Source organism: Excalfactoria chinensis, chromosome 4, assembly GCF_039878825.1.
Source record: "Excalfactoria chinensis isolate bCotChi1 chromosome 4, bCotChi1.hap2, whole genome shotgun sequence".
NCBI classification, from domain to species: Eukaryota; Metazoa; Chordata; class Aves; order Galliformes; family Phasianidae; genus Excalfactoria; species Excalfactoria chinensis.
This window is the reverse complement of record NC_092828.1, coordinates 43968228-44253291: the sequence shown is the minus strand read 5'-3', so window position 1 is coordinate 44253291 and position 285064 is coordinate 43968228. Positions and strand designations below refer to the sequence as shown.

The following is a 285064-nucleotide window of genomic DNA, read 5'->3' as shown; positions in this document are numbered from 1 at the left end:
CTCTTTGTGCCTTCCCACCTGGTGAGAACTGCAGGAAGGGATCTTACTTTATAAGACTCAGTTACAAGATGAATTAAAAAAGAAAAAAATACATATACTTAAAAAGCATTCACGTTGTTTTCTTTGCATGTATAAAAACTGAAATCCTTTCTTCCTTTTCCCACCTCCTCCTTTACTGTAGACATATTTTAAGGGCGGATGGTGATTATTTTTATCAAGGTCATGTTTGAAACAGAGTCTTGACAAAAACATAAACACAAACAGGTTTTCTGCAAGAAAATGTTTGGGTTTGTTTTTTTCTTTTATTGGTGAATGAAACGATACTAGAAATGGTTTCAGTGCTGATTTCAGACAAAACAGTACAGAGAATCTCAGAAATAAAGAGACGGCTGTTTTTTTGGTTGAGGTGGAGCCTCATGGACTTTCCTGGTTCGGTATTAGGAAGAATTTCTTAGGAAAAGCAGTGGTGTGTTTGTACAGCCTGACCAGGGAGGTGGTGAAGTCACCTTTCGTGGAGGTGTTCAAGAAGAGAGAAGACGTGGCACTGGTAGGCATGGTTAGTGGGCGTGATAGAGATTGGGTTGACAGTTGGGCTAGATGATCGTAGAGGTCTTTTCCAACCTTAGTGGTTCTATGATTCTGTGACTTGTTGGGACTTCTGTGATATCATGATACCATTTTGCTGTATAATGCCCTTTCTGCCTGAATTTGATGCTGATGATTAACCTTTCTTAGATTGCTGTAGTGTCCGTGGGCTGGCAGCCATGGCCATGTGTTTTCTCTTAGTTTACTAGCTGGGGAGCTCTTCTGGTTCACTGCAGATCATTGGTGGAGCATTGGGTTCCTCTTGGTGTATGACTAAGGTTCTTTTCTGCTTGTGGCAAATTCTGGACAAGAGTGGATAAAACCTTCAGGTTTTATTCTTGCATCTCTGCCTTCAGACTAGTGAACCTGGCTGCCTTCCAGACTAGAAACACTTGTCATCACAAACAAGTTACTGAAAGATACAAGTTTCAAAGGCAGTCTCAGGACATGATTTAAGGGTATTGTTCATGCTTGTAATGCTATTGCAGCATTGAGAGGCCAGCACAAGGTGGATCACATTGGCCATACGTTGCAGCACTTCTTCCTGGTAGTTGCTATTGCATGAGCACAGCAGCTTCTGCACTGTAAAAATCTGGAGGCTGCTACCTCAATGAAATATGGATCATTTCATCAGATGCTATATCACTATGGAAATGATGTGTAATTTCCTACAGGGGTATTTTAGCTCTGCCACATGAAATTAAGTTTTCTAAACTACATTCAGTTAGGTTCAGTGTGATCAGTTGGAGTGTTCATGGATCTGATACAGCATTTCAACTAGTTGTGATTCTGAAGATGTTGGTTGCTCTGGGCTTCTAGCACTAACTCATCTAAGAGCCATCGCATGACATTCCTTCCCCCAAGTTAAAAACTGGGTCTGTGTCCGAAATATCTCTACATCGTACCTTTGCATTGCCCCTCAGGAAAGAAGTGCCTATTGAGGCAACAGCATCAGTTATTCCAGTGCTTTGGTAAATACTTGAAGTACAAAGAAAACCAAATGGGAAATTGTTATAGGGATAGAAAAATATGTATATACCCGCATTTTAGGGTGCCTCCCCAAACCACAAACAGGTCTTTTCTATGAGGCTGAGAATAGTAGAATCTAATCTGAGCAGTCTGTGTATTGGAGCAGCTCCAGAATGCTGAGTTGTTCTTTAGGGCTCTGGTTCAAACATTCAGTAAAAAAGGCACTCACCTGGACAGGGAAGCAAGAGGTGCCATGAACTTTTTATTGACTGTGGAGGCCATGGGGAGCTCAGGCAGAGCCTGCTGAAGCCACACCAGCAGCAGTTCGCGTGCCTGAGCAGAGGCGTTGAGCATTGCGTTCCATTTGGATGCCTCCAGGCTGTGCAGAAAGGCACTGAACACCTATGTTGAAGCACTTGAATGACTCTCCAGGAAATGCTGCTTTGACCCTGACAGGCTGTGGCTTATGCTCTTTTCTTGTAATGAGCAGTGCGTAAAACACAAAAAAAAAGATGTAAAATATCTCCTTATGGAGGTTTCTCTCCAGATGTTGGGATTTTATGCTTCCTTCCCTCCAGTATATATTGTGGGAACATGCTGCTTTCAATAGCAAAATGAACGTCAGCAGCTGTGCACACTTGTATCCAGTGTCTTGTGTACACAACCTGCTCAGATGTGTATCCCTACTTCCCAAGTTTGCTGCTACTCTGGCTGCAAACACCACACAAAGTTGAAGCAGATTTTAGAGCTTCTACCTCTGCAACTGCATCACACAAATTGCTTTTTCAGTCGTGCAGCAGGAAAATGAGCATCCGTCCATTTAATGACACCTAATTAGGTCTACAGACGCCAAATGACTTCTGTTGCCCTGCTCAGACAGAGATGTGTGGATAATGAATTGCCCATTGTCTCAGGCTCACTTCTGCTAACTGGAGCTGGGAGAAGAATGCTCTGCAAGTCATTTGCTTGACAAATTTAACCTCTTTCTCTATTCACAGTAGATCTCTGCAAGTATCCTAGGCTTCCTGCACGCGTTGATGTTACTGTAGTTTCTCAGTGTTTTATTTGTTCCTATTTCCCTCATCTGTGGCTGATTCTATTCAGAGTTCCAGGCACATTCACTATTTGATGCCAGAAATGCATGCTCTGTTGCATAGTTCTGTTTAGTTGGTTAAGTTCTGCAGTAAGTGGTTTGTTCTCCTATTGCAGGTCTGCCACTGAATCTGTGGCATAATTACAATGGGACGAAAAATCTCCCTTGTGCAGACAGCTTTACCAACATACACTTGCATATGCCAGAAAAGCTTATTCAGGGCAGGGAACTGAATTAAATTACATTGATGTAAAGTGCCTGACAACACAGCAGCCCTGCGAGGGCTTTCACAGGCATTACTATGCTACTGAAAATAGCACTGCTCACTGCTGCAGTTACGCTGTTGGGCCTTTTGGTATTAGGATGGTTATGAAGACACAAAGCTTAGCATGTATGTGAACTTAGGTTTGCCTAATGCACTGCTGATTTGGTACCCCAGTATGAAAGATGACTAGAATTCAACCAGAGCCTGAGCAGCTGTTTAACAATCTTTGTTGTTCAGTGGGGTTTTGGGGTGTTCTTTTGTTTGTTTTTGTTTTGATAGTTTTTGGACTTAACCCTTCCTAAACCTGAAGCACAATCTTTAATGCAGGATTTTCTTAACTTAGGAATAGGTTTATCTCTTGCAGTGAGTTAAAGGAACATGGAAACTTCCTCATTAGGTTTGACTGTGCAGTCTGGACATCTTCTGCTTAGTCAGGCTGTGGCAGATGGAGTTGTTCCCTCCCTTCTGATGCCTCTCAGCAGTGTCAGAAGACTCAAACGCTCATTGGTTTTTAGTCAGTGTAGCGCCCAACATTGTATGCTGAGCTGAAGTCAAAGAAACAAGAAGTTGAAAAGAACATCAGATGGTAAGGATGAGAAACAGTCTCTGGGAGATGCTTTCCAAAATGAAAACAACAATGAAGCCATGAATAAAATGATATTTTTCTTATAAAAGATGTTTCATGGGTTCTTAAATGCTCTTATGTATGTGGTAAGGAGTGGTGGCAATTTGATTATACTTCTTGCAAAGGAGTACAAGGAGGGGAGAGAAGGGTCTCAAATGAAGAAAGTTGCAAAGCTTACAGGTATGAATTGATGAGAGATTGGCTGTGGCTTTCCTCTAACAGCTACTTTTCATCAACTTGGTTTTGTGCACATTACTGAAGGAACTTTTTAATAGGCATAGATGTTCATTTGGCATGCCATTGATTAGGGGATTGCTTTTGTCATGAGGCTGATACCAGCAGGACTGTAACAGTACAGGAAAGTATTGTGGGGTTGTGTCACCAATGTGATCCTCCAGCAGAATCAACCTTGACTGTCCTTTTATCTCAAGATGAACACTGGTCCGAATGTTGATTGACGCCACTGAGTGTCTGCACACATGTGCAGATGCAGATGTGTAGATATGTAGATGTAGCACTGTTTAGTGGACATGGTGGTGATGGGTTGACTGGATGACCACAGTGATCTTTTCCAGCCTTAAAGGTTCTATGTTTCTATGGCTCATACATGCATTTATGTACCTAGACCATGAGCATCACATGCAGTAGTTAGAAAAGCAGGAGAATGTTCCTGTGTGCAGCACAATAGAAAGTGATTCATTCCTCAGGGGAATTGAATGAGGGAGAAGAGGAAAACAATTACAATAAAAAAGCAAAGCAAGGCCTGAGGTGCTAATAAACTCTAGCCTTTCTAAAACGAGAAGCAGATTTAGTAAGCAACATGCAGAAGAGTGCCTGTGTCACCAGAGCGTGCCAGGCACATCAGGATGGGGAGCCATTTGAATACATTTCAAGACAGAGCATTGAGGAAAAAATACAATGAACAGCAAACCAAATTAAAAACAACAACAGGATATGTCCTTTAAATGACTCATTCAGCCTCAGCTGATGCTGAAGTACAGTATGTGCAGAGACGGTAGACTTGCACTGAGAGGCATATTTTCCTAAAGCACTTTCTTTTCCTAGCCATTGCCCGAAAGCTACAGTCAGTGCTTGGAACATCTGTGTTTATTTTGCATGACAAACTTGTTCCTCGGCTTTGACAAAATGCGTGCTGATTTGGGACTTGGGGTTTGCAATTCTTCCATGGGGCTGTGCTGAAGCACACGCGGCTGGCCATGGCATTGGTATATAATACATATTACATGAATTCATACATATTTAATGACAAATGTGCTATATTTTTAATCTTTATAGCTTTAATGTGTGCAAGTGGTTTTAATAATTGGTGCTGTAGGATAGTTACTTCCCAGAATTACCCTGTGAAATTGCTGTGTTTTCAGCCTTCCGTTGTGCAGGTTGTAAATTATAAAACTTGGGTAGTAATAAACTTGGCACCCACTCCTTGCTCTTTAGAGATGCCAACCTGTAACAGTAATAAAAAGATACATGCTGGCAAAAATTCCTCTCCAAAGTCTTCATCATCTTGTTGGTACACCCTGCATGGGAAATTGAGAGGTCAGACCTGGAGGAGGCACTGGCACTGCTGCCCTGTTGCTTCAGGGCTAGGAAACTGGTGAAGGGTCTAGAACATAAATCTTAAGGGGAACAGCTGAGAGAACAGGGATTGTTCAGTCTGGGGACAAGGAGGCTCAGGGAAACCTCACTGCTCACTACAAGCCCTTGAAGGAGGAGGTTGTAGTGTAGTGTAGTAGGTGTCAGTCTCTTCTCTCAGATAACAGCAATAGAATGAGAGGTAATGTCCTTGTGTTGTGCCAGGGGGAAGCTCTGGTTGGATGTTAGGAAATGCTTCCTCTCAGAAAGAGCAGTGAGGCTCTGACACAGGCTGTCCAGGGAGGTGGTGGAGTCACTGTCCCTGGAGGTGTTCAACAATTGAGGAGGCATAGCACTGAGAGACATAGTGGGTATGGTGGGAATGGCTTGGTGGTTGGACATGGTGAACATAGAGGTCTTTTCCAACCTAAATGATTTAAGATTGTACTTGTTGTGGTAACAGCCACATGATGGTGCCCCTTGGGTGGTCTCAGACAACTGGCACTGCTTGTTGGTGAGCATACGGAGAAAAATAACTTAGAAGGGGTAGGGGTAGGGGTAGGGGGTTGCATGAACCTCCCCATTCCTCTGGAGCATTTCTCTGCTTCCTTCCTGCTCAGATCAGCTTGAATGGCAAGAAATTAGGCTGATGTTATTCAAATCCTTCCAAATGGAACCATGGGACAGCGCTATTTTGGTTCTCTGGAAGTGGTCACTGGGGCTGACTTCCCAGCCTTGGCACTTCATTCTACAGCCCAAGTGCAGATCTGGAAATGTGCAGAATCCCATTCTGCTGGCTTAATTATTGGAGATCTTTGCTCTCATAGCACAAGAAAATACTATAAGCAAGCCTGAATCAAGCTGCTCTTTTTAAAAATCAAATAAATAAAAAGAAGCAACTCAAAACTGTACGAAGGCATTCTGAAGACTTTTTGTTTTGGCTACTACTTGTTTTATTTGGCATTTCTTAATTGTGTTGTTTCTGGACACCCCCCAGTAGCATAGTGACGTTTGCTATGCCTCTTGGCCCCCAGCTTGCATTCAGACCATGGAGCTGGATTCACTCATTGGTTCTCTGGTTGGGACAGTGTCATGCATTCCTGGCTTGCCTTGCACTTGCTGCATAAATGTATATGTGTAAATGGAGTGTGACTTTCCATCATTATCCTGTGTATTTTGGATTTTTTTACATGGCAGTGCTAATCAAGAGGGATCTAGGCAAACAAGCAAGCCTATAAAAATTGATTCTTCCTGGAATGCGGGTTCTGTACCACACGATAATCTGCATTTAGCTCTTTGTCATGTCACAATCAATTCAAAAGACAGGATTTATTTATTTTTTTTCTACGTGGCAGCTACTCAGTTTAATGAGGAAAACCTAAAGGTTAACTAAAACACCCCTTCTGCTAGCGTGACACAGTGCCCGTGGTGCATTTGTAACAAAACGCAAATCAGTTTTCTCCCATTAAGCACCCATGTAGGGCTGATGTTTGCCGGCTTTCATTTAGGGCTGAGTTATGAAGGTTACTGAGTGCTTTAGCAGTCAGGCCTTATTAAAATGTGTAATAAACTGCGAGAAGACACCATCAGTATTAAACTTCGCTGGCTAGCGTTCAGGTTTGCCCTTCTAGGACTTGATAGCTCTGTGCTCCATATACAACAGTTCACAGAATGGGAAACAGAGCAGCTCTTCACAGGTATGTGGTCTGTGTAATTGAATGGGTAGGATCTGATATTCCACCTACCAATGCAAGAATTCCATATTTCATCCAGCTAAAAGAAAAAAAAAAAAAAAAAAGAAAAAAAAAAAAGAAAAAAATAATTATCAGGATTTTGCAGATTGAATAATGTATTCATGGGGGGATGGAAGTATTTGAAATGCTTAAAAATGAGCTGAATGTACCATAGAATCAGAATCATTAAGACTGGAAAAGACCGCTAAGATCACCAAATCTGACCATCACCCCATCAACATACCCACTTAAATATGTCCCTCATTTCCACATCTCTGCTGCTCTTGAAAATCTTCAGGGATGGTGACTCCACCAGTGAATGGTGGCAGAATTCCTGTCTTTAGGAAGATCTTTCTGACCCTGGAGCCCAAAAGCATGTTTGCAGCAGCCTGGACTACAGTGGCTGCCTGAGGTCTCACCATTCTGTTCTCTCTCTGCTGTGGTTTGCTCTTCAGCCACTGGGCAATCCCAATACCCTGCCGAGGCAGAGATGTGACACTGTGGTAGTGGTGTTATGGCCAGTTTAACCACAGTCCTAAACACAATGCTCACGTATCCCATTCAGAGAGGGTGTCAGATGGAGTGGCTCAACCCCTGATAAATAACTTCAGGCTCACCGTGTGCCTGAACTCTCGTGAGTTCAACTTTGGGGACCGAATCCCAGTGCAGCAGCTCAAAGAGCCCACTGCCACCTCCAAAGGCTTCCAAGCAGCAAGTTTCCTTGCGGATGTGTGGTGTTTCTATACTAAGTCCTTGCCGCAGAAACTCTTCAGCTTCCAGAGAAACACTTTAAGGGCGATAAACAAACTCTGGTTATCCCTGGAGACAGCGGCAGGAAAATGGCCTAAGGTAACAATCTCTCCTTTGATTGTGCATATTGCCTTTAGCTTCCACCTTCCGGCAATATTTCACTTTCTCTGAATCTCTTCTTACCCTTGGGCAATATTTAGCTGTTACAGTCCTTTGAGGCCAGTCAATATATGTAAAATATGTTGTTCCAGGTACCTAGAAGAGTTTATTGGAAGGCTATTCAGTGAAGTTTTATGTCCTTGGTTTTGGTGGTGTAGAAAACAAGGGCAAAGGAGCTCTTCCCTTTTGAAAGGGAAGTTTTCAGATCCAGAGTTCGAGGGTTTCAGTTTAGCACACTCTCCCCATCTTCTCTGTGCCTCAGCTTTGAGGTGGTTAGATATCAAAGGACTGCAAAAGCAATTTTGTCTTGGCACATGCATTTCATTAGAATTGAATTTTATATAACCAAAGTGATAGCAACCAACTTTTAAAATATAAATAAGAATAGCTATATATTTATTTAATTACTAGGACAACATTTCTTCTTAATGCTATTTTTGCCTGCAGTGAAACTTTGTGTCAATCAGTAATATCTTTAAGCCAGATTATAGTCAAACAATTAGAAATTCATAACAGTAGCAAGACCTAAGGAGACAATAATGAAATCGTGATGATTTAAACTTCACCTCAAAATACAGAAGAACAGGTGAAGGTATTAACAAAAATCTCTCTCTCTAATTCCCTAGGTAGTACTTTATGTGAATCATTTTCAGTCATTAATTCTCATGAGCTTTTAGATGCCAACATTTGCTGTGTTCGCTGTGATTGTTAACCTAAATTCCCATGCTACTATTGCTGATTCAAGGCTTAGAAACAAATGTCTTCTTGAAAGCAAATCCTGCTGTTTGAAAGAGAGGACAGGAGCTATTCTGAGAGGAAAGCTCGGGTAATAAGTGTCTGCAGTCTTTCTATTTCTCAGACAACTGTATTATTACTCACTGTAGTCATTCAGCTTTACCCAGACCTTGGTTCCTATTGAGAGAAAGAGGGAAAATCGATAGTGATGTTTTTGCTATTAAAAGCTCTCTTAATTTTGAGTTATTGTAAAGCAACCTAGTTCCCAGGTAACTTAAAGAGTACCTGTCCACTGCCTGTCTCTGTTAAACCCACTGATGAATGCAACCAACAGTTATCTTTTGGGGAATCTTTATTATTTGTCAGAGTGCTTCAGCAAATGTTGAACTTAGATTCTTGATCTCGAATGTATGTTGAAATGTTTTGTAGAATGTGAATATTAAGGCAAAAGGCTACCTCTGGAACAGTGGAAATAAAGTTTTCATACTGTCTCCAAAGGCTTCAAATCACTGCATAGGGTTAAAATACGACTGTATTTTGCATAAAGTGGAAAATTCATGATTACAAAATGTTAAAATGTTTTTTCTGTGGCATGGTTCAGACCTGCACATTTCTTATTTGGTTACAGTGCCTCACACACCAGGTGTCTTCTCATCGCTGTCTGCTGCTATACAACTGTATCTTTAGCAACCCTGTGCATCCATGGATCAAGTGTACGATTATGAGGCAACAGAAGAAGTCTGTAAGGCAATGGATATTCAAATCCTACTTAGCAGAGAGCTCTGTGTTGTATGAAAAGTTAGTAAAAATGCCTTTAACTCTGAATCAAGTACCACAAAGAGATGTAAATATTATGATTCCCATTGGCATGCTGTGAAATCCGTGTTTTTCTGTGGCTGGAGCATATGGTTCTGTTTTAAGCAGCCTCTGATTGAAAGGAAATCAAGGTTAGTGAGAAGGGAGTTTTTAAACAGTAAGTAAGAAATAAAAAGGGGCTGTTTTTTTTAGCATTTTTCCTCCTGCATCTACCTGTGATTTTGGTGTTATAGTTCTGTTTGGACATCCGAATTTTCATTTTCATTTGTGTCTATTACTAATTACAAAGCGTGGTAACCCATTATGAATACTTAAAATAGATGTCTTTGAATGAAGGTGTTCAGTTTGCATGGTTTTATTTTAAGGCACTTGCGGACAAAAAGTTTCATTCAGGAGTATGATTTGGACTGCTTAACTTCATAAAGATTTAATTAGCACTCCTCCTTTGGAACATGCACACTCGGTGCTGAGATGAAGAAGGTATTTCTGCACCAGTGTAGTACTCAGAGCCCCGCTGTGCCATGCACTGCCTTCAAACCAAGAGCTGCTTACACTGAATGCTTTGAAGGAGTTTTCTTCAGTAATTAGTCATCCTATCTGCAACAAATGAGATTATCATTTGTTTCATTGAAACTTCAAATCCTACTGTGATTCTGTTTGAGGGGAGAGTGTTCAGTAGTCCTCATTTCCAGTGTTCAAGTGTTCACTTTACAATTTGTTCTGTGTTTGCAGAATAAATGTATTAATCTTGATAAAGAGCCCCACTGCTGGGTTTTTCCTTGCTCCCCTGAGGCGAGTCGCAGTGTTTGTTTTAACCAGTACAAACTGCTTCTGGAACTGGGAGCATTTGCTTTTGTGCTTCTGTCACTGCCAGGCTTTGGAGAGCAATTGGTTCTGGGCACAGATGTGTGGATGTGTGGGAGAGGGAAACAGGGAGAGGGATCCACCACAGGAGAACATAGGCCATCAAGCAACAGAAACACAGAAAGGGAAACTGTAGTGAGCCCAATGGCAGAGAGCCCTTTGTTTTTAGCCTTGTGTGGTATTTTTCCTCATTTACTTGTACAAAAATCATTAAGACATAATTTGAAAAGGTTAGTTATATGTAGTGCCAGTCCTGTGTAACCAAACAGCATAACCATAACACATGCAAATCGGTTGTGATGTGAATCTTGCATTTGACACTAGGAAACTACAAAGTTTCCTTGGAAAACAAAACATTGCTAGTTAGATAGGATGCAAATTATTTCATTTTCTCCAGTTAGTAAAAATGTAACAGAGCATTATTTTGACAGAAAGAAATTCAGTATCAACGCAGCCGCCTCTTTGACATAGGTAGCTCTTCTTCTAATTGCCGTTGCTTTATCAAGAAATGTAAAGTTGTAGATATATTTTATTGATATTTAAGAATAAATTCTTATAACATCACATCTATAAAAGGTTCATCACAGACCCAAATACCTCTCTAACCTTTTAAGCTTCTACAGTAAAAACTGTCGTCTTTATTTATATAAGTTTGGGAAAGATACAAATGTAATCATAACCCCCAAGGCAGAATTTTATGGCAGTTTTCAGAACTCCTCTCTATAAAAACTACTCAAACCTACAGGCATAAAAGTTCTCAATAAAATTTGTTTAGATGCTAGTCGTAAACCCCTGTCTCTTCCCCTTGGCTGTGACACTGCAGGTGTCCCACTGCCTCACACTGCAGGCTGGACAGCCATCTCGACCTGCTTAGGGCTGGAGCAGACTTCAGCCCAGCCCCTTGGGCCACTGCTTGCCAGATCCTCAGCAAACCCTCACCCGCAGCACTCCTACAAGTGAGGCAACTTGGCATGCCAAAAAGCTTTAAACTGAAAGTACTTCCTTTATTGGGTAGGTCCTGCCTGGCAAACCTAGTGGCCTTTTGAGACATTGATGTTATCAATCTGGACTTCAGTAAGGCCTTAGATGTGGTACCCCACGACATCCTTCTCTCTAGTTTGGAAATATACGGATTAAATGGGTGGACTGTTTCATGAATGAGGTACTGATTGCGAGATCATACCCAGAAAGCAGCAATCAATGGCTCAATGTCCAGGTGGAGATCAGTGATGAGTGGTGTCCCTCTGGGGTAAATACTGGACTAATGCTCTTTAGTATCTTCATCAGTGACATTGATAGTGGGATTGAGCACATCCTCAGCAAGTGACTCCAAGCTATAGGACATATAAAACACTGGCACAAATTGTCCAGAGATGCAGTGAATGCACCATCCCTGGAGATATTCAGGATCAGTCTGGATGGGACTCTGAGCACACTGATGTTGCTGTTGGTGTCCCCGTTCATTGCAGGAGAGTTGGACCAGGTGGTCTCTAAAGGTCCCTTCCAACTTTTGTGATCCTATGAAATGGTTCGCTCATGTGGTAATGACTTATGGATGCTTGTGAATAGATGGTAATGTAAAATGGACTCCATTAAGCCATTGACAGGGCAACCAACTTACTTTCCCAAAGTCTCAGCTCACCTTTCTGACTCACCCAGCACTGTCAGGGGATTAAAAAACAAACAAAACTAAACTAAAAAAAATCTCTGTGTTTGGAAAGAATCACACTGAAAGTTGAACTGGACTGGTGTTTTTGCTGGATGCAGTACAGTATTCCAAACATGCAGTGTTCTAAAACATGCAACTCATCTTTGTTGGGTTTACTTTTCTGTGTAAAACACTCATAATTTACAGTTACCTTAAGGACTGGTGGCACTTCTGATTTTACTTTGGTGAAATATGAATGCATGCATTCGGTGTCGTTTTAAACTAATTAAAGAATCATTTCAGTATGTGCTTCTTAGATGCAGGCACAACGTGACAGCAGCATGTAGAAAGTTCTTTCTTTACATTTCACTTGAGAAAATAAATACATGAATGTATAAAGTGGAGTTGTGGTGGGTTGGAGGAAGGCAGGCTGGCTGTGTTCTTGAAATGAAGTGCAGGAATAAATCTCTGCAGACTGGGGCTTTAGCGGATTCCTGGCAACTAAATGCTCATGCTTTATCAGCCTAGATTAATTTGCTTTTACCATTCAGGGTGGATTTAACCCTGATAACTCACTCCGGATGGTATCTGATGAAAGGCCTGAGTCTTTTATTTCTGTCTGCAATTAAAAGAGAAGTGTAAATGAGGATGAGTTCTACCACTTACAAAAATGAAACCAGAAGCAGTTTGTAGATTTGTGTGATTTTTGGTTTGTTCTCTCTTGTAAAATAAGTCCTAGAAAGTTTCCTTTGCACACTCAAAACACTCTTGAGGGATCTTAACAAGCAAGAACAACTTAGTTGAGAACTCTGCTGACATGAAAGTTTTTTTTCTAACATTATGGTATTAGAATACCCTAAAGCCTGTTTCTCCATGACAGCAGCAAGACTGGAAGTCACGCCAGATGCTTGGGCTTGGTGGCCCACATCCTGCCTTCACAGGATGTATCCTTGATTCTCACTCCCAAGTACCTGCCATGCTGCTCTGTAGCTGTAAAGTGGTTGCTCTCCACTCAGCTACTGAGCTTTGTGATAATGGCAAAGGATTGTTCATGTTACTGGCCTGCTTCATATGGAGAGTTCACAGCTTATATCTGTTGAAAAGCTTTCTGAGGCTCCTTTAATTTCACGCTGCTGAAAGCCCCTTGCAGGAACTCAGAAGCAAGCCCAGGGCACTTCCCTCCCAGTCCACAGGGGCAACCAGGGAAATTTAGATGCCCAGTAGTTGCCAAGCACTTGTATAATAAGATATATGATTCATTAGACAACTTTTTTTTCTGTTTATCTTAAAATAGACTTAATTACAATTCTGTCTTCCCATTTGTGTCTTACGTAGGGAATTGGCTCTTAGCGTATTAACAAGCCAGATGTTAGCACTTCTTTAATATTTCCCTGTCTTCTGCTCCATTAGAGAGGGCTGCACACTTAGTATCTGCTAGGTTTGTTAATCATTAGTTAACTCTGCTTTATGGGTATTGACTAGCAAGGGAACTTCTCCCAAGTGCTCATCGTTATTTTTCATTTGTAAAGCTGCAGTGACTTTTAAGTGCCCCGAATAAAAGCTGTATTTACAGAATAATAGAACCATTAAGGTTAGAAAAGACCACAAGGGTCATCTAGTCCAACTGTCAACCCAACTCCACCATGCTCAATAACCCATATCCCTCAGTGTCACATCTACCCTATTCTTGAAAACCTCCAGAATTTAAAGCCCCCAGAAGTTAAGAGCAAAGTTTAGAGATTTTTATCAAAGAAAAATCAGGAAAGCTAGTTTATCCTAAGAGGCTGAACAGAATATGGTGCCCAAGTGCTAGGGAAGGATGGTTGCTGTTGAGATAGCCAATCTGTTGGCACTCTTTAGGAGCACACTAGGGTAGGGTCTTTGTGAGACTCGAAAGGATGGAAGGACTACTTGTGCTTTGGAGGGGCTTATCCTAAAATGAGGCATGCAGAAAGTCTGTGCTGAATGGTTTGCGGTTGGCTTTCTTCAGCTGCCATGTGCTTGGTGAGCAGAAGATGACTGTAGGCAGGCTGGATATAACACCTCACTTCAAGTATCCCTGCCTTTCCGTAGCCATTCAAAGGCTGGAAGGTTTAGAAAGATAACAATGTTCCTTGTACTGAAAAAACCAGCGTTCAATGTTCATCTTTGAATAGCTATAGAAGCAATCAGATCTTCGCTTTCTAGAGGGCACTTCTGCTTGATTAGAAGACTGACAAGCTGATAAATTCCCTGGCTACATGTGAAAAACCGTGCACTAGCCAAGAGATCTTTCTTGCCTTCCTACCTCATGACAACACCAAGGGAGTCAGTGAAATACACGAATATCCCCAGAGTCTTAAACGGCCTTCATCAGACATGTCCTAATGAAGCCAAGTTAAAAATCTGTAATAAATTAATGAGAATGTTCCTTTTAGTGGCAATCATCCATACACTCCCACTTATGGCACCTTTTAATTATTGTTACTAATGATAGAGTTTTTGGGTCACTGCTTTTGGGAAAAAGGAAACCAAAAAACTTCTTTCTTCTAGAAATGAGCATTCTTCATCTGCTGGAGTACACAGGCTCTGAAGGTGAAAGGAAATGAAAAAATGGCATATTTGGTAGGGGCAGACTGGAGAATGTGGTACGGCCGCTGACTTTCTTCATTCTGGTGATAAATTGCGCAGTTCATTCTCTGTGCCTCTGTATCCATTACCTTTCACCAGCTCTAAGCGCACTTCATTTTCTTCTAGTTTTGGCACAGGATCAGAGGGTGGCTCTCATCCTCTGATTTAAATAAAATAATAATGATTTTAGGCGGTACTCTTTGCATTATTCATTGCTCTTGGCAAAACAAATGTTGATCTTATAAAATCGCTATTAATATTTTGATAGAGTAATGAAGCCACCTGGATTTGAAGCAAAAAAAGGCTTCTTGATAAGGTGATCTGTTGGTTTAGAGAAAATCCAGAAGTGACAGTCAAATTCAGCATAATATTCCCAGTGCATAAGGCTGGAAGTGTAGTAAAATTGTTACCATTCTCTTCTTTCTGTTCAGCTGCTTCTTCTAACACAGAACTGCTAATCCTCAACTCCAGAATGCTCATTGTCAGAATGATAGTGCAATTGTTTTGGTTGTCTTCTGTGAAGGAAACCACATATTTCTAGCAGATTTTGAGGTAGGTAATTCCCTTAAGCATTAATCCTTCCAATATCGGGGGGGGGAAAGCAAGGTAGGCGTTTTGCATGGTGTCTTCTGCATTTGCATTGAGTGGCTGCTTCTATGTAAGACTTTCCAAGCTATTGATTGCCAGATACATATCTCTGGCTTACATACTGCTGTCAGGCACCTATTGTGAAGGCTTGACAACATCATCAATATTGGTATTAGCACTATTTTTCCAGCTTATGAGGATAGGACATATGTGATTGATACAGAGGCATGTGACAAATTGTGCAAGGTCGCTGCTGGTTTTTTTTTCCTGTTTGCTTCCCTGACTCCTCAACGCAGAGAAATAATGAATTCTTTACGGTTTTTTTGAAACTGACTCCAAGCCTAAAACAGCTGTTTGAGCTTCAGCCCACTGGGATCTGCAGGTCCATAGCACAGCCTTGTCAGGAAGAGGGAAGGGAGAAGCAGGTGGGTGAGGCTGTGTCTGACCAAGCTGACCGTGTGGTGTCACGGACATGCAGACAAAAGACCTCTGCTGTAGATTTGAGGTGTTGGATGCTGTAGCAAGACAGAGCTGCAGGTCACCTGATCAAATGCATATCTGTGTGGATGGGCACATGGTGTCTGCGCATTATGTGAAGCCAAACAGTTGAACAAATTGTAGCACATATACAAGGTACTGCAAAAATTGGATCGTCTTGACTGTGCATTCTAATTTCCAGTTTCATTTTCCTTTGCTGCTGCTTCTTCCAGCTCCAAGCAGAAAACAGTCTTGGGGTCGGGACCTGGATTTCTCCTGCTGGATGGCCCTACAGATAGTTCAGCTCTCATTGGAAGCAGCACACAATTGCATTGCAGCAGGAAAGGGGTTAGCAACCATATTGCGACTCCCAAAGTCTCTATGGCTTCCTCATTGCTCCAGCAGGGAAATAATCTGCACCAGACTTGTTTTCTGGCACAGACTTCCTTCCCTCTGTGCCAGCTCCAATGTGTAGGCTGGCACATTGCAGAAATGAGGGGGCGGGAGGAAAGAGTGGAAACAGAGTCCTGGCTCCATCACTCCTTGCTCTGACCTGCCCTGGCTGTCCAACCCTTGATGGGAAACTTTGCTTTTGGTGAAGCAAATCCTCTGTTTAAGGCTGGTGCTGGGGCTCTGCCCTCATCACCCCAGGACTTGACAGGAGGATGGACATTGCTCAGACCTTCTCTCCAGTCTTGCCTGCCACACCAGGCAGTGAAAGCATTGCATGGAGGGGATGCCCTAGTGTCATTCAACTCACTGACCTTCTGACTTTTAGAAAATGCATTTACAGCTCACTTCCCAGATATGGAGAAATGCTGCAGGCCTGGAACTCAAGGCAGGACTTCTCTGTCTCACTTAATATAGGCACTGTCCCTGCCTGCATGTTCTGCCTCTTGGGAGCAGTCCTTCCAATGCACACAATATCTGCAAAAAGTCTATGTGGAACAAAGAAGAGATGGCTAAGCTTGAAAAGCTGTCCATCTCACAGAGCAACTGTTGTTTTTTTCTCTTCATCTTTTTACTTTACCTGTAGTTTATTTAATTTGTTACCATGGCTCATAGGTCTGCATCTCAACCAAAGATCGAGCAGAAGACATCCTCTTTTACTTTTCAGTTATTCCAGTTTCACATGTTCTTCTTTTACTGATATTGTTTATTGATTATATTCATTCTCCATCTTCAGGTTTAAATCTAGGATGTTCTTTCTGCCCAAGATGGTGCCCAGAATAGAAGCAGGAAACTGCTTCCTCTGAACCACATGTGAAATTCCATCCTAAAGGCAGCTCCATTTGGGAAGAGGCATGTGTTAATGTAGTTTGAGTTGCTTCCTTCCAAGCTTGCTCAACCATATAGCGAGTTGAGAAGTACAGAAATGCATGAAAATTCCTGAGTGAATGCTGCAATGGAAGCCTTGGAACTTGACGTGTAAGTTAATTTCTGCGTTCATTTTGCTTTAAAATAAGGGCTGGCTTCATGCTGTTCCATATGTGAAACAAGAACTTGCCTTGAGCTGCTTTTTTAGTAGCTCTTTAAAATGAAAATTCTTGCAGAGGCAAAGCTGGAAGGAAAGATGTGCATGTAGTAATGAGGCTGGTATACATTTACTGTAGCAAGACATTAAGCTTGTTGCAAATGACCTTTTGAATTTATATATATATATATACATACACACATATTTTGTTATGCCTCTGTTCTTTCAAAATATGCTCAAATTCACACACAGCACACAATGGCACACAGTATCTGACAGGACACTATTAACATGAGAAGTCCCTGCTGGGGTTAATGTCACATTGCCACCACCAGAACTGAGCCATCTACTCGCAAGAGAGATTGTAGGATTATGCGTTATCTTTCTTATTAACAATGGGACCTTCTACCTGGAGATTAAAGAACAAAAGCCTGGGAAGACAGTTAATTATAGCTTAAGCCTCACACACAGAGTTAATGAATTTTAACATGCCTCAATTAATAACTAATTGAGTTTTGCGCCTCAGCTGTGAATAGAAGTGTAGGGGTGTCCGGGAGAAAAAAAAAAAAGGGTCTAAAGATGAGCTGTTTTAATTGAAATACTGTAGGGTCATTCTGCAGTGGAAATTATAACCTTGTGGTGTTTTTATTGTTTTTATTGGAAATGGGAAATTGAATGGGAAATTGTTTACTATGGGAAAAAAAAAACAGCAGTGTTCATGGTGCCAACAAGAAATTATTTTGTCACCAGTAGTCCATGGGTATGTAACACCATGGCTTAGTTCTGGCAGTCAGGTTGAGATCACATTTAACATCATCCATGCACATTGGTGGAAAACCTATCACAAGAGTAAGACCTAGGGCACCTGTATGAGCATACTGTCACTGTTAATGGGGAAAGTGCTGCCTGGATGTCTGAGGTATGTTCATTCGAGGCTGACCACTAGGCTCACATCTGGATGCAAACCTGCATTTGTGCCCATCTGGCAGAACCCCAGGGTGAGAGCAGTGACTGTGGCTTCCTTGAGCTTTGACTCTTCAGAGAGGTCCGAAGGGTTTAAGCAGGTGCCAGGAAACCTTCTGATGAATCTGGCCCAATGGGAGTGTTACTTTAAAACTAATGGGAGGTGATGGCCCAGCAGTATGCTAGAGAATGTGTTAAAGCTTTAACTTTTCATTTAGGTTTTTGACAAGACACTGCAGATTATAAATAATGGATGAATTCCCAAAGTATGTCTGCACTTCCTGGCTAACTTCCCACATGGGTGAGCTGTGAGTTTTCTCCTTAATTATCTGTAGGAGAACCTTTGCATATTGCTCTTTAAGCATATAATTATCCTTGATCATTTGGGATGAATTATATGTCCTTAGTAGTGTATGGATGTGGTCCTAACGTAGGACATACAGTCAAGCAGATAAAACATCTGTGAAGGACACAGAATGGTTTGTAGTGCTAGGGAGAGCCTCAGCTGCCTTCTTTCAGGGATGGAGTGTGGTTTTGAAGGATTTAAAACCTGCTGTGGACCAGATCCTGTAAGCACACGTTGACTTCAGAGCATTTCACGTCAATCAGTTATTATTGTAGGTTTCTTTAGGTTATTGCGCTCCAAATACAATATAGCTGTTTTTTAAGGTCAAGTACAAATAGGACTAGTAAGGACAAGGCATCTACTTTCCATTCAGTAATAGGGGCTTTCACCAAAACACTCAGTTTCTGAGTTCCAGGTGTCTGGAAAATGTAGGTAGGAAGAAGTGATGCATAGCATAGATTTTTTTGTGCCCTAGAATGGATTGTGCCTGGTAGTGCTATTGGTCTAATGAGATATTTTATGTCTTTTTCTATTGAAAGAGGATTATTCTTAAGCCCACAGTTAAGAGAATGTCCAGTATTTTGCTATGATTAGCATGTAATTCAGGCTGTGGTGGGACAGAAAAAATTACCGAAGGTGAAGATAGCAAAGGTTAAATTGTGTTGGTCACCATTAAAAAGAGCAATAAATCCTCAGGAGTACAAAGATAGAGGAATACTCTACCTCAGACAGTCAAGAATTGTGTTCTTTTAAATTTGATACTTTAAGTGTAAGAAAAAAAAGCATATATATGTTCCATTCTCCTCTTTCAGTACAGTTTATAAAGAATATTTATCAGCAGCTTTAGCCACAAGGTGGGAATATACACAAAAGCTGAAGAGTAGCATTTGTTTGTTTTGTTTTACCACTATTGGGTTTTGTTCAATTTGAATACCCTCAGAAAGAGCACTGAGATTATAAGAGAAAGGAAAAAAATCATTAATGTCTTAAATGCAGCATTGTTGTGCACCAATCCCCCAGTGTCAACTATTTACACTGAGCTTCTCATCATGCCCTTCACAACTGCCGTACAATAAATAATAAAAGATTAAAACCCTAAACCTGGAAAACTTAGGAAAAAAATATTAGAAAATTTTATTTCAGATTATAAAAATCCTTGAATGATTTACTTTAAGGGACAATTTCATTGCTGCCATGTGCAAGAACTAATGATCACCCAGGGCATCTGATTGGCGAGAACGTTGCTTGGGAAACATAGTCATAGGTAGGTGATAAAGTAATCCTTTCTCCATGACTGCCTCTCTGTCACCAGGATATCTTTTACCATTTGTTACAAGAAAATGATAGTCCACGTACATATTTATATCTGGATGGCAATAACGTTGGCAGTAACATGCACTGAGTGATCCATGTTGTTTTAAGGAGCCCAGCTTGCTTGCCTGCACCAGCGACCCCTGTCCTGCATTTGATCAGGTTAAAATAAGAGTTTCTGATGGCAGAGTCAGCTTCTTTCATCTTGGTGCTTTTTTTACAAAGCACATTGCTTAAACAACAACAACAACAACAAAAACCAAACTAAAAACCCCACTCTCTGTCTCGTTTCTGGTTTTAGACCAGCAGTTCATTTAATTAGGATGTAGGATCTTTAAGATTCCCCTCCAGAGTACAATGTGTCTTCTGCAGTTTTGGAGAGGCGAGTTGCTGAAATATATGGCTGGTTGGTTCCTGCTGTAATGCAAAAGTCTTTTGCTGATGGCCACAGGGGAGAGGATGCTGGATCCGAGGTCCCCTTAGCAGAGAGCCCCATTGCGGCGTGTGGATTTGATTTTGATTTTTTTTTTTAAACCCTGCAAAATTAGCACATTTATGCGCAGCCTATTGTTAGGCAAAGCTGTCAAATGGAATAGCAGGTGGTGATGGCAAAGCCAGGAAAAAAATACAATTAAAAGCGAAAAAGACACTGTACTGTACTGAAAGCGAATGCCTGAGTTTCTGGATGATTAGGAAGACAATTGTGCTCGTTTCCTTATTTCATGGAGGTGCTCACTATTTTTAATAAATCACACCCATAGTATTTCCATCCCTCCCTGTTCTCACGTATGTCTCTCAGCCAGTGCCTCTCAGTGTGGTTCGTATTGCCAAAGGGTACTGGAGGCACTGTGCAGAACTCCATCTCCCCTTGTCCTTTTGTTTAGCTTAGCAACTCAGAGGAGCTTTGCTTCTTTGCTGTGGAAACTCCCTGTGTGTCAGTAGCTCGGGGAAATCTTCTCCATGCTTCAGAAGCCTCTTTCTTGCCCATGTCTTACTGCATTTATTCACTTTAGCAACTACTAATTCTCTTTGTTCTTTGCTCAGGAGTTGGTGTTGTCTATTTATCAGTGTTGATTTCAGCATTCACTATCTTTGAGCCCAGGTACTTAAATTTAGGTCTAAGAGTAGTTCTTGTGAAAGGAATGGCAAAAATACCAAACTGCATCTTATCAATAGGATAGAGTCAGATGCAATCAATGTGAACCTGAGCATAGGGATACAAATGCCAGTTTGTGAGTCCATGAACAGCCTCCATGCCCCTAAGCTTATGAGTTGAAGGGCGTTTGATTTGGCTTGTGACACGGACAGATGATATCAATCCATTCAATTGCATGTGGAAAGGTGGAATTAGATGTGAAAACCAATGTGGTTATTTTCGTTATGCTTATGTAGGATTTATTGATGGGTAATGATGATCTTTAAATGTCTTTAAACGACTTCTTAGAGTATGAAAATAAGTTTCTTGGAATTTTTATAAGTGGACAGCTTCTCTTTTTGATAATTTTTATTCATATTCAGAGCCGACACTGCAAGGGAAATGGTTAAGAGATTGTAAGCATCATCACTTTTCAGACAGAAGCTGACATCTTTGGGGGAGCAGAGCTCAGCTGCTTCTCCCCTCACTAGAATAGCAAGATGAAGGAAAATACATTTTTTCTTGAAGCTACTGGAGGAATTTATTTTTTCCCCCTTCAAAATGTGACAAGTTTTAGCACACAAAAAAAAATCTGTAACCGTGACTAAGCTGAATGTGACAGTGCTGCTTCTGCAGCGCTCACACCCACTTTGCCATGGTCCCCTTCATGTCGTACACAAAATACAACGAGCAAACTTTGAAGAAGCCCAGAACTGCTGGGAGGATGGGGTAAAACCTGAGGGCTGGGTGAGTGTAAACCTCTCTATATTCTGCTGCCAACCTCTAGTTGAAAATACTACTATTGGATGGCTGAGAAGGTATTCTAACCTTGATGCTGCTGAATAAGCAGTACAGAACAAGCTGATGGCCCTTTTAATTTGTAGAAGGACACTGTGATGGCTCACAAGCCGTGCTACAGTCCAGCCCTCCCCTTCCCCTCGCCTTCTGATATGCATCCAATGTGGGGCCTGCTCAGCACTACCTCTGCCAGCACAGAAGGGGTGGGAGTGATGCCTGCCAAGTCCTGGACCTTCAGGAGCTGCCAGCAGACCCCACAGATCACTGGCCATGCGTGCGCGGTGGTACAACAGGAGCAGTCTGCTCCAGGAGGAGCCTCTGTGAATATAGATCTGCGGTGTCCTGATGCAGTCACCGGCATGTCCATAGCCCGAGTCCCAGAGCAGCGAGCATTTGCATTCACTGAGGTGTGAAGCACTGCTTGGAAAACCTGTGATGCTCTGCTTGTCGCACCTCAGGCCCCACCACCGGCACTCGTGCTCTTGCAGAGCCATCAGTGATGCATGGAGGCCAGCCGAGCTCAGCTGTCATGAGGTGGGAGCCAGCTCAGCATGGTCTGGTGTGGATGGCTGCACTAGTCCTGCTGCTCGCCACCTCCAGTTCCAGGCCGCACAGCATGTGCTTCCAAGACAAGTTCAGCAAGGGCAGGCGCCCAACTGTAAGCACACAATGATCTGGGGGTTAGGCACAAGGGTGAAGATACTACAGATGGTCAGGCTTGGCTGCTTTAGGAAATGCTTCTTCCTGTCTTGAGAGGGTAAAATCATAGAACCACTAAGGTTGGAAAGACCACTAAGATCGCAAAGTCCAACCCCAACTCACTCCCACCATGCTCACTGATTATGTCCCTCATTGCCACAGCTCCACATTTTTTCAACACCTCCAGGGACAGTGATTGCACCACCTCACAGCCTGTGCCAATGCATCACCGCTCTTTCTGAGAATAAATGTTTCCTAGTATCCAAACTGAACCTCCCTTGGCACAGTTTTATCTTAACCCTCTTGCCAGAGCAGCAATCCAAAGGAGCAAGATGGCTTTTGGAATGCCCCTAGCCACCACACCTGCTGTTGTAGGTCAGCAGTTTTAAACTCAAGTTTTACTGGCTTCACGGAACATTTTCACAGGCCATCCCTCCTTTTCCTCCTTCACCCTTACAGTAACTGTAGGCAAATGAGACTCATAGGCATGAATCTGGGTTTTGCAGGATGCAAAGTGATATGATCTGGAACTACATTAGAAAAAAGCTGGCATTGATTTTGCACTTACCTGGAAGCTCTGCTTTCTTTATCTGGTTATGTATCTGATACTATTCTTTATGTTAAAGAAAATAGAGAATAATTGACTGCTTAGATAACTCTACTGTCATCCTTCCCCCTTAATCTAATTTTTGTGTACTTGTTTTACATGCATCTTGTAATACATGTGCTTTGTTGGTAGCGTGGTGTAAAAGCAAGCTTGAAAATACTGTGTTCCACTTTAGCATCCAGCTAATAATGAAAAATGCAATATCTAAACCAGCATATCTCTGTGAACCTGCCAAGAGAACAGGAGAGGAACCTTCCTTGCTGTTTCCTTGATGGCCCCTTCCTGTGCTGCAAACTTGTTTTGTAGCATTCCCACCCTCATCTTTGAGATGAGTGTTGTTGTAAAGTGATTGCAGAGTGACTGCTATGTGAAGCCGGGTTGCCTAGTCACTGATTAGAAATAAACACAATGGTGAGATACCTCATTGGGAAAACATAGCTAAGTTGCAGTGTCACGTTGGAAAACAGTTTGGTACATGAAAGGCATTTTGGCAGGGTTTAGGCCTTTTTCTTACAGATGTATGTGCCTGTTGTATTGTCAGACTTTGAGACCTGTTTTCAGTGGGAACACATTGTGCAGCAGCACTGCAGAAATTGAGGCAGAAAAACATACAAGGCAGAGGTGAAGGAAGAAATGCGGTGGATGGATGAGAAAAGAACAGGCTCCAATTTAACAGAAACTGTCTCCAGCCCAGTGACTGACTGTGAGAAGAAGTTTTAAAAATAGCCCTTTTAGGTTTTTAATTATTTGAGGCAAGGTTTGTGTTTCTGTTGTTCTTTAGGAATCTCTTGGTTCCAGTGCTGACTTGATTGGAAAGGGTTAGATGTTCACTTATAACATGGAGGATTGATTTTGGTTAATATTTAGGGCTGAAATTCAGTGTTTTCGCTAAGCAAAGTCCACACACGCATGTTTTCAAAAGCTGAAAACACATGCAGTCTTCTAATATGTCCAAAAGGTAATTTTCCTTTGGAGTTAAACTGTTACACAGCGTGTTTTTGCCCACAAGTTCCGTCTGCTTCACTTAACACCTCCCAAGCATTTTAGGAGAGGACTGTTGTCAAATGGAACCATTTCTTGTGAGCTACCAGGCATCCTTATCCCACAGTGCCTATTCCAAACCACCATCAATGTGCTGTGATCCCTAAGCACCTCCAAACTGCTTAATTTTTGCTGCCAGCAGTGCTGTGAGATTCATGCCTGATACTCCTCTCGACATATGAAGATTGAAAAGAAGTGGAAGAAAGATAATCCACCTGCTCAGTGCCTACTGCACTTACTTCCTTCTTCCAAGAGCGTGGTGCAGAAATGTCACCTTCGTGTGCCACAGGCCTCTGCTTTGCCTGAATTGGTTGTATCGTCTCAGTCGTTTGCTATTCCAAACAGACATTAAGTTTCCAACTTCCAGAGCAAAAGATTTGTGTTGTTTGATGAATAATCTAAAGCAGCCAAACACTGTTATTTCTATAAAGACCAAGAGGTCCAAAATTTAGTTGGCTTGGGCCATCTTTTGAAGCTGTTCAGGCTGCGTGGAGGATTGGGAGGAAGTGTGGTGAATAAAGTGTGATTTTGGGAAACATTTCTTCTTGCCAGTGAGGCACTGGCACAGGCTGCCCAGGGAGGTGGTGCTGTGACTGTCCCTGGATGTGTTGAAGAACAGTGGAGATGTGGCACTGAGGGATGTGGTCAGTGGGAATGGTGGGAATGGGTTTGGGTTGTACTTTGTGATCTTAGGGGTCTTTTCCAACCTTAATGTTTCTATGATTTTATGTCCCGTAAACCTCCAAATGAGATGAGGGTCTTAGCTAAGGGAAAAGCATAGCACAGTGCTCCTGGTGTGGTAGCCCTGGCATGAAGTTAGTAGAGCCAGATCCTGAGCATTCCCCCTCAGTTCAATAATAAACTTCTTTTAGGAGTACAGGTGTCAGCCTAAAAGCTGTGATTCAGGCCAAGTAGTACAGGTGTGAACTTGTGAGCTATTTCACTGCATTGCTTAGAGGAACTCTTGCAGACACTTTATTTTAAACCTGTCTTGTACTGCTCGAGCTTAACCTGGTCCCTTGGCGATGTAAGCTATATTTGACATAAACTGGAATGAAATTGATTTCCATTCACCCACACTTAAACTCACTCAACTCACAGCATTACTTAGAACATTCTCGTTGAATGTTTTGCCTGAAGCATTTTAGGTTTTCCGTTGTTGTTACTGTAATACCGAGCAGAGATTTATGATGTACTCCAAGATGATGATTGAATGTATCTGTGCTTCAAGACCCAATCATGTAAGCAGGAATTAAAAAGGATATATTTTAAAGAGGAATACAAACTTCACATCGGTTTCAGCAGTTATCAGGAAATCTTTCAAAGCTTGCAGCAGAGCTACATTTATGTTATTTATTTTAATATCCAAATGTACTCAAGGTAAGAAATTGGATGGAGAAATCTTTATGAAAGAGGAACCAGAAAAAAAGGACTTCCAAACTACCTGAACGCTACATCTCTGGATATAGTTAGAGTTTCTGTATTACTTGGTGCTAATCTCCATTCCTGCTTATGGTCTGTGCTGTGTTAATTCTATGTATGGCAGCAAGGTGGTAAATTAGGATCGTCACCGCTTTATTTTGAGAAATGGAGATGACTGATGTAGAATCCACCTTAAGCCCCTGCAGGAAGCCTTCTGGAAGTTTGTTTACCAAATGGACACTAAAGTGTGGGTTGGTTTTTCTGAAGGTTTTCTCTTGTTGAGCAAAGCTTTGATTCGGTGCCTTCCTTCCATTTGTAATCATGCTATCGGTTTTCAGAGGGCAGTTCTATTGCACAAACTCTTGGAAATGAGAGATCCTAAACATCAGTGTGTTGTCAGGGCCAAAGCAACATGCAGTCACCTGCCAAAGTCAGACATGTGCAGTGTTCTGCTCTCTCAGCATGTGTCATGTCCATCCCACTCCCACGGAGGGGAGGAAACTTGCTGAAAGAAAACAAGTGGAAGTGTTGGAGCAGCAGGGCCACCCACCCCTTCTCCAGGAGACCTGCCCATGCAATTGATTTTGAGGTGGCTCCAACTATGTCAAATCACTTTTTTATCATCACTCCACACCAAGCAGCAGATGCAGCAAGATGTTGCGCCCCATTTTCCTCTGCCAAGACTTCCTCCCAAGCAGGGACAAAAAGTCTCCATGTTATTAAACTAACAAACAGTTATTCTGTTTTTCCGATGAGCAAAGATGCTTAGGCAAGATAAGGGCAAACTGGAGCCCAGGATAAATAGCAGGTTTGGAGACGGCATCTCCCTGTGTGATGACCACACCGTCCTGCTAACATCTCCCAGGTCTGGGCCATGCTTCTCGAGTTCAGCTGAGTTCCTGGAGCTCAGACATCTGTACCTGGGAGGCCTCGCTGCAGATGTCAGCTGGGAGCTGTGAATGCAGCCAGTGGTGTACCAGTGGGGCAGTGTGTTACTATACAGCAATTACTATGGAAATGGGCATTTTGGAAAGCAAAGAACCACAACCGCTTTCTATTTTATCAACAGTTTCCTTTCTAAACACGTTGTTTGTCTCCAGTTCAAAACGTTCTTTGCAGAGGTTCTCAGAGTACATCTCCCATCCCCATTTCTCAGCAACTTTGGCAGCAACTGTATTGTAAGAGCAGCAACTTTCATATGGTATGAATTAGATTTGTTTTTTGCTAGAGGCTTTAGGGAGCAATTCTATTCCCTCCCATTTTTACATGTACAATTTTAAGAGCTGTGCTCTCTCTTTGATGAGTCAAAACCCCTGAACTTTTGAACCACCTGTGCTCATGCCAAAAGCATGTATTGCCAGATCTGTTTCTCCTGAGCCTCTCTGACCACGGATCCCAAAAGCAGGTGTTCCTATCCCATGTCAAGTTATTCATACACTACAAGCTGTAAAACGTGAGTCTGAAGGCAAGTTTCTGAGTGTAGATTGGAACTGACCTTAGACAAAATAACTGCTATATAAAATCAAGTACAGAATGTATGTGTCAGGAGCTATCTGGCTCTCTGGTTAGATCAAAGATGTAAATGTCAAATCTGACCACAGACTCATGTGGATGTAGCCGCAGGTCGATTCAGACTTGGAGCCAAATTCTTATAAATGAAATGGGAGAAAACTGAGGACATTACATGCTAGACCTGGATAAGTGTAAAGGAATCAGTTAGACTTGCTAACCAGAGAAGTCTAAATTGGAAGCACTGAAAAGGTAAAATCACAAGGAACTGTATGTAATGCATGGGATCTACCAGTGACAAGCTGTTGCAGTCTGGTCCTTATACATGAATAAGTGCAGTACTTCAAAGTACTGCATCTCTAATTCACAGTGTAAGCTCCAGAAAGCCAGGAGAAATCAGGATTCCTCCCTAGCGAAAAATGAGTTTGCCAAAGCTTTTGTTTCCCCACTGCTAATGTGATAGTCTTCAAATGATCTGAGTGGGATGATCTCTTGGGCCACCCTGTTCTGCCAGAGCCCATGGAGGTGGGCCAGTGCATTTTCATAACCGCACCACCACTCATGTAGCCTGGGACCAGGAGGAAGGTTAGAAAGCCCTCCTGACTGAATGAAGTTCCTGAAACTGAAGAAGGGAAGAAGAGGGCATGAAGATATGTATTGCGGCTCGGACTGTGTTCAGTTTTTGGTTGAAAAATCTGTTAAAGGAGACAGAATGGAGAAAATGATTAGCCATGTGGCTTGGTTGCAAGTCATAGCCTCTGGACAGGACAGCAATAATAAGCCTGGAGAAGTCTAATGGCACTTAGTACATACTCAGTGAGAGGAGAAGGAAGGATTTCAAACTTTTCCACATCCAGCTGGCTGCCTGTTTGCTCCATTACCACGAAGTTGTCAATCCTTCAGTATTATTTTAGTTGATTTTTGGCTGAGCGAGCACACATACTTCATTTGTAGCTCTCTAATGCTTCCTGCAAAGCAAGCAGGTCTATCAAAATGTTTTTTTCAATGGGTTGCATCTTCACAGTGCCCAGGAAAGTTGTGGTACCAGTGGAACAGGAAGGATTTATTGCCATCCACCTATAACCTCATGGGTGGTACAAAGCCCAATCCACCAAATTGCCTACTAAAATCCAGAGGTAACTGAAAAAACACCTTCAGGTCTGTTGGCACAGGGATGTAATGAAGTCATCCCCTTGCTGTTGTCTTGAGGTCAAAGAAAACACTATCCCAATAGTGCTTTATCTGGCCAAATTTGCAGTTAGATTTCTACATCTGTTAGCCATGGGCTTACAAGTCTGAAGCCAGTGATCAAGGTTTAGTTGCCTGTTTTAAAGCATTTTGAGGTTTTCTTTCACTCATTGGACTCTCAGACTGAAAGGAAAACTCATCAAGAAGGGAGAAATGACTGCTGACACCAATCAAACCTTTGCACGAACCTCTCTGGAGTAAAATGGATGGTTTTTGCATATCTTGCCATGCAAAATCCTTTCACAAGACCAGAAACACCTTCCTCTTACAGGCAAAAATCAGCAGAACTAATTCTGGAGCCCTAAGTTACTGCTGCCAGGGGCTGTGCACCTGTTTGCATCAGATCGGAGCTCAGCCTGACACTGGGAAGGAGCCCCGAAGAAAGAGCAGTTTGCAAATTCGTTGCTTTTCTGATTGCAGCTGATTGCTCAGTTCTGCAGAGGGTTTTCAAAAGGTCACGGTATGTAGCAGAGTGACTCACCACAGCCTCAGCCCTTGGAGCGTTAGCAGTTGGAGCAGCACCCAGCGTGTTGTTTTCCAGAATATTAATGTTAGTGAAAGGAAAAAAAGACGCTCAATGTTTTTTAGGATTCGGTTTTGTAAAAGACATCTGGTTTGAAGGATTGTGTTACCTAATGCATATCTCAATCTTCTGGGCTGGTATTTCACTACATGCGCTGGCTAAGCATCGGCTCCCTTCCTTCGTTTGGATTTGCTTCCTGTGTGCCTTCACTGTTGCCTCTTTCTTAGTGAATTGTGGCTTTCCAGAAGTTTAAGTGTTCTCTCTGTATGGACTCGTTAAAAATCCTCCACCTCCTCCCAGCTGCTCCTTTCCCTTTGCCTGTGATTTCAAGATTGTGTGGAAGGGTTGGGAAATATGACCTAATTGAATCTACGAGCAGATAAGCGGTCTTCCAAGAAGTCCTTTAGTGCAGAGGCAGCAAACAGCTGTTTTCCCTGCCTAGAGATGAACACAAAGCAACTCTTAGCTTTAAATAAGGGGCTGGTTTCCTCCTCTCCTAAGATGCAACAACCCACAGAATTTGTCATCAAGCCAATAGCACGTGGCCTTCTTGGCACTGCAGGGAGGTGGCCAAGTACTGGAGGAAGCTATGTGTTTCAAAGGCAGGAGGTGATAACTTGATGCTTGCTTTCTTCCTGCTTGTTGCTTTTTAGGACTGACATCACCTTTGTGGTCTCACCACTGATGTGTCTGGCATGTGGGACTGCAGCTTTCTTGATCCTCAGGATGTTCTGCAGACCAGGATATCCTAAAATAGATCTGATCACAGTTGCTGACTTTCTGGTGCCTGCATCTGCTGAGATTGTGACCTGCAAGCCCTGCCTTACTTCCCTTTTTTACAAAAGGACCTGTCCTCACCAAATGGTGCCCTGAGTGCATCTCCAGGCATATTGTTAGGGGTCACCTGGGATACAGGAGGCTGTGCACATGGTGGGGATGTGGCTGGTTGCCATGGGAAAGTGACCTCATTGTCCTGCTCCAGGCTCTGCACCTAGTCCCTCTGAGCTACGGCATAAAGCATGCCAGCTGAAATGCCGGCCCACGGTCAGGCCCCCTCTGTTTTCATTATACCCATGGAGAAGGAAGGAAGGAAGGAAGGAGAAAAGCTTGCTCTGTTTTTGTTACATCGTTGATAATTAACATACCACAATGCTGTTACAGGTCCCAATAAAAATAAAAAGTCTTTGCAGTGATAATGAGATATTCATGCATGGCAGCTCCAGAGTATAAACTAAACTTTTATGGTATATGTTAGCTACGGTAAATGAAGCGAAACTGGGCTAAATTCATTACGTCCCATCTCAGCCACATCTCACAAATAACGTGCCTTGAACATTTTCATCACAAAGTCTATTTCCTCTTGTTGCCAGCTGCAGTTAAGCCACACTGAATATTCTCCCTGCAGAGATGGCAGAACCTGAGTGTGATACAGGACAGCGGTAAACATTCGTTAAGCAATTAATATAACCTGTTTGCAAGGAGTACCCAGTAGTCTCAATGTAGGAAATAGCATCACGTGCCTTTTGCTGCTGTCAGAGAACAGGGAGTTCTGCAATGGCAACACCTCCCATGCTGCAGCACCAGAGGGTGGGTCACGGTGGACTCTGGTGGGGAAACTGAGGCATGCAGGGTAGGAATGGGAGAGGAAGGGTATCAGCCTTGTGGCTGCATCTGAGAGGTTTGTGGTGTTTCCCATCTCAGCTTTTTTGTGGCTTTCCTGGGGTTTGGGAGCAGGGTGGTGTTTAAGCTCATTTTCCAGCTGAATTTACAGCACAAATGCCTGGCATCTTCTGTACCTTTTTTTCCTAAAGTGTCTTGCAAACTGAAGAGTGTTGACTAAAAGGTTGTCTCATTTGGCGCTGTTTTCATTAGATAAACCTAGACATTTCTTGCTGATAATACTTGCACCAATTCAGAATTAATCATAGCATAATAGAAGCTGGTAGATATGGTTGTTAATTCTCTATTGAGTCTGCATCCCCATGTTTATTCTCATTTGTTCTGATAAGGTCCATTGTCTCTAATATTGCTTCGTAAAGGGTAAGAAATAAATCAACGGTATTTAGCTTTTCTAACCATCTGGTCTGGCATGCATCCCAAAATCAATTTTTAAGTTGAGCACAGTTCATGTATTTTTGCCTTGTAACAGAGGATGTCTCCGGGGAGAGAAGGGAAGGAGAAGTTCCTACTAATCTCACCCCGGGGATTAATCACTTTCATAGACATCGCACTTTAAACTCTACAGGTTTTTGTTGCTGTCATAGCTTCAGTTGTCGGGCTGTGCTTTCACAAAGCACCAATAGGAACCTTTTTCTTTGTCTTGAAGGGATTAGTTCTTTGAACAGCAATGCATTAATTTGAAGGATAAAAGCACTTGGTTTGGACGTGGAGTTTAGTTGCTTTGGTGGCACTCGGATACTGTTAATCTTCAACATGTGTATACACTATAACACACTTCGAGTCATTATAAAACCATCCTGTGGAGTTAAGCCAATTGTTTTTAAGAGGTGTTGTTAATGTAATGAAATTTAATGCGTTTGGGAGCTACTGTATTGCCACAGATGGGAAATACATCTTGTAAACTATAAATTTTTTAAAATTATTTAGCATTGTCATTGCTATATGGGGCCATGTGGCACCGAGCACAAGATAATTCCACAGTTTTCATTAAAACACACAATAATGAGATACTTAAAGTCCACAGACGATATTTTCAGGAACTATTATAATAATTAGAAAGGAAAATGGGTTTAATAAAAGTTGTAAATGATGATGACCAGCCAGACCTTGTCCCTTCCTGCAAACCCCATCTGCATTGCACATCTGGGCATGGGAAGCGATGAGTAACAGTAGCTCATCTCCAGTATCCTGGCCCAGAAGAGAAGGCATGCATGTGTTGGGGTTGCTTTGGGACACAGCAGTTGACAAATAACTTTAAGGAAGATGGATCCGTAGGAAAACACATAAATGTTTTTCCAATCGATCCTCAACTCCTGGCAACCTGTTGCAGGATGAGGGGGCTTATTCCCACAAAGCTATGGAGACTGCTTACTTTGCCATGCTGATACAAAAGGATGTGAGCAGAAGTGACGGTTGAGAGCCAATATTCACTAGGGCAGACAGGACAGAAGTTAATAGTCAGAGTGGAAAACATGGAATTAAAATTGTGATCTCTTACTTAACAAGGGCTGTACTCAGATCTACTTGTACCAAGCGGTGAGATCTGTAGGTGCAACTGATCCTTGCATGCTTACGAAACCACTGTGTTGAATAACCACTCTGCTAGCTCCAACAGCTGGCAGATCTGCTGGTCACCAGGGTCTTGCAAGTGGAGAGAAGCTGCAGTCCCAACTCACAGCTGATGGAGGAACATTTGCAAGCAAGATTCGGAGTATTCCACTTGGAGATCCCACATGCAGCAGCTGTGTGCTGGAGTGCTGCTCATCTGGGTGGAGAAGCACAGAGTGTCTGTGCACAGCCTGCAGCTTGCTATCATTCTGGGCAGTGCTTTAGGTGGTGCTTTCAGCTGAGCTCTGCCCTCCCCTTCTTGGAGAGCAGCCCCCTCACTAGGATTGGGAAAACAAAAACAGAGCTATGGTAACCCGCTGAATTCTGGCTGTGGTGCGGATGGGCCCCCAGCAAGGGCTGACACGAGGGAGATGTGCTCGAGCTGTCTTCTGCAGTGAGTGCCCTGTTGCAGCCCAGCCCTGCTCCAGCATCACCTTTTGGGCAGGCTGTTGGCAACTGACCTAAATTGAGGCTGAGCAAATTGAGCAAGCAGCTGCCCCACCGCTGTTGCTCTGTTTTCAGCGTGGATCGAGCCTCCCTAATCCCCTCGGATTTTGTATCTACCAAAACAGCTTGGGCCCATCAGTAAATTGCAGTGGCATATGGTCCAGGTTTATGAGTAATCTGGCACACGCTTAAGGCAAGGAGGGACGTCATCCTTCAGCAAATACAGAAAATATTGTGGGGCTTTTTTATGACTGTATTTAATATAGTTGATGAGAAAGCTGTGAGAAATGTTTACCATTTAAGTCGGTCCTATTTAACTTCAGCTGTGGGTTGAAGCAGCTACGTAACGAGAAACAAACAGAAATAAAAGTGGTCTCATTGTCCCACAGGCATTTTGCCAATGGGTGCTACCCTTACGAGTGCATTTGCAGCCAAGAGAGCAAGTTGTCCCCTTGTGTGACTAGGCAGTGATCCATTGGTGACTTGCAAAACTCATCTATATACAGGTGACCAGGTTCCTCTAGATATGGCATACATGAGAGGGCACGGTCTCATCCCTGAGGGGGAGGATCAGAGTCCAATTTGGGCCTGATCGTAGTGACCTTGATGAGAGGGAATGGCCTCAAGTTGAGCCAGGGGAGGTTCAGGTTGGATATTAGGAAACATTTATTCTCAGAAAGAGCAGGGAGGCTCTGGCACAGGCTGGGAGTGGGGGAGTCACCATCCACGGAGTGTTCAAGGACCAGGAGATATGGCATTGAGGGACGTGGTCAGTAGGCATGGTGGGGATGGGTTGGGGGTTGGACTTGGTGACCTTAGTGTTCTTTTCCAACCTTAATTGTTCTATTATTTATCCCTCCATCTCTTACAATGGCATTACTTTTCACTTCAGCTTAGGCCCATAGGTGGTGGCTCTTTGCTCTTCCACTACACTCACCTTGGGCTCAGGCTCCCATCCTGCTGAGATCATGATCTTCCTTGCCCTCATCCCAAACATGCATATTTCCTCTGCATGTTTGGGCTCCAGGAGACCTCTCACTTGCCAGCTCTTTCCTAATGCTGCAACACTACGCAATGCTTTGGCAATGTCAGATGTTTTCCAGGGGCTGTGCAGGGTGTAGTGATGGTACAGGGCAGCTCTGAGCTGCGGCTGCTTCATGGGCTTCACTGGGAGCAGCCAAAGCTGCAGGGAAATGTTCAGCTCTCAGATCGAAGGGAACAAAGGGGATAGGCATTTGGTGGTGATCAGTAGAAAAAGGCATTTCTCAAGTAACGAAAACAAAATGGCCTGAAAAGAAATATTTCTGTATCATTTTGTTATGCACAAGGAAACAGCAGTACTATGTTTCCCTTTCTGAGGAGAAGCTTTCACCTCTGAGGTTCTAAAGCTTGAAAAGCAAATTGCAGAGGCAGAGAAATCAGCCTTTCAGCTGACTTACGCGGGCTGGATTGGACACAAACATTGTGTGTCAAATAATATTGCCCTGCAAAATGAAATACATTTTAAAAAAGGAACTTTTGGTGGTTACCAGATGGTCTGCTCAGAGGAAATTATTTGAAGTAGCAAAGCCACTCCATCAGCTGGTTTGATTTAGTTACAGATACAGAAATGTTAGTGGCTAGTTTCAGAGAAGTCCTGCAGTCCATATGTTTGTCACTTTGTAGAGAATTACCACATAGCTTGGTTTAGAGGAACCGGGGGCGCTTGACGTGATCTTTTTATATCATGAACACAGAAATATGCTCCAACTAGAGGGGCCTCAGCTCAGCACCTGCATCTGCTTTTCCTGCAGAAAACAGAGGGGCTTGATGTACATCCTGGGTAGATCAGGACAGGAGAAGGTCTCAAATGTAGGGTCTCTCCATTATAGCAAGGATGCTCTGACTGGCACAAGGATAAAAGCTGTAGCAGTGCGCTGCTGACTGTGTCATTCTGTGCACAGCAGTATTTTACATGTTAGTGTGGAGTTTTTCAAACCATACTCATCAAGGGAGAAAGCAAACTTTGCATGGATTGGCAAGTGCAGCCAGGGCAGAACTGTGGGATGTTCTGGGAAGGACCAAGGAGAAGCTGAAGGGAAGAACAGGATTTTCTGACCTACTTCTTGCAGACAGAAAAAATAGCAACAGAGCTTGGATGGGATTTGTGATATGCTGTGCCCACTGCGTCCGCCTTAAAAACTGATTACTGAAATCCAAAACGCTTCACAGTGAGTGCAGTGACCCTCAGCTGCCATCAGACTCTGCACCAACCTTCCCTGTGTAGTAGCAAGGCAGCAAGGTGCAGGTAGGTGACACAAAGAACACACAAATCATCAAGAATCTGTCCCGCAGGGTTTCTAACAGCAAAATGGACTGTCGGGAAGCCACTGTTAATTGACATTAAATAGCTGAACTGATGTGGTTTGAAATGAGCATCAAGGAGGAGTGCAATGATGCCTTTTGCGGAATGTATTTACCTCTGTTTGGTGAAAGCAAAACTTGCAAAATGATCAGTCTCTGAAAGACATTTCCATTACCAAAATCTTCTTGGTCAGAGCTGCATGATGGACTTTGTTCTGATTGTAACATGATTATATAAACTGTAAAAATCTCTCAGCCTTTCCCCATGCAGATGCTCTAGGCCCCCAACATGCTTGTTGCCCTCCACTGGACTCTCTCTAGAAGTTTTCTGTCCTTCTTGAGTTGGGGAGCCCAGAACTGGGCACAATGCTCCAGATGTGGTCACCGGGGCAGAGGATAGAGGGAAGAACATCTCCCTCACCGTACTGGTAATGCTCTTTCCAGGGCACCCCAAGATACCACTGCCCCTCTTCGCCACAAGGGCACACTGCTGTGTCACGGCCAACCTGCTGCCCACTGGGGACACCCAGGTCCTTCTCCGCAGAGTTCCTCACCTGTAGGTCAGCCTCCAACCTGTTCTCATAAGTGCAGTTATTCCTTCCCACATGCAGGACCCTACATTTTCCCTTGTTGAACTTCATGGGGTTTCTTTCCACCCAACTATCCAATCTGTGCAGGTCAATAACAAGTCTTGACTATTAAAGGTGGTGGAGAAGAAAGTCTCTGGACTTTTCTTCTGCTTCATGGAGAACTTATCACCTCCTTATCAGTTTTAGACTTTTCAAAACACTGAATATCTTGTGGCTCACACATCTGGCTAAAATGTGACACAGGTAGTGATATTAAGTGCCAGCTGTGACCAGCAACCTCTTGGCTCTTGGACCTGCAACCCCATCTCATTCATTTGTTTCTAAGGCAAATTGCTGGAGCTCCAAGCAGGAGGCTGAAGTTTCCTCTAGTCCTTGGGAAGCCAAGGGCATCTGCTCACCGTTCTAATTTTAAGCACATGATGACAGGATCTTCACATGCTTGGTTACTCTTTCTGATTCTATGGTTCTTTCCTTCAATCAGGGACACGGCCCCACCTTGCCCTCCTTTCTTGACAATGTCTTTCCTGAAGAGCAGCCAGCGAGCTCCTTCTACCCTTGTGTGTTTGATGTGAGGGTGACAATGGCATCACATAGGCCTTTTATTTTTATTGTTATTAGTTGGTTGGGTTTTTTTTGCCAGAGGATGTGTGCTTTTGTTCTAAAGATGAACTCATCCCCAAGTATTGAGGAGTTCACTTCAGTCTCTGATTCTTTTTCTCTGTCTCCTGAATCTGATCTAGAAACTTGTCTTGACATCTAAGCTGTATTTTCCAGACCCTTAATTTCACCCAGCTGCTCATAACAAGTTTCATACACCACCAATCATACACCAGTACCAGCACTCAGAAGAAATCCTGGTGGCAAGACAGCATAACATTCACTGTCAGCAACTGCACCTAATGTATTGCAGTGATGCTCAGTGCCATCAAGTTTTCTCCTTGGCAGGAGTAACAACATTAGGACAGAGCCTGTTGGCCATGGGCTGCCAGCACAGCCAGAGGTTGGCTTGTCCCCCACACTGTACCCCATTCTGCAGCAAGCCCCAGGACCAGGCCTGTGGGGCCACTTGGAAGAAGCAGCTCTAATGCACCACTTCATGGGGGAAATCCACCTCTTGACTGTGCCCAGAGCTAATGCAGGAGGGGGAAAGTGGCATTCCTCAAGTGTGGGGAATAGCTCTGGCCTTAAACATACCTTCTCTACAGGTAGTATTGCATGAAAAAAAAAAAAAAAAGGAGGGAGAAAAAAAACCCTGATTTCTCAGATTGGTGTCTCTCAGCCTATTCTTAGTAACCTTGATGTTCTGTTTGTATCTTGCGACTCCATGACTCAGATTTGTATCTGTAGCCATGCACGCACACAAAGCGTGCTGCTGCAGGACTCTGTATCCCTGAAAGCCGAAGGAGTTAAACCGCTTTCAAATGGGCCTATTCATGCTAATAAAGAGCCTTGGAAGTGGTCCAGCCAGCAGACACCTGGGTATTATCTGAGCATCTGACACCCCCAGAGAACCAGAGCCATGATGAGCTTTATAGACTAACAGAAATCTTGAAAAAGAAAGGAGGCTTTCCATAGAAAATGGATTTTCAGGGCCAGCTGAAGGACATGACGTTCAAGATCATTGCTTTAAAATAATTTTTGCTGCAGTTAATGTGAAGCAAAGAAGAAAAGAAAACCCAAGACAGTGAAAGGATAATTAATTCTGAGTTTGAACTGCAATTTGAGAGGGCTATATTGTGAAGTGACCCTTTACCAACTTCTATCTGAACTGGCACTTCTCATAAAACCCTCTTGCAGATGAAGTGTAGTGTTGTTTTACTTTTATGCCATATGTTTGTTCTCCCCTACCATTAAGGAGTGTCCTTGAATCCCAACCTTACCTGGAAGAGCCAGATAATGTCTCAGCCTTCACCACAGTGCAGCTCTTGCCTTACCAAACCCTGGCTTCCACTGGTCTTTTGGCATGGCAGTGGGCTGTCCCCTGGGCCCACCTATTAGAGAGCCCGTTTTCCTTCCTTCTTTCTTCCCTCCTTCTCCTAGAGCAACCATAACCTGCACCTTTGCTGTGATGTTTGTGGTGCTGGTGCTACCACAGGTGTTTCACCCCACAGAGCTTCATTTCTCTGCAAAGCATCCACCTCTATGTGAGCCTACACTGAGCCGTAACACTCCCTGGCTCTGTTCTCATCCACCTAGCGTGGCTCCTTCATTTCAAGTACATTTTGCACTAAATTTCCCCGTCAGCTTTTATAAGGAGGTGTTTCCACAGGCAAAAGCCTGCACAGAATACAGTGTTTATTACTGGGTAATTCCTCTGTAATTTGAAAAATACATATTTCTGGCCTACCTTCTTCTTTCTCAGCTTACAGAGAATCAAAACAAAAACCATCAAGGCCAGGACTCTAATGAGATTCGCATTTTGGACATCATATTACTACAATAATGCATTTCACACTGTTGTTTCCTAATTTGCCTAATCAAATAAAAGGAGATCAAGCATTACATAGCCCAGCCTCCCCGTTCCAACAAGGTAACACTGAACCCATCCGTTTTGCAGTTCAATTAATTTTCCCTACGCAGGTTGGCTAAAGCACATAATTTAATCAGCATTTTGCAGTTCCGTCAATAGATACAAAACATTCAGGGTGTTGACAATACCCTGAGCAGCTGTCTCGAGTACTAAGGAATTGTTGAGAGCATGGATAATGTGGAGAGGTTTTTGGAAGGAGTAAAGGCACTGTGGGATGCTGGATATGAGATGCTTTCTGGATGCCTTAGGGATGCGTGTTTGTTACTTTAGTATTTTGTCACCTTGTTGACAAAATGCTTTGCTGTAGCACTGTAGTCAGTCCAGACAGGTTCACCGGGACTGTCAGAAGCCTGTAGGTTTGGGTATTAGGAAACATTTCTTCTCAGAAGGAGCGGTGCTGCAGTGGCACAGGCTGCCCAGGGAGGTGGTGCAGTCACCGTCCCTGGAGGTGTTCATGAACCACAGGGATGTGGCACTGAGGGATGTTGTCAGTGGGCATGGTGGGGGTGGGTTGGCATTTCAGAATAAGCAGGAGACTTGAGCACAGGAGAACTGGAGAGCACGTCTTTTGAAGGGAAACCAGTCAATAGGTTGGGCTTGGGGTTTTGTTGTGATTTGGAATCTGCATTTCAGCACTTGGGATGTAATAGTGAGAAATAACGTTGGTAACAATGTGCCCAAAGTATTAAAAAAAAAACCTGTAATTCTTCTAGATTTTTCCATTGGTTGTTATCTGCTGGAGAGAGCGCTGTGAAACCATTTCTGTGCAAATGGCATTTAACCTCAAAAAGGTGCATTTTCTTCACCAGCCATCTTCATAAGGCGTTGTGTATCTTGCGTAGCTCATTCTGGTTGCAGCAGTACAGGGTGGACAGGGTTCGTCAGTCCACATGGAGGTGTTTGTGAGGTGAGGAACCACTGTGGGCTTGGTGGTGGCTGTTGGTGGCTCATGGTTGCCAAATATGTTTGGTTTCCCCATTAGCCTGAAGTTTGAGAATGGGCAATTTCATGCTGAAAGAAGCATTAATTTAAGACAGCTTAAGGCAGCTGGGCACAATTCTGCAAACTACTTCTGTTGGGTATAGACTTCAACAAGTTCCAGCAGCAACGTGGAAGGTATCAACTACAGCCGTACCAAACCAGCTGAGCTCACCCCTATGGATTCCATTTGGAGAAAATCAGCTCATTTACAAAATAAGGCAGAAAAAAACAAGTGGGAAAAAAAGAAAAAAAAAAAAAAAGAAGAAGAAGAAAAAAGTGTGAATTAAATAATATGACTTTGGTGCAAACATGTAGATCAACCGTTTGCTTTTCCATAGGATGCAGAGCCATCCTTGCAATGCAGTAAGAATCATTGCAAGTTTACTGCCAAGACCTAAAAAAATCATCAAATAGAGGCGGTTTCTTGTATCCAAAGTCCCTCATTATATTAAAAAAATTATTGCAGCAGAAAATTTACAAGTGCATCACAGGACCCACTTGTACTGTTAAACAGATGGCACCTACACAAGACCCAAAAATATATAACAATTTTAATTGAGCCAATGCGAAACAGATTTGTGAAATAAAATAGTACATGCCAGGTCTAATAAGGCTTTTACTAGAAATTTTGACATAAAGTAATTTTGTAACAGCTCAAGAGGTATTTTAAAAATGCTCATTAGCAAATGTAACATTTACTTCTCCTGCTTACTGTCATCTCTTTAGTTTTTGATAGGTGTGTTCCTACCTGCTTTAGTTTTTTTTTCCCCTCTTGGTATAATTTTTCCACCTCCTTGTGCCATCTGATGTTTCCTATTGTAATGATACCATTTGCACATTCAGCTCCTTGGGCTGGGTCCTTTTCTCCTTGCTGGAGACAACAGCAAGACCCACCGACCTCCTTTAGCAGTCTCATGAATAGGAATAACACTGAAGCTTGCTTTCTACTGCAATGCAATGACCCCATTACTTATTCTGCTGATGGTAAATAACAGCCCAAAAGTTTTGTTTCCCTCTACCATTGTGCTCCTTCTCCCACTTCCTTGTGTTCAGTGAAGTAGCTACTGTAGGCATATGCTTGCTGCAGGACATCCTGACAGCTTCTCAGGGGATGGGGCAGGTTCAGCAGCATGGAAGAGGCATGGGCAGGAAGGGCAGAGTCAAGTTCTATTTTCCTACACTGTGGCTTTTAGCTGCCCAAATCCTATTCCTCTTGTGAGCAAGAAGTTCCAGTGAGCTAAAACCTGAAGACAGATGGTGATGGCACCTTCATTGCTTCCCAATGAGCTAGAAAAAAAGAAAACCATTTTGCAGAAGACCAATATTATTTTAGTCATGAGGTAGCAGTCAATAAGCGCGGATAAAACGTGTGTTTTCCCCACCTGGAAAAATATCATTGATAGTGCTCAGTTTCTTTACCCATCCCTACAGGTGGGATTGTGGTGAATAAAAGAGAGATTCATCCAGGTGCAGGAGGACTGCATTTTGTCCAGTGTGACAGAACACAAAATCCTCCGCTCCCTTTCCACACGCGGGGAGGATAAGCTGGAGGTGCAACTTCGCTACTGGTGGCTTCCTCTTGTTTTATTTAATATGTCAACGTGATTTGAATTGTAAAGACATGCTTAAAAGTGAAAACAATGAGCAGTGCAGTCTGATGTCACCACTAATTTCATAGAGACCGGATAACTGTGTATTCATAGTCCTTCAAAATCACGGGTAAGAGACGTACACATGACTTGCATGAGGTGCCTCTCACCAAGACCAATAAATTGAATGGTATCCTCAGCCTCAAAATAAATAAATAAATAAATAGATAGATAAATAAAGCCAGGATTGCAACCACAATGTGTAAATTATAACATCTGAATATGTTGACGCTGACTAACTATCAGCATGTGAAATACACAGAGTTGTGATGTCGCATTAAGGACAGTGAAACGAGGATAAATGTGGCGTGGTGATTTCCTGCAGGAAAAACACTGGTGTGAATGGAGAGCAGACAGCCCGGGTTCTCGTGCCGTGTTTGACTCTAAACGAACCCGCATCATGGCACTGAAGAAAATTCCTCACTTTCTACCTTAGGAATATCAGCCAGACGTGTCTCCCTTTGTTTAAGCCCAGTGGATTAATGTTTGGTGAAAGCCATAGTTCTTGTTAAATTAAAAACCAACTAAAAGGAATCACTTAAAAATTCATTTTCCTTTTATTTCACATTAACTCCAACCAGTTAAATTGCCCTATCATCAATATGTATTAATTAAAACCAGCCTTGTCATATTTAGGCTATTCTGCTGTCCACAGTACTGTTTCCATTTATATAAATCCTGCTTTATCTTTGTTGTAACTGAGCTCTCAAAGGCTGCCTGGTGCTAATTCCTATGCATTTTGCACATTGCTCTACAGGAGAAAATGTTTCATCAACGTGCAGTTCTTGTTGGAGACATTCTGATATGTGGGGAGGTGTGCATTCTGCTTCCTAGCATGGTCAAGTAGAAGAAGCACCAGTAAACCCCCTAAAAAATCAGAGATTATTAGGAAGCGCTGCTTGTGCCTCATGTAGATGCAGTTCTGTTTCAGCAGCTCGCCTGTGAGCAGCACTTGCAGGCACTGAGCATTAGCGGGGAATCGAGCGTAAAGACCATCAACTTTCCATCTTCCTCCTATTTCAGACTTTCCTGCATCCCTCATCCTGCATCTGAAACGCGTTTCGATGTAGCCGATGGAATCTCTGTGAGAATCCACATACATAGTTTTTATTTCCCTTCCTCTGAAATTGATGCTCCCTAGTTGCTGTTGTTCTCCCACTACATTGCTGTATGCTGTCAGCACACTGTGTGAGCAAGGTGTGTGCCATTTACCGAGCTGTGCTGCAGTGAACTTTGTAATTCAGGTCTGTGCAATACAAGTCATGTGAAATAATATACTGCTCACTGGGAAACTTGTTCCAAAGGCATGCTGTGTTTTGCATGGGAAATTGCATATATTGTATCTTCCTGTTCTCTGCAGAGACCAAACAGGGGTGTCCCAGGCTCTGGTTATAGCAACCAAACCATAGTGCAGCACACCAAAGCCAGTGTGCATGCATCTGTACAGCCTGTCATCAGTATGATAGTCTGCACGTCAGGCTCACCTTATCTGGGGTGGAAACCCCATGTTCATGGGAGATCATGCTCATGGAAAGTGGCACACCTTACTGGGAAGGGACACTCTGAACATAAGCTCTTTCTCCCATCATTTTTTGAGAGACCTGAAGTTTCCTAAACCACTCGGGTTGAACCAACTACTGCCTGTAGTTGCTCTCCATGTGTAGTTTGAGAGTTGCCTTGACACAAAAATAAGATACTGAAATAAGAGGAGGCATCTTCTTACAGTATCTATTCAGACTGGGGATGTTGCTTCTAAGTAGAAAGTTTCCTGGGTTGCTCTAATGCTGATTAATTTTCTGAAGACACTGTTAGGTTTGGTTGGGCAGGCTTAAAGAATTCCAACAAGCATCTTTTCATAAGGAGATACCCAAGGTACAAAACAGTGCAATGTATGAAATACTGCATTAAGCCCACCAATTATGTTCTTCTCAAACATTTTGAGCTACCATGCTGAGAAAGACTTACCTTGTGTCATTTTGAATCAGTGGATTTTAAGCCATGATTACCCGGTGCCTCTTGCCCCCCAAATTATTTGTGACAGATACTCCGCACTGTATAATAACGAAACTCTAAGGGGGTTCTCTTCAGCTAAATGAAAAGTGTAACACAGAGTAATATCATGCCAATTAGAAGGGGAAATCAATGTAGATACCTGAAATACGTTTTTGCTCGATATCAGCCGCTCAGTGAAAAACTGAGCATTCCACAGTTTCTAATGAATGAAGATAGACAGCTATAGAGAAAAAGATTATGAGTGGATTTATATTTCTGTGGCTCAGTTTTTCACAAATATTCTTTGAGAGACAGCAGATACATGTGAGGAAAAAATCCTCTTCATCTGCATGTTTTTCTATTATGCAACACACTGCTCAGAATGCGGGCTGACAATTCCAGAGATAACTCAGAAGTGTAGTGTTTACATTAAAAATGGAGGGAAAAGAAGTAAAAGTGAGAAGAGTTGTTTTTAACTTCATCTGACAAGACCTGTGTTTCAGCCCAGGCTGCTCCAGCATTGTGAATAAAAGCACCGGGCCTCCTGTGTCTTAGCAAACCTCCCTAGCTTGGGCTCTCCATCTCATGTTCGGCTGCAGGACACCCAGAAGCTTAGTCAGTGGCTTGAAGTAAGCCATAGTCTTGTTGGTGGTTGGGTTTCATGGGTAAGACCAACTTTCATAAGCTTCTGCACTGGCCGTTCCCAACCATGGGCCATTTGTGTCAGAGCTGCAGTAACGCTGGCTACAGTGGTGAAGACCCAGCATTGCAGGCACCTCATCTCTGTGTGTGGACTTCTGATGGTGCATATTGTGTTACCAGAGTCTGATGCGTTGTACAGAACCGTGGGACAATCAGAAGCCCTTGATTTGAGCTGTGACCAGTTTTTCTAGCACACCATGCGATGCCACAGGTTAGACCACCACAGATAGATGATCTGTCTGCCAAAGTTGGTGGCTGCATGACTGGCTAGGTGAAGCTGGCTCTTGTGTAGAGAATGTGGGACTGGGGGAAGAAGAAGAAGAAGAAATGCTCACAGACTTAGTAATCACTTTATTTATAGCGTAATGTGCACACATGGTTGTTGATGATGAGGCTACCAGTGACATAAATAAACTCAAGCAAAAGATGTAAGCGAGTGGATATACATGAAGGCTTCTTTGGGCAGTGCCACGAATTTGGACATCGACCAAAAGAATTATTTATGTCCCCTGTGATTTCAATGAAGAGCACAAAGGAGATAATTAGACCAGGATGCTTCGCATTGCTCTTTCCATCTTGCACACATTCATGCCCACCAAATGTGAAATGTTCGCCTTTTCCCCTCAAACGTGATGGTTGTTGAACTTATTTTTAGTGTCATTTGATAAGCCTCCCTGCTCGCAGAGAGACATCCCACTGACCCAGCCACTGGTCATTGTCTATACCAGTTCCCATCAAAGCAGGCGCGCTTTGTCAGGTTTCGACTCGAATATCCATTTTGCATCTGAAGTACAGTATCGAAAGTGACTGGATCATTTGAGCCTTTTTCTTCAGCTGCTCCCTCCTTCCTCCCCCACAGTGTTTCCGCTCACGCTAACATAATTTGGCATCATCGACGTGACACGACACTGGTTTTTCTAAAAAATTATAATACATACATTGTCGATGTTTTATGATGGCCGGCGCTCCCGTAAATTTAATTTCTAAATTGATGGAAGGAGGTCTTTTTCCATTGCTGAATCTTAACCAATGCTCGGTACCCCCTCGAAAACCGAGTAATGCACATACAGTAATAGGTCATTCAATGTCAAAAAGCATAAAAAAGATGAGCAAAATCTTCACAGGCTGCTGCTTGCTGTTGCCTTTAATTATATTAATTAAACTTTGAAATTCTCATGCAAAGAGAGTTGCTGGCTTGTGACGCTGAAGAGCCCTTGGAGATTCGGGGGGGAAAAAAACCCTGAGATACCAGCTTAGTGGCTACTGCTTTTTTCATCTAAAAAAAAAATAATAATAATAATACATAAGCCTACTACTGCTAGGTATGTTTATAGATGATGATGTTTTATGCGCTACTGAACTTTGAATGCAGGAAGGGGGAAAAAACCACCAGCCACAGTGTCAAGGTCTTGAAGCATCAGTCCCTCAAACTCCGCTCAAGATCTCTGGTTACAGGCTGTCTTCCTGTGCAATAACGCTCTATTAATTTTCTTCCTGTCCCGGGTGCATAATGAAAGAAAGGTGTCTTCAAAAACTAAAGGGCAAAGTCTTGCTCGCTACCAATACCTTGAGGCATCCTGTCTACATTTTGTCATGCGTGTGCACTTTTCAGTGTTAGAATGACAAGATTTCCAGTCAGAAGGTTCCCGTAAGGCACAATGCGATGGGAGACTCGGAAGGATTTTATGATCTGACATCGCTGTAAGGCAGTGAACTCTTGTGTTTGCTGAGCCTGGTGGGAAGCTTTATCCTCCGCCCATGGCGAACAGTCCCTATTTACATAACACGTGCCATCTTTGCGTCTGAGAAACTCTGCATCTCCCCTAAAAGCACATTATGTCCTGAGAATTCGCAGTCCTTAAAAAAGTAATGAAAATAGAAAAACATTATTATCTTTGGTTGTCTGTTCTCTCCCTTTTATGTTCTATAAAGCAGAGGCATAGGAGTCAATGCTTCTTGTCACTGTTGCAAGTCACAGAGTAGGAATGTACGGTGGAGGAACACGAGAGCTTGGTGCAGTGATGCTGGATCCTGGAAGGGGGAATGCAGAAACCTTCTGAGTTCGGGATGAAGGTGCTCCAAGAAACGCAGGGAAGTGCTCAGTTCTCTCTGCTTGGTTGGAAAGTGGCAATGTGGCTGTATTTCTTCCTTGTATCCTCTTCTCCTCTACTGAGACTGAACTCGGGTGAAGTTTATACATCGGCCCTGAGGGGGGAAAAGAGAGAAGCTTTTATTGGTTGATGAAGTAATGAATGCAACCAAGACTCTCAAACGTTGAATATTACATGCTAAAAGAAGGCTGTAATTTAAATTCGGATGTTTGTGAAGATAACATACCCATGGCAAACATTTTAAGAATTAATGGAAATTACCCAGAGTAAGGAACTACATTTGACTTACAAATTTAGGATGGTAGGGAAGCAGTGATGACACTGAAGACACACTTTGAACACTCTTGAGTTCTTCTATGAGGATAATACACAAATGTGAAATTCTCACTAACTGTTGGGAGCAGGCTCAAACTTATCCAAGCACTCGGTAAAGGGAGATCATCCACCGAGCCAAATCCTTCTTCACCATAGTGCAGATCAACGTGACTGTTAGCAGAGATACTGCTGATTTGAAATTGTATTTTATTAGCAGAATCCCAGCCCTGCATCCACAAGCTGCGTTCTGATGCGCTTAGAATTGCTGTGCTCCAAAGGGAAAAGTGGTTTCTTGTGGTGTTACACCTTAGCAAGTGCCCTTCTCCCATAAGTGGGTTCAGATGAATTTTGACAGCTTTTGGTGTGGCCGAATGTGAGACAAATCCACCAGTAAAAATAATACGCCCTTATTATTGACTTGGGACAAGCACTGGAAAAGAGCCAGTTTTCAGAGCTTGGGTAAAGGCCAAAGCTCCACAATGACCATCTGATTCGAGGTCAATTGTGCCCTCAACAGTATAGCTCCTCACTCTGAACAGCTCTCCTGTGCACAGCAACAATACGTTTCCTTCTGCAATGGCACAGGATGGCTGACATTGACTGAGCCTTCTCCGGGCAGAGCAAGCCATTCTCCAAGGCATCAAATGGAAGTGTTAAGTGCTGTAAGGTTAGTGAACACCTATGGAATGTTTTGTTCCACAGTTCATAGTTAATTTCCAAGCCTCTGGGTGGGCTTAAATACAGAAGATAATGCCATAAACAAACAAAATAAGGCCTGAATTTCCTACTACTTTCATTTTCTTATTTTGAGCTAGTGGTTTTACCAGCAAACATGGACAGCAATGACACAGAGTGGTGGTTGATTGCTCTCATACGCACCTGCCCTTCACTAGCACAAAAGGGGCATGTTTCCCAGATCAGGACTGAATGCATAATGCATCAAGGGATCTTTTTTACTAATGCCCCTCTAATAATTCTACTTCCTGTCAACTCTATAATAAACAGAGAACTGGTGGATAGGGTCATGGTGGTAACTTCTGGCTGCTACCAGATGGATTACAGATGCAGAAGAGATGCAAAGAGACAAACCAGGAGCACTAAGAGATTCACTTAAAGGCAAAGTATGAAGGCATGGCACATCTTCATGTACTTTTATATTTCCTTGCAGCACTAGCAATTCTGACAACAAAGTTAACATTAATTGAATAGTCACAGCAAAGACTTTACTTCCAAGATGATACTGTAATGCAAAAGCAAAACATGGCAAACTATCTGTAGAGAGCAGGTGATGGAGGAGCTGCAGTATTTCTCCAGTGGTGTAAATGAACACTGCAGTTTACCCATTCTGCTTTCATTTGAAACTTTCTCACAATTCTTTACAGATAATTACCCGTGCATCCATTTATATGAATTGTGAACAAACGATTTTACTATTAATCATTTTGGTGTTTGCATTCAGCTTTTGTTTTGAAGGCATCTGAGTCGCTCAATACTTTACCTGAGATCTAAATTAATCCCTAAATTAAAAATACGTTTATCAAGGCCTGACAGCATACACTGATTCATTGTGGTATGTTAAGGGGCTGGGTGGATTTTTAGCTCTTTACAATGCTGTTAATGAGGTATCTAAGATTAAAGGGGCAAACTAATCCCTTAATTCTAGGGATGACCATGTCCTGTGGCTACAGGAAGGATTCCCAGTTGAAGAATCACTTAGAGAAAATTGGGGAGAACTTGCAACTTGCAATCTTGTGACACTGACCTGCTGTAAACATGTGTTCTGTGCCAGCTTATAGCCAGGGGAAGGAGGTTTTGGGAAGAAACTTCTGTTGTGCTGTGTTGTATTTTTCCTTTCTATCTGGGGTAGAATTGCTGCCAGTCTGAAGTAGGTATGTGATTTACAATAAGATTGTTAGTGCTGGTGGGAGTTCCTTAACTGGCAGCTTTGGTTCCCTGTTCTGTACAGCCTGCGTACTGTACACATTTTTCTGCATACAATGTGATGCTCACAACAGACAGAGCTGAAATCAGGATGCTGGGAAACACACTGAAAGCACTAATTAATGAGAAGGTCAGGACCACCGTAGTGTCATTAACAGAGCAGCAAATATTGCAGGCTGGCATAGGAGAGAGCAGCTTTTGCATTTAGGTAATGGGATGTGACAAGGTGCGTGGCTTCACAATACCTGCACATGAAATACATTAGGAAGTAGCATTCAAGCCAATGTAAAGGGCTTTGAGCTCTCATCGTGCTGGCAATTTAACACAACCGCCATATATTGCTTTGATATTATTATTTCTCAGGAAAAATAGAGAAATGTCAGTCAACAAACCTCTCTCTTGCTGTCCCTTTATTGCTACAACTCAGCTAATATTCCGTGCTCCCCCAGAACTGATTTATTACCTACAAGGCACCCTTAACTGCAGAATCTTAAAGCACCTCAAAAATGCAAAAGCTACCAAACTCCCTGAGCTGTCAGTATCAGACAAGAATAGATGACAAAGACAAATAAAGCAGTATATGTGAGGAAATTTTAAACTGTTCCCATTAGAGATGAGTAAACTGAAGAAGAGAAGAAAAAATGGTATTCAATTCTGCTAAGGATTTGTCACTCCAAGCCAATACGAACTTCAGGTTTTCATCAGCTGCAGATCTGAGTGTATGAGGTGTAACCAGCATCACTGTCTCTGTGCAAGTTGGCTTCGGGAAGAACATCCGTACTTGTGTGTTTCTCTAAACAAATTCAGATCTTCCTATGCAGCAGTATCTACCTCAGCTTTTAGTAAAAGAATATTGCATTTCTATTCTGATCAATCTGAACTTTACAAAGAGGATTATTTACTCCACTAGAAGTGCTGTTTAGACCCATCTGTCCAGTTTTGTCCTTCAGGAAACACGCTTGTTCTATGTAACTAATGCAACCTGTGAATGACCATCCTAGCAGCATTACCAACCAGTTTGGTGACCTAATGTCACACTCACGTTCCTGTTCTCCATTAAACAATCAATACAAGCCATTTGAACTCACTTATATCATGCCTTGTAAACCACTGGATCATAAACCTTAACAATACCAACATGTCGTCAGTATAAAATTGAACTAATTTAATATTTTAGGGCTAGAGTAATTAAAAAAATGAGTTACACAAGCGTTCCGTGATCTTCATGTGGAATCTGGGAGTTGTCTCAGAGGAAAAGCACCTACTTATGACCTGCTTGAAGATGCACTGCAGGTACTATAGGAGTACAATATGGCAGGTTTGGGGGTTTTTTTACAGGAGAGAGATCTACAGCTACAGTTTTATCTAAGAAGGAATATTTTTATGTTACAGTGAAATCATTTATTACTTGGTTGATTATCTTGGTTGCCCAGTAAGTTAAATTCAGTAAGATAAAGTCCTTGCAGGGAGCACAGTTTTGAAGGAAGGGGAGGCTCCTGTTAGACTGCAGGATAGCTCTTCATGTGCAAAAACAAAGCAAAAAGTCCAAGAGGTATTTGCAGGAAGGCCGTGTTCCTCCTGCACTGTGACCTTCTGTGCAGCTCTTCTGGAGCAGCACACTCAGCATTTGGAGGAGGATGCCTCTTGGACTGCAGTGTGCTCCGAGCCTGGAACTCATCTGTTGATGTTGGCTAAATAGGTATGAGAAGCACTTTAATTTGTATGTGTGAATGCAGGAGCAAACATGTGTCGCGTTCCAACCGTATGTAACCTAACACTAGGCTCTCTGCTGGAGGAAGTAGGGGAACTCTGCAGGCTCCTTGGAGCTGTGCCCATGTCCTGCACTGCCAGGGCTGGCCTTCTGCATTCACAACATTGCACGGATATTCACATCTGAGCTCCTCTGTAACTGAGGGAGTCAGAGAGGTTCTGTCCCTCTCCTGCATTCTTCCAAACTAGGCTACAGACTTACCCCTTGCAAGATGTACATACATAAAACTTTGTGTCCAAGTCAAACATACAAAAAGAACTGTTGGGTTTAGGGGTATTTTTGCTTTGTTTGTTTTTTTATTTCCCTCATTTGGGGTGGGAAGGCACCATAGGGTAGTGCTGGGGGGCAGCTGGACTGCAGCTCCCTAGCTGCCCGATGGGACAGGTGACATTTTCTTGCTTTGAGTTATGTCAGAGCATAATTTTGTCTATTATTAAGTACCATCTGGAGTGCAAAGAGCTTTTTGAGAAGCATCTTTTTTAGTATATGACATAAATGCAGAGGAGAGACAAATGCACGGATACGGATATATGGGCTCTTTTCTTTGTATCTCAAAGAAAACTCTTTGTATCTCTTTGTGTTGCATTTGCCAAAATGGTAACAACCATCTTCAAGGTACTGAAGCCTCTAAGGCTGAAATTCGGGAAGAAACTCTCTTTTCCAGTGCGGTAAGGTTTTTGCACTGCACAAGACATATCAATCAGTGCTTTCTGAGCCACCAGGACTCACTGCGTGGAAGCGACTTTTCCAAAAGGTGTAATTATTTAATAGGCAGGTAACAAATGCTTTAAGTTTTCTGCTTTGTTCTCCTTTGTATAATTGCTTACAAGGATGTAATTAAAGGAAGTCAGGATCACCACAAGTGGCAAATGCTCCGTGCTGTAACGGGTCTCAGCGAGATGTGGCCTCTTTAGAGACTGTGGGTCTTTCATCAGACATCATTCAAGTACTAACAGCTGATAGGCTGGGGTCACCTGAGGGCTGGAAGTGGTTTAACATGAAAACTTGAAGGAAAGGAATATCCTCAACTCAGAGCAGGGCAGGAAATCCTCTGCTAGCCATTGGAATAGCTGGCTGCACAGGTGGTCATATATCTTGAAAGGCTGCCCTTATCATACCAGCCCTCCAAGCGCTTAACAACATCTTTAATCCAGAGTAGTTGTACTACTCAAGCACCTGTCAGTGACATGTTGGCAGAGGCTGTGTGCTTCTCTCCAGGGCTGCAGTCTCCAAAAAAGGAACACACCCCTTGGAGATTTGTCTTTTCTATGGCACACATGAGCAATGTGCTCTCCAGCACAGTCTGCAGCCTGCAGAGCTGTGAGGAAGGAGAAGGGTTTGGAATAATGGCATTCCTCAGACAAGTTTGGTGTCAGCCCTGTCCTTACAGCATTACCAGGGCATCCTTATCCTCTGTGCTCAGTGCCTCCCTGTAAGCTCACTCCATTGCTCCCCAGAAAGCTGTCATCTCACAACAGCTCTCAGCCTGCTCAGACTGCTGATGCCATGGGGATCATCAAATGAGAATCTGCTGTACCTGATTCTTTTCCTCTTTGGCTTGCTTTCCCTGCAGCTTGCCCTCTAGAAGTTGGAGTTGAGAGAACAAGGTCCTTTCCCACAGCCCTTCCAATAAAGGACTGGACTGTGAACACCATTTTTGCTTTGCTGCAATAGAAGCGAACAGGCAATTCCCTGCTTTCCAAATCTCTTTGGAATCACTAAAGCAGCATTAACTGCGGCTTGTGTCACCTTGCCCCCATCTCCTGGGCATTAACATTCTACTGGCATTAACATCCGTGTGCTCCTTTACTAGCTCCTCGCTTGGGAAGTATTTCACTGCTATAACCGTTATAATATTACTCTCGCCTCATAAATATCCGTTGACAAGCTGGAGCACACAACTGAAGTTAAGTTTATATAGATCTCTTTTTTAAAGATGGCTGATTGATATGTTTACTTTGCAGAGGGTTGCTGGCCCCTCCTGTCCTGAGCAGCCCAAAGCAGCAGTTCAAGGCACACACAGACCTCTCTTTCTCTCTGCTCCAGCCGTCAGGTCAACCCCCATCCCAGAGCTCTGTGAATCTCAGAAAATTACTGGAATTAGCTATATGTTCTGTTGCCAAGATCTTAGAGCTAAAACCTCGTTTCTGCAGATGTGCATTGCTACCAGCATGTTTATTTTATATATTTGCCTTTTAGAAAGCAAAACCACTTTACATTGTTATCTTCCCATCCTTGCACGTGTTGCATTATTACCATGTCTCAGTGGTCATGCACTCCCTGAGTGCCATCCTAATGCGGAGCCATTCAGCAGCCACACACACAGCATATGCAGGAGTCTCAGCAGTAGCCATGAGCTGCACTGTGTGGTGGATATTGAGCACCCAGGGAAAGATGGCTTATGGTGCTGTACACTGTGAGAAGTGTCATTTTTTCACAGAATAAATCGGGAACTAATCTCTTCAAGGAGCTGGCATTATTGCTACAGAAAATGTTATCAGTGATACAGACATTAGGAGCATTTCTAGGGCTGCCCAAAATTCCTTAATTGATTGCTGGATTGCTGCTGACCCATGTGAGGTAAGCTCTGAACTCCAACAGTGACACTGGACGCACTCAAAATCCACCTCAAATAGCAACAATAAAACCAAACAACTACACATGAATGGTGCTACATATTTTTGCCCTAAGGATGAGTTGTTGGTTTTTTTTTTTTTTTTTCCACTGTCATATTTCTTCTCATAACTTGAGATAAGTGGAATGTCATATAACTTGTTTACTACTCTCGTATCTATGTATTTGAGTCTCCTTAGTATGTGTGCATGAACCTCACGATCTCTCCAAGCAGTCTAGCAGTCATGCAGGTCAGTTTTCAGAAATCACATACCTGAATTGCAACAACAGTCATTTCAGGATGAGAGCTGGCAGCATCTGACTGCTTGGAGGGGAATGTGCCAGCACAATTATGGACACCTCAGAGGCTGAGGCTGACTTAGTGCCCACCTTTCGTCCCTCAGTCCTGCTTTAGGTAAGGGGGAGGAAAATGAACGCAAAGTAAGGTGCAGGAAAAGAGGACAACATGAATTCTTTTAGAAGGTGTTCTCCTATTTTTTTTTCTGCACCAAATAAATACTCTATGAGCAAAATTGTCAGCGATAGGTTCAAAATAGGTATTTTAAAGATGCTGCTGAAAAATATACAGTGCACAGTGAATGGCTGGGTAGCAGAAGCTGTTGTGACAGAAGAATATTTCTTGATGAAAAATACACAGCTCACATGTATTCATCTACCTCAAACTGTTACCTTATATAAGTATTAATTTGTGGAGAGTATCTTAAACTCAGTTACTTGTTACAGTTGACGTGGTCCTGAATGAGCAGTTCTGTAGAGCTGCTACAACCTGGTCTCTTGGTTTACTTGTGACATCAGCGTGTTTTGGTAGATTCCACGTTGGCATGGGTTGCTCTTTGGAGCAAACCTTCAGTGGTCCAGAGAAAGTTGCACACATACAAAACGCTGATGTTGTGATCTATCAGGGCTCAGTATCCACTTTGTGCACACTTTACTCAGATGTATCACACATGCTTGGAGCAGTGGGGAATCGGGGGTATTATCTGTTGTATTTTTAGTATTCTGGCGGCTTTGAGAAAATGCTATTATGAACAGCTTTTCACCCCACTAATAATGCTTATTTTGTAACTGGACATATGGACATTTCTGCACAGTTGCTACAGGGACTAAAATATTTGAAGTACGTGTTTACCAGTGGTGTAACCTTGTGGAAACCAGGACTGAGAGGATTTTGTAGAAGAGATTCAGGTGCAGTTTTCCAGGTGTTATTTTCTCATCATTTGAAATTTCAAGTAAAACTTGGGCAGAGTAATCCTTAAAGCTCAGTCCACAGGGAGCACCTGGTACCCAGGTTGAACAGAAGCAGCACATGCATCATGCAGCCACACATCCGCATCTGCACAGAGCTGTGCTCCAGGGGTTGCTCAGAATCATAGAACCATAGTTTGAGTTGGAAGGGACCCTTAAAGGCCATCTCATCCAGCTGTCCTGCAATGAATGGGGACACCCACAGCTACATTAGAGTAGCTGAGAGCCCTGTCCAGTCGACCATCCATCAGTACCCCCAGGTCCTAATTGGTAGAGCTGTGTTCTATCCTTACAGCCCTCTGCTTGCATTGGTAGTGAGGATTGCCACAACCCAGGTGCAAGATCTTGCACTTGGCTTTGCAGAACCTCATGAGGTTTGCCTGGGCCCACTGCTCAAGCCTGTCTAGGTCTGTGCCCTGCTTGTGTCTCTGAGTGCAGTCGTCCCATACTGGGAGTGTAGGGGGACAGCTCTCACCCTGACCAGAGGCATGCAGGCAGTCAGGGAAGTTAAAGGAAAGAAGTACCCAGCTAGCGTGAGCATTTGCTGGCTTACCCTGACAGGTTTTAGTAATGAAGAAGGGAGGGATTTATCTTCCCTTATTGCCAAGCTTTCTGTGACTGCTTTATTCAGCAGTTCTCCAAATAGTCCACTGCCTTGAAAAAGAGTGGTTGTGACAAGCTGCTTCTCCTGTGAGTTGGCCTTCCAGGTCTGGGAGAAGAGAGGACGATGAGCTGCTGAGCTGGTTGTGGGGGCCTTAGGGAAGAATAAAACTGTATGCATTTGTAGCATCTGCTTCAAAAGGAGGTTGTGGCAAATATTTTATTCAGCAGAGCTGGAGGTCTCCTGTCTCTAGAGGGCAGGAGTTTGTTGTTTTCCTCTGTCGAGGCAAGCATTGCTTATGCAAAAGGAAAGGATGTGGAAATGGCCCGCAGAGTCCCCATCTCTGCAGCAGGCTGTGTAGTAAGGCCCTGGCTCTCTCCATCTGACCCTTGGCAGGAAGCCTCCCTCGCTTGCAGCACTTCTGCCTCCGTGGAAATGCACCATGGCCTGGCAAGGTTTGACCCCGCTTCCCTGAAGGACGTGTTATTGTTTTCCCATTGCAGCGCCTGCCAATGGAGGGCTCTGCTCCTTCAGATCTAATTATGCAAGCTGAGCTTGTTCTCACTGCCAGAGGGAAAGTGATCCCTGTCCTGGCGGGCAGCCCAGTGCACACCTACCCAGTGCCGACACTCACCCACTTGGGCCAGCACAGTTCTCACTATGCCCAGAGCCACACACTGAGCTGTCACTGGGACTGTTCCCTCTCCCATGGTGAGAAAGCTAAGGGGTGGCACGGTGAGATTGTCGTTCTGGCTGAAGCTTCAAGAGTTCTTCCTTAATTTCTGGATTTCTGGGGGGCATCACCTGCCATATCGTTGTGAGGGATTGCTGCAGCAGCACTGCAGGGAGGTGGAGTAGAGGTTCTGAAGGCTGAGCTGTTATCACTGGGAAGTGTTTTTCTTCTTTGAACTCTGAAATATCCTGGGATGAATCCTCATCAGGAGTATTACTGGGGGGCCTTGTTAATGTTATAGGTGGACTGCAGCCAATCTGATGGTGGGCCTGGGCTGTAGTGCTAAATGGCCCTTGGCATCACAAAGAGTCCCTCAAGTGTTCTACATCTTTTTATAGGAAGGAAAGAAAGAGAGCTATATGCTACTATAATGCATAAAATTTCAAGCCTTGTAAAATCAGAAGTGCCCAATTTTAAGGCCACTAAAACCAACAAACATCAAAACTTGACATTTGTTGGGTCTTTTTCATTGAAAAAGGCAAAGAATATCAAAAATTTACACTTCACAGAGATGGTATCTCTAACACAAAAGTCAAACATCTCCATTATTCTTCCTTCCTCCCCTGTGTACAACTGCTCCAAGTGCGAAGAATGCAATTTATCTTCCTCTGTCATCAGCGACAGATAAACCGTAACTGTCATAAGAACCATTCTCTTCCACTGCCTTCCCTCCACGGTCATGACCGCAACTCAGCAAAGTCCCTTTCAAGCCTCTCCTAAAATCTCCTTCCTTTACGAGTCCTTACCAGCCTTTATTTATTAAACCCAACCTTTTCTGAAGAGATAGCACCATCTTCAAACAGCTCACATAAGTAAGAAGGTGCCCTACAACTTCAGTGTATGGGAGTCCTCCAGGGGTCACAATCTCAGCTCAAACACAGCAATAGTGTGGTATTCATGCCACAGCTAAAAGCCTGGCCCCTCTGATTTTACAGTGTAAAATCACGATAATTACTTGCATATGATAATTACTTGTAAAGAGAGAAGTCACCCCAATTACAGAGCAGGATGAGCATGTAGGATGGTAATTTCTTTTTTCTTTTTAATAATCACCAAGCAATTACCACGGGGGGGAAATTCCACTTAAGAAATTATTTGAAAAATGTGCATCTGTTGGAAGTTGTAGGTAGGGTTTAGGTGGATTCTCTTTTGAAGGAGACTGGGCATCCCCCAGCACAGCCAGGGGGTGCAGCTGTTGGCTGTGGCTGCTCGGCTGGAGATGGCTCTGTAGGTGGGGAAGCAAAGCTGAGCAAAGCCACAGCAGGAACCTTGTGAATGCTGTGCACACACTGCATGTAACAGCCCTCTAGATGCCACTGTGATCCAGCTGTCACTTCACCAACCAAAGTCTTTACAGTGCTGATAGCTGGATCCTTTGCCGCGATAACGAATGCAGCACTAATGACATTGACCACTGGGCCCAGTAAGGAGTGCAAATGCCAAGCTGTTTCAACCCCTCAGTCCATGTCAGCTTCCCTGATACAACGAGCACATGTCAACGAGTCAGCTCTCCTTCCCACAGACAAAACCTCCCAGCACATCATTAGGCTTTGTTTTAACGCACGTGGATTACTACTAATGAATTTCACAGATATTTGGACACCGCTTCTGACCCTCTCCCAAACCTTCTCTGTCTGGGCAGTATGGAAATGGCAGCTCTGGAATCCTCTGCCTTGAGCCAAGGCCTAAATTCTTCCTGAAAGCCAAATCCTTGCACGACACAATAATTAAAATGACTACAGAATATATTTTCTCCTGTGTCCCGTGCCATGTCTGATTTAGACCTTCTGGATTATGAAAGAAGAGAATTTATAAAGCTGTCTGATTTATGTTCTTACACATCTCTGTCAGTCTGCCTTGCTCTTCACTTGCAATGATGTCTATTAATTGTATGTCAGGCATATTTGAACCTGGGCTAATTTATTGCTATTGTTGCTAATATTACTGCTGGTTGAAGCCCTCGTCATTGACCCACGATTCACTGTGCTCTGAGCTCAGAAAGCCCAGAAGAAGAGTGCTATCATTAGTCTATTACTATGCCCATTGCTTCTTTTGGATGCTAATAAATGGAATCACAGAATCATAGAATCACTGAGGTTGGAAAAGACCTAAAAGATCATCCAGTCCAACCATTCACCCATTACCAATAGCTCCCACTAAACCATATCCCTCAGCACAACATCCAGACGTTCCTTGAACACCCCCAGGGTCGGTGACTCCACCACGTCCCTGGGCAGCCCATTCCAGTGCCTGACCACAAAGATGAAATGGTGGTACTCACTTCCACTGCAGCATTTCAGCTAAGATGTGGTGCCTTTATCCAGGTACACAAGCCGTGTTGCATAAGGGCTGCATGTCTGACTCCTTACCAACTAGCTGGCCCACTGCAGTGATGTTGGCAGCTGCTAAGATGAGTGTGCTGCTAGCAGAAATCACTCAAGTCCTTCAGCAGCTGCACCGTTTTCCTTCCTTGTTGTGGACTGGGCTATCTGGGTGAGCTCCATACTCTTAGAAATATTTCTGTTTCATGGGATGCCACAGATGTGCTAAGCGGAGATGCTGATGATCTCCAGAGACAGTGAGAAGTGTCCTGCAGGGACACTCAGACAGTGTTTACCCTCTTTGCTGTATTTCTCTTAAGTGTATCTCGATGGTTGGTGCTAGAAAAAGAATTTGGTGCGAGACCCTACATCCCGAATCCTGAGCAAATAGGATTATTTGGTCTACAGAGCTGCCCACATGGGGAATATGCCCACAGGCACATTATCACTGCCCAGGCACTTTCTGGATCCCTTCACTGAGAGGCACCACAGCACTGTGCGACTTTCCTCTTTGGATTCTCCTGATAAATATTGGGTAATAAGTATGTGATGCTGGTTTTTAGTTTTGAGCATCCTCCCTTCCCCTTCTCCCTTATTTTATTTGGATTCTATGATCATAATGGGTCCCTTTCAACATGGGATATTCTATTCTATGGTTTTGATCAATGTAATATGTATAATGAGTTTGGGGGTTTGGTGAGGTTTTGTTATATGTACGCCCAGAGATCTTGGTATTAAGTGCATTTTATAAATTAATAAATAAATATGCTCATTTGTTGTAGAATTTCTATTGTTGATTTGGGAACAGTAAGCTCTTGCAAATCTCAGCTTTCACCTTGCCAATCACTGTATTCCTGTAAGTGCACTGCAGTTATTTGGAACCTTTTCTGGGTTGGTGTTGGCATCCTTTTACTAGATTACATTTATGCATTAGTACCATCTGTGCCTGCTGTACCTTCTGTGAGTTGGCCCTGGCCAAATGACTGGCATTTATCTGGAAGTGCACTAAAAAAAAAAAAAAAGGAGGGGGGGGGAGAGAGAGGAAAAAAAAAAAATGGAGGGGGGAGGGAGAGACGGAGGAAGAAGGAAGAGAGAAGCTAAGAGTGGTGCCTAAGCATTATGCTTTCTGCTGGCACTCATGGATCTAAGGGAGGAAGACACACCAGTGAATGCAAACACCTGCAACTGACGCCTTCACTTCAGCTGCTGATTAAATCTGCTGTGTCCTTTCTGAGTCTTAGTTGTCTTGTAGTATTCAGACAAATTCTGCCTACCCTCATGTTCTAAAGAAACACACGCTGGTGAGACTTGAAAGAAACAAACTGCTGCAAACTGAGGTCTGGTTTTAGACTGGGGATAGTTTTGCTGCATTGCACCCTGTTTCAGTTTGGTTGGAGAACTTGGACCGAATGCTGCCTTTTATCTGTCACTTACTACTCAAGGTTATTTACAATATTTACTGCATAGAAGGATGCAGATGTCAGCTGGATCTATCATTTTGCTCTCCACTCTGTCATCTGTTGGTCAAAAACATGTAAATGTGAAATATTTTATTGTGCCTGTCCTGTAAATACAGGGAGAAGTGAGCACTTTCTTCTCTAACTAGTTTTTAAATGTCTGCTTTCTTGCTTGTAACTATGAATATTTTTTTTTCCCTTTTCAAAGAGAACTGACAAATAGGCACACCACAACCTTCCACCAGTATTCCTGAGAAATCACAGCAACTTGCACAGTCCAGAGCCCTATTGCTGCCTTGCTTAGCACAGCGAGTAGCACATGGTGCCTCACCTTCCTCACCGGGCACAGAGCATAGCCAGGCTGTGCCTCCAGCCTTGTCCCCTCAGCTGGTTTCAAAAGAAGGGCTTTTGAATCCTGTATCTTTGAGTATCCAGGAGACAGGAGAGGCCTGATGCTTGCACAAAGCCAGAGATCCGTAATGGTTCAAGCCTGTCTGTACCTGTCTGCATGTGGATTAACAGACATCGTCCACAGTCCTCATTCTCCTGTCTTTGTGGTTTCAAAGAAGTTTCACTGAACACGAGAAAAAGAATTTTAGCCACACTCTTAATTCACAGCAGTTTATATCAGTCTGTGCTAAGTAGGTGGGTACAGAACAGTAAGAACAGATAAACTCAAATGAAGGGATTCCTAAATTCCAAACACCTGACTGCTAAGAATTTAAAGTATAATTATGTGGCTTTAAAATGGTTGTAATTAAATCAGTGCAATGCCTGTCAATAAAAATCATGTGCCTTATATACACTGGATAAAGAGTGAGTGCACGAGCCCCTGGCAGAGGGATAAGAAGCCACCTCTGAGCTGAGCACTAATCCTACTGAGACTGACAAATTCAATGTTGTACACAAAGGCAGGACTCATCTTTGTGTTTGTATGGACACTGCCAAACCTATCAGCCCCTCTTTTCTGCTTGCAGTGTCACCATTTCCTGGAATTCTGGTGACATCACAGTAGCCCCTCTGAGCAAGAACAGACATGGGAATATCAGCAGTTTTGGCTGAACGTGGTTTGATGCACAGTCCATCCATATAGGTGGGGCCAGCCTGAAGAAGGGGAGCAAAGGCGCACCTTGTGTTTCTGGACCCATTCCTGGAAGGAGCAGCTTGGGGAGCATGGACAGCTAATGACACAAAAGGTATAAAAGTAGCAACAGTTTTTTGTGTTGTGCTACACCACAGCCAGATTTTCAGGCAGGCTTTTACCAGCATACTGAACTAATCTTCTCCCTAAAAATCATAGCATCATAGAATCATTAAGGTTGGAAATGACCACTAGGTTCATCAAGTTCAACCGTGAACCCAACACCATCATGAACAAAATCCTTCTGGGCACTCTCTTCTTTACACTTTGGGCTATATTGAGCGATCTGCTTCAGATATGCATAATGATATCTAGAGAAGAACTGGAACTGATTTTATAAATATTTATATGCAATATATTTTTTTTTCCTTTTTGTTCTGAATGACCACTTTCATATTGTGGAATCTTTTCTACTAAGAATACGATGTTTGGAATTCAAGATTTGCTTTTTCTTTCTTTCCATATGTTCTGCGTTAAACATATGCTATACTTTATATTTAAAAACTAGCAGCAGACTGAAAAAAAAAAAAAAAAATAGCCCACACCATAAAAATATGTTTGCTTCATTATCAAAAGCTTCTGGGTTTTGGTATCTTTTTTTTAACACATGGGGGAAAACACCCTTAAGGACAATTTCAGTATGTGAAACTAACTTTTTAAGAGCTCTGAAGAGAGTGAACATCTGGTTCTTCGCTTGCAGCATATATAAGGCTTGTTAGAGCTTAAAGCTGTATATTACTTGTAGAGCTGGTGATCTGGTTGTCTGTTCTGAATTGAAGGAATAAAACCTTTCTAATTATTGTAGGAATCCAGACTTCAAACATTTGAGTAGTGTTTTAGTCACCCTCTATTGGAAATCATAAAATTGTTAGTTTGGGAAAGACCTCCAAGGTCACCAAGCCCAACCACCAGCCCATATCCACCATACTAACCATGTCCCTCAGTGCCACATCCCCACAGTTTTGAACACCTCCAGGGACAGTGACTCCACCACCTCCCTGGACAGTCTGGGCACTTTTTCTGAGAATAAAATTCTCCTGATATCCTGAACCTTCCATGGTACAGCCTAAGGCCATTAACCTCCCCTCTACCTCCACAATATCCAGAACACTGTATACGAGGTGAACACCCATAATACCAATAAAAATGTCACTCATTTAAAACAGACAGATTGATGTGCATGTAGATTCCCACCTTCAGACCTGAAAAACCTTCCTTGCTACTTTGTTTATGATTACTCCCTGTTTTTCTGCTTATCTTCTACATAGCTAAATGCTGGGTCTACACCTTGCATAGTCAGTTGTGTGTGATCTGTGCTGCTGTACTCAAATGTGCAAAAACATGCTATCAAATGCCACTATTTTCTTCAAACTCAGTCTCTGGTTTTGGTTTGTCAGGGAAAAGAAGGAGAGCTAACAACTTCATCATGAGCCAGAACAGCATCTATACCAAGCCATGGTCCTGCTCTCGGCCTGTAGACCTGCAGCTCTGCAGCTTGGTTAGCTGGTGACAGTCACTCAGTAGTCCTCCATTAATGCTCAATTTTCTTCATTTAACACTTGAAGGATAGGCTGATCCTACCATCCAGGGAGACCTAGACAGGCTCGAGAAGTGAGCCCAGGTGAACCTCATGAGGTTCCACAAAGCCAAATGCAAAGTCTTGCACCAGGGTCGTGGCAACCCTCCTTACCAGTACAATCTTTGGGATGTGAGGATAGAGTACACCCCTGCCAAAAAGGACTTGGAGTTACTGATGGATGGCAAGCTGACATGAGCCAGCAGTGTATACTCCCAGAGAGCGAACCATATCTAGGGCTGCATCAAAAGAAGCACGGTTAGCAAGTCAAGAGAGGTTATCCTGTCCCTCTACTCTGCACTGATGAGACCTCACGTGCAGGACTGTGTCCAGATGTGGAGTCCTCACTACAGCAGAGATGTGGATCTATTGGAGCATGTCCAGAGTAGGGCCACAAAAGTGATCCAAGGGTTGGAACACTTCCCCTACAAGGATAGGCTGAGAGACCTGGGGCTGTTCTGCCTGGAGGAGAGAAAACTCTGGAAAGGGTTGCTTGGAGAGGCAGTAGATGCCTCATCAGTGGAGACATTCAAGGTCAGGCTAGATGAGGCTCTGAGCACCATGATGTATCTGGAGGCACCCCTGTTCATTGCAAGGGAGTTGGACCAGATGGCCCTTAAGGGTCCCTTCCAATTCAAATACATCTACAGTTCCATGATTCTATGATACTGGAAGCACACAATGGCTTTGCGCCATTGCAGTCAACTGCATGAAAAGATACTTAGAATTATCTTCCAGAGGAGGAGAAAAAAGCCTAAAGAAATTTGAAAGAAATGACAGTCATCCTATATTCTATTTCAGATTTCTGGATTAAGTCTTTTATTTAATAAAAAGAAAACTCAGAATAATCTCAAAAAGTCCCTTATTTAAGGCTGAGGAAGTGGTACAGTGCATGTAGATTGAGTAAGATTAGAAAAAAAATGCAGTAAATTCATTGGGCAAATTTTGGAAAGGAAATTAGGTTTTGTCATTTGTTATATAAAAACCAAGTTATGTGGCTGTTGCTATGGTGACAACTTGTTTGTTGCACGGTGGAGTAAACTGAAAATTTGCTGCCTGAAGAGCACTTCAAAGTGTGCACTTTTTCCCCCATTGTTTCAGGTATTTTTATGAACATTTAATTTGCTGCTGTTTGGGAGGGGTGGAGGAAATGCCCAGCCATCCCCCAGCTAGGTATGAATATTTTAAACTTTATGAAATGGCTGGTAATTTAGAACTTGCCTTCTGAAATTACCTGGCAAATGACCACAGCATCATCCAGAAGTAAAAAGCAATGAGGTGTGCACAATTATCTTCTAAAGCTGGAGACACACACGTACTTAGGCATGAATTTAATTACAGTACAGGTAAATCGGTGCCTTTTTAAATCCTGTCACTGATGAGGATGAAAACTATTTGTTGTTGAAACCACAATAAAATAAAACCCCAAAGTGTTAAATTATAAACTTATAAATAGAAACGTTCTTGAAGAATAAAATCCAGGTTCGATTAGTACGATGCTACATTTCAAATTACGTTTTCAAACAAATGTAGTTATATGAGTGAAGGTAGCTGCATGACTATTCTTAAAATGGCTCACATCTATTCAGCTGCAGTCAGTAAGGGGCAGATTTCAGCTAAATGATTGTTAAAAACTTAAAGTGACGCAGGCATGTTTGAAGGGCCGAGTACCAGTTTTAATAGAATTTAATCAAGCCAGTCGATCGTTTGTGTAAGTCCTTATTGAAATAAACTGCCCTATTAAACCCCACTTTGTTAGCCAAAAAACCCATGCTTCTAATTGCATGTTTGCAAACTGACTGAGGTTTCAGAGTTTGTTAATTACATACAGAATATAGTATAAAAAGTATGAGACCACTGTCAATATGTTGTTGTCCCTTGAGCCTGAATTAAGAAAATACACTGTTTTCTGGTTTTGAACTCTACAGCCTTTTCTGTACTTGAATACTGGCATATTATTTGCTGTCACGGACAAATTAACAACTCAGGCTTTTTGCTCCCTTAATCTGTAAGGCTGTAAACTGAAAGAAACCAAATACTTCAGCTAGCCAGAATGGAAACTGCCACTGGTGAGATATTTCTTTTCTTGAACTAATCCTGTTAAAATCAACAGGGCTACATTACGATGCCGTTAAGCAGAGGGAGATGAGGTTCCCCGTGTACAAAATGTCACTGATATGTTTGATGTTCCATAAAAACATGGAAAACAGTAAGGATACAGGAAGATTTTCTTAGGAAACACATCCATGAATTCTATCAAAATAATAAAAAACAAACAAACACCAACAAAACAAACCCAAAACCCAAAAGACATAATCTGACATGTGGTTTATCTCTAAATTGAAAGAACTCATGATTTCAAAGCAGTGTCTTTTTAAAATAAGCTGTGTTCTGCCAGTGCTTTCAAATCAACCAACACAGCATTATAAATTAATGCAAAAGATGCCAAAAGGCCCCTTAAGTAGAAAACGTCAACATACAAATGTTAGGAAAGAGATTTACAGAAGAAGTTAAGGTCTCCAAGTCCCACTGAAATGCTTCACATCCCATAAACCCCTTAGGACATCTCAGTCCTATCCTATCGCTCTAACACAGTGAGATTTGCTGGTAGAAGTGCACTCTCCTTCAGTCTGGACTGAATTTATGGAGATGGACAATCTTTTCTCCACCCACACACGTCCACTAAGCATGCTAACCCAACATCACAGACTGGAGGAGGACCAGACCCATTCTCACCTCTCTTCCTTTCCTTCTGAGGTTCAGCAGAGGTCTCAAATCAGCACATGATGTTACGTTACCATATGTGCTGCAATACCTCTGCACAGGAGGATGAGCTAAGGACAGAGTGTCAGCCTTAATTGGAGTGAGCTGTCACAGCAGAGACAGGCTTACATGTTTGAAAGTCTGCCACTTGGACATTGGAACAATCACATGCCAGAGCTCCTTCTCTCTCTACAGATAGAACAGATTAAACTCAAATGATGAGGTTAATGTGGAAAGAAATGGTTTTAGTTAGGACCACAGGAGACAGGCTTTTTTAAACAAAGCTGCTCAGTAAACAGCTGATTCAAGCAAAAGGAGTACCTCATGTTTCCAGGGAGAGGGGGAGAGGCACGGAACGTACACTTATGAGCAACTGAGAGTTTCTTCCTAAGACTCCTCAATCGAGGTTTCATTAATAAGGTATTGTATACACTCTTAAGAAAACTGTAGAAGCTGATGTTCGTAACAAGTAGCAGTTGTGAAGCTGCATTACAAAGGAAAAATGAGAATTTAAGGTATACTGGAAATCCTATCCCTGCTATAGCTGCAGACCCGATAAAAAGGTTTGGCTGAAACCAGACAGAAGGCTGCCAGTCCTTGCAGGGAGAGATTCCGCCCTTTGGGGGAGTGCATTAACTCGGTTGCGGTCTCCCAGAAAAGGGCCAGCTCACCCTACTGACACCAAACTGCAGCCTTGGAAGGGACATAAAATAAATGGGTAATGCTTAAGGAAGCCCAGACAAATCCATTCACTGCTAAAAGATGTGGATTTACACTTCACTGATGGTAGCATTTGTTATTTTAGGAGAGCTTAGTCCAAACTTCTAATTTGCTCATGGAAAACCCTGTAATTGCTTTACCATTTGTGTTGTTGAAACACAAGCAGGACAGAGAAGCTCATGATAAGTCTGAGGGAAGCATATGGGGAGATGCAGCTTTAACCTGTTTGGATTTCAGTTGCAGTGCCAAGCCAGGACAGACATCTGCAGCATACTGCAGGCAAAACAGCTTCATGCAGGCATGCTCCACTGCTCCTTTGTTTTACTGTGATTTATTGATCCACGTGAAAGCACTGCTTATTTTAGACATCAAAAACTGAGTGCTGAAATGGGTCATCTCCAGGTATCAGTCGAAGTAAGAAAGAATTGTGGAAGCTGAATGAGCAGATAACAGCAGGAAATGCTCCAAAATAAGATTTCTGTGAAGTACTGAGGTTTCATTTACAACATCACTCCCTCTGATATGCTACTGTGAGATGGTAAGAGCCTGGCTATAAAGCCAACAATGGAGCTGGTTGGGCTGATGAACAAGGCTCAGCACAATGCATGCCCAATGCATTCAGCCAGAAAGACAGCAGCTGGATTTTCAGCTGCCTGCAAAGCCTCTTCCCCAAGAACCATCCTGATTTGTTGCAAGCCTTTGAGTCAGAATAGCCAGAGATGTTACGTAGTGAGTGACTCCCCAGTATTCTTGATGAAGAATTCTCTGAGTAGATGATATCAGACATAGCTGGCCATCAGGCTCAAGGCTTTTAGGGGAATAAATTCTTAATAAAGAAGAATAAAAATATTTTGATATCTCTTTGAGAGGATATTCTCATTAAGACTTCACTACTACAGACCAGGAAAAAAATGTTTCTGCTCTTTATCCCTTGCTTCCTCCTCCCACAGACAAGTGATTTGGCTATACCTAATTAAAATGAAGAAAAAAGTGGCATAAGCTTAATTAAGATTTTAATTCAGTTACAAAGTACAAGAATAAATCACTACAGACCTGGTACTGACAATAAGAAAATACAGTGCCCATTTCTCCTCTATAATAGAGAGATAATAACAAATGAGGAAGTCTGGAGAGTAGAAAAAAATGCAAGAGATTTTGCCCCCTTGCTTAGCAGCAGTACTCAGCTTGTTCTGGTAGCACAGGGCAAGTATTTTACTCTAAGTTTTATCATCTCTCTCAAACCAACAAAAGCTGAAGTATTTATTTCTGACTGGCACTTTCAGGTCCCAATGCTCCTCTAATTCACTTACCCTCTAGTTTCCACCTACAGAATCTGGATCCAAGTGCAGAAAACCTGGCTTTCTCAAGTAGAATTATGATTCCTAACTATAGTGCTAATGAGATCCAGAAGAACTGTTGGAATTTTTGATGGGTTTTTGGAACATGGAAACATTCTTTGGAAATATGGCACGAAACAGAGAAAATGTGACACTTTGGATTTTTTTTCTCCCATGGTTTCCTCAGTGTTTAGCAATGGTTATAATGACAAGAATGAAAGGCAAACTCTTCTTAACTGTATGGCTCAACCATTACAAGTGGGATGAAAAATGAAGCAAAGGCAACCAATCTGCCTTGCAGAATCTTTTCAGAAATGCAGTTTTCCCATATTCAGTTCAAGCCAGTTAAGATCTGAAGTAGCTTTCCACATAAAGTTTTCAGTTCCACATCCTTCTTCAGAGGAATTAGCATGGTGTTAAAAAGGAGAAGTGACTGCTTTATTCTAAAGGCCACTTCTTTCTCATGCAAGATGCTTAATATATTGAGCAGTATGCAAGAATCATTTCTCCTGGTACTATTATTAAAAATAATTACACTTGAACATTAAAAAATGCTGCAGTAGTAGAAAAAAAGTTCTGAAATTTACAATATTGCATTTCAAGGACTAGAAAGGATAAAAAATATATATAGAACTAAGCAGAGACAAAATCATCTCCACCCTCACTCGTCTCTCTCATCATTTTCTCCCCAGTAAATGGCAAGTTTTAAAATATAGTGGTTGGAGAACTAAAAGCCAGCTTTTCACTTGAGCGAGTACCACGAGGGGCAGGCAGACTTGTGGCTTGAAAAGGCAGTTTACAGGGCTGCGGGCAGACAGAAGACGTTGGTACAATATGGGATGCATTTGCAATTTAACTTCAATAGGCCGTTAAGCTCTTAACCACATTAAGCATATCCACCACTGCTGGCAAAACCTTTCATGTCTTCCAGTGTGCTACTGCAGTGTCTCCTGATCCTGGATGGGTTCTGGGGCCCTGCTGGGGACTCTGACCTCTAAGCAACACACTTATCCTTTTCCTTCCTTAAAGGCAAGAACGTGCATGTGTACAAACACTCAGAATTATAAATACCCAGCCTTATTTCCTTTTTTTTTTTTTCTATTCTTTTTCCCCACTTTCTAAACTGCATCATCCATCCCGTCTTAAGAGAGAAGGATAAAGCTGTTCTCCCCCAGTTGTCAATTTTACCTTTTAGTTCATTCATCTTGCTTTTAAAATGCTAATTCTTGCACATGATCCTTGCTGATCAGAAGCCAGTTCAGACCAAGCAGTGGATGAAAAATTACAATCCCAGAGCACTGTGATATTGACAATGTTCTCAGATAATTCTGCAATGAAAGTGCTGTCCCCGAATTGTGACAATGCTATTTTAAACGGCATTTTTTTCTGAAGAATCAGCCGAGCTGTAATTTCCATCACACGCTGTCTGTCAGCTGAATCACAAATCGCAGTTGGCCGGGTTTTTCCCCCTCTTTTCCTTGTTTAACAGAAGAAAAAGAAGCAACAGCAGAAAGAGAAAAAATAGCTAAATAAAAGCCAAGGCTGGCCTGATGCCAGAGATGGGAACTACCAAGTCCTCCTCTCTTTCAGTACCCTCTGAGGACACTACTTTTATTTCCTCAAAAACAAGCAGCTCCACAAGAAACCGATTCAGCAATGCCTGGTTCCCTACAGACTGATGCCCTGCATGCACACCACAGGACTAGAGTATCCCAAGTTGGAAGGGTCTTAAATGGATCATCATGTCCAACTCATGGCTTCACACAAAAATTAGACCGTATGTCTGAGACTGTTGTCCAGACACTTCTGGAACTCTGTCATGAATACTCCTCCTGTGCTACAGTCTCTCCTTCTGAAGAAATATCACTACGTCATCTTCTAGGATGTGAAAGATAGCGAGAAGGGGTTCTACAGGTACATAGGCAAGAGGAGAAAGGGCAGTGAGCCTCATCTCTTTGCCTGGGAAGATCGTGGAGCAGATCCTCCTAGAAGCTGTGTTAAGGTGCACAAGAGATGAAGAGGTGATTCAAGACAGCCAGCATGGCTTCACCAAGGGCAGATCTTGCCTGACCAATCTGGTGGCCTTCTATGATGGAGAGACGGCTTCAGTGGACAGGGAAGGGCGATGGATGTCATCTACCTGGACCTCTGCAAAGCCTTTGAGATGGTCCCTCACCACATCCTTCTCTCTAAATTGGAGAGGTATGGATTTGAAGGATGGACTGTATGATGGATTAGGAATGGGTTGGCTGGATGCAACCAATGGTTTTGTGTCAGGGTGGAGGCCAGTCACAAGCCGTGTCCCTCAAGGGTTGGTCTTGGGACTGATGCTCTTCATCATCTTCATCAATGACACAGATGATGGCCATTGAGCACCCTCAACAAGTTTGCAGATGACACCAAGCTGAGCAGTGCAGTAGATACACTGGTGTGCTGCAGCCTGTTCCATTCAACCCTGTGCAGCACTGTTGCCTTTGAGCAGAAAGCGAGACCAACACAGGGGATGCTTTGGGTCAGAGTGCAGCGAAAACCCTTTGTAAAAACTCTGACCAGCAGTCACCTGTGTTCCAAAATGGCTGGTGCTGAATGAAGGACAGGATAGTGAATGCTTTTTAAGACAGACAGTGACATTTTCAACAGGTGGACATGGAGACTTGCTGGAGGATGAGACAGAAACAACTGGGCAGCCTCAGAAGAATCATGGCCATTTTAGATAAGTGTGCAATTGCATTTTCAACATAATTAGGTGCCTAATTGTGCGCCCAGGCCTTGCTGGTGTATTTGCATGTGTATCTAATTATGATTTATCTAAAAGCTCTCTGGCCATAATGCCTTGCTCTCCAGTTCAACAGAGGCATTCATAAAAGTGAGAGATGAGACTCAGGGCAGAGCAGAGAGGAACAATCCCTTCCCATGTGCCCTGCTTGTCACTCCTCTGTTGATGCAGCCAAGGATATTTGTTGGGCTGCAAGTGCATGCTGCTTGCTCGTGTGAAGTTCTTCACCTACTAGGACCTCTAAGTCCTTCCTGGAAACAGTCAAGCTGACTAAGCAATGGCAGTTGCACTGTAAGACAAGTGTAGTGCTGCACAAATTGATCTGAAAAAAAGAAAGCAAAAATGCCAGGGATAGATTTGGATAAAGTTAATAGTTGAGATTTTTGAAGTTTGTTACTGACATCAAAAGAAAGCTGCCTTCTGTAGAAAGCCCTGCTTGCAACTCACTTGTTTTAGTCTCCCATTGTTTAGGAAAGTTGGGTTTTGAGTTGATTTTTCATTGACCAAACTTGATGTTCTGGTCAACTCAAAAAGCAAAAAGTAAAATTTTAATGTTATGAACTGTATGTAACCATTTTGCTTCAATGCATACAAAAATGAGGTGGTTGCAAAGTTTCTGCAAGACAGATGAGGAGGACAGTGTGGGAGTCACACTCATTCTTCTGTTGACACAGGCATTAGTGGGGCTCTTGGTCAAAATGCAGGAGTAACAGTGCAGTTCCATTCTCTCTTGGTCTCAGATAAATTCTTAGTATCCTCTCTTATGATTATTCATCTGCCTTTTAACGTGAAAATGACTCAACAGAGACATCACAAAATTCTCAGGACCAACAAAGCTAAACAGCCAAACAGTCAGACCTCTTCATATAAACACCCCTGTGAAAACATCTATTATTTCCTTCAGTGAAAGATTTTTAACCTACAGTATCTAGTCGTTCTTTATAGTTGTATGATGTCAAAAACATTTATTGCAGAAGCAGAGATCTGTGTTTCTTTTGCCACAGACAATAAATCTTTAGTGTCTTCTCTTGATACGCATCACTCCACTTGATCTCAGGAGGCACTCTAAGTCTCTCTTTCCCTCTCACTCTTCTAGCAAGGTCATTTTCCAGAGATGAAACAACTTTTACAGAAGGTATAGTGTTCAGTAATTAATATCTGCTGATAGTACCTTCCCAAAGCAGAGCTTTGAAAGTAAAGCAGGCTCAACACTGGCTTACAGCTTGAAGAATCCTTAAAAAGGATTTAAGTAGTGTGTCTGGAAAAAATCAGCCTCAAGAACTTAAAATGCATAGGACTGAATTCACCACTAATATAAACAAATCTGTATCCACTCACACCAGGAAGAAATTCAGCACTTCCTCTCTCACCAGTCATCATTATCTTACTACTTGCCTGAGAACACTGCCATCCAAATACATGTAATAGAATCTGCCATTAATAGCAAGATAAAACTACCTCCTGTTGCTTTCACTGTTGCATGTAGAGGTTCTGCAGTAATAATAGCACAGTGATAGCTACTCAGGAAGATGTCTCTTACTGGAGGCTTTGCAGGACAGTGAATCATAACCAGAGGGACATACCCTAAGCCAAACATTCCGGTGAATATAGAGCATGGTTTCCTGTGGTTGCTGTTGTTTTCTCTACTAACCACTTATTTTATAGCTGCCAACCTCATTTTGTTAGGTGATGTCCAGTTAAATAAATAGTTGACAAAAAACAGACAAACAAAAAACTACCTCCAGGCATGTACTGGGAAAAAAAAATGCATCTCTCCGATGGATGAGATCTACATTGAATAATGTCAGTGTGAGAGTGAAATTAATTGACCAGAGAAAGATTTCAGATCACAGAAGCCCTGATATCTTGTGTTCCTATCCCAGGTTGCTCTTTTAGAGGGGTGAGGAGGAAGCATGCCATCTCCTTAGAGATTAACTAGTGAAGATGAGATAATCCAAGGCTGATTCTGCACGGCAGCTTTTTATTGGGCTTGATTTCTTCTGGTCTATGTATGTTTACCTATTCAATACAGAGTCTGTAGCTCTTGCATCTGGTCCACCAGCCAGAGAAAAAGTTAATTCATGGCTGCCAGGGTGCTTCACATAACACTGCAAAGATGGGGCATACACATGGTCATGCCTGTTCTACCTTGAGTTTCTTTGTCTCCATACAATTGACCCCTCAATCCCACAGGATCCAATCCACTCAAAGATGTGTGTTGTCCTGGGGTATGTATGGATGCCCAAGGAGTAAAAGCAGGGATGGAGAAAATGTGCTAAGTAGATATGAGTCATCTCTTCCAAACTGCTTAACGATCTTCCACTAAAACAACTTTAAAGTTTTATCTCACAATTCAGTGAAAACTGTGTGCATACTAAGGACATCAATGAGGAGTGGAGGGGCAGGTGCTACTCCTTTTGGCAATAGTGACAGGACCAGACAAACATCATGCATCAGGGGATGGTCAGGCTGGGTGTTAGGAAAAGTTTCTTCACCACATGGCATCAGGCATTGGAAGAGGCTCCCCAGGGCAGTGTTCACAGCCTTAAGGTGCTAGAGCTGAAAAAATGTTCAGACATCAGTCTCAAAAATGTAATTTGATTTCTTGGTAGTTGTGTATGCAGCCAAGAGTTGGACTTGATGAGCCTTATAGTTCCCTTCCAACTTGGGATATTCTGGGATTCTGTGATCTACTGCTTATGGAAGAACCAGGGAGGCAGAAAATGATGTTTCAAGTAGCACCTGCATAGCTCTCAAATTCAATATATCTTGGGCGTGGGATTGCCAAATCCAAAGAGAACTGGTTATGGTTTATTAAGAGGTTCCTCTGTGTTCTTGAGACCCACAGTCAGGAGAGGAACAGAGCTGTGGAGTGTGGTAGAGCTGACAGAAGACCCCATCTGTCTACTTTGCCCAAGGGGGTTGTGGATGCCCCATCCTTGGATGCATTCAAGGCCAGGCTGGACATGGCTCTGGGCAGCATGGCCTAGTGGTTGGTGACCCTGCCCATGGCAGGGGGATTTAAACTAGATGGTCTTTGAGGTCCTTTTCAACCCAGAACATTCTAAGATTCTATGATACTTGGGCTCTGAAGAAGGCTGAAGCCCTTCCTACTGAGTTAAATCTGATAGGGACCAGGAGGGACAGTGGGGCATTCTGACTCTCACTAGTGTAATTTACCCATTAACACTACACTGAGCACTGAATGTTTACGTGCATGTAAACTGCATACATGTGTACACACACAGAAGCCCAGACACAGAGAGTTAGTTGAGCATCTAGTCAAATGTCTCTTGTTTGTCTAGGCTAAGAGGAGTGTGTGTGTGAAACGGAGGATGACAGGCTGTAATTATTCCAATGAAGTACTTGTACACTGAAGGAAGGCAGCTAGGAGGAGGTGTCAACTGCAGGTCATTAAGGCTGACAAGGGCTGCAGTCAGCTCAAGCATCTGGCCCTCTCCCAAGTGCACTGACCAATGTTGCCATCACCTTGTCTCTAAGGAGCCTTGGAGGCACATGGCATAGGCCTCATAGAGTGAGTAAAGGAGACAGGAATAATGCTAATTGTTGTTCAGAGCAATCATAAGCAGAAAGCACCACAAGCCACAATATTCTGACACTAGGCAGCTGATGTCTTATAAATACATATGACTCTGTATAGGTCAGCATAGTCTAGCATATGATTTAACTTCATTTTATTTTTATACTACGGACAGGGTAAAATCTCTGTCACTTAAGTTCCACGAAAAATGTTCTTTATTGATTAGAATTTTCCATGTACCAGTGTGGCATTACTCTTGTGTAGTGTTATCACAGGGAAGAAACTCTAGCATTTAAATATAGTACCTGATTCTGTTTTCTAGTAAAGAGTTGACCATGATACTGCAGTAGGACCCCTGGTAGTGGAAAGTAACACCTGCACTTGACAGAGCTATGGGAACAAATCTATTTACATCACTCTTCTCTTGGGCCAAATGTGCTTGTCTCTCCTTTTAGAATTGAACTCTCCCATTTTTGTCCTTTAACAATGGAATGTGAACTCTTCCACCCACATCATTTACCCTTCTTTTTCTGGCTGTTGTTCACAGGGCTCACTAGAGACATCTCTGCTCCCCCCATCCTGTAAATGCTTTTGCCTTCATTAGTTGGTGTTCACATCATCTCCTAAAAATTGTCAGATACCATCACTGGCCTCATTCTTTATTGCATCATCCTCCTCAGACACTGTAACCATTAGAAACCTGCTGGCCTCTCTCTTATATCTTAATTACCACCCCTGTCGCTTGGAGGAAGCCCTGCTGCTTTGGTCAGAGCAGCCTGCCTTTAGCAGACCTGCAGTTCTGATGTGTGGCAGTGGCCCAGTTGCTAGGCCACTCAGCTTTTGAGTGGAAATCAAGAATTAACCAGTTCAAGAATTAACCAGTTGGAAGATATGCTTTCTGTTTCTGTTGTATCTTCCTCCTGCTTTTGTTCACAGTCTATTCTATAGCCTCACTCCAATCAACAGCATTTATGTCTGTGTTGTAATCTTGGTGGAGACAGCAGACTGGGAAGCAGCCTAAAAGAGGTGTCAGCTGTTTTCAGCCTATGCAAACCTCCACAATCCTGGCTGGGAAAGAAAAGGACAGTGGGAAGACCTTTAGGAGATGTGAATTGTCTTCATGCTCTTAGTAAAAATGTGCATAGTTCAGTTGGAAGAATCTCCAGGAGAGGACCACCACACTCAATGCTAGAAGCATCAAGATATACCCATGAGCACATACATCCCTGCTGATCTTCTGTGCATGATATGTACTAAATCAGCTCTCATCCTAATGCTACTCTGTCATAGTAACCTTCTTCCTTAGTATTTCTTCTTACAAGATCAGGAATTATGTTCCACTTAACTAGGCAGAATATTAAAAAGAACACCCAAAATGTTAAAACACTCCCAAGAAGAGAGCTCACAGCCCCTCCACTTACAATAACCATCTGAGTGGTAATTGAAAGGTTTCTTTCTGCTTATCTTCCTTAAACTATTGAAATATGTTAAAATTGAATTGTGAAAGCCTAAATCAAGGGTATTTTTCAGTACTGCAGTTACAAGTTGTTATCAAAGTGGCAGTTACAGATACAAATCAACAGCATGCACAATTATCATGACTTCTAACACGTGGACCACCGTATGAATTGGATGTAATGGATGACATTGCAGCTGAAGACCAGCTATATTTTCTGCTCCTCAGATAAGCCTTGGAGAAAACTTTGAAGTCCATACTCAAAACAATCGAAATATGGGATGTGGCCCTTTGGCCACATTTGGTGCCATGGTTTTAGTGGGCATGGTGGTGGTGCATAAATGGTCAGACTAGATGATCTTATTCTATGATTCTAGATTTTAAGAATCAAAAGCAGGAGGCAAATTCCCTCACTAGGGATTGGTTATTGTGGGGAATTTCCAACTAGCATCATTCCATGCAGGCTGAGTGTGGACAGGCTGGATGAGCTGAACTAGAGTTCTATGCCAGTAGGTGATCATGTTTCTCAAATACTTGTGACACAGACCACTCAAATCTTTAAAAGACAAAATTTCCGCTTGCAGTTTGAGCCACTGTTGTAATGCTTATCTAGCAGAGAGAACTGGCTTTTATTCAGGAAAAATATGTTATACTTGGCAAGAATTAAGCACGTGAAATCGTATAAAGCACTCTCCAAAGCTCTATGGCTTTGTGCTGTTGATTGATTTGGCCCTGACTAGGAGAAGTGCTAGACAGATGCAATTGGCTTTGATATTCCCAGGGTCAGTTCCACAGAGACATGAAGGCATACAATCAGTTTGGCGGGAAAAAAAAAGGATGAACAAGATTTTGGTTCAGTAGGTCTGAATGCTTTTACATGCATCTACCCCCAAAAAACAAATGCTAGGAGCAAGAAGGGCTTCCAAGGAAAATAAGCATGACTCTGTAATGTGCTGTGATTAAGGGGTGCAAATCCATGGCACCATGTGCACAAGTCCCTGGTATGCATTTGCAAGGCCAAACTTAGTGAAATTTGTTCTTTTGTAGATTTTCTTTCTCTTCACCAAAATGTGGAGGATGCTAACTAGCTTTAATATATTTGACATATAGAAATCATTCAAAGGGTAGAGTCAGTAACAAGTATCAGGATGGAAGTAACGCTGTGTCACTTCTTCAATTAACACCAAGAGACCAGTATGATTTTTTTTTTTACTCTGCCGACCACACTGCACTTCTAATGCAATCTGATTTGAGAAATTAAATCCAGATTTCACAGTTTTCTAGATCCAACAGAAACACAATCCACTGCATCTTCCTCATCTTTTATGTGCCCTTCTTTTCTTTTTGTTAGCAATGCTGTTATCAGAGGGGAAAAACATATTTTGTTGCCACCGTAATCTTAATAAAATGCTCCACCAAGTTCATTAGCCACCTATGATCTCTGACCATCTGCTTGGGGTACATCTATCTCGTATTACCAAAGGGAACTGATGTCTACTAATGCATGGCAGATTGGTTGTTGGGCCTGACCCTGAATATCATTATGAAAATGACTGCAAAAATAAAAGGTCATTCCCATCAGCTGCCTGAGCCTCAAAGTGGCTATGAGAGGGCAGAAGCCTTTGTTTGTAGCCATTTTTATTTTATTAATAAAATTATATGCATGACCTACAACTTCTTGGGATTCAACTGTGGTAGGCACTCTAAATTCAAGATAGTGACCAAAGTTCTGCAGAAGCGAGGACAAATGCAACAGTCCACACAAGTAAGGAGCAAAGCCAAGAACAAGGCCAAAAGACAGCACTGGAAGAAGAAAGGAAGCAGAATGGACAGAAGGACATGCCCTACAATGTAATACCTCTTTCCTGGGGTAAGCAGTTGTTTCCTAGTGGCAATGCACAGAATTTATATGATTTAGAGATTCACTACAGTTTGTTAAAATGGGAGGATGTGAGGTTTGCTAGAAAAGTCCATTGTTGGAACTGAGTAACATCCTGAGAAACTTTTGGTTCTTTTGAAAACGTTAAGCCCTAAACAACTGACTTTTTTCTGGGATCATTTTCTACAACTTCCTAAAGATACTTGTCCATCGTTTTACAACCATTTCAAATTTTAGCAGGTTTTATAGCATAAAATATCACCTACCAGCTTTGGTACAGAAAGATATGAAATGCTCTACCGGCTGACACATACTGCATCTGCATCTGCATCTACCCTCTCTGGTCATACAGTAATGTTTTGTATGCTGTACGAGAATTTGTATTTCAGACCATCAAAGGATTTCTGTTGTTTCCAGTGGAAAAAGTGTGATAATGAAAAAACAATCCTCTTGAATTTAATCGAACTGATACCTACTGGATAGTTTGAATTATTATGTGCAGTAAAAAAAGGAAAGAAAAAAAAAAAAAAAAGAAAAAAAAAGAAAAAGAGCAACAGTGTGAAAGAAAACTAGAGATAGAAATGTGCATCAGAAAGAAAGCAATCCTTAAAAATGAATGATCAGTGCAGAGCCCTAGAGTACAAGCAATGCAGTGGTAATTGAAATGCTGTCCTTAGTGGGTTATGTTAAACATTCAGAGGCTATAGGTCAGTGAAACTGTTACTTATCATCTGGTTAGCTGTCCGACAGAGGCTGCTTAAGAAAGACAGCGAGCTCAGCTCATTTAAATTGAAGTGATTGATTTTCATTTAGCATTTGTCTACCATGGTTATCAGAAGTTGCAGAATTCATTTCAGAGTGACTTAAAAGAAACAGAATCATATGTGTCCATATATATTTAGTCACACAAAGCAGCATTAATAACTCCACTGCTCATAACTGAATTAATTTTTTTAAAACTGCATTTAAATTACATGAAGGCTGTGACACAAGCCATCAAAAAGCAGCACGTTCAATATTAAAATTAAATGTTAAGGCTGAGGGCATGCCACTATGTCACACTACTGGGGGACAAATCTCAAATGTATCAAGACATTCTAATTTATGGATGGATGTCAGCCTGAACTTTTAAGTGTAATGGGTTTTGGCAACCTATGGCAAGCTTGCTTCTTTTAGTAGGTAGAAATTTCCTCTTGAAACAAAACATGCAGATGAAGATCAGAGGCATATGTTACTTAAAGACATTCCATGAAGATTTTAAAGCTCAGTAGAAAATATTAAAGCTTATGCTTATGACTCAAAAGCTTATTTATTTCTTTTTAATTCTAAATGGATCTGTAGTTCACTGTGGACTTAAGAAATGCAAAGATGAATTTAAGAAGAAAAATGTTATTGAATTCTGAGAATGCAGTAAAAATATCAAAAGCAATATAAATATATATATGTATTTCTTCTCTTTTTTCACACTACTCACTTCTAACAGCCATATTCAGCAGAAGTCCTTCCAAACTTTTTTATGCAATCAGTGTCAAGATCATGGAGCAGCTCCATCCCCCTGCCTTCTTTTTGATAATGTCATATTAAAACTAATGAGAAGATTTGGACACATGAAATTATTGGGATATGCAGCTGTTTTCAGACTTAGAGCCACTGTTGCTATGATGCAATGACAGTATCTGGGTGGAACTGCTTGTGCACACTTGGTCCTCAAATAGCTATAATCGACCACAATAATATTCTCATCTTAAGTGAATAAACAACTCTGAGATCCAGGCTGCCACAGATACCTACAGGTAGCACTTCAAAGTATCATATAAGCTCCCAGCTTCTAAAAATGCTCTTTTTAAGATGTTTTCTCAAGGTTTTCCTTTACTTAGAGAATTAGAGCTCATAACGTCAGAGGCAAAAGTAGCCTATTTCTTCTCCTAGTAATAGTTTGAGCCTCTCTCTTCATTCTGACCTCAGGTTTCCTACCCCAAAACCCCGCTCACACCTGACTGGTTGATTTCCATCATCAGTTGTCTCTGTTGATAGGAAGTATTTGTACTGATTTTATCCAAATGGCACTGAAGTCACAGTCTGGATCTTGTTAAACATGCCAGGCCACTGCTGGAAGGTTCTAAAACCTTTCATTTCTATAGCTATGGAGAATCCCGGCTCTAATGAACTCTACCACTCCTAATAATCATTTTGAGCATGAGGGCTAGAATGAGTAAAGCATTATTTCTGCTCCAAATAAACTCTTCTCAGTTAGATGTTGTAAAAAATGAAAAGTAAAGGAGTAAGGACAAAGCTATGGGAAATTCTTTGCTGATTGTGCGTGAGCCAATAGTATGCTTTTGCATCCACATGCAGTGCTTATATTGCCTACAACATGGTTTCAAATTGTTTTAGTTCCTCCTCCTTAACTGTGACCCTCCGGAAAATCAGACCCAGAGCTATGTCAAGGAAACACAGTCATTAAAGTCATTTCATCCTTGGATTTCAAATTTGTAATGAGGTGGAAGAATTGGTGCCATTGTTTGAAATCAAATTCTGACCTCTTCTCCAGTCTGCTAACAAGAGGCATTCCCAGCTTGTTGACAAACTCTAAAGACATCGCAGCAATGTATTATCTGCCAGATCAGTGAGGCACCTTCTTGGGAAATCCACTGTTACTGTGCTGTTCCTGTTCAGCAGAAGCATCTCAGATGCTAAGTGAAAAATTACAGATCAGCTCAACTGACTGCTGAGTGACTGATACAAAGCAGCACTAATGCTCACAAGTCCCAGTAGTCCAAGTGGAGTTACAGGGGTTGCTCAGGAGGAGAAAGATATTGCAAGAGCGAGAAAATGGAAGATAAAAGTTGTAAATCTTCCACAAATAGGACCTTGTTAAGAAAATAACTGAGTAATTAGTCAAAATCTATCCCTTTTTAAATACACTAGAATTGCTCACCAGTTAATTCCAATGAAATCCAGGTTGAAGCAGAAAGCCACAGTGAATCTTCAGAAGTTGGGTGCATTTATGGGATGCCCCTTTGTGCTAATGCAATAGGTAATCCATCACTATTAAAGGAAGACTGGATGCAATTTACTATGGGAAACAAGTAAAAGTTGTGACTAACAGTTTGAAGAGGTAACACAGTACTCAGCGTGGGCACAATGAAAGAACTTTTGGCCCCTTGGCTCTGTTTTTGTATATGCAATGAATGATATAATGATATATGTGATTGATGATATAGCAATCATCTGTAAATGTTAGAGCCACAGAAATGTGCAGTGCAGTTTGCATCTACACAAAATTCAAATGCCAGGTCTCTGTCACAGTGTTTTCTTGCCTAGTTTATATGCTCAATCCATAATTTAATACTTCCTCCTGCATACAGTATTTTGGTAAACATCAAAGCAGTGTTACGGGATTTATCACATAGTTACATCGCTGCAGCTATGTTACACCTCTCTCCATTCTGTCTAGTAGTAACTTGTTTAAAAATAAAAAAGGTAAGAGTGAAGGCCTGAACCTAAATTCCAAGAAACTGTAAAAGATAGAAATGGTTATGTTTCTGTTCAAGATCTGCAGGTGTCCTCATGGCCAGAGGCACACAACAACACGTGCTGCACATTTGTTAAACATTAATCTTATGCAAATCTGTATATCAGATATTTCCATTTGCAAAATAATCTAGATAAATGGCATATATAATGGAAACAGCTACACAGACATATGAATGTAGAGGTGTACCTGTTTATTATGTGGAAATGTAACCTGTGTGCACTGTGTTTTTTCATTTTCATCAAAAATTGCCAAAGAGCATGTGATGCCTCTGCACCCAAATGTTTCTTACAGCTATTTGTATACATCCATACATATATATCTGCACTTCATACAGAAATATACGTATGTGTAAATTGTGTGAATATAAATATAAGATATGCCATATGTCCCAAAAGTCCCAAAAGAGCATCTGATGTTGATGTGTAGACAGTATGTTAAGGATCTTCCTAATTAATAACCCAGATTAAAACCTCTTGGCAATCAATTAAGATTAATGACAGAAGTCACTCTCTATCCCCCTGCGCCCGCATATCGGGCTGTGAAAACCCTGGGTCGTGAAACTTTAATCCTGTTATCTGCTGCCTTCTCCATCTGAAAAGCCTACAGATTAACAGAGCAGACATTATCGAATTTACAACCAGCCGCTCGGACAGCTGCCCTACTTTCAGCAGTTAATGGAAAAGGAACTAATCTGGTTAAGAGCATGGGACTAGTTCATAAATCTGGGTGCACAAGACAGTTAAACCTGTCACGTCTCTTCTGGATGGTAGTGACTGAATTAACCTGTCAGCTTTCTTCCTGCTGCTTCTTGAAGGCTATCAGTCTTTTTGTATGCTGCGCTAATGAGACACTCAACATTCACGTAAACTAAAATTCACATTTCCTCCCTGTAAGGCCGTGTCCAGGCTGGGTGTTGTTTTATGTCTGAGTTTGGTTGAATACACACAGCATTCTCTGCTGGAAGCTAGGCAGTAATCAAATCTAATTTTTTACTGCAATCTGCTCCATAAAAAGATGTGTTGAGGAATTAAGGAAACTATCTTCCTCCCTTCGAGCGGTGCCGAATGAAACAAACGGCAAGGAAAACTGAGCTGCCAAATGAAATGTCTTCTTCTCAATACAGCATGGAGGGGATCAAGGGTGGAAAGAATGGTAATGCTCTTTGGGCTGCTGAAGACAGTGTTCGACAGCTGTAGCAAATTCCCTCTCCTAACAGGCACACTGTCTGTGCTGCCGGCACAGCTCGAGTTACAGCAGTGCCTGGTAGGGTGTATCTTACAAGGCCTAAAACACTCAGCTGTTTCTGAACTACTAAAACCAGCAGGAATTCCTCTAGCTACACACACCATGGAGGCAGCTCCACTTTTTAGAATGCTCCATTAACATGCCATGGCATCACCAAAGGTGCATGCTATGTTTTGGCATGGCACTGCTTCCATCATGACCATCACCCACCTGTACAGCTGCTGTTGTCTTGGAGCAATGGGAACCATGTAGACATTTATTTCATTCATAGAAGTGTTAGTAGTCTTACTATTGAGTTCTGAAGGCTCATTTAAAAAGCAGCAGCACTCATCTACACAAAGGCAGGGAGTGCCAAAGTACTGCCTACATCTATGGGGAAATATTCTTATTTCTCACAACACTGGGACATCATTGTCTTTTCATAAAGATGACTGCTACTGCTTTTTTCTGAAACCTCATTCAGTGCTTCACTCACAAGGATGCACTGCTTTCTATTGGAAACCAACCTCTGGATTCAGTCTGAATGGGGCAGTTTGAAATTACTGCTCTTAAAGTGTTCCCTTCCACTTTCTTTAACAGCAAACTTAATAATTTATCAATAATCTTATTCTGAAAGTTTAAGAAAAGCAGTGGCTCCAGTTTCAGTCTGCACAGACAAATTCTCACTTGGAGAAATAGCAGAAAGCAGAAAACATTTAAGAAGAGCTCTTTTACCTCACTGTCTCACTTTAAAACCAGTTTTTCATCTTCCAACTATTGCAGCTATTTAGGAGATCCCAGATAAAGATAAGCTTTATTTTATGAATTCTTGGGTTTATTTTAAAATTCTTAGCCAATGTTTTCTTTGGTATCATTGCTTCTACATCATTCCATTTTATCATTGAATTAAGAGCTCAAATGAAGAGTATCCCATTGTAATTCAAATTGTTGCTAGGTGCAAACAGTTGAACGGTTCTTCAGTACCTGTTAACTCACAGTGTAGAACTTAAAATTGGGGCTCTCCTAGGCACTGCAATTGGTCTTTGATTCAAAACAGTGAGCTCACTCTCAGTGAAGGGACTCCCAGCCTCAGCCTTTTAACTCTGAGTCTTTTATACTCTCTAATTGACAGACTGAACAAATGATTTAACGTTTTCTGCCTGTGACTACTACTGAAACTACTGAACAAACACAAAGGGAATAGTGACATGGGCCTCATCTCAGAGAATATCATACTGTCAGAGTCTTTTGAACTGTGAATTTGTGATGCTAAAGAATTACAACACAAAATATGATTCTTTTGCATAATGTAGAGATGCTCACAAAGTAACATTACATTAAGCAGATGTTCCTATGAATTCTGCAGTCATTACTACAAATTCATCTTTGAAGCACTTGAATGCTAACAGGTTTAAAATTATATGTATGTGTGTGTATATGTATATATGTATCTTTTCTTAAGCTTTTTTGTAACATCCAAAAAGCTGAAAATTCTCTGAAGTTCTACTATAGAAACTTACTGTTGAATGAGCTATGGATTTTTTTCCCTTTTCCCAGCTTCATATGTTCACATTCTGACTGTGCAAAATCTTAAGTACAACTGCCATGGGCCATTTGTAGACTTAAAATAATTTTGTGCAAATTACAGCAAGCAGCAAGGTTATACTAAGCATTTGAGGAACACTACTGACAACACTTAGGTGCTAAACTATAAATCAGAAAAATAAACTGAAGAATTTTTGTAAGAGAACAGGACCCTAATGCTCACATTGCAAACCACTGCCAAGTTTCTTTCTCATACAAAAACAAACTCTATGGCAGAGGTGTTCCAGTATGGAAACAACAGCAGATGCTCCCTGTGCATGCATTCAAAATAACATTGAAAATAACGGTATGGTCTGAAGGTAGCCTAAAACTCTTGGTCAGTTAAGTGGTTTAACAAGCTACCCTAGAACTACAGTGATTCCTTATTCTATACCCCTTACATAAAGAAAAGGAAGCATAAATATGAGTAGGAACATGGGGTAATGAATCATTTATAATTTATCTTGTTAGAAAAGAAAACAAAACATTGCTTTGAAAACAAAACAATCTCCTGCCGCAGACTCCACTATGTTTGATGGGAGCCCTTCAAAAGATCCATGGCTTAATGGAGGCTGTTTGTGTGGGGACTTCGATCCGTACCTGCTGTCCCCTGTCACTCCCAGGGAACTTGGCGGCAGATGTTGCAGCGCTAAGTTGTCTCTGAAGTGGCTCTCTGTCCTCATCTCCCCACCACAACAGAGTCAAACTATATTAGATCTCTTTATTTGTGCCCGAGGCATGTTTGGGAGCACAGCTGTGTCCACCCCCAATCTACCTTTAGTGTTTCAGCCCCCAGGCAGCAAATGGGAGACCAAAACTGTTCTGCCACTCTCAACTACATCTGCTGACAATCCAGCCGCCTCGCTGCAGGCTGCTGAGGACCTGTGCAGATGTCATCGACAACCTGCTAGCTCACACCTGTACAGGCATCCCCAGCCTCACCATTGCTGGCTGAAAAACGGATGGCTCCAAGGACTGCCATCCACAATCAAAGCACCTTCACTCAGCTGCATGCAGACTCTGACCAGGCCACCCTCGGCATTAGCTGGCAGCATGGAAGAGGTGGGAGAAAAGCTGGAGAGGAGGAAGAAAAGCTCTCGCTGCTTTGATACTTCATGCTTAAATTTCAATTACTTGATCAAGGAACTGAATTCAGCAGTGAATTCTTCTGCAAATGGGAACTACCACATTCCTAGCCAGTAAACAGAAGAAAATAAAAGAGCTGCTTGGCTGCTTTTTGCCATAACAGCGTTTCCCAGGTAATTGCCTGCACACGTGTATTTCACCACACACACATGTGGCTGCTCATCAAACTGACTTCAACCCACCAGGGGAACAGCATGGGATCTGCACCCAGCAAATTACGAACAAGGAAGAAGGTGTATTTTTTTTTTCTTTCAAGACAAAAAATACTGAGCCAGACACAAATAGCATTCCTACAGTATCACAGTACACACCTTAATGATCGTTATTTTCTCCTTCATTCATTCATACAAATTCTTCTTTCAGTAAGGATACTGAAAGTTAGTGACATCCCTCTCTGCTTCTTACATGAATGTGCACAAGAACTTCTTTACAGTGAGGGTGACGGAGCACTGGAACAGGCTGCCCAGGGGGGTTGTGGAGTCTCCTTCTCTGGAGATATTCAAGACCTGTCTGGACGCCTACCTGTGAGACCTGGTGTAGGGAACCTGCTTTGGCAGGGGGGTTGGACTCAATGATTTCTGGAGGTCCCTTCCAACCCCTATGATTCTGTGACTCTGTGATTCTGTGATATGTAAGCCAAGAAATTGGTCAATGTCCTTCTCCCAACGATTTCTCATTGGGGCAAAAATGCCTTCCCTGGTAGCCCAATTTCCCAGTAATTGCCATCCTTATGACCAGAAATCCTCAAAACAGAGCCTGACTGACAATTGTAATCTGTTGTCTGGTAAGACCAGATCAGGCATCATTGTTTCTATTTACAGTGAATTTACTTGTTAAAGTAGCATACAGTAGTGTATTTTTTGTGCTGTTAATTATTCTGTATGTAACATGAATAATCCATTCAAGCAGCAAACAACATGCAAACATAACAACCAGAATGCTAACACCAGTATCTGATAGCCATACAAAGAGTATGCTTCCTATCTCCAGCTCTGAGATTTGGTATTCTGCAACTTCCAATGCATGCCGTTGTCCTAGATAAATCCCACTTTTTTTATGTGAGAACAACACCAAACATCATCCCTATCATCAGTCAGATAACCTAACGAGTGCTTACCTCTCTTTCCCTCAGAAGTAACTCCTTCCCTTTAACATCTCTCTTTCTTATGTCATCTTTATGGGATATGTTGCAAAAATAGCAAATCTCACACACTGTTGCTTTAAGGTAACTGAGAATCTGATCTGCCATGCCCATCTGTTGGTGGGGCAGTGCGTTGAGAAGAAGTTGCCATCTCACTTAGAGGAAATAGTTTGCTCCTACAGCTCTTGAAATGTGTCACACAGGAAGCTAAATGGTTCCAGTAGATTTTAAGTACCACAATGACAAATCAGTTCCCAGTGTAAATGCTCAGATTTAAAGTAATGGTTTTCTTAATGAGTAATAATCAGAAATATGTAATCTAGTTTTACTATAAAAATTCCAAATAATAACTGCTTCCTCTGCAACCCAGTCCTAGCAGTGTTTGTAGCGAGGGCAACTTTGTCATGGGTCATGAGTGTACTGCAAAAAGGACACAAAGGATTGTCCCAGAAACATGTTTCCTCTGTGCATGCTGCATTTGGCTTATGAAGAAGTATGCATGGAAGCTGTTGGGAGTCACTAACTATGATGTGGTTTTATTATTTTGACTGCCAAACTTTTCCAAGTAGCTCAGTGTAAGAAAGGCTTGGGTATTTTTTAGGGAGAGGTTAGACAACACAGCACATTATGTTTTTGTTTTCCATCTGAAACACACATGAAATAAAGAAATCCTAACTATACTTTCAGGAGATCTATGCTTCCACAACACTTACCAGTGTTCAGCAGCTGATATACCCTAGCTGTAACATGCCCCTTATCTGCCCACCACAACTAATAAATTCATGCTGCACAAACCTCATCTCCTTGTTGTGGTCGCATCAAAGAGACTCTGTCGTACTGTCTTCGTAACAGTGCCCACAGTGCATCAAGTCGACCCTGTGGCAACAGAGCAACAGGACTCTGAGTATGATAAAACCAACCAAATCTCATTTATTTCAGACATACTTGGAAGCAATGCACAGTTCAGCTATGTAAGACAAGTAAGGCACACAAAGAGTACAAAACTACTCTCTACTGAAGACTAAAAAGCTTACCTTAATTGGTGTATACCACTTCTCCTGAATGACTGGTGAGGTAGGCTTTGGTTTAGGTGGTTTTGGATGAAAAGGTTCTTCTGGTTCTTCTGGGAGTTTCACCACAGCATTTTTTGCTTTTTCTAATCGAGCCCCTTCTTCAGTGGATCCTTTGTCACCCCAGCGAACCTAAATAAAGCCAGAGTTTAGATATAAATGCAATGCAGGCAAATGACCAAGAAATTATAGCTGAAAAAGTTCAAATGTGGAAGAAATTCTGAATTAACAGGAGAGTAGAAAATGTTCACTCCTCCTTTTTGACAGCAAGCATCTTACTTAGATGCATCTGTGTGAGTTTCCGTCTCACAAAGGCAAATAGTTAAGAGAAATACTGAAGGAAAATCATATCATACACCACACAGACTGCAAAGTAGACAGGAAATCTGATTTATCATACACTACCAGACCTTCACCTGACACTGATGAAAGCCTCAATTTTAGCCACCCCAGATTTACTAACACAGTATGCTTCCTCAGAATCCCAGCTTAGATAGAAGGTGTTACTTCAGCACTACTGAACAGAAACTCAGTGATGCTATTCATAGGCTTTCAAGTAGTTCTCCCTACCAGAGAAAATACAGAGGAAGCAGTCACCTGCATAATAAGTAAATGTGTAACATATAGCTGTAGGTACATATATCACTGCCTTGAGAGCACAAAAAGTACACAAATAGTTGGAAGGGGATGGAAACCTGGAGTACTGCTGTTGGAGAAACAAACGGAGAAACAAACGCCTATTTCCACTTCCCTAGAGGGTTCTAATTACCAAGCTATATAGAGAAAGTATAGAAAAACATCTTTTCTCCAAAAGAGATGATTTTTGCTATGGTAATCTTATTTCTTCCTGTAATTGGAAACATGGTGCAGCAATTATTTTTGCTGTATCCTACAAGCCAACAAGTCTAGGGAAGACTCTTAATTTCTCATCCCAAAAGAGCATATAACAGCTATGTATGGAGCTTAAAAGTTCTTGGCAAAAGTGGCCTCAATTATGTTCAGTGCAAGGCTTTCTGCATCCTGCCTCCTCTTTCAAGCTAGAGTATAAGGAGGATGTGATAAACCTAAAGGCAGCAAATTAAGTTCTGACAGTAGATCTTGCATAAACGTGATGTGCTGGTGAGTCATGAAATTGCTGACTGAAAAAAGCAAACCATTCTTACAAGGCTCCACCTACACACTTTTTTTTTTACCTTTTTTTTTTTTTTTTTTTTTTTTCCCCTCTCAGGGATCTCCTAACTAGATATGCCAGGCATGAAAAGAGATGAATCAAAATAAGAATAATTGAAGAATACTCACCCTCCCCCTTGGGGAAGGAATTAAGATCATCACTGCAACTGCTTGGTAGGTATACTTTAAGAGAGGGTAGAAAAAACAGTGGGATGCAACAAATCTCCCACTGCAAAGGGGCACAAGATTGTTTTGTTCACCAGTAAAAAGAAATAAGCCCAAGTTTTCCTTCTGCCCGGACAGAGGAAGAAGACTTCTCCAGGTCTTGCTAGGGACAACATACTGTACTGAGATCACTATGCAACAGGATGAGGTAAGGCAGCAGCCTGTTTTCTTTGTCATCTTCAGTTCCATATGCAAAACATGCTGATTAAGAAAATGAGCAAAACATCCAGGCAAGTCATAGTCTGCCATCTTTCAGACATACAAAATACCCTGGAAGAAAATTTTACCACTATCACCAAGAGTCTGTTAACACTGTAATCTCAATGTAGAGCATGAGTGCAGCAAAGTACAACAGATCTTGATTTGGTCCATAATACTACATGTTACCTGTGTTAAAAAAAAAAACACCCATAATTTCCTAGAAGGGTTATCGTTTTGAACCTTCCTGTTATTTTGAACTTTGCCTCTTGGCTTGCTTAGTGATATCATTTTTTTCACAGGGGAGTCCTGTCTCTACTATATTAGAATGGGTTTTCATGTCCAAGTAGACCCTGCTGAGTCATTAAAATGCATCTGTATCTTTCACTGTGATCAATGGTACTTTTACAGTGTTTTTTATGAGGTTGTTAAAATGTATTTTAAACACTGTTAAAGCCATTTAGAGATACTTGGTAGATTCCTTACTGATAGAATGACCTTCTCCTTCAGATTTAAATGGCTTCACCTGAAGAAAACAGAATTTGCAGATTCTGACAACACAACTTTGACATTAAAACCAATTGTCTGTAATGAGTAGGATTCAGAAATGACATCATAAAACTTTAAAGCAATGTCAGAAATGTCAGAAGACAAATCTAGGAAGAGGGTACACCAGTGGCTACATTATCATGGTCTATCGCAGAGGAACAAAAGTAGTGGAGAAGGAAGGAATTAACATAACTGCCCTGAAAGAGGCATAGAGAAGTAGGGCAGGACTGGTGAGTGGAAATGTAACAGTTTGTTCTCTACTTTTCTGTGTCTAAGAAAACTGCCCTAAGAGTCAAGCTGTCAAAAGAATGGCAGAAGAACAGAATGCAGAGAAGCAAGAAAAAAAGCCACACAACTGAATTGCCATATGAACTGAAAACACTGAAGAAAACGTAACTACTAGACCATCCAATTTTTCATTGGCCACAGAATCCACTGCCCTTTCATTGTCAGGTAAGGAATAACCTCCCTTAGACCTGTTTACTTTCATCATGTTCTGAGACAGTTGTTGTTTGCTGTCTTGTTTTCACACTTACTCTTCCCCACTTCACCAAATGGACAGTGTGCTCCCCTGAGTCAGTAAAATGTATGATGTGCAAACAGCTGGAAATGGGCAGCTAAGCCAACATTTCCCTCAGTTGCATTACTACAGATTCTACAGACACAGGAAGAGCTTCATATTTGAATGCTGTGGCATTTAGGGTGAGATGACCAGCCCCCAAAATTGGTGAGTACCCCCAGGCTCCAAAGAAGAACTGAGATACAGCTCCACAGAATAAGGGACCTTTCAAGAGTCTGTGCTGTTAGCAGTTTAAATTGGCTTACCTCTATACATCTTTGTCCCTACTACAGATTAAAATGTTTTCTAACCTCATTATTACTTTCTCCTCCTTTCTTTGAAAAGAAAATACCTTACATTTGCCATATGATAAGAATGCATTTCTTAATGCTAGAGATATTTGTGTTTACTGAATATATATCAGATTTCTGTTTCATTGGACAAGATCCTGTGTACAAACTATAATGATGTAAACCCTGAAACCACTTCCTGGAGGCTCATCATGGCTCCTCGGAAAAAAAATCCAGGCTTGTTATTCTCTATGTTGGAAAGCACTACACAGAATAGTTTTTCTGAAAGCTGAGGCTCTTCTAAATCAGCAGTTCTGAACTGCTGAAGGAAACAGGTATGAACAATAGAACTTTATACTTGCACATTCTTCTGCTGCATTTCAAAAGAATTCAAGCAAATCCATTTCTCAGGCTGATGCAGTTAGAGTTTGATCAAGACATAACTATGTGGCCTAGGTGGGAATTTCAGAGACAGTTTCCTAGATTAAACTTAAAGACAGAAAACTGCTTTAATTCCATAAAGGCTGACTTGACTGTAAAATCTGACATAAGGACGTGCCCATAAGGATGCACATTTTTCATTCTGTTTTAATTAACATGATGCTATCATGTCTCTTCAAAGACAGGCACTGTTGTCGCTGTGAGTTCCTTTGGGATCAAGCCTCTCCTTAGCATCACCATTGTCAACGCATTTGGCTGGCCCACAGTTGGAGGACTTATGTTTCACTGTAATTTCTTCCAAAACATTCAGAAAAGGCTCTCACTCTCTCCTTCTCATTAGCTTGATGGAAAGAGCATGTCTTCAAGCAGCTATTTAAAGTTCCAGTCAAATGGAACTACAGAAAGCTGTTCTTTCATAAGCAGGGTCAAAATTATTTGATAGGGTAAAAATGTTATAAGGCTTATGTCATTGGGAAAGAAGCAAACATTATACCATTGTATTTCCAGTACACTTTCAAAGTCTTTGTTTCCACCACTTGCAGTCTCAGAGACTTTATATTTCAGTAAATTATTATCTTCATATTGTACAAACCTCCATCCTTTTAATTCCTCCAACTCCTCGTCCACCATAGTAGGAAGCATCCACTGTGGGCCATTTCTTGGCAGGTAAGGGTTCTTGTTCTTCTTCCTGTCAATAAATTCAAACACATTTGCTTTTAAAAGGCATTTATTTATTTATTTATTTATTTACTAGGTGTCTTTCTTGTATCTTTCACTGGAGTACGCAAAGAAAATGTTTTCTTATCTTAAATGTGAAGGACCAGATTTTTAGGTTCCTCAAATGTTCACTCATTTCCAAACAAAATCTGGTCATGTTTGGAAATATTCTTGTAGGGGTTTGTGTGAGAAAAGCATTGGCAGCATCCATTAGGAAAGTCCAAATGGGGAATCCAACTGAGTATTCTACAGATCAGTACACATTTCTGCCGTCTTTTTTGTTTCCAGTAATAAAAACAAGCAAAACACACAAACAAAAAAAAAAGGATCATTGGTAGCTTCCTCTACTGAAAATGTAATGCCTGCAAAGAGCCAGATTATAAGCCCCACTCACTGGGATTCAGCTGACAGCATTCAGCGGATCTGCAGTAAAGGTTACACAGCCAATCACAGTTTTCTAAGCCAACCGATGTCAAACTTGCTCTTGGCTGCCTTTGCTCAGTGAAGTACCTTATCATGGCCTTCGCTGTCAGAACACACTTGAATATGCTCAAGCAATTGGCTATGTCAAGACCAAGAGGCAAAAATAGTGAAGGCATCAGAAGAGCCTCTACTATGTTATTGCTGATAAGAGGAAAAGTTCCCTTATAAAGGTCTCTCAGTGTCTCAAGGTCTCTTTCCCAAAGCTGTGGGAACACACAGTTTTAAGTCTTACAGATTGTCAGGTAATGACAACTCAGTCTTTCTTTCAGTGAAGAATGGGAAAATATTAAATTGTCCTGGGGTAAAGCTACTAGACAGGGGCTTAAATGACTTAATTCATGCTACACTGAGATGACTGAGAAAGAGCAGAGATGTGGACTTCGACCACACTCAGCCTAAGGCTTCTCACAGGGCAGTTCTTTCTCATTCAGCAGCTATTTACAAAAGAAAACAAAAGGAGCCAGATTTGCAGAACACAGATGTTCACAGAACAATAGTATCATCACCCAACATAGTAAGCAGAGCAGTATTATACTATACCTCTTTTGGAGGTGGTGGAGGTGGAGGGGGATCTTTGATTACCTAAAAAAGCAGAAAAAAAAAAACCACAACATAAAAACATAAGAAACTGCACTGGCGCCATTGAAAAGCATGCAGAAGATTTTTTAAGAGCAAACCATTTTCGACTGAGTCCCCCACATCTGTTTGCAAACTGGCAACCACTACTGCTGCATCCCTTGGGTATTGATTATCAAGGCCTTCTGGAAATTAACACCATCCGCCTGATAGAAAATAAAATCAATTGACTGGCAGACACTCTTTGGGCAGACGTGTCTGCCACTTTGCTTCCTGACCGGATAAGACTCAGTCATTCTAAGTAATAGGCAGTGATGAAATCCTATGGAGTTAATTAGCAAGCCTGGGAGGAAAAGCAGCCCTAGGTCTATGTGAGGTCTTGCATAATGTTGGGCCAAGACGCCTGCTTCTTTGTGCCATGCCATGCTGATGGATAATTTCTGGCCCAATGACAAGTGTGAAATGCCTTCTGGTAGCTCAGGCTTCACCTCTCAACGTCTAGATCATTTCCGCAGATCTCACATTTCAGATCTAATAATTGAAGCATGTAGCTCCTTAACTGCTCAGCATGGAGTGCCTGCAAGTGGGAGTTAGGTTTGCAAGGCTTCTTAAAACTGTGACTGGTTAAGGACCACTCAGATGGTAATTCACTTACGCCTATTTTTAAACCTCTACCTACAGTTTCTTGCTGTTCTCTTTCTCACATACGTACTGTAAATCTTAGGGAGTTCCCTGGTACTGACAGGAAACCACCAAAGAGTGAACAGAGGGAAGAGCGCAAGTTGCTTAAATGGTGAAGGCGAAAACTGGAAGTACAGGCATTCATCCTTCCCAAGGAAAAGCAGGCTTCTGTGAAAGAAGTACTTCTGGGACATCAAGGCATTTTTTTGTGCTTGAATGTCATACAGAAGTGATTAAAAAATATGAATCTAAAGGAGTCTATTTCTGCTGTGTTACAGCTCAACAAAAACTGTCCACAATGGTAACTATATATTTCATCTTAATTAAAATATGCATTTTTTTCTTCACTCTGTGTTATTAATTACAGTAGTTTCATTGACTCTACCACTGCCTACAGATAATCTGTAATTGCATGGATAGATAGCATCATACATAAAAGAACATTGTTTTACTTGACCCATAATCAAGAGTTTTCCTTCTTAACTTACATTTCAAACCCAAAAATACTGTGCACTTTTAGTACTGGATACAAAAAGTCTATCAAATAAGACAAAAAAAAAAAAAAAAAAAAAAAAAAGATGCCCCCCTTGGAAACATGCTTCTGCAGTACCTTTGGTTTAAGATACTGACTTGTTTATGATGCTTCCAGTGGATTGGGAAGACGGTTATGAATTTTAACAAGACATCCCTCTGCTGTAAGATGTTGCAAGAAGATGCCAAGCAATTGTTTTTCCTTAAGTGTTTCTAACTATTTTTTCCCACCAGCCATCAGAAGTTCTAAGGCTGCTTCACAGAAATCAGCTGTTTAGTTGGTCAGACATTCCTGAAAGCCAGATTGCAATTACTGTCCTAACTTGAGAGAAAGAAGAACACAGAGTGATCACGGGAAGATTCTGAGAGATACTTGGGTGCTGAGCAAGATTTTCCACAGCATTAAAACGGTAAACAGTAAAATGCTACTTTAAATGCACTAAGGTTCACATTCTCTTATTTATTTGTCATTTTTCTTTCTCTTTTGCCTCTTTCTAACCATTATCTCCAAAACACCAGTTTTCTTGCCAAGACAGCTAGCCACCCTGGGCAAAAAGACTAAGCTAGCTGCAGATGGATATACTTTAAACAGCAGATATATAGATACATGCTGAACAGCATTATCGACACACTTTCTACAGCTGTAAGATTCTTAAGTTCTGCAATTTCTCCTGAGGAAAGACAGCTTCACATAGGAACCTTCTTTGTGGCACATGCTACAGTTCACTTGGGCCCTTCATCCATTGATTTTGATGGAATCAAAATTTCTGCCCCAAGGAATCAATACAAACTCTATTTGTTGACCCCACTGAACTTCAAAAGTCATGAGTTGGTGACAGTTTCTGTCTGACTCCCTGAGCAAAGGATCCAATCCTATGGCAGCTGCTACATTCCCTAAAGTTATAGGGTAGACCTGGTTTGAAACTAACCAATACATTAATTAGCTGCTATTTCTAATGGCTTCATAAAATGAAACTTGCTTTAAATGTGACAGTGGTGTGAGAAAATAATCTGCTTTGAGTAGCAGATACTCACCCTGCTGACAGAAGTGGAATGTAAATGCCTGCATCCTTATGTTTCCACAGGCTCCTCACACACATTCACACACACACAAAGAATATTCTCAGTCCTGTCTGATATTTCAAGTGAAATGAGTAGAAAGCTATTTCAATAAAAAAGGAAATGCAAAGAACCCATGCAGTTTTGGCAGAAAACAGTGAAAATGTAGCACGAAGCTGAAGTTATTGAGTATCGTAATACTGCTAAATTCACTTTCCCTGAACCTGATTCAGATTGGATAAGTAACGAAGACTCTGGATAAGGCTGTCTTGTTACTCCCATGTAGAGATGGATTACTTCCTAATTCTGTTTTGTTTTGTTTTATCATCGTTGCCACCAGGCAAGTCTGCATCTCTTTTATTTAGTTGCAAAGAAGGAAGACTTGAGCTTGGAGGAAAGCCGATTTCTTCCAAAAAAAAAAAAAAAAAGAAAGAAAGAAAAAAAAGTTAGTTGCTTCAGGCAACAGTCCCTTTGATCTGCTCATTAACACTTATCAAATGTTCGCGTGATGTGGGCATTAGGAAATGTCAGCACCAGAGCCTGAAGCCAGCTTGATGTGATCATATGTTCTGATATTGAGGGAAGAGTGAAAGAACTGTCAACAGTGAACTGCCTTTAAAAGAAGGGGGGTAGGAGGGAAAGAAAAGAGAAAAAAAGAGAAAGAAGAAAAAGGAGTCCCCCCACCTCAACGTGGACTTTATATCAAGGATAAAGCAGAGTGCCCAAAGCTTCTGAAGCTTGTAACATTGTCTGCAAGCAGTAGAGATTCACACACTCATGTGGCTCTAGACACCTACTCTGCTCTGTCAGTAACACCTTTCCCTTCTCTCTTTTCCATTTGGTTCTGAAGCACAGGACGGAAGAGTTGAGGGCTGCTGCTTTCATCCTTGCTCCTGGTCTTTGTCCATGAAAGCAGACACTCCACTGCACCACGCCTCAGAGGAAGGGCAGAGGACCTCCTGGCTGCCCTGATGTGCTACTGTCTTCTCAAACTCACAGGCACCAAAGCCCAAATGTACTTAATCCAGAAGTGGTAATAACATGTAATGCGAGAGCCTCAGAGGCAAAATAGAAGGAAAAGAATGGAACCACACACAGGATAATGATCTGAGGAAACAGACGTCAAAACAACAAGAAATCAAGAAGTCAGAATGTGGTAATAGGTTCAGTGTAAGAGTCTGTGGTTTTGGATCTGAGTAATGTTTTAGCACGCAATGACCTAAAAAGACCTTTTATTTTTAAGGAAGCAGATAATACCCATGAGAGGTGGGAGGAAACAACAGGGCACAAACATTTAAAGTACTGTGATTTTATTGCTCCCACAGAAGTTAGGCTGCTTCTTAGTAACAATCTATGAATCTGTAGCCAAAGGCTTTCCTAGCAAAAGCCAATTGCATACCAAGCTCTATATCCAGAAAACATACTCAAGGTAAGTTATAGTTCCTCAGCGTAAACCTCAGGATGCAACATCTTTAATCATAAGGTGAATGAGAATTGAGGGACATCTCCTTACATCTTACTGCAGCACTTTGTGGAGATGCCCAAGTGAGCTCCACAAAGGAGATGAGACCAGACAGAAGCCTGCCTCAGTGTCGCGGTGCATCTATGTGCACCCAAGGCACTGTTCTTGCTCTACAATTCATTATACAGTGCAGCCATTTTAGTTAATTTCAGTTACAGAGCTTTGTATTTTTTTGTTAATGTAGGACCTTGATGTAAACACCCAGACAGCATCTTTCTGATTGTCTTTAAAGCATCATCAAACTGCTATCAAGAATTCTTGCTCTCAAGGGACTGAGGCACTAGTCACTATTTACTGTAATGGGAGAAATATGATGTGCAGTATATGAAGATTTGCCTTACAATGGGAATTAGGAATCAAGGTGAGACAATTATTTTAAAAGAAGAAAATAGAAAGCTTTCTCCTTTATAATTTTGATTTCTCCTGTTCCATAAGAAGGTTCATGATACGAATTATTGTTGAAGGAAAACAACTAACACTCTTCCTAGATTTCTTATGGCACTAATATGGAGAATGAGACAGAAGAGTGCTTTTTTATCAGAGCAAAGCTTGTTGCTTTTGACTCAGAAACCATGAAGAAGGAACCGGGGGTTGAAAACTTCTTCTATGGGGTATAACAGAGACCATAACATACAGATCTTTTGACTAATTTGGCTATCTTTGGACCAGGAGAAGTCCACTTTCTCTTGATGCCCCTGCTTCTTACAAGCCTGAGATAAGAAGAAGAGTGCAATAACAGCCTGGGAGCAGTCTCCAATTCTCTAGTCCTCAGTGCTGTCATTGACATGGATCAATACTAAACTTCACCAATTTAAAAGCCCCAGCGTGCGAGGAGATGGAAGGAGTGTTAGTGGATCAGCATTGCTGATTGCAGCTGGAAGGATAAAGAGCGTTCATTACTCAGATGAAAAGAGATGTAATGTGTGCAAGATGAAAATTTAATTTTTTGCAAGGGATTATTAAGACAATAAGGGATTTCAAACTCGAGAGCCTATAATGGACTACAAATACCAATTTTAGCGATAGTGCTTTTAAAATGGTCCTTGATTTCAGAATAGCATCTGTGTGCCATTATGGCCAACAACTTTCAAATTAAAGAGAACAGGCTTTTCTCAGAGATTTCACAGAAACATACCACATCTGCTCACTCTGCAGAAACCCAACGAGCAGCACAGCAGCCTGCTGAAACTGCCTCATGGTGTGCAGGTCTCTCAGAATACCAGGAGTATTGCTAAGGGCACAGACCACAGCATTTAACTCGATCTCTTCTTGCGCATCACTCATGAAAGAAAAGTGCCTCAACAGATGGCTTCTGTCACATGGAACTCCCCTGTTACTTAACCTATTTCTTGCCCTATCTGTATTTCCCAACACATTTTGAGTTATGGTCATGAGTCACAATCCTGGTGACTTTCTTTTATTGCCTTTACTCACCACTTTGCAACAGAGGGGCCAGAACCACCAGAGCAGCCCCAGCGCCGCCAGAAGTAACAGCACAAGCACAGCAATAAGTGCTGCTACGCCACTGGACTGTGGAGAAAGCAGAAAGACAGCACATCAGGGAATGTTGCAAAGAATTTCTGCCTGCTTTTCCCACTTGACCCAAAACAGCTTCCCACTGACTGATACAACTAAAAAAAAAAGCTGTGTTTACAAGAAATATATAGGCCTCAGTGCCTGTGTGCAATGCATTTTTTGTTTGTTTCCTCTGCAGCAGCGTGTGTTTGCAGAGGAGGCTGCAACTTATAACTCTCAGACACCAACTAACCATCAGCTGCTCAGCCACCAGAATTAGTGGAACAATTCTATCAGTGACCCATTTCTTGCAGTTGCCCATCTGCTACTATGGAAACAGCACTTCTCTGTGTGTGGAGCTTTCTTTGCTGCAATATGTATGAAAGACAATAAATAAAAAAATAAATAAATAAAAGGGGGCGGATTATCAAAAGTTCTACTGTTTTTTTTTTGCACATCTGCACTGATTCCGTGTGCTGTAAGTTAGAACTTTTGACCAAAGAGAAGCAATATAAGCAGAGGGAAAAGTAATTCTGCTTTTCCCAGCAATTTGGCATGATCTGCTTTATTTTTACCTACATCAGCCACCTCAGCAGCTTTTAAGGGGGCATGGAAATAAACTCATTGTGTACTGATCTTTCTGAAAGGACTCAGCTAAAGAGAAAAGCAGCCCACTGGTAGTTCCAGCATCCTCCTGTGATTGCACTCTCCTTACATTATCATGCTGAAAGGCTGCTCATGGTGTATTGGTGTAAAATTGCAATGATGAATAGGCCCTTAAACAGAGAAACACAGTTTGTATACCATGTGTCTCTTCAGCTCTGAATTCATTCAGGCTTTCTTCCTGAAACAGAAGGGCTGAACCAAGATAACTTTGACTCCTTCAGCTATGCAAGTGTTTAGTTCTAAAACGAACAGAAAAAAACCCTCTATTTTTTTCTCTTTTAGGTTAATTACCTAGGAGTGATGAAAATACTGTTGGAAAAATACATGCTGATGAGCAGAAGGCACTGTTCTATGTGCTTCTGTGCCTGATTGGAAAGCTGCACAGAAGTCACACTCCTCAGCTTCAATCTGCTCCCACGGATCCTCCAAAGTAGAGATGTTCTGGGATGGACCCCAGGTGACTGTGTCACGCCTGGCTCACAGTATGCTTACAGTGAGCAAGTCTCTAATGGCATGGACACTTCCCAATATTTGAAAGCCACAGCTGCACACTTTGGTAATGTAATTTGGTGTAATAGATTTAGCAAAACACAATTTGCTGGGTATAGAAAAACATAAGCCCCGCACAGAGAAGGAACACACAGACACTGCATGGATATCAGGGCAGCAGTTGAAGGAGAACCTTTAGCCCTCATCACTCACTTTATCAAAGAATTCAAAGCAGCTGAAACTTACTGTGGAGTGCCCTAATGTTATAAAACAGATCCTAGGCATGTCTTGAAATATGGAGAAAACTACTTAGAACACACATATATATGCATGATTCTATGGTTCTTTGAAATCATGCATTGTTAAATTCTCTGTATACCATACGTGTCTGCACAGATGTGTTTCTAGTAAGGTGGATTTGTGCATTACAAACATCTAACAGACTTGCCATGCACTGAGGCTCTCTGCTCTGGGAAGTAGCACAATGATCAAACAGGAACAGAAACTCCATTTCAGAATTTTACATGAAACGACACGAGCTTATTTTTGACAGAAGTGGTGGAAGCCCCATCCTTGGAGACATTCAAGATGAGGCTTTGAGCAACTTGATGTAGCTGTGCATGTTCCTGTTCACTGCAAGGGAGTTAGACTAGATGACCTTTAAGGGACCCTTCCAACTCAAATGATTCTACAATTCTGTTTACTTACACACTCTGAAGCGGTGATTGTCAAAGAGCTGGACATGAAAGACTGCCCTTCGTTCAAACTCACCAAAACTTCTATAGTTCTGGAAAGAAAAGGAAAAACAATCAGCAGCCATAAAGCACTCAGTAAAGGCACATACACGCTACAGAGGCACTGGGACGTACAGACTCCATTCAGCAGAGTGGGTGTTCTCAGACAGGTGTCTTTAGGAACCAATCCTTTCTCATTTCCAATTGAGCTTTCTTCAATTCATGCTGCTTAAAATTGAATACACCAATAGCTTGCCGTGTCCCTCTGGGGTTGTGTTGATGACTGTTACAAATAATTTCAGTCTTCTCAATAGAGAGCTGAGAATATCCCTTCTCGGTTCCACATAACATAAAACTCCCCCAGAAGTTCCACATAAAATAAATTGTGGATCGACTGTAAAAATAACATTGTTTTGTCTACTCCATAACCATCTCTTTAGTCATACACAGACACTATGGATAAAAATGTTGAATAATTATAAATGGTCAAGACTTTCTATAAATAGTACATAAACATTGCGTGCAAATAGTATGTGGTTTATATTTTACAAATTAACCCTAGAAGAAAACAACACATGGCGAATGTTAAACAGAAGAGGACTCTTCAGCATCTCTGGCTTGGATTCCCAAGATTCAAACAGTTTATGTTATGCATAGTTGTAATTAAATAAAAATATAGATATCCATGAACTAAAATGATTAATCATTTATAGCGTTCTTCTTAGATGTCATCAATTTTTATTCTGGCACAAACGCTTTAGTCAATATGGAGTTCAGAGCTATTTTAACTAATTTGGCTAATCTCTTTTTCAATTTAAGTAAAAATGAAGTAAGTTGCTTCCACTAAACTCATTTTTAAATGGTCTGTGTTATGAATAATTGATCTAACAGAAAGAATAACACTAATTTACTTCTAATTACTACAGGAGTGAGTGAATCAGAACAGATAAAATAAAAAATTATTAAATTCTCTCCCAACTAAATAAAGGAAACTGCAAAAAAAAAACAACTTCGGTTTATGATGAATTTTTTAGATGTTGTGCTTTTTATTTTATTTTATTTTATTTCAATTTCTCACTTTGCCATGGGAAACTTTAACGTGAAAATTCTGCTTGAGTGTGACTGGCAAAATGATCCTACCAAATTCAGTGCAGTGCAAGAGGATTTCGTTCCATGCCTTTTATTAAACAGAGAAGAAATTTGTATGTTTCAGCTCTTCAATATTTTGAAGATTTGCACATCATAAACGCAGCACACTGTTTTTCTGTCCAGTTCATCCCAATAAAGTTTCCAGCATCATGGAGTCACATCTTTTTGCACTCTGATCACACCACTGCTGTAACTCTGGCTGTACAGGTGCAACTGAAAGCTGAACTCAGCCCAGAAATACAGAAGAAATCACAGTGCAGAGTATTTTTAATTGCAACTTTTCAGTTAAGTCCAAATGCAGAAAGAAGAGATTGTTCCCATACATGCTTCATTTCCCCCCCTTCAGCCTTGTCTTTTTAAAGCATGAGTCAGAGAGTAAAATGCCATAGGCTCCATACCAAATTTTGGACTTGGGTCCACCCAAGAAAAGGCATTCATTGTGGTCATGTTTCCGAAGTACAAAAGCTATTCAGCCTTTATAATTTTTCTGAACTTTCCTAAGTAATGGTGGGTGCTATCCCAGTGACAGATGCTATAATTGGGATTGTGTAGTTTGGTGTGAATTCTGATTACCCTTCCAACTATGCTATATCCAGCTGTAGTACACCACATAATTTTGGTTTTTAAGTTACCGTATCATGTTCTTGAAGTCTGTGAATCTAAATCTTTACATACCTTGTGCTTTTTTTTTTTTTCTTTTTTTTTTTTTCCCATAATACTTTAATTGCCTAAATGTAGTTTTGCTTTTCCTCATCTCTTTCATCCTTGCTTAGAGCCATTTCTCTAGTCTTTTGTTGTGCAAAACTCCACTGGGATCAACAATAGCTGCCTATGCTTTGGTGAAGAACATCTGGTTTTGGCCAGGAACGTCTGACTATAGTTACTTGAAGCTATTGGGATCCAATTTCCAAACTGCTTTTAGATGCCTTTCCCCATTTCAAGTTAACATTACTCCTTGATTTCCTATGGATTTTCTTCTGCTATCCAATCAGTTCCCTCTGCTGCTTGGCAAAATCATCCTTCCTCCTGATGCATGTGTTTTTCTTGATCAGGAATATTTTAATGTTTTCCACTACCATTTCACAATGCTTTTTACTCTATGGCATTTTGTTGAGCTGTTTGACATGCTGCTACCAGTCCTAAATGAACATGGTTGCAAAGGTTCATCAGTGACTGACTGTCATTGCCAGCACTAGCTGGGAATTCCTGGCCCTATGACTTGGGTACTGGGTTATTTTGTATACCCCAGAAAAGTTCCAGCTTTCAAGACTAGTCATCAACCCTGTTCAATTTCTCACAATGTTTCTCTCTTACACATTGCTGTTTGAAGCAAAAGAAGTCACTCTTCTTTTTCTGTTCCTTCTCTGTGCCATGCATCATACTTATGCTGCAATATAGGCTATTTTCCTCTATTTCTGTGACCAGTTCTTTCTTGCTACTATACAGGGCATCTCTACTTGTTCTCTAGCAGTGCTTCATAGCTTTTATGTCTGCCCTGTTTGTCCCTGAGAGCTTGATGGGTGTAGGCTGAAACATGCTTGTATCATTCAGCAAATAGGAAATTAAGCTGTTGTTCTTGATGCTCTTCACAGGCAAACTGAACAAAGAAGGGAACTCAAAGACTTTTGATAAAACTACACAGAAAATCATCTTCCACCACAGTAAAGGAAAGGAGCATTGTCCAGGTACCATGCAGCTTTCAACAATCTATGTAAAATACTGCATAATAGCTAAGATAGCCTAGATGAGTGGATTAACAGTTTGCAACGCAGAGCTGCCCTCTGATAAGCTCTGCTCGTGCAGGGTCACTTACTACAGTTAGAAATTGTTTACCAATAGTTGGGTGCCCATACACTGCCACCAAGCTTCACAATCCCCTTCCCTTTCACTGTTAGGTTTCTGATAAATATCATCTCAGGCAGCAGGATCACTGAACACATCAGCTCTCAGTGCAGATACCATGCAGTAGGAACAACCCGTTTCTGTATCAGCTTCCATTTTGATACACAGCTGCAGGGATGAGCCATTGGAGACTGTCACAGGAGTTGATCGTATTCGTACAGTTCTAGAAGCTACAGAGTGAACTCATACAGATAATCATCTCATCTTCAAAAGGATGAACCTGTCAACATGCAAAACCATTTCCTTCCTGAAACTGTCATGTCTGTAGGGTATAAGGAGGGCAGTTTTCCCATTTGTTCAGCATCTACCTGTGTGTACTTCTGTTTCCTAGGAGCTCAACAAAATAAGAACCCTATGTGCATATCTGCAAATGTCTAAGAAAAGCCCTATATATAAATATATCATATTTACTGTAAGCTGTCCTTGTGCAAGGCATTTAGATCAGCACTCTGCACATACTGAAAACATTCTGAAAACAAAATGACATGCAGAAGTGATGATTGGTTTGGGGCTCCATCATTTCTAATGGGTGACTGTTAGTATTTTGTGAGTATTGCATTCTTTAATAAGGTCCCAGTGAAGCTCAAGGCAGCTAAAAGCAGAAACTATGTCATCTGTGGACCAAAGCAATATAGTTTATGAGACAGAAGAGATTTTGCATGGTAGGCTTAGACCATAAGGGAAGGTGCAGCGAATTTTGTTCAGCTAGATGTAGGACTATGGAAATGATCAGAAATACTTATTTAAATGTCTCAGCAGGCAGTGAGTGCCTCACTTGTAAATCTTTGTGGCTGCCATCAATTATTTATGTGATTTATGTGGCTAGCCACAGTGTTCTCACTGCTGTCCAAACACCCAAGAAGGATTGTCCCTCCTTCCACTGAGAGTCAGACGGCAGAAGAGGGGTGTCAGTGTCACAGCCCAGGAGTGTAAGAAGTACTGTGAGGCCAGCATTTGGATCCTTGCTGTGCTTAAGTCACTCCAACAGCACAGTGACACATGCAAAGGCACTTTTTCCCTGTAGTAACATGGAGTTTTTGGCACAGATGTATTTTTGCATGGAAAGGCTGGAATGACAACAGTTCTGTACCAGCACAAAATGCAAACTCTGCTATGAAAGCTGCTGCAAAACAGAACATCTCCTTGGGTCAACACTGAAGAAAACCCACAATGAACCAGAAGATATCAGTGTTGGTGTTGCTGTGGCAACCCAAACAAAAACCTCACCTCTGCTGAGTCAAGCAATCAGTGTGGTTTGTGGTGTGGATTTCAGTTGCATGGGGAGGGCAAGAAGACCCTGAGGATGACTGTTAGAGATTCTACCAATTGGTGTTTGAGTAAGGTGGAACCAAAGAGATGGCAAACTTGAGTTAATAACCATGTATAATTAACATGTGCAGATATTCATGAGTTTGATTGTTTTGATGTAGCATGGGTCTAATGTATAATTTGCCATACTTTTAGACCTATTTTCTTATGGTAGGAAAAAACACTTTTATTTACAGCTCATAACCCTTGCTGAGAAGGATTTTCCTGTCTTTTGTCAGAAAGTATCACTTTTTACATGAGAATTAATCCTGGAAAACTTCATCTAGTAGAGTTTCAAACAGTGTTCTTCTTTATGGCCTGTTCTTCTTTATGGTTAACCAGCAGACTCTTGCAACTCTGAATTGCATCCATCATGAACCACTGACTGTTCTTATCCACAGTTTAGCAAAAATGTAACTTGAGAAGCCCCAGCAATTGCAATTCTTTCTTTCCTTTATGTGCGCGGCTGTTTTATTGTTACAAAAGAGGGACATGGCCCATAGCCATATGTCACTCCAGCTCCGGTCTGAAGACTTTCAAACCCTATGAAATATAACTGACATTTCAATACACAGTCACCTATTTGCAAAGTATTCATTTGCTCCTTACTTTATGAGCATCCAATAAAAGGCTGCCATTTTATGACCCATTAAAATAAGATGAAAAAAAAAAATTAAATAAAATTGTGAAAGACATTTGCTGGAAGTAATAAATAATTTACCTCCAATTTTCACGCACTGAAAATTAAACTGGCAACTGCTCAAAAAGTTATTAAAATTATGGTGACTAAAGGTATTTTAGAATCAAGTGGCAGCACTAAAAAAGTTAAAATGCTGTACATAGAAGAAGAGATGCGTTTTAAAGTGTGCCTTTCTTTAAAACAACTTCTTCCATGAATTGCACACAGTCTTATTATAGTTAATGTTGTAATCATTGGTAAGCCAATAGTAATGCTGGTACACCAATATTGTTGGCTTACTATTTACAGTTGTATAAATGTATGTCACCAAATCACAGAATTGCAGGGGTTGGAAGGGGCTTCAAGGAATATCAAGTCCAACCCCCCCATAAATACATATATATATCATATATGTATATACACATGCATATATGTGTGTGTGTGTGTGTGTATGTATACACATATGTGCGTATGCAGAAATCACACACAGGAAAATCAGTAACAGTGGTAGGAAAAAGCTTTGGCAGATCAACTGATGCAAGAGTCCTTTTTTTTGTACACCCATCACTTTACTTCCATGCGTCTTATCATCTCCTACACAACATTCGTGAAGGGATGCTACAATAACTGTACTTTGGTCTCCTGAAAAATAAGGTAACTGAAACACCCTGTGACTGACAGCAGCATGGGTATTTCACCCTTCATCACTTTTCACAGGGTGACCAAATGTACGTTCTCATTCAGTATTTTGTGTTTCAGAGCTTAAAGGAACGGTTCCATTGCCAGCCAATCCTGACCTCACTTCTATAGGTGAACTGAACCTCCTTGTGCACTATTGGCTTGGGACTATCCTTTAGCAGCACATCCTTCCACCAGTAACTGATTAACAAACACTCCAGGACTACAAACCAGACTCACTGAGTCCAGGGACACAGTCCTGCTGTAGGTGGAGGCAGCACTAAGCCAGGAAGAAAAGTTCTTCCAAACCATGCTTTTTCTTTTGCAGCTCTTCATAGATCCAAAACCTCAGCTGCATAAGGACACAGCAAAGTCCCTTGGAGCAGGATTACAAACTTTGCTTGCCAAATATTCACTGCATTTCCACTGTGCTAAGGGTCAGATATGCCCAGGAAGCATAGAAAACAGTTTTATCCAGTCAGTGGGAATTCTACAGAAGACGGATAGGGTTGTGATACATGCTTAGAGTTGTTCTCCTCCTACCAAACACACAGGCATAAAAGTGAATTATTTATTTTTTTCCCAAGAATATAAAGACCTACACTGTATGCAGATATTTAAAGAGCTGGGCTTTTTGTTTTGTTTTGTTTTAATAAGAAGGATTAGTATGAGCTCCTTTTTTTCCCCTTACTCCTTCCTGAGTGTACCTTACTCAAGTTACAGACAGTTGTCTTAGAATCCCCCCTTACCCCCCAAACTGCTTAGCTCTCTTAGCACAGTGTTCAGTACACTGCCTATTTGGGTTTGGTTTCCTATGGTATAGAGTACAGAAGCACGGAAGTATTTCACCACTGGGAAGTGCTTGTGAATTTGAAGGAGCAAGAAGCCAGCAATGTACTCGATGTGATCTCATGGAATCATGGGAACCCGCAGTAACTGGGTATGAAATGTCATTATTATGTTAAATGAGTCTATTAATTCAGCTCAGGATACTATGTCCACTGCATAATATTAAGCACTTAGTTCTGCTCACGCAGTCTTTCTTAATGCTCTGGGAACACTATGTGCCCTATTGAGGAATGTGAAGGACTACATTAGAAATTACAACTGATCTTAACATCGGACCCATATGTCTTAGGAGCCAGTTAGCCTATACAATTCATTGAGGATGTTTCCATCTGTGAATAGTTCCCATTATAGTCTAATTGTGTCAAACTAAATGTATTTCTAAAATATTTTTGGAAGTTAATATTTATAACAGACATTAGGCCTAATCTAGCCTAACTTCTGCTTTTCTCCTACCTGAATGCATTTCTCTCGCAATTTTCTTTGTCATTGAGGAACAGAGTCTGGTGATTGTACCATGTGAGCAATCAGTGATTGACAACCATATTCTTTCCGAACTTCATCAGAACAGGATGCCCACACAGACAGAAATAGTTAAAGTGCTGCTACTGAAAACAAATACCAAATCTCAGTGTCTGCAAGGAAAGAAATCAAGTCTGGGTGGGAAAGGATCTGATGCACATCAGTCCTCCTTACTCAAGAATAGACCAGAAGAAGAATTGTTGATGCTGACTGATTATGTTCATACCAAACCAACAGGCCTCATTAGTGCTGAGTACATCCACACTAGAGAAGTGCAATCACCTTAGCACAGAGGCTCTGAAATGAAAATAGGTGACAAAAACTTAGGTAATTTGGAGATGGCGCCCTATCAATTAGAGAGCACAATGAAGTCAAGTGGTTGATGATGATCCCAGGGAAATAAAAAGGAAGCAAGCCTTCTCTTTTCTGTTTGCTGTTACTATTGATGTAGTATTAGTGAACTGTTTGGCTATTGTGCTAGTGGAAGAATAAAAGAGTTACAGAGACTAGCAAGCTAGCAGAAGAAGGCCTGCTTTCATCCTGGGGTCTCTTTTTGGAATGACAGACTGCTGGGTCTTTTTCAAGTGCTTCCCAAGGTACAGAGTTACTAAATGGGAATGGCTTGTGGGTTTACCGTGTTCCTGTTTTTGTGCAGCAATGGCTGGTGTTATCTTGAATATGAAGTATCTTAGTCTACAGGCTGGCTTTTAACTGAGAAAGCTTACTTTTTTTCTTGGCCAACTGTTGTTCAAACTTATGTATGTTTGTGACAGCCCATATAGACTGGGGTCCAAACTTCCAGTATCATTCTTAAACCCATGCTGAACGTGCACCACCTGCAAGTGGTGAACTGCTCATAAATCTATGTTTACCTAAATAAGTAAATATGTAGCTTATTAATCTGAAAGAGACTAGAAGGTGCTTAATTATGCTGCTGTAAATACTCATTCCTTCTTCAGTGACTGATGAATAGATGAATCAAATATGCAGGTTTGACTTATTTCCATTCTTTGGTACTTGTTCTCTGTATCTAAAACACATTTTCCAAAATTTCACCCTTCATAGCCAAGAGGGGGGTTAATGATTGTATGGGAACTGTTGAGTCACAGCCTGAACCACTGATTCCTCACCTGAGGCAAGGACTCGGTCAGCCATGGGAGCACAGGTGAAGGCAAGTCAGGCTCCAACCCTCCTAGACCCCACTTAAGAGCTGACTGCCACTGGAAAAGGAACTCTTTCTGGAGATCCCTTCTTTTTGGAGTATTCTACTGCAAGCCTAGATCCCTGGATACAGGTGAGTATTTCTACTTTGTTTCTTTTCCACCAACTTTAACACCAGTAAAGTACTGTCTTAAATGTGCTACTCCTCTTACTGTACGTTTATTGACTGTACAGTGATAAATATTGCTTTAAACAGCAGTTTCACACATGTCCATGGAGAAGATCAGTAATTACTTCATTTAGCACATGAATTTGGCTATTCCTGGGGTAAAGGAAAGAAAACACAACTGAAATGCCTCAGTTAAGCTGCACGTACCTTTTCTCAATGCTTTTTAAGGCAACGAAATGAATGTTCCACTCAATGAACTTGATAAAGCTTACAGGTTTTCTAAGAATAAGTTAAACAAAAAATGAAATGGATAACTTGATAGGTCTATCTGTATGATCTGGAAATAACTTCAATTTGTGAGTCTGAGTTTGCATACAACCGAAGTGGGAGTTCTACCTGGACTGAGTTGTGACAAGCATCATTAAATTACTTGTTTCTCTGCAACAAGCTAAGCATTTCTGAATGTGCTGCCTACTTCATCTTTTCATTCCATCTGGTGAAAAGGAATGCTGAAAGACAAAAGCTAATTTTAAGCTTACGATTGTTACAGAGTTACTAAATAAGGCTGCTCTGAAAGGTCGTAGTGTAGGATGAGCACAGCAGTGATTTCTAGTTCTTGAGAATGTGCATTGTAGGCAGCGTGGTGTTGGATGGAAATGGTTTGAGAAGTATTACAGTGGGAGGGTGGGGTGTCGTGACAAGAGTAAACTGATAAGACGCGAAATGGGTGCTGGGTTAGGTACAAATATTAGCTCATTGCAGCTTCTTTTTTTATGATTGCAGTGTTATAAGGAAGTACAAATGTGTAATCTTAACAATAAGTTAACGATGATTTTGTGGGGGAATGTAAATCTGTGCATCGTTCACGCCCAGCCCCCACTCGCATGCATTTCCAAAGGCACTCATATGCCTCCTTTGAGAGAACTCATGATACTGTATTAGCTCTTTCAATTTAGATATTTATTTCATATTTGCTTGAAGAATCAGGCCAATGTTTTTGAAAGCACATTAAACTATACCATATGCCTCCTTAAATCATCCTTATCAAACAAGTTGTAGGATGATGCTCTGGTTCACTCTGTTCTGTTTTCCCTTCCTTCACAATGTGTTTATGTATATTTATCCAATTTGTTCTGTTCTTCCTGCCAAATTGCAGGTTTGAGATCTCAGCTATGCAGGGGCAGCTGTGCTATTGTTGCTGCCTTACAAAACAAAGGTCACAGGCTGAGCCTGTAGCACTAGAACTAATGACAGCTGTGTGTCACCCATTATGGGACAGACACAGAATCATGAGAGTTCAAGGACCCTCTAAAGTAGGAATAAATCTTATCTTCCCTTTTGGGAAGCAGGAACTCAAGTTCTGAGAACTAACTTATATGCAAGTTATCCTTTTGCCAAACAGAGTGCTGTTAATGGCATTCTTCCCAGGGTTGGGGGGGGGGTGGATTTGAACACTGCCTTCCCCCCACCACCCTATTAAAAAAAAAAAAAAAAAAAAAAAAAAAAAAAAAAAAACACTGAAAAATGAAATGAGTCTGAGTTGAGAGGCATGATGCCTGCATGGTAATTTCGATACTGGTAAGAATTTCCAGCTGTTATGGGCCACACAAAGAAGTGGACTGCCACAAGATGTTTCCTTCCAAAGAAGGTTGTTTCCAAACCCAGCCTAGCAACTCCAAGCCCTGAAAAACCAGGGTGGGACTGTCAAATGCTCTTTGTTTGTAAGAGTTCAATCTGTAGGGCTGGTGAATTCAAATCTATTTGTCCCTTGGGTGGCCGAAGCATTATTTCTTCTCTTCTGCCTTTCAGAACAGAAGCCAGGAGTCCAAAGTTATTTAAAGGGATGTTTCTTAAAACTATGCTTAGCTTTGAAAGAAGAGGGAATGCAGTAGATGGAACAGACTAATGAGATGAGGCACATGTCCATAGATCCAGCTCTGAGACCATGCAGCTGGCTTTGGGGCTGTCTGTCTAATGTGACTTCACCAGTGTGTGTTAATTATTTAAAGGGGAGCACTGGGGAAACTACCATCACATCTGTCACCCACACACAGGCAGAACTTCCAGTCAGTGCAGGACCAGATGTGTTTATTTGAAACAAATACTAACTAGCTACTTAATGGGTTAGAATTATTAGCCAAAAGTTAATTAGGCAAATATATTAAACACCAGTCATCCTACACAGCATCACTTTAACTTCTTTAGAGCCATTTAGCTATAGAAAAAGGTGGGAAGTGAACAATCAATAAAGAAGCAGTGGTAAAAATATATAATTATGAAATCTGATTGTGCATTAAATGCAATGCTTTAGGGAGTTGACTTAACTATGTGGAAAACATTGCAGGTATCCTAGAACATGGGAGAAAGCAAATAGGTTTTGCTTGGCACCTACAGGTGTTGGAGCAATTAAGTGCAGTAAGTTTTTTCTTTCTCTAAGTAAAAGGATGAACTTGGAAAAACTTGAAAAAGGGTGGCTTCACTGCTTGAATGTATGTTCTACATATCCCTGGAAATGCTGACAGTCGGATGGTATTCTGCTTCCGTAATGAGCTTAGAAACATTGCTGGCCAATGGAAAAATGTTCTGTTCCCCAAGAGGTTAAATTCAAAAGCCATTTTTAAGATGATGGCTCTCAGGTCCATGACACAAGCAGAAGTGGGTGGAGTAAAGGCATGACATGCTTCACAGAGAGGAAAAACTAGTTGGGATCCTTTGTTAGCAGCCTGCCATGACAACCATTGCATAGAACACCTTTCAGCTGCTCCTGAATGAGAGCAGCTGTCTAAAAGCAAATGAGGTAATTTACAGGACAGTGCACCATAATCCACTCCTTTACAGTGTCTGTCTGCTTTTGTTCCTGTGCTCTTCATCTTAAATCTGGTTCTGGAATTAATAAAAATGATCCTTTTAAAGTGTAAAACAAATATATTCATTTCCTACATTAATAGAAACCTCTTTAACTCCATGCATCCACAAGTAAATATGAAGCAGCACTTTCCCTTTGTATGGGGAGAGAGCATCCTGTAAGGCAAGGACCAAATGCAGGACAATCATTGCCAGCTGGATGCAAGTTCCTGGGGTTCCAGCTAGTTTAATTATTTCCTGTATAGCTGCAGTAAATAATATTCAATGCCTTACTGTAGTGAGCAGGGACTTTTTATAAACTGCATTTTTAAACAGGCTCTGTTGGAATTTGTTTCACTTCAGACTCTTACATGAATTTGTCAGAAGAAATGTGCTGGATCTGAAGTCTACTCCTTCAACTGCACAGGGCTACAAGCTCCTCCAAAGCATAACTGTGGCTTCCCTTAGGGCTCTATGAAGAGGTGTTCCCAAAGCCATATTTAACTTGAAGCTCGTGGTTAGCTCCCATTGTCCTCAGCCCAGCATGTGATCCACAGCAACAAGCAGAGCAGCTTGTTCTGCCCTAAATCTGTGTTTCAGAGATTATCATACTAACAAAACATGGGCAGCAAGAGAATCTTGCATGCAGTCAGACAAGCACAAACTATAAGGGGGGGAAAAAAAGATTAAAAACAAAAACAAACTGAGCTTACTTTAGTAACAGCCTAAATGAAAATAGACTGAGGGAAGATAATGTGAGCTGTCCAGTGCGAACATGGGTAAAAAACCAATTGAGTGCTTTCCTCTAAAAGTTGTGATGCAGGAGACTCAGGTACAGAGAGCAGTGAAACTGGTTCAAGAAATCTATTACCTGGAGGCTGAAGGTACTACATAAACTAGAGATTATTTGCTCTTTAATCATTTTATTCTAAAGGGCTAAGGGAAAACATTCCAATGGTAAAGACAGGACCAAAAGTAACACAGTGATAAACCAGAACCCAAAAATGTTAGAATCTAAAGGTTTGCAAGCTAAAAGTGCAGAAATAGCATAATGCTGTCTGAGCTCCCTCTGAGGTGCCATCCCATTCACAGCTGAGTGCCAAATGAGCCAAGCAGCTGTTGTCACCAGGAAAAACAAAAGCAAGAGTGACTCAGGCTCCTCCTGCGAGAAAACTGGTCAACAGCCAACTGAATGCATGTTCCAAGGTGGCATCTGCAGCTCAAACATAAATCCAAGTGCTTGGTCCTGGAGATCTCTATGCTGTCTTTCTAGGACAGAACTTATCTTTTCTTATCACTGTAAGAGCCTGAGCTGTTTATTGTCAGATTCCTTTCAGATTCTCAAAAAACTTGCCCAATTATGTTATGTTTTGCCCCAGTGACTCCTTACTGGAATCTAGTGCACTTATGTACACTTGAAGTACATATAACATTACTGTGAAACTTGTGAACTTGTGCCTCTTCCTAGAGCTTTAACTACTCGCAGGATGTAAAAATCAAACTGACAGTCACCAATAGATTCTCTCCTGCACATTTGTGTACTTTGTTTTGAGTGGACTGCATACTGAATGCTGAAGTCAGATAGTGTAAAACTGGAATCACCTAAGAACCTGAGGATACAAACACTTAATTTTTTTCTTCATATCACACAAAAAAAACATGTTTAGTCTCTACACTGTCAGCTGTTCATTTTGGACAGGATATAGGAAACAATATACGTGAACAGAAGCCAAGGTGATTTAACAGAGGGCCAGGAAAGCTGGAAAGACCAATGGTGTTGCTGTCCTTCTCTATGTGTGATTCTTATTGTTCTGGGACACACTTCAGCTTATATAGGGTCAAGGGCTTGAAGGGTGTCAATTCAGAAATGGAAACCACGTGATACTTAAATGACAGCAGTGATCCCACTTGACCCAGTGGTTCCTATCCTGTTGGCACTTTCCAAGAGATAAAACTTTTTTGAACGTTAGTTCCAATGTAGTCTGTTTTAAGTTACAAGGAGCTTATTTATCTTGGAGTTGGAGGTAAATGCTCATTGTATTTTTATCAGCTAATTCTAAGGCCAATGCTTCATGTAAATCTAAGCACAAGGATGCATGAAGGTAGGAGTAAATATATAAATATTTACTACATAAATTTCAGTGAAATGTTTTGCTGTAGTAGTTTAAACACTTTAATTGCTGTCATCTGCACGCTTGGTAAGTGGATTTGCAAAAGATTAGAAATTAAATATTGTTCTGCTTACTTGGCACTGAAGGAAGGAATGTTCCTTGCAGGGACAGAAGCAGCCTATTAGCAAAGCAAAGTCTATGGATACATTTTCTGAGCACAAACTCAAAAAACTCAGAGCAAAAGCCATAGAAAGAAAGGAATAGCAGTGTAAGCTTTTTGTGTACCGGTACTGCAAAGAGATGAGCATTCCTTTCTGAAGTATAGTGACTATAGGAACCTCTAAAGTAATTAAGCTAGGGGGAAAACAAACAAAACAACAACCTGATCTGGTTTGATTCCTCTGAAGCTATGGCTGGACGGGTAAGTCCAGTCTGTGCTATAAAGGGGAACTAATTGATTTTTCTCAAATTAATACCTAAACTAAAGTATTAAATACTCCAAAATGGAAGAGATCCTTTGATACCACAGAAAGAAGATAGGATGAGCCCAAGAAAATGTTATTTCTTTGTTTCATGTACTTTGAGAAATCTCATATGTTGTTAGGGCAGCTGTGTTACTAGAACCAAAATAGTATGCAGGAACAACTCATTCTCTACTAGTGACCACTGAAGACTTTGGAGTATTTAATAATTTAGTTATTTTTATAATGAATGGCTTTCTCATGTAGAAGAAATCCATGTTGTTATTGTCTGTTAGCTAATCACTGATCTTTTAGAAAAGCTGATCTTATAAGTGAGGTATGTAATTCCATGTCTTGGAAGTGACACGTCAAGAAAGTATTTTAAATAGCACAAGCACCACAGTCATCTTGTCACATAATGCAGTAATACCACAGCAGCCTCCTACATGGTCCTCTGAAAACAGACTTAGAGTTGAGCATTCTTTTCTACAACTAGTATCTTGGATGCTCCCAACTAACTGCATCCAGCAGCTGGAAACAAAATAGAAATTATCAATGGCAGCAGCCTGAAGACCTTATCTATTCTCCACAGTCTTGATCATTCTGTGTTTGAAAACTGCTAGTTCATCACTAAGAGTGCTTCAAATTGCAAAAATACACTCAAACATTTTATATGAGCCTCTCCAGGCTACAAAGAAGTTGAACTACCGGTTTAAAAATTGCAAAGCTAACTTTGCTTGTGTTGTACTTAATTCCACCAAAAAGAGCACTAGAAAAAGAGCAGACGGGTTGTTGCTACACTAGCAACTAATATTAGCTCTGCTGCATGAGGAATTACTGGGAGTTATCCAGCAATAGTTTGAGCTGTGCCAATGGAAAGTCAGGAGTTCAAGTATGTACAGATCTTTCATAGCTGTCACTCTTCTTCAGAGTAAATTGTTTATCTCTGGGCCAAAGCTGTAACTACTTCAGGAAAGGATGGTTGAACTATGTTTTACATAGCAACTGCTGCAAAATGGCTTTCTCTGAACCTGCACAAGGCCACGTGTGGTGTTCAGGCATTCTTTCTTAAAATACGACTGAGAAGAAGTACACCATAATTAGGTGCTTCCTCTGGAGTGCAGATGCGTTATGGTGGGTTGTCTATTTAGTAATGCTTCACGGAGTAAGAAAATGCAGACTTTCCATGTGTTTTGTTTTTTCTGTGTTTTGTTCTGTTACTTTTTTTAGCTATTTACACACCATGCGTGCTGATGCACTTTTGGTCGCTGCATGTGGAAAAGCACTGGAATCTTCAGGCTTTGGAGTGTTTAAAAAATGGGGTCTAACTTACAGTTGTAAGGCCATGCAACTCCACTGAGACACCTGACATTTCACAGAATCACAGAATCACAGAATCACAGAATTATAGGATTTTAGGATGCATTTAAAGGATGCATTCCTAACATAACTGTGTTGTATCTTCCTCATGATGAAACTGGGTGTCACAGCTGCACATGGTGCTGGTTTGTTTTAGCTAGCAGAGTGGTTTGTTACAGCTGTTCTGTTGGACAGCTGGTACGCAACTGCATGCAGCCCAGCTCAATCAAACACAGCACAACTGCACAGGGTAATGGAACAGCAAATAGAACTAAAACTCCTGCTAAATAAATGCAAAATGTTGATCTTGTCCTAGCTATGTGAGAGGCAACCTTAACAATAAGAAGGCATACAGAATTAAAAACTCATCCCCTTCTTCTGTTCTCCAGTGTAGTTCTCTTCCATGCTTATTTCCTGCATCCCTACAGAACAGTGTTCACTCCCCAGAGATGAGCTTTGGCTGCTGCAGAGGCTGCGATGCAGCTCTTTGCAGTGATTCACCCTTCTCTCTTCCACTGAGTTCTTCTAGTGTTTTCCAACTTTTCTCCTCCCATTTGCCATTTGATGCACAAAACAGATGTGCATTTAGGGTTTTGTTATACAGTCTTACAACTGAACTTGTTGATTACTGTTTAGCTCAGAAAACTAATTACACAATCCATGCACTACGCTAGTTCTTATACTGTTAAGAATCGTCACCAAAAAAAATGGCAATGCAGAGCTGCAGCAAACAAAAAATTAAAACCTCACTGCAAACAATTGAGAGGACCTACCTGCAAAACTGTGAAAGCAAATGGCCTTTTCCCTCCCATGGGGCTGTGATCTGACACATTGTTTTCTGACTTACGATGAGCTTAAAGAATCTTTATTTCATGCTGCTATCTCATAAATCTGAACAATGAAGTTGAAGCGGTTCTAAAAGCCTTAGGCACATCTGAATTTGAGAGGAGGAGGGGAGAATTAGTTCTCAGAGGGCCAGAAGTAATCACGAGCCATGGCCAGTGACACTTAGAATAAGGCTGGAGCTGCAGTTTAGCCACAGCGCCGTTATGAGATTGCCTCCGTTGTTAAATTAGTGCCTCGCTTTATCATTACATGTTGAGCAGTGATACAGATCTTGACACATAATTTTAATAATAGCTTGTAAGTGTCAGTGATAATGTAATCTGTTTAACAATGAGCCTAAAGATTATCCAGAAGAGAGCATATTATGCCCTGTTAAAACAGCTAATCTGCATAAAACTTGTGACAAGCCGGACCTTTTCAGTGTTTAATAAACTGGCTGAATATTCATTTTTAAGGCACTGTCCAAATTGGTTTGGTCACAGATGACTATTTAAAGCCCATTCCAAAGCTGGCAAATACACCAGGGAAATAAGATGAGAACACAAAAAAACCTACACGACAACAAACCATCCCCCATAAAAACAACAAAAGACCGCCTCTAGCTAAATGCCCACATGATTAACATCAGCAATAATGGGTCTAATTCTAGTGAAACAGGATGACATTTGTTTCAAGTACTCACTGGCCACTTCTATACAGGATTGGTGCCGGGCAAAGCAGAAAATCCGATTCCACCTTTTTTGGCTTTTCATCTGCATAACAAATCACATGAGGTTAATTTACTTCACTGTTAAAATGAGACAGTGATGCCTACATGTGCTACAAAGTCCAAACCAGTGCCCAGCTTGTTTGCCCATATTACATTGGTTGCCCGATGTATGTCAGCTTTTCCTATTTTCAAGGCCTCTTTTAATTGAATAAGAATAAGAACATAATTTAGGATTTCCCAATATTTGAGAAATGAATGTTTGCTTCCAATTAACATAAATCCTGTGCATGGCAGTCAATGACTGTTCCATTAGCTGTGGCTGTAGTCTTTTTCTCCAGTGCTTCTCATGTTTCTGGGAGGTGTCAGCATTTTCAAATGTCATCATGCTTACAAAGCACCTACTCATTAAACTGTGTGTCCAATATTGCATTCTCTTTCTGCAACCATGAAAAGGAGAGGAGAAAAAGAAACCCCGTCCCTACAGTTGGGTGGCAGAAGACAGCAGTGAGTATTCAGGGTGTCCTTCATACATAGAACACTCCAAAGGATGAAAAGGAGTCAAACAAGAAAAAAACTGACAGCAGTGCATATGGTATTTGCTGAAGGGAGCTCCTGTACTTCCAGTATTTGGTAAACTGGGGGAAAAGTCCATCCCTTCCCAAAGAACCATCCTCTCAACTTCCAATGGTAGGACTATTAATTTCTGTATTAGAACTGTACATGTAAGCATGCACTATTTCCTGACCTAGGGGAAGTGGGGAGATGAATGATCCATGAGATAAATGTGGAGATGACTCTGTCCTGCATGTAAGGAGAAGGCAGACATGCAAGCAGTTCAGGGGCAGCTAAAGGAGGAGCTGGTAGCATAAATGAGCTTTTCTCGTGTACCATAATCTGCAGTGACTGCTTGGCCTAGATCTGGGGCTAGTTGTGAGGTGGGGAAGAGGGATTAGCACATTGCCATATGTTTTTGTCTTAATGGTATGTTTCATAGATTATTTTTCTATCCCACAGCTACATTTGGCAGGTTTCCTTTCCAGCATTTGGTAACAGTTCTTTATAAATGCAGAAAGAGAACCATGCCAAATGTATCTTTTAAAACATGAGGAACTGACAAAATAGGGGTTTGCTCTGAAGATGTTCTCAAAGTAGAGCCTAGGCTACCAGTAAGGGAAACTTGCAAGCATGTCCTCTATTATGACCTCAAATGGTGAGAACTCCACTGAGAGCACATATGTTTTTCCATGTCCCTTTTCTTGGGACCACCTCCTAGTAGTGCTCAGAGCCCCTCCTACCATTTTGTCTCCTTCAGTCTCTTCAGAGACAAAAAAAATCTTGGAACCCTGTAGAGAGAGCTTGTGTATCAAAGGAAGAAGCACATCAGCCTTCCTTATTTCCTTCCTATACTGTTCTGTAAACATTTGCTGTTGTCCATTGCTGAAGACAAGACAAGAAGCTGGGTATGTTATGGCAGGCCTTTGGCAATACCCCATATTGCAAGTTGTTTTATGCTGCAACATGTAATAATACATCACTATGCCTATTCTCCTCCTTTCATGGGTGTCAGCACACCCTTTCCTGAAGCCAAGAAAAGAAAAAGCAGCTTGAAGATCTAATTGGAACTCATCCCACCAAATGCTAGCAGATATCTGGGGGCTTCATCCTGTCCAAGCATAGCTATTCCTACTATGGCAAAGCAGACATGCACGTGTTGCACAGTTATAAATGACTACATGATCAGATAATCAGAGAAAATCAGGAAACACTTGGAAAGGTCATTTAAAGAAGGAAATGTGCACAATATATGTCAGTAACATTCATCTAAGCTGTTAAAAAGGTAACCTATTCCAGAAACTGACACTCACTGTAAACGTTTCTCAATGACCTAATAACATCTATGCTAGATCACGTGCAAGTTTTAAGCTTGATGCCTCTTGTTCTCTTCTCAGGGGATTTGGAGAGCCCACCATATTATCTACAACTACCAAAGTAACATGATTTGGGTAATAATTTTGGACCGACTGGAGTTGTAGAAAAGTGAACTGCTTGTAGCTAAATACAAGTCAGAAGGAAACAAGAAATAGAACTGGGGGAGTCCTGAAGACTTGCAAACCAGCCGCCTAAATTGAGTGTGAGTTGTAATTATCTTAAGGTCGTGTTACTGATGCCTCACCTGCTGATTCTAAATAGCATGAAAATAATTTAATTCACCTAGAAGTAAGCCTGTTTTCCTACTTCTCCAAGAAGGAAAGGTACACTAGGATGACAAATGCACAACTGAATCAATTTCTTCACATTTCAAATTACAGTTCTATAAAGCCAACATGAAAATATCAATAAGCAAGCCTTAGTTTAATACGTGGAACAAAGGTGACAGTTTTAAGTGAAACTGAAAAGAAACTTATAAAAGCAGGATTAATTTACACAGATTGCCTTTATCCAGAACTGTGCTATTTTCTTATTCTAATAGAATGTCTTTAACAGGCAGGAAAGATTGGAAGAAAATGTACTGGAAACACATGCTGAATAAGACAAGAATTTAAGACAAGCTAATATAAAAATCAGACATCAGGTAGGGGGAGAAATTGTGACTTTTTTTCTACAGGTGCATTTTTTTATCATTTTTTTTTCCAGTCTGGCATGCTTCTAAGGCATACTGCTTAGAGCAACAACTTGAATGTAATTCTACTGGCTGTCCACTTTAGTTTCTGGATATCAAAAATGGTAAAGGTTTCTGTTAATGGTGCTTTTTCACCACCATCTCTCTGTCGCTAGTTTAAGGAACAGAGAGGAGCAGAATGGGACTAATCCAGATTCCTGCCTAACATTTCCTTTGCCCTGCCTCATCAAAAGTTAATGCACTGAACAACACAGGACCAATGCCTAAAAATTTTGCCTACAAAGGAGATATCCAAAAATAGTCTTAATCAGATAAGAAAATGCTTTGCATTCTGTCTTTTTTGTTTTGTTTTGTTTTTCTTAGGAGCTCTTGGAGCCCTACACTCAGAAAAAAATTTCCCCAGTGACAATATTTCAACAGAGAAAGAGCTAAGGATTACAAAATCTGACCAAGGGTCAATAGTAAATACAACAGAAAAAACACTGAGTAGGAATCATTTCCAAAAAACTACAGGGAAAGTGCCTATAAAAGATGCCACGGTCACTTTGTCTGAAACTCAATTCCATTCCATATACTAGGAAACTACTATCCATCTGGGGATCTGGATGCGGTCTCCTGGAGGAGACTACTACTGCTCAAGGCACTAAGCAGATGGAAAATGTTCCAGTATAGAGATAAAACACTACCAATCATAGAAGTTGTTCCAGGAAGAGCATTCTGTGTCATGAAGTGGCACCCATGCCCTGCCAAATTCCTGTAACAATCTATCAGCTATACCTCTTGTATACTGGACAGTGTGGGTGGAGATACTTAGGACTATTTAAGTGTACCTTGGATAAGCTTGACTTCTGGAATGATCACAAGGGCCTTTCTTGACCATGGTCATCTTACAGGGAGGGACATTTGGTAGCATGCTTTGTGGCTGTGTTTTTTTCATACGTATATTAGGAGCTAAATGATTACCACCACATTATTCCATACAACTGCTAGTCACAGCTAATGGTAACTGGTAGCAAATTCAAATCAGTGAGCAAGATGTGAACAACACACATCCTCTTACCAGTCCTCAGAGCTTTCCTATTTTTCTTCCTTCCTTCCTTCCATGCCTTTGTTTAGATTTTCTTTAAATGAGGCAAAAAGAAGGAAAAAATAATAATTGCTTAGAAATGATCTAACTTTATATTTCCTACTAACTCCAATACTTACGAATGGTAGTTCCATTCACTTGATAGGTACAAGTAACACCATCAGTTCTCCCACCAAGGGTTAAGCCACTTCCTCTAAGAACTACTTGGAACTCCTCTGGAGGGGAAAAGAAAACAATAAACAGCCATTCAGTGCATAGCAACTAAGAAGATAATTTAAATACGGTTAGCAATAAATGAAGCTCAGCATAAAAAGCTATCCTAAGTTCAAAACATTACTAATTAATTCCTGGTACTTAACTACATTGTTAAGCCATTAAGGGAAAAATAAACAATTGTTCCCTCAGTTGATTCTGACTAGCAGCAGGAGCTGTGTTAGTGAGTTCCCAGCATCTCAGTTGCATGTGAGGAAAGAAACCTGGGTATTTATTTGCAAGAAACTCCAGATTTTGATTGGGCTTGTTTGAAGCTCCAGAAGAGAACGTTTCTGTTCAGAAATGCTTCTCTGAGAGTTGCGTAAGAGCCATGCTATTTGTGAGTGTCTAATCTTGCAGAGGAGGAGGGACAACTTTGTTTACTAAAGCAACTAACTTCATTGAGATGACCCACGTTTCTAGAAGACATCCAAATAGACAGATTTTGCAACCACCTTATTTTGATTGGTTTCAGAGTGTGTGTATTGTGAAACTAGGAAGAAGACAAGCACTTATAATTTTGTGTAGCTCTTCTACATAAGAAATGCCACCTTGCTGCACCTGAGCAGTCAAATGGTTTACTGCTCACATTAACGCATTCAGAGCACTATAAATATTCTCAGACATTTATATGGACCTATGTTATCAGGATTTCCAGAGTTTAACTTGGTGACCATAGGTTAAGAATTGGAGTGTCACGAATGTGTCACTGTTTTAAGTATCAGAAGTGCAAAACATGAGTAATTGCACACATCATACAACAGGAAATAGGTGTCTCAAAGCTGTTCCTACGTATGATTTAAGTTATAGGAGCAGCCCTTAGTAGACAGCTCCTGAGAAAAAAAGAGCCAAATTAAGGATCTGATTTTTGTCTTAAAAAGTCCTCAAGGAATTTCAGGAGAGATGTCCCTCTTCTAGATGACCTGGGTGGCTTCCCTTTGGGTAAAATGTGGACAACAGTCCTACAATTATTTATTTATTTATTTATTTTTGAGAACTTACCTCCCACACAGACACTGGATGGTTCCAAATATAAAATCTCAGTACATGATTGCTTCAACACCTGTTGCAAAAGAGGAAATAGTAATAGGTTTCAGAATGATGTTTCAGTGAGGAATATTATTTTAAATCAAGTGTTTGTACCTAGAAGATGCTTGTGCACAGCTACAGATTTAGTTTGCGCGTGACTGACTTTGTAGGACATTTCCTTGAACCATATAAAACCTTTGCATGTTTTCACAGTCAGATCCACTAAGAGTTCATAAGACTTGGATCAGTTTGTTAAACCTGGGATACTCTTCAAAACAACAGTAATGTCTGACTTTTGGCCTCAAATTTTCTGTCCAGTTTCCTAACCTAATTTTCCAAGGAACCAAATCCTAAGTATTATGCCAAAGTTAGTCACAGGGAACCTGATCCAGAATCCAGCCCAGTCAAAAGGAGTCCTCCTAAAAGCTGTGAGTCAGGCCAAGTGCATGTTATTCCAAGTGCTGGCACCCTGCCCTATGTAGAGTGGAGCAGGAATGCATGATTTTCCTTACTAAACAGAGCTCTCTGGAATGATTTTCTTTAACTGCTGTGTTAGAGAAGCAAAGAAGGCAGCCTAACCAGTTATGGAGTAGTCTTCCAACAGGCAGGAGCAAAAAATATTCCTACACATAACGCAGAAATACAGAGGATGAAATGCAAGGCATTTGTGGGCATGGTGGTGATGGGTTGACTGTTGGACTAGATGATCTTAGCAGTCTTTTCCAACCTTAATGAGTCTATCATTATAAGAAGAGGGACAAATGGGAATGATTTGTATTTCAAAAGGTGGTCTTAGACGCTGTCCTTAATTCTAAGTCATAATGTGTAAAAGTCATAACAGCCTTTATCCCTGAAAATTGTAGGGTTAAACAAGTGAAAACAAAACACATCTTTACTGCCCTCTTCCTATGCATGATCATGTGTGATTTTTCTAAAAGGCTATTAATTTTCTTTAATAGAACTTCTGTGTATTATTTAAATAACTTGGCCTGTAGTATATGACATTTTTAGCAGTCATTCATGCGTACATATATAAAATATAATACTACATGGAATCAATTCAAGGTCGAGTTTGTAGCATAACATCCTGTTCCTGTTCCCTCTGTACCTCCATTTGCTTTCAGAGTCTGGCTCAGAACCAGGCACAAACTGTCAGTAAATCTAACTGTCCTACTCTTAGCTCCTTCTTCGTCCCTTCAAATGCTGCCTTTTTTACTCCACTCTGTTTGCTCGTGATTTCTGCTGCTACATAACCAGTCCCAGCAGAAACAGCAGCATATTTGTCAATGTGCACAGTGGAACAGCGTGGCATGTTCCAAGCAAAAAGCTGCCTGTCTCATTTAACACTTTCCCTATCACCTGCCTCCCCCTAAACTGTTGTGCACAAGTTACTTTTATTGTGCTTTCAATAACCATTTATAAACATTAGGTTGTATCTAAGAATCTGCAAAGAGAGACTTCTCAGGCACATGCATTTGGATGAGATGCAGCAATAGAGATCTTTGGAAAGAATGCAGCTCAGAGTTCAGTGCAACTCCAGCAGTTTATATTAGCTGAAGATCTCAACTCTTGCTTCCAAAAAAGGACTTCACTTTTTGACTGTTATTTCAGGGTAGAGAACAGGCTTACTTTAGAGAGAAGGAAAAAAAAAAAAAAAAAGTGCATTGTGCAAAACAAAACAAAATAAAGAAGGAATAAAGCACTTGATTCCTTCATTGTAAAAACACGTTCTGGTATTTCTCTTAAGACTGAGCAGTCCCATTTAAATCAATGACACTTTGGATTTGCTTTAAATATGAGGATCCAGCCATCGGCAATACCAAGGCTCATAGAAAGTATTTTCTTCACACTTCAGAGTAGCATTAGAACCACATGAACGAACTTTTCAAGTGATCTTGTCCCCTGTTTGCTCAGTGTCTGATGAGTGAGGGCTGTGTTACAGAGGAGAGGGGACTGGAACAATGACACTCCATCTGTTTGTCCTTGGGAAGTGCTATTGTAACCCCACCATATTTATATTGATTTTCCAACACTATTTCCAGATGTGACACAAGCAGGCAAACAACCGATTTGGGCATGCTTAACTCCATCTGAACTTAGGAATAAACAGTGAAAAATAAAAACTGCATCTGATATAAGATATGGCTTAGAATTCACTAACAAAATTCATAAGCAAAAGGGAATAATTCAGAATGTCTGCATTTCCCCACAGCACCATGAAATTTCAGTTGTTACACAGAGATGTGATGTTTGTGGTAAGAGCAAAGAAAAATAACTAATAAAAGGTTTTTCAATGCCTTTCTTAAAAAATACATAACTGCTTTGATATTAATTGTCCTCATTTAAGCCACTGTCATTCATTGCCCTCGCTTGTCTTGAGAAGGCTGTGCTCAAACACCTTCAATCTCTTAGCAAGTTTAATAGCCTAACATTTTCGTGTTCCAAACTAAACTCACACCAGGAAGACAACTGCATGAAGAGACTGAGTTTTCTTTTTCTGAGTTATTCAAAGGATGGCTTGTCTTGATGGCTCATACATATAATGGGGAAGCTGCTATTAAAATCTGACCCATTATCTCAGGAAACCTTCCCTTCAGCGGCAGTCTCAAGTAACTTTAAGAAGCAAAAATGAAAGAAATGCAGAGAGGTGAATCAGATGTAGCCAACCCAGAAGTATATAGACAGCCTTTTCCTTGGACTTTCCCTTATTGGTTCTTCCAAATGCTCCCTCAAAGCAAAATTTGTACAAGATAGATAAAGTGAATCCAAAACATAATTCATGCTAATCCTATTAATTTTACCAAGTCTAATTAGTTTGGAAAGGTTTGGCTCACAGCTATTGCAATGGAGAACATAAAAATGTTCTCAAATGTGGTAATCAATGCTTCCTTCACATCTAACAGGATTTAGAGAACTTTGTTGGTTCAGTGTTTGCTTGCTTTCAGATTTTTTTTGCTATTCTATTCTGCTATTCTATGATTCTAAAATAACTTCAACCTATCTTGCTGTGGAAACCTGGACTGCAAAGTTAGCAAGACTGAAAAGAACTCTCCACAAATCTTTATAATGCTCCCTCTTCTCTGAATCATGACAATCAAAGGGAAGGATTTGGCACTGCAAATTCATTAATTAGAAACTTACTACCCACAGGAAGAGTTGAAATAATGACCATATAAGGCTATCCTTGCATGGGATACTTAAGCACTCTGCTGACATACAGTAAATTCAAATAAGAGCATGAAATGCAATGGAGGAACTACAGAATGCTTCTTGCAAATCTGAGACAGAAGAAGCTTTGCAGAATGGGTTACAGCTCCAGATCTACAGGAGCTCATCCAAATGAGAGGATGGTGTCAAAATCACAGCTGTAGGCTTTTCATTTTAATGCTCATTTGGAACCATGTGTGGCTGTTGGTGAAAGAAGGTAGCAGTGCTACTCCTCAAGGTGAGTCTCCTCAGTCTCCTGTGCTTCAAGAAAATGAGATGTGAAATTCAAGTCACTGATGTTTCCTTTCTTAGCAGTTGAGGACATCTTATTCTGTAGTTCCTCTACATATAGCATGCTATAATCACAGCAACTAAGTATCTTAATGATTAAAAAAAAAAAAATTATCCTACATTTTCTATGAACAGTTATGATAAAAGCTGCCACAATAGCATGCAGTGCGAACACTACTCAAGCTCGGTGCTGCAAATGCTGCCCCGCACAGCTTCTGAGGGTTGGTTGGAAGCAAAAGAGCCTTTGAGGCTTTCAGTGAAATCACATCTGATAGCCATTAGGTGAATGGATGCTGTACAGTTTGCATAGCATTTGTCAGTAAAGCAAGAGAATCATTTCAGAATATTTCTGAGAGCAGAAGTTATTAGAATAAAGGCTTCTGAGATAACCCACAAGCACTCAAAAGCATCCTTGATGTAATTTTATGGATAAACACCAGGATTCAATTTGGCTTTAAAAGAAAAAACAAACCAAGCCAAACCAAAACCAAAAAAAATACATTTCCTCTTTTGAAAGGGTCATTTGTAAATCACTTGCAAGGCTGCTCAATTCCACCTACAGGACAGCTCTTATGCTCCTTAACTGCACCTGTACCTTCAGGCATGAGTGCTCAACTGAAGGCAGTAGGGATGAGATCATGCTAATGCTTAGTAAGTCACTTGCTGAATAAAGGCTTTCATGTCCCATGCAGAAAATGAGCTTCCTTCTACACTAGTGCCTCAGTATTTGCATGCATGCAGTTGGCAGAGCTCTTCATACTATAATCTTGCTCTCACATCCTGTTTACTAATGGCAGCTAAGGGCATATCCAAATGAACTGTTTAGCTCCTGAACAGGCTAATTTGCATTCAAGTTTTCATATGAAGTCCTGCATGGTCCAGCTAGCACCTATCTCCACCTTCACCTTTCAGAGGTTTAGATGCCACAGCTTTGTATTCAGGGAAAGTTCAGCCTTTTTCAGACATATATATGTGAATGTTTCTTTGAACAGTCCTAGAAAGCCCAGCTCCTCTATCCACTTCTCAGACTGGGACAACTTTTCACCTAACAAATTGCCAACCAAGCAATCTGAGTGTTAATCCGTACTTAAAAATCTGTATCAATATGTGTGGGTGCCTGTGCATTCCCTACTAGAAGGTTCCTGAAGGCTCACATCAACTGCACCTTATAAAGAAGTGGTTTAGCACTTGATTCAATTAGAGATGCTTTACAGAATTGCTGTCAGTTTCTGACCAGGACACGTCCAATCAAAATAGAGAATTGTGTTTTGTTAGAATTATTTAAGCTGTCGAAAAAATACATCTACACACATCACTGCATTTTAGCATAGAAAAAACATGCATCCCTACAATAAACTATAAAAAGCCAGCCAAACAGTGAGATGGACTAAGTCACACCAGTGCTTACAGGCTTTGCAGACTCCATCTCTGTTTATAATTCTTGCTTTGCCATAGATCTTGCCACTGCTTTATGCAACATTTATTCCCATACAAAGCCTGCCTTCTGCACCTTCCTTGGTCTCTTTAACGTGTCACGTGCTGGGATCTGCTTTTGCTCACTTCTCACCCTCACTGCTGCCCCTGAAAGTTCAGAGAATTTAAACTGTACAGCTCCTGCAGCTCTGTAAGTATTTTGCCTACCATGTACTGGGAACATACTGCAGAACAGAGCTGTACCATGCGGCACAGTGTTACAAGCAGGCTACAACAACTTTCCCTTCCAGCACTTTAATGAATTTCACGTTCCAAGAAATTGTGAAAACAATGCACTAGTAACAAGCCATGAGCAACCCAACTGTACATTGACAATTAATAAAATATGCTAAGTGTCAATTCATTTCACAGCATCATTCCATTTTACTTAGCCCTGGTCTGTAGTTCAAAAGCTTTTGGCAGTGAGCAGCACCATAAATCATAACTCTTGTGGCATCTGTTCCTCCCCAGAACTGAAAGCAGAGGTTAGAAACTGGGGCAGGTCAACAGCACAGCTGGATGTTTTACTGAACCACCACAACAGTTTTCAAGTCTAGTTACTGTTCTGAAACCAGATAACAGTGTATGTACATGTATATGGACATACAAGTTACAGCTAACTGGTTAGAAGACCAGTATGGCCATGAACTGTTGGAGGAAGTTTTTTGACAATTTTGATCACACTGAGCAGACTAATTACCTTGAACAAAGGATTCCTAAAGTCATCAGTATCCTTCACTGCCTACAGTTCCATGTCAAACATGCATCTCTTTGTTTACATCATTGCTCTCTGGTTCCCAACCCTAAATCAGTTTGGCTTGACTCCTTACAGGGAAGGCAATGCAGTACTGTGAACTGCATGCGCTGTAATAAAACAAACACATCTAATTTTCTTTTCCAGAGTTAAGTTTTGAAGAGGGAAAACATTCACCTTTTAAAAGCAATCCCATTTGCTAAACTCATGTAGGGCAAGTTATGTGAAATATATGCTGACAGTGCAATATAATCATTTCCACAATCAGTGTGCAAAACTCTACTCACTGCAATATTAGCTCCTGCTCTTTGCACTTCAAGCTTGGAGCCTAGAGCACTGCCTGTTGCTATCCTGACAGCCAGTCTCATTACAAAATGTATGCTGCACAAAAAGATGACAAAGGACCACTAAAAAAGCTCTGACTGCCTGATTACCACCATATTCAAAATAGTACCTTTTCTTGATGTTATTACCCCTCTACTTTCCACTCTCTCTTACACCATTTTCCCTAGGGGTGCCCTAAACACAATGCACAGTGGGCAAAATAGAACCAACAGGGAGAAAAGCAGCTCTAGGACCATGGCAGACAACAAGCAGAATTGAAACTAGGAAAGCCACACTCAGAGTTTGACATAGAGCAGATGTGCTTTTCTTCAGAAAATGCACCAAGTAGATCTCGCGGTTAACTGTGACACCTACATCAGGAAAGGATGCACCTCTCTCACTTCCACCCTCATTCAAGATAGAGCAGTAAATACACAGTGCTAGTCAACCACCCACCACCCTGTCATTTTCTTACTGTAGAATCAAGAGAATTACTTAAAATACACTGAAGAAAAGGGAGACAGGTGAGGAAGGGGGGTGCTGCAGAATAAAACTTGCAAACAGCATCTGTGAGGAGCCATGAAAACAAAATACCATTGAAAACTAACTGTAACATTACTAGTCTCAGTGAGATTTAGGCAGGCAGGCACAGTTTTTAGTCATCAGCTGTAACACTCAGGTTGAGATTGTTGCTTGCCAATTAGTGCCTGTACCTTTTGTTTTCCATTAAATGTTAATTAGGGAGCGCCATACACCTGGTGCTTGGAGAGCAGCTCCAGGAGCAATAGGCAAGAAAAAAAAGTAGTTAGCAGGCAGGTATCATTTGGTGCAAGTGTGTGCATAAACAAGGTTTAGAAATGCTGGGTTACAGCTGCGTGAACTGCCTGGGACTGTAGAGCACTGTGCTTGAGTTACTCTTTCTTGGGTAAGTTAATACCTTTTTGAGTGTCATCCCAGTTTAGAGCTGTAAAAAAAAAGCCTTATGAGAATTTGTAACGCAGTGTTGTACTATTGTTTGGTTTAGTCATTTCCAGCTAGGCCTGGCTAAAGTCTGGCCAGAGCGAGTCCAGGAGAGCCAATTAGCATGGAGTTCACAGAAGTGGTCAGTTCAGCTCCTAAAACAATTTTGTTTCATTTGTCCTGATTGGTGTATTAAGACTGTGCCTAACCCATGTTTCCATGTGTTTTTGTTTTTATATGAGTCATTTAAGTGTCTCATTGGAAACTTTTTTTCTCTCTCATGTTCCTAAAACATTTTTCCACTACTGCTGAGGCAGTGAAAATGAATTGAAAGTTAAGCAGAAGGTGCTTAAGCGTAGCAGAGGACTAACTTGCTATTTTTCTTCTGAAGATTGAAATGCTGACTGTTGGTAGCTCAGTAATTGCCATGCCATGCTAATTGAGTCTTACGGTGTGCAGAAGTGAATCAAGGCAGTGAAAGCTCAGGTTGTATGTTTGCAGGTGTTGTTACAGATTTCCTTCTTATCTACAAGTTGTTGTTCCTTTTAACTGAGTAACAGTCCTTGCCCCTTTATACTGCAATGTTGTTAGACTTTAAAGCTGAAGGCCTGGAGTAGACGATGAGAGCAAATGAATATATGTAGATCCTTTGACCGCACTGATTTCAGATGAGTAATCTTAATCATGTTCAAGATCTATGGGTTAGAAGCATGCTCCTGAAGTTTCATGAATTCTCTGCTCTTAGGGAGGCCAGACTCTCCATGCACATTTACTCCTTGAGGTCTGCTACCCGTCTCAAATGTTAAATCTGGAATTGTTTCAGATAGTATTCAGTGGCCCCATGTCTTCACAGTCTGAATTTAATTTAAAAGAAGAGTTAAACCAAGCTCATAGAATCATGGAATAACTGGGTTGGAAAGGACCTCAAAGTTCATCTGGTTCCAACCCCCTGCCATAGGCAGGGTTAGCTCTGCCAGATCAGGCTTCTTGTAGCCCCGGGAACATCTCCAGAAATGGGACATCCACAATTTCTCCTGTAGGATTGTATTGGTTTTAAATGTACAGATGGAAACAAAATGTACAGAAGGTATACAAGTGAATAAGTAAAGGAAAAACTCACCAATGGTGGTGCCTTGACTGAAGCAGCTGAGGCAGTCCTCCCTGGTGAGCGATCTCCAAGAGATACTGCTCCAGTGGGAGTCAGCCCTTAAATGAGGTCTCAGAGGGGATGGAGTCAAGCTCCACCCCTCCCGGGAGCACAGCTACATCACTCTCACCTGTGCTCCCACAGCTGACCCCATACTTGCCTCAGCTGATTAATCAGAGGTTCAGGCTGTGATTACCAATCTCCCATACAAGGATCCACAAGCAAAATGAAATTCCAATACCAAATCTATAGGATCATGCCATATCTCATATCAGTACTGTGATGAATCAAGCTATATATTCCCTCCCTCCTTTCTCTCCCAGTGCAGATTTTTTTCTGACAAAAGCCACCAGGCACTGGTACCATCCCATCCTAGATGGAAGGCAGTCTATTTGAGATAACTTGAAACAAATGCTTTCATAGGAAACACCATTTTGATGCTTCCATCCAACAAAGCAATGGCAAAGCAACCGAAGCAGTTACGTGCATAATGGGGATATACTTCTGTCTGGTGCCAAACATCTGTGCTCTTAAGTACAGCTGGCTGCCAATTTCAGCCTACTTCCTGACACTGCCTTAGACAAAGCGCAACAGGAAAGGAGGTGGAGGAGAGCTGCTATCCTGTCCCCCATCGAAGTGAAAAAAAATCCCTGAGACATATGGTCTTGCATAAAATAACCATCAGAGAGAAGCCTGCTGCAGTGTCAGGTTAGTGGGAATATTCTAATTATACGATGTCAAAGCACTGCCTCATTTGCAGTCGCTGAGTGAACCAAATGTAGATGACAAAACGGCAGGTCGGAAGAGATGCAGATTTTAACAGCATCAGAACCTTTACCCTCACATTACTAAAAACAACTTTAAACCCAGTACTTAGCAAGTAATGTAAATAAGAATCTAGATAAACTGCTACTTTCTATAGCAGCAAAAAAGTGTTGGTTTTTTTTGTTTTTTTGGTTTTTTTTTGGTTTTTTTTTTAATTAGTGAGTAAAATCTGTCTCAAAGCAACTTATCGCTAAGGAAACACTAGATCTCAGTTAAACTTGTAAGCGCTTCATTTTGAGCAAGTTTTACGCTTGTCCTTATGTAACAGAACCAATAGCCATGTACGGAGAGATGACAAGTTGTATCCAAATCACAAGGCACACGTGTGCTCATGAAAACTGGAGCCATGTCAGTTATGTTACTGGCTTATCAAGCTCTCTGTTCTCCAGGAGAACATTATCTGGTTTGTAATATGTCAGAGAATGTCAAATTAAGGACTGCACAGCAGTGAAGGATAGAGCAGAAAGCGTTCCATTCCAGGCCATTGAGTCCCTTTAACATCTACATGCAGTAATTCCCAAAACTATCTACTCAGTCTCAATCACATGGAAAACATAACACAGCATTAGCTCTAAACCTTGCACTGAGTGCAGCTCGAATATTAGACCATTCAAGTGGATTAAAGAAGATGACTGATTTAATCACAATAATTCTTTTAATGATAACTTGTTGCATTTCTCCTCCCTCTTCATCCCCACCTCCTTAAATGTTTAATAGTTTGCTTCCTGGATTCCCAGGGCATAAACTGAGCATATTTTCTTCCTACAGGAAACGATCCAATTACATTCATTTATAATTGATAATGAACTGTTTAAGCTCATTTTGCTCTTGAAAAATCTTAACAGCGTGCAGTTGGTTTGCTGACCCTTCTCCCCTTACCTGCAGCTTGGGGATATCATTTAAGGAAAAAGTGAGAAGCCATCTTAGTATATTCCAAGCAAGTAGACCAGGGATGGATTTTAGCTCTAGTGAGCTGAGCTGTCTCAGGGCAAAAGTGTTGGAAATAACTTAGCTCCTGATGACTACTCAATAACTGAATTGCTTGCAACTTGGTCAGAGAGGAATCTTAATCATAAAGGCATTAAGACACCTGGCAGCAAGTGGTGCAACTGATTTCAGAGCAGGTATTTCCATAAAAAAAAAAAAATAATAATAATAATAAATAAAAAATAAAAACCATTTGGCATTAAGAGCTACTGATATGTATTATTCTGTTCTTCTAAGAATTATTCTTTCCTGTGGTTCTGTCCCTTCTTGCCATTGGCTATACTGCTAGCCAGCCTCCTTCTTATTTTTGTTAATATCATTCCAGTAAAGAGATATGTAGAGCTAGATGCAGTAGTAAAGATATAGTTGCAGGAGAGCTGTCCAGATAATTTAGTGCCTTATTCCATACTTACACTGAAGTTCAAGACCTAGGGTTGAAATACCAACTGTAAATTTGCAGCTGGATATTTGTGGAGGGGTTTTGTGGTTTTTTGTTTTTGTCTTTTTTTTAATGAAGATAAACTTTACGCTAAGGGTGTGGGTCTTTTTCCCCATCATGGTTTTTGCCAACGTGGAAATAACTTCAGAAGTACAAGTAAAATACATCCTATGTAATGCAACTTCCTAGCTTATATTCCTTGATCAGTTTTTTTCTCCTTTGATTAAGGGTGCTTTTCCCACTTAAAATGCCCAGTTCAAGACTGAGTGCCAACAAAATGAACAAGCAAAAAAGATGAACGCTCAGTTCTAATCCCTTGCAGGTAGAATTCTTATGAACTTCTGTAACAACACAAGATAAAACCATTCTAGACAGAAGTGTTTCTTTTTAAGCCAATGACTTCCTCTTTAGTTCTGCATGAGTCAATTTCCTATAGTTTTATCTGACACCACTCTGTGGGGGTTTCTGAAGTATGAAATATATTTTAACTTTGAGTATTAAATGCTGCCAACTCACATTAGAATAAAAATGTTTTGAAGTCTATGTACAAATGCCACAAGCTCTAATAGCAGTCCTAAAATAAGCTTTATTAATTTAACTTCTACAGGCACAAGCCTTGTCCAGCTCTGCCTGCAGAGACAACTAGACAACTTTCACTCTCCAATCAGTAGGGCTTGTGTTTGTATAAAAGAAAGAGGAAGCAGGGATCCTTATCTCTTTTTGCTTTTCAGAATGTGATACAGTCTGACTTGCTGAGCTGTGCAAGCCACAAGCACAGAAATGCATAACAAATGCAAGCAAAATGTGAAAATACTGCAAAAGCAGTTGGAAATAAAATGTCATACTGTCTCACAGTCGAGTTTTATGGGGACAGTGCAGAAACTTCAGCCTTATTGGGGAAAAACAAAACAGGATAACAATCTACCAAATACAACAACAAGTACAATGTACCCAATAGAAGTAGAGAAGGTTGATTCTACCAAAGACTACCCCTGCACTCAAACAGGCAGTAAACAACTTCAGATGGGGTAGGGCAGACAGGCAGACGGGTGCTCGAAAACACATGGAGCTGTCCAGCAATGCAATGGAGACGTTATGGTCTTGTATAAAGACCCCAGTGTTTGATTCAAATGGCACTAGTATCTTTGCTCCCAGATCCTTTACTAAATTGCTTGTTCTCACTGTTTCTACAACTGTTGTTTCATAATTGACCAAAACAGTTAAAGTGACAGTGTTCAGAACTGCAACATTTTCTGCTTCTATGATTGCAGATATATTCTGCTCCCTTAAAAGAGTCCAGTACTGTTTTTGCATTACAGAGTTTATCTGATGCTTGATATGTCTCCCAAATTTCTCCAGGCTGTCTGCCCCACAGCCTTTAGTCACCTTGTGGAATCTGACTCCATCAAGGAAATTGAGTTAGTATTTATTAGTTAGTATTATTAATAGTTAGTAGCTATTTTAGTAAAAACAGTGAATCCACAACATTTCTCCAAGTGAAGGCACTGGTTCAGGACTATACCAAGCTAGATGCATGTGAGTTAGCAGTTAGAGCAGCCCTGACCCTGATCATTCTCTCTTTAAGATGTTCCATGCCCACATGTCTGATTGTTGGGGTTGCCTCAGTGGTTTTTCAAAGCCATCTAGGAGGGCAGTATTTTGGTTACAACAGATGGACTCAGGCCTAACAATTAAACTTGGAACTTGATGATTTTTGGGGACCCTTTCAACCCAAGCCATTCTATGATTCTATGAAAATGATAAATTCCCAAATGGTTCTTCGTTAAATATATACATATATGTATATATTATTTAATTAGCGTTAATACATATATATATATATATATTTAACTTCAATCACTTATGTGAGAGGAAAGGAAAAAAAGAACAATTTCATTTTCTCATATAGTGCTACATTGCCACATGCTGATATAAACTGTGCACTCCAAAAAACCTTACAGTTCACACTGCTGTGGCTTGCCCAAGAAGCCCAAGAGTCCTTGTAATTATCAGCCAAACTGAATCAGTAAACTGCTCCTGATAGCATAATAAGTTGCCCTCAGCATTTTTCTTCTAAGCTTTAGATTTCCCCTTGGATTTATTTACTCTGACAATGCTGTTCTCTTACTACTTGGTAAAGTTAGATGTTAGGGATGTCAGAAGAGCTGGAAACTTCAAAAAACAGTCACCTCTTCACATGAGTCTGTGAAGAGTTTTTAATTGTTAGTCAGTATTATTAAAAAAAATAAAAAATGCAATGCATCATGGAGGTGCTTGAATTCTTACAAACTTCACTGGGTTTTTTATCTTTAGTAGGAAAGTTTAATTTAAATACATGCTTTCAAGATCTTAACTTGTTTTTCTCTAAATGCTGATCACCAGCTGCCTTGAACGTTAATCCATGGCCATCATTAAACGTGTTTCATAGAGTCATAGAATGACTTAGGTTGGAAGGGACCTTAATGTTTATCAAGTTCTAGTCCCCTTGCTGTGATTTCATATAGCTATCCAAAGCAAATAAATTGTCATAATCACTTAGACCTCAAACAACTGCAGAAGCAGGTAAAAACAGAAACTCTTAAGATAAAGCTTGTTACTTGTTTTCCCATCAACAAATGAAGATTAACTGCTCAGGATTCCTTCAATTTACTGCAAGTATAACAACAGAGCAGCAAAAAAAAAAATAAAATAAAAAAAAAATAAAAAAAATTAAAAAAATTAAAAAAAAATTCACAGCTTAAAGTTTGGTAGAGGCAAATAGAGTAGAATAGAGGAGCAGCTTCTCCTACCATTCCCACTGAACAATTTTGTGTTGTAGTTTTGCTAGAGGGTTTCAATTGTTGGGACACTGCTATTTCTGTAAACAGTATATTTTATTAAACAAGAAATATTCAACCATTTCAATTGAAGGTTTCACAACTGAGCCTTTAGCACTGCACTTCAAGCCGTGCTTTTGCGTGTTTGTGACTTGGGTATTTCCTTTTCCTCTTTTGAAATTATACTTCCCTTTTATGACAGAGTGTCTCTTTGAGTCTGTACTCTCTAGTGCATTTGGAAACTGAAATGGATTTATAATTGTGAATAAAAGGAAAACTGGTAGTATTTCATATTTGATTAGATCTTGCTTACCAATTTTACAATGTGATGAGAGTGAATTGTCACAATCAGTCAAAACCCTTTCGATGCTAATTGATTTATAACTACAGCACACCAATCATGTTAAAACACATGCATTTTAAACAAAAACAAAATAGGAAAAATAAAAACTATCTATGGATACTTCCATCTACACCGTATAGTTTAAAAACAAGGGCAACGATAGCATGTTGTTAACCATCTGCTTCCAGTAAAGACATTTAAAGTGCTTTACTAGAGAAGATAGGATTGTTTTAGATGACATGACAGCAAAATGAAACTACAGTGAAATTCAGTGCTTTTCAGGAAGCTGGGGACAATACCCCAGCCTCTAAAAGTTCTCAGAAGCTATCAAATCATTAGCCTGGTTTCATCTAATCAACTTGACCCAACAAATAAGACCAATGAGGCAAAGACTGAGATGCATTGATATGTTTCCTGGCAGAAAAGCTTTCTCATGCTCTTTTGTTGTCATGGAAAATGTTTTCCTTAGGCCCAGACAGCCACAACATACAGTCTTCTTATGGACAGAAATATACAGTGATCCAAATGTTGAATGATCTACTCCAGCTACAGTCTGCTAAGCGAAAACCTCAACAATTCATGAGTTCAGTCACAGCTTTAAGGAGAGGACAATGTTGAAGCTGTAGAACAGTTTACTCAAAGTGTTCTTTTTCTGTACAGTTCCTGTCAGTCTTAAACTGATTTTTAAACCATGAGACGCTGTTAGGTGCATCTTTTCTTGCTCTACACACACACTATGCACACATCTGCTACTTCTGAACTTGGCCTTTTCATAAGTGCCAAAAGAAGCTTGACTGAGGCCTGTGCAAGCAGCATCTGCCAAACTGACTCTGTCTACACACAAAAAATAATAATAATAATAAAAAATTTAAAAAAATAAATAAAAAAGGAAGGAGCTTAAAATTCTTCTTCCTGGAAGGAATATGGGACAGACTAGGCAGGGACTGCCCAAAAATACCTCAAACAAAAATGGAGGATAAGGGGATAGCCTACAAGCTATGTTAACATTCTGTATATTTTAATTACAGAATTCTCAAGCTCAACTCTTCAGAATCCTCAAGGGATCATACTCCTGCTGTTTCCTCAGGGAGCCTAAGAGTGGATAAATCCAGCTCCTGGAAAGGGTTTGATCTGCAGGTCAGTAACTTTTGTTTGACAGTCCATACATAAACCTTTCTCTACCTAGCTCTGCTTTGACATATGAATTTTGAAACACATTTCTGGAAATTCAGTAGCCTAACCAAGTGGGATTAACCATTTAGCTTTTGTAAGTCTTTCTCTGGTGGCTTCAGTGTTGCATTCCTTTGTACCAGCAGAACTGATTTGTGTGTTTTGAATGGCAAAATGGAGATTAAAAAAGGAGTACCACATGGGCTGTACATCATTTTGGGAAAATAAATGCCACTCTATGAAAAGGTTGATTATCCTTCTTTAGAATATGCAAGGAAGCTTCTGAAATTACATTTATTTTAAGCAATGATAAGGATAAAAAGTTGCCTCATTATGCTGTTAACTTCCACACATATACAAAAAAAACCCCACAACAAGCTATTGAAAGGAAATGATAAATTGATGAGTGCATAATATCCTGTATGTGAGTGGTATCCTTTATTTAAAAAAAAAAAAAAAAAAAAAAAGGAAATGAATTATAATGAGATCACTTTGAGAAAAAGGATTTCATTCTTGGTTTTAAGTTGATGGTAAGCTTTGTTCCTTTTTCTGCTTACATGCAGCAGCAGAAGTGTAAACCTTGAACAAAGCACATGGCCTTCGGTTGAACATAAAGTAAATAAATTAGGTCCTTACAATCAAATGCATCTGCTTTAAAGACAGCTACAATACTGTCCAGCCACTGACCACAAACATATAACATTCCTCTTGCTTTAATCTCTTCTTGCAAATGAGAGTAATCATTTGAAGAGTCCCCTCTCACTGATAAGAGTCAAGGTGCATTTGGAAAAAAAAACAACAACCAAAAATCTCATTCCTTAGTAGAAAAACAAGTGGTTAAGGTCTAGCATGTATTTAGAACACTTCTCTGAATACAAAGATTTGTGCAATACATATTTTTCACTCATTCCGAATGATTTCAACCAATTATTCTCAACTCTCTTGAAGTAACGGTCTTGATTTATTTTAGATTGTAACAGCCACACCTCAATGTATTCTCCTCAAACTTACTGTACTTAACTGAGCTTGGAGTCATAAAGCTCCATACAAGATCTGAGCATGAATGCTTGCAGAAGTGGTAGGCAATGTTAATTTACAGAACAGCATCTCTAAGATAAGGAGGAGAGAGCATAATACGTTGAAATTACAGATTTAGGAACCATTTCTGCCTGGAGAAGTAAGTGGGAGTGAAGAGCATGCTATAATCTTCAGGAAATGTTAAACTTCTTGCCTGGTACTTACAGAATTGATTATTCCTTTAAGTGCTTGGAATCCTCCAGTGACAGGGAAGACTTGCTCTTTTGTGTCAGCAATTCTTTCAAGCTTTGGAAAGAACACACAAGCATGCATGTGAATCATTTGGCAAATTAAACACTTCATGTGACTTTTCAGCCTTAAAATATAAAAGGATGACCAAAAAAAAAAAAAAAAAAAAAAAAAACCAAAAAACAAAAAACAAAAAAAAAAACACTTTTCATCAACCCTGCAAAAGAAAGTTTTGAGTTCTCAGCTGTAGAAACTATCTTTATCTTTTCTAAATGGGAGGACTTGCCAGAATGTACTGCAGCAAACTAAATTCTTCAGTAGTGATCCATTACACCAAACAAACACAATAAAGAAACCTTCTAGAGCTTGTATTTTGGTGGTAATTCTGAATGTCTTTCCAGAGTTACCTTCCCTGTTTGCTCTGCTTTACACTAAAAAGCCTTTCTATGTGCCTTTAGAGTATTAAAATATCTCTTGCACTCTTTCACCTGACAAGAGTAGCTACAGTGACTATTAGGACAGTTCTGCCAGAGAATAGAAGCTCTGGATGAACTTCTAGTCAATGAAGACAGGGATCATGGATACTTAGATCATTTTCTTTTTTCTTTTTTTTCTTTTTTTTCTTTTTTTTCTTTTTTTTTTTTCTTTTTTTTTTTTTTTCCCCATTTCCTTAAGCAATTACACCTCTGCTTAGGTTGTCTGTAGCTACACACCTTGCCTGAGCCATATATATACTGTTGCCTAATCTGGTAACTGTCTTACTGGAAGAGTTTTACTTTTGCTACAGGCAGCTACAAGTTAGCAAGGATGTAGCCAGCAGGTCTTTTTTACAGTAAAAGTGACACCCATACATTCTACTCATGCCTTTAAACACATGGGAGCGTCTGATTTCTGATCCAGTGGAGGTACAGCCTAACGTATAATACTTAACATGAACCATATAAAACCCTGCAACATGGTACAACCTAGAAATCTGAAATAGTAGTATTCTTACCTGTGCTTGTACAAAATCAAGGACGCCAACACAGTAAACTCTAGCCCCCAGCTCTCTGGATGTCTTTGCCTGCCCCAAAATAGAGAAAGGAATAGGTATTTTTTCATTCAGTGGTCATTACAAGCTCTTAGAATATGTGTTTTCAACTAGTGCTCACCTCTTTCTCTGCATACAAGGGAATTTGACCGTCTAGCTTGCCATCTGTCAGCGCAATGATGATACTAGAAAACCTTGATGCTCCCTGCTTCTCAATCTGCAAATTGGCCTGAAAATGAAAAATATTTATTGCACTTAGAATCATATCTTAACTTTTAACTAGGTAGCTGATTGTAAGTAAAGAAAGTGTCCCATCTGAACAACTCTGTCTCATCTTCACACCAATCTCTTCAGACAACCCTCTTACAAATTACTAACAAGGAAATCATTTATCACTACATTCCAGTCAGCAGTGAGTTCATCTCTGAAGTACTGAGGTCATTAATTGATCTATTCTTCACCATAAGATTTCCTTTGCTATCCATGGCTTTTAACTGTCAGACAGTAGGTTCCAATATTTAAGAATAAGGGCTTAATGTTGTTTTTGTTTTCGTTTCTTTTTAAATAGCAACAGTCTTTTGTTTGTTGAGCTTTTCAGCCCACAGATTGCAATTATAATCTTGGCTCTACAGGTATTAAAGGAAAAAAAATGAGTTTCTACCCATAGGGTAAGAACAGAGGATATTTTGATGGCAAAACACTGAGCAAAACCCACCTGTTTTAACCCTTCATGTATGTACGTGTCACCTGCTGGTTTCACTTCTGACAAATTCTTAAGACCTTGCTTGATTTTCTCTCTGAAAAAGAAAAAAGATAAAAGGTAAAAGACGTAATATCAACTTACAGTAGGCAAAGGTGTTAGTTTATCAATGAAAAAATAGTATTTGTAATAAATGAGGTCTGAAGTCTGTGAAATACAGCATGTAGCTGAGATATAACGTGGAGGCAGACTGTCTGTTCACCACAAAAGGGTCTATGGTTACAGTTATTTTAGATCTCAATAATACAGGATGCTTTGATGAGTCAAAGGCCCATACTCAAGTAAAATCCTTCAGATGGAGGAGATGCTGTAAAGAAGTGGCCACGCCTCAGCATTAAAACAGCTCAATGGAAATTCTGTTATATTCACTTCACTTTGCTCCATTAAACTGACTTCATTTCCAGTCACACGGCAGTTACAAAAGGAAATCCCCTAAGATAGCAGTTCTGTTCCTAGTCAAATCATCCAGATCAGTATAGAGATATTTAATAGGGTAGGAAAAAATTTAGTATCAGCAGGTAAATGCAGAACTTGCAAGACACCTTTTATCCATGGCTCTCATGTGGTTTCTGCAGGAGCTTTGACAAGACACCACACTTACAAAGGCTGCAGTTCACTTATATATTTAAAAGAATAAGCTTGTGCCATTGTTTCTCATGGGTCTTTGAATAACTGACTATGAGAAGCTGGGTCAACTGAACAAGACAAAACTAAAAACAGGAAATCTGGGACAGAATAAATACAAGGAAAAATCAGGAAATGAGCAAGAGCAAAGAGAAGGAGGGAAAAAACACACTGCAGGATGTATGAAAGGTTTTCATAAGGCACACACACACACAAAAAAAGAGAGAAGGAATGCATATGCTGCTTTGCCTAAATGCCACCCACAAGTCATTTGTTCCATGGATGGGGTTTCTCTGTGTGAAGAAGGGTTGTTCCTAAGTACAATCCATTGTTGTAGTAAGCTCCCAACCACAGGATCAACTGATACAATTTAAAACTTAAAAAAAAAAAAAAAAAATTAAAAAAAAAAAAAAAAGTTGTATGAATATATGGAAAACAAGTTATGTAAGATAATGCAATCTGTTTGATCCAAATATTTTATATTCAGCATCTATAGAAACAACTTGAAACTGATTATGTACGAACGCAGATTATAAACCACATAGTCAGTGCTTGCCAGGATGAGTGGCAGCACATCACAGGCGTTAGTGTTCTGCTGCCAAGAAATAAGCAGCAACCGAAGTCCCAGTTTTCTGAAACAGATTTCATTCTGCAAAAAATAACTTTCATACAATCAGTTCAGCTTTATTTATCTGAAATGTCTTGTGACCCAGGCACACAGAAATCTCTGGTGTTTCCAGGCCTCTGCCGACAAGAGCTTCCAGGAAAATCTTTGGCAGCAGCAGCTTTTTTAGCTGCAGCTCCATCAGTTGCCTCCCCTTTCTCTTAGGGCACGTGTTGCAGATCAGCCCAGCCTGATGCTTGTCAGACAGCAGTCGGACCTGGTGCAATATCATGAGGCCAACGCAGAACCCAAGGCCCAAGCAGACAAGCCCCAAAGATAGCAAGAGGGGTTGGCAGAGGCACTCTACAGCTTGTACCCAGGAGGTTCGAAGGGCAGACACAGAAGCCCGTGTCTGCCTGAATCTTTCTAAACTCTCCCCTCCCTTGTTTCTGTAATGATCTTTTGTAGCTACAGAACACTGCAGAGAAGATCTGGTTTTACATGAAACTCGTCTGAACTGAAATAACAGAGCCATGACCTCAGCCTGGGTGTCTGGACACCACTGCAGCACAATTTAATAATGGTAATACAGGCTGGATTGCCTTTGGCTTCGTGGTTTAAGTCAGACACTGGAGGAAGGTGGAAAACAAAACAATATCAGCAACTCAGAGTTTTTCTATGGCTGAGATGAATGAGCACAGATTTACTAACTCTTCCTCATTCACTGTATATGCGCACGTTCATTGCATGTCACACCTCTGTCTTTGAGAAAAGACACATTCAGTTTGTAACAGTTACCCTGTCTCTTAGAAACTTTGTAACTACTTTCAATAAATCTTCCAGTAGCAGGCAGGCAAATGCATCTGCAGCTACGGGTGCCCTTTGCCAGTTTGATCTGGGGTTTGTTTTTGGCTCCTTTGTGAAGTTCTGCCAAGACAGGCTGCAGGCACAGCCCCACTGTGTCCAAAAAAAAAAAAGAGGAGATAGCAATGGCCTCTGCAGTGCACTCAGAGGAACCCTGCCATTCTCTATCTCAGAGAGCAGGACCTCATGCCAGCATTACTCACTCCAGCTGGAGAGAGCTTGTTGGCTACGTGGAGGCTGTGCCAAATCCTTAGGGAGGTGTGTGGGCCTGTCTGCAAACACTACTCCCTGCCTGGGCCAAAGGCTGCATCTAGGTTGTTTCAGTGTCTCAAGAAAGGGGCACCATCTACTGCTTTGCTAAAGTTCAATTGGCACGGTGCTAATAAGAGTACCATCAGCAGCCCAGTGGTCTGACTGTTGGCGTTGCCAATACATTGCATCTGGGACTTGTACAAAGAGACAGAATTTACCCTTGCTAGAAAGCAAAGCATGCTTGAAGACAGAAGCTTAAAAGCAATCCAGATTGTTCCTCTTTCTTGGGTACCAGTTTGGGAAACTAAGGAACAGTGCTCTTTAAGGACAGGAAGGATGGCTACACCCCCAGCAAACACAGCTGGTCCACCAGTGAGAATTAACTCTGCACATCAGCTTGATGCATGATTTGGAGAAGCTTTCTGGCTTTCTACACCTCTCAAATAGTATAGAGAGCCACGCACAATAATACTTATTCTGCTTAAAATGTTAGGTCTCCTGCATGGGCTCTGGATAGAAGAAAGGCAACATCAGAAACCTGAAATTCTGCTAGCCAGAATGTAGCTGGCCCAAGGAGAATGCAGGAGATGTTCTTAAGTGTAACTGCTTTTCCAAGCAACTTGCTCTTTAAAACTAGCAGCACAGCTGAGACCCATATGTGAACGCACAAGTTGTTGTTGACCATTTGTTTATGGTATCCAGTCAAATTTCACAGGGGGAAATGTGCATTTCTACAATGGTATATAAGCAGCATGAGAAGTCTTTTCCATTTCAGTGGGGTTTTTTTAATGTATTTATCATAGCATTGTGTATACTGTGGTTAGCAATGACTTCTCTTTGCAGAGGTATCCACACAGCACTATTCACAATCACAAAATGTTTGGTAATCTGGGGCCTTAACCACTGTAGCGTGGCTTTCTTTATATCCACAGCTTTATAATGCAGTAAAGAACAGCAGTAAATGTGTGCAAACAATTAGAATCCTATAGCTTTTAAAACAAAAAAGACCTCCCAGCTTTGAGCTGACTGCTGGGAATAAATTGTGGTTTCCTGGCATTAGTGAATTAGTGAGTGAGCGAGGGGAAAAATATCCCAGCAAGGCCAAAATGCACATAAACTAACACGGCTGCAACATCCCATCAACACACACAGTGCAGTTTCACATCCCTGATACTGTACTGCGCTTTGCATCCTCATCTCCTGTTCAGAACAACTAGGATGTGGAATTCCAAGCAATTTTTAACTGTTGACTTTCTCTATATTTAAATGACAACTGTTCCAGCTGTACCCATTCCTTCTTACTGATCTGGATAGACTTGCAGTCACTACTGCCCCCTTCTTCATCTTCCTTATAATTCCTCCTAAGAAATAAGGGGTATTTTTGCCCATGTGGGGATGCACAAAAGCATCAGCAAACCTTGCAATGAAGAAAAGTTGGACAGAGGAACTCACAGCAACTAAAAGGGTTCTTCCCATGCTTTAAAGTAGGTTTCCACAGCCTGAAGAATGCTACAGACATGCAGTGAGAAAGGCATTTTTGTTTCCATGGCACAATTCCAGAGTTCTGCACAAGCATTCAGAGTGGTCTGTGTGCTATCAACCAGTATGATAAGGAGCAGGCTACTGGCAGGGATTAAGGGCCCATTGAAATGGAGAGAAAGGATCTCATTGACTTGAGCAGCCCTTGGAATGGGCTTAAATGTCCTCTCATGACCTCTCTCAAGCCATCTGGAAAAATGGCTTATAACCTTGTCTGTCCCTGCAGAGAGTGGATCCGGCACTGGAGTGAGGGTGGGGGGAGACACTTGGCTGGTCTAAAGTCAAACCACTTTTTGAAATGCTAAACAGGAGGAAAATTGTGTCATTGGACAGCCTGCTTCTAGGCTGCCAGCCTGTTTGTTGCCAATGAGTGCTCCTCAGTAAGTGTTGTACTTGTTACTATGAATTATTAAAGAAAAAAAGCAAAAAACAGTAACCTGAACAAATAGGAGAGATCATGCTTTAGCTTAACTCTACTAAGAGGAACAGAAAGGAAGAACTACCTCCCTTACACTTTGATGCAGTTCATTAATGATTCCTATGTGATTTATCCAGTTCCTCCAAATCCACAAAGCTGTGAAGTGTGTTTGGTTTCTGGACAGAAGAGAGACAGTGAGGACATGTTCTAATAGGTTTGAAGGGATTTCTCAAGGACCCTGTTGGTCTGAGATGTTTTCTACAAAATGGTTTCCTATTCCTGTGAAACCACTGCACTTGAAAACATCAACCAAGTAGAAGGGATCAGGTACATCAAGACATGCCCATTACACCAGACAGACCTCTCACCTTTCAAATGGCATAAACTCCACTGTCTAAAGCCTATCCTGAAGTCACTATTAGAAAATACATACCTTATATGAAATTACAGGAAACATTAATGTACCACTGTGTGCTTTACCTACAAACATTAAGAAACACTTAAGATTTTTATTTACAGACCTTGCTTTACAAAATTAAATCCAGCTCTGCATGAAGGCCTCACGACTGGCCACCACTTCAAGGTATCAGTTATTGTGCAGTATCTGCTCCTCTGATTTAATAAGAGCCCTTGGTGGGGAGTGGGAGAGGGAAATTAAAAACGCAGTGCACTAACCTGTCTCCAGTTAATGGCATAATGACTTGTGCCTGGGAGGAAAAGACGATGAATGATAATCTCATCTTGGGGCTTTTAAAAGAGGGAAAAGAAAAGAAGTACACTTTAGTCAAACAAAAAGTACAGATGCACATATTCCATTCACATACTCATGCTTTATTATTATTGTCTTTATCCTCTAAGCTTAGAAGAATACACTTTCAAACAACTATATCAAGAATGAGAAAGGAATTAAGGTGCTTCCATCTCTCTTCCAGATCTGCATTGAGTACAAAGTAGCAGAAATATTATTCTTTCCTGCCTGACTGAAATCCAAATCAACAGGTGCTGAACTTAAGAATTAGAAACTCATGTGACCCAACAGAATGTGAAATCCATGGGTTGTGATTTACCAACATACAAAAAGTGTGTTTTCATGGTGTAAAAGTAAGTTGGAGCCATGCACTCGTGATACACTCTTGCTCTGGGGTATTAAACATGGACTCATGCAAAAGCTAGTTACTGCTTTGTAAAGCTTGATCCCATCACAAAGTAAATTCCAAAGTGTATTTTTGCATCACAGAATCACCAGAATCAAAGAAATAGTTCTCTTTGTCCCTTTCCTTTCTAGAAAAGTCTTTCAGACATCTCTATACAAACTCTTTCAGAATGAGAGTGTTTCATCAGTGACACAGAGTTGTGTGACTTAAGATCAACCTCCATAAAAGGATCCAGGGAAATGACACTGTAAAAAGCAATACTGTATGAAATGATTTTTATTGGGAATTAAATCTTTTTTTGAAGAAACTTATCTGTCTCTTCCAGCAAGATTAAAGGGAATTACTTCCAACCATTACCGGAAAATGCATCCCTTAGGGACTTACATTCCAGAAGGCCAAGATAATAACTTTCATAAGGTAAGTTACAACAATACCTGTCCAGCTTGCCTTCATTTTATTCATGCCAATTTCAATATATTTGGTAAATTTCATAAATCACATTTTCGTTCTATGTATAATTCATGCAATTATCACTAATGTGTACTGGGTCACTGTTGGTAAATTATGGTCAATTTGCAGTTAATTCATGTTGATATGACTTAAAATTATTGGCACCGTGGAAATAAAAGTACTGAGCAAACCTTTGGCTGCACAGAACTTGGGTGTAAGATCCAGTCTTGTAGTCCTACTCATTAAGCTGCTGAACGCAAAATGCCCTGAGTTGCTTTAAATGCAGTTATAACCCAGGCTGCATGTTATCAGCTGTGTTAGCTGCTGTAAGCAGTTGCCCAATAACAAACAACCAAAATCCCCGTCTCTGTGGATTACTTCACCACCCAGCCCAAGCAACGTGAGACTTCCCCCTTTGGGACGCAACTCTTTGCTCATCAAAACCTCAGAGTTAGAACTTTACTAACTTCAGGAAACTGTCCTCTTCGTAAGACATTTGATTTCCATTTGCATTCCCAGCACTCAGGTGATGGAGGACCATGAGTACGAAGCAGCCCTTCCCTTCAGAACCAAGATGCCCAGCACACAACACCATCACTATAAACACTGCTTTGCAGACAAGCCAGAATGGTGAGCAGATGCACGCAGGGCACACAGCTCAGAGCAAATTCCCTTTAGTGAAAGCTTTTGCTGAAGAAAACTTTTACCAAGTGGTTCTTTGTGGTTCTACCCACAGCCACTCCCTTCAGTTTAAGACTGGCAGACAAAGCTCCTCTCTACAACTGCTGCAAGGAGCAGTTTGGCTGTACAAGCTGAGGAACTGGGATTTACACAGGACAAACATCACTCTTTGAGTGGGACAAGCATCACTCACTGCAAAAGAAGTGATGCTACGATATCCTCAGGCTTTCTTTTAAACTTTATAAAACTTTTAGCACTTGAAGTCACCCACTTGCTCAAGGCAAGATTTGCTTTGTGGATGATAGATGTGGGAAGTATTAAAGTAATCAGCCCTATCTTCACCCTGTTATTAGATTATTAGTGCCCACTGCACCTCTTTTTCCTTAGCAGAAACTGCCAAACCAATGTCTGTGTGCTGGGGGCTATTTGTTTCAATCATTTTTATTTTCTTTTAAGGAGATGCTACTGCACAGCCACCCTCATCTGGTTGCACTCAGCTGTAGCTAGCAGTGTTTGCACAGCATTCCTGCAGCACCCACGCTTGCCAGCTACACACAGAGCTGATTACACATCTGTACAACACAAACACAGTCACTATGGCACAAACTTCCTGGGAATTTGTCCAGGCCTGAATCACAGAATCACAGGGATTAGAAGAGACCTCTGGAGATCCCCCAGCCCAACCCTCCTAAAGCAGTTCCCTGCAGCAGGTTGTACAGGAAAGCATCCAGGCAAGTCCTGAAAGTGTCCAGAGAAGGAGATTCCACAACTTCTCTGGACAGCTGTTCCAGTGCTATGTCACCCTCATAGGGAAGTTATTCCACATGTTTATAAAGAAATTCTTATGTTCCAGTTTGTGCCCCTTGTCCCGTCACTGCACACCACAGCAAAGAGCCTCACCCTATCCACTTAAAGGTTACTCCTTGTCACCTGCACCGCACATTCACACACAGACAGAGCCATAACCAGGCAGCCTGCTTTACCTACAGCTCTGAATGCCATCTGGCTCACAGAGAAATAAATAAATAAATATATGAATAAATAAATGAAATAAAAATGCCAAATGGCATCTGTAAGTCATTTGAAAGACTAAGTGTCCGGAGGTGCACGTTATCACCTTTTCATTCAGTCCCAAACACGAGGAGACAGAGTGAAAGTTTGCACTGTTTTCTAGCGATCTGGGCACAGAAACGGTATGTTTGCGGAACACATCTACAGAGCGTACAGATGTTGGAAGGACAGAAACGCACCTCACGAACCGCTCCGTCAGCTGGTTCACGAAGTCGAAGATCTCGTGCCAGTTCTGTGCCACACTCCCGGATCTGCAGAGAAAACCAGAGCACACCAACAGCCTTACGGACAAAGGGCAGAGGGGCCGTTTCTGGGAGGGATTGATTCGGACAGTGGGGCCCTTCGCTTCGCTCCACGCCGCGGTGCCTCCTCCCTCGGCACAAACTTCCCGCACCAACAGCTGCCGCGGGGGAGGGGCGGCAGATGCTGCCCGAAAAACGGATTCTTTTTTTCCCCCTCGGAAAACGCGTTTTGCCCTCAAACTCCCTCCCGCGATCAGCGGGTGGGGGGGATCATCCCCACGGCCCGAGCCCCCTTTGGTCGCCCCCCGCCCGCACCCGGTGTCCGCCGACAGACAAAGCGGCCCCGCGCAGCCTTACTTGTCCAGCACGAAGTACATGTCGAAGGCTCCGTGGCACGACGGCTGCTCGGCGGCCGGAGCCGTGCTGGCGGCGGGGAACAGCAGCGGGAGGAGGAGGAGGAGCGGCAGCGCGGGCCGCGCCATGGGGCCTCGGGGCGGCGGTGAGGGGACGCGGCCCGGCGCGGCCGTGCTCCGCTCGGCGCTGCTGAAGGGCCGCCCCCCGTCCTGCCCTCCCCCGCCCTCTTCTCCCCGCGCCGCCCGAGGCGGGGGCCGGGGCCGGGCGGACTCGGCGCGCCCCTCTGCGGCCCTCCGCCCGCCTCCCGCCCGCCGCCCGTCGCCGCCGCCTCAGGCACCTCCTCCCTGCCGGTCCCCGGGGCTGGGAGCGTAGTAACCACGGAAACTCCGATTAAATCGAGGCCCGAGCGTTTGGCATTGCCCTCTGGCAGCTCGCGGAGCTGCCCCTTCGCTGGGACTCAGCCCGAACCTGGGCGTGGAGCGTGCCACCGCAGAACCGGGGACATCACGCAGAACGTACTGAGGCTGTTTGTATTGTTTTTATGATTTTTGTTCCAGTTTAGATCAGTGCATCCTTTGTGAGTGCTCACCCTTTGCCGGGGGTGCTGAGCCGTCAACTTTTCTCCAAAGCAACACAAAGCTCTTCTAACTCAGAACCGCGGAGTCCCAGAACGATCACGGAAGCTGGCTGTCTATGGCTTGGGCAGGTTTATTCCTCTCAGTGTACAAAACCAGCTGGAGGGCTGGGCATGGAAAGTGGTGGTGAATGGAGCTAAACCCAGTTGGTGACCAGTCATGAGAGGTACTCCCTATGGGTTAGTACTAGGGGCAGCACCGCTCAGTATCTTTATTGATGAGGAGGAGGAGACTGAGTGCACCCTCTGTAAGTCTGCAAACGACACCAAGTTTGGGGGAAGTGTTGATCTGCCTGAGGATAGGAAGGCCATACAGAGGGATCTGGACAGGCTGGATGGCTGGGCTGAGGCCAATTGTTTTAGCTTTAATAAGACTGAGTGCCGGATCTTGCCCTTTGATCACAGCAACCCCATGCATCGCTAAAGGCCTGGGGAAGAGAGGCTGGAAAGCTGCACAGAGGAAAAGGACCTGGTGGCATTGACTGACATCTGGCTGATCACAAGCCAGCAGTGTTCCCAGGTGGCTAAAAAGACCAAGAGCATTATGGCTTGTGTCAGAAATAGTGCAGCCAACAAGAGCAGGGAGAGGGTCATCCCTCTGTACTCAGCTCTAGTGAGACCACACTTAGAGTACTGTGTTGGGACCCTCACTATAAGAAAGGCATCAAGGCCTTGGAGCATGTCCAGAGAAAGGCAACATAGCTGAACAGGGTCAGGAGCACAAATCTTATGGGGAGCAGCAGAAGGAACTTGGATTGTTCAGTTTGAGAAGGGGTGGAGAGACCTTATTTCTCATTTCATCTGCCAGAAAGGCAGATAACAGTGATAGGACAAGAGGAGACGGCCCTAAGTCATGCTAGGGGAAGTTCAGGTTGAATATTAGGAAGAAAAATTATTCTCAGAAAGAGAGGTGAGACATTGGAACAGGCTGCCCATGGAGGTGGTGGAGGCATCATCCTCCAAGAACTGGAGATGTGGCACTGAGGGACATGGTTCGTGGGCATCGTGAGGGTGAGTTGGTGGTTGGGCTTGGTGATCTCAAAGGTCTTTTCCAACCTTTATGATTCTGTGATTCTTTAATATCCAATTTCTAGACCAATGATTTACAGAATATCTAAGTCATAGAACTGTGGAATCGCTGAATCCTCAAGTCATAGACACAGACCCACACAATGCCCTGTGTTGGATGGACCCACAAGGATCGAGTCCAACACCTAGACCCACAAAACACCAGCCATGTTACAAACATGTATGTTGACCAATTTATCTCCATTTCAGTGTGGTTGCCTCTAAAACACATTGCTTCACAATAGACTGTGCAAAGCTAAATATAGAGTGAGCATTTGGTCTGAAGCATAAGCCGGATCCTTTGCAGTGAGCATGAGGCACTGCAGAAAGCGTTGCAAGAATATTATCCTTCGGATTTTGCCATCTGGGCCTTCAGGTTTTCACAGGAAGTTCAAATATGCTTTATAATCTTAAAATATTTTCTGAGGGCTAAAAAGATGCTTGAGTTTTCTCTGATGAAAAGCTCCAGCCACAAGCTGCATAAGCCAAAATTATCTCCCAAGTTAAAAATAAATGTCTATCCACTATTTCTTTGTTTCCTTTGCAGAGTTTTTGCCACAAGAACTATGTGACAAGCAACCAGTGGGACTGGAATTAAAATGGGTTATTCTTTTGTTTGCTGTTTTGTTTCAATAGCCTTTAATCTGAGCAGCTTTGGCTTTTAGCAGACTGCATTCAAAACTCCAATGGTGGAGAGCCAAAGGTGTGCAGCTCTCCAGCTCCTCAGTCCTCAGTACTCTTCAGGTTGGGGCTCAGCTTAGCATTCTGACTCATGAAATCATAAAATCACAGAATATTGGAAGGAACCCATAAAGGTCACTGGGTCAAATTCCTGGTTCCACACTGCACCACCCAAAAATCAGACCATGTTACTGAGAGCTTTGTCCAGACACTTCTTATGTTCTGGCAAGATCAGTGCCATGACCTGCCCTGGGGAGCCTATTCCATGCCCCATAGTGAAAAACCTTTTCCTAACACTCAGCGTGACCTTCCCCTGGTCATAGGATGCATTACATTCTCCTAGCAAAATGATGTGTTGGAGCTGTCAGCTCTACTCCAGCTTGCCTCCCACCATGGCATCCATCACAGGAGCAGTGAGTCAATGGGGCTGTCCAACTGGGGAAAGACAAAGCACAGTTCAGTTTGTTATCCTCACGGAGCCTCCATCTCTGAGTCAACATCAGTTGTGTGACAAGATAGGGGAAGGATCCTGTGTCAGCCACAGCTGTGATGAGCTGGCAAAGCTGATATCTCTAACATCCTTCTTCTCCTTCTCACTTCTAGCAGACAGTTTTCCCACGCTGCGCAGGTTATTGGAACCACAGGACTCCACACAAGATTTGAAGTATTTTCTTGCTACGCTGAATCACAACACAGTTCCCCTATAATGACATCAAACCATTGCTTTCTGTTTCCCTGCTGCATACTTACAAACAACCTCGATCTGTAAGTAAGTACTACCCTTTACAGAAAGAATGACGTGAGGGCAGCAGAAGTAGGGTGGGGGAATACATGTGCTACCCAAAGAGATGCTCCATGCCATATAATGTGCTAAGCAATCTAAAAGGTAAAGAGAAGGGCACCTGGAATTCAATCCTCCCTGTATCACACTTGAGTAACTTAATGGCTGAAAGCTTCATCCACACAAGTACAGTTTACATCTGGCAAAGATGGCACATGGAATCCTCTGTATTCTGAGCTAGCAAGGCTAAAGGGTGAGTGAGTTTCATTTTACAGTCCCCGTGGGTGTTCAAAACAGCAGATTAAGAGCTGAGCCCCCGCAAAGACCTGGCAAAAGCAAAGGCTGTAAATCTGCTGCATTTAAGGAATGCAGAGCAGCACTGTCCTCTCTCTCTCTGCAGGCCCAGCAGAGGGTCCCCAACACATGACTGAACTCAGCCTGCAGACCCCTCCCCAAGTCTTGCAAGGATGTGTCACATCATCCAGCTGTTGGAAACTGCTTCAGCTGCTTGCAGAGATCCAACCTTGCCAGCCTGAGGTCTGTGACAGCCAGAGGCTGCTTCTTCCCAGTTTCCAAGTGTGTGTAAATTCCTCTCTTGCTCTGCAGTTTCTGCTGAAGCAGCAAATAACGTGAGCCTGCTTTACTGGAGGGGTGAGATGAAGCAGAGATGGACAGGGAAGCACAGGGCAGCAGCTTGTGGATTTACATGGATTTGGCTCTGGCTGTGTTTAAGCATCTTCCTTTCCTAGCTCTCAGAATCCATCAGACTGTTCTCTTTCTCACCTCTTTCCCTGCCTCCTCCATTGCTACAGGGATGAACAAAGGCTAACATAGAGCAGCAGCAGGAGCGGTCCCTGAAGCAGGAGGAGTTCCTGCAGCTCATGCCTGCACCAGGAGTCTTCGGTCTGACACTGGGTCAGCCGCCTGTGAGAGCACTTTGAGCAGTGCTCCCACATCTACAGCAAGATCTTTTGACGGGGAAGATGCATGCAGAGACCAGCACCACTTTGCTGCCAAATTCTGTCTTATGGGACTGGTGAGGCAGTGGCATAGGCTGCCCAGGGAGGTGGGAGAGTCACCGTTCCTGGAAGTGTTCAAGAACTGTGGAGATGTGGTGCTGAGGGATGTGGTCAGTAGACATGGTGGGGGATGGGTTGGGGCTGGACTTGGACTTTACCAGCCTTAATGATTCTGTGTCTCAAGGCAGCTCCACTTGGGCTGTCAACACCAAGTCTCATTCATTACAAAGAAGGAGAGCAGACACTACTAGTCCAGGAATTGCACAGCATGCAGCCATCGTCAGGGAGCTGCCTTCTGGAGAATTACCCAAACAAATCCTTCCTCTGCCTTACAGATGTAGCCCAGTGATCTGCCTTCATTCTGCACATCAGTGTATAAATGAATAAATAAAAAGGATAGCATTAAGTAACACAGGAACTCGTGTCCGTGTGCCGTTGCATGTATCATCCAGATGGAAAATATCTGTCTAGACAAATCTGGGAATTATGCAAGCTCAGAATTCCTGAATAGTCACCACTTTCCAACACACCAAAGCAGTTTGTGATACCCACTGGAAATACATAGCTAAAAACACAGAGGGAGAAAGCGGACTCTCAAGTCCAAAAACTGGGAAACCTGAATGTCAGCAGTGTGTTTGCTTCCATGTGAGAATATGCAGATCCGTTAGTGATTTGTGCACAGTGGGCCATTAGTTGCTGTCAGTGATAAGTGGTACTGTTCATAGTCTCAGCAAAGCAGAGAAGGTTCCCAGTTTTCCAACATGAAGACTGCACAGGGATGTGCAGCACTGCTTCCTGTGTGAGCAGAGGGGCTGAAAAGAAGTATGAAGGTGTTTGCTATCCCAGTGCAAACCTCACAGAGTGCAGCTAAATCAGCCTTGGACTGGGAGAGAAAAAAAAAGAAAAAAGCATGATGGAAAAATCAAATCTTATGCCAGAAGCAGCTGCTGGCTGGGAGCAGCACTGAGGAATGGATGACTCCGGATGGGATTTTTGAACAACTCTGGGGCTGCAGTGACCCTGTTTGGTCTTCTTGGGAAACAACTCATGGTCACAGCAGGCAGCAGTGCAGCATATCCCATCAAGGGAACAACACAACTCTGAGTGGGTACTCAGGGAAAAAGAATAGAAAGGAAAAGTGGCATGTCTTCATACTGTGAGCCTGCATCCATCCAAACTGTGGGACTTGCTGGGGTTTTACTGCTTATTCTAAGGGGAAGAAGTAAACCCCTTATCAGGTGCATCCAAATAGAAGTATAACTTTTGTTCTGTGGAATTATGCTGGTTTAAAGCCAAAGCTCTTTGGTGCTGTCAGATCAGTGTTCCCTCAAGGGGGCTAGGGATAGAAAGGGAACGTAACCACTGGGAGGATAAATGATGAAAAAATGCGTACACCACTGTTTTGGGGGAGCCTGCATAAATGCTTGTGCTTTGCAAGGCTCAGAGATGCAGCACAGCTCCCCCTGACAGAGTGCCGACAGCCTGAAAAAGCAGATGTGCCAATTTCCTGTGCTTGATGATGATAGCTCCTAATTACGCCAGAGCTGTGGCAATGTCCTCTCTGATGCATGACTCTTAATTTTGTTTTGTGAAGTCATCTGTGCAACACTCTTCCGGCATACGATCACCAGCAAGACGCAGTCACGGAGAACTGCACTTGCACATGCTGCCCTGCAGCTCAGCGTTGTGATGGGGCATACTGAAACACCTTGCTTAGATTGGAGCTCGAAGGTCTGGAAGAGAGTTTTGTGGGTTTCTTTGTCAGTAGGGTGTAGCCCACAGCATCTGGTGGTGTCTGTGACTATAAGAGGCAATACCTAATTCTTCCCCTTTCTTTTTTTGCTGGGGATGTGGTGCAGCTGTGGGACAGATCTTCTGGGGCTTGGCTCAATGAGTTTGGCTGCTCCTGCACCATGGGGTGAGGATGCTGTTGCAGGGGCTTTTTCTGTGCTGAGGAAATCTCTATGTCTCTCTCATGGAGTGACTGTGAACCTGCAACAGTCAAGGCAATGGACAACTGGAGGAGACAGATGTGATAGGGCTGTATAGAGTGAACAAGGAGGCTGTGGGCCTTTCCTGGAGGCTTTCTGAATTGCTACTCACAGGTAAGAGCTGGAGCCCAGTGGCTCAAAGGAAGAGGAATTAGTGGAATCTGCAGTGTCGGCTCCTGCTCTGTACTCTGGTTCAAATCTCCAGGCAGGGAGTCCTGACCTGATAGAGAAGAGAGAATTACCATGGCACTGAGCTCTTAAAGCAAGATCCTTGGCAGAGACAGGGTTGGAAGGTTGTACAGCTGGTACTTGGGAGATGTTTGGGGGTTAGCATATCAAAGTCCAGAGTTTGATTATGAATTGGCTATTTATTATATGTTGAGCAGGTGGCTTGTCTGAACTGCATGAGGTCAGGTCATGTGAGCAGCACCAGTGCTCAGGTGTGCATCAGTACTGCACCTGTCTGTCAATCCTGTCTGTCAAAGGGTAGAAGTTTGTTGATGGATGGAAGGGAGCTGGTTTTGATGCATCTTAACTGGTTTTCAGCTTTTTTTCTTTTTTCTTTTTTTTTGTGACTCTAAACAACTTCTTCAGATTCTCAGCTTCAGAAGTTAGCTTGTGCAATGCAGAAGGCAGTCCTGACATACACTATCTTCTGTAATTGAAGAAGTTACGGGTTTTTCTTCCTACAATTGTGTGGCTACTATTTGTGCTATTTGGAGCAGTGTTGCCTGAGAGTCTAGGCTTCTTTCTGAGTGGTGCTGTTGGCAGATCAGTAAATGCAATTATCTGCAACAGGCAGGAAGGGCAGAGGTCTTCACCCAGAGGCGAGCAAGTGAAGCAGCTGGATCCATGTTTCATGTTTATGGTGCTTTGGCAGCCACTACCCTGTTTACCAGGGCCAGCAGGAGTCTGTCATCTTGGCTGGGTGTGGATGACACAACTAGCAATAGTTTGGGGAAATATCTACAACTAACGCATAGCGATAACTGCAGAAAAAGACCTGGAGTATTACACACCCTTCTGATATAGCAATGTTCTAGCATTCATGTTGAATTCTTCCTCCTGCCATTGGTGAGTTAAGCTGGGGCTGGGAACTGCGTTACTCCCATAGATGCTGTGCAAACAAGGCAGGGATTAGCTCACCTGAAACTCACATCCTGTGCCAGGGACAGTGCTGAGTCACCTCACAGGAACCTCACCCGGCAGTCAGCCAAGATGCCTCATGGCACAGACACAGCATGGCGTGTGTGTGCCCTGTCTGCTTCCTGCTCCTGAATGCTCAGAAGTACTGCCTTGCTCTTCTGCTTGCCCACTGGGGTTTCCTGCTTTCCAAACTTGCAAGAAAGGTTGGACACTATTGCAATCCCAGGGTTGTTTTATGGGCTTGGGTGTTGGGTGCCTGCAGACCAGAAGAAATGAAAGAGCAACTTTTCAACATGTTCCTTGATACCTTTCTAGCTCTCAACCACTTCCTAAGGAAAGAAGTATGTGGCTGGACCATCATTTCTCTGGGATTTTGCTGGTAGAAGAGAATCCTGCATCTCTATGTGTACAGGGTAGCACTGTCTTGTTGAACTGGACGTGTCCTGAATAGTCTTTCTGGGTGGTAGGGAGGACTGATGCCTTGTGCCCAACCAAATGCAGGTGTTAGCTTGTGGATGGTTTGGCTAGCATCAGCTGTACGCATCCTTATCTGCAGGAAGTAATGAGTATCTCCATGAGACTGTGCTATAAACCTACCCCTCCTCACTTCTCTTCTCATGAGCTGCTGGAGCAGAAGGGGAAGACAAATCCTGAGTCATCCATGAGGAGTCATCACCTTTTTACCAACCTGATGAGAAATCATAAACATCCTGTAAATAGCTTAATAAATCTATGTATGTTCTTCCATCCCAATTCTCCTGAGACAGGACTGGATGCACATGCCATGCTCAGTTCAGCTCATGTGCCACAAAAGCTGGGTCTTGGATGTGTGTTAGAAGAGAGTCCAGGAAGAAAAAGAGCTGTGATGTGTCTGTGTGACACCAGAAAACTGCCTTGCATCCCTGTGGGTCGGTTGGCTGCCCATGGGCCTTCCTGAATTCCCTCACCTTTTCTAAGGGGGTCAACAGCTAAGGACAGCCCCTGAAGCTGCTGCCTTCTTTTGGGGGTGTGTTTCTGTATTGTCTTCTACCTGCACTATATGCAAAGCAGGCAGGCTAAGATCTCTCTATGCATCACTCAGTTACCGGGTTTCCCCAAATAAGACATGCTAAAAAAACAGTTTCTCACCTTTTGTGTTGGGAGAATTGCAAGCATTCAGCATTTTGTAGGAAGTGTTTCACATCTTGCAGGAGGAAACACTTAGTTACTGACTGCAGCTCATCAGCACAGAATGCTGTGATGTGATTTAGAAGCTCATTAGAGACCATAATCATAGTGGCAGATGTTGGTTGAGAGTAAGAATCAACACAATGAAAAATAGGGAGCTTTTTGCTGTGAAGATGGTCAAGATTTGGGGATGGCTTTTTCCAAAATACTGGAGTTTATTTATGTTGTGGAAGTTGCTTTCTAGGTTTTGAAAGGTGGTTAAGGTGAGACTCAGCCCCAGGACCTGTGCCAGGTGTCCCAGCCCTTCACAGCCCCATTCATGCATGTGGGAGGGCAGAGGCACTTGCAAGGCTCTGGAATCAAAGCCCTGAGCTGCTACCATGGCACAGATAATCCCCATAAGCTGTGATGACATCCATCTAAGGTATGCATTCCCCTACTAAGGTGAATACCAACAAGTACAAATTCCATGCACTCACACAGGGTTTGCAGATGGCTGAGCAGCCGAGGGTTTGCATCTCACAGCGTAAGTTGTTCTTGGAGATGCTGGACCTTGAATGTGTTTCCAGGTGCAGAGGATACTCTGGGACCTGCCTCCACTTTCATAGCACACCAATAGAACCTGCTCTTAAGTGTGTCACCCCATCACTTTAAAGAGCAAATACAAGAGACAAGGTAGGGACGCTGTGCAGGATCAGGTGGGATGCTCTGTGGGATTGGTGTCCCAAATCCCCCCTCCTGGATGTTGTTTCTTGTTGTCCCCCAGAGGTTCAGCATCACTTTCCTTGGGATGCTTGCCCCACTCCAGCAGCTGACCCCAAAGCAGTGCCTTTCCCCTGCTTCCTTCCACCACTTGTGCCAAGGGGATGCTGCAATCACACAGCTCTTTGTTCCACTATTAGACGCTTGTATAGATATGCACGCCTCCCACCCCCTCCGCCCCCCCCCACCCCCCAAAAAAAGAAAAAGGAAAAGTCCCCTTCTCCAAGTGCCAATTTAAATGGATGTAGATGGGAAAGCATGGAGGAATCATACAGAGCAGGAAAAAAAAATCTTTAAAACCGAGGGCTGAAGCAAATATAGCTGAGTAGTACACTAGTTACAGAATGAACAGCATATTGTATGTGCTGTGTTAGAGGTATGTTATGAATAACAAAAGCACTGGAGCATTTACATATTTGTTTTCAGAAATCCTGGCAGTTGGATTTCACCATTCTGCGCCTCTTTGCCAGAATCACTAAACAGTGGTACATATGGCTTCTGAAGTACCATATGCCGCGGGAAGCGCGAGCTGATGCCTATACCGATGCGACACACTATAGTCTTTATTTAGATTTTTTTTGCAGTTTGGAACAAAGAATATTAGATCACGCAAAACATTGTGCAAGCAGCGCAGAGCCACGCATGTAATGCGTTGAACCCGGTGAAAAGCAAACTTGGTGGGGGGAAAAAAAAAAGGAAGGAATGTTGGTATTGGGAATGGGGATGACCCACGCACGTGGCTGATGCTCACGGAAGCAGCAACACGTCGGGGAACACGAGGAAGGGGCAGCGCTGAGCCATAGCCCCGAGCAAAGGGCGGGGGGGGATGTCACGGCGGTGGGTGGCTGCGGGTGGGAGGCGCTGCGGTCCCCCAGGGCCGCGGCCGCAGCCGTCGGCTCTCCTCTCCTGCCCTCCATCGGAGGAAGCGAGCGCTCACCCTGCAGGATGTTGCGGCCGGGATGGGGAGGAAGAATTAGGGAGAAATGCCGAAAAGCCCGAAAAGCCGTCACCTGTGTCCTGCGGCCGCTGCTCGGGGGTTGTCCCCCGACTCTTTGGCTCCCGATCGAAAAGCAAAGAAAGTCCCTATAAACCCGGCAGTACCCTTCCACCCGGGGCCCTCCGCCGCCGCAGCGCTGCCCTTTGGGCGCCTCTTCTTTTGCTCGTGTTACAATTGTCGCATCGCTATAATGCTCCCTTTCTTCCTCCGTCTCCATAGGCACGGAGAGAGGCAGAGGCTGCGGCCGCTATTCAGAGCCGCCGTTTGTCCCGGAGCGGTCCGGACAGCGCGGCCCTTTCTCTGTGGCCGCTGTTCTTCTCCGCTCCCGAAGCAGCAGATGGCTGCGGGCCGGGCGGGCTGTGCGGCTCCGGTGCTGAATACTCGATGGAAAAGGGCTTCATCATGCTTGGGTGGGCAGGGGGACAGCGGGCTGAGATTTATGACGGAGGGAAATCAATCTCGGGGAGCTGCGGTCTCCGTACCCGCTGGAATCCTCCACATCAGTTTATCCGTCCCTCTGTCTTCACTTCCAGTGGAAAAGGAGAGCCCTGGGTGCTGGGGGTGAAAACGGGGTGCAGCCCTGGGCCCCATCCCTTTGCCCTGTGCACTTCTGGGAAGCCAAAGCCAGGGAGCAGTGAATAGAGGGCAGGGAGCTGAGCTGTTGAGTGGTGAGAGCTAGGGGATACTGCGTGCACCCTTCAGCCTTCAGCTCAGAGCTCACCGAGAAACTCCCGCACTGCTGAGAAAAGACGTGAATATTTGTCAGTGATTCCGGGGGTGCCAGGGTCGAGGTGGCAGCTCTGGGCTCGGGACACGGAGGGACCGCGGAGCTCAGGGCTTGTTTCACTCTTTGCTTTTTGGCCTCACCACCGCTCGGAGGGTGGTTCGGGCCGCTCCGTCGGGGCCGCGGCTTTGCACGCAGAAATTTTCTCGTGGATAACGCACGGGGCTCTCGGAAGACACTTTGGGGAAGTATCCCTAAAGATATCTCCCTCAGCACACAGGAAGCGAGAACCCAAAAGCAGTGGTGGGGACGAAAATGCCTCGAAATGCCCCCAAAATACCCCAAAATTCCACGCAGTTCTGCACCGGGCCCGGGGCTGGTGGCGGCAGTGACGATGTTGCAGCGGTTCGGGCACCGCTCCTCCTGTGGTGCCCCTTCAAACTGTGGCAAAGGAAAAGGTTGATTCGGTTCTCTGCTCCCCGGTGCAAAGCAGCGGGTAGGGCGCTGCGTGCCAAGCAGTGGGGGCTAAAAATAAGAAAAGGGGGGAGAAAAAAAAAGAGAGAAAAAATATGTAACGCAAAAAATAGCGCACCTCCGAAGCAGCTCCGAATTGCCGCGTATCGGCAATGTTATAGCAATCCCCGTTGAGGAGCCGCTGGGTTTGTGGAATTAATAAGATAAATGTTGAAAGCACATTACGGGCAGCCCTTAATCCTAATGCAGGGAAAATCGTAATTACGCGGCGGATAAGTGAATGTGAAAGCCCCGCACCCGCCGCTCTCTGATTGCACCCAGCGCTCGGCTCCTCTCTGGAAGGGGCTTTGTGCCGCCTTTTGTTTACTTTCGCCTTTTTATTTCCATTTTTACTTTTTATTTTTCAAATCCATCGCGGGTCCGAAATGACGGCGGGAAGGACTGGAGCAGAGAAAGCTCTCCATGCGGGAGAACCCTTCCGCAGGCACCGAGCGGCCGCATCCCGCATCCACCCCTCATCCCGCATCCACCCCTCATCCCGCATCCATCCCTCATCCCGCATCTATCCCTAATCCCGGTGCGCGGGGGCAGCAGCGCCGTCGGGGCCGCCCCGGCGGTGGCTCCGTCACCGCGACCGTGGCTCCGTCCCCGCAGTGGCTCTGTCACGGCGGTGGCTCTATCCCCTCGGTGACTGCCCCGCTGCCCCCCGGGGGCGGACGTCGGGTCCCGAAGCTTCGGGGGGTCCCCCCGCGCTGCCAGGTGAGGGCCGTGCGGGTGGACGGGCGGCGAGCGGGCGTTCCCCGAAGGGGTTAAAGGGAGGGGACGTGGGCTGTCACGCGTCATTGGGCAGATTATGTGCGGCAAACAAAAAGTGTGTGTCTGCGTGCCACTCACTCACTGCGCCGCGTCCATCTGCGCGGCGCGGAGCGCGCTCGGCCGGGCCATGGAGCGGCGCTGAGCGGGGGGCACGGAGCCGGCGGCCGCCTTTGTGCCAGCGCCGGGCGGGGAGCGCGGGCCCGCCGCCCCCGGTGAGTGGCGGAGGGAACAATGCCCGGAGCCGGACCCGGACAAAGGGCGGCCACGGGGAGCCGGGGGCTGCGCGGAGCCGGGGGAAAGCGGGGGGCGGCGGGGGGAAAGTTCGGCGGGGGCCGCCCGCCGCCGCCGCTTTCGTTTGCGGAGATCGGCGCGGTGGGGCCGGGCAGCGCCTCAACGACGGCGGCGGAGGGGGGGCACCGGGAGCGGCCCCCTCCCGGTCCCCGATCCCGCGGGGGGCCGGGCACCCTCCGCCGCTCTGCGGGGGGACGTGGCCGCGGTGTCCTCGGGAAGCGGGGCCGGGTCCCGCGGCTCCGGAGCGGGCGGTTCACGGGGATCCGTTCGGTGGAGGTGGGGAGGGCGGAATTCGGAGGAGCGGGGCGGGAGGAAGAGGGTTCCGCGGGAGCGCAGCGCAGGGTGGGATCCCGCATCTCCCGACCCCGCGCGGGCGGCGGGGCTGCTCTGCGGAGCGCGTGTCGGGGTAAAAAGAATTACCTCCGCTCTCTGCTTTGAATTACATCTCGGAGGGAAAGTGCTGGATTATGGTAATGCGCAGCCAGACGCTCCCTCTCGGAGCGGGAGGTGGCTGCCGTCAGCCACAATGCCACTCTCCGAACCCTCCGGGCCGGGCCGTGCTCTCCACCCGCACCCGCACATCCCTGGCGTCGGAGGCGGCCGCATCCCACTCGCGGAGCCCTTATTTTTTTGCCCCACCGAGATGACTTTTCTCACATTTTTTTTCCTTCTGATTTACATCTCTGGAAACATCCATCATTTCATTTTTTGATGATTTTTTTTTTTTTCCCAGCTCGATGGCTCTCATTTTTCCTTCTCATTTCTACCTCTATAAATATCTATAATTTCATTTTTTTGTGGCTTCTTTTTTTGTGTGTGTTTGTTTGTTCCCCAACCCCCCCTTCCTGCTCCCCCCGCCCGCAGCCATGGAGGACGCCCCGCGGGGGCCGTGGGACGGGGAGGCCAAAGCGGTGCAGCAGTGCCTGACGGACATTTTCACCAGCGTCTACACCACCTGCGACATCCCGGAGAATGCCATCTTCGGGCCGTGCGTGCTGAGCCACACGTCTCTCTACGACAGCATCGCCTTCATCGCCCTCAAATCCACCGACAAGCGCACCGTGCCCTACATCTTCCGGGTAAGAGCCGCCGACGGGGCGGGAGGAGCGGCCCCACGGCCCCTGGGGAACTCCCGACGGACACTCGGCCCTTTGCAGGTGGACACGTCGGCGGCCAACGGCTCTGCGGAGGGGCTGATGTGGCTGCGGCTGGTGCAGGCGGCCCGCGAGCGGCAGGAGCAGAACCTGGAGGCCTACGTGAAGAGCGGGCAGCTCTTCTACCGCTCCCTGCGCCGCATCGCCAAGGACGAAGAGCTGCTGGTGTGGTACGGCAAGGAGCTCGCCGAGCTGCTGCTACTCGGCCCCGCGCGGGGCCCCGACGGTGGGTGCCCCCCAACATCCCCCCCAGGGAAGGGGCCGGGCGGGGGGTTGCGGGGTGCCCTTCCTCGACGGTGGCTCTGAGAAGCCCGGGGCTGAGCGCGCGTCTCCTTCCCCGTGTCCCGCACAGGGTCGCCGCCGTTCTCCTGCCCCGAGTGCGGACAGCGCTTCCAGTTCGAGCTGCCCTTCGCCGCCCACCTGCGCTTCCGCTGCCCCAAGCGGCTGCACGGAACCAACGGCGGACCCCCCGACGGAAAGGAGGCGGCAGCCAAGGAGCCGGAGCCCGCCAAGTTCGCCAAGCCGCTCCCTCACCCATTCCCTGACGGCGGCGCTGGGGGAGCGGCCAAGCCCTCCACGGACTTCCACAACCTGGCCCGGGAGCTGGAGAATCCCCCGCGCCGCCCCGACGTTACCCCCGAGGGTGCGGGCGGAGGGACCAAACGGCGATACCCCGAGGAGGAGGCACGGGGCCGCTTCCCGACGGAGCGCCCGGGGCTGCCGGCGGCCCCCAAGGAGGAGCCGGTGTGCGCCCCGCAGCAGCAGTTCCGCGCCGCCGGCTCCTACTGCGGCCCCGAAGAGGGCGGCCGCCTCTTCGCGCCCCCCAGCCCCGAGACGGGCGAGGCGAAGCGCAGCGCCTTCGTCGAGGTGAAGAAGGCGGCGCGCGGTCCCGAGCCCGACGCAGCTCCCGAGGACGGCCCCGAGCGTTCCTCGCCCGCGGCCCCGACGGCGGGCGGAGGCGGGGAGCCGGCGCTGTGCCCCCGCTCCGCGGGAGGCGGTGGAAACGGAGCGGCGACGCGGGGCAGCGCGTTCAGCTCGGTGCCGCAGCTCGGGGCGGCGGGAGCCGTCGGGGCGGAGGAGAGGAAGAGCGCCTTCTCGCAGCCCGCCCGCTGCTTTCCGCCGCTGCCGCTCGGCCCCAAGCTGGGAGCGCTGGGAGAGCCGTGCCCCGACGGCCCCTCCGCCGGCCGCCTGTACGCCGCCGAGCTGGCCGCCAAGGAGGGAGCGGGCGGCGGGGCGGGAGCCAAGCAGAGCCCATTCCTCTACGCCACCGCCTTCTGGCCCAAGAGCTCCGCGGCCGCGGTGGGGCCGCTCCAGCTGCAGCTGCCGTCGGCGCTGACGCTGCTGCCGCCGTCGTTCGCGTCGCTGTGCCTCCCGGCGCAGAACTGGTGCGCCAAGTGCAACGCGTCGTTCCGCATGACGTCGGACCTGGTGTACCACATGCGCTCGCACCACAAGAAGGAGTACGCGCTGGAGCCGCTGGTGAAGCGGCGCCGCGAAGAGAAGCTCAAGTGCCCCATCTGCAACGAGTCCTTCCGCGAGCGGCACCACCTCTCCCGCCACATGACCTCGCACAACTAGCGGCGGGGAGGAAGGGGGGAAGGGGGACGGGGGGAGAAAATGGAGAGAAATGTGGAGGAAACGAAGAGAGCGGAGAGGATTCGAGAAGGGGAAAATGGAGGGGGAAAAAAAAGAGAGAGAGAAAAATGGGGGAAAAAAGATTGAGAAAATGGGGGGAAAACGGAGGAAAATGGAGAGAAAAAAAAAAGAAATTTGAGAGAATTTGAGAAAATGGACCAAAAAAGGAGAAAAGTGGACAAGAATGAGAAAATGGGCAAAGCGGATAGAATTGGGAGAAGTGAGAAAACGGAGGAAGATGGAGAAAACAGGGAGCGATGGAGGAAACGGGCAGAATGGAGAAAAATGGAGAAGAACGGCTGAAAGATTGGGGGAAAAATGGAGAAAATGGGGGAAAATGGAGAAGAATGGAAGGAAAATGGGAGAATATAAAGGAAATAATGAAGAAATATGGACAGTATTGGGGGAAATGGGAAAAAATGGAAAATCAACCCAGAGCCAATGGAGAAAATGAGAGAATTTGAGGGGAAAAAATGAGAAAAAGGGGGGAAATGAGAAAACGGAGAAAAAGGAAGAAATGGAGAAAAACGGACTCAAAAATGGACTCAAAAAATGGACGAAGGGCATAAAGAGGGAAACAAGGAAAACGGCAAAGGAAGAGAAGAAGGGAAAAGAGGAAAGAAAAAGGCGAAAAAAAAAGGGGGGGGAAACGGGAAAAAGAGAGAAAAAAAAAAAAGGAAAGCAAATGACTTAAAGTACATTTTTTGAAATGTCATATATTGCAACATATTGATGCATTTGTCATACGTTTCTACTTAAATTATGAAGCACTTATGGTTTAGATGTAAGAATAATTCTATGTCAGGGTAAAGGTTTTATTTTAGATACGGAGCTCCGGGCGGGGCTGCGGCGGCGGCTGAAGGCGGACGGCGGACGGGACCCCCCCACCCCCCCCACCCTCCTCGCCTCGGGGCTCCCCGCGCCCCCCCCCGTCCCCGTCCGTCCCGTCCCCGCCGCCCGCCCGCGTGTGACATGTGCCCGTGAATGATGGAGTCTCGGTAGTTTCGTGTTTCTTTTCATGCCCCCGGCCCGGCCCGGCCCGGCCCGCCCACCCCCCGAAAAGATTTATTAAACTTTATAGTCTATCTGGGTGCGCTGGGTGCTTTGACAATAAATGATTTATTTTCTGCATCGCAGCCGCAGTTACTCAGTGGGGCCGCGGGGTCGGACCCTCCGCGCCCCCCCCCCCCCCAACTCGCTCCGCGCCCCTCCGCACCTCCGTCCCCTTTCTCTGCTCCTCTCTTTCTTCTTTTCTTTCTCGTTCTTTCTTTCTCTTTTATTTTCCTTTCCCTTTTCATTCTTTCCTATTCTGTTCCCCTCTCCTCTTTCGCTCTTTACACTCCATTTCAGTCCCTTCTTTTTCCCTTCCTTTTCCACGTTTCCCTTTCTCCTTTTACCCCGTTCTCCTTTTTACTTCTTTCCATTTCCCACTTTCTCCTTTTTCCTTCCCCTTTCTCCTTTTCCTTTTTCCTTCTTGTTCCCCCTTTTCCATTTTCCCATCGTATTTTCCCCATTCCTTCTTACCTTTTCTTTCCCCCCCTTTCACCCTTCCTTTCTCCCTTCCCTTTCTCATCCAATTCCCCTCCTTTTTTCACTTTTCCCATTCAATTTTCTTTCTCTTCCGCCTTTTCCCATTGCCTTTTTTTTTTTCCATTCAATTTTCCTCTCTCTCCCCCCGCTTTTCCTATTCCCTTTTCCTACTCAATTGTCCTTTTCATTCTTTTTTCCCATTCCCTTTTCCCACCCCACTGTCCTTTTCTGTTCCCCCTCGCTTTTCCCATTTCCTATTCCCATTCATTTTTCCTTCTCCTTCACTTTCCCCATTCCACTTTCCCTTTTAATTCCCCCCTTTCCCATTCTCTTCTCCCATTTCCTTTTCCCGGTCCCTTTCCCCGTTTACCTATTCCATTTCTTTTCCTTTTCCCATTCCCTTCTCCATCTTCCTTTTCCCATTCCTTTTCCTATTTTCCTCTTTCCCTTCTTCAATTTTCCCTTCTCTTTTCCCATTCCTTCTCCCCTGTCCCCCTACCCTCTTACCCCTCACCATATCCCATTCCCAGCATAGTGCCGCTCCCCGGCCGATGCCACCTGGAGCCCCGCAGAGCTCCCGGTCCCACACACTGTTCGAGTGGCGCTGGGGCTCAGTCCCCGTGTGCGGCCGTGCGTGTGTCACTGCGGGAAGGGGGGAGGCTGGGACCCACACCGTGCCCCTATCACCGACCCTGAGAAGCTCTTGTCCGTGAAGGGGAGGTGGGGGAGAGTTCTGTAAGAGGGACACGAGTGAGAGGTGGGTGCTGTCGTAGAGATCCCGCGATCCCGAGGGCAATGCTGGGCACCGCGCATCCGGCGGGCTGGAGCCGGGTTGGAGGGGGGGGGGGGGGCAGAAGGGAAAGCCATTTTTGCACACCGGGTTCTGCAGAGCAGTGCGTTTGGGGCTCTGAGTACTCCTTTATTTATTTCCCTTACTTCTTCATTCACTTTCTTTTATTTTTCTTCTATTCTGGTTCCCTTTTTTTTTTTTTTTTTTTCTTTTTTTTTTTTCTTTTTTTTTTTCTTTTTTTCCTTCTTCTTTTCTTTTTCTTTCTTTCTACCCTTCTTTCTTATTCGTCCCCCCCACCCCACCCCATCCTCTTCTTTTCCTTTTCATCTTTCTCCCTCCACACTGTCCATTCCATATTCCCATCACCTCCATTCCCCTTCCCCCCCCCCCCCCCCCCCAAAAGCCGCACTGCCCCACTCCCCCTAAATCCCTCAGCGCAGCACTTCGCAATGGGAACCTCCTCTCAAAGAGCTGTCCCATAAACTTCCCGATCGACACCCCCCCATCATCACACCCACCCCTGCACCTCATTACACTTTAACCACCACCTGTGCTGCATTGCATCCAAATGAGGGCAGCTCCGCCCAGACCGAGGACACTCCTAATGCTTGGGGGCGGAGGGTGGTTTAGGGCATGATCTGGGGGGAATTTAAGGGAATTTGAAGGATGGTGTAGGGATTTTGGGGGACCGAGGGGGGGCGGTTAGTGCTTTGGGCTCTGCTGGAACCCTCTCACGGGCGCACACTGCCACCTAGTGGGGCTGCGGCGTTTCAGCCTCGGGCATCCCCTGGAGCTCAGGTGGAGTCGCCCCCGGAGGGGTTACAGGGGGAGAGACAGCTTTGCTGAGAAGCTCCAGTGCTTTTCGCTTTGTGTGTTTTATTTTGTTCCTGTTCCCATCCCCCCCAGCCTCCCCCATTTCTGGTTTCTCTGTTTTGGGGCCGAAATCACAGAGCCTCACTTTCGGAGGGGGAAATCCCTGCGGAGCTTCCATCAATCACTGTGATACTCTGACAGCTGCTGGGAAACGTGTAGTGTGCAACGGGGGCTCCTTTGCTCCTTTAGGACTTCTGGAACGTTCATTTCCTTATGTAAGCACTGCTCTGGGGCTGCTCGGGTCTTTGTCCTTGTCTGTGACCATTGGGGTCGCTATGCTTCATTGAAATCCTGGTGGTGGCATAGCTGTGGGATGCACAAATGGTGCCACTCCTCAGTGCCCCCAGTGCATTAGGACCACCAGGGATGGGGTTTGTGAGTACTGGATGCCCAAGAATGGGGTAGAGATGGGACCCCTAGAGATAGGAGAAGAAAAGACAGTGCCCACAGGTAAGGGGTCCTCAGGGATGGGACACACAGGGATTGGGTCCATAGGGATTTTTCTGTCTACCGGTAGTTTGCTCTGTAACCAAGCCCTGAATAATTCAGGCAGCAGCAACACTTCAGCTGCAGCCTTCAGAGGCCGCTGCTGTTTGTGTGTAAGGGCTGCAACTGCCACAGGCAATTAAATTGGATTATTGCAGGAAGTGGGCTATTAGGGTTTGTTATTTATTTAGAATCAAGCCGCCTTCGTCTATCCTTTTTTTCCCCCCCTCTCCCTGCTGCATGGACGTCATAAGGGTAAATCTTTCTCCAGGCCATGGATGCCCCGTGAGGATGCACTGATTCCCCCTCCAGCCCCCCATCCCGCTGTGGTCGAGAGGAAGGAATGGGTCTCACTGAGCTGAGTGCTGCAACAGCAAAAAAGGAAGAGTCTTCTGAGCACACAAATCCTCCTGCAGGTATGGCCTCTAAATATAGGGGCAGCTCTACTTCTATACATATGGAGATGGCGCAACATGCGTGTCTGTGTATCTGCCTGCTTATATATTTATGTGTGTGTATATATATTTATGATTCTATTTTTAGACACAAGTATATATATAGATACGGATGCAGGACCATGCGTGCCACCCTCAAGCATGTGTTGTTCCCCCCCCCTCCCCCTGTCACCTTCCTCTTCCTCACAGCTGAAGGTCACCTACAGTGTTTCCTGTGAACCTGACCTCCGGGACCCCCCTCCCCCTGCCCTGCAGTGGGGTTTTCTAGTGCTGGTGGGCACACGGAGGGGCGTGAGATGAGTGGAGGGGAGGGCTTCCATGGAAGCTTTGGGGGTGCAGAGGAAGGATAGGGGGTGGGGGAATGGGGGTTGTGCTTGGGGAGACTGTCCCCATGGGGTGTAGAGCTGCGATGAGGCAGGAGTAGAGGTAAGAGGTGGGATGGCAGTGGGGGCCACTGGGGATGCGGGATGCTGCCGCTCCCCCCGGCTCTGCGCTCAGACCCGGGGCCCCACACGGGAGGGGTCGGCCCCGGCCCCTTCCCCGCAGCTGCCGGCTGTCATCTCCCGGCGGGGCTGCAACCCAATCCCTGCCGGCCCTGGGGGGGCCCCGCCGTAACCCGAGGCAGCGCCGCGCCCCGTACCGCCGGGAGCTGTTCGACCCCGCACAGGTGCGGCCCCCCCCGGGCTGCCAGCGCCGGGGGCGGCCCCCTCCCGCCGGTGCCGGGCGGCGGAGCGGGATGCCGAGCCCTCCTCCCGCCCTTCCTCCTCCTCCTCCTTCTCCTCCTCCCGCCGGCGGCATGCGCCCGGCCTTCCTCTTCTTCCTCCTCCTCCTCCTCGCCCTGCCCGCTCGCGGCCGGAGGGAGCGGCTGCCCGGCGGGGGACACTCCGCGTCTTCCTCCTCCTCGTCCTCCTCTCCTTCCTCCCTGACGGCGGCGGGCCCGGGCCGGCGGCGGGGCCGGCTGTACTGCCGGGTGGGCATCGGCTTCCACCTGCAGCTGCACCCCGACGGCCGCGTGGACGGCGCGCACGCCGCCAGCCCGCTCAGTGAGTGCTGGGGCCGGGGCCCCTTCCTGCCCGCGTTTTGGAGGTCGGGGCTGTGGCAGCCGCGCCTTGCTGGCCGCATGGAAGCAAAAAGGTTTCTCCGGGTGGGAGCTCGCTCTGTCCCAAACCATCCTCTGAAACCGCGGCTCCCAGGGATGGGGTGGGGGCAAACCTGCGTGGCTTGAGAACAGGTGAGAAATTCGGGGGAAAATGGGGCTTCCCGAACCTGCGATCTGTCGGCACTGGCGCAAGCCGCTCAAAAGAGCATCCTCGGCCCCCAGTTGTCCCCCTCGGGTTCGGGGAACCGGCTGGAAATAAGGAGAAGAATAAGCCAAACCCCACAGCCGCAGCGTCATACCGCTCGCTGGGGGACGGAGGAGCAGCAGAGCTGCGCAGAGGCGGTTGCTGAGGAGCGGGGCCTTTTGGTGGAGAAACGCAGCCGTGAGATTTCTGCTTTATTTTTGTCACGCTGATGCAAAAAGAAATGTGATTTATTCCGAGCTTCCTGTCTTCCTAGGCGTTCTGGAAATCTTTGCCGTCTCTCAGGGGATCGTAGGAATCCGAGGAGTTTTCAGCAACAAATTTCTAGCTATGTCAAAGAAAGGAAAACTCCACGCAAGTGTGAGTATTCCCAGTGCATACAGCTCCATACTGGTGCTGCAACAGCTTTGTGTGCACACACTGGTACTCGGGGCATGCAGTGCCTGCCCTGCATTAGTGATGCTTCTACATGAGTGTTGGTGATGTGCTGGGGCTGCTTAAGCCCACAGGGTGCCATCGAGTGAGGTTTGTGCACTTTCTATGCTGCTCTGCACTGAGTTCTGTGGAGGCATTGCTCCTGGAGATGCCCAGAGCATGAGTGCTTTCAAGCAGGATGGGGCTGGGACAGCGAGGATGGCTTGTGTAGGGGGGAAATATGGAAAATGGGCTGAGTAGGGCTAGGCAAAACAATGGACTTTCAGTATTTGAAGGGGGGCTATAAGAAGGAAGGGGATAGACTCTTTAGCAGGGTCTGTTGTGATAGTCAGGGGGAAATGGTTTGGGATTTGGTGCTTTCTTCATTGTCGGTCACTGAAATACAGGAAAAGAATGATTCTATCATTAAATGTCCAAAGGGGAGCTATAAGAGAGAAGGGAACAGACTGTTCAATAGGGTCTGTTGTGACAGGACAAGGGGAAAGTGTTTCAAACTAAAAGAGGGGAAAATTAGATTGAATTTAAAGATGTTTTCTAAACTAAGACTAATGAAGCTCTGGCATAGGTTGCCCTGAGAGGAGTTTGGTGCTCTATACCTGAAGACATTCAGAGTCATGCTGGAGGGGCTCTGAGCACCTGATGTAGCTGTTGGGGTCCCTGCTCATTGCAGGGGAGTTGGACTGAATACTCTTTAAGGATCCCTTCCAATTCAAATCATTGTATGGTTCTATGAAAATGCAGCAAGGAACTCAGCCTCAGTCTGTGCATGGCAAATCCACATTGCAGGAGCAACCTTGGGGAGAGACATGGTGCCTTCCTCTGATGAAAGCCATCAATTTGTAGAAACTTGACCCAAACGCCTGAGGATGGCTGGACTGATAATGCCGATAACACAAAGCCTGCATCTGTTGTTCCTCCCGGCCTTGGCGGGATAAAGTTATTTCATGGCCCAATGCACAAAGCAAACTCTGTGCCCGTCACTCACGGCTATGCTTTGATGCGGAGCTGCTGCGGTGCCACAGTGCTGCGCTGTGGTACAGCCTTGCCCGCAGGCCTGGAGCTGCTCTGAGAGTAGCTCTGTGGGTGTACAGCTTTCCAGGAGCCTCAGTCAACCCTAAACCCAGCAGTCAGGGTGCCATGGGTCAGTGAGGTAAGCATAGGCGTTGCGCCTAGAGATGCAGTGCTTTGGGCGCATAAAAAAAGCAGGAAAGCACAGACAAATCAGTGGGATGGATTGTCTTCCAGGCAGAGACTGAAAGATTTGATTCCAGCTGTTTTACAGGGAAAAAATGTGATGGGAAAGTATATTCCAACGTGATCCCAATTCTGGGGAAGGGTTTTTCTGTGGAGTCCCAGTTTGTACGGGGAGGTACTAGGAATGATGGAGCTCAGAATGTTCCCCATGCATCACTCACCAGTTTCAGAGCAACAGTTTGGGAGAGCACTGTGCTATGGACGGGGGTGGAGGTGGGGGGGAACAACCCCCCAGTTAACTTCTGTCTCTGCCTGCAGGCACGCTTCACTGCTGAGTGCCAGTTCCGTGAGCGCTTCCAGGAGAACAGCTACAACACCTATGCCTCAGCTGTGCACCGTGGGCAGCGCTCTGGCCGCCAGTGGTACGTGGCCCTCAACAAGCGGGGCAAGGCCAAGAGGGGCTGCAGCCCCCGTGCCCGCCCCCAGCACGTCTCCACGCACTTCCTGCCCCGCTTCCGGCAGCCCCCTCCATCCCAGCTGGCTTTCACTGTTGCCCGCCCTGAGAAGAAGCCGCCACCCCCACCTCCACCACCCAAGAAGACGGCCACGTCAAGGCACAGCCCTGGACCAGGCCGCTACCGGCTAAAGTTCCGCTTTGGATAGTGGCTCCTCAGGACACTGCAGGGCTGCTGGGTAGGGTGACGCTGGGATGGAGGTGGGAAGGACGTCTATTGGCAGAGATGGGACATCCACAGTTCAGCTGCTGATGGTATTTTGCTGTGGAACCTCCACAGGACCGTGACACCTTCTCTCTCCTGCCAGGGGCTGGCTGAGCATTCAGTTGTCACAATACCATCGTGACAGTCCTCTTCTCTGGGATGAGCAAACCACGGGACCTCAGCGCTCCTCACATGTCTTCCACGTGTATATGTATATATGAGCAACAAGATGTAGGACACACTAGAAGTTCACCAAAAATCTGGACTGTCTGAGGTCATACAGCTTCTTCCAAGGCTTCCCAGATGAGTCCCATTGAACCATCCCTCATTGCATCCTGAGTTCGCTGTGCTAACAGAACTCTGGGCTGCTGCTGGGCAGACATCTTATGAACTCAATCAGAGAGATGTGATATCTTCTGTTAATTCTCAACATTTACAGATACTGAATTCAGATTGCAGCCTTCCACAATGGAGATGAGACCTGCAGGGCAAATTCAGCTCGACACCGCTATGACATCCATGAAGGAATCTGTGCTGTCACTGGCTTTAACTTCACAGCCACATTATTTTGAGTGGAAAAGCTGCTATCAGAACTAATAGGAACTAAATGATGTCTAAACAATGAGAAGAAACCCCATGCCACTGCCTCGATGAACATGCGAAGTGGCATAGAAGTGTTTATTTCTACCTAGGAGAAGCATTGCTGCTCCATGTAGGATGTGACTTTTCACAGAAAGTCCCATGTGAACATGGAGCTGTGCAGAGCTTCATGTTGTGTTGAACATTGACATCAACTTTAATGCTTCCAGAAGTCTTTGCAATCCCTCAGAGTGCTGGGTGAGAGAAAAACAACACAGGCAGAAGAGAGTTGCAATGTTTGGATTGCTTCTGTTTTGGTGTGTTCTCGGCACATGGCTCTCGCTCAGATTCATGACCAACCTGTGACAGAGTGTGCTGTTAAAGCTAAGCTTGTCTCCTGGCATTCGATGTGCACAAGTCATGTGTGTGCCCTGAAAAGCTGGGTTTACTGATGCTAAATGACTGTTTCAGTTACTGGCATTAAGGTAGCACAATTCACAAGATTCTACTGGGTGACACCATTTTGACCAATTTCACACATGCACTGTGCTCTCAGTTTTTTTTTTCACTGCCCTGTGATAGCTGTTAGGAAAGCATTACAAATAAATGGGGAATGGATCACAAGAAGGAGTTCTGGGTGATGGCAACACAGCCATTGACTTTGGAGGCATGTCCAGGGAGAAAATAGACTTGCGTGCTGAAAAACAAATGGCACTACAACTTACTTAAGGGGAAACCATCAGTAAGCTTTTTTTTAAGGGGAAACCATCAGTAAGCTTTTTTGAGTAAAGTGTTAAGCTAATATGAGGATCAAGCAAAGTAACACTGAGATCATAACAGTAACTTAAATTGTAGAACCATAGAATTGTTTGAGTTGGGAAGGGACCCTTAAAGGCCACCTAGTCTGACTCCCCCGCAATGAACAGGGAGCCTACAGTGGCATCAGGTGCTCAGAGCCCATCCAGCCTGACCTTGAGTGTCTCCAGGGATAGGGCTTCCACCACCTCTCTGGGCAGCTTGTGCCAGTGCCTCACCACCCTCCTTGTAAGTGACAACATGGGGTTCCTTTGTACAGCCCAGACAGATTTCACCAGGCTTTAAGGGCTTTTCTTGGGCACCAGAGTGAGGTACCTCTGGTGATCAGAAAGTAATTTGAGAGGCTTTTATTTGTTATTGTTTTTAAGCATGCAAAACAAAAAGGCAACCAAACAAACAAAAAGAGCCATCCAGACTTCCTCCACAAGGATTGTTTTAAATTTTAATGGAAGTGGATGGAAACAGACTTGTGGAAAAAGCTCCTGTTCTCATTCGGCACAGAAATGCTTCCCTTTTGGCTGAGGCGCTCATGGGGCAATGCCCTCTGGCTGTGTGCTTTGGAGTGTGCTTTGGCTGCATTTCCCAAAGGAGCAGTCACTTTGCTGTGAAGATTCCCAGAGGAAAACCATTCTACTCTTCTGTTGGCTGCAGAAGAGATGTGTTGGCCATGTGCTGAACCAGAATGGGGAAGAGGATCAAGCTGTGCTCAGTGCTAATGGAGCATGGGTTTGGGGCTGCTGCAGCATCAGCTGCTGCTGTATCCAGTGCTGCTCACTGCTCTCCACATGCTGCTTTGCCCGGTGAGTGGCTGAAACCTCTTTACATCTGCAAAGGCTGCAGAAAGCAAAGGGAAAAGGAGGAGAAAAAGCCCAAGTTTTTGGAGATGGTGCACATTGTGCCCTGGCACCACGTGTGGACTTGCTGAGAAAGAGCAGGGCTCTGGGCGCTGCTGATGGGGCTGCAGATAACACCAATGTGGAACTTTGGCAATGCCAGAAGGTAACGTTTTTGTTTGAGTACAGGCTGCAAGGTATATAACAGCATTGTGACAGTACTTGTTTTCAAGGGATGGTATGTGAATGTGGGGTGTTTTCCTCTTGGAACCTTAGTCCTCTCTTCCTTCTGACACCCCATTTACCTTAGAAATCAGTAACTTCATATTATTTCAAGCCAATATTATCCTTTGCTGTAGTCTGTTATGCTCTATTTAATTCTCTGTATAGTCAAGACCACAGTTTTTTGCAACACTTCAGTATGGTTCTTAGTTTCCTTCTCCCATTTGATAAATCTTTCTTTTTTTTTCTCAGTCCAATCTTAGTGTCCTTGAACGTGACCTGCCTGATGGTTATTGTACCTCCAGCATGGAGAAAGCTGAGCAGTGCATGTGGTGCCTGCAGGTCTGGAAGATGAGGCCCCTCCAGGATGGCTCTTTCTCAACCCATTCAGAAGAGTATTTATGGATTTTCTTTGGGATCAATTGCACTCTCAGCAAGTTTGCAGGTGAACCCAAGCTGTGTGGTGCAGTTGAGATGCCTGAGGGAGAGGATGCCATCCAGAGAGATATGGACAGGCTCAAACAGTGAGCCCAGGTGAACCTCAGTAAAACTAAGTACTAAGTACTGCACCTGGGTTGTGGCAACCCTCACTATCAGTACAAGCTGGAGCAGGTAAGGCTAGAGTACAGCCCTGCCAAAAAGGCCTTGCAGGTACTGGTGGATGGCAAGCTGTTCATGAGCCAGCAATGTGCCCTCACAGCCCAGAAAGCCAACTGTATCTTGGGCTGCACCAAAAGAAGTGTGGTCAGCAGAGACAGAGAAATGATCCTGCCCCTCTGCTCTGTGGTGGTGAAACCTCACCTGGAGTGCTGTGTTTGGATGTGGTGTCCTCAGTACAAGAGGGATGTAAACATGTTAAAGCATGTCCAGGGCCACAAAAATGATCTGGAGGACAGAACACCTAAGGATGTGCTGAGGGAGCTGGGGTTGTTGGCTGGAGCAGCCTGGAGAATGCTCTGGGGAGACATGAGAGCAGCCTTTCAATATCTAAATGAGGATGATAAGAAAGTAGAGGATAGACTCTTTAGCAGGGTCTGTTGTGTTAGGACACAGGGAAATGGTTTCAAACTAAAAGAAGAGATATTTAGATTGGATGTAAGGAAGACATTTTTTACAATATGTGTGATGAGGCACTCGCACAGGCTGCCCAGAGAGATGCTGGTTGCCCCATCCCTGGAGACATTCAAAGTCAGGTTGCAGGAGCTCTGAGCATCTGATGTAGCTGTAGGCATCCCTGTACATTGCAGAGGAGTTGAACTGGATGACCTTTAATGGTCAAACAATTCCATGATCTTCACAGTGAAGAGCACAGTGACTGCTGCTTTTGCGGTCTGCAGGCAAAATACACTATTGCTACCTGGAGTGTATTTGCTTATGGGGAAATCTATTTTCTTTTGAACCCACTTAAACTTTATTTTTTTTCTAATGTATTTCAAGCTAGCAAATAAATCATTGAGAGAATAGCCACATAGATTGGGACTTTAGGTCCTTTTGACAGTGAGGTCATAGATGACTACATGAACATACAGACTGGATTTAATAGGTGTCCATGTGTTGTCCTTTCCTGGCCTGACCTGAAGAAGAACATTAGGGATGCCCAGTCAGGAGAGACAGGTCATATGTAGTATTTGCATCTGTTTGCTTGTTCCCATGGAATGCAATATTTGATAAGGCAACAGTGACAGTTCCCAGTGCCCTTTGCCTCTTGTGCGCGAGGTAGAAAATCCTGTTCTATTTTTCACGCAGTGCTTCCCATGAAGCAAAAAGCACTTTGTCAGCCTCCTTCTGTCCTGTGGGAGGGGTTGCTGGTTTTTCTCTTCACTCCAAATACTGATCAGAAACGTGTAAGAGGAAAAGGGCAGTTGTGTTGCTTAGGAGTTAGACTTGATAATGCTCATGGATCCCCTCCAATAATGGATATTCTGCAGTTCTGAGATGGTAAATGTGTTTGAGATACTAAAATATTGCTGCCCAAGAACAAAGTGATATGCATCAATAGGTGGATCATCCTTTTGAAGCTAAAAACATGTTTTCTAAGGCCTCAGACTCCTGGGCATAGCATTCACAAGACAGGGAACAGGATGGAAGAGAGGTGGTGCATGAGAAAGGAAAACCCCATTCTTTTCTGGGCTCTGAAGACTGAGTTCATTGAATCACACGGTGTGCAGTTCCTGTCCTAATGACAGCAGTATGGCACAAACATCTCAGAATGATGGTCTCACTGGATGTAATTAATTACATGGTGTCCATAAGAATTTTCCATAAGGTTTTTTGCTATCCTTGTTATGACGTGGTTAGTTACAGAGTGGGTTTTCTAATACATCTCAAGTTACATTGAGAATTCACTGCTAAGTAACACAGCCTCACCATGCGTTGGGCCGCTGCTTCAGGGTTCTGGTGCCTTACTCGGTGTGACCACGAGAGGCCTCCCTCCACCCAGGTTTTGCAGCACTGGAGCTCCACAAACGGTACAACTGAATGAACGGCGCCTGGCAAGGTGCGGGGACTACCAACCAGCAGACAACTGAACAAACTGGTGGCTTGAGGGTTAACTCGAAGAATCCATACTTGTCCTGGGAAGCAAATAACAAAGCAGGAGGGGGGAGCTCACTTCATCTCTGCAGACTTCAGGTTTGAGTGAACAGGGACACCTGCAGTTATATCAGGCGCTAAGAGTCCCTCCAGCCTGACTCTGAATGTCTTCTGGGACAGAGCACCAAATGCCTCAGGGCAACCTGTGCCAGTGCCTCATTATGCTTAGTATAAAAAAATTCCTTATATCCAATCTAATTTTCCCCTTTTTTAGTTTGAAACACTTTCCCCTTGTCCTGTCACAACAGACCCTACTGGGAGTCTGTCCCCTCTTCTCTCATAGCCCCCTTTTGGACACTTAATGATAGCATAATTCTTTTCTTGTATTTCAGTTTCAATGAAGAAAACACCAAATCCCAAAGCAATCGTGTGTATAACATTAAGTGTAACGTATTTTAAACAAAATAATTGGTTAGAGGCTTCCACATGTGCACCTATGTTCTAAAGGCTTTTCTTGCTTACAGAAAGACAAAAGATGAATCTGCAGGCCTTCATTCAGTGCTCAGCATTTGTAATTGGAGTCTTCTCTCTTGTTCTCGCACTAGAGCAATTCTGGACCCAATGGGAGCCTCATGGACTCTTCCTCAACTGCTGACAAGTGTCTTAGATATTAAATGAAAACCTATTTCTTGAAGTTACTTGTTGAAATTAATCATGGAACTTCCTCCATGGCTTTGCAGAGCCCAGGCCTTGCAGTTGCGGTAGAACTACTTCATCTTTTGTCCCCTGCTAAGTATCCCCCAGAGCCATTGCTCAGCTCCAATAGGTATATTTTCTGTGATCTTATGGAAGAGGTATGGTTAATTATATTTCACTTGGAAATGCCTCTGTTCTCTCAGTGCTTGCTGGGACCAGAAGGTGGACAGATTTCATCACGTGGCTGACCTTCTGCTTTCTGGCTCATCCAAACTAAGTAAGAACTGGAGAACATTCGATGAAGTCCATGGCAGACATATCTCAGAGCTATTCTCTTCTGTCCCCTTTTAATAAGCCCACAACATGCAGATAACAGTTAGACTGACATTGGTGTTGGAATAATTTCTGGGAGCTGATTTTTTTGACGATTGCTTGTGTCAGTATTTCAGGATTGGATAAACGGAGCAAACTGGAAAAGCCTTATGAATGGTGGCCCTTCTGGCCTAGGAAAACAGATTTTTATTTTTATTTTTTTTAAGCATCTTTCTATTCTCTCATCAAATCTTCCCCTCCTACTCCACTCCCTCCTTTTGAGTTTTTTAAATTAGGTCCTTACTGTGGGAAAGGGATGATGGCCTGTTCCTGACTCTAAACCTAATAGCAGAATGGGGACCAGCTTTCTCTTCTTCAGTTTCTTATTACTCATTCTACTGTGATAATAGCAACATCTTTTTCTTAACCATTTAGTATGAAGCAGCACTTTCTCGGACCAATGAAGGAAGAAGACAAATGTTGATGCTTTATTGGTGGTCCTTGGTTTTGTTTACTTAGCCCTGGGTTGAATGGGACAGGGCAGATCTCAATGAGATTTTGGGTATCCCATCAACACAAGTAGACATTTAAATTAGCTCTGATCATTCTTTCTGGGCTTTCACCAAACTTGTGATGTCTACATATCCAAAAGAAAAATAAATAAAAAGCAATTGAGACTGTAAAGATCAGTGACCAGTCTATTTCTACTTCCCCTTGTGTGCCTAACACTACTGAAAATCAGTGCACCAAGTGGATGCCTTCAGCACACACCTTTGGAATCATTTCCTTTCTTGGGAGTGGGACTAACAGACACTAAAAAGTCTGTGACGTGTTTCCGAAATAGGAAAATAGCTGAACACATACATTTTTGCCAGTATAGATTGTTAGCTGGGGGCCATTTAGTTCACAATTCATGAGAGCCGTGTCCCCACAGTTGCACATAGTTTTTGGTAATCCCAAGTGTTCCGTCCTTGATGCCCTTAATACAATATTCAATGTTTTGTGAAGAGGCCCAGGTGTGTTTGGGTAGCTTTCTACTCCAGGCAGCGAATTTGTTACACTAACAGAAATGTTTTTTCACCTGGTAGTATGTTGCAATAATCAGCATTCTTTGTTAAAGAATAAATTGAGCCTCTTTTTTTTTTCTCTTTCTTTATAAATTGTGAATAGTTTTGGGAAATGTTTTGAAATAAATAAATGAAATATGTTTAAGTAGGTGCTGGAAAATATTTCCTTTTTTGAGGGGAAGTTTATTATTTTATGAGTAATCTTCAGGCAAAGGAAACCGGAGTCCAGGAAATGGATTTGCCAGTAGATTCCTGCAGTTCATAACCTGTTGCTTCAGATTTCTTTTGGGCAAGACAGATAGTAGAACAAGCACAAACTCTGGTTAAGATGAGCTAAATATGTAGGAAAGAGAAATAATTCACAAAGAGTTTGGTATCTGTTTCCTTTTGCCATAACTTTGCCTAAGGTAGGGGTGCTCAAATGTCTGCATCTTCTTCCAGCTTCATCCCACTAAGTGCCCCATGAATGTATATCTTCAAAGAGATGAAGTTCAGCCTCTCTGTATTGACTGAAAAACAAAGAAAATTTTCCCCTCTGAAGTATGCCAAGGGTTGCAGTCTTTTGCAGAACCATAATGCAGAGCTAAAATATTCCTCTGCAACAAAGGAAGAGTTAAAACAGAAGCCCACACTGAGGACTGAACTGAATTTTCTTGCTGGCCATCTCCAACACAGCAAATGGCAAGTTGTGAAAAAGGTACTGAATCCTCATAGAATTCACTTGCTAGCTTCTATAAGACATGTGCTAATATTGTCTACATATCCAAGATTCAGCTGTGGTTAAACCCCGTTTTTAAGTAAACACCATGCTTGGCACTAGCATGTGGATTCTTACCTTTAAGCCAGGAACTGACCTTCAACTGAGAAAACAAAGTGCTAGGATGGAACTATTAAAAACTTCAACTGAATTTTGCCACGTTGTGTTGCTTTCAATTTTCTTGTCCTTCTATTTTTATTTTATTTTATTTTTTCCTGTTAATCCAGGTGAGAATTGCATTTCAAATATAATTTCTGTGTGGTGATGAGTTAGATACATGAAAATCCCAAGCAGCTTTCCCAATGAATAGATGAAGTACTGAAAGTAGTGAAGCCTTTGGGATTTAGGATATAAATCTTAATTCCATGTAAGATATATATATACACATATGGATATATTTGGAACTGCATCACAAAAGATGAGGCTTTTACCTTGTTATTTCAACTGCATTGTAAGGGAAACTGTTGATCACAGACTAAACCTCTGATTAACCATCTGAGGCAAGTGATGAGTCAGCTGAGGGAGCACAGGTGAAGGTAATTCAGCTGTGCTACCGGAAGGGGTGGAGCTTGACGCCACCTCTCCTACATCCCATTTAAGGGCTGACCACCACTAAGGTAGCATCTCTTTCTGGAGATTGCTCCTTTGTGGAGTTCTTGTGGTGAGCTTTGATATTGGTGAGCAACAATCTTGACTGAAGGCCTCAGAGTTCGTGAGTCTTTTCCTTAGATACTCTCTGGCTATCTATTTCTAACTCTTCTTGTATAATTCCAACTGTACATGCGTACATAGTGCTTGTTTCAATAATGGGTTCTGCATGCTAAAATTGTACTTTTTTTAAAGATTATGATTCACTCTGGTAACTGGAAACTAATGGGCCAGGAATGCCGGAATTACCTCAGGATAATACATTTGTCAATAGCTGAGTTGAATATTCTTTGGGTTTTTAAGGCTGGGGTACTGCTCTATAACAGTTCACAAGTTCTTTGCTCTGAATTGACTTTGAAATAACAATCTGAAACTTGCATGAAAACAGTTAAATAAATAGGGCTGATTTGGAGGTGGTTGCGACAGCTCCAACTGTACCATAGTCTGGAGGTTTCACTTCCAAATGAGAATCATCTTCTTGAGGCTCATCATTTCACCTCTGCAGGCTGGGTTTTAATTTTTTCCTCACAGGCATCTGTATTTTTCTGCACCAACTGTCCTTTGGCTTATTATTTTCTGCTTGCAAAACCTCAGTAAGTCATTTTATAGCTTTTTAAGATGTCCACTCAGACTGAACAATTCCGCATCATCTTCAAGCTTTTTTTTTTCTGGTCACTGTTTCTGCTTTCCCCAGGCTTAACAGCACACCTCCAGCCAGGACTCTGCTGGTGTCCCTTAGTTTAAAAGATGGAAAATGAAATATGGAAGAAAATGGTCAACTTTTGCAACACATATCCCAGAAATAGTCTTTTTTTTTTTTTTTTTTTCCTCCCTCTACTACTAGGTTGTTTCCTTACAAAGCCTTCAGCAATCAGTTTTGAGAAATCCAAGTAGACCTTGTCCACCAAATCATCTTTGTGTGTGCACACTGACCACTTCAGAGGGCTCCAAGGCGTTTGTATAGCAGGATTCTCCTTACAGAAGTTGCATTGACTCTTTTCAAATAGGTTAGAAAGGAAAAAATTTATGGTCAAGTAAATGAGTACATTTCAGCTCTTCACCAGAGATCTTTGCCTGCTTCTCTGTGCTGTGGCACTTGGCTGTAAATGCTTGCTATTAGTCAACTTCACTGCTGCGTCCACTGGTGCTGATTAAAAAGCAGTAAGATTTCTAAAAGCACTTTACTTTGTGTGCTTCTCTTTGGCTTAGGTAGATTTTCAAAACTCAATAAAATACGTGTTAGCCTGAAATTTCTTGTGCTTCTCAGCTTGGAGGAGGCCTCTCTTTAAGGACAGTTTCTCCTTTTTTATTCCCAGAGAGAGCAGCCTATTAATAGTTTCCTTTGATCGCTCGTTATGGAACAGGAGCATCTGTCTTCAGGCTTTTTGCCAAGCATCTTACTAGAGGCAACTTTTCTGATAGCACTCATGGGACTCATCTGTTAAATAATCACCTAATGAGATGAAGAGGATTTTTAAATGATACAAATGATATATGTTTACTATTTTCATTTTTAGTTCATATGTTTCAGTGCATAGTAGTGTATGAGAGAAAAATGAGCCTAGATACCTTTGTATCTTCCTGCCTCTGGTCTGTAAGTTCACAGGCCCAGTGAGTTCTGTGTCTCCTCTAGTCACAGTGCCAGTGGCTGACATCTGAGGACTGCTAAGATGCTGTCAAAGCACTACAGATTCTGAGTACTTCAATGGGGAATATGTTTGATTCCATGAGAAGATTTTGGCTGTAGCTTAGATAACAGCGCTCCCAGATCTGGAATTCCCGAAGCTGTTGGGGTTTTCCTAATGCCCAGTGTGAAAAGTATGCTGGAAATAATTGACAAAATTTACTCAACAAACAGTGTCAAGACCAACCCCTATGCTCTCCAGAGTTGAAGAGCAGTCAGTAATGAGGTGAGCATAAAGCATCCATCATTAACGCTGCTTCTATCCTGCCTTCATGAAGAATAGCAAATACTGAATTTTTGCAGAAATGCTTTAAGGGAGGTTTGGAGAACTGCTGATTAGTGAGTGCTTGCATTGGAATGCATATAACTGATGATAAAATAAAAACCAAAACACCTGGAAGATAATTATGAGATAGTTTTGGCAGTGAAAAAGATGGGTTTGACTCATCTCTCACTGCTCTTTAAATGTGCTGCTAAGAGGGAAAGGTAAGAAGTGGTCTGACAAAAAATACTTAAGCTTTCCAGATGTCTTCAGCAGTAACTGTCCACTGGGTTAGCTATGTATGTAACTATCTTGGCACGCATCAAAATACCTTATAAAACTTGGGGTGTAAGAGAGCCTTTCATCTTGGCAGAAGACAAACTGCATGGTTGCTCAGTCCTCTGTCCCCACATATCCACATATAGAAGCACATGGCTGTGACTGTGCCTCCTTGTTCATATGCATTGTTCTGACTGAACAACTGTTTTATTTTTGCCTTTATCACTGCAGTGTTGAAAGGAAAGCTCTTTCAGAGTTGTCCACCTGTTCTAGGCCTAGGATAAAGATCACATTTACCAGTTACTTGTTAATGGAGGAAGGAAGAAGTGAGATACAAGGACTACTTGGCCTTCGCAATTGAAGAGGATACTGCTCCTTGTACAATTTGGCTGATCTGTATTGAATTCTAGCCTCAGAAACATCACATTACAGCATGGGAAGAGTTTGTAAGCTGCTCCAGCTTCCTTTCCTACCTTCACAAAGAGTGGGAAAAAACATCCTATAATTATGTGACCTATTTAAGAAAAGCACTCCTGCTATCCAGCTGCTTTTCTCCACTTAGTCACTGTAACCAACAGTTACAGCCTGAGCTGTAACACCACTCCTCAGGCTGTTGGTGCTTAATTGCTAACACCCTGTTGCAAACAGCCCAGGAATAAAGAAAATATTTTTAAGCCATCTAATGTGTAACATGGCAAAATGTGATTAGAATTCTGTGCATTATCTCTGTTGGTATTTTATTACTGCAGGTGCACAGCAGTGACTGATCAGAGCAGCACTGTGGGTTACGCTGCAATTAATTGGAGCTATGCTATTCATACACCTGTGCTCACAAAAGATTCTGAGTGTAAAAATGCGAAGGAAAGAATGAAGGGACTGACTCAGTGCTGACATAGCTGTAAATAAATCGCTTTCTTAGGGGAAATACCACAGAAGGGTACAAACACTTCTTAAACCAACCTGACTGTCATCCCAGATGTGCAGATTTTGGAGTTGCTTGAAGCATGGATACAGATAGATTTCAGCATCAGAGAGTGACTTGGCCCTCCCTGAACTCATTTTAGTAAGTGGATTTAGTGAATGAGTTTAGTGAACTCTGCCCTCAGCACTCAACCTTGAGTGTGCCCTTGAGTGGATAATTAATGGGAACTGAAGTAAATTGCTGCGTTTTGGTTGGATGTGTAACTGTGTCATGGGTGATATTTAAAAAAACAAAAATGTTCCATAGTAGTGTCATGATTCCTGTGGACTCAAGGTGAGATAATGTATGTATGCCACATTTTAGCAGTAGACTTCAGGCCCTGGGAGTACTCCCACGGAGTTAATTAGGTGCTTCAGAGTTAATTAAGTACTTAAATAGAGCTTATGCATGGAAACTAGCAGTACTGCATCTGAGTCAAAAGTTTTGGAGATGAGAGGGTCTGATGTTGATGGGGTGTGTGACAGCAGCTAAGCAGTTATCTGCTCTGCATCCATAGCCTACAAGCATTAGGTATTAGGAGAAATTTCTTCTCAGAGGGAGTGATGATGCATTGGTGCAGGCTGCCCAGGGAGGTGGTGGAGTTACTGTCCTGAGGGGTGTTCAAGAACTGTAGGGATGTGGCACTGAAGGACATGGTCAGTGAGCACAATGGAGATGGGCTGGGATTGGACTTGGTGATCTTAATGATCTTTTCTAATTTTCATGATTCTGTGATTCTATTATCTGCAATTCTTGGAACAGCTTGTTCATCTTCATGGCTCAAATGTGCTGATGTGGTGTACTCACAGCTGGGGAAAAGCATGGCAGATTTGGGAAGGGGATGTGAACAACTTGCTGGAAGAGGCTACTTGCAGGAACCACTGAGAGTCATTGTTGGCTAATGTGTAAAGGATGAAAGCATTGTGAGTGGCCTTGTGGATCTTTGCCCTTTTTTTAGAGCTTCAGACTTTCATTGTGTTTTCTTACTTGATTTTGTGTACTTTTTGTAACATTTTACCTACGTGGTTTTTCTACTTAGAAGGAAATCGAGGAAGGTATACCGCATTGGAATGATTTTAATAAAAATTGGAGAGTTGTCTAATGTTGTAATTGGGGCATCATAACTGTATGTTGTCGCCGTAAAAGCATGAAGGCAAGGTGTGGGGTTATTATTTGCAAATAGATTAAAGGAGATTTGGGTTTGACTGGATCCTTTATCATCATTAAAATTAATTAAAATACTTCTGAAAATAGATCTTATAAGATTATTTTATTTTTTTTTTCTTCTGATTTTTTTCTCTCTGAAACCTGTCCTGGAAGCCATCTCATTGCTTTAATATCCTCATTACATCGTAGAACAGAGAGTTGCTTGTTTCATCTTCCAAAGAAGCCAGAATGACCAAATCACATGAATTACAGAAACATTTCAGTGAGGTGTTCCTTGTTTGCTTTGTGTTTGTTTAAAAAAACAAAACAAAACACAAACCAAAACAAACCAACAACGAATCCCACAAGGAAAAACACAAACTTTTTATCTATAAGCTTTATCATTTTTGCTTTTTATTTGAGCCACATGTTTAAATAATGACATAAAGGATCTAAGAAATAGCATTAAGATTTTACTCTCTTTTAATGAGGTCTTCAGGTCTGATTTTTTTATTATTATTATTATTTTTTATTGCTGTACTGATACTGTGCCACAGATGAAGATAATTGCAAGTACAAGCTGACATCTGTCTGTGTGTCTGTGTTTTATTCCTAGGCACAACCATACTCTGCTTGGACAGACTTTGCATCTAAAGTCAGGAGGCTGCTTTGAAGCTCCACTTTGTTTTATGGATATAGCAAGTGAGACTTGGAGTTCATGCCAAAATCTTGATGTGCTGTGATTTGATAGCCCTGTGATAGGGGAACTGCAGTAGGTACAAAGTCCTGGAAAGAATTGTAGAAAGTGGAATGTAAGAGATGAGTAGGAATATGTACCAATGTGAACTGTGATGGGCATCAGTGTAGGAATAATACTTACTACCAAAACTTCCATATCTAGTATTTGTAAAGTCTTAGCTCTGCCTTTTGTTGGCCTTTGCTTTTCTATAATAATGTAAATGTTTTATGGTAAAGCGGTAAATGATGCTCTTTCCCAGTTTGGTAGTGTGGTGGATTTTGAAATGCTCACGTATTTTATTGTCACATTCATCTACTATGAGCTTTATTTTATTTTAGTTCTTGTTTATTTTCCCAATGACTTTTCCTATTGGTGTCCATGGAAGGAGCCAATTCTTCATGAGGATTCTTCTCTAGGGTTTGTGAAAATTTTGCTTTTTCTAAATATATATATCAAGATGAATAACTAAAATTGCTATATTTTCCCCTAAAAATCTTTCCCCTGGGGTTCTTCACTATGTTTATTTACTTTAATCATGTTGCCAGTTGAATCGCATTTTAAAAGCAAACACTTGTAGTAGATTTCTGCCAAGTTTTTACACACCTCTTTCAGTGTGGTAAATCACGGGTTTGTGAGAGTTTGTGGCTTCAGATAAAGTCTGTAGATGTGGCTGTGTCCTTGTGCTGCAGATAGCTTGTTCTCAGGTGGATCTGTAGACATGAGTGCCTAGAAAAGCCTGAGGGGATATTGAGAAATGTTAATAGTCCTGACAAAGCTATTAATGGATTTGGTTTGAATTACTTTTCAGGGTATGTCTTCTTAGTGTTCTCCGTTGTTTTTCTCCTCTGAGATGTTGGCTTGTTCTGTTAAATAGAAAGAAAGTATCCCTTTTGTTATTTAAAGATTCTAATTTAAGTAAGCCTGTGTAAAGAAAAATTTAATGTTCGAAGCAGGGTTGAAAAGAGCTAGCAGATATTATCTTGAAATAATTTCCTTTAAATCTGAATGCTGAAAACAGCACTTGGGTACTTGCTTGGTACTTGTAATTTGGTCAAAGGTTGAATGGGAACAGCAATGTCAAACTCTCTCCTTCCCTAACTGGAAAGACAGAAGGAAAGATTTTTATTTTCCTAAAGGAAATCAAATGTTGCCCCTGAACTGAAGCAAAACCTTTGGTCCTTAGGGGATGCTTGTAAGCTGAAGTGCAGAAAGGGTGACATATCACAGGTGTATTTCACTTGTATTCTGAGGTTTGCATTGGAAACTTCATAGTTTCCATGTAGTTATTAAAGTGTAGGGCAGTATTCTTTCTACATCAAAGGACTGTTGAAATAATTAGCATGTAATGCCAAGAATTTGCCTTTAGTTAGGAGAAAGCCATACAAAATGGACTTGAACTTATTCAGGGTGTTGTATACCTGGAGTACAAGGATGCTTGGTGGTTTCAAAGAAATAAAGCAATAGTGCTTGACAAACTCTGTGAAATGAGTAGCAGGTTCTGCGTAGTTTCTTTCATCTGTCTTACTGAAGTTCAGTTGTACTCACTCAAGATGAGCTTTGGTCTTTCATATTTTCAGAATCACGATATAGGCTGAATTCTGACATTGTGTTATCCAGCCATTCTTGATCAACCCTTGAACAATAGGAAGGTGGAGGTTTCACATACATGGACATTAGTGAGCTGAATATTAAATAGTTTCCAAGTTGGAACTGGCCACTTTATACTTTAATTAATGCGTGTAGTTTATTAGTCTTTTCTGGCTTCAAATTCTGACCACTCTTAAGTCTTAGCCTCACATAGAAGACTTGATGAGAAACTGCTCTTCTTTACCAAGGTATGAATCATTGTGCTGAAGCCTTGCATTGTGAGGAGTTTGTATTGCTTGTGTCAAATAATACCTGTAAAGATCTCAGAGTGCAGGGCTCAAAGACAGGAAAAAATGTAACTTATTGGATCAATGCTCTTGCAGAGAGGAGGGAAAAATTTCAAGCTGATGTCCCAGTTTGTTTAACAAAAAGTATTACTTTTACTGAAAAAAGCATCAAAACAAAGGAATATCGATGATCACTGTAGATTTTTAGCTCTTTAGACTTGTTCTGGTTTCTTCATGAAACTGCAGTTTCACAGGGGGGAAAAATGCTTTGTTTATTGTTATTTCTGTGACAAGATAAAAAGAAAAAAATTCAGAACTACTGTTGCATTTCCCATTGAGTTGATGTCTTTTGGGTCCTCCTATGGGGAGGAGTTGTTCCTTGAAAGAAATAAGTGCACGCTGTTATCATGGTCCAAAGGTGTTCTTGTGTTAGCTGGCATTTTGCACTTGGAGAGCTGCAAATGTGATAGATTCAGTGAAGTTCATCTTTTAGCGTAGAGTCAAAGGTTCATCTTGTGGCATTTGAAACAGTTCTTCTGAGCTGCAGCTGTTTTTCTGTTCCTGTGGAGTCCGTTGACATTATAATGGATGTGTGTTATTCAGACAGAAAATGTTAGACAACTTCCTTTTGGGGGGGGGGGGGGCTGTAAGAATGTCAAAGATTGTGTATTAAAAACTATCCAGGGAGGAGTCGTCAACATGAACAGTGGAACAGCTTTCCTGTTCGGTGTATATTTGAAAGGGTGAATGTGTGGGTGTTTGAAAACCAGAAGTTTAGGCACAGTGGCATTATTGGGGAAGAATGAAAGGGCTGTGCTCAGAAAACTGGGAGGGGAAACAAAAAACATAACAGAACCCAGAACCAACAAACATCCCCACCTCTAACCACCAACTGAATGTCTGCTAATTCTGTATGCATGGATAGCAAAATTTACTCATTTTACTTGCTCAGATATAGTCAGAAGAAACTGAAAGAGCACAGAATGTGTGTGGAAATACTGAAAGAATAGTGCTCTTAGGTAACTTTTAATAGGAAACCTTAATTCGGCTTCAGAGAAAAAATCTTGCTTGTGTGATGTGGTTACGTGATGAACGGGAACTCCTCATGGAACATGTCTGGAACATTCACCCAAGGGTGCAAAAAGAATGAAGGGATTCTTTTGCCCTCAGGCACACACAGTGTGGAAGGCAGCCACCTGGGCGTTTGCAAATTACATTCCTGGATTATCTTGTATCTCAAGAAAGGAAGTGTTTTGTCTGAGCGGTGCATTGCAGCACATCATCCCTGAGTTTTGCTGCGGATGTAATCGCATGGGGCAGCAGCATTCTGTAGTGCTTCTCAGATGGGTTTTATTTGTTTTGTTCGAAGCTCTGGTAACTGATATGAGCTGAACAACAGAGAAACACCAAGCAGCCTCTGTTTGTTTGCCACCTTAATCTTTTCTCTGAACTCTGTTTTCACCCGCTTGTTTGGAGATATTTTTCCTGGCTTACGTTGGGAATTAGAATCACAGATCTTATTAGAAATAAAATCTGCTCAGTGCCTCACAGGTACACAGGATTCCTTTGGGCTAAAACTAGTCCAGAAGGGTCTTACTGGCACATTGACAGTGTGTAAAGTTAATGAAAATATGCATCAAAACCTCCCAGAGGGTTGAAGTGGTCCTGCTAAGGTGAGAACCAGGAAGAGTCAAATGATGTAGTGAGACAGGAAGACAGGCAAGGGAAGAACAAAGGATGAATGCAGGCATCAGTGGGTGTAAGGTACACTCATTGGGTTATCCTCGGGTTTTGGCAGTGTTTTGGAGGCTTGGTTATAGCATGCAGCACTGCTGTGAGGACACTAGATGATCTTAAAGGTCTTTTCCAGTCTTAATGATTCTATGATTCGTGTGCAGCCCTCACTTTCTGATGTGTGCTTTTTGAAAGAAAGTAGTACAGAGGATATTGTTATGTCATAGCTGCTGAGTGTCACCCAAAATCCATGTCAGATGCATGACTGTCTGGTCAAGCCATAGTGTTCTGTTCATCTCTTCTGTTTTGTTTCTTGGCTCAAGCAAGCTGTTTAGTAACTTCTATCTTATCCCTATGACATACCTTACCCAATTCCAGTTATTTCACACCATGCACATAACTACCTGGTGATGCAAAGGGATGCATTATAGCCACACAACCTCCCCACTTCGGAAAACAAAGCCTTTCCTCCAAAAATTTCACAGTACTACTCCCTGGAGACCAAAGGACAGTTGCAAATTCTTTAAGCTTTTTCAGTTGTATTTATTTAGAGGCAAGGATGAAATATTTGGATTTCAAGAGGTTGGCACTTGTGCTTTATGGCCAGGTGTCTTGGGTTTGACTTCTCGTGATGACTAATCTTCAGAGCTGAGAAGATCCTATTGGTACTGTATGTAAATCTAGCTGTTGGCACAATTCCTTAATGGCCTCACTTCATCAGAGATTGCACTCTGTCCTTCACAGAAACTTGAAGGCAATGTAAAAATATAGCATTCTCACTCCCACTCTAACATTTTATTCATTTAGCTTCCAAGTGCTCAGTTAACGCCTAAAGGTGAAAAGGGACTTTTTAAAAGTGAAAAATAACACCCCATAAAATGACACTTTTCCTTTTTAACTTTCTCCCAGACTTTTACTAGGAGGAAATAATTAAGTAAAAAGAGAAGAAATTAGAAAGGAGAAATGGGCATTTTGCCACTCTTTCTGCTTAGAAAAAGAGTTGGATTGAACACATACTGAGAAAGCTTTTACTTTTTGCCTGTTTCAGGCAAGTGTTTCATTGCACCAGAATTAGCAATGGCATAAAATCCTTTTTAATGCTGAACTGTCTTATTTTCATGCTCATCTCCTGTCTGTCTGTCATTTTGATTATTAGATTTAGTGATTATTATTGAGTGATGCTTTCATTAAGCCTAGGAACATGGAATCTCCTTCTCTGCACTAAGTGCAGAGATTCTTTTCTCCTCTTATGCACAACACTGCAGTGTGTCTTTGGATGTTTGAGACCTCAGCTTTGTGGAAGGGAATTCATGTCTTTTCAATGGGAAAGTATCAATGTGCCTGTTACAAATACAGCTAAATGCTTCACATTAAAATAACTGGTCTTTCTGCTGGGTACAGGGGAGATGGGGAAGTGAGGGATGATGTTTGCTCTGTGCTGGTGATTTGCTGTAAGTTTCCACATAAACACTGAAGGTCTGACATGCAGCTTTTCAGATATCACTGTTTTTTCTGTCTTTCTGTATTGGCAGCAGAACAGTTCTGTGAGAAGAGTGTTTTTGGATCCCCTCTGCTGTGACTGTTGCAGGTTTTGCTGGTTCCCATTTTCTTTTCCTGGCCCCTTGTAGCTGTGGGACCCTGTAGAGAGAGGCCACCTTCAAGCACACACTGCTTAGAGGTGACAGGATTCCATACACGGGGTGACTGTGTTCTGCTGCAGCTGTGCTGCAAGGGCTCTGTACCTTCATATCAGTACATATCACTGTACATATCAGTGCCCTGCCCCTGAGCTCTGCCTGGTTTGATTCCTTCAGGCAGTGCACTGAGGGAAATGCTGTTTCCTAGCACATGACTTCTGTATAGCATCTGTGCTCTGGAATTTTCTTCTACGCTTCTGCTCAGAGTGCTGATGCTGGGAAGGTGCAGATGTTGATATCCTAAGGACAGCCCAAGTGCCAAAGTTCTGTTGTGTTCAGTGCTTCCTCTTCTACAAACTCATGGACACTGGCTCCTTGCTGCCTTACTGCATGCCTGCAATCTGAACATTGCATTGCTGATAACGATGGGTTCCCTTTGTGCATGGAGGGTGATGTGCATGCACATCAGCCCATGATACTCAGCTGTTCATGATGGTGGCTGTAGCTAATGTCATACAGCAGCACTGCAGCCTTCCCCTGGGGTCTGATTGGGAGTCTGCACTTTGTATGAGTGTTCTATGAGACTGCCATTACCATGTCTGTCTATCTTAGAGCTGTCTCTTTTATCACTCAAATGGTGACTGTTCCAAATAATTTCATGTAGAAGATGTCCGAGAAATAACAGTGATCAGTGAGTGCTTGCAGAAGAGTTGAGGCCATTTAGCCAGGAGAAGTGACTATGATCCATATACAGTGCTTTGTGGTCCAGTGAGCCAAATGGAAGCTGAGTGATGCTCTTCCATGCAACATCTAGGGGCTATCATGGCTTCCATTACGGCATTTCCAGTGGTATGATCTTAGCACATGCTTAAATCAGAATACGTTTCTGAGCTGGTTGTTTGAAGGTACTCTAAATTTATAGATTCTGTGATTCTATGATTCCATGACATTTCAAAATGTGATTCAGAACACAGTGGATGCAATTGTAGTATAAGTAGAGTGTGAGCAGAATTTCGTCACTGCTGTCTCCAGAAGTTGTCCCAAATCATCACCATGTGACTTGGTGCAGGTTGGTACAACTGGCATTCTCCATTCTTGAAAAAGACTCGCTATAGGTGCTGCACAAGACCACTCTTGTTGCTCCTTTGTCTATGGGTAGTGTCTGCAGTCATTGAGGAATTACCAGTTCAGAAATTCCTGCTTGCCAGTCCTCAGAAAGAACCATAGCAGAAAGGAGGAGCAGGACTCCTCTCTTCTGACCCAAAGGTCTGTACCATCATCTCAACACATTTCCAACTTTTCTTTCACTCCTGAAACACAAAGGCTGTGTGCACATGGGTCACACAGCAGAAATGTCTCTTCTTTCTTTTTTGTTCAGCTGTTTAATTACTCTCACCCTGTGAGAACGGACAGGTTGAGGTCAGGAGATCTTTCAGGAACTTTCTGTAGAACATGCCGTCTCCTGCAATTGCCATATGTTTCAGACCAGTGAGGATCTGAATGCAGTGCAGTGATGGTGCTTCTGCCTTCCTGGAATCTCCATTTGGAAGTGGCTATTTTTTTGCTTGAGCTTTGAATCCAATGGTACAGAGCAATGAAGAGATGCCACTGCTGTGACACTTGCTTAATTGTGCAGTGTATAATACATAACTTTAAAAAATGGAGGAAAATGAATAGGAGAGTCTATGTACACGAAATACAGCAACAGAAGATCCAAATTTACACCTGCATCACAATTTGATCAGAGAAATTAACAAAGGTGCCAGACTTTGTAGAGGTCCTATTCTATTTCAGAGTTAAGTCAGCTTCTGCCATGTAGTACTGGAAACGGAAGATTTATTTTTTCACTTCCTCCTAAATACTTAGCATGCTGCATCTCTGATTTTGCTGATCTGCAGCAGTACTTCTCTAAGAAATGTCATTAATGCTATTCCACATAGAATTAAAAGTTACTTCAATTATTTATGAGCTGATGAACTACATTTTGAACTGGTGCTCACACTGCAGGGTCAGGGTTCACCCCTTGCATTGCGCTGGTGACTCCTTTGTAGTCATATACTTCAAGCTGTACAGCACATCTGATAAATTATGTAGTTGGAAACCTCTATGGCCTGGACTTGGTGTATTAACAGATAGGGGTTTGCAGCCTAGGCCTCTCTGAAAAAATGTAATTATTTCACCTTCAAATAAATCTTTTCTCTCTTCTGTGTTTTCCATGTCTTCAGTAAGTCTTCATATGTATTTCTTAATTTCAACTCAACATTAAAGCAGTGAAATTACCCAAATACTTATTTACTTGTGAAAAGCAAAGGAGAAAATCATTTCAAAGAACTTAGATTAAAAATCATAACAGAATTATTTGGAAACTTTAAATCTTTCATCTGTTTTCATAGTGAATGACAGTGGAAAGAAATGCCTTTCAGCAGTATGACATAACTTCACACAGAGCTAATTGTGATCTGATGATACTGAAATTCAGAATGAAAATACACCACTAGTATCCTGCCAAGAACGAGCATTGGTTCAGCACAAATAGGTAAAGTCGTGGTCTTGAATAAAAATGATGCCCAAGACTTCAGAAAGCGATCGATTGCATAATTGCTGTTCAGATAGTGTTGTGTTGTTAATTTATTTCAGCCCATTATCAGCCAGTAATCCAGGAACTGTTTGTTTGTTAATCTCAAATTCTAATGCACACATCAGTGGATTGCTTTAAGGGACCAATTAATGCCAATTAACAGACTGCTTGGTTAAACAGTTAGTTAATATGTATGTTTCCATTCCAAGAAATAGAAGACTAGATATTTTTTATGCCTCTTTGCAATAGAACCAGCATCCATATAGCAAATTATTTTGTATGGTAGGAAGGAGATTCTGTGCCTTCTGATTGTTTTCTGTAATGAGACAGATTTCTTACATTGTTGGTGGATTGGACAAATTACGTGACAGAAGCACAAATTTACTGTGATTAAATCCAGAGATAAACTAAAAACATGCAAAATCTCATTCTAAATACCCATTGAGCTTTAAATCTAAGTGCTTCCCAAAGAGAACTGCCTACTTAGGTATTAAAATCAGTGTATGTAGTGAGGTCAGCATTTGGTCTCAGCTCCCAGTCTGGTGCAGATCAGACTCAAATGAAAATATCTGTTTGTACACAGTGCTTTCCATTTCCTCAATTGCTGCTATCAAAGACATCTCAGTGCTGGCCCGGAGGGACTTCTTGATGTTGGCACTTGAGCCAGAGTGGAATTGCATGGGACTGAAACAAAGGGTGTTTTAAACACAGCAAAGTAACACATTTTGCTTTGGGCACAGAAGCTGCTGATGGCTGGTGTCTGAAGGCAAGATTTCTGCTCTCGCTTTCGTTTTATTTCAGGTTAGAGCAGCGTAACCAGGCCACCTGGATCTTTCACCATATAAAGAACTAATAACACAGCACGCTACAGGAAAAAGAAAAATGACAAGCTAATGCTTATGAGGTGTGGAAGTAAAACCAGCAAGTGTGTTCTCAATTAGTTAAATCCTTACAATTAATTTGCACATCTCACTGGATTGAAACATATAGAACTTCTACGTGAGTGAACATGATTTTCTCAGTTATTTTTGCAAATTCTATGTGTACAACAACATGCTTTCAGGGATTTTTTTCTGGCTTTCTAAAATACTTGAATATCTCAGTAGAATCAAATGGAACTTTGCCATAGCTCCGTCTGTCCTCCAAATCCTTGGAGTTTGCTTGCACTTGCTCCATTTTCTGTAAGTCTACAGAAAGGTAGCGTTTCTATTACTGTTCGTTTTATGTTTTGTAAATTCCACTTTAATAGAGAATCATAGAATTCCACTTTCAAGAAAGAGATTCCTCACGCTAAGAGCTAGATGAGCTCTAAGAGTGTCAGAAGTGAGGAGGAAGAAGAGGGAACTGAGATGCATTACCAATTTGAGTTTTTCATTCTTTGTTGCTGTTTTTTTTTCACTCCACAATCATGGCCATGAAATATTCCTTCCATATTCCTACACCTAAAGTTACACAATCGATAAGGTTGGAAAAGACCTCTGAGGCCACCAAGTCCATTCTCACCATGCCCACTAGCCATGTTCTGCAGTACCACATCTCCATGGTTCTTGAACACCTCCATGTGTGGTGACTGTAATTGCAGTTTTGTGAAATATTTTTTTTTGACAGAAACATTGAAAGAAAACTGATTATAGGAAAAAACACAGAGAAAGGGATGGCTCCCAGCTCCCCAAATAATAAATTCCCTACAAACTTTTTTGATAGATTTTAAATCAGATTTGTCGATCTCTTAGTGATGGTGCTGAAGTTGCAAGCACACTGGTCTCCTTGTTAACTTGCTTTGTTGGCCTCTCCACTGAATGGCCTCCAGATCTCGATAGCCATTTTTATCACCATACAGAAATATCTCCATTACTAATAACATCCAGATTCCATACTATTTTGGGCTGCCAAAAATGTAGTCAGATGCAATAAAGATGCTTAACAATTACAGTTGCCTTATTTTCTTCATAATGAATTAAAGTTCTTGTGTGAAGAAAAGAGGTAAATATATAAGTACTCCAGTACATCTAGTACATACAGTACAAGAACTTCTGTAGCATTTATTTTTGACATGGGTGATGCTAAAAAAGTACTCAGTGCTGCAGTGCTATGTAAATTTTGGCTTTGTTTGGAAAGCCAGGTAGTTCTTTGTGTCTGCAAGTAGCATTCTCCTGATTGACAGTCATTCCATGAGATGCTATGGAGGAGTCACCATTCCTGGAGGTGTTCAAGAAATATGGAGTTGCTGATGTTAGAGTAAGGCATGCAGTCTGTTGAAGTTTATACTGTATACAGCAAATTTGATATTCTCATGTAAACATGCCTTTGGCTATAATTCTGTAGATGTAAAATAAGCACTCAGGTTACTCCTGATATTGAGTTGAAGATGTGTGTAAGTAGCAGACATCGTTAGATAAGCTATTATACAGTATGTCTGCAGTAGTAATCCATTTTGAATTACAGGAGCATTGAGGTTGGAAAAGACCTCTAAGATCATCAAGTCCAAACAGAAGGGGCAACAGACAAATTATCTGCAAAAAGGAGAGGACCATTTCCTCATACTTAGGCAACATCTACAACTCCATGCTGATGGCAATGATTATAGTAATGATTGTGCCATTGTTTTCTAGGCCACTTGCAAGTGCAGGATAAGAGCAGAAGAATTTGTTAACATGGGCACTTGTGGAAAGGGAAGAAGGTGATGGTTCTGGGAGGCTTTCTGTGAGAACCACTGCTTAAAAATGAATGGAATTTGGAAAAATGTGGGAAGAACATGTTAAATAGACTCTGTGAGTTAAGGATAGGTTCCCTTAAACCTACATACCTGAAGTCTACAAATAGATAAGGGACGAGCTAAGCAATGTATGAGGAAAAGCACTTAGGGAAGTATATTTTGATTTTATAAAAACTTGCAGATTCCCGTCTTGGAAAATTAATTCCCTCACTTGTTTGATGAGAGTGAGAAAGGTTTGGGTGCCTTGGCTGGAGTTCCATTTGCGTTCATTTAAGTTTCATAACACAAGTACATACATGTCAGAAGTGGCCATCTCGCTATTACTGCTGTGTTTAGGTTTTTTGCCTTCCTCATGGGATAGCAAGAGTCTGAATTTTTATCTGCTTAGTTGCCTCTCCTATTGAAGAATCATAATACAAGTGACCGCAAAGGCAGCACTGGGTGTTCTGGAAACTAGAAGTGGTTGTCACATTATTTCCTCACCTCAGTGCAACCCTAACTTTTCTCAAGCCACTCAGATTGGGCTGTGAAAGTTTCTATGTTCTACCTCAAAACTCACCACCTGCATGTGATTGAATTGCCAGGAGGAGGACATTGGCCATGATTGCCTTTGGCCTCAGCACAGCAGGATTTAATCCTACCTTGTGGGGTTATTTGCTTCAGAGCTAGACTTAAGGACTGCTGGAGGAATAGGAGCTGAGAAGAGAAGAAGGTGACTCTAAAATTACTTTTCAGAAGCTGCATAAATGTAAGTTTTGTGACTCTTTTTGTACTTTTTAAAAATGAGTAAGCTCCACAGGGTAAAGTACCAACTGACTCCTGGTGGATTTTGTAAGTAGATTTGTTTTTACAGTACCTCACCTTTACCTATATACTCTGATGTGCATTCAGTGGTGCTCCTCTTTTAATGTTGATGAAGAACATGAAAGTTGCAGTGGCATCTTTTTGCGATTCAGGAAATGACATGATACCCAAGGTCTCTTATGTCTGTGCTGTGGAACAAGTCCTGCTGTTTGAGATAATTTATGGCTGATCTTCTGGGGTAGGCATGGGGTGACAGGGCAAAGAGGGAGACTACAGCTGCATGGGGAGATTTGTGCCCTGCGAACATGGGTTTGGGTCACAGACATCAGAATGAGTTGTTATTATGTTCTTGCAAATGCTGGTGTTAGTATTAAGTAATTAGGTGGAAAGTATTAATGGAAAATAGGAACACTGGAAAGATGAGATCTTATACTTCCTCCCCATTCTGTTGATAGCAAAAAAAAAAAAAAACAAACCCCAACAGGCAGTAATCAATGTTCTTGTTTTCAGTCCTCTGAGAGCTACAAAACAGACTTTCATATGGTAGTAGAGTGGAACTTGGTTCTGACCGAGTCACCATAATGTGCTGACAGGATCTTGTTTTCCTTTGCTGTTTCTAAACATCTAGGAAGGGTTTCCTGATGGGAGAATGAGAGTGTTAAATGAATGCTTATTTCACTTTTAATTAAGTCAGTTTGTATGTTTAATGAGTCCCTATGGAAGCTGCGTGAGTCTCACAGGTAATCATAACCTCACCTCAAACAAATCAGTTCTGTATTTGGAACTTAAAATACTTGTCAAATCACATCTAATTGGGAAAAATGTGGTGAAGACAGAACTTTCTTTCTGCGTGTAGATGTGGTATTTGTTTTGCTTTGTGTGCCTTCCTACACTTTTAGAATGACTGAAGATGAACAGAAACCACCTTCCTTGCTGAGAATTACTGTGTAGATAACAAGCAGAATGGAGTGGTTTTTGTGTTTTTGTGTTTTTTTGTGTTTTTTTTTTTTTTTTTTAAAGTTTCAGAAATCACTGGCATAATTCTCTGCTATTGTTTGTGTAGTGTATGGTGGTCCATGTTTGGCAACGGTTATCCCAGAGTATAGAAGCAACTGGAACACTTAGGAATGGGGCTACTGGATCCAGTGCTCTCTGACATTCAACAGCTGTTGGGGACTGCCTGCACGCCTCTTTTGTATTCACTCTTACAATGATCAGATACTGGATGCTATTTTAAAATGTGACTCTGCACACTATGGTAGCTCTTAAATCCACTGTCTCCCCCTAACCCCATCCCCCCCAATGCCTCCTTTTTTTTTTTTTTTAAATGAATCTGTTCTAGAGAAATATATTTTAAAAGAATCACTTGATGTTAAATGTTTTTCATAAGTAATAATAGGCAATTTAAAGGAAAAGTTGTTTTCTGAAGTAGCATGCGTTTTAAGAGCATTTCTATATTTGTACTTGAACGTCTTATTTCAGATTGAGTTTATAAGGCAGCATAAAATGAATAAGTAGGGGAATAAAAAGGTATCTGGGCAAGCTCAGAGAAACAGGATGGTGATGATATGAGAAGTTATTGTTTTCAAAAGCCAGTTTAATTTTACTGTTTTTGTTACTGGCATTTTTCAGTCACTATCGCCTACATGTGTTTATTGGTATCTTCTGCTCTTGAAGCCCACCATCTGACTGCTTAATGTTACCAAACACAGTGACTTTCACAGTATAAGTGATCGCTTTGAAAAGAAGCGATGGGGAAAGGTGGAAAGGGGTGCATGGAAACTTCTGGTGAAAGTGAATGAAATAAGCAGCTCTTCTATCACCAGATCATTTCATGTCCTCAAATGAAGTAATGGCCTGATAAGTGAGACTTGGTGAAAGCCAGCTGTAAGAAAGGACGTTCAAAGCTTCACTGACAGAAGCGTAATATGATAGTTGGAATGGGCTTTGAGGGATTTCTGTGTACTATACACAATACTTCAGCGTATTTTCTTTCTTAGCTTGTGAGTGATATTCTTGGCCATAGCACCTGTTAATGTGAATAATCTTTTAGCTAGCTATACTTTGTATATGTTTGCGGACTGCAGTGAAAATAGCGTTTGTTAAAAGGGTAAATTGTTGCTTATTGACAAACTGATGCACTGAGACTGAATGTTCACTGACAGGGCCACCAGGTGAGATAACTTTGAGTCAATAAATCATCATCACAAGGAATCTTACAAAGTGCCCACTGACCCCTTAATTTAGACCATCCCAGAACCAGTCAATACAGCACATGCTACCATTATGATTTATTGTCTTTGAATTTCAGGGTAATAAATGACCCCAGAACACATGTACTGTGTGCCTGCAAATCATTCCTTTTAGACCTCGAAGACAAATGAGGTCAGTCACCATGCATCAATTGAAACCTTCATGAATGAAAATGACAACATACATGGGGTGTATTTCACAGGAATCTGGAATATAGGAACATGCAATATGTGGGAAGTGTTTGGTCTTACGTGGAAATTATGCTGATATGGTTTCAGCAGAGTAGTTTAGAAGTATTAGCTTTGGGAAGTATGGTCTGCCTTTCTCGAGCAGTAGGAATCTTCAGCAGAACTGGCTTTCCAAAAGGATTAAAGGAATGCTCTGCTCCTACTGAAAGAAACCAGCTTATGCTCCTGTTCTCAACGTATGCAAAAATCCACCTCTAAGTTATTCACTCTATAGCTCAATTTTATTTATTTATTGTGATCTGGGAAAAATGGTACTATTTATTCACCAGTACAGTGATCTTAATTAAGTAAAAAGGGTCTCCCCCATTACTTCTTTTCCTTTCTCTCTGAAACATGTGACGATCACGTGAGAACTTGCTTGCAATGTGAGGGTTCAGACTGCACTATGTAGCTGTTCTCTCTGGCAGGCAGGATGCTATTGGGTGAAAATGAAATACTTTTCCTTTGTAACTTGAGAGACTACCAAGTATTTACCTCAATGTGAGCAAAGAAGAAAGTGAGAAAGAGATTAGCATTTGTCAGTCGTTGAGGAGTTTGTTTTGATCTGTGTTCGTTTTGAAGGAGAATGTGTGTTGCCTGCAGATAAATAACGCTATTTTTGCTCTTTAGATGTAAGTATCTTAAAGGTACAAAATATCTGCTGTTCTTGATGGAAGTGCAAATCTCTCTAGGTAGTGGAGCCTGCTTGTTCTACCACTATGCAAGCTTTGTGTAATACTTTAATGCAATAAACTATCTGTAAGAAAACGAGGAGAAATATAATAATTCTAAGCTTCAGGGAGAAACTTCAAAAGGAAACAAACCTAAATTTCAACACATAACTGTGATACCCACTCTTACAGTAGCGATGCAGGACTCAACCAGAAACCCTTTGCACCAGGTATGTTGCAGTTAGAAGATGTAATGACTTCTGGCCAGCATCTTGTAAATGAATAAGGGGAAGGGGGGGGGATGCATCTTCCTTTGAGAGAGAAAATGATTTCTTATTGTGCTGTAAGCACTTTGCAGCAGTGCTGGGGTTGGTTGACCTTACCTTCAGATGCTTTGACTGTGGTTTCTCTGTGCCTTATGTGCTCAAGGAATGACTCAGCAGTTGCCAGTATGTGATCCAGTGAGCAACTCCAGTCAAAGATTATCATTTAAACTAATGGTGATGCTTGTTCACTCTTATTCAGGAACAACAAAACAAAGGTCCACAGATAACTGCTTTTTGTTGTTTATTAATAGGTAGTAATCAAAGGAGTAGCCCTTGCTTAGAGGTCCTGTTCATAGAGCTCGGGGGCTGATGCTGTGACCTCTGTTCCTCCTAGAAATCTCTTTTTGTAATGGCCATGAGATGCTTAAGCTTCTTCTTTTTTTTGTCTGAAAGGAATGATGAGTGCATGCTCTTTGCTGAGTGGCCGCTGCTTTCCCTCTCCTGCCCTTCCATGTTACTGTGTTCTTTCCTCTACCTTCTGGTTCCTTCTCTTTGTCCCATTCTCCATTCCTCTCACTGACCTAGCTGCCTTCGGTTGCAGAGTGCAGAACCACTCTGCTTTTTTTTTCCCCTGATGCTTTCTTCCAATGAGGGTTTGACTCACTGTAGTGCTTTGGCAGAAACAGATATTTTTTTTCTACCCCCCTTCACTTGCCTGAGGCTTTTGTCTCCTTTTTAAGTCATGGCCTTTTGAGCAGGGGCATAATTACTGTCAGTAGTACATGTGCTTATTGCTTCATCATTCTGCAAAGGAGTTACGTGGAGGTATGTCTTGCCATAGGAACAAGTGAGTATTCCTACCTCCTGCCAGAGGCTCATCTTTTAGTGTGTTTGTTTCATTTATAGATTCCTGTTTTACTTCTCCATGGTTTAAGGTGTAAGTAACATTTGACTTGAAGACTTACAGTTTGGCTTTTAAAATACACATTTTGAGTAATTAATTTATCTTTGATCCAGGACATGCAATTAAGTACTTTTCCTTTCTTGCAATGTTTTTGAGCTACTTTTTCCATCCTGTACATGAGATGATAGATAGATTTTAACTACTTCCTTCTAAAGCGGTGCTGGAGATGGGAGTTGTTAACAGCCCCTTTAGATCTTGTTTTAGGACCAATCACTTGAGCCATTTTCAGCACTACCTGTGTTTCTGAGCTCGGTGTGCTGTTGGAGTTCTTCTGTACCAGTGCTACATCACTGGCAGGACCTGGGGTTGTCTTCTGTGGTTTACACTGATGTGAAAATGTTGGTCTGTTAGTATTACTTCACTCAACTTCACTGACTGCTAATAATTTGCCACTTAATGTAGTTGGCTTCATCAGAATGGGAAGCACAACTGCATAGTTTTTACTGTTCACAGGAGCATGTTACTCTAATGTATCAAAATGTGTCATGCTGTTTGCCATAACTTGATTTGACAGTGCACTGTGGGTTAGACTTGCCTGACAATGGCACCCAACTTCCTAATGGAAGACTGTGGATGCTCCACAAAACAGCTGCATTTCCTACTGTCAGCATGATTCCTTGGGAAAGGGCTATGGTGGAAAAACAGTAAGCCAAGATTTTAATTCACCAATACTCTTGGCATCTTCCAGAAGCTCTTGCCTCTCACTGTAGCATTTTGATGGCTCTCATTTCTTCCTGTGGTACTCTGTGATGTCTCTGACTTGTACCAACATTCACCCTGTCTTATCACTTCCAGGCTTGTGCCTGCTTGAGAATGGAATATGTTCAGCTGTAGCAACACATACTGTCAATTACTGAAATGGAAAGGGGATGGATTTCTCTCAGTTGGACAAACTATAGTTCAGTCAACTGAACTGACTGGGACTTGGGATTCTGGAGACAGCTCTTACTGAGGATTGTGAGGTACTTGTGTAGTGCATTAACTGTGCTCAGGTCACTTCAGTTTCTCCAATCTTATTTCATGTAATTTCTCACTCAGGGCTACAAGAATTTTTCCCCTTTGTTGTTTTCTTACACAAGTGCTGTTGATGGATGCTTAATTCTGAGCAACCTTCTGTTCCTGAGAATTGATGCTGAAGGTGTGACACAGGAAATGTTGTGGGCTTTTGAGTTTAATACATGGGGAGATACAATCGGGCATATTGATTCTTTCCTTCCTGATTTCCTTTCCCTGTAATTAAGAACAAGTTTCTGCTTGTGCAAGAACTCTGTGTGTTCCTTAGAACAGTCACTTATTCACAACCTGAATGCTAATGAGACTAAAGAGGAAATTAATTGTAATGGGGAACAAAGATTTACTTTTGGGCGGTTAAAGTAATAAATTTGAAAATATATTTCCATTGGTTGTAGCACTGTAGGACCAGGCTTTGGCCTCACTCAAGAACTCGCCCAGAGGAGTAATAGAGGAATATAACTGCTGTGAGCTACCCAGGTTGCAATGCATGTGGAATAAGAGAGTAGGACTTACCTTTATGCTACGTCTCATGCTTCTTCAAGGAGAAGAAGAGTTAGGATAACACATTGACATGTGCTGCACAGCCCATACAGGTGTGAAAGGACATGACAAGATGGGCAGAGAGGATGTGGGGAGTAGATTTGTGCAGAGTGGTTGGTTGTTAGCAAGAGTCAGCTGAGATAAATTGGTTGGGTTTGTAGTTCAGGGAGAAGGCAGCTGGATAGGATGAAGTTCTTTTTCTGTGCGGCATTAGGAGATCACAGTGGATGGACTGTAAAATGGAAAACTCGGAGTCTTAGAAAAGCACTGATAAGGGAAAGAGGTCTTGTGATTTTTCAGGACAGGAATACCACAGCAGACATCAGGAGAATAAAAAATGTCTTCTTATTGCTTTTTACTTTAACTAATCAAACTGGAAATGTTGAAGTCTTTGGCAGCAGATGGTAATAAATACAGTATAACGTACAGAAACAAGCAGAATTGATGGACAAGCATTTTCTTTCCCCAGCTTTAGAAACCAATAGTTGTCAGTGCCTCTCCATTCCCCTGATGCACCACACAATGGCAGTGTTTGTCTCTGGTTTGTAGACGCAGGACATTTGCTGTTGGGCAGAGGCAATAACCGTGCAGCTGAAAATTTAAGTTGAAAGCAAAAAATGGAGAATTCCCAGCAGTGCTGTCTTTCAGCCCACTGCGCAGCCATTTGGCCCTGTCATGAGCAGAAGGAAAGCACCATGTGCTCTGTCTCAATTCTTGTAAAGCAATTTGGGAAAACAGAGAGTGCAGATCCACCTCTCAGGTCACCCAGTGCTCAGTGTCATGTCATTAAGGATCTGATCCTTCATCCGGTTCTCTGGTTTTCCTTTTTGAATTTTCATCCTGCATCTGAATTCTTTTATGAATTTGTTTTATCTTTTCCAGCACTAAAAGCTCTCAGGTTTGTAGAGCATCTTAGACACTGCTGTGGTTTCTTGAGATATGTTTTTTTTTTTTTATTTTCCTTCTTAGAGTTCTAAAGCAGAATCTCACTTTGAGTTAGAGCTTGTTGTTGGTCATAGAGGTGGGTGGGATGGAGGACAAGGCTCATCTTGACCTTATGTTGGGTGATGGATTTTGTTGCAATATCTCATGCTGGATATTATAACAGATTTCTTCTCAGAAACAGTGCTAAGGCATTGGCACAGGCTGCCTGGGGAAGTGGTGGAGTCTCTGTTTGTGGAACTGTTCAAGAAACATGGAGATGTGCAATTTGAGGACATGGTCTGCTGGACATAGTGGTGATGGGCTGGGGTTGGACTAGGTTATCTTGGAGGTCTTTGCCAGCCTTAATGCTTCAATGAACTTGGGTGAAAGAAAGGGCATAGCTTTTAGATCTTGATTCAGATCACTTTAAAGTCAATTGAGTAAATTAGGTTGTGTTTTTGTTTGTTTGTTTGTTTTGTTTTTTTTTTAGTCACAATAGATGTAGAACTGAGATCTTAGAATATACCTGAGCCATAGTTTTAATGAAGTTCTCAGGCTCTCGGTTTGGGTTGAGGTTGAATTTGGTTCAGTTGTACTGGGGGTGCACTGAGTCTTAGTGTCCGGCATGCTGTGAGAGCTTACAGCCCTGGGAAGGGCTGAGGTCTTGTATCACAGTCTCACTTGTTTTTGGAAAATCATACAGTCTGTGTCCTCTTTTGGTCAGTGGAGAGAGGGCATTCCCTACTGCAAAGTGGAATACACTGAAAATGTCACACAAAAAATACAGTGGGCACAACATGTTGGAAACATGAAAAACATATGCATGGGGTATAAGTAAAACTGGGAGGCACTGTTTCTGTACCCATATATCTCTGGACGTTCTTGTGAGGCATGATATTATGAATTCAAAATGTTTAAAAAGGCTAAATATAAAGAACAGTGTTATCGATACCTGTCTCTGGGAAATAGAAGTCTTTCACACTTGCCAAAGAAGGAACCCCTGTGATCCTGCAAATACAGATGAGGTATTGTAGGGAGAGATGGACCCATAAGACTGCTGAGAGAGTTGAGCAGTTTCTGGGGTAAAGGTGCCAGAATATCAATCACTTGGTGGAGAAATTCCCTTTGCAAATATAAACACTGTGTGGTAGTAATGGAGCTGTGACAAGAGGGGGCAGGAATGCTCTACACTGCTCGTGGCTACGCTGAGCCTCACTTAATGCAAGAGAATGGAAGACCCAGCTGCCAAATAGCAGACTGAGTCATCTTGGTGCAGAGCATGGAACCTGTTACCAGGCCGCGGCAGTGTGCTGAAATGAACTTATGGTGTTATGCAGTGATGTGATTTAAATATAATATGTTTTTTCCATCAGCCTTGTAATAACCTCACATATATCTCTGCGTCTTGTGGCTGTATCTCTGTGGCTGAGATGGGAGACGCATTAACCTAAATCTTGCAAAAATTCAGAACCTTATGGTTTTTAAGGTATTCTTAGCACTTCTTTGTGTTCATGGAAGAGCTGATGTCATTGGAGTACATTTCTTTCAGAGTTTGCCTAGCATACCTCTAGGAGTTGCTTACTATATTTGAATATTTGCTTTATCCTAGCAGTGATTTTCTAACTATTTATTGACTGAGATGGGAGTGGGGGCAATACAGACACAAAGAGTGACACCACATCGCAGCCTCATGTCAGTGTGTTCACATTAAGTGATCTCTGACACTGCACATGCTGTCCTGGGATTTGTATTGTCCAATGGATGTCATATGTTGGAAAACAGATGATTAGGATTTTTAAGTGGCAGTTTGAGTGCATAACCTCAGTCAAGAACTCCTGAAATTCTCACCCTCATTTAAGAGTGAATTTATGGCTCAGGCAGATCTTCCCATTCCTCATTACATTACTGAGAATGAGCAGGTAATGTGAACCCCCTAAGCTTTAAGAACAGCATTTATGAGCTCCAGGGAGAGCAGCATTTCAGATAACTTTACAAAATTTTTTGGTTTTTGTAGTGAGCAGTTTGTGTATCCAAAAATGAACCTTTCATTTCAAATGGTTCTTTGAATGGATCCATTTTAAGACTTCTGAAGTATAGATTGATAGAATGGATTTTTTTTAATTTTTTTTTTTTCTGGAATCACCAAGGTTGGAAAAGACTTACAAGATCATCCAGTCCAACCCTCCACCTATCACCAACAATCTTCTCCAAACCATGTCCCTCAGCACAAGGTCTACATGTTCCCTGAACATCTCCAGGGTTAGTGACTCCACCACTTTCCCAGGCAGCCCATTCCAGTGCCTGATCATTCTTTTAGAAGAGAAGTATTTCCTAATGTTCAGCCTGAATCTCACCTGGCACAATTTGAAGCCATTCCCTCTCGTCCTATCACCAGTTACACAAGAGAAGAGGCTAACCTCCAGCTCACTACAACCTCCACTGATGTAGTTACAGAGAGCAGTAGGGTCTCCCCTGAGCCTCCTCTTCTCCAGACTGATCAATCCCAGCTCCTTCAGCTGCTCCTCATAATGTCTGTGCTCCAGATTCCTCACCAACTTTGTTGCCCTTCTCTGGACACATTGCAGGGCCTCAGTGTCTTTCTTGCAGTGAGTGGCCCAAAATTGAATGGTGAGGTGTGGTCTCACCAGTGCTGAATACAGCGGGGCAATCACTTCCCTGCTCCTGTTGGCTACACTATTTTTGATATAAGCCAGGATGCCATTGACCTTCTTGGCCACCTGGGCACTCTGCTGGTTCATGTTCAGCTGAGCATCAACCAGTCTCCCAGGTCTGTTTCCTCAGTGCAGTCTTCCAGCAGTTTTGCCTCAAGCCTGTAGTGCTTCCTGGGATTGTTGTGGCCAAAGTGAAGGACACAGCACTTGGTCTTGTTGAACCTCAATCCATTAGCTTTAGCTCAGAGATTCAGCATGCCCAGATCCCTCTGTAGGGCCTTCCTATCCTCAGCGAAATCAACATGATGTCATCTGCAAACTTACTGAGAATGCACTTAATATCCTCATCCAGGTCGTCAATAAAAATATTGAACAGGCTATAGTACTGACCCCTAGGCAACACCACTTGTGACTGGTGTCCAGCTGGATTTAACTACATTTACCATCACTCCCTAGGTCCAGTCTTCCACCTAGTTCTTTACCCAGCCAAGAGTGTACCTGTCCAAGCTGTGAGCTGCCAGCTTCTCCAGGAGAATACTGTAGGAGACAGTGACAAAGGCTTTGTTGAATACAAGGTAGACCACATCAACAGCCTTTTCCTCATCCACCAGATGGGTCACTAGATCATAGAAGGAGATCAGGTTCTTCAAGCAGGACCTGCCCTTCAGAAACCCATTCTGGCTAGTCTTGATCCCTTGGTTATCTTGCACGTGCCATGTGATCTCCCTCCAGACAAACTGCTCCACAACCTTCCCTGGCACTGAGGTCAGGCTGACAGGCCTGTAGTTCCTCAAATTTTCCTTATGACCCTTCCATAGCACTGTTTCTTGCATGTGTTATTTATCATAATACATCAAGAAATTAGAAGTTTGCATGTACTCTGAAGGAAAAAGTGCTGCAATAAAATTAATATATTTCACACTATTGTTATTTATAAATAGCATGAAATGGATAAATGCACTTACGAAAAAGATAGTGTTTTAAGTATACAGTAACTTTTTAAAACAGCTTCAAAAATAGTGTTGTTTTTTTTTTGTTGTTGTTTTTTTCACACTACTTATTCTGAGATGTGATATTTGGGTGGACATGTCAAGTTTGGACTCCTCATGTCCCTGCTTCTGTTTTTATGTCATTACTGTAGTTAATGTTCTTTGAACAAAAAGATCAAAATCAAATCCACTAATCACCTTTCAGCAGTATGTAAGCACAGATTCTACTACCAAGAAGAGAAATGCCATCTTTAACTATAGAACGGTTCTGTATTTCTTGAGTCTTTAGTATTGTTTGTTTTTTCTAAGAAGGAATGGAGCAAAATATCACCTATATAAAATTCTGCTTGTTAAGCCAGTATTTAATTTTTGTGGTGTGGAAATGTTAATATGAAGAGAGAAATGTTGAGAATAGAGATTTATTGGTAATGGGAGACTTGGTAAATATGAATTATTCTATGTTCTCAGTAGTCAAAGCTTAGCACAGAGTTCAGCACAGTAACACAATTAATTTGAATGCAACTGATTATCGGCTCTTGTTAGCATGGAGCAATAAATGGGGCTTTGTCTGGTCTTTTATCTGAGACCATAGTAATGGAGTTGATTTTTAAGGACAAATAATTTTAGACCTTCAAGAATTCAATCATATGACTATTAAATTTTAGTTGATTTTCTCTTTCTGTGCCCAAGTATCTTTACATTCAAATATCTCCTATGGGCTGCTGATAATATCAGTGTGAGAACTGATGGATCAGTTGTACGTTACCTGAGTTGATCCCACCTCCAGCCAATTCTTCTCAAGCTGAGTTAGCAAGAAATGCACAAAAAGCGTAGGAGAAAAATCAGGAGAATGTGAGGGTATGGAAAGATCCCCTTGAAGCACACCTGACTGTGGTCTGCCTGTGGTGGGTATTATTCTGTGGGCTTCAGTCGCACACAGAGTTGTGAGATTATTGCTGGCACAACCTGTGACATAACTTGTTCTGCTCACTCCTTGCGAGTTGGATCATGGTCCAGTACTGAGTTAGTTGAAATAATCATTTCTCATAGTTTTCTCCCTGAAAATTTGTTTGGTAAACCTGCCTTGATAGAAGTAATTGTACTTCTGCAATGTAAGGAAGACTTTCTAGAAATCATTTGGACTGTAGTTAATTAAAATGGAAGATTCTGAGTGCCAAACCACAACTGCTTTCCAGTGCCTGTAATCTTTCTTTAAGCTGACGCAAATACATGTGTTCTACATCTGTACTGGAGCGCTCAGCCCTGACATTCCTTCTCTAGTGCAGTATTTGTGAAATAAAAGACTGGATGTGCTTTATACAGATGGGATATTTGATCAGCTTGGAAATGCTTCCACCATGGTTGCTGTGCTTTCTCCTGACCACCTGTGTTTCATTTAAATTGGTGATTAGTTGAGACTTACTCTGCTCTCACACCAGTTCATTACTGTTAATTGACAATGGAAATCACCGACCATTCCGAATGTCCATTCTGAATGTGTTGGGAACTGACTATTGCTTTTGAAGATTATAACTGGCAAAAGGATAGGGCTGCAAACAAAGCAACTTCTGTTTTCCTTGCAGAACTGTAGCAGTTTTAAGATGCATTTTGCATCAGCTGGCACTTGCAGGCAATCAGTATAAAAACAGTGTTTATTGTATTGCACTGTGCCCGTGTTGACAGCTAGAGCTGTCAAAACAAGGTGGAATGAAATAAACCTCATTTTATCTTATTTGACACACAAAAATAGATCTGTTGTAATATTTCTTGGGTCACTCATTTTGTCATTATGTTGGCTGATTTTTTTATATTTAATTTTTTTTTTTTTGGCTTCGAGCAGAGCTGGGACCTAGCAAAGTTATAAACCCAGTGAGTAGATACTCACCAAGTATTGGGCAGTAAATTATTGCACTGACTCAGTTGTTAAGTGAAGACCATCAGTCTTTGTCCCTTGAATTAGAATATGCTTCCTCCTTGACACCCTGCATGCTCTTTTGCTTTCTTTTCTATCCAGCATTTCACATATCTAGCATTCAGCACAGATTCAGTTCAGATACTTCACAGTATCCCATTGGGTCAGAAATGAGCAGTGCTTCTGGAGGACTGCTGATGGGAAGCAAACTTGCTCAGGACTCCCATGTTGTACAATATCACAGGTAGCTCAGTGCCCCGGGTAGCTTAGCCTGTGAGCACAGCCTGAACATAGCTGGTTGCTATAAGGTTCAAAGCACAGCTTTATGGTATGAGTACTGACGGCTGACGTGAAATCTTGGGTGCTAAAATTTGCTTGTTCTGCTTAGGAAATATTTCTGTCATCTCCAGCTTCATGGTGTATTTTTGCACAAGATTCCTTGGAAGCTGCCAATAGATGTGAGAGTAATGAGAGGACACAATTAGATGTCCATTTTCATATTCCAGCTCTGCAGTACTTTGTAAAACTTGCCAGGATTCTTTTTTACATACCACAGGTAAAAACATTACTGTCACACCGAAGTATGCAGAACAAATTTATTACAACCATTTCATAAAATGGGAGCTAAATGGGGTAAAAATAGAGAAATGGGCAGACCACAGTGATAAATTGTCTCTCACTGCAGATCCTGAGTATCTGGGTGAAGTGAATCACGATGGCCTTCACCTCCATATTCTGTTCCAGCTTTACTGAAATTGCAGAGATATGTTAGTGATACTGTAAGATTTTTGTATGGGAAGATGTTACAGTAACACTGAGCGTGTACATAATGATTACAGTGATCAGATTGCTGGAAGTCTGGTCCAGCATGGCCTTGGAAGTTTCTAGGGATGGAGTATCCGTCACATTTCTGGGCAACCTGTGCCTGTGCCTCACCTCCCTTACTGTAAAAGGCTTTGTAAAGAACAGTCCGGGAGCAACTGTTATTACTTTGACTTTGTGTGGGAGACAGTATTTCTTTTTCTTCCTTTTTCTGCTGTTTTTCTAACCCCGGTGGAGTAAGGATCTAAGTGTGGAAAGATAGAATTGGTTTTATTAGACTGAATGATAAATTTAGAATAAATGAGTGAGTTTTCAGGCATGCAAACTGTTCTCCCTTCTGCTGTTTTGTAGCATATTCATCATCCATATTTCTCTGTATCAAATTCCAGAGCTGCTTTGCTGCTGTGAACATGGCCATAAGTAGGGTCAGAGGGTACTCAGACTGTGCCTAAAGAAGTGGTGGATATCACATGTACCTGCTCCACCAAGAGGGGGTTGCTTGTGGCCGGAGGTCTGTAGAACAAGTGCTGTATGAGGAAATGATATCACTGTGATGGAATGGATTGGGTATCTAGGCCAGGAGATCTTACATTTATTAGTTTAAAATAATAATATTGACATTATCACAGCTTCTGGAGGTCCTTCCTGAGGTTGGGCTAGGCACCAAAAATGCAGAGGTAGAGACCAGAAGCTACAAAGGAGCATATTCAAGAACCTGAAACAATAAATGAAAATGAATGATGAGCTTATGGTGGGAAAGAGGAAAAAATAGTGATAAGAGCCTCTGAACCCAATGTGTATTCTTCCTATTTATACCCCTAGTCAGGTGCGTGATATGGCTTCCCTTTGTGGCAACAAATGGAGATGTTGGTGCCCACTGACCATGGATCACCCAAGCGTGGCAACAGCAAAGGAAGCAGGGGGAAGGGGAGGGAAGGGCCAGGTTAACACAATGTCAGTGCAGAACTCCACATTCTTGGGAGAGTTTTGCTGAAACATTGACTTTTAAAGAAAATATTTGGGGATTGTTATTACAGGAAATAAATTTCATGGTGTTTTTAACTCGTATCTATAAAAAGCTAGAAAGGATACCAAGCAGACAGCACTGGTCTGCTGAGCGGCCCTGCAGCTGCTTTGGCTTCACAAATGTTTTGCATGTGCTGTTCTTAAAGAGAAAAGGAGAAAGAAATAGGGGAAAAACAACACCAAAAACTTTGCTCCCCTCATCTAAACCATGAGAATTTCTTCCCTCCCTCCCCCCCCCCCCTTTTTTTTTTTTTAATAATAATAATTGTCTCGAACACTGTTTGCATTTTTCCATTGGATGTTTGAAATAATTAGCAAAGACTTTAGCTTCAAGAAGCAGCTGTTCCGAAAATCAGGCATAAAAAGGGCCTGACAATATTTGCAAAGCAAAATTGCAATTATGTAAATTCCAGCTACTGGATTTGTAAGCATGGGAGCCTGAGAGAACAGAGCTGGAAAGCTCTCAATTACACTGTAGAGAAATCCTGGTTTGTGTTACAAGGCAAAGGCTGTGCTTGGCAGTTTGCAGCGAGTGTACAAATTGGGTCACAGACCTGTACCCATCGCTTCTTCTATTTTGGTCTGGAAGTTGAGCGACTGCAAGTTTCTGTCTTTAATGATTTCCTCTTGACCGCTGTAATGAACAGCTGCACAGCGTTGTCTAACACCATTTGGAGTATTTACTGGCCGACATTCAGCTGAGATGAAACGGGAGACACTTCATCTAATCGTCCTGGATGGCTCAGTGTTTGCACTTGAAAGTTTTCTTTTATACAGTCTTTGAGCAAGTGCAGAACAAATTAATGTCACAGTTTGACACCGACTGACCTTTTGAGAATGATTATTGCTGGGGAGCTCTTGAGGCATATTTTACAGAGCTGTTTGCTACAGGCTGGAGTGAGGAAAAAAAATCATTATTCAGAATTGCATGAGTAAAAATCCAAGCAGTATCCAAGGTAATGCAGATCTGTGAATTAAGTCCTTGACTGCTTCAACTTGTTACTGTTGACAGCGGTTTGCACTGGGACATCTGAAGTTTTTATATTGGGTTAATTCTGATAGCTGAAAGCGTGAAGGAAGCTCAGTTTGGAGTGAAAGTTCATAACTCCTCATGGAATTCTGGGTCTAGCTTGGGCCCAGCACTGTGAATTAGCACTCCACGGTACTGATAGTTTTTATTCATTTGTTTCTTTTTTACGCTCAATTCCTTTTTGATTGGAGCAACATTGCTATATCTTGATCCCATGTATGATCCTCAGGAGGAGAGGATTGTACTTTTTCAGCACTCTTTTGAGAAGCAGGCTTATATTTTGGGAAGGATGTCCAGCAGGAGCCTACAGTAGCCTACTGAAAATTGTGAGAAATAGATGAGAATGGGCAACTGTTGAAAGGACCAACTAAGAATATTTTAATAGGCAACTAAATGAATAAACATAATCATGTAGCAATCCTAAACATCATTGTCTTTAAGATTTCTTTATTTTTTCTTTATATTTTAAAAAATATTGGCCAAATACATTCTTCCTTCTCTTGTTTTTCCTCTGGTGTCCCCTTTTTACAGTGAATACCCTTCCTCCTCCTGCAGGACAATTTGTTTTGATTCATATTTAAGGGCTACAGCATCAGGAGTCTCAGGGTTCTGATGATGAGTGCTGAGCCTGAAGGACTTCCCAGGTTCTCAGATCTGCTGACAGATGGGAGTGGATATAGCTGTGTTTCTAAGCAAAGATCTGCTTAATTAAACAGCAGCAGGAAAACAACAGTTGTCATCAATTGGTGCAGCCCATTGTTTTGGTGAGAATCAGCTTGTCAGAGTAAGGGTAAGAACTTGTGATATTGCTCATATGGCATTCTTGGTAGTGTCAGAAATAGAAACTGGGTCTCTCTTGCTGGGGGAACTGGAGTTCTTCAGTTTGGAGAAGAGAAAGCTCAGGAGAAATCTTATTGGTCTTTACAGCTCCCTGAAAGGATGTTGTAGTGAGGTTGAGGTCGACTTCTCCCAGGTAACAGTGATAGGATGAGAGATAATGTCTTTAAGTTGTGCCAAGAGGGGATCAGGTTGGATACTGGGAAAAATGTATTCTCAAAAAGAGTGGTGAGGCATTGGTACAGGCTGCCCAGGGAGGTGGTGGAGATACTGTCCCTGTGTTCAAGAACCATGTGAATGTGGGACTTGGTTTGTAGGGATGGGTTGAAGGTTTTTAACACCAAGATGTGTGCTTTTAACAGTAAGACAATTTGTTTTCTACTCTCCAAATCCCCAAGCACTGATTTGGAAAAGCACTGAGAACAGCAACTTTTCATTTGAAATCCTGCTCACGTAGGAGACACCTTCATTTATGGGCAACAAATCAAGATACAAATCACTGGTGTAGACCTCTCAATTCAACTGTGAGCAGTGATTTTGACAGATACATTTTTCCCCAGAGACTGCATTTTGTACATCAGGCTGAGGTTAAATTTGAAGGATCTGAGGTAACATTCCAGGGCTCTATCCATTAACCAGCTAGCCTGTGCCGTCTGCTGTAAAGCAGTGCAATGGGAAATGTGACCCAATGCTTGGGAATTGAACTAACGCCAACTGTGCTGCAGTGCTACATCCATTATGTCATATACCACACACATCTGATAAGGGAAGACATAATGCTGTTGGATACGTTCTTGTATACAAGAGCTCTGCAGGTCATGGAGAGAGCTGTTTTTTATTTAATAACTGAGGTATGCAGGTGCTAATTGGAACCATATGCATGTGAGGCTAACACCAAAATTTGTTACACTACAGTGAAATGAAGACTTTGCATTTCCAGGGGGCAGGGAGGGTTAGTTTTAGATTAATCTTTTAGATTAATCTTTTTCGATACATTAAGGTAGATGTGTAGTTATAATGCTTGTAGTCTTTTATTTTTGTGTAGCTCAACAAATATTTTCCACTATTTTTTCCCTCCATCAGAAGTCCTTTGGATACTGTTTTACTGGAGAAAACACTTCCAGTAGGGGCTGAAGTGGTGCTGAAGGAGCAGCAGGTTCTTTGGCTGAAACAGATCCTGCTCCCTGTTTTGCTTCTCTTGGATTTTTGTTTATCTCTGTCTTCCTTTCTACGGGTGTTTCATTGCTGCTGTGGCTATACCAAAAATTTCAATATTGCATGCACAAGACATCATTGGTCTCTCTTCAGTGCTCATTTAGGATTCAGTGGTAGTATCATAGTATCGTGCGAATTGGAAGGGACCTTAGAGATCATTGAGTCCAACCCCTGGGATTCGAGCCCTCTGTGTAGCAGCGCAGCACTTCTACCACTTGTGCCACAGGGGGGATTCAAACCCGGGCCTCTGGTGTTGCAAGCGGCAGTTTGTTTGGCATTGCAGCAACATTACTTTCCAAAATGAGTCTAAACTCATCAAACCAGCTGCATTTGCAGCAGTTAGCACTGCTTGGAACTGAAATGTAATTCATCCCTTTGGCAGCATCATAGATGCTCACAAAGGAATTGTTAAAATAGGTGTGCTTTGCCATATGGTATGAAAATGGATTTCACCAAGAGATAACAGTAGCCCTCCTGTGATAATAAGAGAAAATCATCAGATTTAAGCTATGTGGTTGAAATGCAGAATAGCTGGAAAGTGCATCCTTATAAGCATGCATTGGATTGGTTCAAGGTAAAATTAATGTTAGCAGACATGAATGCACTGTGCAGTGATTAAAACTGAAGACTCCAACAGCTGAATGTAAAAAAAGCTATTCCTGTAAGACTGATACAGTTTACTTTTTTTTTTTGTATAAGAATGGACAGAAGTATTGAAATTCCAATTAATATCTTACTATCCAAGAGAGTTTTGAATCACTTCCCAGGATGTGTCAGTCACAAGGGGATATATATGACACAATGGGCTTGAAATGCAAATTGTGTTCTTGTAAGTTTCTCAGAATCAGACTTTCCATCTACAGTCATGAGGAAGAAGCAAAAGATAGCAGTAAAGTTTGCTCTGCTACAAGACCATTGCCCTTTTGTAAGTAGCTGTCATTTCCACTGGCAAAAGAATGTATTTTTAAGAGGGTGCAATCTCCAGGTTTGTTTCTGTCAAACACACTCGGTGTGGTTATTAAAATAACTAAGAGTTGAGTGATGAGGTGATGTCCAGCAATGCGAGTGCTTTTAATTTGCTGTAATTGGTTACTTCTATGTATACCAATGAGTTTAATGAAAATAGAATATGTGTTCAGGTTGACATTGGTTGCACTTATTCAAGCCATCCACAGCAAAGTATTTTATCTTTGTGATTTACCTCTCATCATATATCCAGATGAAGAGAGAGCACTTTCCTTGCAGGCCAATAGTGTGATGAGGCTGTAATATCCCATCCTTGAATTCTTCCAGCTACTATGCTTTCTTGATCAGTATATTTCCCCTTACAAATGCATTATGGTTTGGAGAAATAGCAACAGAATATCCTTGTAGCAGGTCAAGTAAGCTTTCACCAAGCTATTCTTGAAATGTCTGTGTCTTGGATTCCTAACAACTGACTCTCATAATTTCACAACATCACTATGATTTACACAGAGAGTTGTATACAACTTCTCTATGAGAGTTTACTTTGTTGTGGGTTTTTTCAGCGTAATTAATCTTGGTGAACATTCTCAGGTGTGTAGACACATCTGGTGCCTAAATATGCATCTGCTGTCTAAACAATGATTTGATAATGAACATGTTTTGATAATGCAGTTAACCATTCCTTGTAATTTAAATAGATGTATTTCAGGTGTATTTCATTTTTTTTCCTTCTTTTTCTTTTTTTCTTTTTTCTTTTCTTTTCTTTTTTTTTTTCTTTTTTTTTTAAAAAAAAAAACAAAACAAACAACAACTGTCATGTATTTTCTGGTGGAAAAAAAAACATAAATATTTGAGCTGTGTTTTCAGGTTATACCTTGTTATCTGAGATGAACTTCATTGAAATCTGTTGAGGTTCAAGTGTATTTTGAAACTTGCTTTATCAGCACCTGTAAATTATTTCCTGTTTTAATTTTTGGAACAAGGACACGTGTAATTTGATGGCTTAATTCAGAGTTCAGAAGGAACAGGATGGGTGTAGTTTTCCAAGCCATCCTTGTTCGTGTGAACATCACAGAATGGTACCTGCCAGGCCACATCCCGATAGTTCATGCCCACACTGGTGTTCGTGGCCTGGACTGACAGTGGAGAAAGCAAAATGAGAACACTTCCCAGTGGAAAGGAACAAACTCATTCCTTGACAAATTCCTCAATTTAGATATGAGCAGAGGAATCCTTCGTGCTTTTCTTCAAACTTCCTCACCCTACTTCCTTAAGCAGGAGAAAGTTTAAATTTTCTTAAGAGGTTGCAGTGGGGAACATGTTTCTGGTCTTGAAGCTTTGACAAAGGAACGCCAGTTCAGCTGACAGTTTTTCTACAAGCTCCATTTCAAAACCATATCAGTGTCTTTCTGTGACAGAAGTCTGTAGTTTTGAGTCACACTATAATAAATGAATGCATCCAAACTCAACTGTGACTAAGAAATGCATTAGATTTGTTGCTGAGTAGCAAAGGGATATTGACATAACCAAATGGGAAAATGTCAATGGTTGCATTAGGTAACCTTAGTGGTCTTTTCTAATCTTCATTATTCTACATCTTTCACAATATTTGTGCATAGGTTTTATTCCATCTTCTGTTCCTTCTTTTCCTCAGAATGGCAGCTTGCCTTGATGTTGGCATAGCTCATATATGTATGCTCACGACCCTATTCAAGAAATAGCTGCCTTTGAAATTCCTGAAGCTAATTATGCTGCTATATTTTTTTCTTTTTTTAAATGAATTCTAACCTGATCTAGAGATAAGTTTCTGTGGGGCTTTCCCCTAATCCTGGCCTTTGCAGTTCTCAGTCTGTGCTTGCATCAGTAGATAGGGACAGCCAGCAACCAGTGTTGTCCTCTCCCATCAGCAATCTTCTAGTGCATGTTTTCCCGATGTATATCAGTATGAGTGAGTTGTTTATGAGAAAACTCTGAGCTACTGACAAAATAGGAGTAGGTGTTATGAAAACATCACAGATATTTTGTATTTGGCATTTGTTTCTAAATCTATGGATAGGGGAGCTCCACCTGTGCCAACACCTTCCACAGCTCTCCATGAAGTGCAGTGAGTGTGGAAATAAGAAGCAACACAGTCTTTTTCCATCTGAGTGACTGGAATAATGTTAGGTGAAAGACCAGTAGGTGTTCATAGAATCATAGAATCACAATGTTGGAAAAGATCTACAAGATCATCTAGTCCAACCATCCTCCCATAACCATTGCCAGAAGTCACTAAACCAGATCTCATAGCTCCTCATCCAGATGCCTCTTGAACACTGCCAGGAACGGTGACTCCACCACCTCCCTGGGCAGCCATTTCTGTGCCTGGCCACTATCAGAGAAAAAGTTTTCCTTAATGTCTAATCTAAACCTCTTCTGGTACAACTTGAGGCCATTTCCTCAGGTCCTGTTTGTTGTTTGGGAGAAGAGGCCGAAGACCTCCTCATTACAACCTCCTTTCAGGAAGTTGTAGGGTGCAATGAGGTCTCCCCTGAGCATCTTCTCCAGGCTAAACAATTCCAGCTCCCTGAGCTGCTCCTCATAAGACTTGTGCTACAGACTCCTCACCAGTTTTGTTGCCCTTCTCTGGACACATTCCAGGGCCTCAAGTACTCAGTTCTTGTAGTAAGGGGCCCAAACTGAACACAATACTCGAAGTGCGGCCTCACCAGTGTTGAAACTGGGATGTGTGTTCTCCACTCACAGTGATGTTGATGATGCTATCTTGGTTACTTATATCAAAGACTGTTCAGTTTGGCAAGAATGTAGATGTAAAGTGCTCATACCTCTCCTTCAGAGGGCTGCTCAGAAGATTGAGAGTTTTTATAAAATTGTCTGTTGCAGTAGTCATTCTGAGTGGAATGTAAGTCATCTCAGTATAATCCTTAATTAACATTCTACATTTGAGGGATGAGGTTTAGTTGGCATGGTAGTGGCGGACTGATGACTGGACTAAATAATCTTATTGGTCTTTTCCAACCCCTGTGATTCTGTGACTGAACTTGCATGGCTTTCTTCAAGTCCTGCTCCTAGCAATTTCTGGGGACAATGAAAAGCTAACTTAATGCTGTTAATATTCATATTCATTTTTGCTGAAGTTGTAAGCAATTAATGAAAAGAATTTATTGCCAAGAGATTGTACCTTTTTATGCTCTTGTACCTTGAATTTGAAATGGAATTGCAAGAAAAACAGTATTCTGTTGTATTTTTTGTGTGGAGACAACTCAGCCAAAGCTTGGGCAGACCAAACAAAGGACACCTGAAAAAATGAGTTGAAATTTCTCGCTAAACATATAGCAGAATAAAGGTGTGCATTGCTGGTTTATGCCATAGAGTTTCTAGAAAAACAGATGTATGGCCAAACAGGACTTGGTCCAAAGCTCTCCAGTTGGGTTGCTGATGCTGTGCTTGTGCGTTCAGTCAAAGCTGGCTCATGAAGCTGTGCTCTTGGATGCTGGTAGGGCTTAGTTTAACATAAATGTGCCAAGTGATTCTGTGGTCTTGAGAAATATTTTACTCTTTTGCAGATTTCTTGCTTAGGTAAAAACAGAATCCTTGTAAAGCAGCAACAAGAAAAGTTAAGATTTTTTTTTAAATTTATTTATTTTTATTTTTTTTTTCCCTTTTCAGAAATACTTGTTCTCCTCTGAAATATTGGTTAATTACCTAGATAGATAGTTAACTGGTATTCACTACAGTTGAAAATAGGTAAATATTTCTTCATTTAAGGAATCTGCTCTGACCAAATGCTAGCTTAGGATGCCTATGGCCCAGCTCAAATCATTCTATGATTCTATGAATTTCTCCATCTGCTGCAAGAGGCACTGAGAGCAGAAGGCATTTTAAATGTTGTTCCTTCTCTAATCCTGTTTTGAGAACCACAGGCACTTGCTTCTAACCCTGTAGATGAACCAGAAAATAATCCATTTCAGTTTCTCTTTTTTACTTTGAGCAAATGCACTTCTGCTCTTCTTTTCATCTGAGGGTGCTTCTATGTCATATTCTTACCAGGCTTGTAAAGAATTGGCTGCTTGGAGCTGAGATTTCAGTATTACTTCTGCTTAGTGTGGTTTGTCAGAGGAAATAATCAGAGACCTCTGGGTCAGGGTGTGTGTATGCATTTCCAGGAGAGAAACGGAGAGTGAAAAGTGACATTTCCCTTTTCTCCTTATAAGCAGTTCATAACTTTCACAAATGTTCACATCTCAGGAACAAGGTCTTCCTTCTCCTTTCGGAGATACATATTGTGACTGAGAAGAGTGTGCACAAAGGTGCCAAAAACGCACAAGGAGTATTGAGGATGAGAGCTGAGATACCACTGAAACAGAGATGTACACCAGTGTTGTGGTAGCACTCTGTGCCTGATGGAGGACAAGGGTCCTGCAGGGAAGGAGTCAAGAGGAGACAAGAGCTCATCTGGATGTGTTTGGCTCCTGTGGGAGCAACTGTGCTCTAGAGAAGTCAAGTGTTGTCAGCAGCATTTTGGGGCTATAACTAACTGCATCCTTTCAAGCGGTGGCATCCAAAATAGCCAGAATCAGGAAATAGCACTGTTATCATTTACTGTTAGTATGAATCCTGGATAGTTTTATACACATAGTTGAGAAAGTAGAGGAATTGTCCAGGCATTGCAGAAATGCCTGTGTGCTCTAGTCAAGGGCCCTGTGCTGTGGGATCACTGATGCTGAGGCAACTACATTGCTTCTACTGTTTGTGATGAGAAATGCATTTCCTCAAATTCCTGGAATTTTAACTCCCACTTATGCTTGTGGTTCTTCATATTGAGCATAAATCCTCTGATTTTAATCAAAACCAGTAATTAATTATGAAAGCTATGGCCACTGGCTGCACTTGGTTGCAGGTGGTTCCCCATGTAATTGTCTGACCAGTTCATGGAGACAAAAGTAATGCACATAAATTGTCTTTTATTACTGGCTTGCACCATATATTTTGACACAAAAAGGCATGGACAGCTGAAATAAATCCTTGGGGGAGAAAAAGTCAGTCTCCACTGGGTCTCTATGCTATTCCCCACATCCCAATTATACTCTGCAGCTCCATAAAACTTTTCCATTTTGAAAAGCTGCTCGAGTTCTATGCTCAGTGGCCCCAAACGACAATAATTTTGCTTCTGGCTGTCACTTGATATGGCAAATACAGTGTGCTTACAGCAGAGCTAGGAAAGTCGCACATGGAGTGCATTCTTTGGAATCCTCTTTGTTTTATCATTACAGAACAACCCACAAAGATTTGTATTATTGCACCTGAATAAATAGAGCTCTGCACTTCACCCATTGAGGTCACCGCACGTGGCTTGCAAGGGGAGCATTCTTCAGCTCATTCCCTACTGCTCCTGCTGAACAACAAGAGTCTCGGCACCCGTGCCATGACCAAATGTCACACAGTGCATGTTTTTGGTACTTATCTTGAAAGGCCAGCTGCTGGCCACCAGTAGTTTTCTGTGCAGCAATATTTTTCTAGCTAGTAGGAACAGCATTCATCTATGCAGTTCACTGTTACAACTACCAGCATAGTTTCAGTGGAGCAGACTTGCCAAATTCTCTAAATATTTTAATTTCATTGTAATGCATAATAACAGGTGTACAACATAGTTGCCAGTTTCTGCTTGCTGGCTGGGAGAGAGTAAATTATTCTTTGTAAAATGAGACTGATACTTAATTGATATTTTAAGATAGAAATGGCCGACAGAAAATGCTCAAGCTTCAGCTCTTAGCAGTTAGGTTGGTAGCTCCTTTCTGTAGACTATTGAGGATCTTGCCTTTCTTGGGAGTTATATTCATCTGCCCAGAATGATAAGAAATGACCTGTTTCAGACATATATTTTCCAAGCCTTTCTAAGTCTTTTCCTACAGCTCTATAACTCTTGCACATGAGCTCACGCACTTGCTCTCAATGTTTTTCTGCTCTTCTTGAGGAGAAGTTATTGTGTGAGTGAAAGACCTTCCTTGTGCATTTTGACCACGGCTGCTCTGCAAATACATTTTTTAATTTAGAAGTCTGTGAAGACACAAAAGCCAGATTTCCATGGTCTTGGCTGCATAGCCTTGTGCGGCTTATATGATACGACTACTGCTGAGCTGAAGTCTGATTTGGGAGCCAAACTTTTTTTTCCTACATTGTTCTCATGGAGTCCAGACATTTGTACTAGTCAGGATACATTGCCAAAATCCAAATGTGAAATTGCACCTCCTGCTCACTGGTATTGTGGAAGGCATCTCAGTCGTTTCTTCCAAACAGGTCAAATTCACATACATGGGTAAGGCAAAAGGCTGTGGTGAGCACTCTCTGATGGGTGGGCTGCTGGTCTACCAAAAGAGCATTCCTTAGCTGCAAGAAGAATGAAAGGGGTAGATTATACTTTCCTTAATGCCTCCAAGCTATCCTGTTTGTTCCTCACTCTTGTGATGTAGCTTTAAGCCTTTGCTTTACTTTATTTAAAGCTTGCTGAATATCTCAAGTTTAACAGCCATAAACAAAGAGAACTTCATGGTCATCAAGAGCAAAGAGCTCATTAATATGGGAAAAAAAAGTTGTTGGCAGAGCTCAGAATTCTGAGATCATTGCAGTCTGATAGGAGAATGATTTATCTCCCTGTATTGTTTTTGGGTTTTTTGTGTTATTTTTGTATGATTCCTTACATGCACTTCTATTGTTTTCAGTGATGATCCTAACAACATGGAACATTGTAAGGACAGTCATGCAGATTCACAATCAGGACTGGCATTCATGTCTGCTGAGGAGATTTTTATGGTACCCGATGATGTTGTTACACTGTACAGTACAGCAGATTGTTCCCACACTTTGGGACAACAAAGACCAGTTTGAGCTGGAGGAAAAAAAATCGATTCAGTCCTATTTTATTTTCTTTCTGGAATTACCTTTGAAGTCTATTTCTTTCTAAAATGCTTTTAGGATGTCTCCTTTTGCCACATACCAGAAGTACAATTGGTCTTCTGGGTCATCAAGGTCTTCCAGGTCTACTGATGCTTTCTGAGAATAATTAAGAGTCAGAATAGCAACATGTGGTTTCAGAGTTGAGGTTGTGTGTGAATATATCTCAGCCATAAAGAAGGAAATCAGGGTTAAAACCAGCAGATATGTTTGAAATCCGGAGGCTGTACCCCAGAAGATGTGTTGATTTCTATAATCTGAGAGTGTGGTGCTCCTCATCTCAATATCTGCCAAGATTTGAGATTTAGATTTCATTTTCTTAGCCTGAAGGCATTGCTTCTATCTCATGATTCAGAATAGTATGAGTACATAAGTGTTTCCCTGATCAGAAATGGAATTTATACAGTTTTCAGTGATTCTCTATCCAGAGGAAAACTCAAGATTTTTTCACACGTGCTCTGTAGCATTTGTGTTTGAGAAGGAGCTGGAGTCTTTATTCTTATTTCTGAGGGCTCTTCCAGGTTTCTTAAATAATCCCTTTTACATGCAGCACTTCAGAATGGCAGTGCTGGGAGATAGATAGGGATCTGCAGGCAGGGTTTGCATCTAAACTATCTTAAAAAGGTGCTTGTGAAATAGATGTGGTTGATACTGCTGTCTAGCAGTAGGTAGCAATGAGACAAATGAAAGATTTTTCCTAAGGCTAAAGGGCAATTTGTCATCCTGGTTTCTAATCTGCATGTGCCTGTCCCAGAGCACACCTAGGACTGGTGCAGGTAAGAGCAGACCATGAGCAGTGCCAGAACATCTGAAGAAATGCTTGCATAAAACGTGGCTGATCCTTTCTGGAGGTCAAGGAAGTCTGACACAGGGGTTAATCACTTTGGATATCCTGCAGGCATATCCAGGGACATTGTGTTTGGCAAGGGACTTTATGTTTAATAGCTGGGGATAATGCCTTTGTTTACATAGCATAGTATTTCATCAAATGCTAAATTATTTAAAAAGAATGTAAAAACTACAGGTTTAAAAGTTGCTTATGTTGGAATTCCTGGCTGAGGAGGAGTGAGAAACAAAATGAATTTCTAGCACAGTGGCTGCCATCAGCTGTAAGTGAAGAAGGGCTTGGGCTGCACAGCTGCGCCACTCACATAAGAACCCAGGGAAACAGTGAAATGCACTGAAAGCAGAGTGAATTCTTCCCAAGAGTGTGAAATGCTCTCCACCTGCAGGGCAGGGGTGATGTGTAGCTTCATTTATGGGACATTGTGCTGTGAGCTGCATGAAGTCCAATGCTCCTGCAGTCCACCAGACTTTTCCTCCAGCAGGTGATCTCTTTGTTTTGTATCTGCTGTGAAGTGAAAGGGATAAAGGGCTCATCCAGAACTAGCAGAGATCAGTGTCCTTGGAGCCAGAAGATCTGTGTAACACTGAGTCCTGTGTAGGATGTGCTGTTTCATGGCATCACAGAATCTTTTGAGTTGGAAAGTACATTTAAAGGCCATCTGGCCCAACTTTCCTGCAGTGAACAGGGACACCTACAGCTAGATCAGGTTGCTCCAAGTCTAGTTCAGCCTGGTCTTGAATGTCTCCAGGGATGGGGCTTCTACCACTTCTTTGGACATCCAGTGCCCTCTCTTCTGCTGACTGAACAGCTCCCTCAGTCTGTCCCTGTAGGGGAGGTGTTCCATCCCTTGAATCATTTTAATGGCCCTTCTCTGGATGCTCTCTAACACGTCCACATCTGGATGCAGTACTCCAGGTGAGGTGTCACCAGTGAAGAGTAGAAGGACAGGATCACCATCCTTGATCTGCAGGTCATGCTTCTTCAGATGCATCCCAGGATACAGTTGGCTTTCTGGGCTATGAGGGCGTATGTCCAGCTTGCCATCCAGCAGTAGCCCCAGGTCCTTTTCAGCAGGGCTGTACTCTATCCTTCCATCCCCTAGCTTGTGCTGATAGTAGGGGTTGCCACAACACAGATGCAGGACTTCGCACTTAGTTTTGTTGACTGTCATGAGGTCCATCTTGGCCTACTGCCAAGCCTGTCTAGGTCTCTCTGGATGGCATCCTGTTCCTTGAGTGTGCTGACCACGCCACACAGTCTTTTCTGGGAAGCTTGTAGGGATTTTTTCATTAGGGTTTGGAGTGTAGGGGAGAACAGTTGCTGCGTAGTCATCGATGTGTTTGCACACCTGGAGTAAGATTCTCTCAGGTATGAATTTGGGTGTGGGTTGTGCTGTAGCCTTCAGTCGTAGTGTGTCCATCAGAATGTGCAGCATGCTTCTGCTGACTCCTGGTTTTGAAGCTTTGTTTATTCTGGAAAGAATAAAGTTGGGGGACTTGGAAGTGCATATGGAAGCTTGCGGCTAACTTCCAGCTGCTGAAAAACTGCCTCATGAAGTCCTTTTGTTCAAAGTAGAAAGTGCTGCTGCAAGAAGCAGGTGCTATCAGATATAATTGTTTACATAATTTATACAATTGTTTTAGGAATGTGCCTGAAAACTACACTGTTTAGACATCATGCAACTCATACAAAAGAAAAAAAAAAAGTACAATCAAACACAGACTGTGTTTGCATCCACAGCCTCAAATCAAATGAAACTCTGTATTGTAATTGAGCAATTATCCCAGCAGGTTGGCTGTGGTAAAGCCTGCTGTGGTTTGAACATCTGGCTGCTCTGCAGGGTGACATCTGGAAGCTACAGGCAGGAGGACAGGAGGGATGTGTTAGCATCTCAAGACTTATGAGTTCCGATCTGGTTTTCCTGCTTTGTAACAGGGTTCACTTATTATCTTGGGTGCTCCTGATTGACAGAATCACAGGAATCAGGGAACCGTTGGTAATGGAGCTTCACTCAAGGACATCTTTATGGAAAAATTGGCATTGTACCCATATTTTTGAGAAAGTACTGATATGTAGAACTGTTCCTATGTGATTTAATACCTGTTCTTTTTTATATGTCTCTCCCCCATCCTTAAAAATCCCCCACAGTGATCATTTTGTTTCCTTTGGTTCCAGTGGCAGCACATTTATCATAGATTATGCAGAATGTAGCAAGCTGTAAGGGGCTCATATGGATCATTGAATCCAACTCCTATGACATGTTCCATGTAAAGAAGCGGTCTGAGCTTGGCCTTGTCCATTGGTGCTCTTGGTGCCCACTGTATGAAGACATAGGGAGAAAAAAGTAACCCTTCCCTTCAGCCCACAACAATGCTCAGTGTCTGACACCAGCACTGTGTTTGACATAGTTTGATGCTCAAGGCTGTTTTTCAGCACTGGCATTATGGATTGATGAGAGTGTCCCATTGAAATCTGCTATTTGAGAGAGACTTCGTTGACAGATTTTGTCTGAGACATCTGCCAGTGTTGATTTAAATGCATGTCTAGGGAAAACTTGATAGAAAACGTGTACTTTCTGCAAGCAATAGGGGCAGTTTGACAGAAAACAGGGACAGCTGTGTCGTGTTATTTTTTTTTTATTTTTTTTTTATGGAACCAAAGACCATAAACAAAGTGACCAGCATCACTGAAATCAGATGTTTGTAGTAGTTTGCTTCAGACTGAAGGTGCCCCCAGTCAACATTTTGAGAACTTCAGCTTGAAAAATTGATTTGGCGTGAAAATTGCTACACTTAAGGCAAATTACATGTCTGAAAATGTTCATGCTATTTTGGAGTTACAAACTATTAAAAATAATCACCAAGCTTTCGAATGTTGGCTTTCATCTAATGCTGCTTTTTCTTCCCTTATCTAAAGAGAGAGGGTTGTTATTCCTGATTTGCATCCTTCAAAGCTTGCAGATCTGCTGTATATTTTAAGAACTCTCTGCAATTGAGAGTTGATAATTGACTTGTATGCATGTGGGCTTCATCTCTGCTGTCACTGATTGCAGAACTTCAAGGATTCATCTTGATCCTATTAGAGTCAACTGCAGGTGGAGTTTCCACACTGATCTTTCCTTTTTATCAGAAATGGGCCTAGGAAATGTTTGAAAATTGCTTTTAATTGGCTGGATGCACTTTGGGAAGAATGTAGGTGTGCTTTGCTAATTAGGAGCTTTCACTTGAGCCCCTGACATTGAAGACCAAAATATTTGGGTCAGGGAGTTTTCAACATTTGTTTCTCATGTATGAATATGAATTGTATTAAGACTGCATTGGACTTTGCATGTCCAATCCCTGAACCCCAGCAGCTTTGCTTGGAGTCTGAGGGACAGTTGTTCACTGTTGTGGACTGATTTAAGTGGGTGGGAGAGCATCTGCTGCTGCGAACAGCCACCTTCTCCTCCCTTCTCCCCAGTTGGTTGAATACAGAATTAAGCCAGGAAGCACAAGATTTGCTGATATGGCTTCCTTTTGTCCACAATAAATAATATGGTTAATGGAGTGAGTAATTGTTAGCAGAAACTCTTCTTTGGAGCAGTGTTGGTGGGCTCGCAAGCCTCTGTAATTCCAATCAGCACCTCCTTTTTGGCAAGGCTGTGTTGATGTGGGAAGGATGCATGAAGTCCCACTGAGGTCCCAGTGCCTCAAGCCAGGGCTGCAACTTCTTCAAGCCTACATAATGGCAGTAAATGGTGCAGTGTGCATGCTGCTGTCTCAATCAATGTGTAGGAATCAGGCTGTGAGTTGGTATCCCCAGTAGCTACTGCCATGGGGAAGCAAACCTTCCTCTACTCATGGACAATTTCTATTTCCCTACATATTCTCTGTTCTGTAGTTGCATGGTGTTCTGATGACCACCAGCAGCATATTTGGAAGCAGAGATCCTATTGTAGAGCAGAACTGCTGATGTAGAAGCTGCTTCTTTGGCTTGCTGTGTGTGCTGGCATGTTTATGTAGCAAACTTAGATTGGAGGTGTGTGGTGCCTGAAGATGTGGTGCTCCTTTTCTGCACAGCAGACACTGACTGTCTTTGCTCTCCCCAATAACTGGGCTGAAGCACTGGATGATATGACTGGTGAGGCTTCATGAGCTGAAAGGAGATGCTACTGCAGCCCAGTGCCATACATTTTGAGACAATGTCAAACAAAAGTCTTTATCGTTAGTGATTTACCTGGCTTTCTGGCAGCCTTCTGTGTCCCAGATTTGTGCTTTGTGTGCCATCACACTTGGATCCTGCTCCTCACACTAAGCATCAATTCAGAAAGTTTTGGGTGATTGGAAATTATGTAAACAGAGGAAATGTGGGGACAAGATTCAGTGGACATTGTGGTGATGGGCTGACAGATGAATTCACCGATCTTAAAGGTCTTTTCCAGCTATAATGATTTTATGAGTGGGAGTGGTGGTGATGGGTGGATGGTTGGACGTGATGATCTCTTAGGTGTCTTAATGATTCTGTGATTCCTGGAAAATTAAACTAATTGACATGATCCTAGGCAAAAACCTCAGTAGCTTGCTAGATTGCTTTAGAGCCATTTGTGCCATTGGTGCCATTGGTGACTTCTGTGGAAGTTTTGTATTTTGAGCTTCCCTTAAATTCCAATGGTGTTCCTACAAGGAAAAAAAATGTAATTGGAAATATGATTTATTAAGAATTTAAAACAGTTTGGCATCCCCAAAGACTTCATACATTCTCAGAGTTCCATTTTTACCAGTACACAAAAGGCCTTTCCAGATGTTTTTCTTTCCTTCTAGTTTCTAATTGAAAAAATATTTCCATCTACCACAAATAATTGGCATACATGAATAATATGCCTAAAGTAGTCTGTGTAAGGTCAAGATGGTTTTTTTGTGTGTGCGTGTTGTTGGGTTTTTTGTGTTGTTTTTTTTGTTTTTTTAATGTGTCAGTATATCACAGTGTATGTGACAATGAGATACAGAAAGATAGATTGGTACAGATTTTCAGAAGAGGGCTCCCCCCATTTTTAACCCACGCTTGAACTGCAGGTGCAAATTTCAGCAAGCAAACGTCAGTCAGCTGTAGGTTTGCATTGTGGCAATGGAGAAATACTCTGTTCTGCATCTGGAATTAATTTACTAGATGCACAGTTGCACCTGCAGAAGGAGAATCCACTTCTCCACGGTCCAATAGACAGCTTGCTCAGGAGTTTAACACAGTGACAACTCTTTGAAAAGTTGTTGGGGCCCTGCTGGAAACTGTAGTCATTCAGAGCTCTTAATTTTTTTTCCTCGTCTCTCTACTGAGAACATTGTAGAATAAGAATTGTTTTGTGTTGTGGTGCATTATTATTATTATTTTTTTTAATGGGATGGCTTCCTCTTCCTTTGCTCTTGCTGACAACTTGAAGTGTTATCCTGGCAGCTGAATTATTGCAGTTCATGGCAGAGGCAGCACGGACTTAAACGTGTGCTTATTCTTCCTCAAGTTACGTCCTCTTTGTAGACTTACCTGACTTAAAATCTCAATTTTTCTTTGCCTCCTCATTTTGCCCCGAAAGCATAGACATTAGTATGAATCACCCTTGGCTTAGTAATGTGAAATGCTCAAATATTTTTTCACATGCTGTTTTGATGCAGGCTTGAATAGCTTAGAACAGTGCAATTCAAAATGATTCCTGAAGAAGCATGTGTGCTTCCCTGCTGTTTCTTTCAGAAGTGTCCCATTGGCTCAGGACCATCAGCAGCTCCTGCTCTGCAGTAATGCTGAGTGTAGTGGGAGGGAGTCCAACAGAAACAGGGCTCAAAATGTTGAGGGAGAGGAATCATCTCAGAAGGGTGGGGCTTAGTCCTACTTTCCTTCATTTCATAGAGTCATAGAATTGTTAAGGTTGGAAAAGACTACTAAGATCACAAAGTCCAACCACCAGCTCATCCCCAACATGCCCACTGACCACGTCCCTCAGTGCCACATCCTCATGGTTCTTAAACACCTCCAGAGTCAGTGACCGCACCACCTCCCTTAGCAGCCCATGCCAGTGCATCACTGCTCTTTCTGAGAAGAAACATTTCTTAATATTCAGTTTGGCACAAAGCAATTACTTCTCATTCTGTTTCTCCCCATTCATGCATTTCTGTATTTTTGCCCATCACAGAAGTTTGGCACCTGCTTGAACATGCAGCATTAATCTCTCACTACTGTCTTATTAGACCAAAGATTTGGAAATCTGTATCAGTTGGAGGAGGTGCTTAGGGATGCCCTGTGTTGCAGCTGGGTATGTTCTTAGCTCTCAGAACTAAGTCTAGCTTGGCACCATATAGATAGCTCTTACTAAAGGATATTCTTGTTACTATCAAGAATAGTTTCAGTTGTCGGGAAAAATGTCACCACCAGTTAACAAAATGCTGTAGTGGACTGTGAAAAACTGGTGTTGCATGCAGTGTTCTCCAAAGGTTATGAACCATTTTGGAGACTTTCTTTTAACCCACAATAACTTTGTTGTCATTGTGTTTGTGTGTGTACTCTTGTCGTGTTCACATGGAAATTGAGGTTGTTATTTTTTCAAATTCAGACACTCAGAAACATAAAATTATTATTTGAAATTCTTGCTTAGTTTTATGAACAATCTTTGTAAGAGAGTGCTTTGCATTCAGTACAAGGAGGGTAGTAATGTTATGTCTCTTTCCAGATCTAGGAAAGGCATTATAGCTAAAACTACACTGTTACTTTCAGCTCTTGGATGTGCTGAGGGACGTGGTTTAGTGGGCAAGGTGGCAATGTGTCAATGACTGGACTTGATGATCTCAGTGGCCATTAAAATTTTCCAGCCTTAATGATTCCATGTGCCACTCTGCTACTTCCCACTCACTGCTTCTCTCTCTGGGTCACTCCACTGATGTAGTGGGTAGAGGTCCTGAGGCTGTAGTAATGGATTGTACTTCAGGTGGGAAAATGTTGAGAAAGTATTAGCAATGGGTGCACGTTTAGAAGGAAAGCTTGTCACCAATGGCTGCATTTTTAGAAGTGACTTGAGCCACTGGTTTCTGAAAAGATGAGCAAGTAGGCCAACAGCCTTGTATCTCCTTTCAGTGAGAGATTCGGGGACTAACCTAGATAATGTGCTTCTGTGCAAAAAACTTCCCCATCATGTCATTGCACATTCCACTTGGCATCAGAAGCTACTTCTCTGATGTTTTGTTGTTTTTTTCTTCTACCTGGGAGATTCTGAGATGTGACAGAATGAAAAGTCTGCAGAAGTGGTGGTTTGTCCACCAAAAACAGGATGGGCAGGTGCAAGGACTGCTGAGATATTTGTAAATAATTACCATCAGTTTTGACTTGCTCAGTACCAAAAATTAAAATAATATCTGAAGCCTATGTGAAGAGCCTAATTGAATCCAGAGCTCTTCAAATAAAACATTTGAGTTCTTGAAGTGCTCTAAAAAAAGCAAAATCTCTTTTTTATAGTTCAGAAGAAGGGACACGGGATTCCATCTGTTTCATGTCATAACTACAGCACGTTTCAAATAACATTTATCTGTAATCCTTCAAAGGCATTGTGTGAGAAAATGATGAGGATAATATTCCATGTCTTCTATCTCCAACTGAACTGTTAACTGCATTGGGCTTAGAAGGCCAGCTTCTGCTCTCCATCACAATCCTCAACTGAAAGCAGCTGAAATTGCACAGAGCAATGTTTGCTGTCTTGATTCTTGCTGTTGGTGATCAATGAAGAAAGCACAGTTTGATTTCCAGATTCTACCAGACATGGACAGGGTTGGCTATTAGGAAACATGCTTGTTTTACAAGAAACCACTGAAAAATGGAAACCATTGCATGTGAGAACAAAAACTCCCTTCAAAGATGTCAGACAGACCCACAGCTGCAAGAGACTGTATCTGCTTTCTTACCAACTTTTTTCCTCAAATATGTATTAGCAGATATGGATTCAGTACAGTCCTTTCTGCAATACTCATATTCAAAAAATTACATTCCTGAAGTGTCATTGTTTTGTTGTTTTTTTTCCTTTTAATTTAGAAAAGAACTATATAGGAAAGATGATACTCATTTAACTGTAGTTATTCATTATGTGTGGAATTTACTAGTATTTTTCTTTATGGTGGAATAAATATATAAACAGAAAATCCACAAATAATCACAGTCCAACTTTATTTATCAAATAACTGTGATTATAAAAGCCAATTTCCAAACAAATAATCACAAAGTGTAATTAGAAATTACACATATACTTATCTGTTTGTTTCATGGGCATCTCTGGCAAACCTGTCTTCTGTGCAATTATGGTCCTCTTTGTATTGCTGTTATCACCTACAGCTTGAGTTCAAGATAGTTAGAAATGTATGCAAAAGTTAAAGCATGGTAGAAGACTTTGACAGGAATATTAACTACCTCAACCACAGTAATCAAAGCTTTTATTAAACATACTTGGTAAATGCCAAGAATCAGTATTTGGGTATGTTTTAATAGCATTAATGAGGTATAGTTAATAGGAGGCTTGTCCTAATGATATCTCTTCTGGCTGTTGGCAAAGACAAGATCCTGGCTCTAAGATGAAAAAGTTGAGAGCCTCCTGGTTGCCAGTCTTCCATCTCCAGCTATTGGGATTTGAGTTTGACACTGCTCAGTCCTACCTACAGAAATCAGGAGTATTATCATAGAATAGCTTAGGTTAGAAGAGACTTTAAAGATCATTGAGCCTTGACTTCCCTGCTGTGGGCAGGGTTACCCTCCCACCAGATCAGACTCCCCAGGGAGTCAACCTGGCCTTGAGTGCCTCCAGGCATGTGGCATGCACAGCTTCTCTGGGCAGCCTGTGTTAGAAGAACTGATATGCTGCTGTTCATCTTAATCGCCATGGTTATAGAGACCTCAGGGTGACATCTGCAAACCATGTAGTGAGAATGGAAGCCAGTTTGCGAGTGAATTTTTCACCTCCTCTGGAAAATTTTTAGTTGCCCAGAAACAGAAGAAGCTGAAACAGAAGGCCTCAGAGACCACACATCTATGATCTTGAAATATTTAACAGCATGAAATTCTGTAATATAGGGCTGATTCACACTCTTGGCAAAGAATTAATGCCTTTGGGTGGCATGATACAGAATCACTGTGCATAAAAACCTTTAGCACTGAAATCCATGTATGGTTTTGTTCGCTATAGCACAACCTCCTTGAGCATCATGCTCTAAGTGTAAACAGAAATATTGCCTCCAGAGAAGCAGAGGTTCATCATTTTCACTGTTTATGGAGCAATATGTTTATTGCAAGGTCTCTTTTCTCTGAGGAGTTTTTCTTCTACCTCAACTTCAGGCAGAAGCTGCATGGGGAAGCACTTTTCCTTCTCGCAGTACATTTTGGAGCAAGCTTGCAGAAGACTGAGCATGTGCTCCCAGGCACCAGATGTGGAAATCCTGTACCTACTGTGCTTCAACAGCCAATTACTCAAACCCATAATATTTTTGCTTCTGAAATTAACCACTTTATGAATTATACAAAAGGAAATGATCAGTGTTGACAGCTGATTCTTTGAAATAGAGGGTAATCACGAACACCATTAAAAATACGTCTGGAATTCACCATTCCGCAGTGCTGACTCTCATCAAGTTTTGAAATGCTATTACCAATAGCATATCTTTCCTAAGACTCATAATTTTCCAGGTATTGCCCTGTCTGACTCAATAAATCTCAGTTTCAACTCTTCAGAAATCATTATGATTCCTGGGCACCGCACCAAAATTTGCAGATGTTTTGAAGATGTCCTGATCAGCCAAGCCTAGGACATGCGTATTTTAGCCTATTATATAGATATGGCATCCTTGAAGCCAGACTACTTTAGCTGGTTAGACAGTCCAGCACAAGGAAGCATGAAATACTGCCTGTTAATGAACAGCTTTATTTCAGTTCTGACTATTACAAAAGAGAAAAAGAAAAAAAGAAATCAACCGTCTGCCTTTTCCCTTGATCTTTTCAGTGAAATCTATACATTGCTGCTGGAAACTGAGCATAGTAGTGCTGTTGCTTACCTTAATTTTGAGTTACTCTAGCCTGAAGATGATGAGTGTTTGTCCTTTGCAGGGGCCAATGTAGCTTTATAAGTTTTGTAAAAGTGACAGAAACCTCAACTCCTTCTGGGTTTCTTGCTGCTTGAGAATAGTACATGTTCTAATGTGTAAGCTTTCAAGTGACTTATTCAGAGCTCACCTCGAGCTTTCATTTTCATCAAAGATTCCATAAATGCCTTTGTAGTATCACTATCAGCATAGTTTTGAGGAGTCTCCAGAAATGAGAGATTTTTTGTGGGTTTCTTCCTCTCTGTCTCCAAATGCTTCTTCTCACTACTTGAGTCATATATCTTATGTGTTTACCTTTCCATAAAGCCATACTAAGTGTTAGATTCTTCTGTGCTCAAGAGGATGGAAAAAAGAGCCCCTCTTCCCTGAAAAACCTTGTAAACATATAAAAGGAGGAATAGAGATGATGCAGGAATGACAGCATGAGGAGTGCCTGAGAATCTGTAGGCATCGTCACTCAGCATTAGCATCAGAAAGCATCAAAGCAACTTCTATCTCTCAAAATATTTGTAAGCATTTTAGAAAGGGGAGTTTTAGAAGGAAACATGAGAGAATGGAAGGACTTTCTCCCAGGTATGGGGATGCACTCTAAGGAGACACAATGGAGTTGGCTGAGTATTTCCTGTAGATAAAGTAATCTTACAACTAGATTGTAAATCCTTTGGATTAAGATCTTCACTTCATGAAGGTTGTCTCCTGGTGGCTTTCCTCCGACCATGCTGGACATTTTTATGGCTGTCTTCACACTGGAATATTACTCTTCTTCATTTGTCTTTGTTCTCAAGCCCAGACCTTGGGATTGTTCACATAGCCTAAATGCAAGTGGGTGTTTTGATCCAAGCATGGAGGTAGCTAGCTGACACCAGAAAGGAACACAGGCATTTAAGAGGATTGCCTGAGGCTTGGTTCTGCTCTTGCAAGTAATACAGATGTAATTATCTTGACTACTTCTCTGTCGGATGGAATAATGGATAGAATAATCTCCGAGACCGTTTGCTGTTGCAGTGTACCATTAGCGTAGTTACTATGATTTGCTGAGTGGAATTAATAGGGTTTGGATCTTGTCTTTGCAAAGCAGGACAAGCAAGTGCCAGAAAAATAAACGGTACCATTTCATTTGCTTTAAAGCAAGCTATAGTTCAGTTGGTTACCATGCATGAATGAATACTGGAAAGGATGGGAGATAAATTAACTAACTGAGGAAAATTACTAAAACCAAAGGTAATGGCCTGGGCTCTACCCTGAAGACTGTCTCTGAGTCAAGCAGTTAGCATATGGTTTCTGCTGCATATCTGACCAGCCTCATATTTCCTTTTGGACTTTACTTATTGAAGTATTTTTGAGGTTGACTGTTACTTATCACTGAAACACTGTGAAAGCAGTTGGCCTCTGCAGTTAAAAAGCAGTAGCCATTTCTGCCCATGCTCCATAGCATTGTGGTTTGCTGATGCCATGCCACATTCTGTGCAACTTTGCTGCTAACAGGGATCAGGCACCCAAGAGTATCTCTTTAACATGGAGGGCTGTGGCTTCACTCCATGGAAATGAGGGCAAAGAACAGTTTCATCTGGACTTTGGGAAATTCCCTAAGAGAAAGTAACCTTGGGCATGGTGGTGGTAGGTTGATGGATGATCTTAATGGTCTTTTCCAACCTAAGTGATTTCATGATTCTATGAGCCCTCTCTACTCAAAAATGCTTTATGTTATTGTAGGAGTGGTAAGAGACCTTGAAGTACTTGTAGGTTTGTATCTGTTTGTTTTTCCTGTTAGCCAAGCAATTTTTGATGCTGTAAGTCTTTTTGTTTGGAGCCTCCTGGCCTCCTCTGCCAGACTGCTGATTTAAAGAGGGGCATGTGTTCACTCAAGCTGTTAACATTTCTCTTTAATGTAGATGTTTTGGTAAACACTGGTCCTGGCTCTTCTCATGCTTGTAGAAGGCTAGACTTGGAGCTCCTGGGGTAGGTCTGGAGGAAGCCACAATGCTGCTCAGAGGACTAGAACATCTCTCCTATGAAGACAGGCTTGGGAAGCTAAGCTTGTTCAGCCTGCAGAAGAGAAGGCTCTTGGAGGCACCTATTGCCATCCACTACTTGAAGGTAGTTTATAAACGAGACAAAAATCAGCTTTTTACATGAGTAGATACCAATAGGACTAGGGGTAATGATTTAAACTAAAAGAGGGGAGATTTTGATTAGATGTTAGAAATTCCTTACTCAGAGGGGGTATGAGGCTCTTGCACAGGTTCTGCAGAGAAGCTATAGATACCTCACTCCTGAGCTGCTAAAGGTCAGGTTGGGTGAGGACCTAGGCTGCCTGATCTGGTGTGTGGCAAACAGCCCACAGCAGGCTGTTGGAACTGGGTGAGCTTTAAGGCCCTTTCCAGTCTAACCATTCTGTGATTCTGATTTTACAGCATCAGCAAAAATAATATAATCATGTTCAACATGGAAAAATTTGTTCTCTTACAGAAAATGTCCACGGTGAAATTAACTAAAATACTCATTTCACATAGAACTGCATTGTACTTTCATTATTTCTTTCTCTTTGCATCTTTGTGCCTTTCTAAAGTCAAAATTTGACCAAACTATTTGCAAGTCTTTCCCCTTAGCTATGTTTTCTCTTTAAAGAGATGCACTTGGTTTTGTATTTGTGGAAAAATACCTGAATTACTTTGCTCATGAAAACTGATGCTTGTTGTACTCCCCTGTTTAATAATTAAACTCTGTTTACTGTTCAGTACTTTAAATAATATTTAATAGCTCTGTTGTAAAAACGCGTGTCACACAGTGTAATGCAATTAAGGCTGCTGATGAAATGAACGTGACTAATACAAATTATTACAAATGTAAACAAGAACAAAGTAAACAACATGAATGTTTGCTGGCCCTTGAATGTACTCTAGGGCATTCAGGCATGGTTAAGACCTATACGATGGTGGCTTTTAAATACAGTTCTCTAACTCCAGTGATCCCAGTTGAGTAACATGTGTCTATTTGTCAACTTCCAAACGTGGAATCATAGGATCATTATGTGTTGAGAAGATCTCTAAGATCATCCAGTCTAACCACCAACTCATCCCCACTAACCATGTCCCTCACTGCCACATATTTATTGTTGCTGAACACCTCTAGAGATGGTGATTCCGTCTCCTCCGTGGGCAGCCTGTGCCAGTGCCCTACTGCTCTTTCTGAGAAGAAATATTTCCTAATTGCCAACCTGATCTTCCCTTGGCACAGCTTATGGCCACTACCTTTCACCTGATCAGTAGCTGACTAGTTCTGAGAGTTTCAGGTTTAAGATTTTTTTGTGTATTTTGTTGGACTCAGAACACTGTGTATCGGCTTTTCCCTGTGCTAATGCCCTTCATCTGCTCTGCCTCATTCTCCCATTCTTTTCACAGCTGCTGTGATTGAACCGAGTCACTTGATCCACAATAAGGAAATGGTGATAGGTCATTGTGCTGTATTTTTAGGTGCATGTGCATAGTGATTCAAAAGACTCAACTGAGCAGAAGTTTCTGTGTTCTCCATCTAGCATTTCTGTATTATTTTTTTAATTTCAGGGCTGTCAACCATATTTCTGTCTGCAAGCCAACATCCTTTCGAGTGATGTGCTTGTGCAATTGATAACATCTGATTGATTTTGCTCCTTTATTACATGTCTAAATCTCCCATTTGCAGACGTCTTGCTATATTTATCACAAAGAGCCCTCACCTCATGTTTCTTTCTTGTAACACCCTCATTAGAAGGCTTTGATTACGCAGGAATGTCGCTGTGTCAGGCTGTTCGAGCCCTGCAAGCGTCTCTGGTGTGTGGTGCAGACACTTGGAGCAGGAAGTTGTGAAGCAGACTGATCTGTCTGGAAAAGGGCCAAAACAGGCAGGAGACTTAGAGGAAATGATTTGGTTTCATGGCTTTCTCTCTTCATGCCATCTTTTTGAGAGCTGCCACAAGTACTCAGAGGATGTGATGTAAGAACAGGACACCTATGCCATACCATTATGCATACCCTGCAGAGATGCGTCCCTCATTTATCCCTTGGGTCAAAAAACAAGAAGTTTTTCATCATTTCAGGTGGATGACAATTGTCAAGCATTTAAATGGTTAGCAGTTAAATGGTGGTGTTGAGAGCTCAACAGTCACACTTGTTAACTAGAATATTTTATTCGTGGCTTAAAAGTGTTTAGCTTTGCAATTGCCAGGAGCAGCTTTATTTGTGAAACTGTGATACTATCCTCGATAAGAAATGTGTGTTTGTTCTTTTGGCATGTTTTGTTGGCTTATTTTTATGTTTTTAAGGCTCAAGTTCTTGCTGGGAAATAAGCAGATATAGAGACTGTCAGAAGGGGAGATGGGAAGAGGGTGAGTTACGCAGACTTGTAGCACAGCATAGGGAAAGTACAGTGTGCCTCTGAGTATCCCTGTGCCATCTGTGAAATGTCCCCAGCCTTACAACCTGACATTACAAACATTGTGGCATGATAGCAGCCTTTCAGAATCTGAAAGGGGAGCTATGGGAAAGATGGGGACAGACTCTTTAGCATGGTCTGTGATGATATAAGAAGGGGAAAAGAAAAAGAAAGAAAGAAAAAGAAGGCTTCAAGCTCAAAGAGGGTAGATTTAGGTTATATATAAGGAAAAAAATCTTTTATGGTGAGGCTGGTGAGGCACTGGAACAGTTGTGGTTGATACCCTGTCCCCAGAGACTTTCAAGGTGAGTCTGGATAAAGCCCTCAACAACCTGATCTAGCTGTGGTGTCCCTGTTCCTTGCAGGGAGTTGGACTGGATGGCCCTCAAAAGTCCCTTCCAACTCTAAGGATTCTATAATTCTATGGTCATGTAAAAGGAAAATTCTGACACACTCAGATAGTAGAAGCATGTGAGATATCTGTAAGTTTGTCCTATGTTTCCAGCCAACCTGATGAACAGATAGCAAAGCAAACACTCTGTTATCATGTCCTTATCATCTGTGCAAGTTACATAGTATCAATGCTACATTAAATTCTGCAATAAGAAACAATGATGGTGCTTGGTGTGAACTGTAGAGTAGGTTTGTAACAAATGATTTGCCTATTGTAATGATTACTAAGAAGGACTTTGCATTCCATAAAGTTTATGGCTTGATATGAATATTTGTATAGGTATTACAGATCAAAATCTTTGACAAGGGTCTCTTTGCGAGTTTGTCTCTTTTCCAGAATTTTCTTATTAGTTTTTGTTTGTTTGTTTGTTTTCCCAGATAGGGGATACAAAGATTTTTATATGTAGGGAAATTACTTTACCTGTAAGCCATGTCCTTATGAAATCCAATGACAACAATGCTTCCCAAAGTGAAGACTTCAGTTCACATGGTTTCTCCAGCTGTCCTGGCTGTCCCAGGCATTCTATTTCCAACAATTACACAGGAGGATAGATGGTATTTGCTGAATGTATGACAGAGTAAAGCCTGGTGACACAGATGGATGGGAACTGCCAGATCACATACTGTCATAACCTATCTCATTTCTTAGTACTGGGTAAAATACAAGGATAGGTAATGAACTGCATGTTCTGTTTTATGGCTGTCTGATTTCTAGTAATATAACTTTTGATGACAAAATAAAGAAGAATTTTTTATAAACAACTGAGCAACCCAATGAAGTGGTGAAATATTTACTTAGCTGTGAGCTATGGACTTCCATGTAAATTTTCAGGCCCTTCCTATGCCAGATTATTGTTTCTTTTTTGCAATGCAGTGGATTATAGCTTCTAATAACAGAACAGAACAGTAAGATTTTTTTCTTCATATCACACAAAGGAAAGCATTTAGCCTTGCTGTAACTGTTAGTTGGAGTGACAAAAATGGTACTCTTTAGGTGATGACTTTCAACGCAGTGTAGAGTACATCCCATCTTGGAGCGGCAACACTCAATGTCATGTTCCTGCAGTAATTTGCATTGAGAAGCAGCAAAGGTCTTGGCTGTGTTAAATACCTTCTCAGATACATCTGCAGAAGGTGAACTTGCAGTCCAAAGATTAAAGACTGTAGTTTCTTCTTTACCTGGAGGTGCTGAAGAACTGTGGAGATGTGGCACTAAAGGATGTGATTAGTGAGTACAGTGGAGATGGGTTGGTGGTTAGACTTAGTGATCTTAGGGGTCTTTGCCAACCTTTATAGTTCTATTCTTGAAAGTAATATCACAGCAGCATCCTTAATATAGAGCTCTTTGTCTTTTCACCTTAACAGCTTCCTCAATCACTAGAGCCCATCCTCCATCATGTCACATGATGGCATTGCCAACTGTCTAAATGTCTCTCCCTTACTTTGCAGTTCTAAAACTTTTCGTGTTACTCTGAGGGATAAATCTGATCTGTGATTTCTTTACTTTGCAGTTCTGCATTCAGAACTTATTATGAGCTTTCACTGTGTTTCCTAAAGGGTCAGTATTGCATCACTTGTTTAGTGAGGTTTCATAGCTGTGGAGGAAATGCAATCAGTATCTTGGGATGTAAATTTACAGGCAGTGGCTCACAATTTGATGTCTATTGAGGGAAGAAAGTCTGCATTAGTATTGATGGACTCATTTTAGGGACACCTGTAGTGTAGCGGCTGAACACCTTGGTAGCAACGGTAATGGAAGGGCAGCTGGACTATAGATGATCTTGTAAGTCCTTTCCAACCTTGTGATTCTATGATTCTATGAAATCTAGAAGCCAGGTTTCCATTATGCAAAGCATTGTATAACTACATCTTGAAAGCTGTGGATGTAATATAATAAGTATTAAGTTACACAGGAAAAAAACCTAATTACTGCTCTAGTGTGTGTTGCATTCATATAATTTATACAGAACATTAAATTATTTTACTCAGTGTAATGAATAAATTAAGAACAAATAAGAAACCAATAATAATGGGTTTCCAAAAATTACTTAAAACAATTAAATTTTAAAGTTGACTTAAAAATAATTTCTAAATAAATAAGTATTTATATGCCTGGCATTCATCTTTGAAATCCCTAAGCAAAAATAAGTTTATATTTATACACCATTAATTAATTTACTTTGTGGTGGAATTAAATGCTGCAGGCATGCCAGAACAGTATTGCTTTTCCTCAATGGAAAAAACTCTTAATGATCCTAATACATATACTGTCATAATTCATTTACTCAGCTGTTTACTTCTGCAGTGGCTAGATATCTTCTTTCCAACTAACCATCATCTTGCAAAATAAATTAACAATAACATATCAAGGAGCCATCGCTCTGAGTACTTCTGTCTGTGGTAGTCTGCATTTCTGAGGAGGTGGATCCAGAATATTAACAGGTGACATGGGATGATATAATTTTTTGCAGAGTGTCATATGTGCTCACATTTTTGAATTGTCCAGTGTTGTTCCGTAGCAAAGTAGTGGTCACTGAGGAACATTCAAGGATAGATAGGTGATCAAGAAAGTGGAAGAAATTTCCACAATTAGGCTTCCAGTGCTTGGCTTCTGTATCAAAACTTGTGTAAACTTGCAGTGATTAAATGCTCAAGTTAATTAAAGTCCCACCCTGCTCAATTATGACTCAAAAATGCCGTCCAGTTCAGTAAATCAAATTAAGCACCTATCCTCACATGGAACCAATGCTTCCAGTAAACCAAATTTGGGGAATTTGCCTGATGAAGATCAGTCCCATATGAGAATTTTGTTTCTTTATTTTCTTTTAAAATATGAGTCTGAATGATTGAACTATTGCAGGGTTATGTAGATAAATTAAAATATGAGAGAATCAGAAGGCCCATTTGCAGAAGAACAAGCAAAAAACAAATTTGAGTACATTCACTTGCAGGCTTATTCAAGGCTCATTTGACCCACGAGACAGAAGATCTGTGAGTTGCACACCATTTAGCTGTGTGCAAGAAATAAACACAGCTCTAACCAAATGTAGAACAATGTGGAATAACATTTGTTTTTCCATGTATAAGTATTTCCAACATAAGTATTTCCATGTAGATTAGCTTCAGATGGTTACTTCTAGTGAGAAATGCTGCCTCATAAATGTTTTGGTTAATGGAGTTGCAGATGAAGTTGAATCAGAACAAGTAATGGATTTTGATTTTTCAGAATGGTTTTTATATGGTTTCTTCATATAATGCTCAGGAAAATAGCTGTATGACTAGAGACCACAGTCTTTTTATTGAAAATGAGGCAAGTATGCAGCTGGTTATAGAGCAAGGAGAAGGGTGCGTTGTCCTTATGCGATTGATGGTTGAACTTGATTATCTTGGAGGTCTCTTCCAACCATAATGCTATGATTCTATGAAATTGGAGCAAGATTTCAAGGTCATATATTTTGGAGTCTTTGGAGAGTGTAGACTGTTCTGCACTTGAAAACCTCTTTGTGTTCCTCCGGATTGTGAAAAGTGGGGGGCAAGTGGGTGTCTCTGGCATTTCTCCTAAATGATAACAAAACCATGTGAAGAGGAGCTGGTAATTGAGTGCTGGTGTCTGTGAGCTGTGCTGGAATGAACTTTGGGCTGTAGCCTCAAAGCCTCGTGCTTTGCTTGCAGCTGAGTTAAGGGAAAGTCCACGCAGACAGCCCCAGGCTTCTGCAGAATTAGCTGCACACAGAAAATATTTCAGGATCACAGTGGAACTTCTTCAGAGCTTGGGTGGGCAGTGTGTGCCTCTGGCATCACTTAGCTCCATGCAGTCAGTGGTGCAGCTTTCAGCTGGAGATAGATGACCGTATCTCCAGTCAGATCGCATTAACACAACAGCGATCCAGTTACTGAGATTTGTAAGCTATGGATTAGTTAGATTTCACCTGTGGCTTTGCGTGCTTGGCATCCTGCCACCATTAGTAGGAGTCTGAAGGGGAGCACCTGTCCCGTATGATTCAAGAACCTGAGTAAGCGTTAATTATATCTTTTGTTCTGTGCTCTGTGGGTTTGGAACTGTTAAGCCTAATCTAGCTGACTTGCTGCTTTGCTGCGATTTGTTTGGTCATGTTACAGTGCTGAGGCTCTGTGAATGATACGGACAAGAAGTTATGGTTTCATCACTCACTGGAGCCTAGTGGTGCCAGCACAGTACCAGGAGGTCGCAGAAAACACGGAGGATGTTTCAACAGTAGCTTCACTACAGCTATCTCTTCAGATACAGTGATGATAGATGCCTTGTGCGTGCTGACAGCACAGGGTTGTGCACCAGCCATGTATGAAACGACAAACATTGATCAAGCAGTAAAACGCGGCTTTGATCAAACTGACAGTATGAAAGAGAGCAGATTGTCAATGCTGTCATGTCAAACACCGACTCCCTGGCATGCTGGAATGACAGTATTTGTCAAGATGGGCTTACCCTATACATCATGTTTTCTGAAAATTGTTATTAGCACTTTATACCAACAAAGGACACGTACAATTAAGCTATGAAGAAGTTTCATGACCTCTCCGTATAGCAGCTATTGTTCACTCAGTCTGTTTTTATTGCAGTTTTTATCACTGGTGCCTTAGTGACACTGCACGTTTTACAGTTTTGAGGCAGAAATCTTGTATATTGTAGGATACATAGAGCATCATTTGTCTTCTTGATGAAGATTTTAGTACCAGGCACTTCTTTCCTGTGATGATCCCATGGTGCCCCTTTTTTCTCACATTTCTTCCCTATTTATGTGGGTAGAGAAAGTGAACCTTGTGTTGTTTTTATACCTCATTTGTATTTAGAAAGGGAAATGTGAAAGCAGAGAGTAATCCTTCTTGTGTAGTCTTTCCCTGTACCTCCCAGGTGTCCTCTGGAAAAATCTTCCTGACTCCAGGAATAAGTCTGGGATCTCATCCCTTGCAGCTAAACCCTCTCATATAACAACATGTGCTCCACACTGTAATTTCTGGGTTGAGAACTGATCAAAAATCATCACAGTGTTCTAGCAAAAAGCAAAGCAAAGAAAGGTGAAAATATGTGCTGTAAGTTTCAAGATGTATAAGAAGCATAAGACGTGTTGCAGCAGTGGCAAAATAGCATCTTTCTAGGCTGGCTCCTTTCTGTTGGATGCCAGTACTTCTGCAGCAGTGGAAATGCTGCTAACCTGAGTTAGATGGGAAAATCTTGGGGATGTGTTCCTTCTGATTTCACATAAACCAAAGTTTGATATGTTTGTTTTGCTTTATCACTGTCAGGAAAAAAAAAAAAAAAAAGAAAAGAAAAAGAAAAAAAGAAAAAAAAGAAAAAAGACATATAAATGTTTTATTTTGTGTCACTTTAAGTGATTGTTCTTCCAGGGAAGAAAAAGTTGTGCTGTAGTTGAGTGCAATGACAATGGAGTAAAGCAGTAAAGAAATGAACAGGAGGATGGAGGGAAAAATGTCTTTTAAGCTCTTGCGAAAGGCCCAGTGTTGGAGTTACTTGTTTCAAATATCCATCCTCCAGGGTGATAAGTGAAAAAATTAAAATGCCAATTGATCTGGGTGGGAAGTGGAAAGCTGCTATAATCCAATTAATCACAGAGCACTGGATGCCTCTGTGTCGATGCAGAACTCCACCGCATGCTCAGCTGTTGTTACTCTTTCACAATGAGTAGTACAGTTGTCACTGTGAGACTCCTGCCAGCAAAAACATCCGCTGGGTTCATTTTACCACCAAATATTTTTACACTTCTGAACTAATAAATACAAACTACCCTGGCTGGAGAAGGCGTGTCACTCTACCGCTGCTCACATTGCACCAGGGAAGGAGGCTGAGCTGTGCCACGGCCACAGGAGTGCATGTGCCCCCCTACAGTGATTGCTGCTGTCATGGATGACAGATGTGCAGTGTGTTCGTGGCTGTGTTTCTTTGACATGTGGGAATATGTACTGGGGCAGTCAACAGAAGGGAAGCTTGCAATAATGCCTTCTGCATAGCACATAGGATCACCCATTGGGTGATGCTTCAGTCTTCTGCCACCATACCTGCAGTGCCTTTATGCATAATTTCTACCCCTCTGTGTGCCACAGATCTAAGAGCTGCAATGCCACAGCTGAATGAAGAAACAAATGCATGCCCAGTATGACTCTACTGGGCCTTGACCTAATCATGCTCCAGGTATTGAGATCAACAGGAATGTTGGTCAGCTGGAAGGTTAGTGCAGCAGCATGCTCTTGGTTGGAAGGACTAGCACTGTAGACTTTAACTGAACTCTCCTTAACAACATGCCAAGCATTTAACTACTGAAAATACACTTGTTTTCAACACTGCAGAAGACTTACACAGCTGAGCTCTCTAGTGTTTATGTTTGATATCAGTGGCAATGTTGCTTGAATGTGTGACTAGAACGCCATTCTGTTTTCATCTCGAAATGTCAGTGAGGAGGTTTGTATTGTGTATTTCACCATTTCAGCAACATGGGATGAGCTGTTATGGGAACAACCTACTGTTGGTATACATAGAGCTTCCCGGGTTGTGTCACAATGGCAGTGCCCTTTCTTGGGCAAATGACACATTTGCTGACATTGGAGCAGAGTGTCTCAGTTTGTGTTTCTGGTTAGGGTCTGAAATGCTGGTGACTTGGTTCTTCTTTGTATGTATGAGTGCGCCAGCCCATCAGGGGCTGGGGCCCTCAAGAGCTGTGCTTTATTTGGCTAAGGGATTGATAGATAAAAGTTCAGGTGTTGTGAAAATAATCCTGCAATTAAATACTCACTGGACCAAACTAGGAATGAAATACACAGTCTTGAAGTATGAATAAATCCCCTCACCACCAGCTAGCTGCTCTCAGTTGTTAGGTTCTAACCTTAGGTGATTTAAAATGATTCAGTCTGAAAACATTGCACTTAAGCAATTAGATTTGCATTTGCTTGTGGCTACTGTAATCTTGTGGGTACTAAGATGTAACTGCTTTTGTCTATGAAATGAGTTGTATCTACCTTTTCAGCTGTGCCATGAAATTTTACCAACATCTGTGTATAGGAGGTCTTCTCAGTATACCACCACAGTATAAACAGCAGGGAATACCGTTCTGCACTCAGATGTTCCAGCAGAAATCCAGATTAAACCTGTTTTCTTCAGTGCAGTAATGATAATGCTCACATAGAGTGCTGCAATGAGATCAGACAGCTCTGTAGTTTTGGCTTACTTAAAATCAATGCATTTTATTTCTTCCTGCAATGTGTTTTAAAGGGCTATCCACATGAAAATATACATATATATTGAATTCTCCTTTCTGTTTAAATCTGACTACTATAATTGTAGCTTAATCCAGTGCCTGATGAGCACAATTATAGTCCTCCAACACAGATGTTCCAGAAATTTGCATTTTGTTGACATCAGTGCTTAATTTTATTTTCCTAAAGCTCAATTTGATTTTTCTAAAGAATTATATAAACAAGAACACGTGTGTAACTAAGCTGTGTTTCCCCCACAGCCTCTTGGATTTCAGTCCTTCACTTCTGGGTGGTCACTGTACTAATGGTTGCTCTCCTGCAGTGGAGTATAGAGTGCTAGCTCTGATATAAATGAAAATACAACAGACTTATGTTTTCAGTGAAGACATTTATGCTATCTCACTGCACTCGTCCATCTCCTCCTGTGGTTGGCACAAGAAAATGGGTTTGTTGTTACAGTGAGAGCCTGGGATGTGGTTTAACACTGAAAGGAAATTGATAGTAAGCTTAAGGAAGTTTTTCATTTCTTGGTAGTCCGTGCATGTCTGCTTCATTGCAGTCCAACCTGTCTAAAAGTTGGTGGGTGAAGTTGGTCAAGCCACACTGCATAGTGGCATTTACCACCTGGGTCTGAAATGGCACCAGTGCTGAGAAGTCCTCCCCAGTCTGGGTTTGCCAGCCACTCTGACTTCTGTGGTGTGAGCCCCCTCCTCCATGCTTGGGTTCACCATTCTGAATTTCAAAGTGGACCCAGCCAGATCCAATCCATTCCTTAGAGGTGCTCCCCTGCTTTGGGATGTGTTTGGCTCCTGAGAACATGCTGAGCTGGAGGAACGGCTGCGGGGGCTACATCAGTGCTGCATTCTTCTTCCAGGTTTAAGAGAGCCTGGTGTATTTGGTCTTACAGTTTGTAGCTTTCAGTATACCTAAGGCAATCATCTCATTGAAGGACACGATTTCATTTCATTTCTTTCTTGTCCTTGAGGTTAAGGCTTTAACTAATTGCAGATATTAACCAAGTCTATTTTTGTACTGCGTTTTCTCACCTCTTCTGCTGCTGCAGACTGAATGACACAGTGTCTGTAAGGAAACAGAACTTCACTGCAGCTGCTATACTGCTATGTCCCAAATGAGTTCAGCCTGGGGGAAAAGGTTAGGTTTAGACCTCTGCCTTTGACAGAGGATGTGCATTGCTACTTTTGCTGCATGTGTGTGATCTGAGGCCTTGCTCAGCACCAAGTTCCTTATGGAAAGGATCTGCCAAAGTACTTCTCTCCATGTGCTTTTGTTGGGAAGGTAGGAAACCCTTTCCTTTCTATGTCATCTTTCAACAGTTATTCCTTCATCTCTCCCAGAGGACATGGCTGTCATGTACCGTACATGTACAGTAAGTACAGGCATCCACAGTGTTTGACTGTACACCACATAGTTAGGAAGTTAGGAATATAAATTATTGTGGAGTATAGATACTCCTACATGTAACACTACCTCCTGATCAATAACAGATGCTCCTGACAAGCAGCTGTGCCACAGGCTGTAGAGATAGCATTTGTGCCAACCTCTTGAATGCTAACCAGAGCCTATAAAAGTGAGAAGGTGTTTAAGTGGGAGAAGAATTCAGTTTATGGAGGAAAAATGAATTTTATGGAATAAAAGAAAGAGCCCTGCAAGCCAGGAGCCATTTTGTTCTTTTGGTTTAACTTTTATTTGTTTTGAGTCAAGAAAGGACAACTGTGTTTATCTCCATTGTCCCTTTCCAAACCAGGAGGCAAGAGCCTCCTGGGGGGGGGGGATTTCCTTTTTGAAGTCTGGTATCAGTGTTTTCATGTGTTTTTTTTTCCACTGGGGGAAAAGTAGTCCTGTGTCTTTAGGAGAGCATAGAAAGCATAATGTGAGATAGGAAGATGCTTAGATAAATGAGCACCTTTGTGGGAATAACAGAGATGGTTCTTGGCTCCTTTCTAAGAAGAGAAGCACATGCTCACCCTGTTTAAGGTGAGTTCAAATTTCCTTTGGTAAGCTGATTTACAGTAGCTAAGATTCAATCTGGTTTTCAAAAGACAAAAACAAACAAACCAAAAAAAAAACAACAACAGAAGCTTTATCTTTATTAGCCTGGTGAAGAAGAGACCAGAGGCAAGTTCGCTCCTGGCAATGCTATAGCACATCTGAAAAATGGCATTATCTGATGTACTGTGAGTTATCCATTCTTGAAGAAAACAAAGGGACAGACAAGCAAAACTCCACAAGACGGAGTAGAAGCTATGGGCAATCTTCAAGTCTGCTTCTCATAATGAAGCATACTTGCAGGAGTAACTTATTTGTAAATAAGCACAGGAGAGCAAGAGAAGGATTGAATGTACAGTTTTATTATTGGAACACACCAAAATATTCCAGTAAGTGAGTTGACTGTGAGTTTACGAACACGCTGACTCAACAGAACAAATACTACAGTTTTTACCTTTTGAGTGTATTGGCACTCTATGAAAGAATTTGTATTTTGTAGACATAGATGATGGTTCTGGCTGGAGATGCTTTTCGTAAGTTATTAATGTTGAGACCATTTCTTCCAGCCCCAAGTTACTTTTTCCAACCATAATACTCTGCGACAATATATTAGAACTTCAAAGTAACGGGAAGTGCTGAAGAATATCTGGGGCTGAGGCCTGAGCATTTCAAAAATCATACCTGAAAGTGCTCTTCTTGAATGAAATAGATTTGTTCACTAACAAGAACAAATATTTCAGGGTAAAGAGATGCTGCTCTTCAAATAACTGATTGTTTGAAGGAAAACAGTGAATAGAAAACTTTCAGGGAATAGTAAGAAAACGTTACAGAAGCAAAAGGATAATGGTGAGTCAGAGGCAGATGTGAAGAGGAAAAAAAAATGGGTTAGGAAGTGAATTAATAGGCAAGAAAATATCTACTTAGCTTATGGGGTGAGAGATTTCGGTTTAATTTATATTTCGAATGTTTTCCTTGCTCCAGATATTATCAACACTCTTTGCAGAAAGAGAATGCCTCCCTGCAGAGGTCGTGTAATTTTCCTCCTCTTTACCAAGCTGAAATAGCAACCAGCAGGAAGTCATTTCCCCACAGCCTCAGTTGCCCCCTGTTTTGAGCTTCCCAGCTCTGCTTCTGCTCTTGCTCTGGGCAGATTTGAGCTGGCAAGGTATTCTGCCACATGCACAATTTGCAACGCTCCTCACAGGCTGCTATATGTTTCTGGCCTCTTGGAACTGGGAAGTGCCCAGGTTCAGACACTCAACAAAACTGCTATCACTTGCCTAAAAATGCTTTTATTTTATTTATCTGTGGGACACACTGAACCCGAGTCATCTACAGCAAAGTCACTGGAATGATAACAAGGGTGCATTTGGCCCTACAAATGGCATGTGAATCCCTTCTCAATCAGTCCTACTATTTCCAGTATTTCCTTCCTGGAAGCTGACTGGAATCCTTGTAATAGTCTGAGCATAAAAATCTCATTTCATGCTCAGTAACTGCAGATTCTCAAGCCACTTAAATCCTAAGCATCTCTGAAAACAACAGCTGATCCCAGTGTGCAAGACCATCCTGTGTCCAAGCAGAGCCTGTTGCATTTAGTCTGCTGAGTCAACCCCAGCGCCCAAAGATGAAGGACCTGCCATGATGGAGGGAGTGTAGGGCAGCAATATGTAGAATAATAGAATCATTAAGATGGAAAAGACCTCTAAGATCATTTAGTCCAACAACTGACCCATCTCTGCAATGCCTACTGACCATGTCCCTTAGTGCCACATCTCCACATTTCTTGAGCACCTCCAGGGATGTTGATCACCACTACCCTGTTGAAATCTGTACTCTGAAGCAATTGGGCTCCATCCTCATTCAAGTAAACGTCTTGTTAGGTTTAGTGGAACATTGCTATGGATTGAGTTCTAAAGTTTTAATAAGTTCTAAACTACTGTGCATCAGGAATGTAGCCATGAGCCTCCAGTCTGTTTATCAAAGCTTTCAGGAGCACACCAGCTGTGTAAATCCACCTAGTAGATGGTTTCCTCTTTGCTGGATTAATATTCAATGGGAAGCCACCACAATTTTTCTCTCCTTGCTGATAGCAGCAAGCAAATATTTTTCGTATTCTCATGAGAACTTAGAGTTGAAAGCAGAAGTTTGTATGTAATGATAGAAATACGGTGTTCCTAACTATCAGGCTGCACACAGAATATGGACTGCTTCTTTATGGAGTCCCAGGAAAATTCTCTGCAGTGAAAATGGTGTCATTTCTTGCTCTTTCTTTTTCTTAAGCATCATTGCTGAAGTAGACTAGTTTAAAGGAGAGCTGTGAAGGTGCATTTTGCCCCTTAATTATAGATCATAGAATATATTTATATGTTAAAAGTAAAATCAGGAAGGTGACTGGTCACAGCTGAGTTGTCCAAACACATTCTGTGTGAAACTGAACTCAGTAATGTATTTCTTAGCATGCTCAAGAAAAATGTAGTGGTGTGCAGCAGGCTCTTACTTCATGTATTACTGAAATTCCATTTTGCTTCAACAAAGTGTTATAAGAATAGTTCAGAGGAGGGAGTGCATGAATGTAAGGTACATTTTTATGCAGAATGCAAACTGAACTGGAAAAATGAAGGAAAAAGTCCATTCTGTTGAGTTCAAAGGAAGGGTTATTGGAGGTGATTTGTCAGCATGGAAATACAGCTCTAGAACTGGCAAGATCAGAGAACTATATAATATACAGGGCTGATATATTATGTAGGATCAAGCTGAGTTTAAGACTGGCTGTGGGCTGCTTTAATGTGTTTATATACTGTGTTTTGGATAGACCCTTGTATATACCATTGAGATTATTCAGTGTTTTAGATAGATTGTTTCAATAAATAAGCTAAGTAAAACATGAAGCAGTATGGGTTACCTGGTGCTGGCTTTTTCAAACTGTAGACAGACATTCACTGCTCACTCTTTTCTCTTGTTACTCATGTTTGGCATGAGCAGCCAGGTGGTGGATTTTGAGGGAACTCAGTTATTTCTTGCTGCCTGACACCATTTTTATCTGAATTCTGAAACAGAGGCTTCTGAAAGGCTCAAGGGTGTTCCATAACTCCATATCTGCAGTGTGTGTGACATTCTGGTGTCTATATGTGGTGATGGGCACTGCTCCATGTCCCTCTGCTCTTACTGAGGATCCACTCCCTTTAGGAGCTCTAAACTTCACAGCTTCCTGTTGTGGCCACCAATTCCTCCTTGAAGCAGTGAGAAGTAAATTCCTTTAGGTAATCCTAGTAAATTATTCTACATCATGCCTCAAGTTATGTGAAGAGAGGTGCAGGTTGGATGTTAGGAAAAATTCCTTCTCCGAGGATGGAAGTCTTCACGCGCTTCCGATTGATTACATTAGGCAAACGTAAATCCTGAATCCTTTGGTGAGTAACTTGAGTCCTCTGAGCAAATACATATAGTAACTGCGATTAGGATCATTCAGCAAATGACAGGCTCTGTCAGAAGGAAGTGAGGAGCTGCACTGATGTTGTAGGGTGAGCTGTTAGGCACCGCAGTTTGGCATGATTTCACACTGATCTGTTTGCTCCTTACTGGCAGATGTGGCCTGGAGGCTTGGTACCAGGGAGAAGAGTTAGGGTCTTGAACAGTTTTACTGCTGGGGAAGTACCTAGTGAAAAACAGGCCAAAATAGCATAAAAGAAATGGCTGACAACCAAGAAATGATGATAGATTAAGCTGAAAGTGGACTGAGTTGGAGGAGGAAGAGACTGTTACAGATGGATAGAGTAAGGCAGTACTGGTAAATGACTGCAGGAGAAGGTTGGCTTTACAAATGAAATTCTTCAGAGGCTTTACACAAAAAAGCTCAAAAAAGGGAAGCAGAGTGGTTAAAAAAAAACAGTTAATGGAGAAAAAGGTTATTTTTTGAATTTAACAAGATCAGTGATTTTCAGTTTGTCTTATGTTTTAAAATGAGAGACTGTGAGCAGGCAATAGAAAGATTCCAGTGTATTGCCAGGCATATATCAATGGTGTAAACATGAGAGAAACAAGAGAACATAGGAGAATAAGGTGTAAAGGGTGAGCAGGAGATGGGGAGGTGAGTTCTCCACTGAAGTCAAGAGAGCATCAGAAGGAAGTTGGAGGACAGCAGTTTCAGAGACTGAACCCTTATAAAATAATGCTGTAAAACAGACGTGAGAATGCAGAGCTCTCTTTGGAAGGAAGTCCCAAATTCCTCCATACTTTGTGATCTGTAGTTACTCTGAGGGTTTGGATTTCAAAAGCTGTGAAAGGTGAAATAAATCAATACCAACACTGCTGCTTGCTTTCTTTTAGCCAGAACACATTCTTCTCAAATTAAAATATAATTATGGACTTGATGTGTTCTGAACATTTTATTTAGCTGAGCTGAAAATTATGTTCTCTGTAAAGCTGCTTTAAAGAAAAAAAAAAGATAAAAAAAAAAATAAAAAATCCACCTAATTATAGCAGCAATGTGGAGGAGGTCTGCTGGTATATTGTATGATACATTTTGACAGCTGCTTTTTACTGGAAGGTTGTCAAGTCCATCACAAAAAAAAAAATGTTTTGAAATGTTTAAAATGGGGGAACAAATGGTCTGTAGCTGTGACAGAGCCGGCAAAGGCAAAAAGGTCTTTTGTGTTTGTTTGGGTCAGGGAAATAGCAGTGGTTAATAGAATATTCTCATCTTAATTTGGGGATGGGAGGGGAGAAGGGGGAGGTCTAAGCTATTTTCAGAATCTTTACTGGGGTTATAAAGGACAGAACTGCACTGTTATTTGGCACATACATTCACTGGGTGGGGAGGTGTTACGGATCTTTATGTTACAGACTCAGTGCAGCAAGTTCACTACTATGGTCAGTGGGCTGAGGGTAGATGGGGCAGTGGAGGCAGGCAACAATCCATCCTTAACCCCATCTTTTTGCCATTCCTTTAAAGTATAAACAGAACCCCCAAAATGTTCCTCACGGAGCGATTTAAGGAGGAAGCTTGCAGCTACATGGGCTGCACAATGAAAATATACAGACACACTGAACTGAGTTAAAGACAAGTTGAGCTGGCACGTGGAAAAGCACAAGGACGGGAAGGACAAGAGGGAGACTTCTCACTGCGCTGGTTATTCAGACATGAACTCTTTCCTTCTTTCTCAAAGCATACCAGAGGGATGCCTCAGTCTTCTGGACTTATCTTTTGGGTAGGGCAGTCATGACTTGCTGGTTCTTGCCTGTTTTCCCTGGGTGGGAGTGGAGGGCTGCAACGACGCCTTGTTTGCAGCAGGGTTGGATGGTGAATCACAGAGAGACAGAGAGCAAAGCCCAGGCTGCCGTCATGCTCGGTGCTATGCTGCTCAGTTCCCTCTGCCCTCCATGTATTCAATCAGTGCATGTCAGCAGCACAAGCTCTACAGATGCTTATCAAGGCAGCCTGGTACAATCTGAAGTGTGATCTGAGACTTGTCAAAAGATAAGGTAGAATTCTGGGATATTAAAGAACACTGTTGATATTGGGTCAGTTGAGTTTTATCATTGCAGTGGAACATATCCAGAGAAGGGCAATGAAGCTGTGCAGGATCTGGAGCACAAGTCTAATGAGGAGTGGCTGAGGGAACATAGGTTGTTCAGTCTGGAGAAGGTAAGGCTCAGGGGAGACCTTATCACTCTCTACAGCTGCCTGAAAGAAGCTTGTGGTGGGGTGGGAGTGGGGCTGTTCTCCAGGTAACAGCAATGGGATAAGAGGGAATGGACTCAAGATGTGCTGGGGAGATTCAGTTCGGATATCAGGAAAAATTTAATCTCAGAAAGAGTGATAAGGCATTAGCTTAGGCTGCCCAGGGAGGCGGTAGAGTCACTGTCCCTGGAGGTTTTCAAGAACTGTGGAGATGTGGCACTGAGGGGCATGTGGGGTTAATGGTTGGACTTGATGATCTTAGTGTTTTTTTTCCCAACCCTAATTACTATTATTCTATGATTTCCACACTGCAGAGGCAAGGTTTTCCTTAAAAAACTGACCTTGTTAGTTACATCTTGTATACTGAGATAACAATATGTATTTGGGCTCTCTTGGAACTTTTGCTTGTTCAACAGGCTTGAGGGAACACTGAAAAGAAACACACTTCCCTGAATATGGGTTAAAGGAAAATTTGAGTGTATCAAGGTGGCCAAAAATCACCTTTCTGTAGAGGGCTGCCAAAAAGAAAGTTTAAGCCACGTTACATCAGTTCAAAGGGTGTAAAAGATGTTCCTTAAGATGCTGTTCTGAATAGGGGATGTGATTTTTTCACCTTAATAAGAGTGGTAGCCTCTCCCAGTAAATCTTCTGTGCCAGATCTTTTGTCTAACAGTTACGTGCGTGTGTCAGGACAAGGAAAATTAAAGGGAGTTAAATTCTGTAGTGTAGCTATCTTTGTTTAATAGATAACTTTTCTCGGGAGATGAATAACCTCTGTTATTGTTGTAAAGAAACAAAAATATTTCCTTCATGACCCATATAGGCAAATTCATCAACAAGTTATGCCATGCGTGAATTTGGCACCGAGACTGAATGCACGTAGGTATTTACTCATTCTGCTAATACTCATTTACATCAACTGACATTGGATCAGGCTTCAGGGAAATAAGATTTGCTTTGATATAGCTCAACTGTGAAGTACATTCAACTTAATTATTATTATTTTTTTTTTCTTCCACTGTGTGCTGAATTCCAGAAGCCTTTATTTGAATTTCAACATCTGCATGATGGAACTATCCTAGGAACCATCTTATTTGCTATTTTTATTAACATTTGTATTCTATGTGTAATTACTTGGAAAATACTGCTTATCAAGATTACTACATCAGCTAGCAAAAACTGAGGAACCCACTTTTCAATTTGAAAAGCAGTTTGGACATGCACATCCTTTCAGTGAATCCCTGGTTTCAAGGTCAGTAATGGTTTTGCAAATGAGGCCTAGAGCTTGTCTGCATGAGTGGTCTGTATCTGAGAAATGAGTGTGATTTCTTTGATGTGAAGGTGGATCCTATCTTATGGTAGGGTATCATCAAAAGAAATTACTGTGTTTAGTTTGCCTGCAAGTATATTCTGATTTTGTTTGAAAGATTAAACCTCTCTGTCATGCTGATATGCATGACTGAGTACAGCAGCTCACAAACATCCAAAGAGATAATGAAGTTTTGATGAGGCAGATTTCAGCTGATGCTGAAGGGGAGCAGGAAATACTGACACATGCTACTGCTTCTTGAGGTTATGAGATTGGGTTCAGTAGGCTGAAGGAAATTCTGGAAAGAACATTTTTCAAGATAGCTACTTCAGCACTGGTTTTACAGTTTTGATTTACTAGAAACTTAGCTTCAGACCTTCAACAGGCACTGGTTCTCCATTTAGCCTCTGCGCACTTAGGTTTGACTCCCATTTGCTATCTTCAAATGAAAATTATGCACTTGTTTCTATTTTGATCCTAAGAAACATTATGGTTCAACTAAGAAAAGTAGAGCAAACAAATGGAAAGGAAAAAAACCCAAAATTGCAGGATCTGTAGGGGTATCTCCATGATGTAGGCTGTGCATTCCTTGCTGATGGATTCTTAGACTTCTGTTCTCATAGAATCACTAAGGTTGGAAAAGACCACTCAGATCACCAAGTCATTGATTCATCACCACCAAGCTCACTTACCACATCTCTCTTTCCTTACATTGTCTCTTCTTCTGCCGTTGTTTACTTTTAAGAAGCTTTTCAATAGAAACTGATAGTGCAATTTTCCATTAAACTTACTACCTGGATAGTGGATTTGATGCTTATTGTCAGCCTCATAATTCTGGATTTTCAGGAAGATCAGTCTTGAAAAAAGTGAGTGTGGCTAATAGAGTTGGCTAAAAAGAAATCCCCATGCTTCCATTTAAAATGTACTTAACATTTCCTTTGGTCCCATGCGCACATATTCTCACGTGTACAAGTGTATTCTTGATCAAGACTTTGCTTCAAAGTTAAATGATGAGAGGAAAGAAGTAATCCATCTGTCAGTGTTTATGCTTTCATGAATTTGAGGGTAATCACTCAACTATACATAGCACTTAGCTTAGCTATTATACTACTTGTGTAAAAGTAATATATCACTTATTACAACAGGAATATGGAATTTATACTATAGATGAGCCAGATAAAGACTCCCTATTTAGATTTGGATCAAGAATATGTTCCAAAGGCATTTGTCTATTTGTCTAAAATTGGCTGGCTGGTAGGAAAGAGGCCAGCTGAGCAGTTGGTGGGGCCTCTGTTCATTTTCTTTGTTTTCAGTGTTTCTGTTCACTTTATCTGAACAAGAGGTTTTGTAATGGGTTTGTTCTTAATTTTGTCATTAGAAATATTTACCAGTGAAATCTGGCTGAATTTTTTCTTGATGTCTCCTGCTTTCAATGCATTCAATGTTTTAAAGAGATTATTTAGCAAAGGAGAAATTGATAGAAAGGGTGGAGCTTAACAACTTAACTCTAGCAGATGAGAGGATTTTGCATTTTGACAAGGTGGCCTCAAGTTGCTCCAGGGGAGTTTCAGGTTGGATAGTGGGAAACATTCTCAGAAAGAGTAGTGTGGTATTGGAACAGGCTACTCAGGAAAGTGGTGGATTCACTGTCCATACTTGTGTTCAAGAAACATGGAGGTCTGACACTGAGGGGAATGGTGGTGAATGGTACCCAAGCTGTACTGCAATGCTTTTCTGCTTTTTCTTGATAAGTGAGTTAGTTCCCAGTCAGATTTCTTAAAGGTACAACTGTCTTTCAAAGCTGGAGGGCTATTTAATCTAGTTCTACTCTACAGAATTCTTAAGACTGACAACATGCTTGGCATTTTGCTCATAACCATCCTTTCAAAGCTCTAGCAGTTTGTCACCTGGAGCATAGTGTTACACTGATTTAGGAGTCAGTTATTTAAGTAGAGTCAGAGTGTTTTTTGAGCCTGGAATCAGGATGGGTTAGCAGCTCTGGAAGTTGGCTCAATCAGTGATTTATAGGTGTTTATAAGATGTTAAACAACGATTTTTGAGGAGTGGTGTAAACAGGGTATGTTTATATTAGGGATTCTTTGATGTGAACATCTATTTGTATTGTGCCAGGGCACTATCAGAGAACATCATCAAGAACATCATGATGATTCCACAGTAGGCATTTCCCACTGTTACTCTTCAAGACTGCACATCATCTATTTTTACTGTCGGGAGTGAGTGTCAGGCATAGCAATTAACGCACTAATTAAACTCTTGTAGTAGAGAAAACTGAGATCAGGCAACAGCTGCTCTGAGTCACTCTGTTAGGATCAACATAGGGCAAATTTTGAAGTGATCACAAGTGTGGTTACCCTAGTTTTGATAACTTAAGAAAAATAAAGAATTCAGTGACTTCTTCATTTAAGAAAAATTTTACCTAAATAAGGCAGTTTGTGAGAGGTGCTCGGGGTCTGAATCCATCAACAACAGTGCTAATGACATGAGGGGAAAGGATGAGCAGAAAATGAACAATGTGGTTTCAGGTATATTTCTATAAGCTGCTGAATATTTGGAAACATTTTTATTAGATCAGCTACTTTTTCAACTGGAGCTTAGAAGAATTAGGATGTCTTTTGTCTGCTTGTCTTTTCAAATGTTTTATTTATTCATTCATTTTAAACTATGTTTCGTGCCAAATTTAATGACTGAGAAGTGCTATAGATAGAAGAAAACAGAGTGGGTGTGCCTTGGCAGACCTGTGACAGGGAGACTTATGTGGGGTTATCAGTTGGATTTTGTTAGTACTGTAGGTAGATAATTTTATCTGAAAGGTTTCTGGTCTGCTTAAGCTTCTTTTCCATGTAATGGATAACGTACCAAAAGAACCTAGGATGATGTCAAGTGAGTGGAGCTGGCACAGGTTGAACGCAATATTTCATGCCAACAGCCAGGAATGAGGTACATTGATAAATCTTCATGAAGACAGGTTTGTCTAGCAAGGTAAATTGAGAGGCAGATGAATAGTTTGGATTTTGGTAGCTATTGATTCTTTCCTCTGCAAGGAGTTAAGGCCATAGTCATGATGCTCCTCCGTGTGCAAAAGTTATTTCTTTTCTCACCACCAACCACCTCAATCAGACGTTCCTCTTGTAACTGAGGGATGTGGTTGTGGATGGCACCAGAGCCCTAATCATGGGCAGGGATGCTGCTGGTATGTGTGCAGAGTCTTGTCACAGCTAATAAGAACTTTTCTGCTTCACATATCCCTCCCTTCGGAATTTGAGCCTTGACTTCTGATGTCAGATAATTACTGAAATTGCCAATCCCAAATATTCATAAATCCCAAGGCTGACTTAAAAGTGCTGAGATATTTTCTAATCATAATTTAGCTGTCCACTGCTGAGCCCTTAACATTAATTCAAGTTTCCGAGCTGTCCTATCCAGGGCCGAAGGAGATTAGTTGCTTTGTATGAAATCTGAGAGCCTTATTAATCATTGCTTCAGGCGCTGGGGCAACATGAAGTACCACAGACCTTGCTGCAAAATTGTGAAATTTGGCATCAGGGCATCTCCTTCCTGGTCTCCAGTGGACCATAAAAATAGCTAGAAACCTTCATAAAATTGGAGAAGTCAGAAAATGAGAACAATGCTACACAAGTATCACTGCTGGGCTACCATCCAATTTCCTGTACTCTTGGCTAAGTAGGAAATGCAAATAAAAGCTACCAGCAGAGGAAGGGAAATGTGGTGCAAAAGAAGCAAGGGGAGAATGTGGCAGAAGAATGGGAGGGAGTATCACATCAGGAGATCAACTTGGAAGAAGTCACTGTAGAACAGTTCTTTTCTGCCACTGTATGTATACACAAAGCCTAATGCATCATGGGCTATCCTTGTTTTGCACTCATGCAGAACAGCTGTGTATATGATGACTATTAATTGAATTTTGGGGAAAAAAAGACATACTTAACTGAATCATAAAAGGGATTTTGAAAGGAAGGAAGGCTGTAGTGGAATTTGTAAGAGGGGTAATGTGGGTGTTTCTTTGAGTATTGGAAAGCCTGTTTCCACCCAAGAAGCCTCTTCTCAGCTAATAGAGGTCAGATGTACGATAGCAAGACTTAATTTATTTATATGTATTTAAATAACTAATGTAAGGTAACATCTATCATTCCTTCTCTCTTTCTCTTCTTTCTTGCTTCTCCAGTCACACAGCTTTTCCAGGGAGAACTAAGAGGATTTCCATAAGTAGAGTCATAGGAAATGTTTTCTATCCTACTGGCACTGATGTTTAATTAACGCCAGCCTTTGAGCATTCTGCAATACTCCACTGCTCTGATAACAGAGTCAAACAGAGGCACAGCAGTGTGGCTTTCTCCAGCTTTGATGTTGGATCTCTACTGCCCTTGGAAGATCCTCTGAGGAAATCACTGAGATGTGAAGGGGAAACCCTTAAAACCGAGTCCTCTGGAGTGGACTTCCCACTACTTTTCTCACCTTCCTTCCAGATGGGAATTCACTTTGCATTTATGCAGTAAAACCAGTTGACAACACAACACATGCTGCAGTTCTTTATCATCACTTGTCTAAAAATCAATGTTCTGGGGAGATGGAGTTATGAAAATTGGACTGGGACAGGATGCCTGAAAGCAAATAGTTTGTGGCCCTGTGAGATTGATACAACAATCAAATTTAGTTTCTAGAGGGAGCCAAAGTAGTAAGCCAAAGTGTGTGCTTGAAGTTTGCCATCAATATAATGTTGGTTCTTCTTTTGGGCATGAAGTCACCAGAAGTCTTGCCAAGGATATTAAGCGTTATCCTCATTTCCTGCCCTGCCATTAGCCCAAGGTTGCAACTGTGATCCAGGCCACATCTCCACCTCAACACTCTACAAAATGTCAGTGCACAGTTTATCCTATTTCTCCTAAGTCAAGTAAATGACAGTTGAGGGGAAAAATGTCCCCAGCCCATCAGCCCAGGAGCTACATATGTAAGCCATTAGAGATATGACTGTGAAGCATCTCCTTTATATGACAGATCTAGGAGTAAATGTGTGTGAGTCCATGGAATAGGCTTGATTCAGTCAACCAAAATTGTAGGTTAGCTGAGTTTTCCCTTTTTTTTTAATTCATGGCAAAGTTTTAATGTGGTCACAGTACATAGTCACATGATTTACAGTCAGATGGATTAACCGCTGCCTTATGCTTCACATAAGCCTTATAAATCCATGTGCATACCTTCCAGATGCTAGGCAGAGAGCATTGAGACAGCTTTAAGATGCATTAGTGAAGCTATTTTCCGATAGGAAATATACACATGGGACTGAATCTCACTGAAATGATATTTTCGGAGATTGCAGCAGAGATGTGCTTGACAGGGCCCTATAGCTATTTATAGGCAGATCTGTCAAATTTTGGATAAACTTATCTATCTCTTTTTTTTTTTTCTTCCCTCCTTCCAACCACATTTGCTGCAGGATTCTTCTGGTTAGCTGTGGGCTGCTGAAGCTTTGCATAAGCCATCTGCCCAGTTGCACCACCCTGTAATTACCTGGGAAGGGATCCCTGCCTTGTGATTTTGTTGGTAGCTGGACTTGATGGACATTCTTCTGAGAGCGGCTGGGAGGGGTATGTGGTTCTCACTCACCAGGGCTGGGATGGGAGTTGAGTGAAACAAATGGAAAGACTTGCATGTGACTGGTGCAGTTTAAATGCTCTTTCTCAGATAGTGTCCCACACTGTCCTACCTGTATGGTCAGTGGCATCCAGAGAGTACAGTTTGGTCAGGATCAGGAGCCAGACCTTCATCTTCTGCAGTCACTAACTGGACTGCGTTCAGACTTTTTTTTTTCCTTGAGTTTTTGTTTTTGTTATTTCCAACATGAGCTTTTGGGATTAGTGTTTTGTTGGTCAGACTAGGATACTTTTTCAAAATCTTGGTTCTATCTTCTCTTTCTGTTGAATGTAAATACTCTGACTGGAGTCTCTGCTAGGAAATCCCCTTTCTGGTTGTTTCCCAGTGCTTGCTTGGATGTGTCGGTTGGTTTCCCTCCTCACATGATTTAAGCAGGTCAGTTTCACTGGTGTTGAATGTACTTGGAGTATTTTTCTTAATGGAAATAGGCTTTACAAGTCTAAAAGTCTTATTTGCAGGAGTAGTGATAGAGCATTACATTTGCAGAATGTAAGCTGTGCTTGCAGGTGCCTCACTCAGAATCTGTCAACAACAGTTTGTAGAAAAAGTGAATCTGATTGCTCTGCCCAAGAGCAGGAAAACTCTGCAGGGTACTCTGTGTCCCATTTCTCTGGGCATTAAAGTCAGAGATTCCATGGGCAAGTCTTACATGTTGAGCATACTGAGGATGATAGAGCAGATGTGCATCAAACCTTTTTTAATTAGTATTTCAAAATGAGCAGCCCCATTGCCTTCTGTGCCTGGTGAAAGGCTAAGCATGTTTTCATTATGGCCAAAAGCCTCCAGACTTTCTTGCTTTAAAAGTAAGACACTGTTTCTTTGCTTTGCTTTGATTTCATTTCCTGAACATTTTTCTTGTTGTTACTTTTGGTTTGTTCTTCTTTGTAGGCTCAAGAACAGAACTTCTATGGAAGTTTGAGTTGCTTTGTAAGTTCTCTGCAGCTCTCCAGAAATATTTGTTCTGATAGACCTAAGTAAAGCTGTTCTTTAACCGACTTGAGTGAATGCTTATTCTGTCTGACAGATCTCATAACACCAGGAGAGCTGAGGTGTATTATGTGATTGCATTGCAAACATTTGGCAAGCTGTTTGAGGGGTTGTAGAGGGGTGATGTATTTGTTTCAGGCCTTCCAGTTTCAGGGTAAGGCTGCTAATTCTTGTGCAGCTTGTTGCCTCCTTAAGCTACATTTCTGGGTAGTCTGGTGCAATGCAAGGGCATTCTGGTATTGTAATGAATTGTGCACTTGTGTTTCCTCAGGGGAAGGCAGATAAATAGAGGCTCGTGGCAGAGTGGCTGGAAAGCAGCACAGGAGAAAAGGATCTGGAATGTTAATTGACAGCCAGCTAAACATGAGTCTGAAGTGTGCCCATGCAGCCAAGAAGGCCAATAGAATCCTTGCTTGTGTCAGAAGTAGTGTAACCAACAGGAACAGGGAAGAGATTGTCTCTCTGTACTCAGATCTGGTGAGGCTGCAACTTGAGTGCTGTGTTCAGTGTTGGGCTCCTCACTGCAAGAAAGAAATCAAAGCCCTGGAGCATGTCCAGAGAAGGACAGTTAAGCTGCACAAGATCAGGAGCACAAGTCCAATGCAGAACAGCTGAGGGAACTGGGATTGTTCAGTCTGAGAAGAAGAGGTTCAGGGGATACCTTACGGCTCTCTACACCTCCCTGAAAAGAGGTTGTGATGAGGTGGGGGTCAGCCTCTTCTCCCAGGTAACAGCAATAGGACAGGAGGGAATGGCCTTAAGTTGTGCCAGGGGAGGTTCAGGTTGGATATGTTTCCTCTTAGAAGGAGAGGCGATGCAGTGGCACAGACTGCCTAGGGAGCTGGTGGAATCACTGTCCCTGGACATGTTCAAGAGCCGTGGTGATGTGGCACAGAGGGACATGGTTAGTGGGCATAGCATGGTGGAGATAAATTGATGATTGGCCTAGATGATCTTAGTGGTTCTTTCAAACCTTAATAATTCAACTATTCTATAGCAGAGTCTGAACATAAATCTGTCTGTGGACACGGTCAAAGAGCAGAAGAGTCCAGTGCAGCCCAGGCCTGTGGGTGGCATGCCTGCTGCCTAGATCACAGCCTCATAGACACCTGGCTTCTGGGTGGGCTGTGTGGTTGACCCCAGACCTATATGTGGGTCTCGTAATCTCCCCAGCAGAAAATTCAACCAGAAGAGATTCTTCAACCAATATCAGTAGGGAATAAGCAGCATAGCTCTTGTTTAAGGCTAGTGGAAAAGATAACAAGTCTGTAAACTTGGAAGGTTATCTGTTTGCAGTTGTTCATGTGATTGTAAGAGGTCTTTTACGCATATTTTTTTTCCATGAAAAGCAAGCCAAAACAAAAAAAACAAAACAACCCCCCCCAACTTCAAAGTCATGCAAATGAGCCCTTTTACTATTTTTACAGTAATTTTTCTCCACTGGAAAACAAATTATACAAACAGACTTCTAAAAAGCAAATCCCTCAGCACTGGGCAGAGGAAGCAGTCCTCTGGTACGACGTGGAATAAAACAGCAGCACACCTGCCTCCAGCTGCTCTCCTGCCACGCAGATCTCACGCAGTCCAGCTATGTGAAGTTGTTTCCAAGTCAAACAAGCAGCAATTTTTAAGTAGCACCTAACAAGGAACGAGGCCAGCAAACCCCAACCCCAAAGTTCCTGCTGCACAGGCTTTATTTTCATTTCCCTGACCCGTTTGCACAGAGTTGTTGCTGATGGCCTGGCCTGCCTCCCTGCACACAGCAAAGCAATAACAAACAGAGGGCAGCTGGCACTTTGAGACACCTGCAGCACACCGAACACTGGGGGATTGTTCATCCTGCGCAATGGGACAACTCTACTGGCGTGGCATCCGCACGATGCACGCAGTGTCCTGGAGTCAACCAGGGCAGCACCAGGGCCCCAAAGAGTTTCTTGGCCAATTAATAGAAACTATACCATATTTCTTTCTGCCAGAGGAAGAACAAGGATGACCAGCAGAAGAGTAAAAGAGCCTTCGGGCAGCCTTTGAGCACCCCTTATATGAACCTTATTATTCCAGTTTCTCGTGCCTCACTCCGTATTTATTCATTAATTAGGTGTTTTCCAGTGAAAATACTTGGATGTCTTTCTGATGAAGCAGGTACAGGAGAGAGCGCTAAAAGGAAAAAAAAAAAGAAAACCAACAAAAAAAACCCTAAACCCTTAAGCAATATTTATGGACTTTTGAAGGTCGAGATTCTTGGAAAAAGAGCTACATTTCTTTTCAAATACTTTCCAGGCTGGAATCTTTTGCTAATTTATCTCGTGCTTTACCCATATAATAATTACGCAGCTTTTACACGTTTTAGAAAGATAAATAGAAATGTGTCTTTTCAGCAACCCAAGTGGGAAAAGTGACCTGAACTCCTACGTTTCCTTCTGCACGTTCATTGTCTACAAAACCATGGGTGAGTGGCATATCCAGGAAGACTTTTGCAAACTTGGCACCAGCATTATATTCAGCCCCTTGCAGTGGCTTCTTCTGTTGGATGCACTATACAGCCTCTTCTTCATAGAGAAGATTTATGATAAAAATAATTAATATCCGAGTTCTATAAACAATTAGGAAATGGTCCATGTCCCCGTGCACCTTTTCCCTTGCACTTTTCCCCTTGCTTCCTTTCCCTTTGCATCCTCTCCCTTGATGGCATTTTGTGTCTCTCTGAGCATATTTTAGGTCCTGCATGCATTTCTGGTTTTAATAAGCTCCTATTTTGTTTATGCTAACGGAATAATCTAAACTCACTCTCTTAGCATCCTGTTCTCAGTCAGAATATTGTTTTCAAACTGAGGCAACACCTTGTTTACACTGATAAGCAAATTCACAGTCCGCAGAGCTCCTTCCAGCAGGAGCAGCTGTTGAGAGCACAGCAATAGGGACTGGGAAACACATGTTCCACATACATAGCAAGCATTTCTTCTTCTGAAGGGTAACCAGATTTTTCTTTTCTTCTCTCTCTCTCTTTTTTTTTTTTTTTTTTTTTCTGAAGAGTTGAAAGCTGGAACATCTGCTTCTTGGCCAGCCAGTCCTTCCCACAAGCACTGCTGCTCAGGTTCAAAAAACGTTGTTTAGGTTATGGTGCGTGAGCGTCTTGGTGCCTGTGTCTGTGTTTCTTAAACATAGTACAGTGCAGCAGAGCTGGGCTTGAGTACCTAATAGTTATTCCTGTGGCACTGCTGTGAAATGGGTCACTGTGAGACACACATTTTTGTCATTTGACACAGAGTGGAGTGCACATCACTTTATATTGAGGAAAATTTATTGTTTGGGTGTTTCTGCTGACAAAACAGAATCTTGAAAAGCACTTCTGCCTGCCCTGCTGTCACAGGTTAGCACCAGGCAATACTCTTTAGGACTGGAATCTAGCATTTAGGTCCTAGGCAAAGATTTTATCTCACTCATGTGGTCAGAGCTTGCAGATACTTCAAATAAGGGAAAAAATGAGGAAATAAATATCACATTAACGTGCATGTTAAAATCACTTCTCTTTTTCTTTAATTTGCTTTTACCTTTAGACTACATTGCACTTATTTTGGGTAGGTGAGAGGAAAGCAGGCTAAAGGCTGCTGTGAATCTGTGCTCACTCTGAAGCTCCTTAATCATCCTTCTTTTGGACAGCAAGAGGTAGGTAGGAGATGAATGCTTTCCAACAGCCGGCTTGGTGTACTTGAGCAATAGAGGAGGAAACTGGAATAATTACATGTATCTTACGTGATCTAGAAATGTTTCAAAATTAGCATTGGTAAGACAGTGGGATTCCCAGCTGAAAAAGTGGGGATATGTGCAAAGAACACTCTGGGCTCGCTGCAGTACTGGCTCAGAATCTCTGCTCTCACCCCCTTTCTTTTTCCCTTCATCCGAATCAAATTGTGCAAGGGGTAAAACCCCAACCTGCAGGCCTATGTTTTATGCTGGTTTTGCTCTCTGCTGAACAGGTCAGCAGTTTATTCTGTCTCGTGGAGCAGCAACGGTGACAGCATCTGTTTTACAGATACAGGGGTGAACTCCTTCCTCTGACTACTGTTGCCCAATGGTATTTCTATTAGGCGTAACATGATCTGCAGGTGGCAAGTAAGGCCAAATGCTTTGCAACAAAAATAAATGGCTACTCATTAAAAATATATTTTTACTGGTAATGTGTTTTACGTCTGTCCCTTTCAGCGTAATTGTACTCAGGCCCCTATGTCCACACCAAGTTGGGAGGAAGTGTTGATCTACTTGAGGGTAGGAAGGGCATACAGAGAGATCTAGACAGGCAGGATCAATGGGCTGCCTCCAATTTTATGAGCTTCAACAAGACTGAATGCCTGGTCCTGTCTTTTGCTGCCCTTTGGTCACAGCAACCCCATGCATTGCTTCAGGCTTGGGGCAGAGCAGATGAAGAGCTGCATGGAGGAGAAAGACCTGGGGGTGTTGTTTGACAGACCACTGAAGATGAGCCAGCAGTGTGCCCAGGTGGCCAAGATAGCCAACTACATTCTGGCTTGTATTAGAAATAGTGCGGCCAGCAGGAGCAGGAAGGTGATTGTCCCTCTGTACTCAGCTCTGGTGACACTCCATCTCAAGTACTGTGTTGAGTCCCTCACTGTAAGAAAGACATCAAGACCCCAGAGTGTGTCCAGAGAAGGGCAATGGAACTGTACAGGGTCTGGAATACAAGCCCTATGAAGAGTGGCTGAGGGAACTAGGATTGTTCAGTTTGAGAAGATGATCTGGTGATACCTTATGTCTCTCTACAACTGTCTGAATAGAGATTGTAGTGAGGTGGGGGTGGCTTATTTTCCCAGGTAACAGTGACAGGACAATGCAATGTCCTGTTACTTCCTCAAGAGGAAGTTAAAGTTGGATATTAGGAAAAATTTCTTCTCAGAAGGAGTGGTGAGGCATTGGCACAGGCTGCCGAGGGAAGTGGTGAAGTCACTGTCCTTGGAGGTTTTCAAGAACAGTGGAGATGTGGCACTGAGAGACATGATTTAGTGGGCACGGGGGGCTTAGTTTGATGGTTGGACTAGATGACAATTTTAGACATGTTTTGCACCCTTAATGATTCCATATATCTACAAATTAGGAAACATTTCTTCTCAGAAAGAGTGGTGAGGCATTGGAACAGGCTGTCCAGGGAGGTGGTGGAGTCACCATCCCTGGAAGCATTAAAGAAAAGTGGAGTTGTGGCACTGAGGGACATGGTTAATGGGCATAGTGGGGATTGGTTGATGGCTGGACTTGAGGTCTTTTCCAGCCTTAATGCTTCCATGATTCTATGGCAGCCAGGGGCAGGCATGCAGAGGTGCTTGAGAAGAGGAGCGAGGTGTAGAGAAGGGATGTGCTTGGCAGGACCAGGCAGAAATGATCCTTCAGGTCTGGAACATTTTAAGGAGCCAGACTGAGCTTTATCTGAGGAATGTAATTCCTACTGGCAGTGTTAACAAGATAGGAAAAAATGCAAACAACTTCTCCTTAGACCCTGCAAGTCTGATCAGCGCCTAAAGATGTTGGTGGGAGCAGGTGTGCTGCCTCTGCTGACTGCTGAACCTGTCTCCCAGTGCATGTAAATATACCCCAAATAATGGGCAAGTCCTGGCATCTTGGTGTCTGTGGTGAGGTCTTGCTGGGAATCAAAACCAGTTTTAGGAAACATGTCTCTGTGCATGAAGTAACGTTTATAGAAATGAATCATTGGCAGGTGGTTGGCTTTTGTTTGTTTTTATTCATAGAGATTTTCTTATAACTTGAAAGCTCACAAATAGAACTAGACCCCAATGTAGACAATATTTTCTCAATATTTTACCTTGCTGCAAAGGGTAAGGAAAATGTAAGCAAGAGGTCAACATAGTTTTTGTCTCTTCTGAAATGCTTTTATACTTTCTGAACAGTATATCATAGCATTAATAAACATGAGAATCCAGTCCCTAGCATTTAATGTACTGACGGACAGAGGAAAGCTGAATTTTTATTTTTCTTGTCTGGACATCACTTCCCTTTCTCCTCTTTTCTTTTACAAAGCTGGAGCATGGCACAGAGATCACATGCATTTTTTTTATCTGTTTGGTGAAATGACCTTTAGGCTGCTGTTCCAATGATCAGTGTAATGGTGGTAGGTATGGTGGAGACAGGTTGACAGTTGGACTAGATGATCTTTTCCAGCCTTAATGATCTAAATATGTGCAGGAAGCTGGAGTGAGTCCTTGTGAACAATCAGGTATGGGCCTTAAAGAGGCAGCCTGTTGTACTTTGATATTCTGTCTATACCTGAAGTTTGCTCAGATTGACCTTTATTGCTTGCTTATCCCTATTCAACCAATTCTTCTTGCAGTTCTGCTGATGGGCAGTACAGGGCCTGATTTTAGACAAAGGTAAGTCAGTGTAAGTTGTGAATTAATTTTGATGATGTCTGGGTGAGAGAATATCCTGGCAGAGATGCCTACTAAAAGGCAAACACTGATGGCAACAGAATAGAAAAAAGATCTGTGTTGTTAAAAAAAATCAGTAAATACCGGGATAAGTTTGCTGCTCATAGTGGTTTGTTATTCTGTGTGGGTTGTGTGTGGATTTTGTTTGTTTGTTTGTTTTTACACTGGTTTGAAATATGGCATTTCCCAAGGATCACATACACGGGCTTCTGATGAATATGCCCTTGTATTTAGTGCAGTCAAGTGCAGCTCCTTATAAATTTCTGACTCTTCCCTATTGGTAGCAGCAGATGCAAAAAGGTTTTTAAATAATCAGAGCATTCCAGAATATTTGTTTACTGTAGAAACACACCGCTGATGGTGAATCAAAAATAAGCAGAAAAATATAGAAGCCTTTTCTGCTGCAAATCATAGTTTTCCCATCTTGTACTTCATCCACCTGCTCAGCCTCCACCATAGAGAGACAAATATTTGTATAAATATATAAAGTATAATAAGTAAAGACAATTACTAGGACTTGTTACGTTAGAAACAAATCAGAATAATAATCAGAAGGAGCTTCCTATTTATTGCTTTCACATTCTTTTAAAATTATTTTTAAATCAATATCTGTATCACGTTGGGAGAAAAGAGTGAATTTGTCCAAGTCTTCTCTGGGCAAAAAGAAGTGAGACACAAAATTCAGAATATCTTGAGGAAAATTAAGCTGATTCATAGTTTAATGAATGAATGCTTATAGGAGGTTAGAAGTGAATCATGGATGAGGAAAGAGGAGAAACTATGTTGACGGATGAGAAGGATCAAAGGCTTTTAGTTCTGAGAAAAGAGGCCTCAAAAGCATACCTGTAACATAAAACGTTTCTGTTTAGATATTTTGGTTGGTTTTTTAGAATTCGTAATTCATAAAGCAATTTTGATGATAGTCTGTGTACTTGCCTGCAGTTCAGTGCTGATTTATAGCTGATAATATGTGAACATTACTTCGGGAGATGAATTTTATAGGCAGAAGGGCCTGTAAAGATAACTCTCTGTTTAATGTTACAAACAATAGTGTAACATCTGTCAGCTCTTAAAATGATTAGATCATACTCTGAGAGTGAAGTTATTTCTTTAGAACTAACTTTGCTGATAGAAGGTGAATCCTTTTCAGCTGAATGGCATGAACTTCTTGTCAATGAAGAATGGATGTGGAGTATGGTTGCCTTACTGTGCTCTGTAGGGTCTTTTATTCTCAGTGCCCTGTCTCTGCTTTAGCTGCCTGTGTAGATAGAAGAGTTGTTCAGTGTGGGATATACTAGGAATAGACAGGAGACATGTTTCAAGATTCTCAGATATACTGCTGGAGATTCTTCCGCCCCTTTGTAGCAATGACATTGGTACGAAATTGCAAAATGAATAACACGTGTTTTGATGGAATTAAACATGAAGCTGGAAAAGGGAGCATGTCTTAGTACAACAACAGTGGTTTGCCAGATAGACCATTGCACTCTAAAAATCTGCTGCTGTTTAAATAAAGAATGCCTTTGGAAAGAGTTTCATGTGGTATTGTTTCCATTTCCCCTGTATTTGAAAAGTAAGTATCACCTGATTTCAGCTGAGTAAAACCATACATGCCTAGAGCTAGGAGATACTTCTGTAACTCACCTACCTAATAACCTCTTCTTTCAGCATTTGCTTTTTCTTAAATGGGTCTGGAGATGTGAGAACTCCTCTGTCTTGCAAGTTCACACTCATCCTACCAATTCTTTGCTTTTTATGATGTGGAGGCGTATGAAGAATTACCTTCTACAAACCTGTTCTCTGTTCCATTGGAAAATAATGTAAGTAAAAGGTTAAAGAGCAGAGGAGTAGAGAGTAAAGGGGAAACAAGGTTTCCCAGCAACGAGTAGCATAGAAAACATCCCATCAATTCTTTTGTCCATAAGATGCATCTCATCAGCAGCACAAGAACTGGTGTACCATGTTCTTCCAGGTACTGTGATCCTAACACAGAAGGTGATCTCCTGCAATCAGAACCACTGCTGAATGCACAGCTGTCCTCCAGGGATCCTACTGTCACCTTCCAGTTGGTACTGATATATGTATGTGAAAAAGTTCATTGGGCAATTTATAGAGGTGTGAAGAGCAAAGGCAGATGCTGCATCTGATGCATGGACTCAGATGTGAACGATCCAAATTGCTTGTTACAAGTTCTCACATTACTTATATACCTTCACAAGTTTTCTTTTCCTGGCTTTCCCAATCACCCCTACATGTCAGCAGAGCATTCCACAAACACTCTTCAACCGTTCATGTGGGCGCTTATCCAGTCAGAGCCACGAGCTTCTCTTTCTTCTTCTAGAGTTGTCCTTGATTCTCATGCTGTTTATCTTGCTCCACAGCTGCTGCTCTGTACAGTCCTTCTTGTATTCCCACAGACAGAAATTTCTAATTGCCGATTCTCTTCTTGGAATTGGCCTACTTATAGCCATTCTGCTTTGATCAGCTTTATTTCTAGACAGAGACTTTGTTGCTCTGTTTGTTTGCTTGTGTTTGAATTACCAGGTTTTTGCCCTGGTAATCATCAGTTGTCAGAAATGAAAATGTATTGGAAAATATATAGGAAATAATTTCCAGCCTGTCCTCTCTCTGAAAAGCTACAAATCTGTTGCAAATATTAAATTTAAATACGATTTGCTTTGGATGTAGAGACACAACTCAAAATAAAGAACATTCTCACTCCACCTACTTTGGTCCGTAATTAGTGCATGGACAATAGCATTGATCAGCTGTGTTAGAGTCATCTGTGTAGGGCTGGCAGATATGGCCCATGACCTATGGAAAATCTATATCCTTTTAAACCAGTGATTAGAGAGAGGCATGGAGAATACCTGAGGGCATGTTCTGTGATGTTGCATCTATGTTTATTCTTACTTCAGTTCTGCCAAACTTCTCTTAACATTATGCCATAGTACACTGTAACTTTAGTGTCTTGTCATCTGAATGACATCTGGCCCAGGTGAAGTCAAAAACATTTATGTAATTTCTAAGACATTCCCATGCATATATCTGTGCTCGGGTGTCTGTTTTCATCCATCATTTGTGGTCTTGTTTTTGTCTTCTGGTTCTTACTATTTATTTGTTGCTACAATTCTCATGGTCAAGAGGTATCTGCCTACACTGGATGCACACACAGAATGATGACCAATGATTTTAAGCCTACATCAATGGAAGTAAAAGACTTCTCCTTTGTAATAAAGACCTGAGGTATTTATATTTAATTAATTAATTTATTTATTTTTTATTGTTTGCTTTTAGGCAAAAGAGAGAGAGATGCACGCGTATGTTCAAAAGTGGGAAGATAACTTGTGAAACTGTTTTGTACTGGATCAGAATTGGTTACAGAAGAGAGTTTTAAGGAAGGACGCTGTCATATTTATTCACTCTCGAGCATCATGGAAGCCATCTATGATACAGCAAGTAGGTACCATTGTGAATGGGGCAAGAAATGTTGAAATTTTCAGCGGGCTGATGTTGTGGACTATTATGGAAAGCTTCTCTTACCATGTGTTAGAAAGTAAGACCTGCAATCAGCTAGCTGCTATGTCACATGCCATTACTCATCTCTCACTGAAAAGGCATCCTGTGCGAAGGAAACACTGCATTTTCTCTATTTTTTCCAAGTGCTTTTCTGCAATCCGAATCAATTATCTGGAAGCTATGCAAATTACTGCGAATCCTGCATAAACAAATTCCAGTACGTGTTAGAAAAAGCGGCACGGTGTTGGTGGGGGTAAACTGGTGAGGTTTGGTGCTGTTCCTTTACAGTGCAGCAGATGTCAGTAATGAGGCAACAAAACAAATCAGCTTTGAGAGAGATGAGAATCAGAATTCTTAATGTCACACTTTTAAATCGTGGGGAAGAGCTGTCAGTTGCTATTTATGGCTGAACTAAGAGCAGGAGTAAACATAACATTGTGCCTGCTTTGCATATTATGTCCTTCCTACATATTTGGATCTCATTTGAGACTTGCAGAGAAATCCATTAAGTCATTGTTGTCATATGCAATAAGATATGAAAATGAGGTTCCTGCTTATCATGTATTGGAAAAGTCTAAATTAATGTAAGCTTCAACCTCAGCTTTCTTCCCTTGTGTCAACACTGGGGCAAATTCAAACATCATAGATACTTTGTATGTTCATTCCTTCATTTTACTTCTTTGTTTGAAAAAGAAAAAGGGAAAGAAGGAGATAGAACACATATGTAAGTTCAGTTGGTAAGCTCAGAAGTTTAGACAAAGTATGCTAGGAAGACCATTTTGTTTCATTTATGTATATCAGTGTATGCAGTGTAGTTAATGATATTCATATACAGATGTATAATACATATATTTACATATCATGAAGCCTTGCTGTCTTGCCATGTTCATACACTGGCTAAAGAAAAAGCCTTCACTTTGTGGTTAAGTGATGTGGTTCTTCATGTGTCTCATGTATGGCTTTTCATAAGGCCCCATCACATCATGGAGCATTTCTACTAGCAATTTGTTTATGAGGTCCATTGAAGTTATGGCTCAGTGGAGTTCTTGAGTGTCCAATTTTGTATTGATTAGGCATCTAGAACAGCACTGTTAACACTGAGAATGGCACTGGGCAGACAGGAGACAGGTATGAAGAAGCCCCATATGAGACGTCTGGCTAGTTCTGTAGAAGTTTAAGCAACTATTCCCCGGTGAACTGTTGTAGCAGGTGGGAGAGGACATAACAAAAGGTCGCCTTCCCTGTCCACCAACGCAAGTTCTCTTGCTGATTTGAAATATGCCTATTGCAAGAGACATTTCATGGGCAGCTTTTCTGGTGGTGTAATGCAAATTGAAAGGAACAGGGTGAGGGCTCTAGATTTTAAGCCTAGGAAGAACTATAGGGACCACCTCAGCTGGTATTCTGCAGATGGTACACCATAAACTTCAAGAAGCCTTCAATAGAGCACATGTCTGGGTAACTGATAAATAGTTTATAAAGGTGCACAGTTCTTATTTTAAACTGCTGTTGGCAGAGGATTTACCATGTCCCCATACACCTTTATACTGAATGGGCAAATATGTCTTGCTTCATGCTCTGAGTCTAAATTTGAACTTTTCATGCTGGATCCTGGATTAGCACTTGCATGCCAGATTAAATACAACTTTAGGATTAGATGAGCTGTGACTACATAAGCTGTCATCAAAACTGTCTTCAGCCATTTTTCAGTGATCTACAAAGAATTTTCTTGCAGCTAGTTGTGCATTTAATGGTTATCCCTTGTCCCGGCAGCCTTGCTTTCTGCCTCTTTACTGTCTACCCAGCTTCTCCAAAATGTGTCAAAAAATTCTTCCCAAGCAATAGATGAGTGTTTCAGTCAAGAACGACTGTTTCTAAAATTCATCACATCTGTTTAAGTTGTTCCAAAATGCTGCCATCCTTCTTAAAGAGTTATTTGGTTCAGAAAGCTGCCTCACTCAGAGCTTTCTTTATTTACTTTTAGTCACTCGGGACACTGACATGTAAATCTTGGATTTTGCAGGAGAGGTTAGGATCTCGTACAAAGCTATCAAATCATCCTTTAAATATGAAAACCCATACTTTGCTGTAACACATTTTTTCATTAGCTGTTTGAGGCTGTCAGAAGATATTAAACCTCGTGCTCAAGGACCTCTGAATCAGGTTCTTACTCACAGTACGGGATAAAGATATTGAACAATTATGTTCATGCAAGGTTCATATTTTAAATCCGATGGGTGATATCAGAGTCTCTTGTATTTGATCTACGTTGTTCCACTGAGTATTTTTGCCATTTCATTGCATCGCCCTATCAAGGGAATATTATTTATATGATATAATCCTCATTTGGTTCCAGTTTATTAAATGAAAGGAATGTGTTAGGCTGTAAGTTCTTAAGGGGTCTGGAATCTGGACTGTAATTAAATCCATTCCCTCTCAGCTAATTTATGTAATCTGATGAGAAACAAGTGTAATACAATTTGTTCAAAGAAAATTGAGAATGTTCATTCCATGGAACAGTACCAAAAAAACCTGCTGAGTGAAACCCAGCAAAACACTAAGTTTGGGCTCCTTTTGTTTGATCAGCTATATGTGGAGCATCTCTCTTAATTCTGCTTATGAAAGAGGATGAAACAAATGCCTTTTTAGAAGATATTTAATTTCTTCTTACTAGTGTACAGTCTTTTTCCTAAAGCAGATGTAGATAAGAAGCCGCTTGCTGTAGAGCAAGGGTCCTAGGTTTTTCTCTCAAGTAATGGTCTGAAATCATTTCCTTATCTCATCAGCAGTGAACCTTATTACACCAGCCTGAGCATGGGAGGTCCAGCACTCAGGGCTTTGCGGTGATGCACCATGACACACGGGTGCTTTCAGAAACAGTGTGTTGTGCTTTGCTATTGGCAAGAACCGTCCCATCAGATAGTGCCCTTCTTTTCTTGCAGCACATCTGTGGTCTGTTATGGCAGTGAGTGGGTGTAGTGTTTGGCAGTTATTCATTAGCTGGGGTTGGAATTCCCTCCCATTTTATTGTCAGGTATACCAAGATACCACGTACCATGGTTACCATCTATAAAGACCTGTAAGTTGAGCACTGTTTCAGGAAAACAAGTAAAAAGTCCTGTGTTTCCAAAATTTTCCATGTCCAATTTTGGCAAGGATTAGACAGAATTCAACCCCTAATTTTAGGGGTTATCATACATTACATACAGTAGTAGAGTGTAAAATAGTGTTGAGGAAAAAAAAAAAAGTCTGTCTTCAACATTCCTTTATTTATTTATTTATTTATTGGTAAAGGTTTTACTGACCGGTAATTTATGTTGGACCTCTGAGAAAAGAGATAATCATTTCAAAGGATTCCATTAGGACAACATTTTGTTTTGTCCCTCACAGAAAGTAGAGATGTGTTCTTTCAGTTTTGCCAGCACACCTTGATACTTACAGGCCCACATGGATTTTTGGTTGCAACTGCTTTCTGTGTCAGTTGACCACTACCACAGTAATATCAAACCAGCTGTTGTTTATACTATGAGAAAATGAGTAACAAAGGGTGGGAAATGAGGAACCTCAAATCCAAATGAACCCAGGGAAGGATGGAGGCAACAGAGAGCAAGTGGCAGGTAGATGTAGAGGTAGAAATTAGACTACATGCAGGCCTGGCGTTTACGTATGTGAGAAGAAAATTCCATTGCTGCCAACTCGGTAAATGTTTAATTTGGAGATGTGTACTTCCACATCTGGCTTATACTTAAATACTGCAAATATTGTTTCTTTCACTTTTAATTTCTCTCTTTTTTTCCAATTCAAACTTCAGTCTCTTAAGAAAGATAAAGTCTCCTAGGGGAAAGGTTGGCTTTTTACTGCTTTGAGCTATCTACCTATACATTTGAAATAGGAAATGGAAACTGCAAGTTAATAAAATCCTAAAAGAGAAAAGCTTTTGGTGTTGGGGGCAGGCTGTCTTGCCTTTTATATCCATGCAGTCTTACTATCACCTCAAAGAAGGGAAATGTAGGGAAACCCTTTGAGAAAATATGAATTGGCTATGTGCTTGTTTGGAAGGTGATTTGGGTTAAAGCTTCCATGTGTAATTTGAGAAGCAGAAATGATTCACAGCACTTTACTTGCATGAAGACAGAGTTATGTTGCACAGGGAGGTGGGAAACCAGTCCACTTGCAGATTCTCTAAAAATAAAGGCAACGATTTTTCCACACTCCTCTGTGCATTCACTCATTAAGAAGGGAACTCTGCAGGCCACAAGGCCCAGTGCTATATATCTTGCCTCACCAGACAGCCGTGCATCTTCCCACAAGCCTCAGTTTTCCCTTGATGTGGACTAGAAGTGATACTGAATTAATCCTCTCAGTGCTGATGTAATAGATATATGCTGGTGCTGTCTGGCTGGTTTTTATCAAGCTCTTCTAAATTGTTCAGCTGTTTGCTTAAAGTCTGCCAGCCAGCGTGCCACAAACCTGGCCATTTCTCATGCATGAAGCATATGCCTAAACCTTTTTCGCTGCCTTTTGATGGCCTCTCCAAGGTGCCCACCACCACCACTCCCTAGAATAACTGCAGTGTAATAACAGCTAATCGGGGTAGGTTCCAAGTGGAGGACATAGTTCGGCATTCACTTCAGTACATCCTTATTTAGAAAAGAACTTGGAGCAGGAATTTACATCCTCAGTCAGGCAAGAAAAATGAATAAGGGTCCTGAATTAAGGCTTTAATTACTGAATGTGTTTTCACATAAAATAATGATCATATCTGTTAAAATGCTGGGCACTAGGAACTAGGATTACTTACATTGCTTGGTTTTGTTGGTTTTTTTTCCCCTCAATATTTTTTCTCCTCGGTATTAATTTCAGTTCCTGGAAGTTAACCATCAAGAACCCACCTGTGGTCTGTGGGAAGAAGGAAGGAAGAAGAGTATGTGGAGTGTGGAGGGAGAGGAAGAAGAGTTCAGGCAGCGCAGGAAGAAGCGCAGAACTGAGATGACGTCTGGTTATCATAACACAACTGAAAGAAATCTGCTGAATCCACAACCATAGCTTTAGTTCAGGCTATGGGCCATGACCTTGGTTTTGCTTAGCATGAAGCTTGACTGGCTAATTATGATTAGAATCATAGAATCATTAAGTTTGGAAACAACGGGTTGGCCATGAGCCAGCTGTGTGCTCTCGTGGTCAAAAAGGCTAATGGCATTCTTGGGTGCATTAAAAAGAGAGTGGCCAGCAGGTCAAGGGAGGTGATCCTCCCCCTTTACCAGGGGTAAGGCTTCATCTGGAATACTGTGTCCAGTTCTGGGCTCCCCAGTACAAAAAAGACAAGGATCTCTTGGAAAGAGTTTAGCAGAAGGCCATAAAGACGGTGAAAGGCCTGAAGCAGAGATCCCTGTGAAGAAAGGCTTTGTGAACTGGGTCTGTTTAGCTTTGAGAAAAGACTGAGAAGGGACCTGATCCAGGTCTATAAATATCTGAGGTGTGGGGGGCAAAGTGGCGAGGCCAGACTCTTTTCAGCAGTGTGTGGAGACAGGAAAAGGTGAAACAGCCAGAAACTGGAGCATAGGAAGTTCCGCATGAATGTGCACAAGAACTTCTTTACGGTGAGGATGACAGAGCACTGGAACAGGCTGCCCAGGGGGGTTGTGGAGTCTCCTTGTCTGGAGATATTCAAGACCCACCTGGACGCCTACCTGTGCGACCTGGTGTAGGGAACCTGCTTTGGCAGGGGGTTGGACTTGATGATCTCTAGAGGTCCCTTCCAACCCCTACGATTCTGTGATTCTGTAATAACCAAATCCAAACACTAATGATCCCCATATGCCACTAATCATGTCCCTCAGTGCCACATCTCCATGGCTCTTGAACACCTCCAGGGACAGTAACTGCACCAACTCCCTGCGCAGCCCATGCCAGTGCCTCACTGCTCTTTCTAGAGATGTTCAGCCCAACCCCTGCAATGAGCAGCCCTTATCTGTGCCTGTCCCAGGAGACCACAGGTAGGTTCTTGTTGGTTAACTTCTAGGAACTGAAATTAATACTGAGGAGAGAAACTGTTGAGGGGAAAAAACAAACACACAAAAACCAAGCCCTGCCCTAAAGCTTTCAAAGCTCCTTTTTGGAGAAGACCTATTGTCTTTAAAATGCTCAGGAGGGGAGAAGAAAGGGGGAAAGGAGCAGAGAGACTGGCAGCAACCCTCAACAAGTTCAGAATAACCCCATAATTATTGGCTTTTGTGGCTGCATTTTTTGAGCTTTCCCATCTGAACTATGTCAATAATTAAATATCCAATGAAAGATAGATATGCAACTGGATTTCCCACATCCTTGGTGAGGTCTGAGCAATCAGGGGATCGAAATAAACATTTGGTTGAAAAATTCCTCAGTACCCCAAACCAAGCCTACTTATCTCCTGTGTTGTGGCCGATGTCTGCAAATAATTTTATTGCGTACCAAAAAGTATTTCCAGTTACAGTTGTTGTTCAATATCACTCTGTTTTCCTTTATTCTTGGATTATGACAATGCCATGTACCTGTCTTTTCTCCTGTGTAACGCCTATTAATCTTTTTTTGAATTTTATTTTATGGAAAGTCCTTCTGCTTCCAAACGTACTGCCCATTCTTACATCTCAACAGTGAAAAGGTAATATTTGCACAAAAATCAAGAGCACTTCACAGGATCTTCATTTCTGTCTGCAATGGTCGTGTCTAAAATATGCCATTTAAACCAAGGCAGTACCGTTGTGGTCATTTTTATTTTGTTTCTGCAACTTGTTTCAAAGAGGATACATACAAAGAAAGCAGAGCTCTCAGAGCTCTTCATTTTCCTTTTATCCTAGGCTCATGGGCAAGTGGCAGGGAGTTCCCATGATGTTCCAAGTGAGCCCAGTGGGGCCATTAGTGGAATCCAAATCTCCCAGCTCCAGTAAATTCTTCTGGTGCTTTTCCAGGGGCTGAAGTATGAGACCAATTTAAGGAAATAATGTAATGCACTGCTATAGTAAAGATACTATACATCTGCACATGATGACAACTTAACTGCAGGTACTGGATGGGTCCCACAGGTTATATTTATTATGTCTCTGAAAATGACCACAAGTGAGGAAAGTGAATTAATTCCTTTCAGTGATATGGTATTTTTGGAGGCTGTGTTTCTCCTTCGCTCTGAGTTTTCAATAGGCCAGCCCCCTCCTGCTGGCCCCCTCTCTTGATTAGTGCCTGGAGACCATGGATTTGGAATGACATTCCAGGCTGATCTAGTAACAGGGTTTGGACATGAACGCTGCAAGCATCGAGCCAAACTGCAGTCCTCGCTATGCCAGAAATGCATTGTTCAGCACTGTCTGGGCAGTGCACCTGCACCTGCATGCTGGAGCTGCCACCAAGGAAACCTTCCTGCAGACCTGCTTCTCATTACATCCCCAGATCAACATGCTCTTTGGAATGACATAGGATCTGGCCAGCTCCCTCTCCTGAGCTGCTGTACCCTGAGGTTTGCGGGATGCTGATACCATGCTCTCTAAGATGTTCAAAAGCTCGGATAAACATTTGGTAATGTGGATTTATGGCTTTCTCTACGCAGGCAGATCACACATGTTGTAACCACACTGAAAATATTTCCTGAAGAACAGCAGGAGAAGGAGTGGGAGAAATGCAGGCAAGAAGTTACAGTGGGGAAGGAAAGGTAATTCTTCTATTCTTCATGCTCTTAGGAGCTAATTGAACCATTTAAAGAACTGATTGCAGTTAGTTAGGTAAGAAAAGACATGCTTTGTTGCAGTGTAACATTCAAATGATTCCTCACATTGTACACTCCCATGTCATACAGTACTATAACTTACAATCCTAACACCCTCAGCCCAAAATAGATGTAGGAAATTTAGAAATTTCCCACCAATTTATACTTAATACAAAAAAAACAAAAACAAACAAACAAACAAAAAAAACACAACTGATTTATCAGACTTCTCAGGTCTGCTAAAATAAACAAGTGAACAAAAAATATTTCAATAATGAAACCGCTATTCCTTGGTGTTAATAACACCACACTAAACCGTGAAGCAGCAAGGCAGCGATAAAGAATGAGAGTGCTGGTTTTGATCTGAAACTGACTACAAGACAGACTTTGAGGTCCTGGAGTGTGTCCAGAGAAGAGCAACAAACCCATGAAAGGTCCGGAACGCAACTCTTATGGGAAACAAGTGAGTTCAGTTCAAAAAGAGGCAGCTCAGCAGAGACATTATTGTTCTCTACAACTGCCTGAAAGGAGGTTGTGGTGAGGTTGGGCCTCTTTTCCTAGGTGATAGGATGGGGTGGGATGGCCTTACATTGTGCCAGAGGAGGTTCAAGTTGAATACTGGGAAACATTTCTTCTCAGAAAGAGTGGTGAGGCATTGGCACAGGCTGCCCAGGGAGATGGTACAGTAACCATTCCTGGGGGTGTTTGAGAACTGGGTAGATGCAACACTGATGGACATGGTTAGTGGGTTAGACAAGATGAGCTTAGAGGTCTTTTCCAACCTTAACAATTCTCTGATTTCTGAGTGGCTTCAGATCCACATACTTGAGAGGAAGAGTCATGGCTTCTATGTGCAACCATTACAGTGACCCTGCACATGCATACAGGAAAGACAGGCAGAGCTCACAGGGGACCTTTACTGTGAAAGTCTCCACCCTCATCTGTGGGTCAAAGGAATGGAGATAGCCCTGGGCTGCCATGGGCTGTGATTCACTGGGGTGCATGCCATTTCCCCTGAGAGCATTTGCATGTGTTTAGCAGGTGGGTGTTGGTAGGATTCCATCTTTAATTCCATGGTAATTTTCCTCTATGCTTACATTTGCATTTAAATATGGAAACATGCCTGGAAACACACACCCATTAAGAGATGTCAAGAGATGTATGCCGCAGTGTTTTTGGTAAGATGAAAATTTTACTGGAAAAAAAAATGAAAGATAACACAAATTGTGTTCTGGACTTGGGAAATTTTGTCTTGAACAATACAAGTGAAAATTCTTAAAATATGTATAGTAGGCAGAAGCAATGATAGAATATAACTCTAGCTGATGGCATGGAAACCAACTGATAATAAGCCTTTTGCTTCCATTGGACATGGCAATATTCTGCTCTTCATACAGCACAAAAGTAATTCTAGTTCTCCAAAGCATTCAGCTACATGGAGCAGTTGAGGAAAAACAATGATTACATCAGTTATAAATCATAATATTTGAGAATCCAGCTCAAAACTTTAGGGAAGGAACAGCTTATCTATTTTAATTTAAAGCTGTTAGAAGGTAATTAATCTGCTGTAAGTCAAACTTTACCATTGTTAAACCATTGTGTTATTGCAGTGTTTGAGGGAGCAATTAATTTTTTTTTTTCTTGTGTATCCCCCATTTACTGTCTTCAAAGAGAGATGTTCTTTGAAAGCTGTTTTTCATCATTGCTTTATTCAGAGGTCAAAGCATCTTGGTCCTAGAAGAACCAATGCACTCTGTTCTTTAGCAAATATCTTATGAAATGGAAAAGTGATAAATATGTGATAAAAATTCAAAACAATTTGTTTTGTTGTTTGTTTGTTTTTTTTACTATCAAACTGATGAGTGAACTCGGCCAGCCTCCAGGAAATACTCATCTACACTTCAGACTTAACATGACATTTCCTTTCTCCTTCTTGCTATGCTAATATTTTCCCTATTAATCACTTTGTATTTTTATCTTGCTATGTTTTGGGCAAGTTCAAACCACTGTCTTGATGCTCCTCAATTACAGTGTTTCCATTGCAAGGTAACCAAAATGTAACTTCTGCCCTATGAAAATTATGAATATACTAGTGGAGAACTGGGTTTATTATACCCATATAAAACCTGTATCTCTGGCTTTTGATCATTGTACTTGTATACAAACTCTGCCAGATTTGTTTGCCTGACAGCTCTGGTGTTGATGCTGAGCAGTATCTCAGCTAGATGCCTCAGACTCAATTTGACATTGCTGTAGCATGAATAAAATGTTGGGATTTTATTTTCCATACCCATCAGTTAAATTCTTCTGATGATTTGCCTGAGCATTAGTCACCATCCATGCTAATTATTGCTGATTTATATTTTTACAAATATTGCTAAGTTTTGTGTTTCAAGAAACTGTAAGCATCCCAACAATATGTGAAAGACTGTAATGAAAGAAATTATAGAATGGCTTAGGTTGGAAGAGACCTTAAAGATTATCCAGTTCCCACCACCAACTAGCTCCAACTAGATCCTGCTGTTACGTCCTGTGATTTCATGGAAAAGATGTGAATTTTCAGGTTTCCAAACTGATACTCCATCAGCACATTAGTGAAACTAAGCATTGTAAAATTTTGAAAGAAAATAAAGTCACAGAGCAAAGTCCAATTAAAGTGGGTGGCATATGGCAGACATCTCAGCAATTTCATGCCTATGTTTCTTTTTTAGGATTGGATTTTAGTAGCTTCAGATTTTATGTGTGAGTACATTTTGATGGATATATATGGTCTGTGAGTAGTAAGAATAAAACATTCATGAACGTAAGCAAGAAAAACATTGCTTCCAAGTAGTTTTCTGAGGAAGTTGCTATGGTTTTATTCTACCTGTAGTGTGCAGTAATATCCTCTTCACATCAGCGTATTGAAGACAAAGGGAGGGGTTCGCTCTAAAACTGCACTGCTGTCTCAGCTCAGAAGGCCTGTTCATGAAAGATCTATGGATTATGCAGTCTGCCCCATTAAACATATACCTTTTGGAGATATCTGATTCCTCAAATCATACAACAACTTCTAATGGTCATGCTGTCAGCTGTTTATCTAAGATGTCCTTTTTGGAACAGATTTTAAAAGTACAGCCTCTGTATATGTAAGGATTGATTTCATCCTGCTGGGAGTACATGCTCATCTTTTGTAAGGAAATGCACTTTGTTTCGTTCCTGTGATTCAGATAACCTCAGGTTTGCAGCTACCGTAACAGTCCCCATTGGCCAATTCTCTCTCTTTGTGACTCTTCATTGGCTTCTTTCCTTTACCTCATCAGCTTTGTGATTTTTGTTCTCACATGTGAAACACAGTGGATACTTCCAAACTGCCTGTCCCATTTCTTCATGTACTCAGCAGCCTTCAGCCATAGGAAGTTCTCCTTCATTGTCTGTCTCCTCTTCCTGCTTTTCCTCCTACTCTAACATGTACAGCCTCTTCCAGTTCACTTGGCCTCTTCCTGAAGTGTTTTTTTTTCTGACCCAAGCATATGCACAGCTCTCAGTGCACTGCACAGTCTCATTGTCTTCAATGTGTTTAATGCAGTTTGGGGAACAGGGGCCTCCAATTCTTTTTATCCCACCAGATTTTGAAGATGTTCGAAGACTGTTTCTCATTTTAACATTCAAGCAGACAACAGTGTTTGACTATGTCATTCTACATGTGTGTCTCTTGAGTTTTGCAGTCAGATTACAAACTATGACTCTATTGTAAAGAGATAAGGAATGTGAATAGTATGTATGCCATTGTGCTCTATTAATAACACTGCTCTGCTGCCTTGTATGGATCAAAATAGGAAAGTTGCCTGCCTGATGCTCTGTCATCTCTCTCTGTTGCAAACTGTATATTTAAGTTAAAGGTGTTAGTTTCCTAGATCAATAGTATGTTTGGGATTTGAAGACGAAAACAATCTGTTTCCAATAGTCACACTGATTTGAGTCATTCAGACTATATTTTGCTGCATATCGCAGCAATGGTTGAACTATGTTTAGTAATGGGTTATATCAAAATTTTAGTAGCATAAAGGACAGGCAGTACCTTTTTCAGTTCTGAACATTCATTTCTAAGGAACTAACTGATTGTACTCAGACAAATGTTTGCAAGATGTGGTGCCTGAATCAAAGCCTCGTTTTTTACGTAACTAAATAGGTAGTGCTTTTGAAAATGTTGTTTTTACATTACTGGCTGTTAGTGACTCCCTTCAGATTTAGCATTACTTGAGATGACCTGGTCACACACTGAATCCTAGCAAAACACATCTCTTACTGACATTGCTAACCTAAAAGCTGTGATGCAAAAGTCTCATTTTGCAGTAATTTCTATATCCTGAATGCAAAGTTTGTAGCCCAGATCTTTCCTGAGACTGTTTCATAACAGCTCTTTGGAACTCATCAGCTTAGGAATGGCCCTTCTGAAGACCGCTTTTCTCAAGGCAAACCTGTGACACCTGAACACGTGACCCTTGCTATACTGTCTCCTCCGGCTTTACCTCACACCACGAAAGTAAAATTCTAGAGGGAAAAAAAGGTGTTGCTTTTTTGTAAGTGTATTATTTTCAGCAGTTTAGTGATAATTAGAAGTTTTAGCACATGGTTTTATGGATAAATCATTTCTACACAGCTCTTTGCCTAAGGAGATTCCAGTTGGAAAGGAAGAAGACCCTTTGAAGGAAACCACAGGAAGAGATGCATACATATTTTAAGCATGCTTTCAATACATGCTTTCAGAAAAATCCATCATTTCATCTCAGATGCTTGATCAAACTTTGATCAAGAGGCTAATTTATGGGTGTTAACCCTGCTTTCTTCAAATGGGAAAATGTTGGAGTAGCTGGCCCAGCTCCACTAGTACACATATCTGAACTGATATGCAATACTTTGTTCTTTTCTGACTTACCTTCCATCTAGCTGCCATTGATTTCCTCCAGATCTTCCTCCTATCACAGCTTATCATGCCCCTCTTTCCATAAATAACTTAAGCATTGTTTTCAGCACCACTTGGGCACACATCTGAAAGTGACATTTTTAGAAGTGTCACCAAAGTTGGTAGGTACCCAGGGGGATTTTCAAGAACTGGGGAAGCACCCTACAGTGCACCCAGCCTACTACAAGAAACCATTGGGCAAGACATGAACAGGCTTTGGAAACTGGTCTTGGCACTTCCCTCTACCTCTGGCACCTGACACAATTAGTTGAATGATGGCACATCACTTCAGTTCTTCATTTGTCTCCGGCTTTCCATTAATGGAAGACAAAAGCTTATCAGTGAACCTACATGGCAGCAAGACAAATGCTCAGCTGTGGTACTTTCCTTGACTAGGGCGGCCTTTGATAGAAATTCACCTTTGATAACCAGTTCATATCTTTCTCTTAGACTTGAAAATTTTCAGAGCAAGATTCAGTTATCTTTTCTGCCATCTCGCTGTTGATCATTATTTACTCCACTGTCTACTGTGGTGAGAAACTGGTTTCAGTACGTCCATAGTTCAGTATTGTCATAGGGTTTTTTGTTGCCATTCCCATCTCAAAATGCTTTGAAAAGAGCAGGTAAGGGGAAAAAAAAACAAAAAGAAACAAAAAAAACCCCTTTTCTTTGTTGGCTAACAATTAATGCAATCAGAGTAATGCTCAGAAGAGCAAGAACTCAGTTTTTTATGTTGATCTATCAACTATGTGCAACTTCCAACAGGCCTTCAATGATTATTAATTGCACAATATGTATAAATGATTCATCCCGTTGTTCTTTAAACAATTACACGCCTCTTTTTTATCTTCTTCATTGTAACTTCAAGATAACACTTTTTCTTTTCTTTGGCCATAAATCCTGATGTGTTGGGTGGTTTGATTCTTTTAAAGATAGAGAAAACTAATAAGATAATAAATTCTGAGTGATTACTGCAGAGCTTCTGGAGCCTGACAGTAGTTTCCTCATTTCTTGGGATTAAGCCTATAACCCCGAGGACTTAAATATCTTCTTTTATTGTGTGTGTGTGTTTTTTTTTTTCTCTCCTTTTAGCTTTCCTCCCAAAGCACAAAAGCTGTGTGTAGCTGGAGTTCAAACAATGTTGGGTGCACTGAGCATGTTACATGAAAAGCAATTTGGTTACCAGAAATAATTCTAAATGCTTCAGTGCTGAGGATGTCTGCCACTGAGAGCAACAGCACCTGGACCTATACGTTGGAGCTCATAGCCTACAGTCCATGCCACAGGCTACAGAGAGTCAAGGTAAACTGCAGAAAGACTGCAAGGTTTTTAAGGATTTTTATAACATAGAATTACAGAATCCTTAGGCTTCTGTTTTTGAATACTTTTGCCTAATGCTTTTGTGAGCTCTTTACCTACCAGTCTCCAGTGGGACAGCTTTGAATCGTCCTTCCCTGAGATCCAGAGGTACATCCAGCCTACCCTGTAGGGCTGAGATTTGTGTGATGCTTTCTTCTGTCCGGAGTAGGTGTATGTTTCCCAGGCAATGGGGTGAAGCTGACCACTATCATACACCTCCTTGCTGTGCCTTTCACTGCCTATAAAAAACAAGGGCATAAACTGGTCCTTTGTTAATTTCTACCAATTTTATGTAAGAGTTCATTGGCATTGCTCCTGATTTACAAGCACTTTGGAGGATAATTATGAGTTCAGCTGGGTGTTACTGAGTTGTAATCTGGCACTGACAATGTAGCATATGAAAGCAGGGGAAAAAAAAAGAAAAAAAAAAAAAGAATCATCAAAAATAGCTACTGTGCACAGTAGGTGAGGACAAATCAAACAGCCTTGATTACCCAAAATATTATAATGAATCTCACCCTATCTTGGCAAGCATTCAATAAAGTACTATTAGTTTAGTTCCAGCTTCTTTGAGGTTAAAAGGAAAAGCAACATTCAGCATCTTAAAGTTTCTTAGGTGGAAAAAGTAGCTTGTTCTTGTGGAACCAGAGGTCTGTGACATGTGTCTTATTATGAAACCACAGCTGGCATGGAGTCAGGCATATGTGCTGCGTTACACAGCATCATGTCCTACCAAGGCGTTGGCCTCATTTGCACTAGAAAGCAGTAGGACTGACAGATCAAATCCCATCCATGTTTGTTGCCACTTTGGAATGCATGTGCAGATTGCCAGGTTCCCCCTGCTGTTAGAAAGATCACCAGCATACTCCTTCTGGAGGGCAGAGAGGAAGACAATGACAGATTGAAGGAGTTTATTTTCATTTCTGCTCTCCTTCATTATTTTGCATCCCCCTATTGCTCTTGTCCACAGCCTTCTGCTGCTGCCCTGCTCCAGGAAGCTGGTCTGTGAGTTACCAGCAGGAGGGCTGAAGCCAGAGTTTGCATCACAAATTCACAGAACCACAAACTGAAACAAGCTGTTGAGCCGTTATTGTTTATAATTAGTTTTTGACTGAAGTCCCAGTCTGCTATAGGGAATGGTTTTATCTTGGTGTATGTGTGGGTGGGAAGAGAAAAGCAGAAAGCTGAATCAAGGAACCAATCCTTATCCTGAGGGGAAGAAAGAATAGGGCAGCATAACCCAATCCCATGGGATCAAAGGTGGCCAGCACAAACATAAACACCCTTACACTGTGCTTTTTCTCCCTGATTTTGCTGGTAAATACCCCGTTGGAACAACAAAGCACTTACCCTGGAGATATACAGCTTCTTTCTTTGGGTCAGACAATGATTGGCAGCCCTCAATTTGTTCTGTGTCTGAAGCCCTCTCCAGTCTGTCCAGGCCTGATTTGCTTCATTTCCACCCTTAGAGTAAGCCAAGTACCTTTTCCATCACAGAATAATGGGGGGAAAGATTGTTTAATCATGCTCAGGTGCCAAAATCCAGTTTGTAACCTTGCCAAAATTTTGCCTATGGGAAAATAGCCAGCTACTTCCTTGAACATGAGCAGCCACGGGGCTTCAACCAAAGTATCCCATCTCCTGGCTAGGGCTGGCAAGGGGGACTCATCACCGTGCTGCCATCAGCACACGTATCCCAGGGACATCCAAGCTGGATGTTTGAAAACATTTCTTCTCAGGAAGAGTAGTAAAGCATTGGAACAGGCTGCCCATTGAGGTTGTGGAGTCACTATCCCTAGATGTGCTCAGGTAATATGTAGATATAGTACTGAAGAACTTGATATAGTGAGCATGGTGGGGATGGGTTGATGGTTGGACCTCGTGATCTCAGAGGTCTTCTCTTAATCATTCTCTGAAAATGCTTACCATTTTCCATGCCCTGGCTTTCCCAGCCACTGATGGGCTGTGATGGGGCCTGTCCTACATCTTGCAAGAATGTCAAGTGGTTTAATGCATGTTTATAAAAGGACCCAAAGATTTTTGGATGAAAGACGTTCTATAAGCACTGTGTGGTTTGATGTACTGCCATCTTAGTATCCAAAACTGTAGGGATACTATAACCTGTATTCTTATTCCTGTGTTTTGGGGAGGGCATTTGCTTGCCTCCAGAATGAAAATCTGCTCAGACCAGAATTAGCTGATGAGTGAAGAAAAACCACCTTGCATATTTCAGCTTGCTTTCCCAAACAGTGTGCTACTTGTTATATACCACTGCTCTGACAAGTCATTGTTAAAATAAAACCAACAAGATGCATTCTTCTTGCAGCTGGACTGTGGGCACTGTTAAGTCTTTCATGCTTTCCACATATTTAAGTGCCGTGCTGAAAACTGCTCCATTTGTTCCAAAACACATGGAATCAAACAAAATAGTAATAGAAAAAATGAACACAAATTTTGTCCTTGGCATGTAATCCTGTTCATCTGATACTATGTTTTCATCTCAGGATAATATAAATATTTAAAGCCACATGTAGTTCTGCTAATAAAAATCAGTTTGGTTAGATTGGGATTAGAGCAACTCATAAATAAGACTTCCTGCTGTTTGGTTTGGTATTTATTCTAGAGCAAGTAACAGGGATGAGATGATGCTCTTAGATCCTGACTTTCACTTCATTTTGCCAGTGGCCTATGGATTCATCTCTAGAATCTAAGCATGTGACAGAAATTCATTTATAAGTGAGCAAGAAAGACCTTAACAGAGCTATTGGCAATAAATATTCATTTCTCAGCACAAAACTTGTCTGGGCCCTTATCTTGTCTTCAATGGACATTCAAAGTTACCAGTGACTTAAATGTGGAACTGTTGTAAGAGTTGGTTTGGAACATTGGCAAAATGCAGGAAGTCATTATCCAGTAGTTAAATTGCCTATTTCCTCCTTCAGATGTTTAATTTCTTTTTAATGAATGTGGGGAAGCCTTTGCAGAGACGTTTCCCCCCTCAGCTCCTGAGATAACGTCAAGCAAATCCTTCCGGCTCTGGTGGTGGTTTTCCAGCAGAACAATCTCCATTTGTGCGATGTGTCTCATTAACCGAGTTATGTCCTGGGGACAGGACAGATGCATGGATGAAATGGTATGTTTGTAGAATGAAAAGAATGTGTGTATTTGTATGTAGATTTTTGCATAATCTTAAACAGCGAGTAAAAATATCTTATGTTTAGTACTTCACATGGGGTCTTTAGAAATAATTCTATAAAAAAAGCAAACTAATTTATTATAGAATCGTAGAATCATTACTGTGTTAAAGCAGAATGAATTATGTTCGTCCACCTTGTGTTCATTTCCTGCAGACATCCAAGTGTTGGGCTGCATGAAGTTCCAGAGGGCAGCTCTTTCTTGCATTAACCTGCTTTCTCAAGGACATACCTTTGTGCTGAGCACGCCTCTAAGTCCATTTAACATTACCTGGCTGTGATCCAGGGCTATCGACTTCAGTGGTAAATCACACTCTGACTTCACTGATGCTGGGATGAATTCCACAGGGGTGTTGTAAATTCTTCTCTACGTCATTGTACATTGGTATGTTCCGATCAGAGGTGTTCAGAGTGTAAAAAGGCTGAGTGTTATATGTAACAGCGTAGTCTGTGATTTCATGCTCTTTCAAAGTGAGGAGGAAATCAAGGCACTTTTAAAACCATCTAGCTGGAAATGTGTTTCCTAAATTTCTCCAGTCCTCCTTATA

General features: G+C 42.1%; 3 protein-coding genes and 1 long non-coding RNA gene across 6 annotated transcripts; 3 read left to right on the top strand and 1 right to left on the bottom strand.

Moving 5' to 3' along the window:
• Positions 1-43438: 43438 nt before the first annotated feature.
• Positions 43439-145590, bottom strand: ANTXR2 (ANTXR cell adhesion molecule 2). The gene is made up of 17 exons (XM_072334727.1): positions 145315-145590; positions 144895-144966; positions 142035-142106; positions 137014-137095; positions 136420-136527; positions 136263-136331; positions 135245-135325; positions 119240-119300; positions 118105-118200; positions 114252-114321; positions 97509-97587; positions 95565-95660; positions 90302-90343; positions 89154-89249; positions 85094-85261; positions 84855-84935; positions 43439-45313 (listed from the first exon to the last, which is right to left on the bottom strand). The coding sequence occupies exons 1-17, from the start codon at positions 145437-145439 to the stop codon at positions 45275-45277; spliced, it is 1437 nt and encodes a 478-aa protein (XP_072190828.1). The 5' UTR covers positions 145440-145590; the 3' UTR covers positions 43439-45274.
• LOC140251224 (uncharacterized) lies at positions 126103-138626 on the top strand. The gene is made up of 3 exons (XR_011903386.1): positions 126103-126240; positions 133861-133969; positions 138512-138626. It is a non-coding gene; the product is annotated as an uncharacterized lncRNA (long non-coding RNA).
• An 11512-nt stretch (positions 145591-157102) lies between the features above and the next one.
• Positions 157103-160686, top strand: PRDM8 (PR/SET domain 8). Of its 2 annotated transcripts, none has more exons than XM_072336449.1 (4): positions 157103-157514; positions 158727-158941; positions 159020-159242; positions 159369-160686. In XM_072336449.1, exons 2-4 carry the CDS (start codon positions 158729-158731, stop codon positions 160592-160594), a joined length of 1662 nt encoding a protein of 553 aa, XP_072192550.1. In that variant the 5' UTR covers positions 157103-157514; positions 158727-158728; the 3' UTR covers positions 160595-160686. The 2 variants fall into 2 exon arrangements, with proteins under 2 accessions (XP_072192550.1, XP_072192548.1); XM_072336447.1 differs by lacking the exon at positions 157103-157514 and adding an exon at positions 157627-157783 and having other exon boundaries at positions 159369-160685.
• A 4895-nt stretch (positions 160687-165581) lies between these two features.
• On the top strand, positions 165582-170822 carry FGF5 (fibroblast growth factor 5). Of its 2 annotated transcripts, XM_072335529.1 has the most exons (4): positions 165582-165828; positions 166343-166446; positions 168034-168408; positions 168538-170822. In XM_072335529.1, the coding sequence occupies exons 1-3, from the start codon at positions 165582-165584 to the stop codon at positions 168376-168378; spliced, it is 696 nt and encodes a 231-aa protein (XP_072191630.1). In that variant the 3' UTR covers positions 168379-168408; positions 168538-170822. The 2 variants fall into 2 exon arrangements, with proteins under 2 accessions (XP_072191630.1, XP_072191629.1); XM_072335528.1 differs by having other exon boundaries at positions 168034-170822.
• The last annotated feature ends 114242 nt before the right edge of the window (positions 170823-285064 follow it).

Coding starts and splice junctions, on each gene's coding strand:
- ANTXR2 (XM_072334727.1), bottom strand. CDS start 145,439: ATGGCGCGGCCCGCGCTGCCGCTCCTCCTCCTCCTCCCGCTGCTGTTC. Junction 118,201..119,239: donor ATCCAGTGTCTGTGTGGGAG/GTAAGTTCTCAA, acceptor TTTCCCCTCCAG/AGGAGTTCCAAGTAGTTCTT. Junction 95,661..97,508: donor CAATCACCGCTTCAGAGTGT/GTAAGTAAACAG, acceptor CTTTCTCCACAG/TCCAGTGGCGTAGCAGCACT.
- PRDM8 (XM_072336449.1), top strand. CDS start 158,729: ATGGAGGACGCCCCGCGGGGGCCGTGGGACGGGGAGGCCAAAGCGGTG. Junction 158,942..159,019: donor CCGTGCCCTACATCTTCCGG/GTAAGAGCCGCC, acceptor GGCCCTTTGCAG/GTGGACACGTCGGCGGCCAA. Junction 159,243..159,368: donor CCCCGCGCGGGGCCCCGACG/GTGGGTGCCCCC, acceptor TGTCCCGCACAG/GGTCGCCGCCGTTCTCCTGC.
- FGF5 (XM_072335529.1), top strand. CDS start 165,582: ATGCGCCCGGCCTTCCTCTTCTTCCTCCTCCTCCTCCTCGCCCTGCCC. Junction 165,829..166,342: donor GCACGCCGCCAGCCCGCTCA/GTGAGTGCTGGG, acceptor CTGTCTTCCTAG/GCGTTCTGGAAATCTTTGCC. Junction 166,447..168,033: donor AAGGAAAACTCCACGCAAGT/GTGAGTATTCCC, acceptor CTCTGCCTGCAG/GCACGCTTCACTGCTGAGTG.